Here is a 214,471-nt window from a genome sequence, read left to right as displayed (position 1 = left end):
AGAGCGTAGAGATACACTTTGTTCATGCTGATTGCGTCTGGTAGAACGCGCTGGTGCCATGGGTCTCAGCCAGGACTTGATGTAATGATAGAAGTGGTGGTTGGGGTCAAGGTTTGAGTTTCTGAGGCGGAGTGGCAGGAGGCTACCGGCCGGCGGAGATCAAAATGCACCGGATCCCACCGGTCCAGTCGCATTAAGCGCTTGACTTTATCTTATCTAGTGCGCCTCGGCGTTCAGCCAGGCTGAGCAAGCAACGTTAACAACGTTCTGAACCATTCATGGCACCTCTGGAATACCTTTCTCAGACGCAGATTGACAAGGTTGGTCCTAGTTCGATCCGTGCTCCTCAATATTCTGTCACACCTAACTTCTGATATGATGTCGGTCAGTTCTATAGGGATGGGTAGGTTAGATATCTAGGAAACCCGCTACTCTCGGTGACCGGCGTGCATAGGTATTTGATCGTCCCTGGATTTCTCTCGCACGACCAGACGAGTTCTCTTTTGTTGCGGGCCAAAGAGCTCCTTGATGATTTCACACCAGAGGACCATCCCCTGGTAAGTGCACCATTTAAATCGCAGACATTCAGAATTCTAAACACGTAGCAGACCAAATTCACAACGTCGGATGAGGACCACATCGGTGACAACTACTTTCTGAATTCAGGCGACAAGATTCGCTATTTCCTTGACGAAGATGCTGTCGACAGTAGTGGGAAACTTACCAGGGATAAGTCAAGGGCAGTAAATAAGATCGGTCATGGTTCGTTGCCCATCCACACAAATCTTCACATTTATCTTACTTAAGTTAGCTCTTCATGAACTGGACCCCGTGTTCCGGAACGTTACTCTGGAAAATGATCGACTGAAGGCTCTAGTGCGCGACCTGCGATTCCACCATGATCCAGTTGGTAAAGATCATGTTTAGTAATCACACACATGTTGGAGACTGATATAGACTTCCTAGCATTGCAATCAATGGTTATATTCAAACAGTCACAGACCGGTGGCGCAGGTGAGCAACTGACATCAGGCGGTAATGTCATTTCAAGTAGCTAACACACCAACCTTGGAGTGCCCGAACATAACGACTCGTAAGTGCAAAGTCACCGATGTTGAATCCAAGTCTAAAATTTGACATTTGACAATTCAGCACGTTTCTCGTCAGTGTCAATCTCTCCCCCCGTTTACATCCTATCTTCATACACATCATGTATAGTACACGTCACCCCCAAGTGCTCTTGGGTTTTGGATAGCTCTTGAGAAGTGCACATCCACGAACGGCGCACTATCGTTCTTGCCAGGATCCCATCTAACAACTCCGATAACGAAGAGATTTGTACGTTTACCAGGGGGTGGTACCGGTTTCGAGCAGCTTGTCACCCCTCCGCCTCCTTCGTCCGACATAAACGAGAATCCGAGGGAGAATGCGTCAGAAGGTGTATCAGAAGGGAACTATATGCTGGAAGCTTGCGAGCCAGGTAGATGGTTACGTGTGCGCTAGATGTCCATCACTGAACATCAGATGCTAGGTGATCTCGTCCTCATCCACGGCAGTGTCCTTCACAAGTCGGAGCGTAATACTAGTGCTCACACAAGATTTGCATATACTTTCCACATGATTGACTCGTCCCCTCACACCGAATACGACGAGAAGAACTGGCTTCAGCCTACTGATGCCATGCCCTTCTCCAGAATCTTGGACGTACCAAATGAAATTACTCTTTCCATCCCTGTACATTAGCCAGATCCATTTAGATGATTTTTGTGCATGAGAAATTCAGTCGCTAATATGTTATTCGCACTGCCCAAATATTTATCCACACGCCAAGCTGTAAGAACAAGTTACAATACTTGAACTTTTGCCCTAGACAGCAGAGTTTCGGGCTTCAAATTGTACAACTCATCTATGAGGGCTGGGAGGAATGTTCCAGATCCATGAACGTCGCTTCTTTCTGCTGCGCACTCAGCTGCCACCGTTAGAGCCAAGACACTACCATCATTAGTCAGTCTTTGTTATACGAATTTTTTTGATCGGATTTTGACTTACCCACCAACAGCGCCCATCAGCATGTTTCCCCTGACGAGCTTCGCGAGCTCAGGCCCAGAGCTTGTTCCAGGGGCAGCGGCCAGAAATGAGGCACCAGCACAAAACGTAGCAACGCAGGTGCCAACAAGGCATCCAGATCCTGTAATGTCACCGAGGATTTTGTGGCCGTTTTCCAACTTCACCACAATGGCACCATCAGACACCCAGTCTGTCGGTCCTGTCATGACAGCGACGCAACCTTACGGCGTATGTATTTAAGGCGTATATACTCGCGATGTCCACGGCAAACTTACGTTCTTTCTTGGCTATCTCGCGAATAAAAGATGCCGGATCTGCGAACCCAGGGCCGACACTATCAACCCCTTTAGCCTGCACCTGGAGATAAATAATGTAAATTTGCAAGTTCCACACGGAAGTAGGATGTGTGTCACAGACTTCATTCGAGTTAGCGAGAGAAGCCATCTCGCTAGCGTTTCCTTTTATAACGCTAGCCTGCCATGCATTCAGGAGTTCTGAAGCGGTCGTCTTCCTGAACTGCGTAGCGCCTACTCCAACCGGATCAAAGATTATGGGTTTTTGTGCTTCGTTTGCGTATTGCCCTGCAAGAATCATGCTACCTTTGTCCGTGATGGTGCCAAAGTTTATGAGTAAACCACCCGGAATGCGACTAAGATCATGCATCTCTTCAGGCGCAGTAGCCATAATCGGACTTGCACCTAAGGCCAAGGTAGCATTCGCGGATTGGTTCGTGACCACAACATTTGTGATCTGTGGGACAGTCAGTGGACGGGCAACGGAATCACGCGTGAGAGCATCTACTTGATGAATGAGTGGACTCTTGTCTCGTATCACCTGCATAAGTTCGACAACACCGTTCTTGATGGTCTCCACATCGTACACTTGCAGCACTCGACTCTGCACATCGAAATGGTGGACCCACGCATCGAGGCTATCCCTTAACTTCCGGGAAGCGGAACGGGGTGCTGAGGATGCCACAATGTCCGAGACCACAGCAATACCATCCAATCTGTGTCCAGAGGTTGACACAGATCCATGTAAGGTTCTCAGGACGTTGGTGGAATTTATCCCCCCTGGGGAACAGGTCTTTAGACATTACAAAAGACGTAACGTATGCATTTCTGCATACCAATTGCAACGGCTTTGATGTTTGTGCCATCCAGAGCCTGGAGCAGTGAGCCAACCCCTCTGACGCCAATGACTGGGCTGGTCAGCTCCTTAGTTGTCGTACCCCAGACGGCACCGATGCCAATATAATCAACTTTGTCCTCTATTGCTTTATTCACGTGGTCTGGATCGTTGCAAGAGACACCAATCACAGTACCCACGGGGAGTAAAGTTTTTGCGATATGAACCGGCATGTCTGTTTGTCCCAGATGCACACCGTCGGCTTGGACGGCGAGCGCGATATCAATACGGTCATTGATGATGAGAGGAACCTTGTATTTTGCACAGAGGATCTTCGACTCTCGAGCGATTTCCAAGAACTGGAGCAAAGCATCTGAAAAAGCAATGAAGAAACAAACGACCACTTCTCACTTCTAGTGTGTCAGACTTCTTTTCTCGGATCTGAACAACGGTTACACCGCCTTGCAAGGCCTTGAAAAATTAGCATAAACAGAGGTGCCAATCAGCACATGTCGTTTATGCTCCCGAAGGAGAATGATTCCCAGACCTCTTCTAAGGATTCTAGATATTCCTGAAAATGAGGGAGCGGCTTTAATGATGTTTGAAATCATGGGTATCTCTGACCTTTCCTGGTGGCAGCAGCTCCCGGCCTGTGACCAAGTAAAGTGAAAAGTCAATTGTCATTATTTGACGATGGCGACAGTAGCTTAGAGTCCGAGTGTTTCAACTTGTTACAGAGCTGAGAGGTTAACGAGAGAATGATCTCCCGAGCCACGGCCCACGGCGGCGAACGGTATATATGTTCCTGATAACGGCACTGCCAAGAAAGGAAGGTGTGCTTACGCTCACAGTAATATGATTGTGGAGACTCCGTGAGCCCATACATATACTTTTTAGTATTTTACCTTGACCAGTGCACCACGTCCCGTGGAGACTTCCAAAAAGTACGGATTTGCGCTCGTAATGTACTGTCCCTAAGGTATGTACTTCAATACCTTAAAATAGCAGGCAATAGTCCTTTGCCACCCCACTAGCTGCCCAATATCATGATTTTCTGTCAGAAACCAGTGCTTCAGCTCACTTGGATTCTCCGGATTTTGTTAGCGCATGAAAACATGTGAATTTTCGCTTGCGCAACGTCAATATCAAGACGACATTATACCTATTCCCATCTGCTAGCTCCCCTGAAGTTGTACTTAAAGAGATGGGATGTACATTCGTCCAAGAACCCCTCACATCTCGATTCTACCACCTCGTAATGAATCCTGCTGCACTCTGGTGGACTTTTTCTAGTCTCGCAGTCACACTTGTGATTTTTCAACTGTTCACCGTGCCATCACACTTGCGCCATCTCCCTCGTGTGCCTATTTTCCTTCTTCTCGTTAGTTATTTATCAGGTGAGGTCGAGGATGTGCGCATCAAGCGCCTCGTTCTGCCATACGCAAACGAGAGAGGTGAAGGACTTGTTCTCGTGTGGGCGCTAGGTCGATGGATAGTTCACATTCTTGATCACAAGGTATGCACTTCGTGTTGTCACTAAGCTCTTATTTATTCTCTTCCAGCTTGCGGTTGAAATGTCAGAAAACCTCTTGTTATACCCGAAAGAGTTACCGCCCGATGGTCTCTTGTTATGGCGCTTCATCGGGGGTTCCAACATCCTCATGGCAAATGGTGACCGGTGGAAGAAACATTCTAGGGTCATCCATGATGCGTTCAATCTCTCCATCCCTGTCGACCAGTTCATATACCTATCCAAGAACCTCTTTGATGCCATTAACCCGCCCTCAGAGGAGAATGACACCCATACTGTCGACTTCGCCGAACTCGCGCAGCGTTTTGCCCTCGATGCAGTTGGGTCTTCAGTCCTTGGGCACGACTTTGATGCTATTCGCACCGAGTCCTTATTCGTCAAAGAGTACAATGGCATTATGCAAGATATTGCCAACCCTCTTTATTTGATTATGCCCTTCCTTGAGAAGGTTTTTCCTCGCAAGGAAGTCATCAAGCGCATGGACAACTTGGTCGACAAGTTTAAAATGCTCCTTCAAGCAAAACGCAATGACCCTGGAGATGACATGATGACCTTCATGCTAAAAGACCCTACGATGTCCGAAGAGGAGCTTCGTGATAATATGGTCGTCCTCTTCATAGCTGGCCATGTAAGTCAAACACGCTGCCTTTTGATAGCAGACATTAATTACAGCGCATATTTTAGGATACTTCTGCTGGAAGTCTCTCCACTCTGATTTACTTCCTTGCGATCCATCCAGAAATCCAAGCCGCCGCGCGCGAGGAAACTCTTCGTATCATTGGCCCTACTTCTGACCCCAGTGTCGATACCCTCTCCGCTGCGTCATTACCTTACCTCAACGCTTGCATCCGCGAAGCTCTTCGTATCAACACTCCGATCTCATATATCGTCCCTCGTGTCACTGCGGAAGATGCCACCCTCGGAAAGTACTACATTCCATCTAACATCTCACTTATATACAACATCTACGCCATCCACCACCGCAATGACGTCTGGGGTGACCCCAACACTTTCAGGCCAAACCGCTTCCTCGAGAAGAGCGAGAAGAGCTCGATTCTCAAGGATGCTTGGGTTGCTTTCGCCTCTGGACCTCGGCAGTGCCCTGCTCGTAACTTTGCGCTCTACGAGCAGCGTGCCCTAGCCGTAATGTTGCTGCGGGAGTATGAGTGGACATTACCAGCAGATTCGATTCATCAAGATGGTTTGAAGAACGCCTTCTCCCCTTTTGCTCTAACGCTCCCTCACGACCTTGATATCACTTTCACAAAACGCAAGTAGTAGAGGATGCTCTTCATGATAATCTATGTTATTAGTTGCGCAACATGTTACCCAAGGTATACCTACTTGTTTAAGATTAGGGATGACGTTTGATTATAACGACATAATTCGAATGTGATTTTATCAGTCCTTTAGTTTGTCGCTGTAATACTCTTTTCCGAGCAGCCATTTTGCACATACTAGCTATGCTTAAGGTTCATCGATTCATCAACTGCTAAGTCAACGGTATATACAGAAATAGGAGTTCAATATAAATATCGCCGAGACCCAGTATTCTAGCCGGGAATGATACGGGTGCTCAGGCATGGATAATGAGTGTCATTTAATAAACAGGGTGCTACATCCTTCCGCGTGCAGTCTGCGCATCAAACAATATGCCCACTCCTGCGTGCTTTAGCTTCCTTCCTTTTTCTCGCCCGTTCCTGTTCTTCAGAGAGAGAATCAACAGCTCTCCAGTCCCCCCACATGCCCGTCTTAAAGATGGCTCTGATATTCGGAACGAGCAGCAGAGCGACGGCCAGCCAGTCACTGAGCATATGGAATATATAGAACGTTCCCTTTTCTAAAAAAGTGTTACCCGAGCCCGGTGCTGTTGATGCAAGGGAGGTCGTGCGGTGATACATGAACGACAATCGGAAGATCGCAGAGGATGCCTATGCATTGAGGAAAACGTATTATTATGTAAACGAACAAAACAGAGAACACGGATCCTTACGTTGCAAGCGAGGATGGAAAGAAGTAGCATAACGTGAATCGGCTTCACTTTGGGCAGATGTCTGGCGCGAACGACCAGGGCTGCCACGAAAAGTATGAGGAAGAGAGCAATACCGGAGCTTAGGTATCTGGACAAAGATGTTTATGTAAGAAGGAGCTGTGCGGGTGAAGATCTAATGCACCTCGTGATCATCACCTCGTTGGCTGTGCTTGTACTATCCATTCCACCACGGTAATGCGCGTTACCAATTATGCCCGGGACAATAGCAGCGAGGAAGGCCAGCTTCAGCACATCGGTAAACCAGCGATAGAAAAACCTCTTTTTTGGGTCGTCGTGTATGTCATCCGAAAGACGAAGCGAAGCACTGTGAAATGGGGAAAGAGGATGCATAGAAGACGACATCGAAGGAGCGACAGGAGAATCTTGCGGGTCTGTAAAAGCTGCCGGACCCTTGGTAGAGTTCACATACATACAGCGCAGAAGAGCCACGACATCGATTGCCATGGAAATATATGGCAAAGCAATCGAAACTTGCATGTAAGTCGTCAATGCCAGGGATGTCCTTTCCGCTGGGTCGCGGGATTGCCAGGCTCGTAGGGAGAAGATTATGACTCTAGGGAGGCAACATGAGGCAACATGCGTTAAGACAGGAGGGAGCTGTTTTCACCTTTCTATGGTTGTAATGATTGCGTTGATGCTCACGACGACCCGCGAATGCTTGTTATATAGCCGGGAAACGAAGACGGGTACGAGTGAGAAATATAGTAAGGAGAAAACGATTGATGTCCCAAAGTCAGAAGACATTGGAACACCACCAACTGGCGACGGGAATGGATTGTCGCTTGACATCATCCATTGCAGACTCGGGCGACGGGACGAGCTTTGGAAAAAAGTAGAGGTTACAAACAGCCCGAAAAGAACGACGGCATAAATGACAGCCATTCTGAATCTACGCATTCAAGAGAAAAGGAATCCCATCCAGCTTGGATATACATATTTGAAGCTGCGCGGCATGTGGATGTCGCGAGTCTCAAAGGCCTGCTTCAACGAGGCCATTGAAATGCAGTGAACTAACACACCTGCCAAATTTGGGATGAAGCATCAGAAGGATTGGAAATTACGGCTCTCTCCGGACGGAGTTACACAAGGGTAGCTCGGAAAATCTCAACCACTGCGACGGTCAAAGTTTGGTCAACCGTCAGAGCTTGGTGCAAAAGCACTAGACATGGATGCCGTTGTACCAAATGGTATCGAGAGTAGTTGGGATGAACGATAGACTAGGCAGCGTTAAGTTCTTCTCAGAGTATTCAGCCAAGAATCTGACACTGGTCATCATACCCAGGATGGTGACTCGGACGGGGTACGGATACTGAGGCCTAGGATTCAATATTCAGGAGTCCCGTCTTATTTATACAGTCTTGTCTAATGCCTCTCCGGCCCCCATGCGGGAAGCTCGGATCTTCCCGATACTTCGATACCTCAGGTTAGTGGTTTTGCCTCAATGAGTCAATGTCATAGTACGACTGCCGTTTCTCACCTGATGTGGCACACGAACCCCTAGCTCAGTGGCATTCCCACAGCAATTCAACCCTCAAGGTCCCAAGACCGGCCCTCACGACAATGACATAGCTTGGCTTATTCCCTGCCCGTAACCTCAGCTGCTTGACCAGTAAACAGGTGTCGGGCAACTTTCTTTATGAATGACCGCTTTTACAAAGAATTTCAATGAAATAAAAAAAAAGGGAAGCCAGGCAGGCAAATGGATCCTGTTAGTGATGGTTCATATCCGCGGACATCCGTAAGTTGCGACTTTCATCCGACCTCCTGGTTACAATGAACGCTGAGACATTTCAACTTTGAAAATCATTTTCTTCTACCAGGTGCCACTTGCTTTAACTCCCTCGTCCGGACTTTCCGGCCTCTGAACAAGTGTCTTTGTCATTTTACTGATGCAAAATTTCTGGATTATGTTACTCTCGGCTCCGTGTAGCTATGAAAGGTGATGGTGGATCGCCCACCTATCTCGAGTAGGGAACGCACGGGTAAACACCGCGGTTCATGCTGACGGTTGGAGGGTGGTACGGAGTAGGATAGTCGTGAGCAACGGCATACACCCGGTTGACTGTTGGCATAAAATCCAATCGGAACAGGCGCGCGACAGCCATTAACACGTGTTTGATCCTCTGTTTTCTTCTTGAGAGCTGAGGATCACAGTTGCATATGATTTCTGTCCTTTGTACCCCGTGAAATGATTCCTGAGCATCCGGAGAGAATGGATTGACCGAGACTCGTTCGCGAAGAGTTATGATAAAACGTAGAAATGCGGATTACTGTTGAGCAGCCAGTCGTATGCAACATTATTTGACTGACACTGACACTATAAGCGAGATGGTGGTGACTACTCACTGGTTCCATGTCTTACTCTAGGGGTGGAGAGTTCTTCGATTACACTGAAACAAGGACCCATCGCATGGTGGCAAAAAACTGCCGTGCTTATCCATCAGGCATGACTACTCTTCCCATTCCTTCGATCCTTTCAATCAATCAATACTTATGATCTGCTCCACATCACTGCGGTGACGTGTCTTCTCGCAGGCCGCACCCTTATTTACTCGCAACGACCGCACAATGCGTTCTCTGCCTCGACGTGGGCAGAAGGATCTTCGGTGATGGAGGCTTTAGCGCGTCAGAAAAAAAGCAAATTCGAAGAATTGAAGGAAAGTTACTTTTTTTCAGTTGTTATACATAATTCTTGTATGTACCGCGGTGTCAGAATGTTTCAACCGGAATTGCGGTCGTTTGTTACCGTACCCGGAGGTACGTGTTGCGGGTGCGGGTTGTAACTTTCCACCCCGTGTTACCGTGCGGTACCCTAATCTCGAGGTGACGATGAATGTCTTGGACTGAAAGGCATGACTCAGACGAACCCTCTTCGCGCCTGTAAAATAACGATTCTCTAACTTGTCTGGTCTCGGCGACAGCGCGTGGTTACGTTCCTGGGCAGACGCAATATTGTTCAACTTCTCTTTGATTTTTGTCCACACACATGCAATTTCCTGACTCATGCGAAAAAATGGATTTGATAACTTTATCATCGTTCGAAATCGACTTGTTTTTTTGTTTTGAACTTCACCATCTTGTGATGCACTCTCTCGTACGATCATGACAACCAATCAGCGTATCATTTTCAACGAAATGCCCAATGGCTTGCCAAATCCTAAAACAAGTCTGATCGTCGACAATACACTATCTATTGATCTTGATAATGTACCACTTCAAGGAGGTATCCTCGTCAAGGCACTTGCCTTCAGTCTTGACCCCTATATGCGCAATCGCATGCGACCCGTTGATATTCCAGGAGACATCGATGCATTCCCCCTAGGCGAAACGTAAGCCAACTTAAACATATCAAAATGCAACAGATACTGATGGTTTCACAGAATTACTGGTTTCAGCGTTGGTGTGGTCTTGCGAAGTGAGACGCCCTTGATTCAAGCTGGACAACACGTATATGGATTCATGCGTGCGTGTACTGCTGGTAAGGCTGGCGGTACCTATTATTGATTATATTATTGTAGACTATCAACGCTACAGCGTCATCCCGTCAATAGACGCCAACGCGCTAGGGATGAAGGGCTTGAGCCTAAAAGTCCTTGACAACAAGTACAACCTCCCATGGCGATATTATGTTGGAATCCTTGGAATGAGTGGACAGACAGCATATTATGGACTCAAGGACATTAGCAACCCTAAGCCGGGTGAAACGCTCTACATATCTGCAGCGTGTGGTGCTGTAGGCCAGTATGTGTCATCCTACCCTCCGTTGTTGTTTTGTTTAGACATTTTGTAGTCTCGTGGTTCAGCTTGCCAAGGCCCAAGGGTTGAAAGTCATCGCATCTTGTGGTAGCGACCAGAAGGTCTCATTGGTGAAATCACTCGGGGCAGATCATGTCTTCAACTACAAAACTGCGGATACTGCTGCAGAGCTCAAGGCACATGGCCCGATTGACATTTACTTTGACCTTGTTGGTGGTCCGACCCTCGAAGCTGCCATAAATAATCTAGCCTGCAATGCCAGACTCGTTATCTGTGGGATGATCAGTCAATACAACTCGGCGACGAACGAGGCGTATGGTATTCGAGTGAGCACGTTTCCTCTTGGAGATTTTTAACCCCTAATAGCGAAAATAGAACCTGTGGTTATTGAATAGATACCGAGCGAAGTAAGCTGTTCTGATGAATGCACTCCTTGCCCACGTTTCTCAATTTTCATTCACAACGCAGGATGCAGGGTTTGGTCGTGATTGACTGGGCAGATAAGTATCTGGACGAATTCCACGATACTGTCCCACGGGATTTGGCTGCTGGAAAACTAAAATATCTGGAACATGTGTATCATGGTATGGACAGGGTCGGTGAGGCGCTTGTTGATTTACTGGTTGGAAATAATGTCGGAAAATCTGTGCTGGTTCTCGAAGATGATGCGTAGGAAGACGCTACACATGTGCACTGTAGATACTCTTGTAAGTTGTATACCTCATTGTGTAACAGCTGTATAAAATGATATGTGGAATTCACAAATCCCACACATGATCTATGTAACTTAAGTAGAGGCAACATCTCGATTACATTGACCATCGTTGGAGGGTAAACTACGATTCGGGGTATTATAAGTACACAATGGAATAAACATAACGGGTGAGTACATCCGAATGGTAAGTATCAAGCATGTTCACGTGAAATAAAAGATAACTTCGTCGAGCTTTCATCTCGGTTACTCACCCCCGGGATATTTCTTAGAAAGAATCCACCGCTTGTCAACTATCTCCTCCGAGTCGAGCGCTTGTCACGGTAGTGTCCAAATACTCCACAGGCTGCAGTGCAGGAGCCTATCAACAGCGCAACCAGCGCGCCAAGCGCAAGCCAGTTCGCATTTCCCCAATTCGCGTTGATGCCATTGCTTCTCAGGCGATCTCTGACGACACCGAATAAAGACATGCTAATGATCCATGCAAGCAAAGTGCACAGTGTCGCGAGTCCAGCGAGAAAAACTCATAAAGACGGTGCCCGCACGATGATATCCAGCGCCACACACTCCGAAGAGGAATGCAAGACCGGAAAGACCAGCGGCAATTGGGTAAAGTATGAGAACGGAGGTGAGATTGTGAAGAGTTGTTGTGTTGATGTCTCCGGGGAGGGGGAAGTAGTAACCAACATGAACCTGCGAGCCCGTATAACCGAATACACCAAAGGCATATTGGTTGGCATTAAGAAAGGATATGCTGTTCAACGTTGGTGATGATACAGAAACCTATTGATGATAAACACTATAAAAACGTGGCAACGATGATAAGATCAGACGGAACGTACCAGAATGAGGAGAATCATTGCCGAAAAGCAGAAAAAGAGACCAGGAAGCGCGGCTGATGCTGCCATTTTGATCGTCTAATGGAGGGAGGATGTATAGATATGTGTGAGGGGAAAGCGACCTTTATCTGCTTTCAAGTCCAGCCGCCCGAGGACTTGGCTGCGTACTGCGGGTCACAGGTGCCAAGCTCCGCACCTCTCCGCACATCCATGACGTCCACTATTGGATGATGTCATCCTCCATATCACAAAGCAATGCAACGTGATCAAAATTGCACAGCAATTGGAGGCAAAGCTGAGCTAGACTAGGGTTAGATATAGCGGCCACCAATATTCCTAGAATTCCGATCCCCAGCTCCACCTGACGATCGAATTTGACTTAGCAATTCAAATATTCAGGTGTTCACTATCAGTCACTGCATTGCGCAGCCGGTTCTATGCTTGGCTGTAACTGTTACTTTCCTCCTTTTATCTGTGTTACAGCCCATTTTTCGTTCTGCGTTCAATGCATTGGATGTCGATAACGTAGTGGACAGATTTTGATACTGTTGTTTCTTCGGCCAAGTATAATATACGTGTGCACTCTCCATATACATTGATATGCTTTTTTTTTGCCAGGGTCTAGTCGGTAGTCCTATGCTGTGTAGTCGGTCCTCGATGGACAGAGCCGCAGCCTCGCGCTATAGGGGCGGGTTTTCCCTTGCAGGCTGTGCGCGCAGCTGCAGTTGTGTTGTCAGTCAGGTGTCGTGCTTTTCGTTGCTGCGACGTACCTCGAACAAAATGTGACCAGCTCCCTTTGAACAATGTCCAACGTGAAACAAGAGCTGCCAGTGACATACCAAAGTCTGTAGAGCATTAGCCAGAACAAACACTCGGAAGGCATACAGCCTGGGAAGCAAGTATCAGAAATTGACTGTACACAATTGGTACACAGGGCGAACAGCTCCAACACTGGGTAGGCCTGAACCTTAACAGAAAAAGGAAATCAGTTCACGCGCCACGAAAATACAAGTGCCTGGACTGACAGAACCCTCCCACTTGTCACTTGTGGAGTCCTGCGTACGCCTTAATGTCATTGTCATTCAAGTATATAGCCTCACAGCCCCTCAAGGCCTCAGGCCTCAATCTCAAGCCCTTATTGTGCTTTGCCGCCCGGCGCGTCATAGACTACAAGCAGCAACCTGTAAAGTTTCCGATTTCTTTCATAAAGTCAAAGCCATTGTGATTATGTCTTTCTGTGTTGCCACAGCTCTGGACTGCGACCTGTCAGGGCTATTCGCGCATGATACTGTGAAGGCGTATTACAGTTCATATGCGAATTGCACTGTCAGAGTAAGTCTGAGGCGCAGATTTGACCATGAACAAGTAACAGGAGTAGCGGTCCTCGGCGGCGCCTCCGATTCTTGAAGCGAGCTAGAGTATCTCGACATTTCTAGAGATAAACAATATAGCATCATTCAGGGCTATGATCGACCCCCGAGTCTATCCTCCACACGTATCGGAGGCTAATCGTGTGCGTAATTCCGTTGGAATCAATATTTTCTTGACGATTTACATTACCTTCAGATTGCTTGAGATGCCAGCCCGAATGGACTCCATATATCTTTATCAATGTTGAGCAGCTTGGACTAAACTATAGTCGGTCGGGTGCAGTGCGCTTTAAAGGTACGCTTAAGCGGTCTTGTCAAGTGAGACAATTAAAGGAGGAAGCTAACCGTTCTTTTCAGCGTCTCTACACAAGTCATACCCTATTTCGGCGTCCCATGCATCCGAATCAGCGTGCTGATAGTCATTGCCGGTAATTTCTGAGCACAAGCTATGAGCTCTCGAGAAATAATGAGCAAGACGCGCGATGGATTTATTGGGCTGGTCTGTGGCAACTATGCCCGACAATTAGTCGGCTGTGGCATTTTCTGTCTTTGTGGTACAAATGGGGCGACATCAATGGCATTGATGTGATTCTAGGTGGGTAATCAAAACATTCGCTAGAGCATCCACACTTGTATCGTTTTCGGATGTTGAAGAATTGCTTTGTGGTTGTGGTCGTGGATGATGTGGTGTGTCCACAGTAGCGCAACCTATATATAATGAAATGCAGATTGCCCACTGCTAGACAGACCACTTCATATTCTTTGCAACTTTACATCTCCTTTCCCCCATATCAACCATGAATTCGTTCAAGAAAATCTTCCAAAAGTGAGTCGACCGTTTGCGTGCTCTAGTCATTGTCATTATAGTAATCAATACCCCTCAGATCCAACGATGACCAAACGCCCTCGCTTAAGCACTCTAAGTCAATGCCCTACCTCCTTTCCTCAGAGGGAGGGACGCGCGAGCCTCGTTCTTATTTTCCCAAACCCGTGTACCGTGGCAAGACCCCCCTTCAAAAATCTAACATCGTGTACATCGAGCAAGCTCCAGGGATGCTCGAGATCTATCACGGCAAGCTGTCGCAAAACACCTGTTACCATGGGCCGACTCGCACGACCTTTGACAAGCGCGAGGACTTGTTGGCCAAGTTTCCCCATTCCCCTGAACCAGTTGAGGGGCTCCCTCGCAGCGGTTTCAGAGCGATTTCTTTGAGCTCTCAGAGCACCAGGCCCCAAGTGCCTGTCCATAATTCGAGTACAAGTAGCCAGCAAGCTTACCCCTCCATTCCTCGCAGAAAGCAGAGGCATGAGGCCATCATTGACCAAGCTTCGGCAGATGTACTGCAGATCCCTGATGACCATATTCGCAGTGGCAGACTAGCAGAACGTATTCGCACCAAGTCGAGCACTACTCGCTCGTGCACCCCTGCACCCCCTGTTCCTACCACCCACTCTCCACGTCCAAAACTCTCGCGCTCTGCGCACAGCTCACGCGTAAACATTCATCGCGTTCCATCCCATGTTACCATGCCAGTCCCTGCTGCACCAGACCACGGTCATCCTCCCCGGCCTCACAGGGACTACCGTGAATTTTTGGAAGAGCGCGATCCGAACGTCATCCGTAGAATGATCAATCAATACCCTATAGCGCCTCTTTGCAGCGACCGTACCCCGGAGCACTTGCGCCCGATTCGTTTTGACATGGTCGATCCGCGCTACTTCCGGAAGACATTTAGGGAGTACGTAGAGATGGCTGTTGCTCAAGGTCGTCCCCTCGATGCACGCGTAGGTGGCGCTTACCGCCGCATCATTGACACGGTCGACTTGTTAGGTATCGTTCTGGAGACTGGTAGTGGTCGGTCTCGGCAGGTTGTTCATCGGTGATTTTGTGAAGACGGTGGTAGTTTGTGCAAAGAGTCTTGATACTGTCTTACTCATGTATGTCGTATATGTTCATATGCATATGATTTATGAAATTATATGCTATTTGAGGGAGCTTAACGCACATCAAATTGTGTACGCACTTCCACTCAGGCAGCGGTATTTAAGTGCAGACGATTTTATCACATCCGGCAGAAACCTCAAAGCATTCTTATCATTCACCACTACAAGCTTCTATCACCAGATACGCTTCACCATTGTAAATCGAGTCAACTCTTCAAGGGGTACCCGCTTCTTGTCACCACCACCGCCTTGTCCATTACCGCCACGCATGCGCCCCTCACCCATCTCACCTACTCGTACGGCGTCGTCTCTCCAATCATCCACCATCTTCTTGAGCTGCTTATTGTAATCGCGCTCCTCCTTGCCTTCCCCTATAGGATCTCGCCCAAAGTCGTTGATGGTGTCCGCAGCAGCGCGGGCCTCCATGCCTGCCCGGCGACGCGTCGCATATGAGATAAGATTCACACCGAGAAGAACTTTTAAAGCGAGAAAACTAGACAGAGGAGTAAGCTTTCGCGAAACTATGTCAACAGAAATCCTACCATAACCAAAACGCCACCCCCATCACGGCCCACTTGAGTAGATGTACGACTTCGGCACTCGACATATCCATGAGAGCATCCCAACCCCATTCATCTTCAAAACGAAGAGAAAAGACGAGAGTTAATGACTGAAGGCCGACTAGAATGACGACAACTGCAAGCGGAAGAGAGGCAAAGCCAAGTCGTCGGGCCACCAATGGTGATTGATCGACATAGCTATGCTGCATTCGGTCAATGGATGCAAATACGAGTCAAAGCTAAACGCTAGACCTTTCGAGCACCCAGGCGTCCTATAGCACTCCCACTAGCCAAATCACGACAAAGCACATCTGTGTATCGTTCATATACAGATGGCCGTATGTGATTAAACTTAGAGATGAATGCGTGTTTCAGCCAGTCCACGAGGATCTCAGATGCCATTACTGTCACAACGGGCTGATCGAGTTTCGTAAGCGGGTCTGGACGCGGCATCTCAATAACCTACGTAGGATATTGTCCATAGGACATTGTTGCCTATGAACCAGCCAAAGCTCATCGGAAGGACAAATCCACCCGTGAAATCGAACTCAGATCCACTCAGCTCGATTAAATTGCGGAATGCAACAATGAGGAGCATGAGTGAGAGTGTAAACCGTTCCACGATATCTGCGCATGTGATTTGAAAGAGGTTGTCCTTTTCAAATTTCTTGAAGACACTTCCTTTGATCTCGACGAACTGATTCGAGACGAGAAGAGTCAGGAGTGCGTGGTCATAGGAATTGACAGCCACATTAAGAGATAGAAGCTGGTAAATCATCACTAATGCGTGGCAAACTAAAGCGATGTTAATGACGCGATATAAAGGCCTATTGGCAGAGACCGACCAATGTAGAGAGTAGCTAGCCCGAAAAATACGAATGGACGAAGCGTGTTGGACGTAACCGGCACTCGACGAGAAAGTACCTCGAGTGTCGAGCGGGAAAATAGACAGTCAAGGATATCCTGCCCTATCGATGCGCACAAGCGGTCAGCAATCTGAGACGGAGAAAGTTTAGTTGTGTGGACCGGTTGAATCGATGTATAAACGGACGCACCTCTAATGCGTTGAATATTACGTATAATTTGATAGTGTCTTGTCCACGTATGGAGTGATAGATCTTACTGGCATCCGTGAGCGGGATCAACACCATGATAGAGACCACAAGTAGCATCATTCGAAGGATGTCAGCTTTCTGTGATGGTGGGAGAGGCAATTTGGAGACTTTGAAGAAATTCAGAAAAAATCGGATGATCGCCAGTGCAAACCTGATAGGTAGTATAGTAAAAGTATAGAGGAACGAGTCAAAACAAAGTATGAAGCCAAAGCCAATGATCTACGCCTCATGAGCACCATCATATCATTCACATGAATCTATGCGCACCTTTTCCATTGCCAGAGGAATACTCAGGAAATTGCTCACCCTCTCCCACTTCAACTCCTGGTGCGAGTCAAAGTCAGTCGCAAGGAGCTCTTCCCGTAGGTAGTCCCACAAAGAAAATAAAGGCTGGTCTTGCTGTGGCTCTTGACTCCGGGCTATTGGAGGCGGAGAGGCAGGCGGAGATGGCAGTATAGGAGTTGGAGGAAGTGATGCATATGTCAATGGATGGACTTCGAGTTCGGGTTCAAGCATTCTTTCACATTCAAGGTCGTGGTCACCGAGTGGTGTATGTCTCGTTTTCTCTTCTTTTACGTCTGAACTGCGAATAACATCATCATCAAAGTCGACGGATGAGGACCTTCTGCGGCGACCACGCGAAACTGGTGTGGAAAGTGGTGAAAACTGCGCATTCCATGTCGCACCAATAGATGTGGAAGAGAATCGCCTTCTGGAGCGTCGTGGGGAGGTAGCCATATATATGCAGCAGATGTTATTATAATTGTTTGAATTGGTATGAAGATTACGACCTGAAGTTCATCGTGACACGGTGAGGGTAATAAAGGTTCACAAACTATACATGGACATTATGTCATCGATTGTCACGATGGACTCGACTGTTTGAAATTTCTTGATATCGCACAAGCATGCAATGCACGCCATCTTTCATGCACGATGCTGCGTGCACAGAAGTAGTCTCTTCCATGGAGAGGAAATCTGGCGTGGACCGTCCTGAGACTCACGCCGATCAATCTCAGGATAAACCTGGTGCACACGGCGGTAAGTCTAGCAGATCCAAATCTATTTGACTATTTTCTGACACAGGTATCATAGTCCTTTCTATCCCTTCCGAACTCATACATCACATACTTAAACACCTGGGGAATACAGACCTGGTGAACACGGCAATCGTATGCCCCACTTTCCGGTTCATTTCCCAGCGCGTGATTTACAGGAACGTCCAACCTACCGAAGACATGATTATACCGTGTCTCAGATGTTTTGCATCGTACCCGCACCTTGCTTCTTGTGCTCGTACTCTGATCTTGGCTGATGCTACTCGACATTATGACGTATTCTCCAATTACTTCAACCTACTGCGCAGCGCATTGCTAAACGCGTCTTCGCTTACGGATCTTACAATACTCCTCGATGGCCCCTACGCAAGATATTTGCATGGATGTTCATTTCGACTTCGTTCTCTCACTACAACACTCGATTGGGACAGAGACTTCAGTCAAATTAATTGCAGAGCAGACGGAACTGCGCAATGCCATGTTTGGCGGAAAATTCGTGAATGACGTAGTTCTACCTAAGCGGCACTCTCACAAAGCTTACAAGGGTCTCTGCGTCCCCTTTGGTACTGGCTGCAGTGGTTCCGAATCGAAAAATCAAGGAAGTGGAACTCTGTTTGCTGCAGCACGCGCTTTTCAAAGACGACATCCTCAATACTGCATCGAATATCCTTTCCTATTCTACCGGCCCATTGACCGCACTGCAGGTCATTACCCGTCTAAGCGACACACCGAGTGCACTCGCAGCCTTGAAAGCGATAGCAAGGAATTTGCCCAAACTGAACTCGTTTGCCTTTTACTCAAGTGATGGAATAATCTCGCAGGTGCGCCGTCTTCTACCTACATGCAACATTTACTCAAAAAAACTACAGGAACTTCTCGAGGCCTTTCCCGAATTCCTCTCTTGTTTTGAGTGCCTCAAATCGCTGACACTGATGTCACGAAATAAAGTTGATGCACTCCATGACAAAGCTTTCACGGCTACCCTCGCGTCAAGGTGGCACACATCATGTCCATCTTTGCAAAGCGTCTCACTTGCGGGGTCTATATGGTTGCATAACACTCGGCATGGTTGGGTAACGTTGGCAGATCTTGAGCGTCTCCTGCGAGAACGTCAGGGGCTGCTTCTTTCCCGTCAGAAGCACTGGACAGAGGCGGACCCAAAAACGATTTCGGTGGAAGAGGTGAAGAACAACCTAGAAGAGGACAAGGAAGATGCAGAACAGGGAAACCAGATGGAGCAGCAGATGATCGTGCTTCGTGACAGTCTCCTCCAGTTTGGTGGCCCTTGATAGGCGAGATTTTATATTAGGCTACTTATACATTCTGACGGGGTATACTGTGAATGTAGAATAATATCGAGTTCAAGTGAGGCGCGCCCTTGATTGTGCTAAGTTGGACAATATGTAGTCATCTGCAATGTTGTCTCGTCCTTTTTCTGATCACTTTCGTACAGATCAAAGAGCACACGGGATGCCAACACACTGTGGATGACAAGTTGTGGCCTGTCATGATGCATTAGTTTTTTCATTAGACCATCCTAAACGAATTGCCACGCACACGTCCATCATCTCGTCATACGACACCTTCCCCACATTGATATTAGTAAAATTTGTTAAATGAGCAGATACACCATGCAACCTACCGGCACCACAGCTATAATCAATATATTGGCCACAGAAACAACTGAAAGAAGGGCTTCAGCATGGGGCATGTTAAATTGAACAAAAGGTCACCGCACAAATTATGGCAGTCATATATCGCACTGCGCCCTGGAAGATGGTTCTCACTAAATGACTATTGTGATATCTGTAGTCTTGATATTTCTTGAACACCGTCAAAGACATCAGTACTGTAGATGGGAATGAGGACTCGTGCTAAGGCGGGACGAAAACGAGATATCCTTACACAGTTCATAGGCTACAAGGAAGCCGTATTGAATGGCACTGCTGCGACTCGATTCAAAAGTGCAGTTGCTTGTGGGGGGATCTTAAAAAGCAAAGTTGTCATCTACAACAAAGAAAGAAAAATAAGGGAGACCCACCTGAAGGGTTTGCAGGCGCCGCCAGATCATCAACAACTTGTGTAATACTAACAGCGCATGCTAGGCAAATCTACATTGCAATATTAATAGACGATTAGTCTGAGCATGCAACCAGAAAAACGTACTGCTGCCAGGACCAGTAACACTGCCAAGAGCTTTTTGTTCTGTCTCCAGAACGCATATGTACGAATAATCAAAAGACCTATATAAGAAAATGATAGATTTCAGGCCCACTGGCAGAAGACATCACAGACATGAAGCGAACCTTCAGCAGCTACAATACTGATGATGTGAATTGCTGCAGTAAAAATCAGTGACAAGACGCTGACTGTTCGGAATATCAATCACCATTTGAAGCCTGGCTGAAGTGTAAGCACTGTATTCGATGTTCTCAGTTCATATAACAACCACATAAGCAAAACACACTAACGTTTTCGTTCGCTCGTGTAGCAATGGCACCTAGTCACTCGTTAATGTCACGTACCAGGAGATAGTACAGTAGCTGCTCACCATATGAAGTCATGCCAGCTGCTACAAAGGTCATGTAGCGTGAAATCACGAAAAGAACACGACTGGCATTCCAGCGCCTGTTCCATGTCCATTGAACCTTGCAACATTTGTCAAGAAATGTTCGAACTTTATGAAGAAATGCTCACCTCAGCTCCGAGCGTTAAGAAATAGTCGAAAATCTACGAAACATAAGAGAGGATATTGTCTATGGTTTGTAGACCTACCAAAACTCCTAGACCAGCCACTGCACATGCTCAAGATGAAAATAGTGTAAACCCCTGTATGAAATCCACGTACCATTGCAATACTAGAGTGGTTACAGTCAATAAACCTCATCTGGAAAATATGTTCAGAAATTTCTACCTTTGCTGTCTGAATTCCCGTATTGACTATAGGCGCAACCATTGCACGCTAGATAAGGCTTCTGGGCCAGAGCTCGTTCTTATACTACGCTCACATGATTTGAATTTGAATTCGACACTGTGCAAGATTAAAATAAACTGCACAGGTTGATTCAGTCAAAACCAAATCCCGTTTCGATCATCAGGAAAACCTTCCCATGATATCCGCATCATAAAACGTGTGCTACATTGATGTGAGACCACTAATATTAGATAGCGAGTCCAAGCCTCATCATCTCTGCATGATGCCGGCGGCATCATCATTGTCAACACACAGCAGTTTCGCAAAGTCGAATGCCCTCCCTTCTAGTACTTCTGTCCCGTTCGTATCTCAGTCCAAGGCAAATTCTCCGTACGTCATTCTTTCTCCATTACAAATGTCTTCTAGTCGAGCGAACTCAGCATCGATATTGTCAAGCGAGATAGATTTCTGGACCTTCAAGATCGTAGCTGAGGTCACTGGAGACTGTTGCGACTTGCGAGTGGTGGAACAAATGTGATACGAGTCTCGAGTTGCTTGGCAACTTCAGTATCAATGCCGGAAAGTCGTCAAGTTGGCTTGTTATCAGCGATGTTCCATCATGATCATGATGGCGACAGTAGTTGCGATTCTACAAATAGTATCTGTCGGACTTGGCAGAAGTAAGTAGTAGGATCCCCCTTTATGAACCTACCCCCGACAAGTGAATTAAGAGGACGGTATCCAGACTTAGACATTGTAGAGAGCCTGCAGTACATCTTGAGTTCTGCCACATTCTGCCCAGGAGGTTCTGCCATCTGCCTGGCAGTGCTAATTCCGCCGTGCTACATGGCAGAATAGCAGAGCTCTGCCCATAAGGGTGAATTTGAAATTCAGCATCTAATCACAGAAGAGCACTGGGCAATGTGTGGACAGATGTCGAAATTTCGGATACTATATGCGAGACACCCATATACTATGCAGGACAAGCTGTGAGCTGATTTGGGCATCATCTCGCCACTTTAGTGGCAATCGGGGTCGTGGCACAGCAGAAAACTGGCAGCTCAGTTATGCCACTCACTGCCACCAAATCATATCACATCGGCGTTGGTTTACGATACTTGCAACTCAGCTCGCCTGTGTAACAAAATATGATGAGTATCATCGATGATTCATGTTGTAGGTAGTCATGTGGATGCCCGAAAGCGTACGTGCTGCCATGTGTCCCAATTCAAACACAGTAGACAAATCGCGCAAACAGCGGACGTGGCAGCGGGTGGACGACTTACCCAAAGCAGACAAGACCAATGAACACTCCACTGTGATGGCCTGAGATACACACTCTCAGCGTCTGCAAGCGCGGGGATTAGCCTCCTGCGTGCGATAGACCAGGTCAGATCACAGTTATGGGAGCAAAGATCAAGGGAAGAGATGTACGCATCATAGCGCGACGAGCAGCCAAGTCTCGTGAATCGCTTCGCAGATGTAGTGTCCTTCACGGAAGGTGAACCCGCCACGCACATACAGAATTTTCGTCAGTTCTGCTCATTGGCTTGGACATTTGATCTTGCCACGTCGCCTGTGTTTCATATTCCATCAGACGGGTAGCTGTAGCCAATAACATTATCAGAAGATACAGCATGACAAAAATCGGAATAGTGGGAGTATAACAATATAACTCTGCCTGTCTTCTGTCGTCGAGGTAGTGTACCGTGACATCGCAACATTGAACATCGTGATGTTGCAGCTCATACCTTGATGATATAAGAACACACATGCGACATATGCCGTAACGGAGATTTCACAGTCGAGTTCCTCAGTTGAACGCGTGGACTCGTTCGTGATTGTGATATCATTTCCCTGTGCTAAGGAGTCGACTGATAGAGATATGATGGCTACGGGATTGCACGAGCCGATGAGGGAGGTGCCGAAATCTAGTGGCGCGACGGGCGTCAATGTCCTTTGAGACATGTATGGGTCTGTGGTCCCACCTGTGGTGGGAGCAGGAATAGGGCGACAATTTTGTTGTAACTCGCGGAGCCGAGAAGAGTTCATCGAGAACATTTATTTGAATTTGATGAAGAAGCTATGGAGGTTTGGATATGTTCTCAGTAGCGTGGGCCGAGAGCCCTGCAAAATGTTTAAATGTTTATTCGCATCGTCTGGACGACAGCGTTCAGCGCTAGCTGGCAAGATATATCTTGATGTCTAAGTATAGGCGGGAGAGAGTTGACACCAGGGATCGTCGATCGAACTTGAGTCAAGAACAGCCATTGTTAAGGTGCGTATGACGATTCAATGTTTGGCTTTGTTAGGAATGGAAGGGCGTAAGTAGTACTATGTATGTAGTACAGTACTAGGATCCAGAGTGCTGAAGCTAAAGTGCACTAGTGTTTTGAATTATAATATTGCTGATAAGAATTTGACATAGGAGTTGAGGACGGTAAATTCGAACGCAGGCGAAGCTACTGTAATTTACTTACAAGTTTCTACTTAATGCAAGGAGTTAACTTCACAGTTACTCTAAATTTAGCATGCACAGCAACCTCCTGCAACCGGACGAGCGCTGGGTCCCGGTCAGCACTCGTCCTAGAAGCGAACTGTATCACCCACCATCCAGCAAGCTTTCCATCCCATCTCCATCGCGCTTAGGGATCATTCACATCTTACTTCGACTTCAACAAATCCACACTTTGATTCAAATCTTAGTAGTACGTCGTCCCTCGAGATAAATATCGCCCAGATGAATTCTAATCACACCCAGCTAGTATTTTCAGTTGGCTCATTGCATCTCGCATATCACAACCTTCGTCAATGAGTGACAATCAATGTCAGTACTTCTATCTCTTATCCCTCGCATTCTCTTTCAAACTCTTTAACAGTTCTTGGAGGAGCTTGGAGGAGGCTGTCCGAAGTTGCCGTCAAGGGTGCTCAATATAACTCCATTGAACGTCGGCCCCACCCGAAGTGTTTGGAAGGGACCCGGGTGGATCTCCTCGAATACATCCACGGATGCCTGGACGACCCAGAGGAGAATCAACTCGTTTGGCTGCATGGCACTGCAGGCGTCGGAAAGTCTGCCGTTGCGTTTACAGTTGCTGAAAAAATGAGTGGTCTAAACGTGTTCAAAGAGACAGAATTCGAAAAGCGGCTAGCGGGAACATTCTTTTTCTCGCGCGAGCACACTAAACGCTGCACAGCTGGATATTTCTTTGCGACGCTTGTCTATCAGCTTGCCACCAATTTCCCCAGCATCCGGAATGACGTGAATAGAACTATTCGCGACAATCCCGCTCTACTAGACCCTGGCACGCCTCTCTCCGACCAGATGACGGCTCTCTTTCTCCAACCTCTCCGAAATCTTCAACTCAGATTGCGCGGGTGTCCACCTTTGACGTTTGTTATTGATGCCCTTGATGAATGTACATCCGAACCTGAGCTTACCGATCTCATTCTTTCCCTTGCACGGGCTCTTCGTGAGCCTGATATTCCCGTGACCCACATTCTACTCACAAGTCGCTTGGAAATCGCATATTCCGGAAAGCCTTTCAGAACGAAGAGGTGCGGCCGTTGTTGTGCGAAATACCCGGTGAAAACTTCTGGGAGGGCTGTTAGCTACCATCATCTCGCTCGACGGCGCCGGTGTTGACAATGACATCTATATTTTCTTGCAGCATTCCTTCGCAGAGCTGGCAAAGCGCCATACTGATTCCCCTCAGCCATCGAAGGATGATCTTGCGAAGCTGGCGAGTCGAGCGGGCAGACGTTTCATCGTGGCGTCCACGATGATGAAGTTCATTATCGATGATAAAGACGATAATCCCCGCGACCGGTTACAGCTGATGCTTAAGCTAACGAGCGAGTTGCTACCAGGAACGGAGGTGTATAGGTTTTACGATTGTATCCTCTCCACGTGTGCCGACCCCAAGCTGGCTTACATGCACTTGTCCATGGTCGCCGCCCTCGCAGACCCTCTTCCAATCTTGCAAATCTCGTCACTTCTTGGCCCTGGTTTGGGCAGGGATGTGCAGACAACTCTGATTCAGCTACGGTCTGTCATGGATATCCCTACAGACAGCACTCTCCCCGTGAATATCTATCACTCGTCCATTCGCGACTATGTTTCCGACCCCTCAAACTGCAGCCTCCCTCAAGTACACGAACACGATATGCCATCACCCCATTCCCTACTCGCTGATTCCTCTTTTCGCTTGATGAGGCAAAATATTCCAGAAAGCACGGCTCTCTTGGATGCACTCTCAGAACTGAAGAAGCAAAGCAAAGCTATGCAACCCGAGGACTCCCGTAGATTACAAGACTCATTATCCTTCCTCGTTCGACCACTGGAACCACTGTCAGTTCTCATCTGTATGCTATGGCTTCGGGGAGATCGCACTTCAGGGTTGCAATCCTGGCTAGGGACTCTAGACGGGCGTGCCTGGCTTCAGACTCAAGGAGGGGAAGACTGGCTGCTGCAGACGCAAGAAGGGGAGGACTGGCAGCACACTAAGAGCGGGCAAGATTGGCTGCAGACCCAGGAGCAAGACTGGGTGCAAATCCCGGGACAGCAAGTCTCTGCGCAGACCCGTGGAGAGCGAGCCTGGCTGCGGACCGTGAGTGGGAGGGATTGGTTGCAGACCACGCGCGGGCAAGCCTGGCTGCAGGACACGCGTGGGAAAGACTGGCTCCAGACCCAGGGAGGGCAAGACTGGCTCCAGACCCAGGGATGGCAAACCTGGCTCCAGACCCAGGGAGGGAAAGACTGGCTTCAGACACAGGGAGGGCAAGACTGGCTCCAGACCCCGGGCGTGCAAGACTGGCTCCCGACTCCAGCCGGGCGAGAGTGGCTGCGGGCCGCGTGTGAGAAAGGTTGGCTGCAGACCCAGAGAGGGATGCACTGGCTCCAGACTGAGGGAGGGCAAGACTGGCTCCGGACTGAGGGAGGGCAGGACTGGCTCCAAACTCAGGGAGGGCAAGACTGGCTCCAGATCCCTGGCGTACACGCCTGGTTGCAGATACAGCCTGAGAGTGGGAGACATTGGCTGCAGAGCACGTGCGGGAAAGACTGGCTCCAGACCCAGGGAGGGCGAAACTGGCTCCAGACCCAGGGCGGGCGAGACTGGCTCCAGACCCCGGCCGGGCGAGCCTGGCTCCAGACGCCGCACGGCCAAGCATGGCAGTCCACTCCTGCAGCTTCTTTTTGGGTCACAATGGAAGAATTCTCGATGACGGTGGAAACAATCAGCAACCATACCATTGCACCAGAATTGGCTTCACTGCCAGCCTTCGAAGTTATCCAGCAGCTCCAGAGCTTGCCGGATTTCTTGATGCTTCCGATGTTCCTAGCGTTGAGGCCCCAGTCTCATTCCATTTCTGCATCACCATCACCATCACCAGACGCTCTTTCTCCACCGGATAGGGACGTCGTCCACGCTATGAATGCCCTCGTAAATTTTGCAAACGAAACTCAGGAACGAAGTCGATTAGCTTCAGTCGCTCTCAAGTATGCCTGTCAAAACTGGGTCGTGCATATTTCGCGCGCTCCGAATCCATGGGATGACACGCTCGACCGTCAATTCCACACCTTCTTGAATCGTCACCTCCTTTCCTGGCTCGAAATGCAGTGGTGTCTGAACGGCCTCCGGTCTTGCCTTGCTGTTTATAACCGAAGGGCAGAAATTGCAAAGGTAAGGATTTTATCAATTCACCCAGCCAAAGATCCGAAAGTTGATATGATTGTCAGCTGGTCCCGATTCCCAATACTCGATAAGGAAGCTTCGGCACCCGCGCGCGATGATCTGAAACGTCGACGAAAGGACGGTTAACTCCCGTAAATACTCTTCTTACATACGAGGCCTTGATCCTAATCCTTGCCCATGTATTCTGTCCTCAAGTCACGTGATGAAACAGTGTATGAACGAAGTCTGTCTTACAAGCTCAAGAAAACGACCATGGTGAATGGAAAGTCCAAGGTGGCAGAGGCGGGATGGCGAGCAGGATGGCGGGCGAGGTGCAGCGAGCAGCGATACCTGTAGATAATCTCGTTTGTCTGTATTAGATGTGTTTTGGGATCAAATCGAGTGATAATTCATATGTAATAATGTAAATGTCCTAAATTTGGCTTCAACACGTCGATAATTTTCATAGGCTTAGATATTTCGTTTTGTACATAATTACATTCCGCCACTATCCACGCGTGCACTAGGTTCCAGCAAGTATTCCTCAGCAGAACAGATTAACACATTCGTACACTCATCGTTGCGACTTAAGTCTTGTCACAACTTAAACATAGGCTCCGACAGATCCAAGCTTTGATTCACATTTTCGTACGTCGTCTCTCAAGATAACCATCCCCACTGGATCATTTCTAATTAACGGCACCAGCTAGAACTTTCAGTAGTCCATTCCGAATCACGCATATCTACAATCTTCGTGAATGAGTGGGGGTCAATGTCAGTATATCCATATTTTATCTCTCCCATACTCTCTGACCACCTTGACAGTTGAAGACACTTGGACGAGGCTATCCCAGGTCGTTGTGAAGGATGCTCAATATAACTCCCCTAAACGTCACCCCCACCCGAAATGCTTAGAAGGGACTCGGGTAGATCTCCTCGAATACATCCACGGATTCCTGGAGGACCAAGAGAAGAATCAACTTATCTGGCTGCATGGCACAGCAGGCGTCGGAAAGTCTGCCGTTGCGTTCACTGTAGCTGAGAGGATGGAAAGTCTAAAAGTGACAGAGGAGACATCTGTCGAAAAGCGGCTTGGAGGAACATTCTTTTTCTCGCGCGACAAAACGGAACGTCGTACCACTGGGTATTTTTTTGCGACGCTTGTCTACCAGCTTGCCATCAATTTTCCCAGCATCCAGAATGACGTGAATAGAGCTATTCGCGGCAATCCCGCTCTACTAGACCCTGACACGCCTCTCTGCAAGCAAATGGATGCATTTTTTCTCCAACCTCTCCGGAAACTCCAAGTCAGATTGCGCGGGTGTCCGCCTTTGACATTTGTTATTGATGCCCTTGATGAATGCACGTCCGAACACGAGCTTACCGATCTTATCCTTTCCCTTGCACGGGCTCTTCATGCACCTGGTCTGCCCGTGACCCACATTCTGCTCACGAGTCGCACGGAATTCCACATCTCTCAAGCCTTTCAGAAAAACGAGGTGCACTCGTTGGTCTGCGAGATACCCCTGAAAATTTCTGGGCAGGGTGGCATCATGTTAGATAGTGTTGACAATGACATCTGTACTTTCTTGCGACATTCCTTCGGAGAGCTGAAAAGGCGCTATCCCGATTTCCCTCAGCCATCGAGGGATGACCTTACGAAGCTGGTGACCCGAGCCGGCAGACGTTTCATCGTGGCATCTACAATGATGAAGTTTATTATCGATGGTGGACACAAGGATCCCCACGATCGATTACAGCTGATGCTCGAGCTGAAGAGCGAGCTGCTACCAGGAACGGAGTTGTACGATCTATACGACCGTATCCTCTCCACATGTACCGACCCCGGGCGGGCGTACCTGCACTTGTCCATTGTCGCTGCACTTGCAGACCCTCTGCCGCTGCCACAAGTCTCGAAACTTCTTGGCTCTGGTCAGGGCTGGGATACCGAGACAACACTAGCACAGCTACGATCTGTCATGGACATTCCTACTGACACCAGTCCCATAAAAATACATCATTCGTCCGTTCGTGACTATATCTCCAACCCCTCAAACTGCAGCCTCCTTCAAGTACGCGAACACGATATATCATCACCACATACCCTGCTCGCTAATTCCTCTCTCCGCTTGATAAAAAACGAGATCCCCAGCAAGCACGACCCTCTTAGATGCGCTCTCAGAACTGAAGAAGCAGAGCCAGGCCATGCGACCTGACCACCAGAGTTTAAAAGACTCATTAGCCTTCCTCGTTCGGCCACTGGAGCCACTGTCAGTTCTCATCTGTATGCTATGGCTTCGGGGAGATCGCACTTCAGAGTTGCAATCCTGGCTAGGGACTTTGGACGGGCGTGCCTGGCTTCAGACACAAGGAGGGGAAGCCTGGATCCTGGAGACCCCAGGAGAGGAATGGCTGCAGACCGGTCGTGGGCGAGAGTGGCTGCAGACCCAAGGCGAGCAAGCGTGGGTACAGATCCCAGGCCAGGAAACCTTTGTGCACACCCATAACGCGCGACCCTGGCTGCAGACCGCGCGGGGGCAAGACTGGTTGCAGACCGCGCGGGGGGCGAGTCTGGCTGCAGGACACGTACGGGAAAGACTGGCTCCAGACCCAGGGAGGGCGCAACTGGCTGCAGACCCGGGGAGGACAAGCTTGGCTGCAGACCGAAGGGGGGCAAGACTGGCTTCAGATCCAGGAAGGGCAAGACTGGCTTCAGACCCAGGGAGGGCAAGACTGGCTCCACACCCCGGCTGGGCGAGAGTGGCTGCAGGCCGCGTGTGGGAAAGATTGGGTTCAGACCCAGGGAGGGATACGCTGGCTTCAGACTCAGGGAGGGCAGATCTGGCTCCAGACTCAGGGAGGGCAAGACTGGCTCCAGACCCAGGGAGGGCAAGACTGGCTCCAGATCCCGGGCGTACACGCCTGGTTGCAGACACAAAGAGGGAGACATTGGCTGCAGACCACGTGCGGGAAAGACTGGCTGCAGACTGAGGGAGGGCAAGACTGGCTCCGGACTGAGGGAGTGCAGGACTGGCTCCAAACTCAGGGAGGGCAAGACTGGCTCCAGACTCAGGGCGGGCGAGACTGGCTCCAGACCCCGGTCGGGCGAGCCTGGCTCCAGACGCCGCACGGCCAAGCATGGCAGTCCACTCCTGCAGCTTCTTTTTGGGTCACAATGGAAGAATTCTCGATGACGGTGGGAAACAATCGGCAACCATATCATTGCACCAGAATTGGCTTCACTGCCAGCCTTCAAAGTTATCCAGCAGCTCAAGAGCTTGCCGGATTTCTTGATGCTTCCGATATTCCTAGCGTTGATGCCCCAGTCTCATTACATTTCTACATCACCATCACGAGACGATCTTTCTCCACCGGATAGGGAGGTCGTCCACGCTATGATTGCCTTCATGGATTTTGCAAATGAAGCTCGGGAACGGAGTCGATCAGCTTCAGTCGCGTTGAAGTATGCCTGTCAAAACTGGGCCATGCATATTTCGCGCGCTCCGAATTCATGGGATGACACGTTCGACCGTCAATTCCACACCTTCTTGAATCGTCACCTCCTTTCCTGGCTCGAAATGCAGTGGTGTCTGAACGGCCTGCGGTCTTGCCTTGCAGTTATAACCGAAGGGCAGAAACATCTCAAGGTCGGTACGATTCTCATGTGTAAGCAGCAATAATTGATGTTGCCTTATATTAGAGGGAATCAAACATGTCGATTGTCACACTGATTATGTCGTTGATTCTGTTGTTGATTTTGTTGTCAATTTTTGAATGACAGAATCGGGTGGAATCGAGAGTCGTTGAAGCGGCTCTGGAGCCGCTGACGCCTCGATTCCGATTCCGATTTTCGAGTCTGTTCTTCAACCTGAATCGACCGTGAATCGACCATAAGTCTGAATGTCACATGTTCTCATCACTATTCAACTCGATTCTCGAACGACTCTCACCCATAGCACTTAATAATCGAAGTGTAGTTGAGTTTCGAGTGGCTCGACATCCACGGTGCCAGCATCTTCTCTTGTACTTTTTTCGTGACCCTGGGCCTTCAATTGATCCCCTCTTACTAGTACCAGTTTCGGCGTTCTTCAAGTTTTTCTTGCCTTCCTCGCTAGCGGATCTCGCAGGCGTTTTTCTACTTGCTTCTGCCATGAAAGTTCGGGTAATATCAGTGACAGGAGTTGTCATTTATCGTTCGTCTGTTGTAGTTGTGATTTCCCTACATGCTTTCGATTTAATTTATGGTCCTCAGGACCAAAGATAGACTCGAGGTTTTACTGCTAGCTGTGTGCCGTTGTCAGATCTTGAGCGTCTCCTGCGAGAACGGTTTCCGTCCCGTCAGAAGTACTGGACAGAGGCGGACCCAAAAATGATTTCGCTGGAAGAGGTGAAGAGGAACTTAGAAGAGGATAAAGAAGATGCAGAGCAGGGAAACCAGATGCAGCAGCAGATGATCGTGCTTCATCATGTCATGACAGTCTCCTCTAGTTTGGCGGCCTTTGAAAGGCGAGATTTTTATGCTAGGCTACTTATACATTCTGATGTGGGATATTGTGACTGCAATCAAGTGAGGTATTCCTTTGATTGTTCCATCCTGGACGAAATGCCGACATCTGCAATGTTGTCCCGTCCATTCTCTGGTCACTTTCGCGCAGATTAAAAAGCACACGGGATGCCAACATGCTGTGGAGGACAAGTTGTGGCCTGTCATGATGCATCAGTTATTTCATTAGACCATCCTAAACGAATTGCCACCCACACGTCCATCATTTCGTCGTATGATGCCTTCCCAAAATTAACAAAATTTGTCAAATGAGCAGATACACTATGCAACCTACCGGCACCACAGACATAATCAATATATTGAGCACAGAAACAACTGCAAGAAGGGCTTCAGCGCAGAACATGTTAAATCGAACAAAAGATCACCGCACAAATTATGGCAGTCATATACTTCACTCCGCCCTGGAAAACGACTCTCACTAGACGACTGTTAGAATCTCTGTAGTCTTGGTATCTCTTAAACACCGTTAAAGACATTATCACTGTGGATGGGATTGAAAAATCGTGCCAAGGTGGGATGGAAACGAGATATCCTTACACAGTTCGAAGGCCACGAGAAAGCCGTATTGAATGGCACTGCTGCGACCCGCTTCAAAAGTGCAGTTGCTGGTGGGGGGATCTTGAAAAGTAAAGTTGTCGTCTTCAACAAAGAGTGAGGAATAAGGGAGACCCACCTGAAGGGTTTGCAGGCGCCGCTAGATTATTAACAACTTGTGTAATACTAACACCGCACGCTATGCAAATCTGCATTGCGGTATTAATGGACCATCAGTCCGAGCATGCAACTAGAGAAACGTACTGCTGCCATGACCAGTAACACTGCCAAGAGCTTTTTGCTCTGTTTCCAGAACGCATATGTACGAATAATCAAAAGGCCTATATAAGAAAATGATAGATTTCAAGGCCAGAAGACAATAGAGTCATGGAGCGAACCTTCAGCCGATACAATACTGATGATGTGAATTGCTGCAGTAAAAATCAGTGACAAGACGCTGACTGTTCGGGATATCGATCACCATTTGAAGCCTGGCTGAAGGGCGCGCACTATATTCGATGTCCTTCAGTTCATACAAAAACCACAGTAAGCAAAACACACTAACATTTTCGTTCGCTCGTGTAGCGATGGCAGCTAGTTACTCATCAATGTCACATACCAGGAGATATTACGGGGAGCTGCTCACCATAGGCAGTCATGCCAGCTGCCACAAAGGCCATGTAGCGTGAAATCACAAAAAGAACACGACTAGCGTCCCAGCGCCTGTTCCATGTCCATCGAACCTTGCAACATTTGTCAAGAGATGTTCGAACTTTATGAAGAAATGCTCACCTCAGCTCCGAACGTTAAGAAATAGTCGAAAATCTACGAAGCGTAAGAGGGGATATTGTCCATGGTTAGTAGACCTACGTACCAAAACTCCTAGACCAGCCACTACGCATATTCAAGATGAACATAGTGGAAACCCCTGGATGAGGTTCACGTACCATTGCAATACTAGAGTCGTTGCAATCAATAAACCTCATCTGGAAAATATATTTGGGAACTCTTACCTTTGCCGTCTGAATTCCTGTATTGACTATGGGCGCAACCATTGCGAGATTAGTCTAGATAAGGCTCCAGAACTCGCTCTTATACGCCTAAATTTGAATCCGATGTCCGAGATTAAAATAAACTGCACAGGTGATTCAGTCAAAATCAGGTCCCGTCGATATCCGTATCGTAAAACTGATGGTGGCACTAGATCTCTCCACGCAGGGGAGTACTACAGGCACTGAGCTTGCCCATAAGAGTGAATTTGAAATTCAGCATTTGATCGCAGAAGAGCATTGGGCAATGTGTGCGGGTCGAAATGTTGAAATCTCTCAGCAGTGACAGTATGCTCTACTCTTTGGTAGTTACTACATTCCAGACGCCCATATACTATGCAGAGCAGGCTGTGGGCTGTTAGCAGCTGATCTGGGCATCATGCTCTCGGCGCGTTTCAACTTACATAGCCATCATCATGATCTCACACATTCGGGGTCATGGCACAGCAGAAAACTGGCAGCTCAGTTACTTGTCATATAGTGAGCTTAATTGCTGCAGAGGCCACTATGTTGTTCAACTTCAGCAGAGGGCCGAATGCTATATATCTTCACGTACCAATTAGGAGGGTTGAAAGAGAGCAGTTGGTCATTGTGCGCTTAACAAGCCGATGCCACTCACTACCACCAGATCAGAACATTCATATCACACCGGCATTGGTTTACGACACTTCCAGCTCAGAGAAGGGTCAAGGCTGTGTAACAAACAGATGATGAGCGTCATTGATAGTTCACGTTGTAGGTAGTCCATATGGGTGCCCGAAAGGGCACGTGCTGCCATGTGACCCAATTCAAGAATAGCGAACAAACCGCGCAAACAGGGAATGTCGCAGCGGGTACACGACCTACCCAAAGCAGAGCGACCAATGGGCACCCCGCCGTGATAGTCTGGCATACACTTTCAGCATCTGCAAGCGCAGGATTAAACTCCTGCGTGCGGTACACTGGGTCAGATCACAACAATGAGAGCAAAGATCGAGGTAGGAGACGTACCATCATAGCGCGACGAGCAACCCAGTCTCATGAATCGCTTGTGACCTTCATTGAAGGTGAGCACACCACGCACGTACGTACAGAATTTTCGTTGGTTCTGCTCATTGGCTTGGCATTTAATCTCGCCACGCCACCTGTGTTTCATACCATCAGACGGGCAGCTATAGCCAAGAACATTACCAGAAGACACCGCATGACAAAAATTGGAATAGCAGGAGTATAACATGCCTGCCGTCGAGGTGTATACCGTAATATCGCAACATCCTCAATGATATAAGAACACGCATGCAATCGCATGCCGTAAACGGTGTATTTCAAAGTCGAATTCCTCATCGAACGCGTACTCTCGTTCGTGAGTGCGATAGCATTTCGCCGTGCTAAGGATTGATGCAGATAATATGACTACGGGATCGCGCGAGCCGATGAGGGAGGTGCCAAGATCTAGTGGCGCGACACGCGTTAATGTCCTTTGAGGCACGTATGGATCTGTGGTCCGTGGCACCGCGGGTGAGAGCAGGAATAGGGCGAAGCACGTCGATTTTGTTGTAACTCGCGAGGCCGGGAGGAGTTCATTGAGAACATTTATTTGAGCTTGATAATGAAGCGACGGAGGAGGTTTTGATATGTTGTTGGTACTGTGGGCCGAGAGTACTACTGAATGTTTGAGTGTCTATTCGCATCGTCTGGATGACAGAAATTGAGTGTCTGCGTTCCCTGCGCGAGAGCAGCATAACGACGACGGTGTTCAGCGCTGCTGGTAAAGAAATCTCTTGATGTCGACGTATGGGCAGGAAAGAGTTGACACCAGGGACAAAATCAAGAACAGCCATTGTTAAGGCGCACGTATAGAATTTCGTAGTCTAGATATTACACAGCGTGTGCTTGGGACTGCGATCGTGATCCTGGGATTTTTCAAAGTAGAAACTGCAGGTCGCAGGCTTGGAAGAACACTATGGGATGCGAGTCTGCAAACACTTGGTCAGAAGATCGAGGACGAGTCGACATGCATACACATAAGCTGAGATCGCAATACTTAATGTGATAGTCATACCACACTCGTCGCACTGCGTCTAGCGGTACACGCAGGCGCCTTTGTGCTTGCCACTGTCCTTCTAGAGGATCAGCTCGCCGCATTGCATTTTAGAACAGGATCTCTTCGACTTACTGAGCGACGTTCTTGATGTGAGTTACCTCTGAATGTCTGCGTGCATCCAGTGACTCCGAGTCGGCCATGGCATTCGATAATGAGTTCGTCGATGAGCTGAGACTCTTATGCATGTTAGGATGTCGCGTACATTTGACCTGTCTTATTCGCATCTTCAAGTTTCACGATGGGATTCGCCGGTGACATATCGTCGAGGGAAAGCGAGGAGCCGGCGATGGGGTGGGGAGTGTTGTATATATGGATACAGTTATTATAATAGGATTGAAAAGAATTTATATGCGAAGTACCGAGTCCAGTGGATAGAGCAGATGATCCAGCCGGCGTGAGACACGATGTTTGGCTCTGTTAGGAATAGAAGGGTGTAAACCGTAATTTGAGATATATATAGTACTACTACTGAAGCTGAAATGCAGTGTTTTCGTTTACTGGTAAGAATCTAACGTAGCAGGAGTCGAGATGGAATTCGATCACGGACGTATATGCCTTATACTGCAAAATTTACAGGTTTTTATACATACTACCGTTAGTATTACATCATGCACCTGACCAACCTCGTGGCCTCCTGCAACCGAATAAGCACTGTGACACTCGTCCTTGAACTGTATCCATCCAGAAAGCTTTCCATAGAAACATCCATTTATCCCATCCCATCTCCATCGCGCTTTTTGACCCTAAGTTGACAACTTACTTTGACTCTAAACAGATCCTTCAAACCTTCGTACGTCGTCCCTCGAGATAAGTATCGCCTAGATGATTTCTAACCGCACCCAGCTAGTACTCTCAATTTGTCCGTTTCATCACGCATATCACAACCTTTGCGAATGAGTGAGGAACAATGTCAGTTTTTCTCTCACTCTTGTCCCTCTCGCTGTCTGACCCTTTTGACAGCTCTTGAAGGAACTTGGACGAGGCTGTCCCAAGTTGCTGTCAAGGGTGCTCAATATAACTCCCGTGAACGTCAGCCCCACCCAAAATGTTTAGAAGGGCACCGGGTGGATCTCCTCAAATTCATCCACGGATTCCTGGACGACCCAGAGAAGAATCAACTCGTTTGGCTGCATGGCACTGCAGGCGTCGGAAAGTCTGCCGTCGCGTTCACCGTAGCTGAGAGGATGAAAGGTCTAAAAGTGACAGAGCAGACGAATGTCGAAATGCGGCTAGCGGGAACTTTCTTTTTCTCGCGCAAGCACTCCAAACGTTGCACGGCTGGATATTTCTTTGTGACGCTTGTCTACCAGCTGGCCACCAATTTTCCAAGCATCCGGCAGGATGTGAACAGAGCGATCCGCAACAATCCTGCTCTACTAGACCCAGACGCGCCTCTCTACGATCAGATGGAGGCTCTCTTTCTCCAACCCCTCCGGAAACTTCAACTCAGATTCCGCGGGTGTCAGCCTCTGACATTTGTTGTCGATGCCCTTGATGAATGCACATCCGAACCCGAGCTTACCGACCTCATCCTTTCCCTCGCGCAGGCTCTTCGTGACCCTGATATTCCCGTGACCCACATTCTGCTCACAAGTCGCTTGGAAACCCATATCTCGGAAGCCTTTCAGAACGAAGAGGTGCGCCCGTTGTTGTGCGAAATCCCGGTGAAAACTTCTGGGGAGGGCGTTGCTGCCATCATCTCGCTCGACGGCGCCGATGTCGACACAGATATCTATATTTTCCTGCAGCATTCCTTCGCAAAGCTGGCAAGTCGCCATCCCGATTTCCCTCAGCCAACGAGGGATGAACTCGCGCAGCTGGCGAGCCGAGCGGGCAGACGTTTCATCGTGGCGTCTACAATGATGAAGTTTATTATCGACCATGAAGACGATGATCCCCGCGATCGGTTGCAGCTGATGCTGAAGCTAACGAGCGAGCTGCTACCGGGAACGGAGGTGTATAAGTTATACGATTGTATCCTCTCCACATGTGCTGACCCTAAGCGGGCTTACATGCACTTGTCCATCGTCGCCGCCCTCGCAGACCCTCTTCCCATCTCGCAAATCTCAACACTTCTTGGCCCTGGTCTGGGAAGGGATGTGCAGAAAACCCTAGTGCAGCTACGGTCTGTCATGGATATCCCTACAGACAGCACTCTCCCCATGAATATCTATCACTCGTCCGTTCGCGACTACGTTTCCGACCCCTCAAACTGCGGCCTCCCTCAAGTATGTGATATTGCATCACCCCACTCCCTCCTCGCACATTCGTCTCTCCGCTTGATGACGGAGATTACGGAAAGTACAGCTCTCTTGGATGCGCTCTCAGAACTGAAGAAACAGAGCCAAGCCATGCAACCTGAGGACCCCCATCGATTAAAATTTTCGCTATCCTTCCTTGTTCGGCCACCACAGCCACTTTCAGTTCTCGTTTGTATGCTATGGCTTCGGGGAGATCGTACTGCAGATTTACATTGTTGGTTGGGGACCGTGGACGGGTGTGCCTGGGTGCAGACCACGAATGGGCGAGACTGGCTACAGACCGAGGGAGGACGAGAGTGGCAGCTGCGGACCGAGGGGGGACGAGAGTGGCGGCTGCGGACCGAGGGAGGACTAGAGTGGTTGCAGACTTGGAGAGGACTAGAGTGGCTGCAGACCGAGGGAGGACTAGAGTGGCTGCAGACCGAGGGAGCACGAGACTGGCTGCAGACCCAGGAAGGACGAAACTGGTTGCAGACACAGAGAGGACGAGACTGGCTCCAGACCCAGGGAGGACGAGACTGGCTCCAGATCCAGGGAGGACGAGACTGGCTCCAGACCCAGGGAGGACGAGAGTGGCTGCAGGCCAAGGGAGGACGAGAGTGGCTGCAGGCCAAGGGAGGACGAGAGTGGCTGCAGAGCGATGGAGGACTAGGGTGGTGGTTGGAAACCCAGGGAGGACAAGACTGGCTGCAGACCCAGGGAGGACGAGACTGGCTGCAGACCCGGGGAGGACAAAACTGGCTGCAGACCCGGGGAGGACAAGACTGGCTGTAGACAGAGCGAGGACGAGAGTGGCTGCCAGACGAACGTGGCTGCAGACAGAGCCAGGACGAGAGTGGCTGCAGACAGAGCCAGGACGAGAGTGGCTGCAGACAGAGCCAGGACGAGAGTGGCTGCAGACAGAGCCAGGACGAGAGTGGCTGCAGACCGAGGGAGCACGCGAGTGGCTGCAGACCTGGACAGCACAAGAGTGGCTGCAGGCCGAGGAAGCAGGAGACTGGTTGCAGACCCAGGGAGCACGAGACTGGCTGCAGACCGAGGGAGCGCGAGACTGGCTGCAGACATGGACAGCACAAGAGTGGCTGCAGACTGAGGGAGGACGAGAGTGGCGGCTGCAAACCCAGGGAGGACGAGACTGGTTGCAGACCGATGGTGGACGAGACTGGTTGCAGACCGAGGGTGGACGAGACTGGTTGCAGACTGAGGGAGCACGAGACTGGCTGCAGACCGAGGGAGCACGAGACTGGCTGCAGACCCAGGGACCACGAGACTGGCTACAGACCCAGGGAGGACGAGACTGGCTCCAGACCCAAGGAGGACAAAACTGGCTCCAGACCGAGCGAGGACTAGACTGGTTGCAGACAGATAGAGGACGAGACTGGTTGCGGACACAGAATGGACACGACTGGCTCCAGACCGTGGGGGACGAGACTGGCTCCAGACGCCCCATGGCCAAGCGTGGCAATCCAGTCCTGCGGGCTCCGTGTGGGCGACTATGGAAGAATTCTGGAGCACGTTGGAAGCAATCAGCCACTATGACATTGCCCCAGAATTGGCTTTACTGCCAACCCTCAAAGTAGTCCAGCAACTCAAAAGCTTACCGGATTTTTTGATGTTTTCGATGTTCCTGGCGTTGATACCCCAAGATGATTTCACCTCTGCGTCACCAGAAGTTCCTGACAGAGAGATCATCCGTGCTATGAATCTCTTTATAGCTTTTGCACGCGAGGCACAGGAACGAAGCCAATCATCTTCCGACGCTCTCAAGTATGCATCTCAAAACTGGGTTGTTCACCTGTCGCGTGCTACAAATCCATGGAACAACGTTCTCAACCATATACTCCAGGTTTTCTGGAATCGTCACCTCCTTTCCTGGTTCGAACGGCAGTGGTGTTTGAAAGGACTGCGGTCTTGTCTTGATATCTTATCCGAGGGGCAGCAACTTGCAAAGGTTATTGCTTTGCTTCAGGTTCGACTGTTTTTTTTTTCAATTTGTGAAACCTCTTTTAATTCTCTCTCATCCTCAGTTTGAACCTTCAACGCGCAGCGTGATGAACGGTTGTCGGCCATCGGTCCTAATTCCCGGCACTCAATAAAGGAAGCTTCGGCCACCCTTCCCCTCTCTGAGGCCCAACACCGCTGTACTGCGTGTTGGCACATCCAGAAAGCGAACTTTCTGATCAATAGCAACAGCGCACTCGCCTCTAATAGCCCATCAAAACGTCTGAAATGAATCAAACGGTGTTTGCTACGCAAGACTGGTAGGAGCACTAGTAGGGCGCCGGATAACTTGTTAATATTAAAGATGTTGTCTCTAATCATCTGCCAGCGTCATTATGTACTTAGTTTGTGACTATTTAGTTCAGTATCTTCGCGTTCACTTTTCTGTATCAATCCACAGTACTAGATTTGAGTTTTATACCAGCAGAACAGCCTTTGCACACTTATTGCAAGCTCTCTTTACTAATAAGCATGGTGCTACATCGCCGTTCCAAAGACAATTACTCTTTTGCAGTAGTAGCCCATGATGTGCATGCCAACCATTAATTCTTGAATGGCACGTTGTCCATAGCACCTCACAGCTGGCACATCACTCATTCTCTGTTCCTTCACTTAGTGTACACTCATTTTGGCCTTTTCCTAGCAAACACAGCGGCGTTCGCTCTCAGAGTCTCGATATTTTGAATCACATCTCTATCCTATTGGAAATCGTTACTCCGACCGTCTTACGTCTACCCAACTACCCGACTGTGTTTCGTAGCGCGCAGTCTCATAGTAATATGCAACTACTAATAATTATCTACCTAAATATGGGGGATCATTTGCAAAGGGTTGTTGTTTTGCAAACCTTCGGAGTAGATTGACGATGTTGTCATGAAGTCTACGTCCTAGCATCATGATCCAGCCCGATTCACGTATTAACGTTTTAACCTTGTCCAGACAATTGTGCGCATCTTTCTCAAGTCTAGTTCACCATGCTCTGGCCACTCACTACACGTGGTTCTGCCTGGCTGTGCAGTAGCAGATATGACTGGCTAGTAATGACGTCGGCATGCACATACTATGCCCCTCCTTGCAAAGCGTCTCACTTGCGGAGTCTATATGGTTGCACAGCACCCGGCGCAGTTGGGTGCCGTTGGCTGATCTTGAGCGTCTCCTGCGAGAATGTCAGAGGCTATTTCTGTATCATCGGAAGAATTAGATAGAGCCTGCGGATCCAAGAACGATTTCGCTGAACAGGTGAAGAATAATGTAGGAGAGATACAAAGCAGGGAAATCAGATGGAGCAGTAGATGATCGTGCTTCGTGACAGTACTTATCTTCCTCCTTGATAGGCGAACACTCTTTTTATGTCACATCTGCATTATGATGGGCCATGCCATGATTATAGGATACAATCAATCGAATGAAGTGTATTGGTTGCGCTGAACTGGACGAAATGTCGACAACTGTAACGTCGTTGTCCCCCCATCCGATTCATCCTTGTCACTTTCACGCAGACCAAAGAGCACACGGGTTGCCAACATACTGTGCAGGACAAGTTGTGGCCTGTCATGATGCCATCAGTTTTTTATTACACCATTATAAACGAATTGCTACGCACACGTCCATCAACATGTTATATGATGCCTTCCCAAAATTAGCAAAAATTGACGAACGGATACAACATGCAGCCTACTGGCACCGCAGACATGATCACTATATTGGCCACAGAAACAACTGGAAGGAACGCTTCAATACGGGACATGTTAAATTGAACACAAGACACCGCACAAATTATGGCAGTCATATACCGCACTGCGCCCTGGAAGACGACTCTCACTAGACGACTGTCGGAATCTTTGTAGTCTTGATATCTCTTGAACACCATTAAAGACATCAGCACTGGGTGGATGGCATTGAGAGATCGCGCTAAGATGGGACGGAAACAAGATATCCTTACACAATTCGTAGGCTATGAGAAAGCCGTATTGGACGGCGCTGCTGCGACCTGCTTGAAAAGTGCAGTTGCTTGTAGGAGGAGCTTTAAAACCAAGGTTGTCGTCTACAACAATGAAAAAAGAATAAAGGGGACCCACCTGAAGGGTCCGGGGCAGGCGTCTCTAAGTTACTGACAACATCTGTGATACTGACAGCACACGCAATGGTAATCTACGTTGCGACATCAACAGACGATGAATATGAGCACGCATGACAAGACCAACGTACTGCTGCCAAGACCAGTAACACTGCCAAGACCTTTTTGCTCTGTTTCCAGAATACATATGTACGAATGATCAAAAGACCTTGAAAAATAGAGATAGAATTTCAGGCCTAGAAGACATTATAGACATAGACCGCACCTTCAGCAGCGACGATACTGATAATGTGAATTGCTGCAATGGAATCAGTAAAATGCTGGCTACTCAAGATATTGATCACCATTTGAAGCCCGGCTGAAGTCCGAGCACTATATTCGATGTCCTTCAGTTCATACAACAACCACATAAGCAAAACACACTAACATTCTCGTTCGCTCGTGTAGCAATGGCAGCTAGTCACTCGTCAACGTCACAAACCAGGAGATACGGGTAGCTGTTCACCATATGAAGTCATGCCAGCTGCTGCAAAGGCCATGTAGCGTGAAATTACGAAAAGAACACGAGTGACGTTCCAGCGCCTGTTCCACGTCAATCGAACCTTGCGACATTATCAATAGATGTTCGAACTCGATAAAGAATACTCACCTCAGGTTCGAACGTTAAGAAATAGTCAAAAATCTATGGAGCATAAGAGGGGATATTTTCCATGGCTTGTAGGCCTACCAAAACTCCTAGACCAGCCACTGCACATATTCAAGATGAAAATAGCGAAAACCCCTGGATGCAGTCCACGTACCATTGCAATACTAGAATAGTTGCGGTCAATAAACCTCGTTTGGAAAATATATTCGGGAATTCTTACCTTCGCTGTCTGAATTCCCGTATTGACTATGGGAGCGACCATTGCGGGATCGTAATAGATAAGAGTCCAGAACTGCAGAACTCGCTTTTATACACTTCCATGATCTGAATTTGCCTGATTGTATCCGGTTCGTAACTTTGCATGCGCCGTGTCACCGGCGAGATCAAATTAGATTGCACAGGTGATTCAGTCGAAACCAGTACCACTGCGGTCCTGTCCGTATCGTGAAACTGGAGGCCCAATGTAGCAAACGCGGAGCACCGGCACTACTCCATAAGCAGCTGCTCGCTGGCAAGAGTGAATTTTAAATTCCAAGAGAAGAGAACCATGCTATTCGTGGCGTGCTTCAGCGATTTTTGCTCTACTCCTTGGCGATTACTATTTTGATGCAAATGAAAGAACGCGCCCATATACTAGTATGCGGAACCATTGTGAGCTGATTTGGGCATCGGCGCGTTTCAACTCACATTTTCATCATCTCGTTGTAGGACGCCTCCGGTGATTATCAAGGTCAATGCAGTGATAATCAAAGTTGATGCAGTGATAATCAAGGTTCAAGGTTAATTGAACAGCGGAAAACAGTCCAATTACTTGCCATGAAGGAGATGATAATCTTTTTTATTGCAGAAATACGATGTTGTTCGATCTCAGCAGAGCGGTGATATCGTCACACACATCCCAAGAAGAGCATCCGGATGAACAGGTTTTCGAAGTCCGGTAGTCTCGGTGTTTTAAAAACAGCTAGATAATCAGAAGATTCAGAACGCACTCCGGAATCGCATATATATAATAAGATTGAGAAAACTAAGTCGCAATCCTTTAGTGGACAAAAAATCTCGAATCAGATTAGGAAGCAGGAACACACCTCGGCCGTTTATATATATGACCGGTGGTACAACATATCGCACGTCTAGTGGTCAATGAGCTATAATCCCCTCTGAATGACTTCCTCGGTGCAAACAATGTATGATCCAGATGACAAGGTGTCGGTCAAGTCGAATACTTTCACGATCACCTTACAGTGGGTTCATGGTAGCATGTAGCACAGACTTAGACCGCGAGAGTACCGTACATCAAAGCATGCCACGATCAACACGCTTCTTTGCTCGCATAGCCCATGTGCATTGGTCGGAAGAGATAGAGGTAGTGCTTGTTGAAGGAGATCAATCACTGCGTCATGATGGCGTCTTGGCACAGGTGTTCTCCTGAATAGTGCCACACAGTCCATCACGCACTTGCTCATCATTTGATCGGTGGCACGACGATCTGTGATGACTCGGAGAACTTGAAATTTTTCAAGACCGGTGATTCCGCAGTAGTTACCCTCACAGCGATTCTGTGGGAGGGGCGGGACGAATGATGCACATGGCAGATTGGACAATTATGATGGACGAAGTTATATATACGCGCGTATGATCTACTGAGTAGAAAATAGCAGTTACGTATCACGTCTAACACGTGTTCAAGCTAAGCCAGGGCAGGATGTTCTGTCAGTACTACGACGCGGGCGTAGCTATTTTGATGCGGTCCTGCCGCGCCTGCCGCGGTCGTGACGCGGGTGTGACGCGGCATTCACGCGGCTACTAAATGCGGTACTATTATGGTACGCGCAATCGGCAGCCCCCAGAAGTCGGCACTTTCACAAAACTCGTGTTTCCAGCTACCTAAACACAAAATTATTTACATAGACATCATTCTCTCTCTAACACAACTCAATATGAGGTCAAACGAATACATTTGAAGCAGAATTGAATGAGATAGCTGAAAGTGCCGAAGTCACGCAGAAATGTCACCTGCCGATATATGCCGTGACGGAGTTTCAATACTGCACACACCAGTGCCGACTGGTGCTGTGCTGCTGGTCATGGGGCTAGAGCAGCGTGAAAAGGATAAGGCCGACGCGGAGAAGCAGGCCAAAAAGAAGACAGAAGATGAAGCGCGCCACACTCAGATCGAACGCGATATCGAGTCGAAGACGTTTGATGCACTCTCAACACTCCGGCGCAAGGATGATTTTATCGCACTTGCTGGCGCTCTCAAGATTTCAAGAGACGGAACGGTTGAGGAACTCAGGACTAGACTCAAAGAGTTTCTTGCTGATGCCGCAAATCAGCACTTTGCCGACAATCCACGTTTTGCTGCGCTCTTCCAGACGGGAAAAACGCGTTCGAAGAATAAGAATTTAGCCACTGCGTCATCGACAGGACAGGCTAGTAGTGGCGCCTCGCAAGACAATGACGCTACCTCATCCAACAATTCCGGTACTCATTTTTTCACCCCACCTGCCAGTGCACATTCTTTTAATCCATATTATCCTCCACACTTTACTAACCAGCCATATTTTCATCAATTCTATGCTAATCCAGCTCTCCGCGCACCATCTTACTCTACAACGCAACATAATAATTCATCCGGCGGTCCCATTGCGTCATCATCAAACTTAGACAGACAACCTCAGCATCCTTACAACACACACAGTCTCCCTACACATCCCCCTCAATTATACAACTACGGCACTAATCATGGTCACCCTCGTACTTAGATTCTACTAGTATATACTGTACTTGCTTGCTCACGCCGAATACTAACTCACTTCCTTGCGCTCCTGCTTGACTGCCGAGCTGACTTTGAAACTGGCTCAGTAACATGTCGTGACTTACTGTGACATTTGCGTGACTGCCGACTTTTGGGGGCTGCCGATTGCGCGTACCATAATAGTAGTGTAACTCATTCCTATGTTCTATACTCGACTCTCACATCAAGTTGAATGGGTTCATGATCGTTCCTTCGTTGATTTTATTCACCATAGGCACATACACTACAAGCTAGTCATCAGCTAATGACTATTTTCTTGGCACTGACGAGCCTTGACGCGGGAAAGTTGTCTCAGACGCTTTGGCAGGGTCAATGACTTCACTAATTTTTTTTGACGCGTGTGACCTGAGACCGATAATGCTGTTGATAACCTTTGAGGAGCGCTCTTGCTGCATCTTCGAGTTCGGCTTGAGAACGTGGATCCTCGGAGTCGCAATCGGTCCAGAATGTCATGAATGGTTGAGTAAATCTCACTCATTCAGCCTTGCTTCATGAGTCGATTACATTACCTGTTCTACTTGTCGAATTTGAGTTCGCAAAGAGCATCAGTGAAACGGCGCACCCGAGCGGTCATGGCAGGAAATCAGGTCCCCAACCAGCGGTTGATCTGAACGATTTTGATCCCCTCTCTCACTGGAATAGAAAAAATTGAATACATGTTGGATTAATTCCTAGAGTATGGTGCACCCCGTATCTCAAAGCACTCACAAAAGGCATGGGTATATAGATTTTCAACAGCGCGATACCAGTTCTGCCCTAGGCCATAGGAGTGGAGGCTGGAGTAATGATTTTTTGGAGTGCCCCTGTCCGTAGAATGCTTGTATATCTAACTTACTAAGTGACACTGACAGTTATTAAAATAAGGTTTGACGCGGCATGTATAGGTCTGACGCGGCATGGATGATGTCTGACGCGGCCGTGACGCGGCATTGACGTGGCACAACTTGATTGACGCGCCTGTGACGCGGCACTGACGCGGCATGTGCTATGCTTGACGCGGCATACAAGTGGGCCCTGACGCGGCATAGGAAAGTGTGGAAGTTTACATTAGTACAGAGGCTGCGAATATGTTGGAGAGAACTTGTCGTGGTGTGAGTAGTGCTTGACCCAGCCTGACTGAAGCTTGACATGGCATGGTTGGGGGGGCTTGACGTGGTAGTACAGAGTACAGAGGCTCCCGGACTTGATAAAGTGGGGTCGAGACTTGACACAGTGACACGATATTTCACACTGCTGTCTGAAAACAAACGTTGGATCAATGATTAGATCGATCAGAGACAATACAATACAAACACAAGAGGCACAGAACATTCCCCAAGAAGTACGAACACGGGCCGCCAGGATCAAGCAAATTGGTGAGAGGTGAATGCTGCATTTCAGGGCCTGTACGCAGATGGACACTCATATATTGATCATGAGCGAGGATTCAAAGTGTTTGGAATTCATTTAGAGCGACGTAAGATAGTGTTTGAACATAATCTGTACCCTAGTATTTGTGACGGGGCCACGTCACATAAGACGCGTTACAGGCGCGTCACGACCGCGGCAGGCGCGGCAGGACCGCGTCAATTTCACCTGGCCCCTACGACGCGTTTCGCGTAGCTTAGTCATCATTTAATGTCTTCTCCGTTTTTCCTTCGGAGGCCATTTTCTACAAGCATCAGATGCTCCTACAGGACCAAGAATATTCCTGAGGATATAGTCGCGAAGGCACTCACGAAACAGCCAACAGGACGCGGTCGTTCCAAGGATATCCAAAGCATCGAGGACGTCAAGCCCGAAGCTGAACCCCAAAGTGCCTCGACTTCGAAAGCTGTTCGCAAACCCAAGACACGGAAAGCTAACATACCACTCCCGGTCGACAGATTTGAGCTGCCCCCGCGTTCGAAATGGCGGAACTACTTTCCCACTAGCGGCATGGCATTCAAAAGTCGTATTTCCATCGCTAATCCCGAGACGGCGGCACTAGTTGCAGAGTCATTCGTTCCTAGCGGTTCGAAGGATAAAGTTATTATAGAAGCGTATCCCGGTGAGGGTTCCGATATTTAAACTCCAATGTTTTAGTACTTACAGAGCCCACAAAGGGCCTGGTACGTTGACTCGCGCTTTGATGCAGTTGCCGAAAGAGCGAATCCGAAAAATCATTGTGCTTGAGGACGTAGAACAGTACCTCAACTTTCTGAATGTGCGAAATGAGCTTTATAGAGTTTGATCATGCTGATAGTTTTCGACAGCCGCTGCAGGAAGCGGACCCTAGAGTACAAGTTCTGCCAATGAACGGCTTTTCGTGGGACACGTATCATCAGCTAGACGTCCAAGGCTTCCTGGACGACGTGGAGAATATTCCATGGAATCAATCAAATCCCTATCTACACTTTATCTCGCACCTTCCCATGGATGTTCTGGGCGAGCAGCTCTTAGCACAACTATTACGATGTGCACCAGAACAGTCCTGGCTGTTCAAACACGGCCGCATTCCAATGAGTTATCTAATGCACGACTGGGTATGGGATGTAAGTGGTCTCATTCCACAAACTAGTTATCCCTGTCTGACACAAGCGATAGCGTATCTCTGCGTCTACTGAGGATCCGGCTCGGTGCAAGCTAAGCGTCATCGCACAAGCCGTTTCTGAGTTTAATCACACCATTGACCCACGGCTGCTGGTACCATATAATAATCATTTCTACCCTGATGCTACAAATCCTGCATATTCTTCAAAGACTGAAAACAGGCGCAGAGGTACGCCATTCGTAGCAGGTACATTCAGACCATTGGAGCATCAGGTACTTACCATGTTTCTTGCACATTTAAATCACTGACGTCATGCGCAGATCATTCAGTCAGGCATGCTGGACAAATGGGATTACTGCCTACGGAAACTCTTTGTGCTAAAGTCGACCCCTCTCAAGAACGCCGTTGGGTATGCTCAGAATTCACTTTTAATGGTGAAAAATTTATCGACCTTCCCCTAGTCATCTAGCACCTGGATCAGATGTTTTAAAGTCCTACCTCACGGGCGATGATGTTCCACTCGATCAGAGGACTGACATGAATAAGATCATCAAGAAAATGGGTGTAGAAGACTGGGCTGCTGTCGTCAGCGCCTTCGACCGGTGGCCCTTTGCACCTGAGGTAGATTCCAATAGCTTGACCTTGGCACTGGCTAATACGTACTTTCCCTGCAGGAACTCTTGATCACGGATTCTTTCAGCAGAGACGAACGTATATAACGCTTAGTATGATATTACTCCTCTACTGGATGCATCACTCGACGAGGGGTCATGATGGCGGGACTGTGTATCTTATCCCTAAGAACCCGTCATATGCGCAGATATCCCTGCTCGGATAGCGCGCCCATGTATGCCAAACCCTCTCCTTACTGTGCATGTCACAGAAGGAGCCAATTTGGCAATTCGATGTTTATACCGCTGGTACAATAGCAGTAGAGGTTATCATTAACTGGATGACGAATTCGAGCTAAATATCCAGACTAAAGCCCGGCAATTGATCGATCATCCACATCTCGACAAAAAATCCAACTTTGTAAATCGTGGTGGATGGATGGTTTATTAACCAGAGTGGCTAAACTCGAGTCGAGCACCGATATCGGTTAAGACTTTCAAAGCCGGATTATGGACAATCGAGGCCTGAACCTGACAGCACCATGTACTTACGAACTAATATACATGTCACAAAGCAAGAAGATATAAGCCAAGATTGAAATATTCAGATTAAATATTGAGGTGCGGGTGACAACCTATGATAGTTCTTCTCTGTCAGAGCCCACATATAGTAGCAAACACCTAGACTTCGATATGGCGCCCAAGACGCGGTTAAGTCTTCCGTTTCTTTCGGAGTAAGGAACGCTCCTCTTCGGAAAGCCTTGATGAGAAATAAAATGACAAGAGAAAAATCCAGGTGACATGCTTGATCTTCTTTCTTTCTAGATAGCCTCGATTTCAAATCTGCGGCTCTAACCTTTGGCAAGGGGTTCTGAATTTTCACGGAATACTGCGCGAATACGTAACTCAGTTGACAGTGACGCTGAACGCATCGATGCCGGCACAGCTGTGTCACACCCCGCAGTCTTCCAGTTCCGATAGATTAATTTATCGTAGCTGGCCCTCTCATATCCATACTTAGGAGTGGAGACGGAATTCGAACGCAGACGGGCTCGCTGGCGCTCAGCGGCTACTGCAATTTACAGGTTTTTACTTATTTAATACAAGGAGTTGACTTCACAGCAACCTTGGCCTCCTGCAACTGGACGAGCTCCCAACGCCCAGTACTCGTCCTTAGACTGTGTCACCCACCACCACCCAGCAAGCTTTCCATTCCATCTCCATCGCGCTTCGCGATCGGGAGCCTTGACAACTTACTTCGACTCCAACAAATCCATACTTTGATTCAAATCTTCGTACGTCGTCCCTCGACATAAGTATCGCCCAGATGATTTTTAGTCGCACCCAGCTACTAATATTTTCAGTTAGTTCGTTACATTTCGCATGTCGCAAACTTCGTCAATATGAGTAACAATCAATGTCAGTACTTCCATCTCTTATCTCTCGCGTGCTCTCTAACCTCTTTAACAATTCTTGAAGGAACTTGGGCGACGCTGTTCGAGGTCGCTATCAAGGGTGCCCAATATAACTCCCGTGAGCGTCAGCCCACCACATCTCTCAAGCCTTTCAGAACATGTTGACAACGACATCTATACTTTCTTGCGGCATTCCTTCAAAGAACTGAAAAGTCGGCATCACGATTTGCCTCAGCCATCGATGAATGACCTTGCGAAGCTGGCGAGCTGAGCGGGCAGACGTTTCATCGTGGCGTCTACGATGATGAAGTTCATTATCCACGATGAAGACAATGATCCCTATGATCGGTTACAGCTGATGTTATAGCTCACGAGTGAGCTGCTACCTGAAACGGAGGTGTACAAGTTATACGATTGTATCCTCTCCACGTGTGCCGGGCCCAAGCGGCCATACCTACACTTGTCCATTGTCGCCGCGCTCGCAGACCTTCCCATCTCACAAACCTCAACACTTCTTTGCCATGGTGTAGGAAGGGATGTGCAGACAACGCTAGTGCAGCTACGGTCTGTCATGGATATCCCTACAGACAGCACTCTCCCCGTGAGTATCTATCATCCGTCCATTCGCGACTATGTTTCTGGCCCCTCAAACTGCGGCCTCCCTAAGTACGCGATATCACATCACCTCATTCCCTACTCGTACGTTCGTCCCTCCGCTTGATGAAGGCAGTTCCAGAAAGCATGGCTCTTTTGGATGCACTCTCAAAACTGAAGAAGCAAAGCAAAGCTATGCAACCCGAGGATCCCGTGGATTACAAGACTCCTTGTTCGGCAACTGGAGTAACTGTCAGTTCTCATCTGTATGCTATGGCTTCGGGGAGATCACACTTCAGAGTTGCAATCCTAGCTAGTGACTCTGGATGGGCATGCCTGGCTTCAGACGCAAGGAGGGGAAGACTGGCTGCTACAGACCCATGGAGAGCGAGCCTTTCTATAGACCGCGCGCGGACGAGACTTGTTGCATACCATGCGTGGGCAAGCCTGGCTGCAGGGCACGTGCGGGAAAGACTGGCTTCAGACCCAAAGAGGGCAAGACTGGCTCCAGACCCCGGGCGTGCAAAACTGGGTACAGACCCCGGCAGAGCGAGACTGGCTGCAAGCCACGTGTGGGAAAGATTAGCTGCAGACCCAGTGCGGGAGACGCTGGCTACGGACCACGTCCGGGAAAGACTGGCTGGACACCCCGAGAGGGCGAAACTGGCTCCAGACGTAGAATCGGCGAGAGTGGCCCCAGACCGGGCAAGCCTGGCTCCAGACGCTGCACGGCCAAGCATGGGAGTCCACTCCTGCGGGGTCTGTCTGGGTCACAATGAAAGAATTCTCGAGGACGGTGAAAGCAATCAGCGAGCACATCATTGCACCAGAGCTGCTTTCACTGCCAGCCTTCGAAGTTATCCAGCAGCTCAAGAGCTTGCAGAATTTCTTGGTGTTTCCGATGTTCCTAGCGTTGAGGCCCCAGTCTCATTCCATTTTCTGCGTCACCATCACTAAACGATCTTTCTCCACCGGATAGGGACGTTATCCATGCTATGATGGCCTTCGTGAATTTTGCAAACGAAGCGCGGGATCGGAGTCATTCAGCTTCAGTCGCTCTGAAGTATGCCTGTAAACACTGGACCATGCATATTTCGCGCACTCTGAATATATGGGAGGACAGGCTCAACAATCTATTCCATACTTTCTTGAATCGTCACCTCTTCGCCTGGCTCGAAATGCAGTGGTGTCTGAACAGCTTGCGGTCTTGCCTTACTGTTATAGCCGAAGGGCAGAAACTTATCAAGGTCTGTGCGATTCTCGTGTGTGAAGCAGCAACAATTGATATTGTCCGCAGCAGACCGTCTTCAAGCCATTCGGGAAGGTATGCTAGCCAATGGAAATTACGCGGGGGATGAGCGGCTGCTCAACGTCGAGTGGAGAAGGAGAGAAAATGTAGTGTGTAAGGAGATGCCTCGGGGGCCAGCCGTATTCTGCACGGTCGGTGTCACCTTAGTGCGAAAATACCACCTGACAAGCGACGGAGACAGGCAAGGGCCCACTGCAGCAGTAAAGCATATATACGACGCAAGGCCGTCGTGCATGACACAGTGCCGCGTCACATGGGACAGGCGCGGCAGAACCGCGTCAAAATAGCTACGCCCGGCCGTGTTAGGAATAGAAGGGTAAGTAGTAAGTACCAAGGTACATTGATACTAGGGCTTCGCCGTGCGAACTTACTCCGCAATTTTTTTTTCAAAGGGTATGTTACATGACTTTATGGTACTATACTACTATCCCTTCCACTGCAATCGGCACCCCACAGAAGTCGGCACTTTCACAAAACTCGTATTTCTAGCTACTTCAACACAAAATTCTTAGTATAGATATCATTCTCTCTCTAATGCAACTCGTTGCGAGGTTGAACGACCATGATTGAAGCTTGAAGCAGGATTGAGTGAGATAATTGTAAGTGCCGAAGTCACGCAGAAATGTCACCTGCCGATATGTGCCATGACGGAGTTTCAAACTGCACACCCATTTTGGAAGTGCCGACTCGTGCTGCAGCGCTGCTGGTCATGGGGCCGCATTCGCAAGTCTAGCAGCGAGAGATGGGACGGTCGAGGAACTCAGGGCAAGAATTAAAGAGTTTCTTGCTGACATCGGAAATCAGCACTTTGCTAACAAACAATGTTTTTATGCACTCTTCCAGGCGGGAAAAACACGTTCGAAGAATTCAGCCACTGCGTCATGAGTCAACAGGACCCAAATTTACAACTACAGCACTAATAATGGTCACCCTCGTACTTGGACATATCTACTAACAAATACTGTACTTGCTCGCTCACGCCGAATACTAACTGATCTTCAAGTTGCGCTCTTGCTTGACTGCTGAGCTGACAGCCTATGTGACATGTCGTGACTTGCAGTGACATTTGCGTGACTGCCGACTTCCGTGGGTGCCGATTGCAGTGGAAGGGATAGTAGTGATTCTGTTGACTGGTTGTGCGTGAATACGTTGAAAAACTCTGTATTATTCTGTAGTTGATTGTGGTTGAGTTTATGTCTACGTAGGCAGAATTGTATGCGACTGCTTAAGATCGCGTGACTGCACACAGTGCACAGCATGATGTTCGTGTCACTTGACTCGCATATTATCCACTTCTACTACTACTAAGCTGAAGCTGAAATGCAGTGTTGGTAAGAATCTGACGTAGAATCGAGATGGAATTAGATCACAGACGCTGCAGCGCCTCATACTGCAAAATGTACAGGTTTTTACTTGTACAGGAATATCTTTCCTATGTAGTACTTCATTGAACAGCATCTGACGTCATACTACTAAGTACAGCATGCACAGCAACTTTGTGGCCTTCTGCAGCCGGACAAGCGCCCAGCACTCGTTCTCGAACTGTATCATCCACTACCATCCAGCAAGCTTTCCATAGATTCAAACATCCATTTATCCCATCCCATCTCCATCGCGCTTTTGGACCCTAAGTTGACAACTTACTTTTACTCTAACAGATCCTCCAAACCTTCGTACGTTATCCCTGGAGATAAATATCGCCCAGATGGTTTCTAATCGCACCCAGCTAGTGCTCTCAATTTTTTTTTCATTTCATCACGCATATCACAAACTTCGCGAATGAGTGAGGAACAATGTCAGTTTTTCTTACTCTTGTCTATCTCTCGCTTTCTGACCCTTTTGACAGCTCTTGAAGGAACTTGGACGAGGCTGTCCCAAGTTGCTGTCAAGGGTGCTCAATACAACTCCCCTGAACGTCAGCCCCACCCAAAATGTTTGGAAGGGACCCGGGTGGATCTGCTCAAATTCATCCACGGATTCCTGGACGACCGAAAGAAGAATCAACTTATCTGGCTGCATGGAACTGCAGGCGTCGGAAAGTCTGCTGTCGCGTTCACCGTAGCTGAGAGGATGAAAGGTCTAAAAGTGACAGAGGAGACGAATGTCGAAAAGCGACTAGCGGGGACATTCTTTTTCTCGCGCAAGCACACCAAACGTTGCACGACTGGATATTTCTTTGTGACGCTTGCCTACCAGCTGGCCACCAATTTTCCAAGCATCCGGCAAGATGTGAACAGAGCGATCCGCAACAATCCTGCTCTACTAGACCCAGATGCGCCTCTCTGCGACCAGATGGAGGCTCTCTTTCTCCAACCCCTCCGGAAACTTCAGCTCAGATTGCGCGGATGTCCGCCTTTGTCATTTGTTGTCGACGCCCTTGATGAATGCACATCTGAACCTGAGCTTGCTGATCTCATCCTTTCCCTCGCGCATGCTCTTCGTGACCCTGATATTCCCGCGATCCACATTCTGCTCACAAGTCGCTCGGAAACCCATATCTTTAAAGCCTTTCACAACGAAGAGGTGCGCCCGTTGTTGTGCGAAATACCTGTGAAAACTTCTGGAGAGGGCGTTGCTACCATCATCTCGCTCGACGGCGCCGATGTTGACAAAGACATCTATACTTTCTTGCAGCATTCCTTCGCAGAGCTGGCAAGTCGCCATACTGATTTTCCTCAGCCATCCAAAGACGATCTTGCGAAGCTGGCGAGCCGAGCGGGCAGACGTTTCATCGTGGCGTCTACCATGATGAAATTCATTATCGACGATGAAGACGATGATCCGCGCGATCGGTTGCAGCTGATGCTCAAGCTAACGAGCGAACTGCTACCAGGAACGGAGGTGTATAAGTTATACGATTGTATCCTCTCCACGTGTGCCGACCCCAAGCGGGCTTACATGCACTTGTCCATCGTCGCCGCGCTCGCAGACCCTCTTCCCATCTCGCAGATCTCGTCACTTCTTGGGCCTGGTTTGGGCAGGGATGTGCAGAGAACACTGATACAGCTACGGTCTGTGATGGATATCCCTACAGACAGCACTCTCCCCATGAATATCTATCACTCGTCCGTTCGTGACTACGTTTCCGACCCCTTAAACTGCGGCCTTCCTGAAGTATGTGATATCGTATCACCCCACTCTCTACTAGCTCATTCGTCTCTTCGCTTGATGACGGAGATTACGGAAAGCACGGCTCTCTTGGATGCGCTCTCAGAACTCAAGAAACAGAGCCAAGCTATGCAACGTGAGGACTCCCATCAATTAAAAGTTTCGCTGTCCTTCCTTGTTCAGCCACCAGAGCCACTGTCAGTTCTCATCTGTATGCTATGGCTTCGGGGAGATCGTGCTTTAGAATTACAACATTGGCTGGGGACCGTGGACGGGTGTGCCTGGGTGCAGACCACGAATGGGCGAGACTGGCTGGAGACCGAGGGTGCACGAGATTGGATGCAGACCCAGACAGGACGAGAGTGGCTGCAGACCGAGGGAGCACGAGAGTGGCTGCAGACCGAGGGAGCACGAGAGTGGCTGCAGACCGAGGGAGCACGAGAATGGTTACAGACCGAGGGAGGACGAGACTGGCTGGAGACCGAGGGAGGGGCGAGACTGGCTGGGAGAGCGAGGGAGGACGAGAGCGGCTGGAGACTCAAGAAGGACGAGAGTGGCTCCAGACCGAAGGAGGACGAGAGTGGCTCCAGACCGAGGGAGCAGGAGACTGGCTCCGGACCTGGAGAGGACGAAACTGGCTGCGGACCGAGGGAGGATGGGACTGGCTGAGCGACGAAGGACGAGAGTGGCTGCAGACCGAGGGAGGACACGAGTGGCTGCAGACCGAGAGAGGACGAGACTGGCTGCAGACCCAAGGAGGACGGGAGTGGCTGCAGACCGAGGGAGGACGAGAGTGGCTGCAAACCGAGGGAGGACGAGACTGGCTGCAGACCGAGGGAGGACGAGACTGGCTGCAGACCGAGGGAGGACGAGAGCGGTTGGAGACCGAGGGAGGACGAGAGTGGCTGCAGACGTGGAGAGGACGAAACTGGCTGCAGACCGAGGGAGGACGGATTGGCTGCAGACGTGGAGAGGACGAGACTGGCTTGCAGACCGAGGGAGGACGAGACTGGCTGCAGACCGAGGGAGGACGAGAGCGGTTGGAGACCGAGGGAGGACGAGAGTGGCTGCAGACGTGGAGAGGACGAAACTGGCTGCCAGACCGAGGGAGGACGGGATTGGCTGCAGACGTGGAGAGGACGAAACTGGCTGCAGACCGAGGGAGGACGAGACTGGATGAGAGACCGAAGGAGGACGAGATTGGTTGGAGACCTGGAGAGGACGAGACTGGCTGGAGACCTGGAAGGGACGAAAGTGGCTGAAGACCGAGGGAGGACGAGACTGGCTAGAGACCGAGGGAGGACGAGACTGGCCGGAGACCGAGGGAGGACGAGACTGGTTGCAGACCGATGGAGGACGCGAGTGGCTCCAGACCGAGGGAGGACGAAAGTGGGTGCAGACCGACGATGGACGAGAGTGGACCCAGGGAGGACGAGAGTGGCTTCAGACCGAGGGAGGACGAGAGCGGCTGGAGACTCAAGAAGGACGAGAGTGGCTCCAGACCGAAGGAGGACGAGAGTGGCTCCAGACGAGGGGAGCAGGAGACTGGCTCCGGACCTGGAGAGGACGAAACTGGCTGCGGACCGAGGGAGGATGGGACTGGCTGCAGGCCGAGGGAGGACGAGAGTGCTGCAGACCTCGAGAGGACGAGAGTGGCTGCAGACCTGGAGGGGGACGAGAGTGGTTGCAGACGTCGAGAGGACGAGACTGGCTGGAGACCGAGGGAGGACGGGACTGGCTAGAGACCGAGGGAGGACAAGAGTGGCTGCAGACCGAGGGAGGACGAGACTGGCTGCAGACCTGGAGAGGACGAGACTGGCTGCAGACCGAGGAAGGACGAGACTGGCTGCAGACCTGGAGAGGACGAGACTGGCTGCAGACCGAGGAAGGACGAGACTGGCTGCAGACCGAGGGAGGACGAGACTGGCTGCAGGACCGAGGGAGGACGCGAGTGGGTGCAGACCAGGGAGCACGAAGCTGGCTGCAGACCGAGGGAGGACGAGCCTGGCTTCAGACCCTGAGCGGGCGAAACTGGCTCCAGACGCCCCATGGCCAAGCATGGCAATCCACTCCTGCGGGGGTCTGTATGGCCACTATGGAAAGAATTCTCGAGTACGTTGGAAGCATCAGCAATTTATCATTTCCTCCCAGAATTAGCTTTACTGCCAACCTTCAAAGTAGTCCAGCAGCTCAAAAGCTTACCGGATTTCCTGATATTTCCGATGTTCTTGGCGTTGATACCCCAAGATCATTTCACCTCTGTATCACAGAAGTTCCTGACAGGGAGGTCATCCGTGCTATGAATGTCTTTATTGCTTCTGCGAACGAGGCACAGGAACGAAGTCAATCATCTTCCGACGCTCTCAAGTATGCATCTCAAAACTGGGTTGTGCACCTGTCGCGTGCTCCAAAACCATGGGACGACACTCTCAACCGTATATTCCGGATTTTCTGGAATCGACACCTCCTTTCTTGGCTCGAACGGCAGTGGTGTTTGAAAGGGACTGCGGTCTTGTCTTGATATTTTATCTGAGGGGCAGAAACTTGCAAAGGTTATTGCCTTGCTTCAGGTTTGCATTTTTTTTCATCTTATGAAACCTCTTCTAATTCTCTCTTATCCTCAGTTTGAACCTTCAACGCACAGCCTGATGAACGGTTGTCGGCCATCGGTCCCAATTCCCACTCAACAACGGAAGTTTCGGCCACCCTTCACCTCTCCGAGGCCCGACACCACTGTACAGCGTGTTGGCACATCCAGAAAGCGAACTTTGGATGAGTTTCTGATCAATAGCAACAGTGCACTCGCCTCTAATAGCTCATCAAAACGTCGGAAATGAATCAAACGCTGTTTGCTACGCAAGACTGGTAGGAGCACCGTAGGGCGCCGGATAACTTTTAGTTCACCGCTGTTATTAAAGTTGTTGTCTCTAATCATCTGCCAGCGTCATTATGTACTTAGTTTGTGACTATTTAGTTCAGTACCATTCGCGTTCACTTTTCTGTATCAATCCACAGTAATAGATTTTAGTTTTATACTAGCAGAACAGCCTTTGCACACTTATTGCAAACTCTCTTTACCAATAAGCACCACCACATTGCTGTTCCAAAGACAATTAGTAACTTTTTAAATATGTTGGATGGGACGAATGGTTTATCAACCAGAGTGGCTAAACTCGGGTCAAGCACTGATATCACAAGTTAAAACTTTCAAAGCCGAATTATGGACATTCAAAGCCTGAACCTGACGGCACTGCGTACTTACTTACAAGCTAGTATACATATCACAAAGCAAGAAGATATAAGCCAAGATCGAAATATTCAGATTGAGGTGCGGGCGACAACCTAGTTCTTCTCTGTCAGAGCCCACATATAGTAAACAGCTAGACTTCGATACGGCGCCCAAGACGCGGGTTAAATCTTCCATTTCTTTCGGAGTAAGAAACGCTCCTCTTCAGAGAGCCTTGATGAGAAATTATCCACGAGAGAAAAATTCAGGTGACATACTTGATCTTCTTTCTTTCTAGCCTTGATTTCAAATCTGCGACGCTCAGACCTTCGGGAAGGGGTTCTGTGTTCATCGCGTCTGCGTCGAGAGTCTTGTCAATCGAGGGGGTAAAACGGTTCAGGAAGCGCAGGAATCAAATTAATTGAAGCGGGAGTCTCCGATTGTGATTCAGATAATGTCGGCAATACCTCATTATCCGGTTCTACATCTCCTGTCAGTTGAAAACCAGGGGTCATTTTCGGTGCAGGCGTTGTAGGCGGTGGTCCCATCGCGCCAGTACTTGCCTGTTTTGTTTTATCATCGTTGGATTCGCCGCTCAATGGAAAGTGCGAACGTGTGCTTAGACGAGTGGCGCGAGAGAACCAGCGCAACATTCCTCGCTGGATACCGAGTCACCGACTGGGAGGATGTTTGGACGACGGAGGAGAAGATTGCGAACATGTCAACTGCGCTGGAATTATGAGATATTCTTGGATAAAAAGCAGCATAACACTCACCAGTCCACTTGGTGACAAGAAGCGAGATGTTAATGAAGTACAGATATTATAATTTAAAACGACATACGCGTCCCGATTCCTCGCACTTCTATAAGCATCTCAGCAAGGCTTTTCATCATCTGCAGCAAGTAATTTTCTGTTGAAAGCCTTCTATCTGCAAATCGCGCAGCAAGATCTTTTACTGACAGGAAATAATAGCTTAGACTCGGTTGATGGGAATTCACAGCGAAATTGACAATGACACTCACACATACTCGGCTTTGCGTGTACTGAGACCAGCAGACTTGAGCGTTACGATATCCGTATTGGCAACTTGATAAGGGGTAGGGAAGAAAAATGTTGGAGATTTTGATGCACTTCATAATGAAACCATTAACACCACGCAATGACTGATGCAAGCAGGCGTAACATGCTTTCGGCATATAATTATACTCACGAATAATCTGCTACTTTTTCGGGTAATGAGGGGTCATACAACCGAGTAAACCTATGGATGATCGATCGGGCTGCCAGCCATGAAATTTGTTGAGCGCTGCAAAATGTACACTCAATTTAGTGTCTTCACTTATGCAGGAGATATTTCTTACAGAATTGATTCTACGAGCGCCCTACAGATACATTAGCATTCTATGTCACTCGGTCAAAAATACCACGCTCACCGGAACGGATGGACCTGTTCAAGGAGCTCAAAAGGCTTACATCTAAGCTTTGTGAATATATCCTCAAAGCGGTGGTCAGCGCGGATGAGATGCGCTTTAGCTTCCTCAAACGAGAATGTCAAGGCTGCGGGAACCAAAGGTTTCTCCTCAGACTCGGTCTGCAAGGGAGGCGGTGGAGGCGGTATGAATGCATTCGATGTGGGAGGTGTCTCAGCACTTTCATCGGATGACTTTGTTTTCTTAGCGCGAGGCGTCTTCTTGGCTGCTGGGGTTTCTTCAGCGGCTTTTCGCTTGTTGGACTTGCCCACTGCAGATGGTGAGACTATTGTTGTTGTCTTGTTGCTTCCTCCCGCTGGTGTTGATGCAACTGACCGAGTGGCTGACCGTGTAACAGGCATAATAGATCTAAGTGCAGGAAATCGAAGTCTAGAGAATGCAAATCTCATGCACCAGCAGTGACAATTGCAAGAGCCTGGTTAATAACAAAGTTCAAACCAGTTCCCTAAAACCTTCACGGCATACTAAGCGAATACGTGACTCAGCGACGCGTCGCGTCATGGGCCAGACCTACTTAGTGTTTCCTTTTCAGGCATGGTCAGTGCTTCAGATGCCGGCACAGCTTGCAGGCCCCGCAGTCTTCCAGTTCCGATAGCTTTATCGTAGCTGGCCCTCTCATATCCACACCAACCTCCAAACTATAACTTTTCACTGAACAATGCCGAGTGCGTACACAAATTTCAATAAATGTCCATCCTGATGCTCACATCTATCATCAGAATACATCGTCTCTCTTGAGTCCACCGCAGACTACGAGGCTACCAAGCAAACTATCGTGAAGCAAGGTAGGTTCTCAAGTCATCATACCATCTTTATACCTTTCACAAACCCTCAACAGGTGGAACTATCGTAGATGAATCTGCGCGAATTCTTGGGGTTTGGTTGATCGGGCTCCAAATTTCTCCAGTGGCTGACACATCTCTCGTGTAGATGATCACCGTCCAGATGCCTGACGAAAGCGCCGCTTCGTCACTGAAATCATTCAGTAGCGATATCATCTCAGTCGGTGCGTGCCCTCCGCTTTAATCACAGGACGGGATGGTGCTCACTGTTACTCTGTTTGTCTCAGAACCTGACCAAATAGTCACGACCCAGGCAGCCTAATAGCATTGACATATGCAATATGCTGGGAGATGCACAGTGATGGTTTAATGTAGGATATGAATGAGTGAAGACAGATCTGTACAAGTCATTATTCGAGGATGTGGAACAACTGCTAGAACGATTGCAGCCGTTGTGATCTGATAAGTTTCCCTGAACGATCTAAGCGACTTCCCAAAATCCCAATAATAGCACCCAACCTGAGCTGAGGAATTACTTAATGCATAAATTGCGGGGATGATAAAATAAGTTCTGCCGTGGGGAGCGATGAGAAAACGAATGGTAGAGATGTAGTAGCTAACGAGTGTGTGATGTATGGAAGGGTATAGTAAGTCCAGACGATTATCGGTCGAAAACAGAAAACTAGGCGGAAAGTAAGCATCGAGCAAAAGGACCAACTTCAAAGACGGCAGATTAAGAAAATCGTGACAGGTCATGACGAGAAAGATAGCGAAGATGACTAAAGAGCAATGGAGTCGGCATCCCTGGGGACATCCGCAGAAGGCTTGTGGACTGGGAGGTCGATAGAATTTGTACCTTCGTTCGACGCAGGGGAACTGACTTTGAGCTCTGGGAGAACAGGAGGGTCACTTGATATCCCGTGTCGTGCCCCGTCCTCGCCAGTTTCGCTGGAGTACGTAGACGAGGCGCGCGGTACATCAACGGAAGGCTTAGGTGTAGCAGCAATTGTAGGCCTCGACGCAGTGGGCGCAAGGTTTGCCCCTGGGGCAACTATAATGGTCGCAGGAGGCGGGTCAGGGAAATCCCATGAACGAGGGACCATCGCCGCTGGCATGATCCTGGAATACACAATCAGTAATCAAGTGTGTGCTAGACACGAAAAACTTACCAAGTAGCACAGCAGACAACTCCTTTGCCCTTATCGGCTGCCTTGATCATATGCCACTCGGTTTGCACGAACTGAGAGATGTAGCGAACGAACGGCAATACCTCGCGGACTCCGGGGCTGACGAGCGACAATGCAGTCAGCAAATTGAGCAAGGCAGTACCTGGAGAGGCGACTGCACCGAGGTGCTCGATTGTGGGAGGCGGCATGCAGACTTCAAAACCCCACCAGTCTAACAATAATGGATTAGAACATGAACGATAGCCCATGAAATGAAAACACGCACACGTCAAAACAGAGAGACGATCTGTAGGCACGACAACGCCTTTGTGATCCGGCAAAATTGCCTTGCTTGTTGCAAAACCAAGCGCAAGTAACTGCGGGGTTATTTGCTGGAGGCCATCGATGATAGTTTCTGCGCTGGGAACGGCACCAGCCAGCAATCCCGGCGATGATGCTGGCGCACCGAAACCCATGTCTGGGACAGCGAGAAGGTCGACGAGGTGCAGGTTGACCAACGCATCAGATACTGCAGTCGTTGTTGCAGTAGCAACCGAACCAAACTGTACAAAGTGTTGCTCGTGGACTTCCTTGTCGGTCGCGTCAAGACACACTGCATGGATTGGCCCAGTATTAGCAGATCCCGTATCTGTTGATGACGCAGACATTGTGTGCAGGTGGTCAATAATCTTTTTGGCAGATTTTGGCTCGAGAAGCTGCGCTTTGACACGCGCTAGGTCAGATTTAGAGAGTGGCTTTGACCTCTTTGCTCTGCCATCCACCATTTCATGATCCCCCACGATGACGGAACGAACCATAACTGCGGTGTCCATGGTACGCCTATCAGAGGTCTTGGACTGGAGTGCACGGATCGTGAATGCCTTGGTAGCAAGTGATTTCTTGTCTTTTTCATGCGCCTTGGATAGCACGCGAGGCCGTGTGTGAATAGGTTCGGAGTGCCGGGAATGCTTACGCTCCGGCTGAGTAAGTTTTGACTCGGAGCGCAAGAAGGAAAATGAACGGAATGAGAAACGTTGAGGGTCCTTCCCAGTCTTAGCACTGGGATAAGGATTCACACCCGGCACGCCTGGGGTAGCATTGCCCAAGGATTCAGCAGCGGGACCTCGCCCTGGGCTAGGAGGTACTAAAAGCGACTGCACAGATGACTGTGGCAAGTTCACATGCGTGGGCTGCACAGGCGTGAGCGACCGGCTGGCTACTTGAGGAGTAGCCGGATTCGAGGGTGCTCCATAGGCATCTGTGTGGGAGGATTTCGAAACAGACGAATGCAAGGAAGATGATGAGTTGGCTGATTGAATGGAAGCAATGTCTGCGGCGGGAGATGCGTCTGGCACCGGAGCCGTGGGGTTAACTTCAAGATCCGCCTTCTCGACCTTGACTGGCTCTGCAGCTAGTCGCAACCGAAACACGAACACCAGCGGACTTGAGGAAGGTCAACATCGCAATGAAGTTGCACTGCAAGCGAAGGGTGAAAAAAAACTCAACAGAAAAACTCGAGCTAAGAGTAAGAGTAATGACCCTAGGTCACGTAACTTAAGTAGTTAGACGGAGCATGGCCAAGCTTCTGCGTGAGAATGGGGGGCGAGGCTTGAATTACCTTGCTCGCTCAGAACAGGATTCAATGGATTGCACAGGACGGCACTTGTCAGTGACCGGCCTGCATGTGGCAGAAGACAATGGCCATGACAAGCTTGAGAAGTCTATGCGGGGGAAGTTCTCAGGATGAACGTATTCCCACATCAAGAACACAGGGATCGACAGACGAGTAGCGCGTAAATGGAAACTCGACCTCTCATAGGAGGGTCAACATCCAAAACAGAAAATTTGCATTATATATTGCCTGATCGTAAAGATTTACCTCCGGTGCTGCAAGTATAACTGAACAGCCTTCTGCAGCTGGGTATCTCAACTCCGGTGGCGATTAAGCAAAGATAATACAAAGAGGGCCGACTGGATATTTAAAGAACCTAGAAACAATAACAAGATACCAGTGGGTGTCTTCGACGACCCCCAACAGATCCGAGTCCTTCATGAAGTTTTGAGAACAGTATTTTTAGTTGCCTCCATTCCTTCTACGCCACCACTAGGAATTCGGGAGACCACATTCTATGCTGTAGTTCGTGATGCGTGGCCACCCTTTTGTCGCCTTGACGCGGCGCAAGTAATTTTGAGTCTTGACACCTTGAATCAAACATCCTTCGACGTTTGTTCACGGATGTGCCTCTACATTAGGATTATCCGGTGCCATCTTTGCGTTCATTCTCGTCCGCGAAAGTGCCAGTTGATGTCTCGCTGCAGCCTCATCGATGGACCTTCCTCTGGTCGTTGACTCTTACCAATACGACTTGAAAACTATAAAAAAGGGGAGGGTTACATCATTTTCTCACTGTCAGGACTCACTCTCTGTCCTTAGCTTGCATACCATCATTTTTGTCCGGTCAGGTGATATATTTGTATGTTTCCGAGACAGACTCTCGCGAGGCCATGAAGGTTGAATTTCCTTTCTCATGGGCCAGCCTATCGCATACAAACAAGGAGGTTTCCGCAGCACTGACTAGGCTAGTGAAGTCGATCGACCTCATACACCGCAGTCACCGCCCCAACCATATTGTCGCGGCAGGTTTCGAACCAGCCTCCCAGAGCAACAGATTTTGACTCTGTTGTGGTGACCACTTGGCTAAGACCAGTTACATGAACCTCTGATGAAACCATCCATGAGTGAGTGTCAAGGTGTGTTCTGAGAGAAAAAAAACCTGTCGTCCGGCAAGTTTCAAACCTGCAGTCTGGCGATCCAAGAAACAGAATTTGATTCTGTTGTTGCAACCACTCGGCTAAGACCGGTTAAGATGAACCTCTGAGGAACCTATCAATGAGTGAATGTCAAGATGTGTTCTAATGCAAAAAAAAATCCCCGTCACTATAGGTTTCGAACCATGTTGCAGGGGAAACAGATTTCAATTCTGTTGTGGTAACCACTTTGGCCAGGACAAAGTTGAAACAAATCTCCGAGGAACTGTCCATGAGTGAAGGTCAAGGTGTGTTCCGAGAGAGAGAAAATTGTTGTCAGCAAGTTTCGAGCTTGCACAGTCCAAGAGAAACAGATTTTGATTCTGTTGTAGTAATCACTTTGGTTAGAACGCTTCCCAAGTTGAAACGAAGCTCCGAAGAAGTCAGAACTGTTCATGATGGCCGTAATGTCTTGAAGGTGTGATAAGACATTTGTCGGAAGGTTTCAAATTCTTGCCACCCAAGAGAGCATATTTCTAATCTGTTCGAGTGCCGGTTGGCTATGACTACTTATAAGATAGACCTTGAAGGATCCATCCATCAGTGAATCTTCAACCTGAAGACGTGGTAAAAGGAAAAAGAATGTTGAGCAGGTTTCGAACCTGCAACAGATTTCTATCCAGCGGCGACGTTACCACTTGGCTAAGACTGGTCAATGGATGTTACGAGTCGAAGAACATCATGCATTGACAGTAGAATCACATAGGATTAGCAGTCAGTTGCCGACGCAAAATGACTAGTTTGCGTTTAATTCCATGGGACACAAAACATGCCAGGAATAAGCGAGTCGGGCTGGTGCCGGCGCCGCTACGATTTATGATTGGCAGGTACTTGCTGAAGTAAGCATTCCGACCGTGGGAACAAAATTAACTGTTGTCGCTGTTCGTTCCGCATCGTCGGAGCCAGCATTGAGCTTGACTTTTCTCCTTCGACCGCCATGTCACTCGGCATTTTAAGAGCTCCAGGTGAATACCTGTGTTGTGTCATAAGTCAATGTAATTCATAAGCCTCTCGTGCAGTTACCAGTGCCTATAAGGTAGCAGCACTCAGACCCGCTCTCGGGATTTATGGTATGTTCCATCAATTAATTCCTGGCGAACTCTTTCTAAGTTAGCCTTTTTGATACAGCTGCTCGCTCTGTGCACACGTCGAAGTCTGCGCAAGCCCCCGAAACTATACCCACTCCGGTCCCCTCTGCTTCTGAGCCGATCACCACATTGGCAATGCACGGCTCAAATCAACTTAGCCTTGAGCAGCCCCAAAATAAGGCTGGTGAGTATGCCTCATGCACTTCTCACTGAGTAGGCTTAATTGGATTGTAGAATACGTCCTGTCAACATTAGACAAGGTTGTCAACTGGGCACGCCAGGGTTCGATATGGCCCATGACTTTCGGTCTTGCATGTTGCGCTGTCGAAATGATGCACATGGCTGCTGCTCGCTATGACCAGGATCGTCTCGGTGTCGTTTTCCGTGCCTCTCCACGTCAATCTGACGTTATGATTGTCGCTGGTACCCTCACAAACAAAATGGCCCCTGCTCTCCGTAAAGTCTATGACCAAATGCCCGAGCCAAGATGGGTTGTGTCCATGGGATCTTGTGCAAATGGCGGTGGCTACTACCACTACTCATACGCTGTTGTCCGTGGTTGTGATCGTAAGCATTCTTTCATTCTGGTCCAACAGTGGCCCAGTTAATATTTGTCTGGTAGGGATTGTGCCCGTGGATATCTACGTCCCTGGGTGCCCACCAACTGCTGAAGCGTTGCTTTATGGTATGTTGCAACTTCAGCGCAAAATGAGAAGAAACAGGAAGAGTGTGCTTTGGTGAGTTGTACTCTTATTTGTCATGGATCATGCTAATGGCTGCATTCCAGGTACCGCAAATGAGGCTGGTTTGGCTACGGCGTACATAAACTAGCACTTTCGTTGACATGTTTCGTATATCACTCATGGCTGGCGTGCACCGATTCCGTTCCTTGTCCACAATCTTGTGAAGGAGTAGTATGCAGGTACCATGTTTCACCTTCAGCACAGGCAATGAAGTCAGAGTATCAAGTCGTGATAAACATAAGCCAAAGCACCGTGCTTTGTTTTTCCGATGTACACCTTTCTGGAGCGGTCTCTTTGTCACCCACTTGAGCACGTCCTTCAGCTTATGCAGGTTATATTGATCATACTCTGCAGGGGCGACATCCACCACTGTGATGTTTGGATGGGGTGCACAACTGCGATCAAGTGCGCACCTGTGCACGTGGATGATCTACTCCCACCTCACTTTGATGCACCCTGGTTGGGAGGCGGCGCCACCGCGACGGTGTCATGGCCAACACGAAGTGCACCTTACCCCTTAATGAATGTGAAATGGCCGACTCTTCTCTCGCCTGCATAATTAAAAAAGCGCGCCGCACTATGTCACTAGCAGCATGCTACTCGGATTGCAAATTGTGGGCGTGTTTAAACGTTTACTTATCTCACCCGGCCCGTCAGATAACAGATCTTCCATACCATTATCAAGCGCTCGTCAACAAGTTCTTCCCTATCGACCAATACATTATCGATCAAAATTGTTAGACTCAGATCAGTGAGCTAGTGGTGGAGCGTGAATTATGTGGGTGTATTCTCAAACCGGCTCAAATTTAATGTCAGCTTACCTCCATTACTATCGTCTGCAGCATGCACCTTTTGCACACTACAACCAAGAAGCTAGAGGAATTTGTCAATCCTCCGGAATATGCGATACTATCGCATCGATGGCGCGAGGAAGAAGTCCTGTTTGCAGATATCCATCAGGAACATGCGAAAGGCATGAAAGGCTATGCCAAAATAGAGGGATGCTGTGAACAGGCCCGACGTGATGGGTATCAGTACGTCTGGATTGATACCTGCTGCATCGACAAAAGCAGCAGCGCAGCGCTTGCAGAAGCAATCAACACTATGTTTACGTGGTATGAGGACGCCCAGGTATGCTACGTCTACCTAGATGACGTTGCCGACAACGGAGACCCGGGAATCGAATCCGCGTTTGCCAAAAGCGAATGGTTCACCCGGGGGTGGACTCTACAAGAGCTCATCGCGCCCACGAGCTTATTCTTCTTCGACAGTCGTTGGAGGGAGATTGGGAGCAAGAACAGCTTAGCAGGACTTCTCTCGTCCATTACGAGAGTGCATGCCGACGTATTGACTCGCGTAAATGCCAAGTCAGACAAGTTGATGACCACCAGAGTATCCTTCAGCGTCGCAACCAAAATGTCGTGGGCTGCTGGGAGGAAGACAACCAGACCAGAAGACAGAGCCTACTCCCTCATGGGAATATTCAAGGTCCACATGCCTGTTATCTACGGAGAGGGGGAGAAAAAGGCTTTCTTCAGACTCCAACTGGAGATTATCCGTACTTCGCATGACCAGAGCATTTTTGCATGGAGCAATCCTGTCGCAGGTGGTCACAAAAAAGGGATTTGGCCTTTCGCCCTATACCCTGATTACTTTGCCAAGTCAGGAGATGTTGAAGACGTGCCCTCCGACCAATGGATACGTTACAGTCAAGAATTCATTGGCCCAGATGCCCCCAGGCTTGACTTCGCCGCCACCAACGACGGCTTGGACATAAGTCTTCCCTTACGACCTTTCGCGCATGGATCGGACGAGTTCATCGCTCTCCTGAGCTGTCGACGTCGCGTAAGTGACGGAGAGTACCATATCGTCGGTATTCGTTTACGGCGCTCTGTGGTCAATGCCGAACGTTACGAAAGGATAGATGATCATACCCTCGAGGACATCGTCGACACTCGCGGGGAATTCGAAGTCAAACGAATACACATTTCGTATCCGTTACTATCGGATTCATTCAATGCTTTTTTCTTCAGTACCTCAACGTCGCTCTTCATTCAAAACGTCGGCGTAGAAGAGCACGGCTTCTCCGTGATCAATATGGAGACGGCCCCCTCATGTGGCCTACAAATGCACGATAGTAATTTTGTCCTGCTGATGAGAAGACCATTACCATTACCATCACCAAAACCCCCACAAGATCTCAAAGGTTCACATCATCTACTCCGAACCGTGGATTCCTCGTGGTTAGCATCGTTCACCTACCACAACTCAACGACAAAAGAACAGTTTGTCGTCACTGTAGGGGTATCTTGGGTACAAGATGGGGGCCCGTGGCTCCGAATTACCTCAGAGAAGCCTCCTGCCGATCAACTCAGTCGGCTCAAGATCGACTGGATTTCTTACCTGCTCAAAGCAGGCAAGAAAGTGACAGCGTCCGTGAAGAACGGTGGTCATGCTTCTGCTGGAAAGAAGCGATCGATAATGTTCGACCGGTATTCAGTCAACATCACGGTCTATGGTAACCAATGACTCGACGACTGGGAGGTTTAGGTGGTTAGCAAGGGATGGTTACTCGTGTGAATCTCAGCACTGGTGATGAACGGGTGGTGGGTTGTGAAGCAGTGAATCTAAGATCACCCTTGGGGGTAATTTTTAGTGTGTAGGTCCTTAAACCTCATGTACTCGCATAGAAAACTCCCAAGGGTTCCTACGTACTTATAGCTGGTAGGAACCCAGTAGCTGTATGACATTCGATTAGCCCAAACGTGATAAGCACCACAGTAGCAGTGGTGTTAAGAAACTCGATATCCGGATGAAATTAGCTTCAAATGGAAATTTTGATGTACGACGAAGCTCGCTGCTCGTAAGGCGGAATGGTATAAATCATTGCTTTGATGCGAAATTGCACAATCCGTCGGCCGACATGACTATATCAGTTGATGATCTGGATATTCACCAGTATAAAGTAAAATACTGCGCAAGATTACAGGTTTAGTATGGCGTCCTTCGTACGAGAAAACAGGCTATACAGCGCAAGGGAAATACATTTCTATCGCGCGAAGTGAAATGTGGTAATCGAGAGAATAGTGTTTCAGGAGTTAAACTGTGATGCACACCAGTTAGCTCACGGAGAGGCGCGCAGTAAATAAGACACGCACAGCGGTAAGATACGATTCGGCTACCGTGCGCGCGCGCGCATTCAGGCTGAGTTTCATCTCGCTTATTTCCCTGTCTACTTCCTCCATAAATCTAGTTACCGGGGATGAGAGAACGATGTAGAAGCATTCGGATGCCACGCACTGTATGATGAAATCGACGACCTTGTGTTTTAACATGGTCTCTGAATGGACATTCGTAATAAGGAACGATATGTCGTATCCCTGTGCGAGAATTAGAGCACGATGGCCGCTCATATTCGAGCAGTTCACTCACGAGGACAGGCTTCCTGCGCAGCACAACAAAGCTCTCCGCTCTCTGCATCAAGAAACGCGTGAACTTGTGACATAAGATACGCTCGATTTCATCGGCCTGCTTAATCTTAATACTCATGCGTATCGAGTTCACAGATGGCTCGATCAGGACGCGTTCATTCTCATTGCGTGATATGGTCAGTGGGTTCAGGAGAACCTCCTTGGAGCCCCTGCAACCGATCGCCATGAGTACACGCCATGACGACATGAAACATACGGTTATACCTAACTTCTACTTCTGGCTTGTTGTGTCGTTCAACGACCTAGGCCATTGTGAGCTCGTGAATGTGTCAGATAGCATTTCATCATGATTACTTGTGACGAGAAGTTCTCAAGCGTCAGAGCCGCTGTTAAAGTTGATTTGACAGCTGAGAGATACGGCCTGAGCGTGTTCGACTACGGTCCAAGGGCCTTGTCAGCGGCATTGGCCATATATTCTGATAATCGACCTACCATCGAGTCTTAAAGCTTGAAGCTTGAGAGGGAATCTAGAGACTGCGGAGTCTGAATTAATGTACAAGTACATAATAACCAATTCGGAAAGAGCGCGTCTCTTTCAGGAAACGCGTCCTCGTCAAAAAATTTGAGCTTTGTCTCGTCTTAAGAACGACCAATACCACTAATGACTGCCGTCGCTGTTTGGCAAGTTTGCTTATGCTTTAACCCTTGCTATATCTCACTTTTTGCAGGAGCATTGTGTTGACGCCAGGCCGAAAGGAGACAATCGTCCCTCAGGCAGACCTGCAAATCAAAAACGCCGCTCTCGCAGAAAAATTATCTGATGAGTCTGGCAGAACGACCGTCAAGTTAACTTACATAAATCCTGCAAAAATTGATGACGAAGAGGAGGATCAAGTCGACCAAAAGTCTCTAGAAGATGAGATAACCACTGTTCTCTGTTCGCTAACCGCTGGCAAGGTCAGTGGCACGAGACGTTTTGCTTCATTTTAGTACGCGGTTAACGTGCCATTATTGGATAGATTGAGCAGTCAGCATGCGACCTCATCCTTGAGAGCGATGAGGAGTATACCTTTGAGCTCATCGGAAAAAAGTAAGCAATGTTCAAGCTATTATTAGCCAATATAACTCATGCATGTCCCCCATCCAGCACCGTCTACCTCTATGGAAATTACATTGGTAAGCCTCAAGTTCCCCCGCTCCAATCCAGCTTCAATAATACGTGGTATAGACCAGAATGCCAACCAACCACCTTACGATTCTGACATGGAGTCTGACATGGGTGACGAGGAGGCCTACAACCTGGATGATGTCAGCTCGGACGTCGAGGTGCATCCTGATGAACTTGAAGGTCTCGAGGACGATGTCGAGTGAGTACACCACCGTTAGTTATTCTCCGCCATGTATCTAACCGTGCTAGGCGCTTCGAGGAATTGTCAGACCTTGCTGAGGATGAACCAAAGGCAGAAGAGCACAAGCCATCGAAACGTCCTCATGATGACGCCATGGACACCGACGAGCAACCTGCCGAGAAGGTCTCCAAAAAAAAGAAGGCGAAGAAGCAGAAGGGTGAAGACGGTAAGGCAATCCCTGTTGTCGTTGAGGAAAAGGCAGCCGAGCCCAAGGGCGAGAAGGAAGAAGAGAAGAAAGCCGACAAAAAGGAGAAGAAAAAGCCAAAGACTGCTGAGGGGAAGAAGGGTGGCTCTTACAAAGAGCTCGCTGGTGGGGTCAAGATTCGAGATGTGAAAACTGGTGATGGCAAGACTGCTAAGAATGGCGCCAAGGTTTCCATGCGTTACATCGGAAAATTACAGGATGGCAAGATCTTTGATCAGAATGTCAAGGGCAAACCCGTAAGCAGGCATTAGGCTTCTTGCTTGTCGGGCATGTGTTCACTGTGCTGCAGTTCACTTTCAAACTTGGAGGAGGTGATGTAATCAAAGGTTAGCTGCTTTGGTTCGTGGCCTTGTCTTCATCGTTAATGTCATGTTAGGTTGGGACGTCGGAGTCGCCGGCATGCAAATTGGTGCAGAACGTGAGATTATTGTGCCACCAGCAATGGGGTATGGTGCGCGGAAGATGTCTGATATCCCTGCCAACTCAACTCTGATATTTGGTGAGTGGCTCCTCTGTGCGGTGAAGGTCCGGTGGCTCATTAAAATGTAGAGGTGAAATGTCTGGAGATCAAGTAAGACGGTGTCGTACATTCTAGTATGCGGTAGTATACTTGTGGTTCGTGTGGTATATCTGTCAACCGCGGTCATGACTTGCACTGCTTTGCGATCCGCTGATCCGGACACGAACTCATGATTTTGCAGCACAACGGTGTTTGTCTGCCCAAGACCAACGCCAATTGGGAAAAATGACTTAGAACTCCACCCGCCACCCTAAGCCCATGGTGCCTACAAATGGGTTTGTAGGATGGAGATAAAGAGCGCAAATGTCTATCCGCATTCTTCTACCAGTTTGTTATCCTTCTGGTTCCGTCAGGTTCCGTCCCGCTGTATCGGGCACAACCCAACGAGACCGGGCAATTGGGGCAACCCCGAGTCGTGAGATGCCGGCATGATATAATGATACGAAATGTGTGATGGACATCGCCTACCGAGATGCGCTTGATAATCTCGAAGGTAGCGCAGCTACGTCAATCTGCACAAAAAAAATGTGAACCCCGCAAGATCTGAACTCGCTAGGATGATCTTCAATGCTGCATGGCACACGTCCAAAAACACAGATGGCTTGGACAATTGCCGGATAGGTTGAACCTCAATGCTTATGTTACAACTGACTCAATTTTGAAGCCCGATATGCTTCCTTGCCACCCTGTATGAGAGGACTGGAATGACGATGCCGGCTAGTACGTACACAATTAAGGGTGTTGACGTGATTTGGAACGCTCATTCCGCATGCGGTTAATAGGTTGTGTTGCACAGTGTTGGAAAAAAGGAAGAAATATAAAACTAGCCTGTAGTTAGTGGTATATATGATCCGTGTCGCTACGAGGTGTCGAGTGCGCAGAGATCCGGGACGTAAGCATGTCGATCATGATCCTGTTCCTCGGACTCCTCACAGTACTGTGCATAATTGGTGTACAGCACTGCAAATTTGTGTCTGCTTGGCAGGTGACGGTACCGAACCATGCGGACAGCCTGAGTCTACACGAGCGAAAATTTCTTGAACGATCAAGTTGCATCGACGCAGGCGGCAGGAAGTTTTTCGAATCATATGTGGTGGCAGAATGATAGTTCCAGAGGGTGATATAACGCAGAGACTGTTGTTTATAGAACGGTCTCCGTGAGTTGAAGTTGTATAGAGGGCGTGTGGGTAATTAGACCACTTACCAGAAACCGCTCGTGACGAGTTCTTCAGCGGACGGAAGCCGCGAGGCTTTGGGCGGCGAACTGGAACCTTTTCAAACACAGTATAGAAAAGGGTTGGCGATACCAGTTATTGTCGTCACCGATCAGCGCCCGAATTTTTCTCCTCCATTACCGTCGTCGGGTCATACAATTGGATATAAACTGCGGGTGATCCTGCCGTTCAAGTGGTGATCGCCCAGCTGTGGCAGCGGCAACGAAAGGTAGCAATTACTGTACCGTGACCCTCACAGTGACCATGAGACTCCTGCGCACAACGCCGATATAGTGTTTGAAGAACGCCCGGTGTATTGATTCTTCCGTTGGTTAGACCTCGATCCTGTCTGGGGTTACAACATGAGAGGTAAAATAATATTCTGAGATGAGAAATGGCGTGTTTGTTGTACAAGAATCACCTCTGACAGCGAGTAGCTGATCAGTGTCCGCCAGTAGTACAAGAACTAGTTAGCTCTGAACTCCGGAGCAAACCTTGTAGATCATCGATGGAGCACATGACTGTTGCCGAGATCCCTGGTTCAAAAATGAGGCTTGTTGACTCGATGAGTAGTGGCCAGGGTACGGAGTTCTCGCCACATATCTGGAGATAGATCAGAATGCGATCGGGGTTGATGTGGTATTTGCACAGCGTCAGGATACCGCCGGCAGTAGTTCGAATGTCAGAACCCGAGGATGACCCCAAAACTCATATACACTTCAAGTTGGAAGCCAAGTTATTGGAGTGACACAACCGATGGCGGAAAGGACCTATGGGAAAGATCTCAGATAAGAAAAAAAAAGTTGTCGACTGTCGGACTGGGCCATGTCAATCTCTGTTTTGTTGGCTAAATTCGAAAAAGTCCTTAAACTAGCCCAAAGAAACTCACTCAAATTCACAGAAGGAGAAAGGAGACTGCCTGATCTTGCAACAGCATGTTGGACACGTTCCTATACAGGCTGAGAATTCCGAGAAGATGGTTATCATGGGTGCCAGATGGGCGACCTCGCACATAACTGGGCAACAGTGACGATTCGGGATGATGATCGCGGATAAAGCTATAACTTGATCAAAAATTGTGAGCACTCAAGTCTCAAATGTCACAAGCCTCGAGGTCCTTTTGACTCTCACCGTTTGTGATTTATTTGTTCATTAAATCGATTCATGATAACCTGATGGAATTCACTTCCCCGTGCTTCGACGAGTGAAAATGACACTCCCCTACGGAAGCCAGGCCACAATCCGTGGTCTATAAATTAGCCACAAGTTCGAGACAGAGTGAGCTGTGCCCTCTTGCCCAACCTTACTGTTTCATCTTCCATGTGTCTCTAGCATCCGTCCTTTGGATCCTTTCCTTGTATATCCGAAACGACTCCCTTCTTCACCGTTACGAAGTGGAACGATCAGTGGTACCTCCCTCCCGCTGCATCCGCGCCCTCGACATTGGTCAAGGCTAGAACTCGGGATACCCACCCTGCGTGTATTACTTGCACTTCGTGCGATGTGTATATGTGCTCGTCCATGGTCAGGGGCGCTTCTTTCCCATCTGTACTGCAGGCATATGCCCCGCATACAAAGGATACTGCCTCAGTACATACCATGGGAATGGAAGATGCCCAGGACCATGGTACAGTGGATAGCAGCATCGTCGCGGTGATCGTACCGGCCACGCGAACCATCCTGATGGGCTATGGACGTTCGCAGCACATCGTGGATGTATCAGTGGGGCTCCTCGTTGTGGTGACGACAAGTTTACCTACAACTAGTAAGACGAATTACCGATTAGTGAGCGGAACTTCAGCGTAATTAGAAGGTGCGTAACTCTGAGCATACTTTCGAACGAGCTAATAGCACAGCAGGTTCAAGTTCATCGATTGTTCCGATAGTACGATTGGTGCCAGTTGGTGCCATGGCAGTCAAATGAGGCCATGAAATTAATGACGGACTTGGTTAAGAAAGTTCCCATTTTACTTCAATGTGGCCGCTGCCGTCAGCAGCCGCCGGGAAAACTGATGCATCACAACAGAATAGAGTATTCTGTACACACTACCAGCCCAATATCTTTGTTGTGTCCAAGTCATTCGCGCCTAGAACGTGATCATACCTATCTGAAATCTTGGATAGCGACTCGATGACAGATAAAGGGAAGGAGAGGGCAAGATTGCCTGCGGGAATGACCGGAGCAAAGGTGAGAAGGTTCCGTATACCGGCTCTACTACTACTAGTAGCAGGCATCCTTTAACCTGAAAGACGATCACTCCAGCTTTGACTGACGCCGTTTGTCTACAAGGTGTGCGGACTAAGGGCAGATCCGGTTGGTCTATGTAGTAGTCATTGGGTATAATTCAATGCTTTTAATGTTTTTCCCCCGAAAGTTTACACCAACCATACATTTCATGCGTCGCTCTCCTGGCGTAAATGTTTGGCGGATCTGACTGTCAGGATGGACCAACTTTCATGCACATGGCTTCAAGGTACGCATGCCAAGCGCGCATAACATACTGGGAGGAATTTTTGACATATGGATTTCAATTCATTCAACTAACGTAGTAAAACTCACCCAGATCGGCATCTGTGCAAGGACATGCACTTGCGGCTGAAAAACACTCAGAAGGCCGTTGATGATGCATAATTAGGCACGTCCCCCTGCTATTATATGCATATTGGAGTAAAAGTCCTATGTCTTAAAGGTGTCAGCGGGACGTTGAGCCATCGTTGACATCAATAAGTAATGGATCCCGCCACTGGCACACATCATGGGATGACAGGTTCGACATGGTAGTCACTGATTATGCATGACAAAAGCTCTGGGGGCGATGGTAGTTGCTGACTGACGGTCCCGAAGGCGACCAGATAGCCAGTAACTCTCTGCATAGTGCTAAAATTGCATATTTCTTGCCAAATCATCTGTTCTCCCGCCTCCTGGCGTCACTGATAAGGAAGAATGATCACAGAAACCCAGCAACTCCGCGGCAGAAATCCCGCACGATTAAATAAGTCCGCTGTCGCGGAGACAGTGAGTTCTGACCCCTTCCAAAGCTGCCCCAAGCACCAAACTCAAGTCGGTGATACTCGGACAGGGTTTGATGCCCCCATGTCTACTAGTTCAAGAATAGCTGCTCCGCCTCCTCGTGTATAAGTTATTCCGGAGGATTTCAACCAGAACTAGTAATCGTTGCGACAGAGCTAACTTCATATCCAGATAGGTTGATTTACTACATGCGAAGCTAGGATAGTCCCGGATGGATGCGAATGTGGACGTATAGAACCAAACATAGTTGGGCACCAGAATGTCAGTCCACAAGTGACTCTTCCTCCTTTCGTGCACTCGACCGAGTGCAAGGAAACCGTGAGGCATATATCTCACGATTTCTCCATGCGTATATGCCTCGTACATCGCAACTTGTACCCCGTGCTTGATATCCCGGACGAAAGAACTCGAGAAGGGTCTAAAGAAAGTAAACATGTCACGAATGAGCTTCCAAGTCTCTGAAACAGACAATTCACCCCACCCTGACTACACGGCTCCTCACTAATATCTGCCTGGGCGTAGGGCGACCCTGCAGGGGTAGTGTCAGACACGTAGATTGCTCGAAGGATGCCACTGTTCATCAGTTTGTCTCGCCCGTATATCGGATGTTACTTGTGGTTAGATGGACGTATCAACTTGCAGTGTTCGGAAGCACAAATCGTGGAAGTATCGCGGGCTTCTAAGGTTAGAAGTCCAGGCCATCCACGATCGTATGCTGCAAGCCATCAATTGCGGAAGGGCCCGTACAGAAGCGCACTAATACGCTTTCTTTGGCACGTTCGAGACAGCCAAAAACAAATTAGCGATATGGGGGATAAAAATTAGAGATCGATGGCCTAAAAGACATCGGAGGTCAAGTAAGAGCTTCGGGGTTTCTGAGTAAATGTGATAATACTCCGCGAGCACACAAAAACACAAAACAGAAACAAATACCTTCCAGGTCTCGTTGAATCAAGAATAGATGCTAGACCAGCGAAACTAAACATGGGAGGCGTTTACCACTGGAGCAAAGGCTCCATTTCCGTCGACTTCCAGCCGATCTACAAGGCCTGGTGCAAACCCGTTTGAACTCATGTTACGCAGGGTCAAAGTCCAACACCCCATCACCAAGTGCATGAGACTTCTAGAGGGCACGGAGGAAGGTGACCTTCGGTGATAATCTACGAATGGGTCAATCGCTGCGGAAATGCACACAGATAAGAAGAACGCGATACATTTTTCATGCTGCTTACCCCTACAAGATAAGTGACTCTGCTTTAAATAGTGGCAGTCGAGGCCCAGCATCCCTTCTGATCAACAAGCACGTTCCGCTGGATCGTCGCTTTGTTTAGTGCTGTACACTTTTCTCCAGTGGGAGAGAGAACTCCCCAAAACTAAGGTTGCACGGCATCTTTGGAGTCATTCCATTTGTTGGATGACAGAAGACACGAACATTCCTACCCTCTTTCGTTCGGTATCAGGGAGCAGAGGGATATCTCCGGGTGCACGCACATGGGTATGGCTGTGAGTGACTGGTTTAGACTGGATGGAACTTGCTCCTATAAAAGCAGGACGAGCCCTCCGTGTTCTTGGATATCGCAGCCCACTCTTTGGCAAAGTGATATCCTGTGCTATGGTCAGACTCCCTTCCCTCCCATATGTATTCTTATGCTTAAGCCTCTTTCTTTATGGCTGCAGCGAGCTTTACATACCATGGGAATGGAAGGGGGTTTGGACCAGTGTTTAGGGTATCCACCACTGGCCCCAGTCCTCATATCTTCTACAAAGTCAAGTTACGTTGAAGACACTGATTATGATTACGCACAGCATAAATTATATTCGGGATGGTTATCTGTATGAATCAACCATGCGGCGCGATGGCTGTAATTGATTTGGGGAGCTGCGCTCAGAAAGTTGGGGCAGTAAAGCCTTGACAAACTGCGCGGATAAAGTGGTACGTCTGCGCTACATTGTACCGCTTCGAGTGCGCGGGGTCTTTCGCAGTAAGTTCCCGTTTTTCAATTTCCATCAGCGAGACAGCATCACGTATTGTTTGATTAAAGGCACCATACCCATACCCGGTCTACTGGAGCGCGCCATAGGTTCTCAAGATCGTATTGCTTCTCACCTATGGGGTGCGTATCCTTCCGAGTTTTGCAGAAGTTGTTGTTGGTTGTAGAGTATTGGATTTCTAAATTTACCATGTCTCGCACGCTAGCCTGTCCAATTCATCGATCAGAGTCGTCTTTGTATCTGAATCCTTGAACGCTCGCCTCAGCACTGCTACTCCATCCAGGTTGTCGGTCGACGGGTACCGGATCAAGGTCTGAACCAGATAGTTCTTCTATCAATTAACAAGAAAGTTGAGTCCGACTAGTGAATCAAACGCGCTTGAAGAGCACCGAGCTGCGGTTAATGACAAGAGACGATGGGAAATCATGGTGCTTTGGTTCGTAAAATCAATGATCTATGACATCACGTCACGGATTTTTTTGGACATCCTAAAGTCTTCACAGCCTGAATGGGAAACCTTCTACTCGAACCATCTACTATCCACGCTACATGGGCTAGAATCGGCTTAAAGAGAAGGATATATCGTTCGAAACAGAACAGATCAAAGTCTTGATGCCAGCTGACGGTCAGTCTTGCGAGATATCTGGGCTTTTTAACTGACTGGTCCGTGGCAGGAGCACCAAGGCAGTGTGAGATGCGCGTGCGTGCACGAACATGAGGAAATTGAGCATATCATGATTCACGATCGTCCATCCGCGATAGACTAGACTCGTATCTCCGTGAACGGTCGTATAGGCTATTGAACTGCCTCAAAACTTTGCCATCAAAAGTCATTCAGAAAAATTAACCACGAGGCACGGAACCACAATTCGATCGAGGATCTTGAAAAACCAGATACCCTTGCCCTCGTGATTCCCTTCAAGAAATCATTCAATTCAAATAAAGTCTTGGTTGCAATGAAGATTAACATTTTGGGGTATTAAGACCTCGAGGACATACAACGCGAAGCCTAGATTGGAGACTTCATATGAGGACGGAGTTAAAAAGTACTATCAGACACTGAGCAGCTATGAACTGTCGCTGTTGCATGAGTACGGGCGGCCATACAGGTTTCGAGCGCCCTGTAGGTTTCTGTAACGTTCGAACATTCACGTTGCAGAGTAAGTTGGGTGGACTTTATTAGAGTATACACGGTTGAGGTTGTTGTACCAACGTATTGTGCAAGCACCGACTATCTTGATTCTGCTGTATGCCTCGATCGTCCTACGTTTGGCGCATTCGTGTATCACAAGAAAGAGACTCTAAAACAAGCGGCTGACTATGCCAATGGTTGAGAGCAAACTTGGAGCAAACTCCGCGAGCGCCCTCGCGGAGTCGCCACTCCAAAACGCATCGATAGCCCCAAAACGTCATAAAGCATTTGATTCAAAGGCAACACGGTGTCAAAGATACGGGAGATCCCAAGAAGATACGGTTTGAGATAGTCTGGCAGCCTATCAGGCCCACCGTCCTGGGACTACGGGATGTGATGACGAAAGCCCCCCATCAACTGCCATGTTCTGTCCATTGACATAACTCGATTCATCTTTAGCAGGGTACAGATCAGATCTGGATCGCTTTTCACGGAGGGAGGTGTTCTTACCTGAAGCCAAAAACAAGGCCATGTGAGCAATTTCTGCAAGACGTGATAAACTGAGTACACATAGTCACAGCACGAGGTCCATACCTTGGGGGACGCCGAAGCGGCCCATCGGGTTCAATTGGCCAATCTTGCTCTCCCTGCCTCGCTGACGAGCAAAATCAAACGTGTCCTTGGTCATATTGGTCTCGATCAGGCCCGGGCAGATTGTGTTTACGCGGATGTCAGTCTTCTGAAGTTGATATACACTTGTCTTCGCGATCGAGTTCACACTGTGATCCGAAATGAGTTTCTACGCTGAGAACAATGATCGAAACATTACGCCGCTTTGCTTGCGCTATCTGATCGTAGGCTCAGCTATGGCAGGTCGAGGATAGGGAGGAGCGGGACTCACAGTCTATAGTCCCTGCCCCGGACCGCAGCCCTGCCACTGATGTTTTGTTAGAAACCTATGCAGTAATGGGAAGGAGATGATGAAACGTACCAGATGCAGTCAAAATGATGCTTCCTCCACTGATATCTTTCCCTCTCGACGAATTAGTCTTCATCATTGCGTCGGAACCGTACTTGACGGCAAGGAAGCACCTGTTAACATCGTTTCTAGTCAAACCAAGTATTATGGCAAACGATATGGCATACTGACGATAATGCATTGACTCGCATGCTTTCCATGAAACCTTCTGCGGTCACATCGGGAAGCGCCTTGTCACTTGCGAAACCGGCCTTTTGGGCATGTTTGAGTACAACATGAGGTTTTATCTGTTGTATTTGACACATACATTGGCAAAAAATACATCCAATCGACCTTCATCTTGTAATGCCTGTTCACATACAGCTGCTATGGCAGTCTCATTTGCTGCGTCGGCTTGAATTGTGGTCACCTGTGATATATTTAGTCATTAGACGTATAGGAACATCAGGACCCTACCTTCACGTCTGGATATGAGTTCTCAATCGTAGACTTGAGTTCAGGCAGGTTCTCTGGCGAGAAATCGAGCAAGTATAGATGAGTCGCTCCTGCAAATATCGAAATAGAAATTGTGACGGGCGTTGCTTCCAGAAGGCGATAGTCCACGAACCTTCGTGTGCGAACAAGAACGCAGAAGCACGGCTGGTACAAATCACAGGTCAATTTCATTGAGCGAATCAATGACTGAGCATTCACCCTATACCATGCAATGATCCCACACCGGTAATAACGCAAGTTTTACCTTTGAGTCGCTGCCCGCGCGGAGAGTTCGAGAGGTGTGATTGAATTTGCCCAATGCGGGCAAGAGTGCGCTGATAATGTTCTTCGGCACTGGGCTGCCTCCCTTGAGCAGCGTTCGGATGAGAAGGCATGTCGAGTTGGGTGAGACTTGTTGGAGTTCGCTCTTCATATAATATCGGCGCGCGTTTCACCGAGCTCTTATTAATTGTAACCGAAAACCAGTAATAATATTCATTGGAACTGTAATTAGAAGGCGAAGACAAAATACGCAGAAAATTCGGTATGGACAAATAAATCGGACGCACGACGCCATCTAAGTAAAAGGGTCAAGATATACGGCTCTGCAAAATATCCACCAATACCACTACGCTCGGTCAAACTAGTTTACTCTTGTCCAATGAACATCAACCAGTGATGCAGTCAAGGGAGACTCTTGACAAACAATATCAGTGTCTAAAGCGACTATTCGCGATACACATTATTGGAATAGGGGGGGTAAGGCCAGACACCTTCTTGAGGTGAGGGGTAGGCAGGGTTCCGGTAGACATCTCTACGTGATTGCGCGTAATCTGCGGCATTTTGTCCCGTCATCTCCTGATGAAAAGGCTGATATTCAATCTCTGGTCCATAAGGGTGATGTACTGGAGATGAGCCGAAGGAATTAGTCGGAGAAGAACTTCCTCCAGACAACGGAGAATCTTGATGATCCGCTGTATCCGGAGTCCTGAAGTTGTAGTATGTGGTAGGATAACTAGGGAACTGCGGTGAGTCGTTGCTACCACTCGAGGTGCGAGGGCGTTTGAAGGCGGTGGGGTTAGAATACACGGATGTATCAGGGGGCGGTTGGTCATCGACTTCATCAGACACCCAACCAGGGGGGCATTCGTTGGTAGATGAAATAGGCGTAGTCTGCGACACTGGTGTTTGTGGAGGCTCCTGTCGCCCTGTCGGTATCATTCTCTGAGAAGGATTGAAAGTCAAAGCAGGGGTTTCCGGCACTGCTTGCCTCCTGCGCTTCCGCGGAGGTGGAGAAGGCTTCTTCTGCCGATCTGAAAAAGACAGGGGTTTCTGCGTGAACAACGGTCTTAGCTCCGCCTTCTGATTTTAGACGTTAGCCTTCATCGAAGGAGACGATGTACGTCAATGAGACGTACTGGTTCTGAACGAATCGCGGTCGGCTGAAGAGCATGACTTCCCGGAGGAGTCGGTGAAGGTGATGAGTCCGAAGACGACGAAGCCTTTTGAGTGCGCTGCATGTCCTATCGAATAGAGAAGAGATACTCTGCGAGCAAGAAGCTCAGCTGTAAGACCTGCAGCTGGCTGAAGGTTTTGGTTTTCTGAGAAAAATGCATTTTCAGCTGAGGATATATATCAGTTCGTCTGGTGGAGCATCATGATCAGTATTGAGACTTAGCCACGTTTTACTGATAAAAACGCGACTGCCTTATGCCAGGCCTGCGTAGTGCAAAAACAATGAGCGCAGGCTTGAGTGAAATGAGTTGTGCGGTTCATTGAACGAATTTCAACGCAAAGATAGGTTTGGTACTCCGCCATCCGAGCTCGTTTACCAACTTCCAAATCTGCTCGACTTTACCGGACCCGCGTATTTCCTTTCATTGCTCCTTCTATCATGTCCTCCTCAATAGAATTGATCAATCCAAAGGCAGAGAGCGTCAGACGCGCTGCTGCCTTGCAGGTAAGTCGCATGTCCTGGCTTTTTGCTGTTCCAATTTCGTGCATCACTTTGCTAGGTCAACACCACCGGCGCGATGGGTCTTGCTAACGTAGTGAAGGGTAATCTCGGTAAGCATCAGCATCACTTCTTGAGCGACCGCCTTGTTCCGATCGGACTCCACTTCAGGTCCAAGAGGTACTCTAAAATGCTTGTGGACGGCTCTGGTCAGATCAAAATGACCAAGGATGGTAAAGTGTTACTATCCGAGATGCAAATACAAAACCCGACAGCCGCTATGATCGCTCGAACCGCGGTCGCTCAAGATGATCAAGTTGGTGACGGAACTACTTCGGTAGTTCTACTGGTTGGAGAGTTACTTAAGCAAGCCGATCGTTACATATCTGAAGGCGTACACCCAACCGTCATAGGAGAAGGATTCGATCTCGCGAAGAAAGAGGCTTTAGTGGTTGGTTTCCGCATTTGCATGTATTTACGCTTCTGATGGACGCGCCTAGTTCCTTGACACGTTCAAACTGCCATCCAAATTGGATAGGCCAACTCTGATCAACGTCGCACACACTTCGCTTGCCACTAAGCTGCACGCCTCGTTAGCGAAGCAACTCGCTGCAGATGTGGTAGATGCTGTGCTCACCATCAGGCCACCAGCACCCCCCAAAGGCACGCCTTTCATGTAAACAAAAGGGTCTTCATGCTAAAAGTTCCTACAGAAGCAAAAGATCAGTATCGCGACCCAATAGATCTGCACATGGTAGAAATTATGAAGATGCAACACCGCACAGCGTCAGAAACTCAGCTCGTGCGTGGCCTGGTCATGGATCACGGTGCCAGGCATCCGGACATGCCCAAACGCGTCGAGAATGCATTCATTCTGACGTTGAACGTCAGCTTAGAGTACGAAAAAACGTACGTCCTTCAGCACCGCATTCCCAACTCTAAACTCACAAAAGCTTAGAGAGGTTAATTCTGGCTTCTTCTATTCGTCTGCCGAGCAACGTGAAAAGCTCATCGAATCTGAACGGCGTTTCGTAGACGCCAAAGTGAGGAAGATCGTAGAACTCAAGAATCTCGCATGCGATCAGGCTGTTGGCGGCAGCGAAAAGCCAAAAAACTTTGTCGTTATCAATCAAAAAGGCATTGATCCACTTAGTCTCGATATCCTTGCAAAGAATGGCATTTTCGCTTTACGTCGTGCTAAGCGACGCAATATGGAACGGTAATGTCTTCAGCGCTACGTAAAGATATTACTCTGATTGCGGTCGTATCTTAGCCTGCAGCTCATTTGCGGAGGTGTTGCGCAAAATTCCGTAGACGATCTAACCCCAGATATCCTCGGTTGGGCGGGTCTAGTTTATGAGCACACTCTAGGCGAAGAGAAGTACACCTTCGTGGAAGAGGTTAAGCAACCTAAGAGCGTCACGCTCCTTATCAAGGGTCCAAATGCGCACACGATCCAACAAATCCAGGATGCTTTACGGGACGGTCTTCGCGCCGTCAAAAATGCACTCGAGGACGAGGTTCTCATTCCCGGTGCGGGAGCCTTTGAGGTTGCATGCGCAGGTCATTTGGGTGGTCCTGTAAAGAAAACTGCCAAGGGCCGCGTTAAAATGGGCGTGCAAGCGTATGCAGATGCACTATTGATCATTCCAAAGACTCTTGCACAAAACGGAGGCTTCGACGTCCAGGATGTGGTGGTAGCGCTACAGGTTCGCGATATCATTCCGCTTGTATTTGATTTGCTTACGTTGATCGAAATAGGACGAACAAGCGGAGGGAAACACGGTTGGTATCGATTTGCAATCAGGGGAGCCGTTTGATCCGACTGTGGAAGGCATCTGGGATAACTACAGGGTAAAGAGGCAGATGTTACATTCATGGTAAGTGGATATCCTTTTCCATCAGAAGAATGATTGCTGAGACCCAAATCTTAGTTCTGTGATCGCAGTGAACCTCCTTTCCACAGACGAAATCTTGCGGGCTGGCCGGAGTTCATTGAAGCCAGATGGGCAGTCGTGAAGAGGTGCTATGAATTGTGGGTACAACGTGCCTCACTGTACCGTTAGAATACGCACTCGATACGTGGTGATAAAGAATGTGTATGTATGTGTGGGGCGTATTACAAAAATGCTATCGTAGTTGAAACAAAAGCAACGAGCTAACCGATTTCGAAGGTGGACGGGACCACATAATTTAGTTTAATATTAAGTTTAACCGTGTCCACATAACTCAGACTCCGCCCTGGCAATTAGTGAAGCTGTAGAGTGAGAGCAGTCAGACTCCCAACCTGCATCAATAAAACGAGTGGGAGAGGATGGTTCGTCGTCGGCATGAAATGAAGCGGATTTGCGCAAATAATGAGACATGGGTGTTCCACGAGCGTTCTTCCAGGGTACTGGGGCAGGAAGTTTAGCCGTATATGTGACACGGAGATGAGAGAATTGCTCCTCATTTACAACGCCAGTATGAGCCTCCTTGCTTTCAGAAAGAAGCCCTTCGACAACTCGATCGTCGTCAGAATTGGCCGAGTCAAGTGTACCGTCATCCGGAAAAGAAGTGCGGCGGTGCACATCTGAGATCGGAAACTGCTCGCTCAGCTGTAAATTATTCATGTGCAATTCTAAGTATAAGAAGTAGATGTACGTACGTCGTCAAATGATGATGCATAGGACCCGGCACGAGGAATTGCACCACCTTCTATATACATATTCTCCGACATGGACGAAACGCGAACGCTTGATCGTGAACCAACAGTGGGGGTTGCATGCAGTCCATCTGCGCTAGAAACTTTCGTAGAACCGTCTTCACCACAGAAGGAAGCCTTTGGGTTCAGCCGCTCGCTGCGGCGAGTTCCTGGACCAGAGTCAAGGGGGGATTTGGACATCGAAGACCAACGACGTCTGGCAAAATTGACTGGAGATGGTCGGAAGGTCAGAACGCTATTGTGTACAGGCCCTCGCCAACTAGCTCGCCGGGCCAGTTTTTCCGCGACTGTATGCTCAAGCTGCGACGGACCAGCTATGGGTAATGGCGTCTGATCATCAGGTGTGACGGGACCAATGCTATCACTTTCCAGCGTTGGAAGAGAGGGGCCACTATCTTCTTCATCCTGGGACACATCATCGGGGCACGGTGCCCACTTCCGCCGAGCGTAATTTGTCGGATTGGGATGATACAGAAGACTACTACCCACCCCTTTGAACTTATAAGCCGAGGGCCCGGATGGTACAGAGGGGCAGTATTCTAATGCTTCATCATTTCTTTCGAATGGACTGGGGCAATGTCGGGGCTTCTTCGTTAGCGGTGCTGAGCCTTCAGGTGGGAATGATGCCGCTCGCTTGCCAGTAGGAAGGATCTCTGGATCATTCGCTTGATCCCAGTCCTGTGAGTCTGCTTCTTCGTCGTCCATCTCATCTTCTTCATGCCTGCCAGCGAGCCACTGCGTGACCTTAATATTTCTGCGGAAAAGCCTCTCTGTGCGTGTCAGGTTCTGAAAATGACCAAACTTCTTTCGGACAAATCTTCCGTTCGTCGTGGCTTTCTTGCCAAAACGGCCGTTGGAGTCCCGAGGTTGTGATTGCACCGCCAAAGCCTTTGGCCTGGTGTGACTGCGTGATGAAGAGGGGGAATGATCGCTATTTTTGACGCTTGGGGATGGGGGAGCGGAAAGCTTGATCACAGGTGCAGGCGGAGTCAATGGAGGCTTAGGAGGTGAGGAAGGCTGAGATCGGAGAGGCACCTCAGAAACAGGATATTTACGGGGTCGACCTCTTTTCCGTTTCGGTAGCTCTTCTTCGAGAAGAGGGTACTTGCGTGGTCGTCCCCTTTTTCTCTTCAGTGGCCCGAAAAGCTCCTTCACTTTGGCGGACATCTCTCTGCTGGGTCCATCATTAGCTTTGCGCTTCTTTAGAGGACGCTCATCGACGGGGGGGCACATGCTTGCGTTCCACGGCAGGGGTAGTCTTCTGAGGGGGGCGCCGCGAGGAGCTGGCTTCGACGTCATCGCGAGGTGGAGCAACAATGGCTTGGCTTGGAAGGCGAGCCGGCCATGGCTGACCATATATGGCGACGTGACGCATACATCTGATGAAAAGAAGTCCATCAGCACAAATAAACCATCGGACATCAGCGGGATCACCTTGGACACTCTTGTCTTTGTTTGGACTTCTTGCCTTTCCGCGGGGAGTCTAGATTCAGACCCCACACCACTTTGGAATCCACGGAAATCACAGGCAAGACATTCGAGCACGTCACGCACATCGGCAGCGGACGTCCATCTGAACCACGAGGAATCTCGCGCTTCGGGGGCCCAACTAGATCTGATTTTTCCCCGGCTACGGAAGGGCGCGCTCGGAGAACTCTTGCTTCAGACTCTTCCTTGACTTGAGTCTTGTCCGCCTCCTTTCCTTTGCTCCTACTAGGCGTGACAGACACGCTATCCCGAAGATTTTGACCTCTAAGGCGGGACGAGAGGTTGTGCAAAGTATCATGGGGAGCAGGAGTAGAATGTTTGCTGGACGATTCCTGTGTCTGTCGGCGAGTGAAAATGACGGACTTTGCCTGCGCTTTCCCCTTATTGGAAGACGCTGATCCTTCGGCGCTCAGCGATGTCATACGTGATGGCTGTACGTCCGGATCAGGCGTGGCCACTATCGCATCTATGACCGGAAAATGACGAGAGGACGAGGAAACTGCTACCAAGTGGGAAGCTTCCCCGCCTAACTCCATATCCACTTCATCATCCCCAGAAGCATCAGGAACGTTCGCAAGTGGTTTGTCACCCTCCTTATCTTCGTCATCGCTCTCCTCAGAATCAGAATCTTCCTCCTGAATGATGGCGTAAACACCACGTCGCGTTCTGCGTTCGTTGACATCAGCAACTGTCGCGGCATGCGCCTCAGCATCGTCATCTGACGCTTCGGCATCTTGTTCACCGCCCGAATCCACATCGCCATCAAAATGGTCTGGAGCGTAGCCTCCTCTGCCGTTCTTCTCGCAAGTTTCACAGAGGCAGTGTCGATTCTTGCCTCCGACTGTGGCGTATGTGAGCCATGGAGACAGACCGAATAACGGATACGCACAGTAACCATCGCCGTAATGCGCAGTAATCTCTTCGCCGACAGAAATAGCTCGGAGAGTGCGAAACGTGATGTACTTGCCTTCGCGAAAAAGCTCACAATTGTTGTCGCAATCATGCTACACAAGTCAACGTCAATTTGAATAACCAACGCAAGCAAAAAGGCATAGACCCGTCAGAAACTTACGTTCACAAAACGGGCAGGCCCTAAAAATAGATGGTTCTTCTTCATTTGTCGTGAATGGATAACACTAAAGTCCCTCCTGATGTCGATATTTCTCAGGTCGGTGCGCTTGAGTTCCTTGTCTTCTTCCTTCGAAAGATGTGCCATTGATCCCTTCAGCTCAATGATTACCACACCAGGGGCTAAGGGGCGTGTAGCGAGGATGCATAACTCTGACTTTCCTGTCCTGTGAGAGTATCTAGACGTGTGAGCAATTTCTATGCACCCTGCAGGGTTGTAGAGCTCAAAGTATCGCGAGGCGTGGCTGTGGTAAAATGGAGTTTCAGGAGCAGGACATTGATACGAAACCTGATTGCACACACGTGGCGAAAGCATTAATCTGCTTCTGCGTGTAAGGCTTGAGGTAGTAACGAACAGAAGGCAGACTAAATAATGATCGTCCCTGAATGTCTGGTAAACATATACAATGCAAAGAAATTAGACGAACGCGAGGAGGTCGTCCACGGATTGTCGGACAGCATTCTGAGCACCGAGCTTACTTGCAACCAACTACGACACGATGATATGTGACACCATACGCGCGTCCAGGGAATAATTAGTTGCGTGCAGACGAAGCGAGCTAAGGGTATACTCACGCGTCTAACGATTTGCATGAGATCCTCGGCATTGGTCTTTGGGAGTCTTCGAGATGGATCCATCTTATGAACGAGCAATGGGACTGCGCCTGTTCCAAGCTTCTCGACTAGTAAATGGCTAAGGAAGTCATCATCCTTGGAAAGGTCACCCATGTTCATGATTTTGGTGGGACGCCATATGAGAACTGTCCCTCTGGCTCGTGTGGAAGAGCCATTGACGGTCGCTGTCGCGGACGCTGGCGCCATTGAACGGTAAATTTACGCGTTCGGGACTCGAAAAGAAAAAAAGCACAGACTGGACGAGGACAGCAATGACGCGAACGGAAGGGAAAAGGAACAAGGTGAAAGCACTGTTGCTGGCGCGATGATTACGGCACTAAACTCATTTGATTATGTCAGCTTGAACCCACACTTTGCTCGCGAACAATATGTTTTGGTCAGAACGTGGTTATCTTTCCAGAAGCACATGTATGAAGAAGGCATGGATTGCGATTGGACAGAGCATACGATAGGATGGCATGGTTGTCATACACTATAGCACTAAGGATTTCACATATTTTCGCCATGTCCTCATGATCTTATGTATGCTCAGAGACAAATCAACGGGTAAATCGCTAGGGTCATGAAGAAGATAGTATTTATGCGTTGTGCGCGTGCTTCTGTTTGCCTGACCGGAGCTTCCTGACGTAGAACTATTTGTGAAGGTGAGTAAGCGATACAGAATTATTTCGAGCCGCAAGACAAACCTCCAGCTCCTTGCCCTCCAGAATGTAGCCGTCACTACGACCGGACTGCCCAGGTCTGCTTGAAATGCAAGCATAGAGACGGCCAGCAGCGAACTGAGACTCGAGAAGGGGGTCAATTTTAGCATCTGAGACGGAGAATGAGTTATACAACGCGAAAGACCAGACGGCATTCTTACTCTGCTTCCTCTCGGCGATGATACGTTGAAGATGGTTAGATTTTTTTTCCTCCTCTGCGGTGGCAGCAGTCTTTGCAGTAGCACCCTTCTTACTGATGGGTTGGGCGTACTAATATCACATAATTTAGTAGGGCAAAAAGGATAGACTTCGGGTAGGTACGCACGTGGGACTCATACCACTGCCTGAAAGGGGTAGCGTCGATCTGAATGATAGCGCCCTTCACCAAGGTATTGGTGCGGACGAGCTCGTTGTTTGATGCATTGTAAACCTAAATTAGGTATCAGTCATGCACGTAGTATATTACATTAAACTGCATGCGGTATCAAAGGTACTTACAACACTGATAAGCCTAGTCTTTCTTGTGACATGCTCAGATGCCCATGCGAAGTTACCAGTGTCGAGACGGAGGGCACGGTACTTGGTGTTACCGCCACGGACGCGCACAGTGTGAACACGCTTTGGGCCAAGCTTAGTGCTGGCAGGCTGACGACCGAGCTCAAATTTTCTCTTCTTGCGATAGTAGGCGCGCTGGGCACCAGTTGCCGAACGTTTGTGGCGGGACGAACGAGAAATACCTGCATGAATAGTAATTTGATATCATCAGAATGGAACAAGAACGTTTGTGTGTTAGTATATCGGAAGAGCATCACTGACCCATGTCGGATAGCCTTGAGGATGGGAGTCGTGTAGTCGAGTCGAGGGTTTGATGATAGTACTGAAAATCAAGGTTTGAGTTTTCGTACTCAGATCGGCAAACGCCGAACTTGAATTTGGCTTAGCTTGCACCAAGCTTGAGCTTGCACGCGTTGTACTGCTACCAGCTACCAACTACACCAGTAATGGGCTACTTAGCTAGTCTACCATGCATTTGCGATTATGATTATGCATGTCTGGACACGAGCTTCCCGTGGTGTTGATTCACGCCTCCAGCGCAAACGTGATGTGATCTCTGCCACCTTTTCTGCAGATCTGAATGGTGCTCTATCAAATTGGAGGGCATACTATCAGCGGGCCCGGTTAGCAGCTAGTCGCATAATCAGCTGGGTGCGTGCTGTAACATAGTTGACTGATCCGTACATTCCATACTGTAGGCGTCGCTTATTTCAGTCGGTGGGTGCTACTAGTACTTCTTCCCTCCGCATTCATCTAAATTGTTTGTCATGGAACCAATTTTCTCGTGAAGCGTGAACCAAATTGAGATGCTGGGCGTACGCTGCCCTTGAAGCTTGCTACCAGGCTAACATGCGTCGCTCGCACGCCTCGTGCCCATGTCCAACTCGTTCACAGGGTAAGTATTTTGCGGATCTCCAATATGAAACGTTCATCAACGGGCATGTGCAATGAGCCTCCTTTTTCCCGTCGCCCATTCCGTCATATCTCTGCAAACCAAAGCAATCATAGGCTTGTAGGACGGCTGAATGACGCATGTCGTTATCTCGAGGCCTCATTGACCAGGCGTGTCCATCTTCGCGTGTATATCTATGTGGCTCCTACTCCATGTGTACGGTCCCCGTTTTCCCTCTCGTTGTTCTGTGTCCATTTTTTATATGGCTTTATTTGAGACAGCCAGCTTCCGACGATTTCGTCGCCGCAAGGCTGTTCGACCTAATGAACGATCTGCGTTGGCGAAAAGCACTCAAAGTGACCTTAGCCGACTAGTCCGCACTTCGGATCCTGCAGTCAGGAAGGTGAAACCCCGTTCTACCTCTCTAATCCTCCCTGTATCCCGATGCATGGTCATTTCACTAGGCATTTGATATAGAAATGCAGTCATTCTCCAAGCTGCATGCCCGTTATCTCGCAGAAAAGGAGAACAGAGAGAAACTGTAAGCCCTGCAGCGTTATTTTCCTTGCCCCTTTTAGTGTAATTAATGCAGTGACAATAAGTGACTGGAATCGCATTAAATCGCCCAACGACAAGCAGGTCATTCCTTACAGTCACCTTCCACAGATTACCGGTCCAGAAGCCCTGTCTAAGTTGGCTGTTCTGAAGGTCAATGGGGGTCTCGGGACTTCTATGGGTATGATCCTTTAATCCCCCCAACAGCTATGCTGACGTATTTTTTAAAGGCATCAGTGGTGCGAAAAGTGCCCTCGAGGTCAAGGACGGGATGACTTTCTTGGATCTTATCGTGCAACAGGTCGAGCACTTGAATACAACACACAAGGTCGACGTACCGCTCATTCTTATGACATCCTTCAATACGCATGATGATACATTACGTATCATTAAAAAATACGTGTCCCAACGCATCAGCATAACTACATTCAATCAATCACGGTATCCCAGGATATGGAAGGAAACATTGCAGCCTTGTCCCAAGCACGCATTAGACGACAAGAAACACTGGTATCCTCCAGGTCATGGTGATTTGTACGAGTCATTGGTACATACTGGCGTGCTTGATCGTCTTCTTGCTGAAGGCAAAGAGTATTTGTTTGTCTCGAACTCCGACAATCTTGGGGCTGTGTAAGTCTTTCACATCGATGACGAGTCAAATGAGTAGCTCAACATTTTTTGCAGAGTCGATCAACGTATCCTCCAGCATATGATTGATAGCGATGCCGAATTCTTGATGGAGGTCACTGATAAGACCAGGGCAGACGTTAAGGTTTGGTCGATATCTAAAGCTCCTTGCACCGGTTGTTGATGCTTCATTCACAGGGCGGCACTCTCATCGAGTACGATTCTTCCATGAGACTTCTGGAAATTGCCCAAGTACCTCCAGACCACGTTGACGACTTCAAATCAGGTAGTATACGTCTTCCTTGACTTATCGTCCAGCTAATCATGCGCAAGTCCGCAAGTTCAAGATCTTTAACACGAATAACCTATGGATCAATCTCAAAGGTATTTATTAGGGATCTATTCCCGCAAGTGGAACAAGTGTATTGATGGCCTACTTTCCAGCATTGAAGCGGATCATGAATGGAGGTGGCATGGACCTGGACATCATCGTCAACCCGAAGATGACTGACAACGGTCAAGCAGTGGTCCAGGTTTGTTGTCCGCTTGGAACGCGAAACACATTTTCTGACTGCTAGCAGCTCGAGACCGCCGCAGGCGCAGCTATCAAACACTTCAACAACGCCCATGGCATCAACGTGCCCCGTTCACGCTTCCTGCCCGTGAAATCCTGCTCTGATCTGTTGCTCATCAGGAGCGACATATACTCATTGCAAAATGGCCGCCTGGATATGAGCGAGAGTAGGATGTTCGGCAGCGTCCCGGTCATCAAGCTGGGTGACCACTTTAAGAAGGTTGGAGCATCCTTGGAGCTGGAATCATTGTTTTGCTAATGGGCGCAATGCATGGTCAGATAACCGATTTCCAGCCACGATTTCAAGAAGATCCCTGATATCATCGATTTGGATCATCTTACGGTAACGGGCGACGTTCATTTTGGTCGAGGGGTCACGCTCCGTGGTACTGTGATAGGTAGGCACCCCTATTTTCTCTGCGTTTGTTGAATGTGGCTAAAATTTATGTCATAGTGGTGGCGAACGAAGGTCAGAGGATTGACATTCCAGATGGTTGCGTGCTAGAGAACCGTAAGCGCAGTCAAATTGCTTCGTGATGGTATAGGCTGATGACACTTTGCAGGTTTAGTTTCTGGGAATCTCAATATGACGGTGAGGCCATTCAAGTCTCCGCACTTCAACCTGGCTTACTGATTATTTTTTGTGTAGGAACTTTGATCCATTATTGCACATAAGCTACATTGTACGTTGTAAGGTTGCTCATCATTCATGCATGATTATCAATGCCATTCATAACACATTGGACTTTTGTTGACATCCAATAGTATCAGTACTTCGAGGAAAACACCAGTTAGATTGCTGCAAAATTTCAAGTTGTCGGGGTAAACGCTAATACTATATGGACCCAAAGCCATCGAGAGCTCATTGTCCACAATTGAAAAACTACAAAGACATGATGAACAACAAGATCATGCGAGAGTGAAAAAGAGCAAACAGAAAAACAGTAAGATAAAAAGGAATATGCTATCTATGTATTTGTCCGTGCGTCGTCGTAGGGCTTCTTCTGACTAAATTACAACTCCTGCAAAGTAAAAGAACCATCAGCGGCGACTCAGGAAGTCTAGTGCATCACTTACGATCATGTTCAAGTTTCCAGACAGTAACCCTGCGAGTGAGCGGAGATGTGAGATCAGGAGGTATGAAATGCAGAAAGACATACTGTTCTCAAGAATACAGCCATCAGGGATATCAATGCGCTGACCCTCATTGGCAACGACTGCGAGGTTTTATCAGTGACTCCTATCAGATCAGCCCACATAGACTTACTGATTACAGTACCGCGAAGTGTCACATTTCGACCGAAATTCACATCACCTGTAACAGTCAAGTGATCGAGCTCGATAATCTTGGGAATCTTCTTGAAGCGTTTCTGGAACTGCTGTATCTTCTTGAAGTGGTCACCGAGTTTGATCACAGGCGTGGTCTCGAACATTCGGCTCTCGTTGAGAACAAGCTGTCCGTGTTGCAGCGAATAGATGTCACTCTTGATCAGAAGCAAGTCGGAACATGATTTGACCGGCAAGAAGCGCGATCGTGGGACATTGATACCGTGGCCATTCTTGAAATGCTTAATGGCGGCACCGGCGGCGGTCTCAAGCTGGACGACTGATTGGCCATCTTCGTTCGTCTTCGGATTAATGATAATCTCGAGTTCCATGCCTTCGGTCTCCATGATGCGCTTGAGCGCTGAAAAGGAATTAATAATGTGCGAAGATGAATGACTAAACGCCGGTACCTGGGAGGTTGATCCACAAGTTGTTAGTGTTGAAGATCTTGAACTTGCGCACTAGATATCACGTCAGAAGTGGAAGTACAGGTGCAAGCTCATGAACCAACCAGACTTGAAGTCCTCGACATGCTCTGATGGAACTTGTGCGATCTCAAGAAGGCGCATTGATCCCTCGTAGTCAATGAGAGTACCACCCTGCTGGAGAATGAGAGACCCATAACTGTATTAATCTAGATACGTACCTTGATGTCGGCCTTCGTTTTGTCAGTGACTTCCATCAAGAATTCTGCTTGAGAGTCAATCATGTGTTGAAGGATCTTCTCATCGACACTAGAACCAAGCATCAGTTAAAGACGGCGCAATGCGGACACCTCTTTGGTACTGACACTGCGCCCAAGTTGTCCGAGTTAGATACAAAGAGGTACTCCTTGCCCTCAGCAATCAACTGGTCCATTACACCGGAGTACAGCAACGCATTGTACAAGTCACCATGGCCGGGAGGATACCAATGCGTCTTGTCATCGTCGGCACGCTTTGGGCAGGGAAGTAAGCTCTCTTTGAAGATCCGGGGGTACCGCGACTGGTTGAATGTCGTGATGCGGAGTTGTTGATTTGCGTACTTCTTAATGATACGCAAGGTGTCCTCATGGGTGTTAAAAGAAGTCATGAGGATGAGCGGAACATCGACCCGGTTGCTCGTGTTGAGGTGTTCAATCTGACGCACAGTGAGGTCGAGAAAGGTCATGTCATCCTTGACTTCCAGCGCGCTCTTCGCACCAGTCATGCCTATTGACCATCAAAAGGACGCAGTCGAGCCAACAACGCGGAACATACCCATGGAAGTACCAAGACCGCCATTGACTTTGAGCACGGCAAGTTTGTTAAGGTTATTGTGGTTATGAGGCTGAGATAGACTGTCATAGGCTACAATCTGGTCATCGGCGGGGGACTTGATGCGATCCCAATCGCTGATAAGACGCGATTGTTTGAAAATGATATCCTCAGCAAAAAAAGGAAATCACGCACAGATCCACGCTTTTTGCGCGTTCTGAAAGATAGCGGGTAAAAAGATAGAAGAATGATTGCATTTCGGTGTCAAATGCCTGCTGCCCATCAAACATCACAGACACGTGTAGGGTATGTGGAGCGCACCTTCTTGGCATGTTCATCGCAGGTGCTCACCAAATGGCTGATCTCGTTACGCATTGACTTTGCTGCAACACCGGTGGTGGCTGTTTTGAAGTCGATATGACTGCTGCCTTTAACGCGAGCGTTGAGATTGTCACGGGGAGTCAAAGTTGCCATGGTTCTAGCGAGATGCCATAAGATGTGCATGGGACGCGAAATAGATAAACATACTTTGAACTTGGGATGTGTATTGGCCTGGTGGTGGTTGTAGACAAGTAACAAGGTTCTGTTTGAGAACGTACGAGGGGGCTCCTTGGTCTGTGGTGTCGTTTATAGAGTTCTGAACTGAGATCAAGATTGTGGAGACCGGGCACGGACAAGTCCGATCCGAGAAGGGTTAGTTCTTCTGGTATGAGCTCACACAACGATTTTCTTTGGCTAGTCCGTCGCTCGTTGAACTCCCTAGTAGTGGAATATTTGGCTAACGGCGATGAAGGCGTTGGAGGCGAGGTTGAATGAGGGATAAAAGATCTCGGTTGTAGACCAAGCAATTTCAATGGACGGTAGAGGTCGTTATATGAAGTTGAGGACGAACGTGCTTGCATAAAATCGATAAAGGGACCCCGCTTCTCGCCGCAAAATGGACTCGCCCAAGTTGATGTGTTCGAATGGACAACGTTCGACTCTTTCCTGATCCTGGCTTTTATAACGAATCTAACCAACTTTCCAGATTGTTTTTACATATCGGGGCCAACGGTTATGGCACCTGTCGGATCATCAGATCTCTCCTCTACTTTCTCCGGTGTTTACGCCAGTGGTATGTACGTATGGTGCATGCCTTATCCATCCAGGCAGTGCGCAACACGCATCATATGCCAGCGCTAAACCCGTTCGTTAACACCAACGGGCTTCCAACCCGAGCTAATCCGAACGCTTATCTTCGAACTTTTTTCAGGTCAATACTTCGCCATATTCGTGCGGTTATGTGTCAAGATTCTCTTTGCTAGACAAGTGTATACGACGAACGCTCATCCAACTCGGAAATGATTTCGACGTGCAGCCGAGGCTAAGCGCTATGAGGAAAAGTTTCACCTGTCAAATAAAGTTGTGAAGTCTAGACTAGGTCAGACTTCCTGAGTCCTGACCCCTTTGCAGATCAATTCTCACAACGCCAGGGTATATGCATCATCATCAGTTGAGAGGATCTGGGCTTGCGAAAGCCAACCCGAATCCTGTCGTTCCACTTCGGGCATCTCCACCGCGCCCTCGTCGGATTAAATGTCGCGGGCACACGCTTTTGAACGCGGACCTCAATACCGAGTTCTCAGATCTCAAGCTCAAGCATCGCCCCTTCATTTACAGTGCATATGCCATCTTAATTCTCATCAATGACACGGACCAAACTCGGGGTGCCTTGTCGGGAGCTTGTCTCCTTAGATTTCTCGTGCCGTGACATATCGTCCCTTGTTGTTTCCGTCCCTTATGCAAGCCAAGGCAATCATGGTCCATTTTTAGGTTGACCAGCCTGCCATCGCAGGTCGCCGTTCCTGCGCTAGTTCAGGCATTCACTATGAGTGCCTATATTTTTGGTCGCAGGACTTTGTCAGGTACACGACTATCATCAGGGCGCGCACTGGGGCGCATGTTCTGTCAATCAAAACGGGAAGTCTGGGCTGATTGCCACATCCTGTCCCTTTCATGCATGCTTGTCATTCGTAGGGATGTCCACGATTGTCAGTTCGGAGATTACGGGATCATTTGCATTTTCTAGAATGAAGTTTCAATTGCCTTTGAATATCAGCACTGCGAAATTAGACCGACAGCATAATATGATAGTTAAATTACTTGCTGAAGCTCACACCTAGGTCGTAAACCACGTTTCACGATCCTCTGCCAGGGTATCACCCGGCCACGAGCAACGAGCATCATCCCACCTCAGACGTGTGTCGTACACCATGCCGCAATGCAAAACGCCAGAAGAGGAGGCCACGCCACGTCTACCACATCACTGAAAAAGCCACGAAGGAGCCCCACCTCGTGCACTCCGCGGTTTGTCATTGAACACGGCAGGGACAATAATATGCGTCTTCGCTGCCCTAGAAGATAGAAGGCCCATGAATTGGGAGAAGACGAGGATCTGCCGCGGAGTGAGTGCACCGGCCCTGCAGGTTTAGTCACAGGAAGAGGCAGCATCGGATCCTCGTCGGTATCTTCCGTGTCACTTTGCCCGGCCGAACGTCGATATAACTCATCGTCCTTTGTACGACAGGAGCTGTGGCTGGGCCGAAGAGAAAGCACTGGCTGGCGCTGTGCCCGTTTTTTGTCCCCGGGGAGCGTTCGGTAAATATTAAACGCGAGGAGGCTAAGCACCGAAAGTAAAATGAAAGGGAGGTAGACATTGAGATAGATACCGAGTTGGTCCGGGAGGAAACAAGGTGTATCTAGAAGCGAAGGCGGTGAATTTGGCAATTGGGTCAGGGTTTCAATTGCAGGGACAGTTGAAATCAACGAGAGAAGTTGAAATCCCGGTCGACGTATCCCCATCGCCATTGAAAACGACTTCACTGTAATTTCTCGGGCTGCGGTGGACCCAGAAGCGGATGGAAAGGGCAAGGGGTGTGAATATTCACAGTAGTCGTGATCATCACCACTGAAAATGTAACTATGTTCAGTAATGAGTTTGCGTAAGGAACAGGGGGACAACGAACCTCAATATAAGGGATGGTCCGAGTAAGCGAAGTAGAAATTGCGATGCTTCATTAGAAAGCGTGTTCTGGTACCCAAGGCCATGCCCCTGGCGGATAGTGCCCCGTTCCCGCAGCGGACCGCAGTCTGCATCGAGGGGTCGAGCAAGAGGGATGTGCGTGAAAAGCACAACTGGACTGGCGTGCTCATGCGCAGCAAACCGCTTCACGAAGTCCACGGATCCTCCTGCTACTGCAGGCCAGTTGTCATACGAATATCCTCGGTCTGCGCGGACAACATCTTCTTCGACCAAGGCGACTGCATCAATGAACAGAACAGTATGGTTTCCAATTGTAGTCTTGTGATTCCATGGTCCAAAGTTAGAGGTGTACCTCGTTCTAGCTTCAAGAGAAAAGGAAACCTCTTCCCCGAGTCTGGAGGTCCAAAGATTTACAAGAATGCTCTAAGCATGAAGGATTCATGACGCACCCTAGGTCATGATTCCCAGGAAGAAAAAATGTCGGCATGGACAAATCCCTTAACTTGAAGATGTCGAAGAATCGTGCAGCATATGCATCGTACCTTGTGAGTAAACAAGTAACCTCAGTCGCAAACTAAAGTTCCGCCGCTTGAATGCAGGGTTAGATTATGAAAAACATACTCGCTATTCGACATGGTCGCGCGTCCGTTGTCCATGAGGTCACCCAGGAAAACAACGGCGTGAGGTTGCACTCTATTTATCGTTGAGTGCCAACTCCTCCGGAGGTTGAGATCGATGATGAACTGCCCCAAGGCTTTCATCAGAGAGTTACGCATGGGATACGAGCGGTAGTCAACGATTTGAGGATCTGCTACCACTAATACGCGTGCAATACGCGCGTTGGGTGCGTCGGCCTACAACTTACGCATAAGCATTAACTTGAGACTCATGATATGGCATTACTTCACCTGATAGATATCGGGCCACTGACAATCATGTAAGACATGGTCGAACGTGTAAACCTCATACCAAAGGACGACGATTATCCAGGCTGCCCGAAGGCCATTCACAACCATGACATGTGCTAGCGGCGAGTTATGTAGATAACTTGACATGGCGAGTGATGGATTGAAGCTAGCAGGCAGGCTCGCTGCTCTGACACCAGTGAGAGCAAATAGTTGTTCCCCGACGTTTCTTCCTTATTATATATGGCACCTGGTTACCAGGTGCGTTCACAGACGAGAATTTTGTGAGAAGCTTGAGTAGTACAATCAACTGAAAGTAGAATTTTACGTGGGCCGCAGCAGGCCGCAGTAGGCCGCAGTTACGGTCAGTGCCGAACGATTTATCTGCATAAAGACTAACTTATTTACGTCTAGTGCCAGCGAGTTCGACTACATAGTTACGATAATTGAGCGTGCCGTCATAGACCGTGGGGTGAGTACTATGATCATCATGATATTATTATCTACAGCTCTACGGAGACAGATTTGTAGAACGTTCCCCACATCAATATAGCTTGAGAGGGGCGTGGGCTAGCGATAGTGCTGGAGCTGTGAACTTCAAACTTCTCGTTGGTATTCCCTACCACCAGCTCTATGATCTCCACTTTCGAACCTATCATTGAGAGGAACTGAGTGATGTTTTCATAGGCAATGTGATAGTGTGAGACTCGACTCACCGAATTGTCTAACTTCAGTAATCGATGGTAGGGTACCGGTGTGGGAACAGACAAGTCATAAAATGATACAGTCTGATCTCACAGAATAGCATCGGGTAACTTCTCGTTTCCTCGGAAAATAACATGACCTAGGTCTCGAGCGAAGTGGGGTACCAGACGGGGCGTGCGCGGTCTCTTTTGTCTACACTGTGCTGACCGCGAAGCACTTCCAGTTGCAGCACCGGGAGCTAGTCGGTCCATCGTGGTGGATTTGGATTCAGGTTCATTCGCATCCAGTACTGGAGGCGCGGGTATTCGCCGTGATGTTCTGCAAGAGTTACAAGTATGGATAACAAGGTGCCCGTGCGATTTGGAATCTGGATATCACGGCGAGTTGATGAGCACATACAAAAACGATGTATACTCAATACGCACTCTTCACCCGCACGGTTGAGGAAGTGCCAGGTATTAACACGATACGGCATCCCTTACATATAACGCGTTTGACTGTTGGATCACTGCCTTCTATGAGCTCTACGATGTAAAGTGCGAAATGAAAGTGCTCACATCTTGACATTCGTTTTCTGCCCGACAACTTTCATCGTGTCTATGTAGCTCCTAGACAGATCCGCAGTAGACACAACCCTCTTTTGCCATTTTTTCGGTGGGTCTTGCGTGTCGTTGGTTTCGCAAGTGCTAAACGGAACCTGCGAGGAGGGGTCAGCTGTCATGCCATTGAGGAGAACACTGGCTTGGTAGAGGAAGTTGAGACGTTGGATAATATCACGATTGCCAACCCTGCTTAGGTTTGGGATATCGTCTTTGTTCTGTTTGCCCATCTGACCCTAGTAGTATTGTGCTGGTGGAACCTTGAGCTACATCAACCGGCGGGTGACTTGCCGGGACAAGTGTCTGCTGTCACTTTGGTATAGATGAAATAACGTAAAGGTTATTAACCGACCTTAGCTCAGTTGGAAGAGCGCGAGACTGTAATGGATAAACAATTCATCTTGAGGTCGCCTGTTCGAGCCAGGCAGGTCGGACTATTTCTGTATCGCTCCTTTTGTCGTCGACATCGAAAGTTGGCTGTTATTTTGCCAACCGTACGGGTCCCGAGCAAATCTATGACAATCGATATTTACGGCATCGTGTAGATCGAGGGGACCTTTACATAAATTTTGCGTTTGCATTTGCGTCTGCATCTCCTTCTAACCCTCCGAATTGCAGTGGCATTGTAGTACAACTATCTGGCAATCACTGCGTTGAGCCGTAGGTTACTCGCAAGTTGAATAGGTCACGGTAGAAGCCGTAATTACAACTACAATGACTTAGTCATCGACATCCATTAGGACAGCTGCCTTCATCCTCTACTACGCACTATCAGATCTTCGAACCGTATATACTCAATGCCATCAACTACGCCGTCTCATTCAGATTGTTTGTAAACACTAATAGCTTTTAATAGACGGCCTCGTTCGCTTTCCCATTGGTGCGATACTCGTAAGTTAAAATAAGTCTCATTTAGCTCAGGTATGTATCTAGCGTCTAGACGGTGCATACACGTCGCGACATTTTTTTCATCTAAGTCTTATCGGATCCTCATCTTATCTTCCTACCACCACCATGAACGACGACCAGGTGAGTCCGCTTGTTTCTCGTTCTCATTTACTTTACTAAATGAATATCCTGCTCACAGCAAACTGTTGGCCACACGACGAGGTCGAATCGACGTCTCGTATGGTGCGACTGCGATGTTTGCAAATTCGCAGCTCCCACCAAAGGCGGCCAGAACATCCCCGCATATCAACGTGAAAACCATCGTCGCAATCAAAACCTCAGCTTATCTGCAATAGCGCAACGAGGTCGAGGAGCTTCAAGTTCTTTGCAACGTGACCGTGGAGGCCTCCATGTTCCCTCTCGAGCGCGTGGGTCAGCCCCCCCTCGAGGTGCTCCTCCTCAACCTCGGGGTTCTGCTCCGCGATCTGCAAATTCTGGAGTGTCAGGTTCTCGGTCTTCAGTGCCTAGACTGACCCAGCCAACAATTCCGCATGAGGTTCCTGTTCCGTCTCGACCACCATCCCCATCTCAACCAGAACCCATGGTTCTTTCACGCGCACCATCTCCTTCATATGTTTTTCTTTGTATTTGTGCTTGGCTCACCAATGTTTTCAAGATTTTCGTACATGGATGTGGACAACACTCATCCGGAACCGCAGGAACACGAGCATCCTACTCGTCAACTGATTCACCATCATCTTCAGGTCCAGAGGCCTCGTCTGACATATGATCCGCGTGGATGATGTTGATGGGATCCACGCCATGAAGTTCGAGGTATTTCGGACATGCTGTTGTCAACCGGTCGGCTTTCTTTTTCAAGTCCGTAAGTCTTTTTTTTCTTATTTAAAAGCAGACATTAACGACTAACCTCTTTACGACGCTGACTCCAGCGATTCTTTTGCTGGTTGTTGTTTTTAGCTGCGGCCTTCTCGCGGTCATTCTGCGCTTTCCACTCCTCCTTGAATCCACGGTACGTGTCTTTAGCAAACGTGAACAACGATTGCTTATTCCATTTGACCTTGCGGTTGCTCAGGGAATCGCTAAGGGTTGTACTCTGTTCAAAAGATGAGGGGATTGCGAAGTCGAAAGGCTCACAACTCACTCCAAGTTCCTCCCAGACAAGATGCGCGATCTTTTTGAAGATCACTCGATTATGGTCGTCGTTCACGGTCGCCTCAAAATTTGGTGTCAGGTACACCTCGCCTGTCATGTCATTCTTTCGTTCAACCTCGAGACTTGGCCATTTTTTCCCGTCGGAAACATCACAGACATGGCGGAACTTGGCGGTAACCAAGTGCTATGGTACGTGAATTGATTTGTATTTGAAGAGTGAGAATGTGCTTACCTTTAGGTGCCCTCGTGCTTCCCGGGCAGCGGTAGAGAGGCTACCACGAGCCCCCGTGACGTCTTCCGCATCATGATCGAATTCACCTGCCCGTGATTCCACACCATCAACCTCAGCACCAGCACCTCTTCGCCTGCGCCTCCGAGCAACCAATGATGCCCCCCGACTTTGGACTATGCGGCCACGAGTGGAGGTCTGGTGTGAAGGTACATTCCCTTCAAGCTGTGCAAGTCGTTCATCTGTTTGCTTATAGTGCTCATCCTGATTTTCACGCATCTCACACAGGATGGCAGCAAGATCTTCCATGTTTGCTGGAGTCGAGTGCCTTGTGGCTGGCGACGACGCACGACGAGAGTGACGGTTGTTTCGGGATGATGAACGGCTGGTGGATGGAGATGATGAACTCCTCCGGTGATTATGCACAGGACTTCTTGCCCTATGCCTTCCCTCCCGCTCACGATTGTTGTCACTGGGTGAAGATGAACGCTGATGCCTTCCCCATGATCGTCGAGAGCTGGACACAGCACCTCTCCTGTGTCGACGATGCTCAGGTAGACGTGTATCACTTTCATAGGGAAAAATTGATGAGTTTGACTGCATATATTTGGTGCATATATTCACTCACCTGCTATTTGTAAGCCTTCGTGCACCGTTATTTGCAGCAGATGGGTTCGCAAATAGCATCGGCTCATGTGGACCATCTCTATTTGCATCGCGAGGAGTATGCCTTGGGGCCGAGGAACTGTTCGAGCTACTGAGAAGTGCTGGATCAATATTCGAGTTAGCTGGGGCCATATACACTTCTGGGGTTTCTGCGATCGTTCTCTTCAAGCTGTCTGGCCAGCTATCCCACACTTCAGGTGCTATCGCAGGGGGGCGTCTCAGCATATTTCCGTGATGATAATAGGATGGCAGGGGCAGACGGGGATACGAGTGCACAGGGGGAATTGAAGCGGGACGTGAAGCAGGCACAATAGTATATCGAGCACGTGGTGTATTCATCAGAAAATATTCATTATTTCAGCCCTACATTTGGTGATCTACTCTTATTATATTAGGAAGATATTTGAACGAAGCTGAAGCAATAGGTATATAGTCTAGTGTCATCTAATCGTATCTCGAGTAGACAACATGATATATGCTAATTGTTATTAACATAAGTCGTCAAGCAAGCCCCCAAGTATGTCATGTCCTTACATGTACGCGAGGCTACTTCAACGCTGACTAACAAATCTATTTTCATGTCTAGCTACCTGAGCTTATCTTGCATAAACACACGTACTTCAAGCGCCACTAGCCTGGGTCTTCACGCAGTGAATGAGAAATGCACAACGAGAGTCTCACTATGACCTGATAGACCTCCTACGGGTCGTCATCGTCACGTATCACGTCGGAGATAGGAAATTCGAAAGAGTTTTCAAAGGTACATCCCCAAACCACTTCTGTCACGGTATAGGATCGCGTTCAACTCAATTACTACTTATTTGCAGAAAACTCTCGCGCAGAAAATTATGAACATGTTACGAACAAAACTGCAGCTGCCGTCAAACTCGACGATCACGTTGAAGCAGCGGCGCAGCGGTTATCCCGACACATTCATTGATTTGGATGATGGTAAAATGCATTGTTTCAGAGTACATAAATGACTTCTTATTTGACCGCCGATTCATTCCAGAGGGTGATTTCGATGCATTCAGCGTGCATGCAAGAATCGTGAAGTCGGTTGATGTGAAGGTGTATATCTCACTGAGCGCCGTGGTTTGAATTTAGTTGGCTTGTGTTAACCCGTTCTAGCAACCTCCTGCGACAAATGGAGCCGCGTCTTCCACCCGTGTGGTGGACGCTTTACAAGCTTCAGAGATGAGTGTGACTGGGAATAAACGTAAAGCCACGAACAACCATCCTCTGATAAACGGTAACGAGACTGCGGCACCTGAGCTAACGATTAAGAAACGGAAGACGGATCAACACGCAGCTATAGTTGATGCTCGTAAGCATACGGACATTCTAATGTCGGATGGCCTTTTCTGTTTAGCCCGGCAACATCCTCATCGAAGTCCTCTGCCAAGCGAGAAGTCTCGGTCGCGAAGCTGACTGATGCCGAGCGCGTGAGCGGGGCGGTAGTATTACATGCAATGTTGGCGGAGATGCGGATGGAGAGGGAGAAGAACATGCGGGATTTTTAAGACTGTGGTTAGAGCTATGGTGGAGCTCTGAGATGATGACAAGGGGGGAAGAAGGTTGTTGATGAGCGTGCGGTAACCTTTGTGGCAAAACCAGGCACTCGCGATCGTTCGAGAGAAATTGCCAGCACTAGCACTGGTGCCGTGTAGAAGGGTGGTTTTTGCGTGGATTTCGAGTACCGAAATTTAATTATTTGACTAGATAGTATGCATCAACTTTCGAAGCAATTTGAATGATGATCATCGGCATAGATGTCTCCAGGTACTAAGTAAGCATTGTCAATAAGCAGTTACTGCGCAAAGAACATTTCCGCGTACCTACAACAATCCAAATTAATATTCTGGGTGATACCCGTTTCTGACGACTCGATCGTGAGTAATTCAGCTGCAATCCCACCACAATTGAGACTTCGCCAACGTGGGGCCAATCAGGTCAACGGCTCAGAAATTAGCCTACGTAGAACAGCCGACAGGGGTGTTGGAGGCGTAATGACAAAGAGACCGGCGGATATCTTGGTGATATCTCTGCTGAGATGTAATACGAACGCCGCAACCATAATGAGACGCAATTAGAAAATCGCGAACTGGTCCTTGCACACGAGTCAAGATGCATGTGCAAATTCTTACGCTGTGCACTTGATTGGTTCTGGTAGGGAATTTTGTTAGTACATGTTCTTGCAAGCATGAAGCGTTGACAGCTGCGGATTGTTTTCCTTGCTCATGAACCACGGGGCGAGATGATCGACGAGAGATTGGTTTTAAGATATGAATCTCGGAGTAGAATGATGAATTCGCTTCTAGTAGTCATCAAGTGTTGGCGGCGAAGGATGATGAACAAGTGGGTCCGGTTCAGTCCTATGGTGCACACAAAATGTGGATATATCAGTGAATACCCAAAAGATTACAACATTTCTATCGAGATGGTCAATGATGCTCTGAGTGCTCATCGTGGTGGCCATGACCATGGCCCTCCCATGGATGCCGGAGGCCCTGTAAAACAGTGTATTAGAAACACAGAGTAGTATTCAGAGGAGAAAAAGGATAAATACAAGAAGCTTGGGTCCGTCCTCACTGATAATAAGTCAACATACGGCTGTAGATATAATAGTGTTGGACCTTACCGAGCCCGATATAAAATGAAGAACCACATAGTGGCTCCAAGTGCCTTGGCGAGGAACTGGTATCTGAACCCAGGAAGATGAGGGTTAAAACCTGAAGCTGCAAATACATAGTGAGCGCAGCAATAAGGACGAGCTGAGTGTCACGTACGATGACTTCCACCAGCCATAATGAGTGTTCCGGGTTGAGGGTAATGTTTGTATTTATTTGTGGATTGCTCATCCAGAAAAGCTTGACACCTATCAACGCCCACACCTCCAAGCCACGCACTGTCGCGTCGTTCGTTAGTCCCGTTGCAATGGAAGTGGACAGCGGAAAACGAAAGCGAGAAGAGGATCAGTTACCGAGCATTACTTATCTCGTCGGAGACAGGTCTTTTGATAGACTTTTCAAGGGTACCCCCTCCTTAACTAACTATATCTGGCTTTGTGCTCATCTCAGTATGTACAGAACAATCTCTCGAAGAAATACAGAACGTTGTACGGCGAAAACTGCAGCTACCGTCAAACTCGACGGTCAAGCTAAAGCAGCTGCGTGGCAGCAAGGTTATTGATTTGGATGATGGTAAATGCGCCAGCTCTGTGGTATGGCACCTCTTCTCTAACTCTCGATTTACTCCAGATGATGATTTCGATGCGTTCTCCGCGCGCGCGAGATTAATGAGGTTGGTTGATGTAGCGGTGGAAATCTCAGTAAGCCCAGTGGTTCGCGTGTAGTTGGCTCGTGTTTACCTGTTCCAGCAGACCCCTCCTGCACAGGAGGCCATGTCTTCCGCCAGCACGAGGGAAGCGTCAAAAACTTCCGAGACGGGGGTGGCGAAGAAGAAACGCAAAGTCAATAATGACCGGCCTCCTGAGGATGCCAGTTCGACCGTGACACGCGAACCGAAGTCTAAGAAACAGAAGACAGAGCAGCCTGCAGTGACCAAGCATACGGAGACTGCGTCAGCTTCCAAGCTCGCATCTGAGAACAGTTTTGTTAGAGAATTCATTGAGAGACTTGGGAGAAAGGAGCCCGCCTCAGTCAGTGCTCCAGCAGAATCCTCACTGAAGCCCTCTGCGAAGCCCTCTGTCTTGATCACCACCAAAGCGCCCGTTCCCACTGATGGAGAACCGCCGAAGAAGAAACCAAAAACTGCGAAGGCTGGTGTGGCCAAGGATGCTGCAGAGAAGCCACCAAAGAAGACCAAGAAGGCGAAGGAGACCGAACGGACCAAGGAGACCTCGAGCCTACCAGTATTAGATGACGATGTAGTTCCGGCTCCTTCTGGTCCCTCAGAACCGCCAAAGAAATCATCGGGGACGAAGAAGATTACCACACAATTGTCGGCTCTTCAGTCTGGTAGGTACATGTTTCTTCCCCATACTTTCTGGATGTTGAAGATCGTATCCCAAAGCTGAGGGCGAGAAATCTGCGAACGGTGTAGTTGACGGCGCAGCTGCCTCTAAAAGTACGCATGAGTTGCATATATTGATCAAACATTGATTGACTGTCTTCAGACAAGAAGAAGAGCAAAGTGAAGGGTAAAGAAGTTGAAAGTGAAAGTGAGGCGGCTCCAAGCGAGCCAGCTCCTGAGACATCCGGTTCGTCTTCGAGAGTCATCAGGAGTTCCCTGTCATTAATGATTTTACTGCAGCTTCGACGAGCGGCCGCAAGAAAGTTGCAAACGCGGGAGCTTCAGAAGCTCCAGCCCCGAAAGAAAGTGCGTGGTATCATACACTGATCCCGCGCTTTCTAATGTCCTACAGAGAAGACTAAGCAAAGAAAAACAACGAAAGCCAAAGCTCTTGATGCAGATGGTGCGTGACTCGTTCTGACAGCGGTCACCGTCTGACCAATGCTAGATCAATAGCTGTCCGGCCTGCCAATCCAATAAATATTCAGGACATTGTGAATTCCATAGCACGTGTCTCGATGGAAACGGCTAAACAGAATAATACCAATACTGAGGTGAATTCGGTTAACGCTTCCCAGCCGTCCACTTCACTGGGCCCCTCTGTAATTACGACCACGAAAAGTGGTGTGTCATCTAGTCCGCTTTGTCATGCTTGCTCTGGTTCCTTTCATCCCCTGTATCGGTGCCCAACGGTGTTGGCAGGCCAGGAAGCGATACATAATAGAATTGAGGAATTGAGGATAGTAGGGGCAAAGAAGCATCGACTCACTATCAAGGATTTGGAGTCGCTGTTAAAGTCTCCTAGCGCTGCAGTGCCTTCCGCAAAACGCAATGCAGCAGATACTACGAAGCCATCACGGAAGCCTTCGGAGACTGACGACGAGTCTGAAGGGGAAGCTACGAAAAGCAGATAAGGGGTCTCAACCTTCTTGGACGCCCCTTGTGCCAAGTCACTCGCTACTTTCAGAGGTGACCGTGGAGAGCCGCAACGAAGGAAGCAGTTCGGAGGAAGAAGACGAGATTGCTCAGGAGCCAGAACGAGAGGAGCCAGAACAGAGGAACCAGAACAAGGGAGCATGAACCTGAACCTGGTCAGGCTTCGCTCGAAGACATTGATTTGGACGCCATCATGCGAGGTCCGGGGCCAATCAAAACTTCGCAAATTGATCGATACCTTGGAGACGAAAGAAGAAGAATCAGATACCGAGGACGAAGGCGGTGATATTGGGCCTCTGGAAGTTGAAGACGATGGCGAGAATGAGCGGAAGTACCGTCGATTATCGCAGCGCTGGGTAAATTCATCTGAAGAGGAAGGGGATGAAGACGACGAGAGCGAGCAGCACTCGATGCCCCCGCCCAAACAAAACATTTCCGAGCCGTTGCCTTCGACTGCCGCGCCAAAACCTTCTGTGGGTCCTGATCAGACATCTAACGCCACAGACCCAGCTGGAAGCAAGAAAGACGGTGTGCAAGGAGACGCTTTTGATACGGATGCCACCCGTGTTTCTGTGCCAAAGGCTCAGGATGGCGACAAGGACTTGGCCAAAGATGCTGGCAAAGCACCTGAGGTTGTAGACCTAGACAAAGCATCAGATACATCACCCGCCCGCGGTACTACGCTCTCTCGCAACAAGGCCGACAAGCCCAACACTAACGATGACCCCATTGAACCAGCCGACGATCTGATGGATTTCCAGCAAGTGATAACATCTGATAATGATCCCATCGAAGTTACGACACCAAATCAGAAAACTGCAAAACCACTTTCTCCATTAGCCCACTCGACTCCAAAGTCTGGCTTAGCAAAACGGATGAAGAATCGACACGGGCAACTTCCCAGCCCGTCGCAATTTCCTGTACGTGCTGATGAATCCAAGGTCAATGGATCCCAGAGAGCAGGCGCTGAGGGGAAGAAGAAAAACGCTGCCACTCGGACAGGCAATGACAAACCGTCGATTCGCGGCGGCAAGGGGGCAACACAAGCAGACCTCCTTCGCATCTCTTCGCAACCAGCCAAAAGGAGCACAAACTCGAACGGCCATGGCGCAACACCATCTCATTCGCAACCTTTACCGAAACCTCCAGCTTCTCTTGCTAAATGGTCTGTTCTTCGTGAACCTTCGCCGTCCATGTTGATGGACGAACTTGATAGCTCTCCCATTGGACAGGGTGGCATACTTGGCGAACTTGCTGGCAAAGCATCTGATCAAAACAGCGCGGGAGAACATTCTAATGATGATTCAGCAGGCAAAGCCGACGGGTCACTTTTCACGTTACCGGCGAGCCAAGTACCCTTTCCACATTCGCAGTACAATGCATCAGTGCGGAAACACATGGAAGTAGTTCCGGACTCGGAGTCGGAATCCGAGGCGGAGGCCGGAGGCAAGAAGAAGATGACGACGAATGCTAAAAACGCACAGATCGATACCATACCGCAGACTCACAGATATTGCGAGTCAAGCATCGCTTTTCTCCCAGAGTACTCCGGTCGCACCTCGTCCGAGCACCATGACTAATGGTATGGGAAGGCAGGCGGATGATGACGATGATGACGACGACGACGACGATTCGTCATCCGAATCTGATGACGAGGGCCAGTCACACATCCCTCAAGGGAAAAGGGCAGGGAAGCTACGCTCGAAAAAGACAAAGGGACTTTTGGCGTCTATGGTTTATTGAGTCACAGTCTGATTTACGGCTCAGGCCTGATCGATCCGTTGCATTTGCCTTGCATATCAGTCATCTACATACGTGCGTTGATAGTACCTGCTTCTCTTCTCATCAAGCAAACAAGAATATCGTAGTAATTATACAGACTCGTCATTGCCGGTTCGCTGTCTTGAGTGATGAGCGGTGAGAATATAGAAACACTGATATGCTATCACTCGGTCCACATGGTCGTGTGACCTGATCCATCATCGATGATACTCGGATTTAGGAATGATGTCGATGAGATGGTACGACGGATGCTCGTTGGGTATCCCGAAACACACGGCTAAGGAGCCCTGGCACCTCCAGTGTGTCAGCAAGAAAAATCCTCTCATACATCGATTTTAGACGTGGCTTTGAATACCAGGTCACCGAGTTTACAAACCAGACCCGGGGTCAGCTGCGGGGCATCATGTTGGCGTAGAAAACTTGTCAAACTCTCAGACTTTCAAATATGAATTGGACCTTTAGGGGTATGACCCACAAATTAGGCAAACGATGATCACGCGTTTTGAGGCAAACAATGACAACGATTAGCCAGGTGACTATATAAACACCGTTGTATTTCCGCTATATCGTTTTTTTTTTTCTATAGTTCCCTCTGACAGCCAGCAATCTCCAGCTGCAAATTCTCTTTTTGAGCTTTCAAGCTCGTCTATGATCTTCACACAGAACACACGCGACGAGTAAGTCTATCACTTTTAAGCTCAATCATTGCTGACGATTTCGATCTTTAGCTATCTCGGCGATCTCGTATTCTCCCTCATTGGATTCTGATCAATAAATCATGTTTGCTCGATCCATCATTCGTCTACCAACGATTCTCTCCCGGGGTTTTGCAACACACACAGGCCCCCTCTCAGCGTTGCCAGCAGCCTTACATCTTAAAACAGGCCAGTCCTTCCATGGCCGTTCGTTCGGCTCTCCCAAGAGCGTCTTCGGCGAGACTGTCTTCTCGACGTCTATCACTTCTTGTATGTCGAAATATTAATCATCTATTGCGCAGCCTTCTCATCATCTCATTCTTTAGACACTGAGTCCATGACTGACCCTTCTTACCGTGGTCAGATTCTCGTATTCACCACACCTCTCATTGGCAACTACGGTATTCCATCTAACAACGCACCAATTGATTCCCAGGATGTTGGTGTGGTCCTAGAGTCCCAGGGTATCCAATGCAGCGCTATTGTAGTAGCTGATGTCGCAGAGAAAATTTTCTCATCATTCCGCAGTGGAATCACTGGCATCATGGTGTCGCCGCTCAGACATTCCCGCCATCACGGGCGTAGACACACGTGCAATTACGCGCCTCCTTCGTGACCAAGGAACTACTCTCGGTCGCCTTGCTATTGGTGCTGATGCTTCCGCTCCGGCACCTGCCTCCGAGCAATATTGGGACCCCTCCATTGAGAACCTTGTCGACCAGGTGTCGACAAAGTATCCCTACCAGCTTAACCCTACTGGAGATATCAAGATCGCAGTTCTTGATTTCGGTGCCAAGGCCAATATCCTACGTTCTCTCGTTCGCCGGAACGCTGCAGTTACAGTACTGCCATGGAACTACGATTTTAACTCCATTCGCGACAAGTTTGATGGTCTATTCCTGACCAATGGCCCCGGAAACCCGGGTCAATGTATGGAAGCCGTTTCGATACTTCGCAAGACACTTCAGGAGTGGAACAAGCCAGTGTTTGGAATCTGTATGGGGCATCAGATTATTGGTATGGCTGCCGGCCTTGAGGCATACCGCATGACGTTCGGCAACCGCGGGCACAACCAGCCTGTTCTCGCCCTCGCATCTTCAGGTTCCATCAAAGCTGGAAGGGTTTATGTTACCAGGTTTGCATTCCTCAGTCACTATGAGTCATGGATGATGCTAAATGGCGTCATCAGTCAAAATCATCAATATGCTCTTAAGCTGACCGACCCCTTCCCACAAGGCTGGGAACCATTCTTCATCAACTGTAACGACTCTTCCGTGGAGGGCATCAAGTCCACCCCCGAGTCTGGAAAAAGAGTGTGGGGTGTTCAGTTCCATCCCGAGAGTGCCGGCGGCCCCCTCGACACAATTGAGGTCAGTTATTATTAGTCGCCTAGCTCAGCAGTTGCTAATTTGATCTGCAGATGTTCACCGACTTCCTCGCTGAATGTCGTATTTACAAAGCAGAGAATGTCAAGACGCCTGTGGGTACTACTATCGATCCTGCCAGTTTCATGTTGGAACAGCCTGCCCGTATCCGAGTTACTGCTTGATTGATCACCTTGTTCTACCGTTCTCATTACATACCTGACTATATGTGTACGATTGGTGTACGATACTTGTTTCTTCCGGTGGTTGGCAGTCTTTTTTGTATTTGTCTCCAAAAGCTTTTCCCAGAATCGTTATCGTTACATTTGTAGTTGTGCTTGGAAATTTGCCTAATTGGGTGTTTATGGATCCCGGTGCTTGAAGCTTCTGCCCTACATTGCATGGCAACCTTCCTGGGTAAATCGATAATCATTAATCATCGACCATGAATTTCCTTGACACTTATGGACTGACTGGGATGGGTGCAAACACGCCGCCCGTGAATGCTCAGCCAGAACAGAGCCTCAATGAAGAGGTTTCCTCAGGTCATCGGCCAGCTCGGAAAGTTCTGGGGAGGGTTCAGGAAGCAGGCACGTTCACATACGCTCTATGATTGCGATAATTGAAACTCACGCCAAAGATCTAATAGAGTGAAACTGCGCTCGCGACTGCGCGCAAGGATTTCGGCGAGGTGGTTACACAAGCACAGAAGGAGCTTGGCAAACTCACCTATATCAACTGAAACCCCTACCGATACCCACGTTGACTGAGGCTGAGGCCGAGGACAAGGAAAGCGAGAGCGAGTGTGCTACAGCTCCTGAGACGCCTACCGCAGAATCGCACACGCGAGCAGGGTCACTTTCAACTTCACAATCATTCTTCGCGCGCCTCCAATCTTCGCTTCCGCCCTAATATTGTCTCGACTGTCCAGGCTCAGCTTCCTGAAAGCCTTAAACACCCGCAGAACATCGATCTGTCGCAGCTGCGGACGACGCTAACTACCGAATTTCAGCGCGTCCAGGGGGGTGACGCGTACGCAGGCGGAGGAATATGTCCACAAGAGCGAACATCTGCTGCGGGAAGCTATGAAGGAAGCTAGTGAAGCCCTGCGAGATGCGGTGAAAGTAATTCCACCAGAGGAGAGCGGTGGATATTCAAATCAGGGTTTGTTTTGGGATGGAAGTGACGTATGGATGCTACCGGTGGAAGGAGGGGATGTGAAAGGGAAAGGCAAGGAGACGGATTTGGGCGTTTCGTCAGGGCGGCAGGGCGAAGATGCTCGTCAGGCTGTCGCGACGCGTGCGCAAGTGCTGTTGCAGCAGCTGAAGAGTAATCCCGAGATTATCAAGCTTGATCCTGAGGCTGATGCGGCGAAGGAGACGTTCCATGCTTGGGTGTCTGAGGCGCAGGGCAAGGATGAACACCTTGGTACTAAATTCTGGTCAGAACGCATCGCAAAGACGCTGTCTGATCCAGATGATGGCCAAACGCTGCAGGAGACGTTCGATGCACTAGGTACGTTGACTACTATGATCCTCATTGTCGATGCTTATCACTGCCTCAGTGCCTTCGATTCTTTCTGACGACGAATTCTGGACACGATACTTCTTCCGCGTGTATCAGATCGAACAAGAAGAAATGAGACGCAAGGCTCTTATCCACGGTACATGACTTTTCGTCTTTTACACCGTAGCATTTGTTGATTGATACCTTCACAGGAGCAAACCAGACTGAAGAAGATTTCAGCTGGGAAGATGACGACGAGGAATCCGGGGCCCCTGAATCTAAATCCCTCGGAGCGCTCGAGTCGTCAATGGTATCACAACGTACGCTGGCGCCGAAAGCAGTAGACGCGAGCGACGTCCTATCGCTCCCAAATTCTTCGCAATTCAATACTCCTATGACTATGAGTCCTAGGGACAGCGAGGACAGTTATGATGTTATTTCTGGTAACGTCAGTGCTGCAGGAGATGCACAGGAACATGTACAGAAGAATGAAGAAGAGGAAGAGAGTGATTGGGAGTGAGATGTTTATATTCTTATGTGGTTGTATATAGTTTGGACCAGCCTATAATATTCACCGGTGCACAGCAGATCATGATGTTGAGTGCTATTTACGTCCATCTCAATCAAGCGAACCCTTCTAGTAAAAACGTCTCTCTTTAATCTCTCCCAAAACCAAATCTAGGTTTTGCCCTAACTCCACTTGCTAATTCCTCAGCTGCAAGTGATGCGGAATGAGCTTTATCCATGAAAGGCGCACGAGGAATCCACGTCTTCTTTCGCGAAACACCATTATCAACCTCCTTCGTTTCTTCTGGGTCGTTCTCGTCATTTGGTGCGAATTTGGCGTCTTTTTTTACAGTTTATCAAACTGCAAGTGGCCAGATAGGGAGTTGAAGGAGGTGAGCTCGTCTAACTGAATTGTACTATCCTCGTAATGACATGCCGTCAAGGCTGGATCAACCGAAAAACCAACCCGAGTCCTCTTGATTTCTGACCCCCAACTCCCGAATCCCAGGCGTTTAGGGATTTCGTGGCTCGGCTATGATGCATCCTCTACTAGATACTTACGCAAAGGCTGGAGCGTCGTAACTCGCTTGCATCCTCACGCAGTTGTATGGCTAGGCGACGTGCTTGCCTCTGGACGCTACGTTACGAGTGAAGACGAGTACGTGTCACTATTGCAACCACTTGGTTACGTGCGCTAAACATTCCTGATAGATACGAAAACTACGTAGATGAATTTAAGGGGATGTTCGCCACCGATAAATCCGTGCCGAACTATTTCGTTCCAGGGAATAGAGATGTTGGGTACGTGCTCGACTTTTGATGTGGTCATTGGGAAACTTAGTGGTCCTGCCAGTCTTGGAGAATCTTCTGCTTTCTCAAAGAATGCGCGAAAGTACTTTACCGAGTACTTTGGACCTGTGAATCAGGAAATCGATCTGGCCGGCCATAGGCTGATTTTCATCGACGCCCCTGGATTAGTTGACGAGGATTACCGCCGACATGGGATGGGCAAGCAGTATGAGACTTGGACACCTGCTGTGGGTGGTCCAATCGAGTTCATCGCCTCCGTTACCATCAAGGGTGGGCGCTGTTTTACAATTTCTGGGTGTGTTTTGCTGATGTCGGAATTATTAGCATCATCTAGTCCCATCATCTTGTTCAGCCATATCCCACTGTCCCGACCAGCAAGTACATCATGCGGGCCACTTCGTGAAAAAGGCTCTATACGAGCTAGTGCAGGCTATGGGTATCAAAACATGCTCGGTAAAGAAACCACTAGATTTGTTCTGCATATGCTACGTCCAGCAGCGGTCTTCAGGTACGTGTAATAAAGATACATCAGCCGCCCATTCCCGTGTTTAAATTACACACCCCTACACAGCGGTGATAATCGAGATTACTGCAACATGACCCACCACCTCCCCGCAACAGATGTCAATGTACTAGCAAAGACCTCCGTCCGAGAAGTGACCGTAAAATCATTTTCCCCATCCTAGGCACATCCGACGTCCAGGCTTCCAGCTCCTCTCTCTCATCCCTCCGGACTCTGCTGTATCACCCCATGGCTCTACGTTCGCAGATGCTGCTTGCCTTCTTCCCGATACCTTCCGCATCTTCAATTCAATATACCTCCCCGCTCTCGTACTAACCGCCATCGTGCTCCTATACCTCGATATCTCACCCGACCGACATCGTCGCCGTTTCTCCACTCTCTCACCTATCTCTGCAACCAGGAGCAGACCGAGTTCCCCGCTGTCCGGGCCAGAATCTGCAATCTGGACAAACTGGTCCCCGCGGAGGTCAAGCGGTCCGACAAGTCCGGCAGCGGCACTCCCAGTACGTGTCCCCAGCGGAAAGGAAATTTTCACATTTCGTGCCTTGTCGTCAGCCCCTGGATCACCGCATGACTCTCCGCTCCTGAGTCCTATTCCGCTTTTCCATGCCGGGCACGAGGATGAGATGCATCCCCGCACATTATCCTTCGCAGCATCACAGCGACCATGTCTGGCCTTCAGGAGAGGACGTTCACGAAACACCATCGTTCCTTCCCTCACCGAGCGCACGTCGATCGGAAAGGAAATGGCCGTCATGGAGCTGGAGCTTCGTGTTCGGAGGGAGGCGGCGGCGGATAACGATTACGCTGCCGACATGGGAGGCGATGAAGAAGTTTTGTACATCTGACAACGGCGACAGTATGAGCAGAGGCAAGCGGAGAGGGATGTTGTGGAGGTTGGGGCGTGACAGCGTGAGCGTTGCGCTGCCTTCTGTTGTTACGTGGGTTTTGATTGGCTGGCTGTTCTTTTGAGACGGTGGTGTTTGCGATTGACGTTAGCTGACTATCTACTTACATGGATCTCACACCGTATAATGAATTGTGTAGTGTACGCTGCATCGCAGTACTTGGTGCGCACGCTTTGACATATCACGTCGACATTACACATTACGGTATACTACAATTGAGCGGACTGAGTAGCGATGTCATCCATAGTGCTAATAGCATCCCGCTAGTATACTAATACAACAAAGTCACAATGTAACCTGCGACTCCCAACACTGTAAACGAAGTAAGCCAGCTATCGATCCTAAAACGAACAGGACGTACAATATCCAGTGAACTTTTCAAATGGCGAATGGAAGTACACGCCGGTAGTGAAGATTGCGAACAACCAGATCGCGACGAGTACGATATTGAACGCGACTGCACAAGCATGCGCAAGCGACCATGTCCTGGCGCGCAGAGAGACTCTGATCTGGTCCACCAAGAAGAGAGCGGACATAGTAAGGAGGAAGACGTGGCCCGAAACGTCATGTCCCTTCCTTAGGCGTGGGAGCACCTGCAACCTATCATCCAGCATCCCCAACGACGACTCGGCAAACGATCCAACAAACAAGGACGGATGCGTTTCTCGTGATATGGCCGTCCGCGTGAAACAGTATTCATACGGGACGGTGAACACGGTGCCGGACTGGAGGGTGACCGTGCACTCGCCCCCCGAAGCTGCTGTGAGCCTTTCGAGGAGGGCAGGTCCGAAGAACCAGCCTGTGAACACGAGCCATACGGTTGTTTCTACTCCCCACTTGACTACTCTATGCACTGTCCGCTTGTGCGGTGGGCTGGTGAGCCAGAGGGTGAGGAAGGCGGCAGAAGTCCAGCCCCATGCGCGTTTGATGAAATATAAGTTTAGGAAGTTGGCTTTATTTGCAAAGTAGTGCGTTGCATGTAGATGGTGAGGGAGTTGTGTGAGAACTGGATTGGAGGTGTCCAGATAAGTATCGTATGCGACGGAGTAGAGCGTTCCGAAAAGGAGGATCGCTGTTATTCCTCCGAATGCTAGATAACGCACATCAACTGACATTTCGTGGAATGATACAAAATCTGGCTCTAGCAGGGTGAAGAGGTTTAAAAGATCGTGCACAGTGAACGTGGCATTAACTTATAACTGCAGGTATGCACTGACAGCAGGCACGCGTAAGTACTTCGGCTCAAGGGACCCGAAAGAAAATAATGCACGTGCTCATCATGACGCGCGCAGCAGTCGGACGCGTTTCAGGGGAACACACCAGAACGGAGTAGAACAATTAGTGCTCAGCATTCACGATGACTATCACCGACACACCCAGGCACTAACTTACCCGGGCTCACGTTCCTCCTAGAGCTGACACTCTAGGCAGTCGCACTACACGGAAACCAGAGCACGAGACGAAGCTGGACAATTCGATCATGTAGTCATACTAGTACTAGTTGATTGCTTGGCACCTGTTGAATTTCAGCATACGATATAATACAGTCCAAGCCCATAGGGATAATTGTTTCAATATAAACAAAGAAGAAAAAAATAAAACAGACAAAAAACATACAAATTTAGCATGAATGCAACCCACTCTGCAGAATTCCCCGTTCTTCCACAACAATGTGACTACAATATTTCTAGCATTTTGACGCCCATCACAGCAGTCGTGCTCTTGACCTTTGTGATGATAATGTGATCTGACTCGATTCTGATGTGACCCGAAAATCCTGCGATCGTTCCCTTGCGCTGATACTGTGATCCGATGCGATTCTATTGTACCCCGAACCCTGCGATCGTTCCCTGATACTGTCATCCGATGCGATTCTATTGTACCCGCGAACCCTGCGATCGTTCCCAGATACTGTCATCTGATGCGATTCTCTTGTACTCCGAACCACGCGATCGTTCCCTCGCGTCAGCAGGGCTCCAGTAGGACGCACTCCAGGAGCATGCACGTTTATGTTGTTCATGATTATCTATATGAAGGAAGCTCAACTGGCGTGATAAGTACACACATTGAAGGCAAGAACTCACATTCTGAGTATATGACGGTTGTCCATTAGACCTGGAGCTGAGCCTAAAGTTATTTCTAGAGTCATCGTCACTGCCAAAGTCATCATCGCCGCCAGATTGGTTAACGTACAAGGCTTTATCGACTTCATCGACTTCGTCAGCTTCTTCGTCTTCGACATCGACATCGACATCGTCGTCTTCATCGTCATTGTCTTTATGATCTTCGTCTTCATCGTCTTCGTAATCATAATGATCTTCCTCTCTAGCAGGGTATTTACGCCATGGCGGGTCGTCGCTCTCGTAAGAGTCTTCGTCGCTGGAATATTGTGGCATTGTGGATCTTGTGTGTAGTGAGTAGCGTAGACTTTCTTCTTATATCCCTACTCATGCAGGCGCTTATCCACGGGGCTCCGTAAAACGTACCTTGCTGCTATGGTCCCTTAATCCCATGTCACTTTTTTCATCATCCCCGCCCCCCTCTAAAATTCCTTTTGTTCAGCGTATATTTATCGCGCTTCGCCACGGCATCCCAAGGACCCCAAAACAATCGTCAGGCGTCGTGACGCCACATCATATGTATGCTCTGGAGCATGTTGCTGATTTGCCCCGGGTCGCTTGTCCACATGATAATGAACCGCCGATCTCCTAAACAAATCGTCAAAGACCCAATCAACTGTGCCTGTATATGTAAAGAATTTGCCATCTCTCTTGAATGTCCTGTGCGCTATCAGGTGTACCGATTCATGCCAGCAAACATCTGCTTGGTGAATGAATCAATATGATCAAGCGTCTTTGGTTTGGCATCGAAAAAAATATCAAGGGCAACCTCAGTGCCAAAATATCACGTCACCCAAATAGCTGGGAAAGAGAATTTCATGTGAAATGCAGTGTCGGTAATGTAAGACGATCAGAACGAGAGCAAGTGCGAGTACAATGTTCTCACTTGTGATATATCGAACGCCAAAAAGATCTCATCTACTGCCAGCGGGGCGTCTGTTTGGTATTCTTGCTTGAATTTTTTTAGTCTGCGTCGATACCGATTTTCGCCAGGATCGTGATCATGAGATGGCTCTGGGTGTGATAAAGGGGTTGTGCGCCAGTTACGCAACTGGAATGGGTCCGATCACGCAAAGAGGAGACATATGTCGCATATGCAGGCTGGCACAGCTCGTATTACTCTGAATTGACGGAGAAACATAGCCTGAGCAGCTAGTCTATGCTCAGGGTAGTGGGTTGCCTTGTTGCTTCTTTCTCCTGGGTGAGGGCATGTATACTGGTGAGGGTTGGGTGACCTAACTCGGTAGCATCTGTCACCAGGCTCTCGCCACTGAATTCAGAATCTGCGGCAGCTGTCTGAGAGAGCATGGGATCCATGAAGATAAATGTCATAGTCACGAGGTTGGCATCATATCTCGTGAAAATAGTCATAGCATCCTGGTCGTGACTGGCAGAAATACTAGTAAGGTGCGCACGTCTAAAAACTAGCACGGACGGATTAACTTAGTCAAGCAACGTGTCAAAGCGCACGTATGAATAGATCACAATCTACCTAAGCACAGGCCAACAAGGCAGTGACCCATATGCCGACACTCTGAGATGCTGATGGGCTTCCGAGTCGCACTTGGTGTCTTCCTCTCTTAACACGCTGAACATTTGAGTCAGCACCGAAGGTTCAACCGTAGAGCTCGACCACTTGTACCTCAGATAGCAGATAACATATAAAAATGACCATGGACTCGGATAGAGGATTACGAATGACCCAGATTGACACCACCATGAATACTAGTTGTTCCTGCCGAGGAAGATTTTGGAATAGGACGGCTTATCAAGGATCGAATTGGGAGGAATTGACATGTGAGGTGATTGCGAACACTGGGGGCGAGTTCCAAATCCCACTGGTTGAGGTCAGATCTACTTATGACGCAGCAAGCCGCCGCACGTTGTCGAGTTGGCCGTCTTTGAAGAATACAACCACTCACTCATGATTGAACTCAATATTGTCCTCGAGTCACAGTTTGAATGTACACATTTTTTGCTGCCATCAAACACCACAGTACTAGTGCTGAGATGTGGTCTTGGCAGATATCATGATGATCGTCAGTAGACAGGTAGCGTGGGGAAATTCGTTGACCTTAGTTTAACTCGTGAAATGCCGCCTGCCGTGTCGGCTGAAATTTCGAAACCTTGCTTGTCATATTCATTGTAGCGGCATGACACAATTTATTCACATGACGCCACACTGATATGCCTTTCCCCGCGTATTACTCAAGGTAACCTCTCTCTTACTGCTACCACCATCATCGTCACCATATTATCTTGTCTGCCAGTTTATTCCTTGTCCTGTTCTTTCAATGTTTCCCGCCTCGGCGCGGGTTTCCAGCGACCGCGGGTAGCTCGCCAACTCGTGCTTGAATTATGTTCACACATATTGATAGTATTGTAGGCCTCCTTCCCCATAATTAAGAACCCTCTGTAAGTCTTCAAAAACCTTGTTCAATCTGGCACTGACTCCAAACTGACTCAGGTACATGCAGTGCGAAGCTTGCTGAGCAAAAACGCGAATCCAATGTCCCCAATCCTGTGGTGACTCCGTTCGACGCGCCCGCCCCCACTGCCCGCACCCACGCTGCCACCCAACAATATGCCTGCACCAGCTACTGTGGAGTCGGCAAGCGCTAAAAAATTAAATTTCGACCTGGTACGTCGAAGAATGGAAGGTACATCATGTGTCGATCTAGAACACAGCACCGACCTTTGACCTGGAATCTTGGACTTAGGTCACTCTGCACACGCTGGGGGTGACCGTTGCACTTGCCCCCTGAAGCTGCTGTGAGCCTTTCGAGGAGGGCAGGGCAAAAGAACCACCCTATGAACACGAGCCATACGGTTGTTTCTACTCCCCACTTGACTACTCTACGCACTGTCCGCTTGTGCGGTGGGCTGGTGAGCCAGAGAGTAAGGAAGGCAGCGGAAGTCCAGCCCCATGCGCATTTGATGAAATGTAAGTTTAGGACATTGGCTTTGTTTGTGAAGTAGTGTGTTGCATGTAGATGGTGAGGGAGTTGTGTGAGGACTGGATTGGAGGTGTCCCAGATAAGTATCGTATGCGACGGAGTAGAGCGTTCCGAAAAGGAGGATCGCTGTTATTCCTCCAATGCTAGATAACGCCCATCAACTGACATTTCGTGGAACGATGCAAAATCTGGCTCTAGCAGGGTGAAGAGGTTTAAAAGATCATGCACAGTGAACGTGGCATTGACTTATAATTGCAGGTATGCACTGACAGCAGGCACGCGTAAGTACTTTGGACTTAAGGGACCCAAAAGATGCACGTGCTCATTATGACGCGCGCAGCAGTCGGACGCGTTTCAGGGGAACACACCAGAATGGAGTAGAACAATCAGTGCTCAGCATTCACGATGACTATCACCGACACCCCCAGGCATTAACCCAGGCCCATATTCCACCTAGAGCTGACACTCTAGGTAGTACTAGTCGCACCACACGGAAGCCAAAACACGAGACAAAGCTGGACAATTCGATCATGCAGTCCGTACTAGTACTGGTTGGATGCCAGGCACCTGTTGAATTTCAGCATACGATATAATACAAATGTCCAGGTCCATAGGGGTAATTGTTTCGATATAAAAAAACAGAAATATACAAATTTAGCATGGATGAAACCGATTCAGAGTTCCCCGTTCTTCCACAACTACAATATTTCTAGCATCTTGACAGCCATCATGTCATGAACAGCAGTCGTGCTCTTGACTTTTGCGCTGATACTGTGATCCGACGCGATTCTCTTGTACTCCGAACCACGCTGCTGCGCAAGCAAAAGTGCGTTTGAAAGGCTGTCCAAGGCGAGCAATCAACTTCAAGGCTCGCGAACGGGAGTCCAGATCATCCTGCTCCTGTTCTTTCACGCTCTGCGCACCGTTTGCAAAGTCGGGCAGCCCGAAATCATGACGATTCCACGGACAGACCAGCAAGAATGCCTGCGGAGTGGGCCGTGTGGCCGAGAATTGAACCAGCTTGTCTTCTGTGGTTATCGATAGGTCTTGAAGCCCGTCTGCTTTGACTCTATATATGAATGATGTTCCCGTGGTCCTTCGTCGCGTTTCTGTTTGACTTCTGTGATAGTGAATGTGATGCAAGGCAGATGCAGTCTGGAGTTCGCAAAACGCGGGGGCACTGAGGCTGTCAAGAAGGGTATACAGTTTCAAAGCTGACTCCATAGTCACAGTCTCTTGCAGCTTGGAGACATATTTCTGCATCTCCTTTGCGGATATAGATGGTCGTTTGTGTGGTGGAAGTAGTGTACGAGGTGATTTCAGCTGGGAGACAGCTATTGAACTCGGATGGTTTTCCAACCCAGTCCAGGGCAGTAATGTCGCCCGACCGAGCGACGATTTCCTGCAAGAGCCGACCGATCGCGCTTTGCTTCATCTCGCCATAGAGAACAGGTAGTTGGACGCCGAAAATGCCAAACAACGAGTATGCAATGTCTTCTTGCACCGTGGTGACACGGCGCGACGCCCATTGAAGTCTCTCTCGAGCACCTCTCATCCCGGGCTTGAAGTTGACGAGTGCGCGTGCATTTATGCCTGTTGAACGCTCCAACTCCGTCATGATATAGGGTGACTTCTTGTGGTTGGGAGAAGCGGTCATCGAGATATAAATCCCAATCTTTGTGGTAGAAGAGAATGACGTCAGGAGCTAGGAACTCCTGAACAGTCCATCCTCGTGTGGTCCAAACACTGTTTTCCAGTGCTCCTGACTTCACGGAGGCGAGGCATCCGACAAGTAGACAATTGTAAGAGCTGAGTGGTGATACCAGACGAACATGGAGTTGACTGATCGTTGGACTTCGGCAGTGTTCTTCTGATCGATACAGCACGTATCGCTCCATGCCCAACGATACCCCAGGTCTTGAACCTTTTTGCAGAACATTTGGAGTTTCTCCATGCTAGCAACTCCCTTCAACTCGTACACGACCTTGCCTTGGATGTCGTGCAGTGTCGGCTCCTCTTTATCCCACCTATGTGACAACATAACCCAACTGAAGTACTTCGTGACCGCCTTCTTGATGGGTTTCACTTGGAGAGGCATATGCGTCATCAATGAATACAAAAGCTCGCTGTATTCTTTGCTTCCATGAAGTCATTTCTCTGTGCATCTTGATTGCATAAACGCCCGGTGGACGTGTTGAGTAGACGAAGCGGAGCCTTTTCCAGATGAGCATCAATGGCCCCTTTAATAGTGTGTTCTGCTTCAGTATACTGCTTACGCAGCGCTGGAGAAAGAGTTAGTTGACCGAATGGTGACGCAGGGGTTACTTGCCCTGCAATCTGGGGGTCGGGAGCATCTGTAAGTTTCAACTTGGAGAGCATGCTTTCAAATGTCTTGTTTGCTTTCTTATCCGAGTGTTGCACACCACGGGTTTGCTGCATCCTTCAGTTCGGACCCGCGATGAGAGGAAGGACTGAGTTTGATGACCTGTGTTGGTGTAATTAGCACAAGTAACAGAATACATGATAGATGTCGTCCGCACTGTGTCGGCGTCAGCAAGGGCCTCCGCATAATGTTTTCGTGCCAAATAGGCTGAACTGCGGCGTGTAAAAAAGGAGTCGTGTGAGGAATCCAGCATGATTGCAGCCGAATAAAGTTCAATAGCCATCTCGTAGTTACTCGCGGCAAGGGCCTCATCCCCCTTTGCGACACATCGTGCGGTGCAGTCTTGCTTGAAGGCTTATCGATATTAAAATGAGGTCTTGATGTTCAAGTTGTCCGATATAATAACACACTCACCGGAAGACCATTCGAGGCAGCCGTTCTTCGTATTGTCATCAATCATGCTCATCATATATTGAAAAGATTTGACTGCTTCAGTCACTCTATTGGCACGGAGGAACGCGTCGCATCGTCGTTGATTGACAGTTTGCCATAAAGAGTCAAAGTCCCAGCCAAAGAGCTATTCAGCGCATATCGTCCATAAGTCGAACTGTCCTCGATGGCTTTGTAAGGACATACCAGCGTGAATATCTTCCATTTAGGTTCCAAAAGTGTGGTGGGCGAGAACAAGTCCGTTATAGTGGTAATACTGGCTGTGAGTTCATCAGCGGCTTCGCTGTACAGCCCATTCTGGAAAGTAATCATTGCAAGCTGCACACGTAGATATGCCTGAGGAATATATTTCAGAACAAGAAAATTCATCAGGTCTAACATAAAGCTCACATCGACCATGTTGCACCGAAGTGCATCCGAGTGTTGGTCAGCGATGGCAAGACGTTGAACTCGCCGTAATGCCTCATTATGGCGACCGGCGTTGAAAATTGCAACAGCCTAGACAAAATCACATCGAAGCCTTAGTGCGACAGGCAGACTATGAACACAACAATGAGCGTACCTTGATCAACAGTAAAAGATCGATGGTAACCGGATTACGATCCGAAAATGTGATAGCGAGGTCGAAAGCTTCCATCGCGTCCCAGAGCTGCTCGTTGCCGCAGAGGGCGAGGCCCTTGGAAACATACCCCCATAATGAGGGCTGGATGGCAATTGACTGTGTAACATATCTGTCGTGAACAGACTAGTAACGGTAGGCAGAGGGTCTGACCTTGGCTGCGTCTTGAAGCGCATTGTCCCATTCGAGATTCCGTGCTCTGACCACTGAGCGAATGGCATAGGAATCGTCTTTGTGCCATCTTTGTTGCCATCTTTGTTGCCATCTTGTCGATCTCTTGGGTCAGCAGCTCTTCAGCGGTATGCAGGTCGCCAGCAACGGATGCATTCCAGACGGTCGGGAAGACTTGGATCTGTATCAAGGAAGCTCACGTTGCATGATAAGGAGACACGTTGAAGGCAAAAGCTCACCTTGATGTCATATAACGATTGTCCGTTGACTTTGCTGGCTTTGTCGCGGATGGCCCCATATCTATCATCAGCGCAATCCAATGCTCCATCTTTAGGGTGGTCAGGTTGCCCATCTGGCGATATCACTGTATGTCCTGCAGAGGTAGCAGTGAGGATGTGCTGTCAACTTGTAGCTGAATTCCCTACTTTTCTGTCCGTTCCATGTAGCAGTGATGCCAGAATGAAAACTCATTGGTGTGGGTCTCGATTTTTTTTCCCATGTTCAGAGTTGGGCGGCGGGCGATTCAGTGGTTTAGGCCCGGGACGGAGATCATGGTTGCTACCAACTTTCTTGGGCTGTCGGGGGATTGGCGGTGGGGGCGGATGGGGATTATTATTGTTGCCATCCTTCTTGGGCCGTGGGCGGTTTGGTAGTTGATGTCCGGAAGGAGGATCGTTGGGTCCTAGGCTAGGCCCGGGCCCGGGATGGGGATCATGGTTGTTGCCAACTTTCTGGGGCTGTAGGGGGTTTGGCGGTTGGGGCGGACGGGGATTATTATTATTGACATCTTTCTTGGGCCGCGGGCGGTTTGGTAGTTGATGTCCAGGAGGATTGTTGGGTCCTAGGTGAGTCCCAGGATGGGCATCATGGTTGTTACCACCTTTCTTGGGCTGTGGGGGGTTTGGGGGCAGACGGGGATTATTATCTTTGCCATCTTTCTTGGGCCGTGGGTGGTTCAGTAGTTGATGTCCAGGAGGAGAATCGTCGTGTCCTAGGCGAGGCCCAGGATGGGCATCATGGTTGTTACCACTTTTCTTGGGCTGTGGGGGGTTTTGGGGCAGACGGAGATTATTATCTTTGCCATCTTTCTTGGGCCACGGGCAGTTTGGTAGTTGATGTTCAGGAAGAGGATCGTTGTGCCCTAGGTGAGGCCCAGGATGGGCATCATGGTTGTTACCGACTTTCTTGGGCTGTGGGGGTTTTGATGGCAGACGGGGATTATTATTTTTGCCATCTTTCTTGGGCCGTGGGCGTTTTGGTAGTTGATGTCCAGGAGGAGGATCATTGGGCCCTGGGCGAGGCCCAGCATGGGCATCACGGTTATTGCCAACTTTCTTGGGCTGTGGGGTGTTTGGCGGGTGGCGTGGACGGGGATCAATATTATTGTTGTCATCTTTCTTTGGCCGCGGGCCACTAGGCATTTTACGCCTAGGAGGAGGATCATCGGGTCCTAGGTGAGGCCCAGGATGGGTATCATGGTTATTGCAACTTTCTTGGGCTGTGGGGGGTTTGGCGGTTGGCGTGGATGGGGATCATCATTATTGGCATCTTTCTTCGGCGGCAGGCTGTTTGGTAGTTGACGTTCAAGAGGAAGATCATTGGGTCCTGGGCGGTTCGGTGGTTGGCGTCTGGGGTGTGAATCGTTGTTGTTGACATCTTCGTTGGGCTGTCGGTTTGGTGTTTGGTGTATGTAATAGGGGTCGTCATTATTGCCATCTTCGCGATCGTTCCCTTGCGTCAGCAGGACTTCAGTAGTATGCACTTCGGTATGCACTTCAGTAGTATGCACATTTATGACGTTCGTGAATATCTGTATGAGGGAAGTTCAAGTGGCATGATAAATACACACATTGAAGGCAAGAGCTCACATTATATGATGGTTGTCCGTTAGACCTGGAGCTGAAGCTCAGAGAGTTGTTTCTAGAGTTATCGTCACTGCCAAAGTCACCAGCACCGCCAGAGCCTTCGTTGACGTCCAACTTGAAGGCTTTCATAGGCTTCATAAGATCTGTTGGCTTCTGAGGCTTCATCGACTTCGTCAGCATCTTCATCTTCAACGTCAACGTCAACATCTTCAAGTTCGCCTTTGCCTTCATCTTCATTGTCTTCGTCTTCATCGTCATCGTCAACTTCAACATCTTCGCCTTCGTCTTCATCAACTTCAACTTCATCGACTTCATCTTCATCGTCATCATCAACTTCAATGTCTTCGCCTTCATCTTCGTCGACTTCATCTTCGACTTCATCGACTTCATCTTTGTCGTCTTCATCTTCGTCTTCACCTTCGTTTTCATCTTCATTGTCAACGTCGACATCAATGACTTCGTCTTCGTCAGCATTTTCGGCATCATCTTTATCGTCTTCATCATCATCGTCTTCGTTTTCTTCGTCATTGTCTTCATTGTCCTCGTCTTTATCAGTGTCTGAAACTTCAGGGCCTTCGCCCCCATAAGGGTCTTCACCACTGTAAAGGTCTTCACCCCCGCTGTCAGGGCTTTCGCTCCCGCCGTCAGAGTCTTCACCCCCGCTGTAAAGGTCTTCACCCCCGCTGTCAAGGTTTTCGCCCCCCACTGTCAAGGTCTTCACCCCCACTGTCACGGTTTTCGCTCCTGCTATCAGGGTCTTCATCCCCGCTGTAAAGGCCTTCATCACCGCTGTCAGGGTTTTCGCTTCTGCTGTCAGGGTCTTCACCCCTGCTGTAAAGGCCTTCATCACCGCTGTCAGGGTTTTCGCCCCCGCCATCAGGGTCTTCACCACTGTAAAGGTCCTCACCCCCGCTGTCAAGGTTTTCGCCCCCGCTGTCAGAGTTATCGCTCCTGCTGTCAGGGTCTTCATCCCCGCTGTAAAGGCCTTCATCCCCACTGTCAGGGTTTTCGCCCCCGCTGTCAGGGTCTTCACCCTCGCTGTCAGGGTCTTCACCCCCACCGTAAGTGTCTTCACCTTCGTGAGCAACTTCGCTATCATAGGGATCTTCCCCTCCAGCAGGGTCATCACTCCCATAAGGGCTTTCACCGCCGTAATATTCTTCATCCCCGCTATCAGGGTTATCACCCCCGCCGTAAGGTGTCGTCCCTTGATGAGCGTCTTCGCTATCATAAGGATCTTCCTCTCCAGCAGGGTCTTCACCCCATTGTGGGTTGTCGCTCCTGTAAGGGGTCTTCGTCGTCGGAATATTGTTGCATTGTGGATCTTGTGTGTAGTAAGTAGCGCAGATTTTCGCCCTTATAACCCTATTCATGCAGGCGCTTATCCACGGTTTCTTCTTTAGCTCCGTAAAAACATACCTTGCTGCTATAGCCCCTTGATCCCACGTCACTTTTTTCATCATCCCTGCCCCCCCTCAACTTGATGGTTTCTTGCCTTTACATTCACCACGCTGCCACAGCTTGCATCTCTCATCATTGTCCATCATCGCCGCCTCTCTTCGTAAACGCCTGTCAGATGTCTTTGATTCAATCCCTTCATACTTGTGCACTGCCGACCCGCCTCGGAAGGAATTAGAACATACATCTGGTTACAATTCACGCACCACAGTCAACCGGGTGTCTCTTTTTTTCAGGGTATTCTCATCGCGCTTCGCCTAGGTATCCCAAGGACCCCAATTTCAAAGCAATCGTTAGGCGCCATGACGCCACATAAGATGTATGCTCTGGAGCATGTTGGCGCTTGTCCGCGTGATAACGAACTGTACCTCTTAACAAATCGTCAAAGGCCCAATCAACTGGGCCCGTATATGTAAAAAAAATTACCATCTCTCTTGAAGGTCCTGTGCGCTATCGGGTGTACCGATTCATGCCGGCAACCTTGCCTGATGAATAAATCAATATGATCAAAAGTCTTTGGCTTGGCATCGAAAAAAATATCAAGGGCAACCTCAGTGCCAAATATCACGTTCACCCAAATAGCTGGGAAAGAAAATTCCATGTGAAACGCAGTAGAGTAGTGTCGGTAATGTAAGATGTAGACGGTCAGAACGAGAGCAAGTGCAAGTACAATGTTCTCACTTATGATACATCGAACGCCAGTAAGATCTCATCCAATGCCAGCGAGGCGTCTGTCTGGTATTCTTGCTTGGATCTTTTAGTCCGCGTCGATACCAGGATCATGATCACGAGATGGTTCTGGGTGTGATCAAAGAGTTGTGCACCAGTTACGCAACTGGAATGGGTCCGAACACGCCAAAGAGGAGACAGATATCGCTTATGCAGGCTGGCACAGCACGTATTACTCTGATTTGACAGAGAAACATAGCCTGAGCCTCAGGGCAGTGTGAAGTCGGGCGACACGAAAAGGTTGCCTTGTTGCTTCTTTCTCCCGATAGATATCAAATAGTGACGATAGTATGGGTGAGGGCATGTATACTGATGAGGGTTGGCCTAACTCGGCAGTATCTGTCACCAGGGTCTCGCCACTTGAAATCAGAATCTGCGGCAGCTGTCTGAGAGAGCATGAGATCAATGGAGATCAATGTCATAGTCCCGAGGTCGGCGTCATATCTCGTGAAAAAGTCATAGCATCCGGGTCGTAACTGGTAGAAATACAGCAAGGTGCACACGTCTAAAAACTAGTATAGACAGATTAATTAGTCAATCAGCGTGTCAAAGCGCACGTGTGAATAGACCACAATCCACCTAAGCACAGGCCAACAAGGCGGTAACCCATATGCCGACACTCTGAGATACTGGTGGGCTTCCAAGTCGCACTTGGCGTCTTCCTCTCTTAACACGCTAAACATTTAAATCAGCACCGAAAGTTCAACCGTAGAGCTCGACCACTTATACCTCAGATAGCAGATAACTTTCAGAAACATATAAAAATGACCATGGACTCGGATAGAGGATTACGGATGACCCAGTCAGTATTGACACCAGATGTTCCTGCGAGGAAGATTTTGGCATGGGACGGCTTATCAAGGATCAAATTGGGAGTGAAGTGATTGCGAACACTAGGGGCGAGTTCGACCAAATCCCACTGGTTGAAGTTAGAAATGCTTATGACGCTGCAACGTCGCCGCACGTCGTCGAGTTGGCCGTCTTTGAAGAATACAACCACTTACTCATGATTGCATTCAATGATGATCTTCCGCACTAGGTCCTCGAGTCACGTTTGAAGGTACACATTTTGTTGCTGCATCAAGTACCACAGTACTAGTGCTGAGCGCTGAGATCTGAGATGTGGTCTTGGCAGATATGATGATGATGATTGTCAGTAGTAGGCTGTACTCTGAGGTAGCGTGGGCAAATTCGTTGACCTTAATTTAATTACATCGCTTTCTTGATGGGCACCCCCTGCCAAGCTAGAAGGCGTCTTCAGCGAATCGGATGTCCTTTTTATCACACTACACCGGCTGGTGGGAAGCAAACGGCTGGCATGAAACATGTCGTCTCCACGGTTACTTCCGTCGATGTGCGTGTGCTCTTCAAGTTTCGTGCTATTTTCCCCCTCTCAAAAATCTTCTTCCTCCCTCATTCTGATTATAATGGGTCACTGCCTCAACTTGATATGTCCACTTGTCTATATTTGTAGTAGGAGCTGGATTTCACGAAGAAAACTTGTCGGTGAACACACGGAAACACACATAGAATTGACAGTATACTTCAAGTTGTGCAAAATAATCAGTGTACATGGTATTCACTATGTTAAATAGGGTAGCCTGGTAAAAAACTTGAAGGAACACCCGCTTTACCCCTATAATGGACTCTTGAACGAACGACATACTAGTTATGTTAGCCAAGCAAGATATATCTATGGTACATTGCACAAGTTTCATGACTTGGTATGCTCCACCGGCTCGAAACCTCAATCTCCATTGCACTTACTTCTCCAAATCCTCATCCCCGACGCGTTTGTAATGCGCGCGATCTGCACGTTGCAAAAGGCCTTTGAAACGACGGAGTCCGGCACCACGCCAGACAAACATCCCCACTCCAACTACGACCACCACAAATAAGATGGCTGCATATCTCAGACCCTCCGACGACCCAGAAGCACCCTCCACAACCTCAGGGGTGGCATCCACAACTGAAGAGGGAGCTGACTTCGCAGTGCTCGTCTCCTCGTTAGAGTCGGACAATTCAGCATCGGCTGGCGAAGTTACAGAATTTACGGGTACGGTGGCGATGTCCTGTTGGCAAGCAACAAATATTTTATTCGCATCAAGAGCTCAAGAGACACAGAGGCAGCTGAATCATAGCTCAGCGTGTAGGGGTACCTCTTTTCCTCCCTCATCCACAACCGGCTCAACTGGCAGCTAGAAACGTGGGATGAATACGCCAGACACAGCACAAGTAAATAGAACAACAAACCTCTCCAGAGTCGAAGATGGTGACGTCCTCCAATGGACGATCGTTGCTGCCCTTAGGAACGTCCTCTGAATAGGAGGTAAGAACCTATGGTGATGTAGAGGTAATATAAAGCGAACCGATAGAATATACAATGTCCATTCCTTCCAGGACTTTTCCGAAGACAACCTGGTTTGACAGAGCTCAGATAATGCGGTCGTAAAAGTGACACCGAACTCACGTGTTTACCGTCCAACCAGCTGGTGACAATAGTGCAAATGAACTGGAAAACTACTCATTAAAGCTCATGGAAAGCAACTACAGGCTTACGAATTGAGATCCTAGAGCGCTATGTTAGATGTCATGATCGATGTGAGAAAAACCCGCTTACCGTTGGTGTCCTTGCCTGCATTAGCCATGGAAAGAGTGCCGGGTCCGGTGTGCTTGAGCTTGCTGAAGTAGATGTTAGGGTTGAAGACATGAGCATGATCACGAAACACTTACAAGTTCTCATCCTTGAAGCGGTCGCCGTAAATGGACTGAAAGACATAAGTAACGTTCATGCCAAGACGGGTCCTAAATTACCTTTCCACCGGTGCCATCACCACGAGCTAGTGAAATCATATCGAGTTAGCCTCAGAGCATGCGAGGTAATGATGGTACACATACTGAAGTCACCGCCTTGGATCCTGAGAAAAGAGAACATCAGGCGAATGTCCACAAAACAACGGATAAGTAACTCACATGAAGTTCTTGATAACGCGGTGGAACTTGGAGCCCTTGTATCCGTAGCCAAGCTCATTACCATCCTTGCCGACACCAGTTGCAAGTGCGCGGAAGTTCTCAACTGTCTTGGGAACGGTCTGCGAGGAGTATTAGTCAACTGTATACCTGCCAGAATAAGTAAAGCAACGTACCCCACCATAAAGACCAATGACAACTGTTTAACATCCGAGCCTCGTCAGATGTATGTCACAGGACGGTCTTAACATGACACAAACCTCGGCCTAGGTCCTTGTCGCCATGCCTAATATCGAAGTAGACTTTGTGGGTGATTCTGGGGCCCTTGGCAGCATCCGCAGACTGCGCACAGAAAATTGCAGCTATAGAAATTAAAATGAGCGCAAGAGAAACACGACCGAACATTGTGCAGCAAAGTAGTGAAGGTGCGAACGAAGACGTGTTCAAACCTTTGAGAAAGGTTATCAAATTGTGGGAACTGAAAACGAAACGTGACCTGGAGGAATCGACCAGAAATTCCTTTTTCGGAAAGGAATCCCGCCCTAGACGAAAGGACGAAACCGTGATGTTCGCTTGTCAATAGGCCGACGACCGCAAGCGGTCCCAGGATTGGCGGCACATCCACTTCAGCCATCCGCACGGTGCACCCATAACATACTTGAATTATATTGCATTTATTGATACTTACAAGTCCTGGAGACTGAAATTTACATGACTGACTCATCACTGATCAGCGCCGCAGGGGAAATGAACGATGGATTTGTCCTAAACATTGCAGAGGATGGCATCTGCAGGACCTACAAAGCTCCCATCAAAAAAATTCGGTCGCTGAACGGACAGCTGAGCAGAAGGACGATGTCATGTATGCAGCTAACCGAGTCACTGTCATGGCCTAGGCTGAAGGCTAAACGAGTTCACAAACGAAGCACTTACCATCATCCTGGCGGCGATGATGATGCCCATTCTCGTCCTGCAAAGCGAATGTGACCTGACATACCCTTGTCTGCTACCAAAGTAGCTTCTGCAGCGGACCGTCCGGCACTTCCAGCTAAGCCTCCGACTCAGATAATCTCCTCTCTAGTGTTCCGATTATTGTCTCCACCCCAGGTCGCCTACTAGATCATTTGCAAAACACATCTTCTTTCGACGCTGGAAAATGTAGATGGTTGGTTCTGGATGAGGCGGACCGCTTAATGGAACTCGGATTTGAGGACACTATCAATGGGATTGTGCAAGGTCTGGATGGGAGGAGGAACCTCGCTCCAAGCGGTTCGGGACGGTAAGACCTTCGAGGTCAGGAGTTGGGATTGGGACTGGCAAAGATGGACAATTCTTTGTTCGGCTACTATCCGTGAAGACGTACAGAAACTCGCGGGCACCATGTTAATACAACCGCTAGTAATCAAGGGACTCGACAACGAGAAGGCGGAGGATTCGTCAGCATCAAAACATGGTGACGAGACAGCTACCAGCGGCACCGAGAACTTCACTCCCCCCTCACAACTCTCTCAGAAATATGTTATTGTTCCTCTCAAAATGCGTCCTTGTCCACTTCTTCGCTCATTGCTCGCTCGGACACAAGGACAAAAAGGGTCGAAAGTCATCGTATTCCTTAGTTGTATAGATTCGGTCGATTTTCACTGGCGCCTGCTAGGCGATTCGTCTATGGACGGCGAGAAGACGGAAAGTTCTGGGCCTGGCGAAGACAAGAGCGACGACGAAGATGACAAGGCAGATGAAGATGAAAGTGAAATCGCTGTGCAGTCTTCGCTCCTTCCAGGCGCTTCAATCTTCCGTCTTCACGGCTCCCTTCATATACCAATTCGTCTCGCCTCTCTACGGGGATTCTCCGCCATTCCTTCCTCGAAGTCCAAAACACCTGCTTCTGCGTCCTCTATTCTCCTTTGCACGTCCGTGGCATCCCGAGGTCTCGGCCTACCCCTCGTTCGCGCATTCGCGCAGTCGTACAGCACGACCTGCCCACTGAAGGCGGCGCAACTGAGTACGTGCACAGGGTGGGACGGACAGCACGTGCGGGCAATGGTGGTGAAGCTTGGAGTATGAATGGGTGAGATGGGTGATGAGGGGCGATGCGATGAGAGAAAAGTCCGACGGTGACAAGGTCAACATCACTCTTGAAGGGGAAAGCATCGAGAGTGTGTTAGCGAAGGGTTTAAGTGGAAAAGGCTCAGAGTACGAGGTGCGCGCGACAGAAGTGCAGCTTCCTTTTGAGCGGTGGGTTTTTGTGGCGCAAAGAAGTGAGTTTGATTTGGAAAGGGATTCGAGTGTGTTGACGTCGTCTTTGCAGAACGCTGACTTTGCTCGAGGAGCATATACTTCTTACATGAGGGCATATGCGACCCATCCTTCGAACGAAAAGCATATATTCCATGTTCGGCATCTTCATAATGGACATCTGGCAAAAGCATTCGTGCTGCGCGAGGCGCCAAACACGATTACTGACCGGAAAAAATAAAATCTCCAGCGTATTCAAGGGTCGTGGCTCGCGTCCTGCTAAAACTACAACGCAGCATGATGTCGGTGACGCAGAGCAACGGATGCAAGATATTGTCCGTGCGCAGGGCCGGCTCTCGAAGAAGGATGGCAGGATGATTAGCAGTGGGACCAACGAATTTCAAATCGCATCAGGCGTTACCTTGGATTCACTCGTCCATAGCTATCGGTTGTAGTCGGACAGCATGGTTTCCAGCTTCTCTTCCATAGCATGCACTCGAGACACTGGCAAGATCCTTGTCGGGCCACAAAGATGGGTAAATCACTATCTATTGACGGATGGTACCCCGTAATATCTTCAAGTTTGTGGACGAAGGAAGATAATCGCTTAAGTTCTAATCTAATACCAGAACCGAGCGGTTTAGACAAAACAATCTATTCCCAATGTTCGTATGACAGATACGAACTAAGTTACGAAGTAAGAAAATATTAGACCCGTGCGCGCGGTGTGAACATAATGAAAAGTCCGTATCGTGTGCAGTGTCTGTTTCAGGTCAGAAAGAGAACCAGCGCATAGTAAGCGTCAAGTTAAGAATTAACGATGTCAACCTGATACAGGGCAGTATCAGTTTTTGGACGTCTGGCTAAGGAGAAGACGAGAATAGACACACCTTTGCAAACTTCTGCCCTTGAGACAAAACAACGAGGCAAGACTGCAGACCCTTCAAACACCACTGCCTTTCAAGCCAGGAGAGGAGATAACGGTTCCAGAAAGTCTGGCAATTTATGATGGAGTTTATCATCCCATGGATTCTGAGCTCGCAAGAGATGGTCGGCCCAGTTTTGACAGGCGTACTTGAGAGCATCGGAAGACGATCGACTTTGTTCCCGAGCTTCGTTTGCAAAAGTGGTGAAGTCATTCATAGCATGAATGATATCCCTGCAGTCAGGTGAGAAATTTTCTTCTGGTAATGTAGCGGTGGAATAGTCTTGGTGCGATAATGCCAAGAACATCGGAAACACCAAGAAATCCGGCAAGCCCTTGAACTGCTGGACTACTTTGAAAGCTGGTAGTGACAGCATTTCTGGAACAATGACATACTCGCTCATAGCTTGCAGTGTACTCGAGAATGCTCTCATCTTCACCCAGACAGACGCTGCGGGAGTGGATTGCCATGCTTGTCCATGTAGTGTTTGGAGCCAGTCTCGCCCGCGCGGGGTCTGCAACCAGTCTCGCCCGCGCAGGGTCTGTAACCAGTCCAGCCCTCCCTGGGTCTGCAGCCATGTGCTCATGCTTGGGCTCTGTAGCCAGTCTAACCCTCCATGGGTCTGCAGCCAGTATCGTCCGTGCTGGGTCTGCAGCCAGTCTTCCCCATCCACAGTACACAGCCAGTTTGGTCCATGCTGAGTTTGTAGCCAATATTCCCCTCCTTTGGTATGCAACCAATGTCTCCCTCTCTTTGTATGCAGCCAGTTTCGTCCGTGATGGGTCTGCAGCCAGTCTTCCCCTCCCTTAGTATGCAACCAGGCCTCCCCTCCCTTGGTCTGCAGCCAGCCTTGCCCGTGCTGGGCCTGCAGCCAGTCTTGTCCGCGCTGGATCTGCAGCCAGTCTTGCCCATCCTGGGTCTGCAGCCAGTCTTTCCCGCGCTCGGTCCGCAGCCATTCTGGTCCGTGCCGAGTCTTCAGCCAGTCTCGCTTAGGCTGGGTCTGCAGCCAGTCTTGCCCGGGCTGTGTCCCAAGCCAGTCTTGCCCGTGCTGGGTCTGCAGCCAGTCTCGTCCGCGCTGGGTCTGCAGCCAGTCTCGTCCGCGCTGGGTCTGCAGCCAGTCTTTCCCTCCTTTGGTTTGCAACCACTCTCGTCCAGGTTGGGTCCACAGCCAGTGTTGCCCGTGCGTGGTCTGCAGCCAGTGTTGCCCGCCCGGGGTCTGCAGCCAGTTTTTCCCGCGCCGGGTCTGCAACCAGTCTTTCCCGTGCTGGGTCTGCAACCAGTCCAGTCCTCCCTGGGTCTGCAGCCAGGTGAGCATGCCCGGGTTCAGCAACCAGTCAAACCCTCCCCGGGTCTGCAGCCAAGTACGCATACCAGTGTTCAGCAGCCACTCTTTCCCTCCCTGTGTATGCAGCCAGTCTCGTCCATGCTGGGTCTGCAGGTAATCTTCCTCTCCATTGGTGTGCAGGAAGTCTCGTCTGTGCCACCTGTCTTTCCCGCCCGGGGTCTGCAGCCAGGCTTGCCCAAGCAGGGTCTCTAGCCAGTCTTTCCCTCCCTTTGTATGCAGCCAGTGATTCCCGCACTGGGACTGCAGCCAGGCTCTCCCACCTGGGCTCTGCAGCCAGTCTCGTACAGGTGGGGTTTGCAACCAGGCTCGCCCGCGCGGGGTTTGTAGCCAGGCTCGCCCACGCGGGGTCTGCAGCCAGGCTCGCACGCCTGGAGTCTGCAGCCAGGCTCGCATACCCGGGATCTCCAGCCAGGCTCGTCCGTGCGGAGTCCGCAGCCATTCTCGCCCTCCTTGTGTCCGCAGCCATTCTCGCCCTCCTTGTGTCCGCAGCCAGTCTCGCCCGCTCCTAATCTGTAGCCAGTCTCGCCCTCTTATGGTCTGTAACCACTTTTGCCCTCCCGAGATTTGCAGCCACTCTTGCCCTCGGCGGGCCTGCAACCAGATGCGTCCGTCCAGGGTCTCTAGCCAGTCTTGCCCTTCCTCGGTCTGCAACCAGACACAGCCTTCCAGGGTCTCTAGCTCGTCTTCTCTAATAATCTCGATTGACAGCTGGGAACGCAACGGGACTATCGTATCGATTCGCAGCTGGGAACACAACGGGTCCATCATATTGGATGGCAGCTGGGGACGCAACGGGACCAATGACCACGAAGAATGCAACGCTGAACTTTCATATGGTACGGTCGCATAGCATACGGACCAATATGACCCCTGAATAGATGATACCGAGCCCGAGCACTTGTTTTTTCTTTCCGTGGTCTGCAGCCAGTCTTTTCCTCCTTGTGTCGTCAGCCAGTCTTTTCCTCCTTGCGTCTTCAGCCAGTCTTTTCCTCCTTGCGTCTGCAGCCAGCCTTCACTGCCCTCTTTCTGTAACCAGTCTTTCCCTCCTTGCGTCTGCAGCCAGGCGTGCCCGTCCAGGGTCTCTATCCAGGATAGTAAATCCGATCCGCGATCTCCCCGAAGCCATAGCATGGCGATAAGAACTGACAGTGGCTCCGGTGGCTGAAGAAGGAACGCTAGTGAGTCTTTTAATTTATGGGGGTCCTCAGGTTCCATAGCTTGGCTCTGCTTCTTTAGTTCTGAGAGTGCATCTAAGAGGGCCGTGCTTTCTGGAATCTCTTTCATCATCAAGCGAAGAGCGGAGCCAGCGAGTAGAGAGTGGACTGTGGACATATCGCGTGCATCAGGGAAACTGCAATTTGAGGGGTAGGAAACGTAGTCGCGAACGGATGAGTGATAGATGTTCACGGGGAGACTGGGGTCGATGGGAATATCCAAGACAGATCGTAGCTGCACTAGCGTTGTCTCCACATCCCTACCCAAACCAGGGCCAAGAAGTTTCGAAATTTGTGAAAGTGGCAAAGGGTCTGCGAGGGCGGCGACAATAGACAAGTGCATGTAAGCACGCTTGGGGTTGGCACACGTGGAGAGGATACGGTCGTATAACTTGTACACCTCCGTTCCTGGTAGCAGCTCGCTCGTTAGCTTGAGCATCAGCTGTAACCGATCATAGGGATCACTGTCTTCATCGTCGATAATAAAGTTCATCATCGTAGACGCCACGATGAAACGTCTGCCCGCTCGACTCGCCAGCTTCGCAAGGTCATCCTTTGATGGCTGCGGGAAATCGGGATGGCGACATTCCAGCTCTTTGAAGGAATGCCGCAAGAAAGTACAGATGTCGTTGTCAACGTCTGCGCCGTCTAACGAGATGATGCCACGGGCCTCCCCAGAAGTTCTCACGGGTATCTCGCGCACCAACGGGCGCACCTCGTCGTTCTGAAAGACTTTGCTAATATGCGATTCCGAGCGACTTGTGAGGAGAATGTGGGTCACAGGTAGATCAGGCTCACGAAGAGCCCGTGCAAGGGAAAGGATGAGTTCAGTAAGCTCGGGTTCGGATGTGCATTCATCAAGAGCATCGATGACAAACGACAAAGGCCGACACCCATGCAATCTGGTTTGGAGTTTCCGGAGAGGTCGGAGAAAGAGAGCCTCCATCTGGTCGCAGATAGGTGTATCTGGGTCTAGTAGAGCGGGATTGTCGTGGATAGTTCTGTTCACGTCCTTTCGGATGCTGGGGAAATTGGTGGCAAGCTGATAGACAAGCGTCGCAAAGAAATATCCAGCTGTGCAGCGTTTGGTGTGCTTGCGCGAGAAAAAGAACGTCCCCGCTAGCCGCTTTTCGACGTTCGTCTCTTCTGTCACTTTCAGACCTCTCATCCTCTCGGCTACAGTGAACGCAACAGCAGACTTTCCGACGCCTGCCGTGCCATGTAGCCAAACAAGCTGATTATTCTCTGTGTCGTCCAGGAATTCGTGGATGTATTTGAGGAGATCTACCCTGGTCCCTTGCAGACATTTCGGGTGGGGCAGACGTTCACGGGAGTTATATTGAGCACCCTTGACAGCAACCTCGGACAACTTCGCCCAGGTTCCTTGAAGAACTGCCAAAAAGGTCAGAGAGCATGCGAGAGATAAGAGATGGAAGTACTGACATTGATCGTCACTCATTGACGAAGGTTGTGATATGCGAGATGCAAGAAATCAATTGAAAGTACTAAGTAGTTGGGTCGAGGGTGTGGTTAGAAATAATCTTTGGCGATAGGTATTTGGAGGGACGACATACGACAATTTGAATCAAAGCTTGTAAGTTGTGATTAGGTCGCGGAACGATCCAGCTGTCGCGAAGCTGGGATGGACGGTTGGATGTTTCAATCTATGCTGCTATGGAAAGCTCGATGGATGGTCCCCGACTCCACTTTAGTGGAAGAGGGTTCTGTGGCAAGCAAAAGTTGCCACTCTATTACGTAGCGAGGCACGAGCGGAGGAAATAGAGTTAAGTCTGTGAGCGAACAATAAGCGTGACGTTCGCACCTCTTCTTCTGCTGCTGCGTCGACTATCCTCATCGTGCACTTCGTCGACTTAGCTTTCTTTTCGTTCTTCACTACGTTTTTCATAACTACACTCACTCGAATACCACCTAACGCAAAGAGCCTATTCTCCCACTATCATGGCTGACCCATCCCTCGAAGTTTGCCCCGACTTCGCTGGGGACTTGTACGCCGGAATCCGCGACGACCTGATGGCAGCGACCGGTGCCCAGGCCCAAGAAGTTGTCAACCGGTTGATAGCAACCTGGACAGAAGGCCACAACACCAGAGTCTTAGAGTGGAACCAGAGACGAGAGGAAGAAGCCCAAGAAGAAGCAGAGATAGAGCAAGCCCGCGCAGCGCGGGAGGAAGAAGACCAGCTTGCAAAGGAAGCAGAAACGGAAAGAGAGTGCCTAGAGAGTGAAAAGAAGAAGCTGAAGATGAACAGTTTTAATTCAACGGCCACTGTTGGTGATGCCATTGCCCCCCGCCCTTCCCAATATGCCATCCAGAAACTGAACAATTTTGAATATGTAGAACTGTGGTACTTCTCACCAGACGGCTGCAAAGACGCCTTAAAAACATCACGCTCCATTGCAGAAGACGCATTCAGCTTGGCGAGACTCGACGACCAATTGACCATTCGTCCAGCATCTGCTTTCAAAGCATCCAGAGCGGCTATCCCAGACCATGAACTTCCCTTTTCCTCTTTCCTTTGAGCAAAGAATCTATTCCTCACCCACACTAACACCGCGAAGTGGCCTCAACTACACCTCGATAGCTTGGCCCTATTTTTCTGGCACCTTGAGAACCACCTGATTCGCAACAACAGCGAGTTAGGTGACCTAGTTGTCCTACACTATGCGTCCCGCGTCCAACTAGACTGGCACGATCGCCTCAAACGGGATGAAGCTTTCAATATCGGTATCATTAATGAGACTCTCCTGCGGTCAATCAACGAGGAGTTATGGGACTGAGTCCATTCGAAGACCCTCAGTACGGTATGTCCTTTCCCCATCCATACTATCTACAGTCCCTAACGAAATCGTTCTTTCTTCCCCTTTCCTCTCCCTTTATCTCTCTACCACCTTACGGCCTTTCATTCCCCGCACATCAACGTGCGGATGCCCACATATTACTCATGTGGATGCCCGCAACTTGTTCTCACGCGGATGCCTGCAACTTGTCTCACACGGATGCCTGCAACTTATCTCACGCGGATGCCCACACATTTCTCACGTGGATGCCCGCATTACTACTCATGCGGACGGCTAAACTAACAACTCAAACAGGTGTTTCTAGCAGAACCTTCATCAACCCAGAAACACTATCAAAGATCTAGCTACAGAGACTCATTTGAACCTCGTCACCGAGCCTCCCATTCTCGTTCCCCTGTGCGAGCAGGTAACCCAAGGAGGGCAGACAGATCCCCATCTCCCGACAAGGGCAAGAACCGAGAGCAACGAAACAAGGGTTTTCCCGTGGCGCAGGCTCTCGCGGCTGGTCTGCCTGCGCCATTTGCCTTGGCCGTTTCTCACACGATATCCAGCGCTGTGACTCGCGCAACTTATGGGACAAAACCACCCCAGCCCACGCTCGCAGGTCCCAAGATGGTCGCATCATCAGCACCAACGGCCTTCCCCTCTGCTACAGATGGCAAAGACCTGGGGGCTGCGTGGCGGAGAATCATGACTCAGCCCACGCATGCTCAGGCTGCGGAGACAAAAGCCATGGAGCCCAAGCTTGTCCTCGAGGCGAGAAAGCTTAGGGCTCTCACCCCATACCCTCTGCAAGCGTGGCGCAAGGCACTGGAGGACTTCAACCTTTCCTGTAGATACCCGCATATCCCGGAATGCCTCGAAACCGGTTTTTCCAGGGGCATTCCCGCTATTACCCACATGTACACCCCCCCTAATAATGTGTCTGTCACTGTACATGCCGAAGCTTTCCAGAAAATCATTAATACTGAATTCGTTAAAGGCCGCTTCATCGGTCCGTTCACTGCTGAGGATCTCAAGTCAATTATTGGGCCATTTCAGATAGCCCCTTATTCATAATTCCTAAGCTGGGTAAGCCAGGCAAATTTCGCCTCATTCAGAACCTGTCCTACCCCGTCAACCTGCTTCCCCCAATTAGCTCCATCAATTCGAGAGTTGATTCTGACCTCTTCCCGTGCACATACGGCACCTTTGCTACCATTTGCCGATGCATATGGAGCTTGCCTCCAGGGTCCCAAGCAGCCGTATGTGACATTGCCGAGGCTTACAGGATGATACCATCACACCACTCTCAGTGGCCCGGCTTGGCAATTCGCTTACCAGGCGATGATTCATTCGCAGTTGACACTGCCTTCTGTTTCGGATTCGGACCATCAGCCGGGACTTATGGCAATGTTGCTGATGCAGGTGCAGACATCCTTCGTGCCACGGGACTTGGCCCTCTGTCGAAATGGGTGGATGACCACATATTTTCCATATCTTACGAGAGTTCCTGGAAGAATACAATGCCAGACGTGCGAAATGGGCAGTTAAGATTGCCTCCAATGGAGGAGCCATTATCGAGGGCGGCCAAAAATGGTACAGAGGCGAGACGTTACCTGATGACTCATCGGAAGAATTCGACGAAGACTGCGCCTTCCCAATCAAAGATTTTTCAACCTTATCACCACGTTCAGAAGAAGACGCTCAATTCACGTGTTGCATGGCGGACATCGACCACTTCTCCATCCCCATGGGCATCATATGGGAAATCTCGAAAGACAAACCATTTGGCTCAATTCCCGCATTCACAGGTCTCCTATGGGACATCCCCGACCTATCAATTACCCTGCCCCCAGATAAAATGACCAAATACCTCGCAGCCATCAACACGTGGCAGGCTGAACGAGCGCACACCCTACTCGAAGTCCGTATTCAAGCGTATACACCTTGCCACTGGCCAAGCTGAATGCACAGTCTTCACCAGATATGTCCCCAGTAAGACCAATCCCGCAGACGGCCCCTCCCACGGGATATATCCCCCCACACGCCAGATGCTTCCACCAGTTCCTATCCCTGACGAGCTCCGTCCCTTCATCACAGACATCCACAGTAGTGATGCCAATCCAAGACCACAGTGCCCCAAACCAGCACCTCAACAGATTCACTCAATGGACAAAGAGCACCTCCCAGAAGAGCTCCAACGCCGCGCTTTCCTCAATCGCGAACTCGAGCGCCGTGGAGAAGAACTCTTCGAAGCGTTGAAAGACTATGTATAGCCCCAGCCTAACGCCATTCCCCTCCTCCCTAAGACCCCAGTGCCCTGCCCACGTACGTTCGATATTGCAAATTTGGAGTCATACGATGTCATCCTTGGGATGCCTTTCCTGTATCAGCACCAAGTACTGTTAGGTTTTAATCCGTCAGAGATTAAGATTCAAAGCATCTCACCTTTGCCAATTCGTGGATCTCAGACTCAGGTTCTGGAACTGAAAGGGTCCAGCCCTGCCTGTGATCTGATTGACTCATACCGAAAAGAGCTTACCGAGTATGCCCGTGATATCTGTAAAGAAGCCAATGAAACCCCTTTGCCCCCACTAAGAGCCATAAACCATGTAATACCTTTGATAAACGATGACCAGGTCTATGCATGGCGACAGTCCAAGTGTCCCAATGCAATGCGCCCGCTATGGAGGACGAAACGGGATGACTACATCAGAACTGGTCGGTGGGAGTTTTTCAGCAGGAGTAATGCGGTCCCTATGATTATGATGAAGAAAGTTACTAAGGATGGCTCACTAGGACTACGCACTGTCCTAGACACTAGGCAGAGAAACAAGAACACCCGGAAACTAGCTTCACCTCTCCCAGACATTGACACAATCCTCCAGAATGTCTCCTCCCACCCATACCGATCTTTGCTTGACAGTAAGGATGCCTACGAACAAATTAGGGTGGTCCCTGAAGATGTCTACAAAACACTCTTTGCGACCCCTGATGGTACCATGATCAGTCATGTCATGCAAATAGGGGACTGTAATGCGGGCGCGACGTACCAATCGCTGATGAACCATATCTTTGGTCCGTACATTGGCACCTTCATGGACGTATACCTCGACGATATCGTTATTTACTCGGACAGCGCCGAGGAGCATGTTAAGCATGTTAAAATTGTGATCGACACACTTAGAAAACATCAGTTTTACCTTGGTGTCCACAAGCTCTAGTTCTTTAAGAGCGAACTGTGTATTCTTGGTCACATCATAGATGACAGTGGGATCCGACTGGACCCCCATAAGGTGGACAAGGTGGTAAGCTGGAAGATGCCTACATCCAAAGAGCTGCTCATGCAGTTCATTGGATCAGTGGGGTACCTTGCATCAGGATGTGAGGGCATGCACGTCGACATGCAGCATCTGTCGAAAGTAGCCGCCCAAACTACCAGATGGTCTTGGTCGCCTACTGACCAGCAGGCATTTGACTTAGTGAAGGCCTGTGTTGAGACTCACAGAAACGTTAGTCGAAAGGCTATTGATCTGCCCCTGGCAATCAACGGCACTCACCCAGTGAATCTCACCACCGACGCTTCCCTGACGGGAGCTAGCGGTGTTCTTTCTCAAGGAACCGATCGCCAGTCTGCCGTCGTAATCGCCTTCTGGTCCAGGAAATTCAATTTGGCCCAACAAAACTACCCTGTTCATGAACAGGAGCTATTAGCTATAGTGGAATCTCTGAAGCGATTCAGACACTTACTAATTGGGTTCCGATTCCGCATATTCACCGATCATAAGGGCCTGGAGTGGATCTCCTCCCAGACTAAACTGTCCCCAAGACAAGTAAGATGGCTCGAGGCCCTTAGCGAATTTGATTTTGAAATAGTCTACGTACCTGGAGCGGAAAACACACTCACGGATGTATAGCAATGAGCCTAAGGGAACCGTTAGAGCCACTAGCGAATATGTCAGTGCTGAAGATGACAACTCACCAAACAGCCTCCTGCTTAACTTCGTAACCGCCCCACTGTACACTGGTACTCCGCTGTTCCTGGGCGCCACAGAAGCCCGACGCTCTGCCCGGATTGCGACTTGGCACGTGATTGGCAAAGAACCGTCTGAATCGTCTCCCATACCTGTGGACAAGGCCAAACCCAAAAGACGCAATACCCCTGTGTTGATCCCTGAAGCAGCTCCTGGGGACGCTGGAGTGGACGTACCACCACCCACGTGTGGTCAGTGTGATATGGAAAGAGCACCACTCACCAGAGCAATGCCAGTGACTGCAGGTGCAGAACCACCTGCAGCACTGCCCAAGGTCAAGCGTGTCATCCTGAAATTAGGAAAGCCGTTAGCTTCCCTGGAGGGCAGGAATAGTGAGAAAGCAAAGAACTCACCGAAACCCCCCAACCTAACACCTACTAAACCTGCACCAGACATAGCAGAGAAGAATGATGCGCTGATTGAAGACACAGAATCAGCGCAAAGCCACAGAGCTGAGAAGAGCGATGCACTGATCGAAGGCACGGAATCAATGCAAAGTCTCGCGACAAACACGGACCCACAAAGTCATGTGACGCTAGAAACAAACAACTCCTCATCAAAGACGCAGTCACTACAAGACGAAGTGGCCAATGACTTACTAGAGACACCACCCCACCTTACTGAAATCATCTCACTGGGAGAACCTTCAGTAGACATCCATGAGCGCCTAGTGAACCGGTATAACGAAGATGCCTTCTTCAAAAAGATCCTAGAGAACCCAGGCACCTATAAGAACTTTGAGGTCAGTAATGGGCGCATATACCTTAAAGACTCACACAAGTGAAGTCTATGCATCCCCGACGTTAAGATTGGTGAACGACACGTCCGGGAAATCATGATATCCCACGCCCACTCAATTCTAGCTCACCTAGGACCATCTAAAATGTTACTGTACCTGAGAGAGAATGTATGGTGGAAGTCAATGGCTGCCGACGTACAAGCTTTCTGCAAGTCCTGCCCTACCTGCCAGGTGTCCAAGCCCCCTAACCATCAACCTTATGGCCGGCTTGAAACACTAGACGTCCCCACCAGACCCTGGGAGACGATAGGTATATATTTTGTGGGCCCGCTCTCTGAATCGAAGACCCTCCACGGGGTGTTTGACATGATCCTTGTCGTGATCGACCACCTGACATCCATGGTGCACCTCGTGGCAACCAAACAGACCTACCATGCCAAAGATATTGCTGAGGTCATGTTTAACCTGGTCTACAAACACCACGGTATGCCGTCCAACATAGTTAGCGATTGTGACACCCTGTTCACGAGCATTTTCTGGCAGCACTTTAACAAGCTCACCGGAGTCAAATTACGGATGTCAACATCCTTCCACCCCCAGACTGATGGAGCCACTGAAAGAGCGAATTGAACCCTTACTCAAATGCTCCGCTCCCTAGTCGCCCCATACCAACGGGACTGGGCAATTAAGTTGCCTGTAATCAAATTTGCTATCAACTTAGCATGTTCTAGCTCCACCGGATACTCCCCGTTCCTGCTCAATAATGGACTCCTGCCCCCCCCGCTTATTTGGAACACCAACTCGGAGTATCTTGGGGTAAGAGTGTAGCTACAGTCAATGAAGGACGCTACTATGGCCGCTCATGACGCGATCATCACCGCATGGGTAAAGAGCACCACCCTGGCCAATAGTAAGCGTAAGGAGGCCCCATTTGTTGAAGGCGACCTCACTTACCTTTCCACTGCTAACCTATCCATACCCAAGGGAAGGGCTCATAAGCTGGCTCCCCGATTCATTGGCCCATTCAGAATTCTGAAGGACTACAAGAACAATTCATACCTGCTGGACCTTCCCTCGGAACTTAAGCAGCGTGGTCTGCACCCAGCGTTCCACGCCAGTCTCTTGCACCAGCACGTCCCTAATGATGACAGGCATTTCCCTGGGCGCCAACTGAAGCAGATCTCGGATATTGGTATATCCGAGGACTGGTCAGTCTCCCGCATCTCTGACCATCATGGTCAAGGGACTGACACTCTCTTTAAGGTAGAATATACCACTGGTGACCATGTCTGGCTGCCCTATCATGCCGTCTCTCGCCTTGAGGCAGTCGGGCAGTACCTGGAGTCACTAGGTGTCCCAGGTATCCAACACTTACCTAAGAAGGTCTCCCCGTCGCCCTCCAATATTGTGTTCGCAATGGTTGACACCTTCAGTGAGGCGAGTAATTTAGTAAATTTGGTGGTCAACTCACTGCTCGAAAATTTAGCCGATATCAGCTCTAATCCCGGTGCCCCTTACCTTAAAGACCTTGGAGGACGCTGTGAAAGAGAAATAGTGACTAGGCTGGTTAGAAACTAGCGCTACTTATCCAAATAGGCGCGAGTGTAGTATTCCAAATAGGCGCGAGTGTAGTATCAAATAGGCGCGAGTGTAGTATTCGACCCCAAGAGGACTGCTATTGAAGCAACTCCCTTCAAATATGCAAGGGTAGCGATGATGCGAAGGGCTAATAACCTATAGCGACCTATGACCAAAAACCCAATGAGTAGCGTTGTAGCGATCAGCAACTAGCAACAAGTGAGTTCCGACAGAGAAACGTGCGTATAAGTGAGGAGCACTATGCAAGTTGTCCTATGCGATAGCGCTATGTGACGTCCAACTAGCACCAATGAGAAGAAATCAAAAGAAGGGAAAGCGAGGAATAAGGTATGATAGTGCAAGTGGAATGCCCGATAGCGACTAGATTATAGCTCGACTACCAACAGCGATCCCGACGTTGCGAAAATCAAACTTTATGAGGAAACTTTAGCGACGCGCACTCAAAGCAAGTCAAGCGACACGCAATCAGAGATTTTGGCAAGAGCGGAATCGATTGCACCGAAACTAGGATATAGCGACTAAAGTGACTCTGACACCAGCAAAGGTCCAGGGAAGGGAAGTACTGTACTGTACGCAGGACGGGTCATTTTATCATACTGCATAGGGGTTCGGGATGCGTAGGCGAGTATAGTAGCGACACTGGCGAGGGCATGATGTAGCGACAGGTAATAGAACATGCAGCGCTGCGGAGCATGAGGACACATGTAATAAGACCTGCGACTGATGAGTAGCGACATTTAAGGAAATATAACGCACCAGTGGAGGTAGGTGGACATAGGCAGGACATGGGAGGGCGGAACACCTAGACGTCGGACCGGGTAGCGTGCTATGGGAGAAAAGTGGTTCCAAAGCGGATAGCTTGGGAGCTGAATAGTGCTGGTGACTAGCGTCTTACTCTTTTCTTCTAGGCAAGTCAAAATATGCCTATGACATTCATACGCACCTAGCGCTGGTATGATTGTCACAACGCCCTCCTATAATCCATTCTCTCCCTGAGACCAGCTCCTCCCCATACCCTAGCATGTCATCCTCTCCCTTTGCCTCGCTCACTAACGACATGGTCATTGACACACCTGCCCCTGCCCACAACCTGGGGAACTCCCCATCCCTGTCAGACGTCAGGGATCGTCCTCTTGAGGGCGAAGCAATCGTCGCTGTGGAGGGCATGGAGGCAGAGGACGTCATCCCTCACTGTGCGAGTCTCAAAACTCCGACACTATGAGTGCATTCACCTGGTTCTTCCGTGCTGAGGCCAAAGCTAGTAAGCTGCACCAGACCCTTTCTGAGATCCATCGTTCTAAAACGACGGGACCCCTTTCCTTAGAGGAATTGGCCATCTGAAAGGAGGCCCACGCCTTTGATGAGTTACTATGCACCGAGCGTCGACTCCGGCACTCTCACTCTCATCCCTCGCGCTCCCACCACCTGTCTTTGGACAATCGTGGTCAGCAACGTCCCACAGACGACTCCCGTGGAAGGTACTCCAGGACCCCAGTCTGTGGACCTTCCCGGCCTGCATCTCATGTTGCCAACCATGTCACCCCCATCCCACAACAGCACCGGTGTGCAAACGCACCCTGCACCTCCCCGCACCATGGCTCAGGTCATTTCTGCTGCCTGCACTGACACTGCAGTCAGCACCCCCTTCACCTCTGCTCCTACTTCTCCTGACGCGGCTATTGACCACAGCTCAGATGTCGCCGAGCTGATCGCTGAGGCCAAGCAAATGGACCTCGAAGCTGAAGCTCGGTGTGCTGGGTTCTCGAGCACCGAGGAGATGTTTGGTAGAGTTCTTTTAGCATGCTCACTAATGATGAATGCACTAACCTTACTTGTACTACTAGCCGCCATGAACATCCAAACTGCCCAGGCTGCCCAGCCTTAAGCACCTCATCCACGCTACCAAGAGTTCAGGTCCCCTATCAGCCCATACTGTCATATTGATATATCCAAACTGGCTTATTAGCCAAAAACCCTGATACATCATTCAGTTTAGCTATCCACTGTAACACTATCTAGGTTGTGGTTTAAATACTGTACAGTAAGGAACACTAAAGAATATGAGAGAAGAAAAAAAATGACAAGATACTGTCTTGGTCAGATGACCGTAACGAAGGCTTTTACTAACGCTACATACGCCCTCCAGGTCCACAATAGGGGCACCTGTTAGTGGGGGAAGGATATATCCAAACTGGCTTATTAGCCAAAAACCCTGATACATCATTCAGTTTAGCTATCCACTGTAACACTATCTAGGTTGATGTATCCTTGGGTGGATCCCAGCAGTGGCTTCTGTATACATCATTCCCAGCATATTGTCGCATTTTTGGCCACCTACCCCCCCACAATATTCTCACACTTCATAGCTCCGCATTTTGGGCCACCTACTGTGGGAATTTCCCCACAACACCAAAAACATCGCCCATTTTGGGAATCTCCACAATATCAATTATTCCCACACCCTCCCCACCTTACTGCAGCTTCACCACTACACCACAATAGGTCCCCCCTTGTATCTAAGTAGTAGTTTGGTATATACATGTATAATATACTATAATAGACCGCTTTTTTGTTTATTTGTATGTCTCCTCCTCCTCCAGGGGCCATTTAAAATAGGTTAGGGTATAGAACACTTTCGCACTTTTGCCCCTTTAATAGAGAAGTGTTCTAGGATCCTCAGACCATGTTTAAGAATATATATGAAGAGATTCCAAGCCTTGTTTGACCCCCTGAAGCGCCCTACATCAATAGATATGGCATATATACAGAAAATACAAAATATGTTCTCATGTATTAATTTCTAGGTACAGAGCCTTTGAAACATGATTCCCAGCATCTATCCAACAGTATTAAAAATGTATCAGAAGCTCAGGACCATAGGATAAGACCCTGCTGTGTAGTACATCCCCCCTCTCCTGATGGTTTACCACCTGTTCATGGCAGGGTGATACTTAACCGTGTCTCATTATGCACAATACCTTTTGTAAGTTTGTTTCTGAGCTACAGACGTGAAGGTTCATGATGCTTAATGTCCTCAACAGCACATCCAGGCTAATGATACCAGGCACGATGCATCTGTGTTTCTAAAGATCGGGATCTCTCTTGTGATCTCTCAGAACATTGTAAATAGATCGAACATTGTAAATAGATCGAACATTGTAAATAGATCGAACATTGTAAATAGATCACTGTGTAAATTAAAAAATGCCATTCACGGCACCCCACTTTGAGAGGAATGTATCATGGAGATCCCGCCGCACAGCTGCCTGACGCTTTGCATATCCTCTGATACCTTCAACCTCTGCAAGCGCGAGCCCTGTGCGACGATCTGCTTGCGCATCCCACCATGCAGCATGCCACAAAAGGTATGCCGCGACACGCCTCATCTCCTCTCGAAGAAGTTGCACCTCCTCGACCCAACGCGTAGCTCGTGCACGAGACTTGCACCATTCAATTCTTAATGCTAGTAATAATTAGGTATCAGCAATTGCAAAATAATAAAAGAAAACATAACCTACATTCGTTGAGCACCATCTCCCCTTCAGGAGCATCACTAGCTATGCCGCGTGCCTTCCATATCCAGGACAATGTACGGTTGCCAGACGATTGGCCTGGCTTGCCTTGTGACATCCCACGGATGTCGTCATTCTCCAGTTTCGAGAACTCCTCCTTCCATGTAGTGCGAGACAGAGCAGGGGAGAGATGTTCGAGTGCAGACCATGCTCTGCGATATCTTGCAGCAGCGATGGACACATTTGACTCAACTTTGTCAATGATAGCTGACGCGCGTGTGTTAGCTCGCTGGCCACGAATATGGGCATCTTTAAATTTGTAGAGATGTGCGTGTAGGCACAGGTGACGTCGGAGCTCATCCAGCGCATCATATGCCTGGGCCCTGCGAAGCTCCCACTCATACTGGCACAGCGTGGCATCACATTGATGCACTGGGTCTGTTGCATCTCCGTAGATCTTGGAGGGAAGCCACAGTTCGATCTCGTGGGCCTTCTCTTCAGTGGAATGGGTCCTGCTTGTTGGCATATCCGATGCGCGAAGGCGAGCAACGACCGGCATGTACAAAAGTTAGACCTTGCTCCATTGTTCTATTTTGCGTCGTAAAATGTTGCTCCGTTCTTGAAGCTTCGTGCGCTGTAAGTCAGTTGGGTGCCCTCCCAGAAGCTCAATATCTCTTGCAAGCCGACACCTGCAAAATAGCCTCAGTATATAAACGAAACTTCAACAATTGAAAGACTTACTGCTGATCCTCGATCTCCATTCCAGAGGAGATTAACACGCTGCGCGAGACTTCCTCATGCAGTGAGTCATCCATACCATGCTCGAGGTTGTCAGCTTCTTGCTGAGAGAGACTGAGTCGTACAGCTGCTTGCGTTAGTGCTAGATGATAGTGAGTATTTCACATTCCTCCGACAATCTAGTAATGTACGTTTGCCTGTAAGTGCGAACAGATTCTCTTGCAACGAATCCAATTCCCATCGTTCCACCGCCAGCCTCCATTCCGCCACCTGTTTGGGTCTCTCGTGTTGGAGTGTGTTGTCGAAGTCTTCAAAATCGCGTACATGCTGGTCGCGTTCAGGAACAGCGGCTTTGAGCTTTCGTGATAGACTGACACCTAAATACGAGTCAGATGTAGTTAACAAAGACGTATTGAACGATACTTACCCATATTTGTGACCTTCTTCCAATTAAAATCACCGAAATGGTCGTCCAGAGTATTGCACCGTGATCCTGGACCCATCTCGCGAGTGCTCGTAGCAACTGGATTGATGTTGGCCCATCCACGCTCGGGTGCCTCTCCATCTGTCTGGCCCATGCCTTTGAGGAGGTTGTGAGAGTAAGTAATCTGGCAAATCTTGATGTGCGTAGGAAGATGGAATTTTGGCACAAGAAACGTGATGGTCTTGTTGTCGTGGTGGCGGAGATGGATCGTTGATGGGTATCGATGCATGCGCTGCCACAGATTCGTGCTCCATTGACAAGCGATGTCATAAGATATGTTGAGGACCGCAATATCCCCCGTGTGTTGCATGGTCGAAAAGAAGAGATAATCCATGTTCACGTACCTATAAAAAAGCAAGCATCAGTAACAGAGTTAAAGCAGGCATGTGATCGACTACGTACTTTTCGCCTTTTTGCAAGTCACCGACACCACAGGGCCGTTTGAAATTGTGTCGCGAGCAGTCAACGGTTCCTGCTCCAGTGGCTGCGAGGCCCCGAGAGTTTTTGGTTTCTGCTAAATTGACTGCGTTATGGCTTGCGCATGTGCTTTTCTAAGTTGCTGTCAGACATGATACTCGTTTAAAATTGAATGACCTTACCTCCTGCGGACATCCCCCAACATCAGTAAGAAATGACTTGTACTGTCGTTCCTCCACGAAGTACGCCCAGCCACGGTTGAGCCCAGGGTCCATTTGATCCGAAGAAACATTCTTGCGTGCCAGACGGAAGTTGGCGTCAATCGCGAGAAACAAGGCATATAACCAGCTGGATAGAGTTGATCAGCACAATTCTAATGATACAGGTTGAAGCACATACCGAGTTTCTGACGGGGCACTCTCCCAGTTCTCAGGAAGATTCTTACCAGGCTGAGGACAAGCCGGACACAAAACGGCACATGAACCTTGCTCTGTTGCTCCAGCACCCGCAGGATCGTGTCCCCGTCCAAAGCGTTTGAGTAGAGTGATGTTTCGCCATTCCCGTATCATTCGAAGTAGAGCATCATAACGATCCTATCATTGAGTGTCAGATATTTACTGAAACTGCAAATAAGAGTTAACTTACTTTCACAACGACCACCCCTCTATTGTGAGTAAGACGCGTTAAGGTCTGCCAATATTCGAACAGTTGAGACCTTAGATTCGAACGAGAGAATGTGAAAGTGCCGAAGAAGCTTGAATGTTGCTGCGGTTTTCGGCTCTAGGACTGTTGCAGGGAACCATCGAATGCGAAGCAGCTGGGTGGTGGGACTTTGAGCAGTCTCGCACCCGCAGAAGTCTAAAGCGACTTCATGAACACCATTCACGTGGAGTACAACGAAATCTTGGCAAGCAGCTGGGTTGTAGCAGCGCTCTTGGGTGGGGTGTCCCAGTTGAATTCGCAGTCCGAGAGATTTGAGAGTGACATCGTGAAAAAACGCGTCCTTCCAATGCTAAGAGATGATCAACGATAATTCTTTTTGAAAATGTTCAAGCGACTTACCTTAATCCTGTGCAATGGATGCTCATGGTGCCTCTCCAAGGTGCATGGCTGACAGTATAGCTCGGTGCCAAAACAATCCTCGCAACGAAATTCAGCAGGCAAAGCGCAGCCATAACATCCATGGCAAATGGCTTGAGTCATGAAGTCTCCGCGTCCTTCCAATCTTAACATCTCCAGGATAAATGCGTCTCGTTCTGGAAGCCATGATGCAAGTGGATAATCCTACACAAAATAAATTCAAAAATACAAATATTCAGAGCGCTTGTGCTTACCCCTGCAGTGCGTTTTCGCTTTCTAATACGCTCGATGTTGGTATCTTCTGAGTAGGTGTCATGCGCACCATCCACAATGTTGAAATTGGAGTCATCGAAAGATTGAGGTTCATGATCAGGTAAAACTTGATGTTCCGTGCTTGCGGATGCTGAAGCTTCAAAAAATTCGACTCGTGCAGATAGTCTACTGCCAGTCGTATCCTGGGTCTGAGTGAACGAAGTGTGTTTGTGCCTGTTGGTTGATGTCTGAGATGTCGCGGATGCCGAGGCAAGTCGACGGGCCTCTTCAAGTTCTCGATTGTAAACATAAAATTTCTCCTGCATTTCTTTGTCATATTGTCGTCGACGTCTGCTTGCCATGGTCATTGGAATGTGGTGGGTAGATGTATTGCTGGTAAACACGAGGTAAATGCAAGTCGTACACTAGTACATCCGTGTGAACGTGACTCAAACACGGAGGTTTTTCTGATACATTAACTCCCCTGACGAGTGAGCAATGCTAAGTTCCGAAACTCCCCCCCAGTGAATCAAATAATCAATGTCTTCAAGATATGCAACCGTGGTGCTGAGAAATCGAGACAATGAGTTAGCTGTACGAAACTCGTCCGAGATTGGGCCACAAAAATTCAGGATTTCATCTTGCACACAAATTGAGCGATTTAGAATATCTTGAACCTTGAGCATCGTGTTTGAGATAATGGTGACATCACCATTATCACCACGGTCGTCCGTGTATTTGATGCTTTTGACATAGTGAAGGAAGTTGTCCTCGACAAATTTCTGGGGTTCACGATCATTGGTCAATGACAACATCTCGTCCTTGATGTCTTTGAGAGCAAGGAGGCACCCTGGGAGATCTGATCTGTTGAATGTTAATCTTATGTTCACCATATCAGTTTCTATTTATAAAACATATGGTGTGTCATTCTCATCATCGCTAGATTCATCAGTCTCCAGCTCAGGGTCACTCTCATCTTCATCGTCACGGCTTTTCAAGGCTCTTGCAACTGCCTTCTCAAACAGTCGGGTCTCCCATGTTGGTTTAATTTTTTCAACACGAAGTTCTCGCCGTCTTTTGAGGATACGGTCTCTGTTTCTTCAATTGGTTGCCTAGTCAGGAACATCGCACCACAGACAATTAATTAAAGAAACGTACTTCGCATAGTGGCGCTGGGATTTTTCACGAGCGGCTTGTAGTTTAGCCTCATTTGTTTTATGTATAGGAGGACGTGGCATGGTGTAGTAGTTGGTTGTTGGTTGAAAAGAAGTGCAAAGGTTCTGGTCAGACCATAACTCGATTGAACCAAAGCTAAATCTACTTGCGCAATGGTCAGACCAAAACTACATGTAACTTAATACAATTCTTGCAACACATCTTAGCTTCAATGAGGGTCTTATTCTCTACAAACACTATGAGTATACCCAGTCCAAGCCACCATGCACCTGGATTATTTGTTACTATCATCATTAACATGGTACCGCACCAATGCTTTTGGTCTGACCAAAACCTGTGCTTAATTGACATGGTACTACACCAATGCTTTGTGGTCACACCGAAACCGCGCGCTCAAGATATGATGGGTTTTAATGAATTTATGGTGTCTTTCATTGCTCAAGCGCTCAAGTTCAAGCTTAACACGGTGTACATAACTGAACATGTATGTACGAGATACTCCATTAAACTCTCCCTAAGTGTATTTTCATTGCTGCAATGTTAAAACCTGGTGTGATCAAGATCTCCGTGTTAGTTTCAATTATGTCATACTGAATAAACACGTACAGTGTCCATTTCAATGTTGTCGTTTGCCGTAGCGTTTGTGGCGAGTGACATAGACTCAGTGGAGGATGATGCGTGACATGCTGATATATGTGCACGGCAGACATAACAAGTCTGACGGTGGGTACGGAAGATGCAAGCAGGACAGCCTTGCAAACCAGGTGACGGTAAGGGTGCATCGGCAAGCGAGTAGCCATCATGGACTTTTGTCATTACTTGGTGTCAGCATCAGTCAATACATAATGCAGGTCTACTCGGTAATTACATACCATCTTGGTCGTGAATCAATTGAAGTGCTAATGCAAGCTCGCTCATAGCAAATACTGGCTCATAGTATTCAGTCTCAGATGAGCTGGCAGATTCTTGCACTGTGAATTTCGAACACGTGAGCTGGCAGGTTTCTGTGTGCATAACATACCTTGGTTGCGAATTAACTGTAGTGCTGCAGCGAGCTCGCTCGTGGTAAACACTGGCCCAAAGTATCCATTTTTAGGTACATTGTATGAGTTAGCAGTGTCAGGGTCTGTCATTTGGAGCGAGTGGGAGTGAAAATTTCAACCGAGGACGATTATAGAATGATTATATGAGCCTGATTTTAGCTCCGATGCATTGTGATTGGACAACTGACTGACCTCGTGTGCATTTGAACTTTAATTTCGGGTTGGTGGGCGCAAATGCTCCAACTTGGGACACCCGCGAAGTGACTGTCAAAAGGGCCAAGGTAAGCCATGACATACATTTCATAAATTTAATTAAGATGATACTGATGTGGCGGGGGCAGATGCCACCTGCAGAATGGACAACACCAGACCAGAAAGCTTACCTTGAGTCGAAGTACAATGATTTTTTGAAGGCACAAGCCGGGTCGTCTGTAACACAATTCTGGGGCCCTGTGTTCTCAGAGTGGTTCAGAAGGTTCCCTGAGGAACTTGCAATTTTTGGTGAAGCGCCGGAAGTCTTGTCAGAAGAGCAAAAAGAGGCGAAAGGCACAGCTGTTGATCTCAGGCAAAAGGTGAGTTTATCATTTCATGAGAACCAATTAGACGCGCTTACCATTTCATAAGAAAATCAAGAATTGGTTTAACTACCGTTCTCAGAAAAGCGGCCGCGCTGCTGTAAACGCAATGGGCAAAACAATTCGACAGATGCTCACCAGCAAAGCCAAGGGCACCCGCGTCCACACAGAGGTTGAAATATTCTCAAAGATGAGGTATGCAAATGATGTTCAGCCGCAAATGAAGGAGGGCATCGCTTCAGGCAGCCTTAGTACCAAGAATGAAAAGTTGGGAGCTGTGAGATCGATGACACGCACAGCTTATGAGGATGCGAGTGAGGATTTGAAGGCCTTGTGTAGGGCAAAGGTTCAGGAGGAACGGGATGCCAAGGCATCAGAAGTCCTCAAGAAGACAGATGAGGCCCCTACCAACGCTCAATATGCTATGTATACCATTCTACAACACTCCCGCTTTAACTTGCTCAATGGATGATTTTACAGGGCACTTACTGAGTGTATGGGTCCGATTTCACAATTCATGCAAGTCATCAAAGACATGACGGGTTGGGAATGGAGTCTAATCGGCGCTGGACCAGACCCACGTTTGGACGGAAATATTAATGCCATGAGGTAGATAAGATGTTGTTGTTGATCTGTGAGCGCGGGGAATCTCACAGGCACTGCAGTTACCATTCAGGTGTGAATGCAACTGGCCTCAATTGGAAACAAGCGACACCGCAATTCAACGAGACACACTTGAAGGCGTATGTCGACTTCATTGGCACGATTTTTCAGTAAGTGCCTTCCCATACTACTAGTAAAGACTCAATGTTCAATGTTTGCACCTTCAAACATAGCACCGCACATCAGGAAGACACGTGCAATCGACTATGATGCTTCAGCATCTAGTAGTACGCCATCCACCCCATCCAATTCCCAGTCACTTGATTCCAGCTGCTCTCAGCCAGATGCACTCACCACAACACCTCCGGCTACAACATCTGTTCAATCACCGCCTCTGGTTTTATCTGCACCCCCTGCTTCCACTGAGCTCTACAACCTCCAACATGACCCATCCGTCTCCTTCCCCAGTGTCGGTCAGCAGTCATCCAACGGATACAGCCTCCAAGACGTCTCATTCACAAAAGATTCCACAGAATCATTTGACGCGCCGAATTGGGAAAATCCGCCGCCTCTTCTCCGCCCCTTACTTGACGGATCTCAAAGCATGCCCAATGGGTCTACAAGCACTTCCACCTGGGGGACGCCACCTGCACTGCACTCATTCCTGTCTTCAACAAACTCTTTCCCCCCTGCACTACAGTTGTCCCCAATCACACCACATTTGTTTACCCAATCGGCAGCATCGCACTCGCTACCTTCTTTGCCACCTATAGCAACCCCACAATTCACGTTCCCGTCACTTCCTTCCCCGTCACTCCCTTCCCACTCCCTTCCATGTCACTCCTCAGTTCTCCCTTCACCCATTGTCGCTGCCCCGGTTGTCGCTGCCCCAGTTCTCGCTGCCCCGTCACTCTCTGCCCCGGTTCTCCCTTCCCCGTCACTCCCTGCCCCAGTTCTCCCTTCCATACCTCCTGCGTCTCCTGTGGCGGAGACCCCACAAAATGAAGAAGTGCAACATAGCGCACCAGAGAAAACACTCAAGGCAAAACGAAAGCGCGCATCAAAGGCTGTCGACACGGTCATGGAGGTTATCGAGTCCGCTGATTCGAATACACTGCGAAAGACTGGTCGTATTCGGCAGGAGTCCACCCGTATGGCGCAGGCAACCAAATTGGCCAAATCAACAAGCGAGCGAGAACTCGGAGATAGGACTTTTTTTGAACGTGTGTCTACACTTGCTCAATGCATTGAATCGTTTACTGACACATCTCTCGCATCATTTTCAGTACCTATAATTGTGACTTATTGTGTTCTTGTCCCTCGTTTTTCGTATACATGTCGTCGTATAATAGTGGTAGTACATATATCAAATTTTTCTTGCTCTTGATCATTAATGACATACGAAATTCAACGCTGTACTCACAAATTCCAAACTGACTTAAGAGACATCTTTTTGAGGTTGAGCATTGATCCGGACTTCAATGAATTGTGCAAGTGTACATTCCCTCTTGCTACTACACAAATCAAAGGAGACAACAGGTGCAGGCTGTACTGTTAATATTAAGCATAATACTGTCTAGTGAGAATGGCCGACTCGCAAATGACTTAGTGAAATTTCGACTGCAAGATCCTGACCCGATTTGAGGAACCACCAGAACCACGATCTAGATGTATAGATCTGCTGGCTACAGGAACAAATCAAAGGAACCCCAGGAATTGGTATTTCGTCCTAGATTGGTCAAAAATCGCCAGAATGAGTGTCTGGAGCGTTAAGCATCGTGGGAATGCATTAAGCATCACCATTGGTAGTGAAGCCCTAAGAGACAAACTTACAAAACCATACTGTTTCTCACTAGACAATATTATGCTTAATATTAACAGTATAGCCTGGGTTTACCTCCTGTGAAAATTTTTCCTGTAGGACCGGACCTCAAGTATTGCATGGGGTCAATTCCTATGCATATTTAGAGTATATCTATCACCTAGCTACTCCAGAACATCCACAGGGTCCTTCCACAGGAACATAAATATAATATATCGCAATTTTGACAATTTTGATGTTTTTCATTCCCTTACTCTTGCACAAATAATCCAAGCTGGTCATATATCATCATTGGGGCACATATACATGCTTTGTGTGCCCAGGATCAGCTCATAATAGGCCGGAGATTTCAGATCATGTGTATGCTTACTATTTCTACTGATTAGGGGCCCATACCTTTAAAACATCGGAATTTAATGATCAGACACCTGGAGTGCATGTCATATATATTCAGTATCACAGATCTCAAATTTCAGAAAGATCCATCAAGTATTGAGTGAAATGAATGCAAAAGAACATATGTGTGAAAAGTGACAATTGACACATATCACACAGAATTCACATTTATATATGATATAGGTCAAATATTTCATTAAATTTTGATTAAAAACATGTTAGACTACACAAGGAACCTATACTACACTTTGCCCTGAGAGTGGAAGGGATGTGGAAGGGATGTGGTAGTGAAGTCAGTTGATGCAGCATAAAAGTCCTACAACTTCTTAACTAGTGGGATTCAAAACTGGTCTTGAAACTTCCCTGAAAGCGTTAACAAACATGCAAACTTTTCGGAACCCCGGCAGCAGGCATCGGAGTCTGAAATCAAAACTTCATGCTACACATGAACGATGCCCCAATACGCCCATCTGCTGTAAGACGTTCAGCATGCCTCCAACAGCTTTCTCAAATATCTGCTGGTCTGAATATGAGCCAGTTCCAACCACCACCACAACCACCACAACCACCGCAACCACCGCAACCTTCGCATGGCAGGGCGAGGGCTAGGGCTAGGGCGAGGGCGAGGGGTACCACTATTGTGACTCGTGGGAGGGGAGGAGGAGGAGGAGGAGGAGGAGGAGGAGGAGGAGGAGGAGGTACCGACCATCCAGACCCCCCCCCCCCCCCCCCCCCCCCCCCCCCCCCCCCCCAATATCAACATGCAGCAGATCTGAATGATGGAGATGCCACTCCGACTCCTGGGGATGATACCAACTTTGCCCCTTCCAAGATCAGATGGGAAACTGTCAACCATGATCGCACTACCCCTCTTGTATCCTGGCTTGCTGTACATTCACCCGACTGTCGCATACTCTTCTCCGACAACAAAAAGCAACGCGATATGACGATCAGCACTGATCGTCCTTCTGGCAGGAGTAAAGCCGAAATCCACCTTGTAATCACCAAACATATCTTTGCCAATGACCCGGTATATGGGCCCCAGTATGCTGTAGAAGAGAATAGGCCAAAGTTTGGACAAGCTGTTGCCAATCGCCTCACATAGTATGTACTTTGTTCCCATCTCGTCTGTACATACTAATGACAAAATCTCAGTCTCAGGGGGAAGTATAAGGCTGCAATTGCTCGGTTTGGGATGACTGGCGCTGGCGTAAACCCTCTCGACCCTCAGGCTAAAGTAAATCTGCAAGGTAAGTTTTGTTTTAAATTATTTAAATTATCTTATCAAACTAGAAAAATCACAGTGCAAGTAGCATCTGAATTTCCGTGGTTCGAAGACCTTGATGCGTTGTGGAAGGACAACACTGCCTTTTCTCCAAAGACCTTCTCCTCTGTTCCTGGCAAAGATCGTGCTGGTGGCCTCCACACGCTCACCCAACCTAAAATCAAACTGATTGCCTCTAGCTCTGTGGTACGCTCACAACCAAAGGGGAAAGAGAGGGCTTTAGATTTTGATCCTGATGACATCGTGGATGATGACGCTCCTCGCGCTACCACCTCTAACATACGCAACCCTCCTGCTGACAGCGCCCCACCTGCCACCTTTACTGAGGCCTATGACCCTGCTCATGACGACTATGACCCTACATATAACGTCTACGACCCTGTGCCTGAAGAGTTGGACTACACAATGGGTGAGGGAAATTGGGATGGTGGCGCTGAGGACTTGGAGATGGAGGAAGATAACTATGGGGATCAGAGTGATACTCAGCGGCGTCTAAGCAGCAAATGCCCATACCAAATGTCCCCCTCACCCCCCCCCCTACCTTCAAGCCATTAAATCATGCCTCTGAGTATGATCGCCGTGAAGCGGCTTTCACTGGCAAGTCTCATGTCAGTTGTGCCATGAATTGTGGCCCCCCTCGTGCAAAAAAGCCAGCATCTATGGCATCCTCATCATCCAATACCCCCAGCTCATCTGCACGGACGTTCTCTTCATCGTCCCGTGTAGACTCACAGCCCTCACGCCAACAAACTCAGCACAAGCGCAACCTTTCAGGGTGCGTTCAATCGGGAACGTCAGATATGCTTGACCAGGTGGGGTCTCTCACTGACGATATGAGTTACATCTACTCTGCAAAGGCAGCTTCCTCCAAGTATAAAATCGCCAAAGTCAATGCTCTCCACCAAGAGTGTGAGCTCTAATTCCAACGAGACCAGGGTGCAATAGAGCGTGATGAAGCTGCTTCAGTGCACACGCGGTCACAGGAGGCAAAGGCACTCGAGCTTTGTCTTCTCGAAGCACAGGCCAAAGTTCAGTCTGAGAAGGCGGCTGCCCTTCGCCTTGAAATTGAGTTGATCAACCTGAAAGAAGTGTCTTCATCAAAGGGGGGTTCCTCGTCCACTTAATTCATAATACATTTGTCTTTCATTCGCGTCACGTTGATATGTGCATTCCTAATCTCATTGTTGTATGTCCATGCTTTACATGTTGTATATGTCCCTACTGTTACCTGTTGCACCTTGTCTGCTCCTGCTCTGCCTGCCTCCGCCTCTCAAGTGTGATAAGCAAGTGGTCCATCAACCGACTGCGAGACGCCTGTCCAGGAGTTCCTGCATATGTCATATCGCCAGCTCCGTCCTCGCCAACATCCTCCTCCTCCTGCTCCTCTACAGACCCATCCTGCCTCCTGGCCCAATCTGTAGTGTCGATGCGACGCCGTTCCTCGAACCGGATGACCATATTGTGGAGGATCAAGCAGCACATGATCCAGTACGAAGTGTACTCGAGGTGCTTCTCGGTCTGTATTGGATGTCGAAGCTCACAGAGGGACTGAAAACGGCCTTTGAGTGCCGCAAAGGCATGCTCAATACGAACACAGACCTAAGTCCAAAAATTAGTAAGTACACACAACGAAAAAAAATAATACACATACCGTAGACAGATTAAAGTTGAATTTTTTTTGCTCCCACTTCAGTGCACCATTGCGCGGCTTCTTGAATGGCACGATGCACCAGGTCTCCAAAGGGTAAGCACTATCAGCCCAGATCCAGTGCTCATCTCCAAGGAGCGTCTCATGCTCTTGAAAAATGTGTGTTGAGTGGAAAGCATATGCGTCGTGTGCGCTACCGACGTGGCTGATTGAATAATCCACTATAAGGAGGTTATGAGGCATTACCACTACCTATAAGAGGTCTATCAGTTAAAATTTGAGAAGAAAAACAACATACCTAGCAATTAAGGGAGAAATTGGACTTGCGGTTGTAAAATGTGTCTCCGAAGAGCCCCGGCTTATAGCAGAGGTTAACCATAGAGCCATCCATAGCAAAGATACCATTATGCCATTGTGGGCAGATCTTTGAGACATAGTCTCGGGCACAAGCAGCATCATTCAAAGTGAGACTTGGGAAGAAGATGAATTCGTCATGATGCTCGAGTAGAGCGATCATGACACGATTGGTGCAGTTAGTAACTGATCCGACGCTAACACCCGCCCATTGGCAGACATATTCATTAGCTATCGCATATCCGTAGTGACCTGCATGATTTAGAAATATTGCAAGCTGTAAGGCGATGGGAAGCTGACAGTTGTTCGAGTGGTTTTGGAAAATGGGACTATCACTGATATAGTCGAGGATGTCATCGAAAACGTCAGGGTATACACGCAATTTCTGGTGAAAGAGATCTGGGCGATGGGCAGCAAAATGAGGTAAGAGCTGAATCTGCGGCGCACGCATGGGGGGCTCGTCAGGGCGATGGAGGACCCGTGCTCTCTCTATTTCATCACGAAGCGCTACAATATCTCCCAAAAGGCGCAGAAAGTGTAGATTGATATCGGAGGAGTCGGGTACTTGAGTTAGTTGAACCATCAAACATATCTGATAGAGGAGATATTGGAGATATAATCATAGGACTTAGGATTGAGCTATCAGAGCCGGTTGATTCAGAATCTTCTGTATTACGTCTAGCATGCTCTATACGAGCCAATGCAACTTGCAGCGAAGCAGCATCTAGCTGGTGTAAGAGGTCTTGACGCACGGATGTTCGAGGCATTGCGTCTAACCCTAACCCCTAATCGTTGACTTGTATGTGTGGCTAAGGTAATTGAGTGGAGTTTAAATTCACACTTTGAAAAATTTCGCAATTCTTTCAAACACGTTTCAACGCGCTTTCAGTGTGTTTCTTGAATATTCAAAATTTTACTTTGAATCCCACTACTGACCACTTTCAATGTCTTGAGCATTTGAAGTTTCCCACACTCAATTTCTTATCTATTTACTTCCCCAGTCCTCAATCCTGGGTAGATCTTTCTATAACTTGAGTACTATGATGCTGAATGTATGTGAGATGTACTACAGACGTCTGATCATTAAATTCCGATGTTTTAAAGGTATGGGCCCCTAATCAGTAGAAATAGTAAGCATACACATGATCTGAAATCTCCGGCCTATTATGAGCTGATCCTGGGCACACAAAGCATGTATATGTGCCCCAATGATGATATATGACCAGCTTGGATTATTTGTGCAAGAGTAAGGGAATGAAAAACATCAAAATTGTCAAAATTGCGATATATTATATTTATGTTCCTGTGGAAGGACCCTGTGGATGTTCTGGAGTAGCTAGGTGATAGATATACTCTAAATATGCATAGGAATTGACCCCATGCAATACTTGAGGTCCGGTCCTACAGGAAAATTTTCACAGGAGGTAAACCATCAGGAGAGGGGGGATGTACTACACAGCAGGGTCTTATCCTATGGTCCTGAGCTTCTGATACATTTTTAATACTGTTGGATAGATGCTGGGAATCATGTTTCAAAGGCTCTGTACCTAGAAATTAATACATGAGAACATATTTTGTATTTTCTGTATATATGCCATATCTATTGATGTAGGGCGCTTCAGGGGGTCAAACAAGGCTTGGAATCTCTTCATATATATTCTTAAACATGGTCTGAGGATCCTAGAACACTTCTCTATTAAAGGGGCAAAAGTGCGAAAGTGTTCTATACCCTAACCTATTTTAAATGGCCCCTGGAGGAGGAGGAGACATACAAATAAACAAAAAAGCGGTCTATTATAGTATATTATACATGTATATACCAAACTACTACTTAGATACAAGGGGGGACCTATTGTGGTGTAGTGGTGAAGCTGCAGTAAGGTGGGGAGGGTGTGGGAATAATTGATATTGTGGAGATTCCCAAAATGGGCGATGTTTTTGGTGTTGTGGGGAAATTCCCACAGTAGGTGGCCCAAAATGCGGAGCTATGAAGTGTGAGAATATTGTGGGGGGGTAGGTGGCCAAAAATGCGAAAATATGCTGGGAATGATGTATACAGAAGCCACTGCTGGGATCCACCCAAGGATACATCAACCTAGATAGTGTTACAGTGGATAGCTAAACTGAATGATGTATCAGGGTTTTTGGCTAATAAGCCAGTTTGGATATATCCTTCCCCCACTAACAGGTGCCCCTATTGTGGACCTGGAGGGCGTATGTAGCGTTAGTAAAAGCCTTCGTTACGGTCATCTGACCAAGACAGTATCTTGTCATTTTTTTTCTTCTCTCATATTCTTTAGTGTTCCTTACTGGACAGTATTTAAACCACCATTTATCTACTAGTACAGTAGTTGATCCTTTTCCCCCCCAAAATAAACACTTAGTTCGGCCAGTTTCCCCTGCTCGATTCCTAAGTCAACCAAAAGTCAACTTCCATCTCATGTGAATGTTCCAAGAACGCCACAGTCCGGCACTTCCAGCTAAGCCTCCGACTCAGATAATCTCCTCTCTGTTCTCGTACAACCCTAAAGTCGAAGCTTCTATACCCTCTGTTGTCCAAGAAACACCCTCTAAACCAAGTAACGTGCCATTGACTGCCTCAGCCACATTTGCAGACCTAGGTTTCCACCCTCTCCTCGTCGCTCACCTACAATCCAAGATGAGTATCACTAAGCCAACATCTATTCAATGTACTGCCCTTCTGACAATCACGAATCCCTCTTCTGAGGGCATGAATGCACACAACGTATTTATACAATCGCAAACCGGCTCCGGAAAGACCATGTCGTTCCTCCTACCTATAATCTATGATCTTCTCCCCCTCAGTACACACTCCTGGATCGACCGCTTGATAGGAACGCTCACCATCATTATCGCACCTGCTCGTGAACCAGCAAAACAAATTTCCGATGTTTTAGAAACACTGTTAACACTTAAGCCACGTACTCGATGGTTAGTCTCCGGCTTGCTAAGCAGAGGCGCAACTCGTGCGCACGAGAAGGCGCGTCTACAAAAAGGTGTTCCAATTATTGTCTCCACCCCAGGTTGCCTACTAGATCATTTGCAAAACACATCTTCTTTCGACGCTGGAAAATGTAGATGGTTGGTTCTGGATGAGGCGGACCGCTTAATGGAACTCGGATTTGAGGACACTATCAATGGGATTGTGCAAGGTCTGGATGGGAGGAGGAACCTCGCTCCAAGCGGTTCGGGACGGTAAGACCTTCGAGGTCAGGAGTTGGGATTGGGACTGGCAAAGATGGACAATTCTTTGTTCGGCTACTATCCGTGAAGACGTACAGAAACTCGCGGGCACCATGTTAATACAACCGCTAGTAATCAAGGGACTCGACAACGAGAAGGCGGAGGATTCGTCAGCATCAAAACATGGCAACAAAACAGCTACCACCAGCCCCGAGAACTTCACTCCCCCATCACAAGTCTCCCAGAAATATGTTATTGTTCCTCTCAAAATGTGTCTCGTTGCGCTTGTCGCACTTCTTCGCTCATTGCTTGCTCGGACACAAGGACAAAAAGGGTCGAAAGTCATTGTATTCCTTAGTTGTATAGATTCCGTCGATTTTCACTGGTGTCTGCTAGGCAATTTGTCTATGGACGGCGAGAAGACGGAAAGTTCTGGGCCTGGCGAAGACAAGAGTGATGCCGAAGATAGCGAGGCAGATGAAGAGGAAAGTAAAATCGCTGCGCAGTCTTCGCTCCTTCCAGGCACTTCAATCTTCCGTCTTCACGGCTCCCTTCCTACACCAATTTGTCTCGCCTCTCTACAGGGATTCTCTGCCATTCCTTCCTCAAAATACAAGATACCTGCTCCCGCGTCCTCCATTCTCCATTGCACGTCCGTGGCATCCCGAGGTCTCAACCTACCCCTGGTTCGTGCAGTCGTACAGCACGACCTGCCCACTGAAGGCGGTGCAACTGAGTACGTGCACAGGGTGGGATGGACAGCACGTGCGGGCAATGGTGGTGAAGCTTGGAGTATCGTCACGCCCAACGAATCTGAATGGGTGAGATGGGTGGAGGGGAAGATGAGAGGCGATGTGATGGGAGAAAAGTCCGACGGTGACAAGATCAACATCACTCTTGAAGGGGCAAGCATCGAGAGTGTGTTGGCGAAGGGTTTCGGTGGAAAAGGCTCAGAGTACGAGGCGCACGCGATAGAAGTGCAACTTTCTTTTGAGCGGTGGGTTTTGCGGCGCAAGTCAGTGAGTCTAATTTGGAAAGGGATTCAAGTGTGTTGACATTGTCTTTGCAGAACGCTGACTTTGCTCGAAGAGCATATACTTCTTACATGAGGGCTTATGCGACCCATCCTTCGAACGAAAAGCATATATTCCATGTTCGGCATCTTCATAATGGACATCCGGCAAAGGCATTTGCGCTGCGGGAGGCGCCAAAGATGATTACTGACCACAAGAATAAAATTTCCAGCGTATCTAAAGGCTGTGGTTCGTGTTCTGCTAAATCTACAGCACAGCATGATATTGGCGATGCAGAGCAACGGATGCAAGATGTTGTCCGTGCGCAGGGCCGGCGCTTGAAGAAGGATGGCAGGATGATTAGCAGTGGGACCAACGAGTCTCAAATTGCATCAAGCACCACCTTGGATTCACTCGTCCATAGCTATCGGTTGTAGTCTGACAGCATGGCTTCCAGCTTCTCTTCCATAGCATGCACTAGTGACGTTGTACTAATCATGAAATCCTATTTTGCACCAAGAATGCGGGGATAAACGGCCGGGTCGTCTGATCCTTGTCGAGCCACAAGAGATGGTCCATTGATGGATGGTACTGCGTAAGACCTCCAAGTTCGTGGACAAAGGAAGATAATCTAATCTAATCCCGAAACTGAGCGGGTTTTCACATTTTAGACAAGACAGTCTATTCCGAACGTTTGAATGTCAGATACAACTAAATTATGAAGTATGGAAAGATTAGACCCGTGCGCGCGGTTGAACATCACTAGTAATCAACAAAAGGTCCGTATCGCGTGTAGTGTCCGTTTCAGGTCAGAAAGAAAGAAAGAGAACCAGTGCATACATAGTAAGCGTCGAGCTAAGAATTAACGATATCAACCTGATACAGGGCAGTATCAGTTTTCAGACGTCTGGCGAGGGAATGACGAGAATAGACACACCTTTGCCAGCTTCTGCCCTTGAGATAAAACAATGAGGCAAGACTGCAGGCCCTTCAAACACCACTGCCTTTCAAGCCAGGAGAGGAGATAACAGTTCCAGAAAGTCTGGAATACATGATTGAGCTTGTGATTTGGAGCTTGCAAGAGATGGGTGGCCCAGTTTTGACAGGCGTACTTGAGAGCATCGGAAGCTGATCGACTTTGTTCCCGAGCTTCATTTGCAAAAGGGTAAAGGCATTCATAGCAGGAATGACATCCCCGCAGTCGGATGAAAAAGAACCTTCTGATAATGTAGGGGTGGAATAGTCCTGGTGCGATAATGCAAGGAACATTGGAAACATCAAGAAATCTGGCAAGTCCTTGAACTGCTGGACTACTTGGAAAGCTGGGAGTAACAGTAGTTCTGGAACAATGACATACTCGCTCACAGCTTGCAGTGTGCTCAAGAATTCTCTCATCGTAACCCAGACAGACGCCGCGGGAGTGGACTGCCATACTTGTCCATAGGGTGTTTGCAGCCAGTCTCGCCCGCATGGGGTCTGCAACCAGCCTCGCCCGTGTGGAGTCTGTAACCAGTCCAGCCCTCCCTGGGTGTGCAACCAGGTGTTCATGTCTGGGCTCTGCAGCCAGTCTCGTCCATGCTGGGTCTGCAGCCAATCTTTCCCTCCCTTGGTATGCAGCCAATCTCGTCCGCACTGAGTCCACAGCCAGTCTTGCCCATGCTGGGTCTGCAACCAGTCTCCCCCTCCCTCGGTCTGCAGCCAGTCTCGTCTGTGCTGGGTCTGCAACCAGTCTTCCCCTCCCTTGGCATGCAGCCAGTCTCGTCCATGCTGGGTCTGCGGCCAGACTTCCCCCGACAGTGTCTGCAGCCAGTCTTGTCCACGCTGGGTCTGCAGCCAATCTTTCCCTCCTTTGGTATGCAGCCAGTCTCGTCCGCACTGAGTCCACAGCCAGTCTTGCCCGTGCCAGGTCTGCAGCCAGTCTCCCCCTCCCTCAGTCTGCAGCCAGTCTCGTCCATGCTGAGTCTGCAACCAGTTTTCCCCTCCCTCGGTATGCAGCCACTCTCGTCCACGCTGGGTCTGCAGCCAGACTTGCCCCAGCTGGGTCTGCAGCCAACCTCGTCCACGCTGGGACCGCAGCCAGACTTGCCCCGGCTGAGTCCGCAGCCAGTCTCGTCCACGTTGAGTCTGCAGCCAGACTTGCCCCGGCTGGGTCTGCAGCCAGTCTCGTCCACGCTGGGTCTGTAGCCAATCTTTCCCTCCCTTGGCATGCAGCCAGTCTCGTCCATGTTGGGTCTGCACCCAGTCTTTCCCAGGCTGGGTCTGCAGCCAGTCTTGCCCAGTCCATGTCTGCAGCCAGTCCCGTCTGTGTTGGGTCTGCAGCCAGTCCCGTCCGCGTTGGGTCTGCAGCCAGTCCCGTCCGCGTTGGGTCTGCAGCCAGTCCCGTCCGCATTTGGTCTGTAGCCAGTTTTGCCCACACTGGGTCAGCAGCCAGTTTCGTCCGCGCTGTGTCAGCAGCCAATCATCCCCTCCCTTAGTATGCAGCCAGTCTTCTACTCCTATTGTCTGCAGCCGGTCTTTTCCGTGCTGGGTTTGTAGCCAGTATTTCCCAGGCTGAGCCTGCAGCCAGTCTTGCCTGCGCTGGGTCTGCACCCAGACTTGCCCACGCGAAGTCTGCAGCCAGGCTTGTCCTCGTGGGGTCGACAGCCAGTCTCGCTCGCCCAGGGCCTGCAGCCAGTCTTGCCCGCCTCAGGTCTGTAGCCAGTCTTCCCCGATCCGGGTCAGCAGCCAGATTTGCCTGTGTGGTGTCTGCAGCTGCTCCTCTGTCTGGGTATTCAGCCACGTCTGCCCACGCGGCGTCTTCAGCCAGGCTCGTCCACGCGGTGTCTGCAGCCAATCTTGCCCTCTCAGGATCTGCGGCGAGTCTTGCCTTTTCTTCTTTTTCTCCCTCTTCTTCTTCTTTTTTGAGGCATTGTTTGTTGTCCGGTAGACAGTACATGACAGCTTACCCTGCTGAAGACATGATAACTGGATACCCTGCTGAAGGTATGATAACTGGATATCCAACTTGTAAATGTCGATCACGTTGGAGGCCGGCACGTAAGGTGAAAGGCGTAGTGTCGGAATCATGAACTCGTTGGAGGCCGGCACGTAAGGTGAAAGGTATCGTGTCGGAATCACGACCTCGTTCATCGGATACCAATATGGTTCGACCAACCAGTCTTTCCCTTCTCGAGTCTGCAGCCAGTCTACCCCTTCCTGAGTCTGTAGCCAGTCTCCCCCTCCCTGGGTCCGTAGCCAGCCATTCCCGCTCTCTTTCCGTAACCAGTCTCTCCCTCCTGGGGTCTGCAGCCAGGCGTGCCCATCCAGGCTCTCTATCCAGGATAGTAAATCTGATCCACGATCACCCCGAAGCCATAGTATGCCGATAAGAATTGACAGTGGCTCCGGTGGCTGTATGAGGAAGGATAGCGAGTCTTTTAATTTCTCGGGGTCCTGGGGTTCTATAGCTTGGCTGTGGTTCTTCAATTTTGAGAGCGCATCGAGAAGGGCCGTGCTTTCTTTAATCTCCTTCATCATCAAGCGGAGGGAGGAATTGGCGAGTTGGGAATGAGGTGATGGCATATTGTGTTTGCATACTTGATGGAGGCTGCAGTTTGAGGAGTCGGAGACATAGTCACGAATGGACGAGTGATGGATATTTACAGAGAGACTGGTATCGATAGGAATATCCACAAAAGACCATAGCTGTATCAGTGTTTTCTGCACATCCCTGCCAAGACCAGGGCCAAGGAGTGTTGAGATTTGGGAGATAGGAAGAGGGTGTGCGAGAGCAGCAACAATGGACAAGTGCATGTAAGCACGCTTGGGGTCGGCACACGTGGAGAGGATACAATCGTATAACTTGTACACATCCGTTCCTGGTAACAGCTCGCTCGTGAGCTCGAGCATCAGCTGTAACCGATCATGGGGATCATTGTCTTCATCATCGATAATGAACTTCATCATCATAGACGCCACAATGAAATGTCTCCCCACTCGGCTCGCCAGCTTCGCAAGGTCATCCTTTGATGGCTGCGGGAAAACGGGATGGCGACATTCCAGCTCTCTGAAGGAATGCCACAAGAAAGTACAGATGTCATTGTCAACGTCTGCGCCGTCTAACGAAATGATGCCACCCTCCCCAGAAGTTCTCACGGGTATCTCGTGCACCAATTGGCGCACCTCATCGTTCTGAAAGACTTTGCTAATATGCGATTCCGAGTGACTTGTGAGCAGAATGTGGGTCACGGGTAGATCAGGCTCACGAAGAGCCCGTGCAAGGGAAAGGATGAGTTCGGTAAGCTCAGGTTCGGATGTGCATTCGTCAAGCACATCGATGACAAACGATAAAGGCTGACACCCACGCAATCTGGGTTGGAGTTTCCGGAGAGGTCGGAGAAAGAGAGCCTCCATCTGGTCGCGGATAGATGTGTCTGGATCTAGTAGAGCGGGATTGTCGCAAATAATTTTGCTCACATACTTGTGGATGCTTGGAAAATTGGTGGCAAGCTGGTAGACAAGTGTCGCAAAGAAATATTCAGCTGTGCAACGTTTGGTGTGCTTGCGCGAGAAAAAGAACGTCCCCGCTAGCCGCTTTTCGACATTCATCTCTTCTGTCACTTTCAGACCTCTCATCCTCTCAGCTACCGTGAACGCAACAGCGGACTTTCCGACGCCTGCCGTGCCATGTAGCCAAACAAGCTGATTATCCTCTGTGTCGTCCAGGAATCCGTGGATTTATTTGAGGAGATCTACCCTGGTCCCTTGCAGACATTTCGGGTGGGGCAGACATTCACGGGAGTTATATTGAGCACCCTTGACAGCGACCTCGGACAACTTCGCCCAGGATCCTTGAAGAACTGTCAAAAAGGTCAGAGAGCATGCGAGAGATAAGAGATGGAAGTACTGACATTGATTGTCACTCATTGATGAAGGTTGTGATATGTGAGATGCAAGAAATCAATTGAAAGTACTAAGTAGTTGGGTCGAGGGTGTGGTTAGAAATAATCTTGGCAATAGTTATTTGGAGGGACGACATACGACAATTTGAATCAAAGCTTGTAAGTTGTGATTAGGTCGCAGAACGATCCAGCTGTCGATTGATGGAGAATGCGAAGCTGGGATGGACGGATGGATGTTTCAATCTATGCTGCTATGGAAAGCTCGCTGGATGGTTGTGGAATGCAGTTGAAGAACGAGTAGGCGCTTGCCGTCCAGTGCTTGCAGGAGGACACGAGGCTGCTGTGCAGCCACAGTACTTACTACCAGAACCACGCAGATTACTTAGGCTCTGCGCTACCTGAGTAGGATATATTGCGTCCGTTCTTTGATAGACACCTGATCTCATGGCAAGTTGTGCAATGGGCTTGCTTGTGTCTCTTAGTTGTGTTGCCCAGAAATGAATAAATTGTTGCGCTAGAAACAATATTGTGATTGTTGCAGCAAGCAGCAATGGTGCGCAAAAGGACGGGACCAGCATTAAATGTGAAGGCATTTCGCGGTCAGGTTGGAGTAGTGCCGTGGGCAGAAATATTTCCGGGCGAGTTCTGCCAAACGAACGGCAGAACGGCAATTGGCAGAATGGCAAAATCGGCAGAAATGTTTTGCGTGTTTTTGTGTGTTTCTAGAGTTGTTTAAGATGACGGCAAAAATGATCTAAGCTATTGCATGGATGCTACACCCTCCGACAACAACAGTGTGTCGATGTTCCAGACTGCCTCTGTGCCTTGTGACCCATGGCCAACCACATCAATCTCTTCAATAAATGCCGCAAGTGTGATTCCTTTATTAACCTTCTCCAGCTCGTTCCAATCAATAACACCTTCCTCGAAAATATCTGGGACTTCACAAGTACCTTCAAGCTCTTGCAAGCCACGGCATGAATCCAGCATCTCATTTTCGAACCTGCTGAATTCTTCAAGCAGCTCTTCATCCTTTATCGACTCTGGACCTGCAAGAAATTCATCATCCGAGTTGCAAGAGTCACCAGCGAGTGGAGGCACCCATGCGAAAGACCTTTGAAGTTCGTTCGCTAAGGCTATGTCAAGTCCACGCTCTGGTTGGGTGTGCATATGGGCATGTTTGCGACATGTTGGCTTGCCGGCTTCGTGATCCACCTTGTGCAAGAAATTTGAGTAGCTTGCTCGGAGTTTGCTATGAGACTCGAAAGTCTGAACTGATAGGTTACAGCGCTTCACAGATTGTACCCCACCCAGGCCTGAGAAATAATGCTCGACATCGGCAGCATGAGGTACAATTGAGTGGATTATGATTGCGAATGCCTTCAACGGACAGCGCTCGGCACTGACTGGGAGGGTTTCCCACCAATCAAGTGCATCAGCTTGCCCTCCGGAAAATACTCCAGAGCATTTGTGATACTCTTTCAAGTCAGCGACGAGCATTTTTGCAAGCTGTTCGCTCCATTGCCATTGTTTGGCAATGTCAAGAGCTACCTCCACCATGAACTTGAATGAATGCCCATTTGCTGCTTGTGAAATCATGAGTTTACGGCACACTTGAACTCATCGAAACAATTTGAAATTGGCATGTGTTGCTTGCTCTGGAGTGACTGGAAGATCCACAAACCCAAAGAGGTTCTTCCGTTTCTGTGGGGCTTGAGCTGTGCCTCCTGAAGTTGACGGGGATGAAACAGATTCTGCGTTTGGAATAAGTGGGAGTAGGAGGGCTTGATATCCGTTCTTTGAGGCAAGATAGTTACAGACTTCTGTACGAGCGTGATCTGGGGCTGTAGGGCAAGTATTCCGGTCAAGAACATGTTTGAGGTGTTTGTTGTCACGGCCTTCTATAGATGTTGAACAGTAGTTGCATTTGTAAAAATAACGATGTGGTGTTCAAACTTTCTGTAGCCTTGCAGAGGCACTTTTCACTATGCATCTCTTATTGACACTTTCCTTAGATTAGGTTCGCACTTTTGCTGCTTACATAATCATCTTCCCTTTACCTAGGACTCTACAGTCATTACCTAGTTTTCCCTTGTTTCCAGTTCTTTGGTTGCTCCCCATTCACTTGGGTTATTCAGTAGCATCCCCTAGTTGTAGCTTTCCTAGTTGTAGCTTCTCAGCTCACCAGATAGCTCCTGGAACATAGTTTTCTTACCTTGACTTGGAGTACCTTCTCCACTCTCTTTCTTTGAGCCTGAGCCTAGTCAGAGATAGTCAGAGATCCTTTAGGGTCGAACGTTCTTGCTAGCAAGAGTAGCAGCTAGGAGAGCAGGAGACTCATATATATTGGTTTGGTGCTTTTACCTACAGCCCAGCCATATCTTGTCACCACAATGATTGGATGAATTTGGGACTTTGTGCTGTTGGACAAAGTGGTTGGTGATGATTGTTCGGGTGGGGGCGGCCCTTGGATTTTTTTGACGACATTCTGGTGAGCAGAGAGGCTCAGATACACTTTTTGAACATCAAACATATGCTATTTGCTCGTAGTACAAATAAGATTCACATTGATTTCTGCCGACTTCTGCCAAAGGGCCTCGACCTACTGCCGGCAATTGCCGGTTGCCAATTGCCATTGGCAGAATGGCAGACTTCTGCCCACAACACTAGGTTGGAGCTTCCTTTTTCAGCCGGGCGTCACTGACGGCGTCATCTGTATTTATCGAGTAGCTTGCAGGAGTGACACGGTGTAGAGACTCGTGTTTTCTGCAGGCACATATAGGCACATTTCGCACCTTTTCACAACTCATGACAATTGGCCTTCAATGCACAACTCACACCATCAGCTATATTCGACTTCTATCATGTCCCTAGTCGTTTTACACATAACGCGCAGCTTTCCCGCGAAACGCGCCATAGGCGCAGTACTTTCCCGCACAATGCGCAGCATTCCCACACGCACACCTTGCGCGCTTTCTCGCGCTTAAGCGCCCTGCAAGCGCCCTGCATCGCCTATCATCCAGGAACGTCCCTCTATGTCCACCCACCTCATTGGTACATCATATCCCTTGCCTCGTGGTTTGTAACAAGCATTGCAGTGTTATTACATGTCATTACATATTCATAGCGCTTATTGCTCCTATCCCTTCCGCTTCCGATGTGATTTCCATAGTATAAAGTTGCTGACTTACTACATCATCATTATTACTCCCCTTCGCTGTACTTCCCTCGCTATTGGGTTTTACTTTAAAGTAGTAGTCACCACTTGGGCGCACTTTGTGTTTCCAATGGTTATCGTTATCCGCCTATACTAGACCTTTATCCGCGCTCGTTATAACACTCGCTCTGCATTTGCACTCGCTTTGCACATCCACTTCCTTATTCGTTTCCTTATCCGGTATTTTCCGCACAACGCGCGGCCTTAGCGCTCACGTTCCCACGCTCGCGCTTACCTTAGTGCGCTCTCTCGCGCTTCGCGCTCACTTCGCTTTCTTCTTGCGCTTTCGCGCATCCATCACACTTCAAGGGTCTTTCTTCCATCTGGTTCTGTGTTCAGTAGCAGTCCCCTTTAGGGTCGAACGTTCTTGCATTCTGCGAGTATAGCAGCTAGGCAGAGCCAAGACTCACTTATACTGGTTGAGCATTTTTAGATATTTCATATCAGCCCAGCCAGGTTGAGATTGCCTCAACAGATACTTCAATACTTTTGACATTCACAATCATCAGTAAGGCGCTGCGTGGGAAAGACCATGATCATCCCAGCATTAACAAAATACATCATGCGCTGAAAATTCTACCACATGTTGGGCCTGCTCAAGAGCTCTCTGGGCCGGTCAGAGAGATAAAATGACACTTGAATAGGCAGTGGCCAATGGAAAGTACGTATCTATGTACCCCCCCCCCCCCCCTGCATCAACTGCAAGGGCACAATGCCTACAGAACCAATGCTGCACGCTACATCGAGTTTGCCCCCTGTCGCTACTAGTCGCCCAGTCCAACCTCTGTGATTGGTCCTCCACGGATCAATCACTCGTCAATCGAAGGAGCTTCCTGGCAAAACGGTCTACCCACCACTGTGGCTCCCTGCCTGCGAACTTGGCATAAGGGCTTATGCGACCCATCCTTCGAACGAAAAGCATATATTTATATTCCATATCTGACATCTTCACATTGGTCATCTGGCAAAAGCACTTGTGCTGCGTGAGGCGCCAAACACGATTACTGACTGGAAGAATAAATCTCCAGTGTGTCCAAGGGTCGTGGCTTGCGTCCTGCTAAAACTACAATGCAGCATGATATCGGTGACGCAGAGCAACGGATGCAAGATATTGTCCGTGCGCAGGGCCGGCTGTCGAAGAAGGATGGCAGGATGATTAGCAGTGGGACCAACGAATTTCAAATTGCATCAGGCGCTTCCTTGGTTCACTCGTCCATAGCTATCGGTTGTAGTCAGACAGCATGATTTTCAGCTTCTCTTCCATAGCATACACTCGACACAAGCGACGTTGTACTGATCATGAAATCCTATTTTACACCAAGAATGCAAAGATAAACGGCCGGGTCATCTGATCCTTGTCGGGCCATGAAGATGGGCAAATCACATCTACCGATGGATAGTACCGCATAGAGAGAAGAAATGTGCGACAGCTTTTCAACAAAGATGTAAAGTTCAATATCAAACTTGATAGCGAGAGGTGAACTCCTCCAGTTCTCCTGGAACTAGTCTTTCCTAGGCGGACATTCAAGCTTATAGACTTCCGAAGGAAGGTAGCCGTTCCTTCTAGCCCTGAGTACATTTTAGTAAAACAATTTTAATTCCGAATGTTCGTACACCAAGTGAAGAGAGATCAGACCCATGCAATATCACTAATTATGGATTCATCAATGAAAGGTCTGTATTGTGTCAAGCGTCCGTTTCAGGCAAAAAAGAAAGAAAACCAGAGCATAGTAAGCATCGAGCTAAGAATTGACGATATCAACCTGATACAAGTAATATCAGTTTGGGACGTCTGGCGAGGGAATGACGAGAATAGTGGGAAAATACACACACCTTTGCAAATTTCTGCCCTTGAGATAAAACAACGAGGCAAGACTGCAGACCCTTCAAACACCACTGCCTTTCAAGCCAGGAGAGGAGATAACGATTCCAGAAAGGCTGGAATACATTATTGAGCTTGTGATTCGGAGCCCGCAAGAGATGGACGGCCCAGTTTTGACAGGCATACTTGAGAGCATTGGAAACTGATCGACATTGTTCCCGAGCTTTGTTTGCGAAAGTGATAAAGGCATTCATAACACGAATGATCTCCCTGCCGGATGACAGAAACTCTTCTGGTAATGTAGAGTTGGAATGGTCCTGGTGCATTAATGCCAGGAACGTCGGATACATCAAGAAATCTGGCAAACTCTGGAACTGTTGGACTACTTGGAAAGCTGGCAGTGATAGCAATTCTGGACAAATGGTGTACTCGCTCATAGCTTGCAGCACGCTCGAGAATTCTTCCATGGTCACCCAGACAGACGCTGCAGGAGTGGATTGCCATGTTTGTCCATGGTGTGTTTGCAGCCAGTCTCGCCCACGCAGGGTCTGCAACCACGCTCGCCCGCCCGGGGTCTGCAGCCAGTCTTGCCCGAGCTGGAGATGCAGCCAGTCATGCCCGGGCTGGGTCTGCAGCCAGTCTTGCCCATGTTGGGTCTGCACCCAGTCTTGCCTGGGCTGGGTCTGCAGCCAGTCTTGCCTGCGTTGGGTCTGCACCCAGTCTTTCCCCATGCTGGGGTCTGCAGCCATTGTTGCCTGCGTCGGGTTTGCACCCAGTCTTGCCCGTGTTGTTGTCTGCAGCCAGTGTCGCCCATATTGTGTCTGCACCCAGTTTTGCCTGCGTTCGGTTTGCGGCCAGTGTCGCCCGTGTTGGGCCTGCAACCAGTCTTGCCCGCACTGAGTTTGCACCCACTCTCGCCCGCGCTGGGTCACCAGCCAGTCTTCCCCTCCCTTGGTGTGCAACCAGTCTTCCCCCTCCCTTGGTATGCAGCCAGTCTCGTCCATGCTGACTATGCCAGCCAGCCTCTCATGTGCTTGCTCTGCAGCAAGTTTCGCCCGCGCGGAGTCTGTAGCCAGTCATGCCCACGCTCAGTCTGCAGCCAGTCTTGCCCATGCGGGGTCTGCACCCAATCTGCCCGCACCGCATATCCAGCCAGTCTTCAACTCCCTTGGTATGCAACCAGTCCCTCCCCTCCCGGCCAGCATCGCCCTCCCCGGGTCAGCCAGGTGTTGGCCCTCCCAAGTCTGCAGCCAGTTTTCCTCCCGCGCGTGGTCTGCAGCCAGTCTCTCCCGCGCGTGGTCTGCAGCCAGTCTCTTCCCCGCGCTTGGTCTGCAGCCAGTCCTCGCCCGTGCTGGGTCTGTAACCAGTCTTTCCCGTGTTGGGTCTGCAGCCAGTCTTGCCACCCTGGGTCTGCAGCCAGTCTTGCCCGCGCTGGGTTTGCAGCCAGTCACACAAGTGCGGGGTCTGCAGCCAGTCTCTCGTGTGCGGGGTCTTCAGCCAGTGTTGCCCACACTGGGTCTGCAGCCAGTCTTTGTCTGCACTGTGTCTGCAGCCAGTGTTGCCCGCGCTGGGTCTGCAACCAGTCTCGCCCATGCGGGGTCTGCACCCAGTCGTACTCACGCAGCGTCTGAAAAGACTGGATTCGCAGCCACTCTTGCCAAGGCTGGGTCCGCAGCCACTCTTGCCCGCACTGGGTCCACAGCCATTCTTTCCCAGGCTGGGTCCACAGCCAGAGTCGCCCGTGCCAGGTCCTCAGCCAGTTTTTCCCAGGCTGGATCTGCAGCCATTCTTTCCCGCGCTCAGTCTGCAGCCATTCTTCCCTTCCTTTGGTTTGCAACCACTCTCGTCCAGGTTGGGTCCGCAGCCAGTCTTGCCTGTGCTGTGTCTGCAGCCAATCTTGCCCGTGCTGTGTCTGCAGCCAGTCTCGCCTGCTCAGGGCCTGCAGCCAGTCTCGCCCCCCCCCCCCCCGAGGTCTGCAGCCAGTCTCGTCCACTCTGGGTTGCAAGCCAGGGCTTTCCTGTGTGATGTTTTGCAGCTGCTTTCGCCCTTGCTGGGTCTTCAGCCAGTCTTGCCCAAGCAGTGTCTCCAGCCAGTCCCGCCCACACTGGGTCCCCAGCCAGTCTTGCCCCGCCTGGGGCCTGCAACCAGGCTTTCCCACCTCTGCTCTGCAGCCAGTCTCGTACAGGCGGGGTCTCCAGCCAAGCTCGCCCAGGCAGTGTCTCCAGCCACACTTGCACGGGCAAGGTCTGCAGCCATGCTCGCACACCCGGAATTTGCAGCCAGGCTCGCATGCCCGGGGTCTCCAGCCAGACTCGTCTGCGCGGGGTCCACAGCCATTCTCGCCCACCCTGTGCCCGCAGCCATCCTTGCCCTCCTTCTGTCCGCAGCCAACCTCAACCGCTCCTGCTCTGCAGCCAATCTCGCCCACTCCTGGACTGCAACCACTCTTGTCCTCCAGAGATCTGCAACCACTCTTGCCCTCCTTGCGTCTGCAACCAGATGCGCCCGACCAGGGCCTCTAGCCAGCATTTCCCTTCTTCGGTCTCCAACCAGGTACATCCTTCCAGGGTCTTTAGTTTGTCTTGCCTAGTAATCTCGGTTGGCAGCTGGGCACCCTCAATTGGGGATTCTGGTATGTCTTGCCTGCCCATGGTCGAGTATGTGGGCAGAAATAATTGCAATCTTGTCTTATAGTGTCGCAGCCAGTCTCTCATTTGTCGCCGGAATTTCCATTTCGAAGTCTGCTCCCACTTTTCCCCTTCCCGGGTCTGCAGCCAGTCTTGTCCTCCTTGCGTATCCAGCCACTTTTCTCCTCCTGGGGTGCTCAGCCAGTCATCTCCTCCTTGGGTCTGCAGCCAGCCACGCCCGTCCAGGGTCTCTATCCAGGATAGTAAATCCGATCTGCGATCTCCCCGAAGCCATAGCATGGCCAAAAGAACTGACAGTGGCTCCGGTGGCTGAAGGAGGAACGCTAGTGAGTCTTTTAATTTATGGGGGTCCTCAGGTTTCATAGCTTGGCTCTGCTTCTTCAGTTCTGAGAGTGCATCTAAGAGGGCCGTGCTTTCTGGAATCTCTTTCATCATCAAGCGAAGAGCGGAGCCAGCGAGTAGAGAGTGGACTGTGGACATATCGCGTGCATCAGGGAAACTGCAATTTGAGGGGTAGGAAACGTAGTCGCGAACGGATGAGTGATAGATGTTCACGGGGAGACTGGGGTCGATGGGAATATCCAAGACAGATCGTAGCTGCACTAGCGTTGTCTCCACATCCCTACCCAAACCAGGGCCAAGAAGTTTCGAAATTTGTGAAAGTGGCAAAGGGTCTGCGAGGGCGGCGACAATAGACAAGTGCATGTAAGCACGCTTGGGGTTGGCACACGTGGAGAGGATACGGTCGTATAACTTGTACACCTCCGTTCCTGGTAGCAGCTCGCTCGTTAGCTTGAGCATCAGCTGTAACCGATCATAGGGATCACTGTCTTCATCGTCGATAATAAAGTTCATCATCGTAGACGCCACGATGAAACGTCTGCCCGCTCGACTCGCCAGCTTCGCAAGGTCATCCTTTGATGGCTGCGGGAAATCGGGATGGCGACATTCCAGCTCTTTGAAGGAATGCCGCAAGAAAGTACAGATGTCGTTGTCAACGTCTGCGCCGTCTAACGAGATGATGCCACGGGCCTCCCCAGAAGTTCTCACGGGTATCTCGCGCACCAACGGGCGCACCTCGTCGTTCTGAAAGACTTTGCTAATATGCGATTCCGAGCGACTTGTGAGGAGAATGTGGGTCACAGGTAGATCAGGCTCACGAAGAGCCCGTGCAAGGGAAAGGATGAGTTCAGTAAGCTCGGGTTTGGATGTGCATTCATCAAGAGCATCGATGACAAACGACAAAGGCCAACACCCACGTAATCTGGGTTGGAGTTTACGGAGAGGTCGGAGAAAGAGAGCCTCCATCTGGTCGCAGATAGGTGTATCTGGATCTAGTAGAGCGGGATTGTCGTGAATAATTCTGCTCACATACTTCTGGATGCTTGGAAAATTGGTGGCAAGCTGGTAGACAAGTGTCACAAAGAAATATTCAGCCATTGTGGGTATCACAACCTGGCAGGCACATATAAGAAAAGTGCTCAGCCAGTATAAGTGAGTCTCAGCTCTGCCTAGCTGCTATACTTGCAGAATGCAAGAATGTTCGACCCTAAAGGGGAAGCAAGGAAAGCAAGGATCCACAGAATGATGCTGAACAACCCTGGTGAATGGCAGTGAAAGCGCGAGAAACGTGCTGAAGGCGCGCGCGGGAAAGCGAAGTGCGAAAGTGCGCGAAGTGCGGGAAGGTAGTGCAGGCGGTGCACAAATGTAGAAGACGGATACTGAGACTGATAAGAGGAAAAGTGCGGATCTAGACGGATACTGACAGTGCCACTAGCTATAGACTGATGCTAGGGCCTCAAGACGATGATGGACACATGCATTGCATGGAACTAACTGGTGATAGATACTGAGTGGTAGGAAGATAAGGTGCCAAAAGTTTGGGGTGTAAAACGAACATGGAAGTATGTAAGTTCTACCTAAGCGCTCTCCCAGGGCTCGGAGCCAATTAGGGAGCGCTCTAAGTATGTAAATGAGGTAAAGTGATGTAAAGTAAGGGTCCATGATGAAATAGGAAGTGTAATATGCCAAATATGGTCAGATAATGAAAGGGACATACCGAGGGACTGGTTGGACGATGGATGGATGCTCCTGGATGATGTGCGACGCAGTGCGCTTAAGCACGAGAAAGCGCGCAAGGCACGCACGTGGGAATACTGCGTGTTGTGCGGGAAAGTATCGCACCTATGGCGCGTTTCACAGGAAGTGGTGCACTCCATGGGAAGTCATAGTGGATGATAGTGCGAGTCGTGCCATGAAGGCCAGTTGTCAGAATTCGTAAAATGAGCCCATATGAGCCCACAGAAACGCGAGTCTCTACACCGTGCAATGTTTTGTGTGCTTGCACGAGAAAAAGAACGTCCCCACTAGCCGCTTTTCGACGTTCATCTCTTCTGTCACTTTCAGACCTCTCATCCTCTCAGCTACCGTGAACGCAACAGCAGACTTTCCAACGCCTGCCGTGCCATGTAGCCAAACAAGCTGATTATCCTCTGTGTCGTCCAGGAATCTGTGAATGTATTTGAGGAAATCTACCCAGGTCCCTTGCAGACATTTCGGGTGGGGCAGACGTTCACAGGAGTTATATTGAGCACCCTTGACAGCGACCTCGGACAACTTCGCCCAGGATCCTTGAAGAACTGTCAAAAAGGTCAGAGAGCATGCGAGAGATAAGAGATGGAAGTACTGACATTGATTGTCACTCATTGACGAAGGTTGTGATATGCGAGATGCAAGAAATCAATTGAAAGTACTAAGTAGTTGGGTCGAGGGTGTGGTTAGAAATAATCTTGGCGATAGTTTGGGAGGGATGACATATGACAATTTGAATCAAAGCTTGTAAGTTGTGATTAGGTCGTGGAACGATCCAGCTGTCGATTGATGGAGAATGCGAAGCTGGGATGGACGGATGGATGTTTCAATCTATGCTGCTATGGAAAGCTCGCTGGATGGTTGTGGAATGCAGTTGAAGAACGAGTAGGCGCTTGCCGTCCAGTGCTTGCAGGAGGACACGAGGCTGCTGTGCAGCCACAGTACTTACTACCAGAACCACGCAGATTACTTAGGCTCTGCGCTACCTGAGTAGGATATATTGCGTCCATTCTTTGATAGACACCCGATCTCATCGCAAGTTGTGCAATGGGCTTGCTTGTGTCTCTCAGTTGTGAGAAATGGATAAATCGTTGCGCTAGAAATAATATTGTGATTGCTGCAGCAACTTGAAGCAGCAACGGTGCGCAAAACCAGTACTGTGTACGTGAACGTCGTGAAGGCATTTCGCGGTCAGGTTGGAGCTTCCTTTCTTAGTCAGGCGTCACCGGTTAACTGGCACTGACGGCGTCATCTCCACCCTTGGCAGCACTTTGACGATGTTCCCACAGTATGTAAGACCCTATTTTTATGTTGTAGACAAGTAGTCTGTGAGACCTCATCTCTCACGAGGTCCCTCCCTTAGTTCCAGGTTTTCTTGCGGCTCTCCCTCACGAGCATCGCTACCCGATGTTTGGGGAGGGTGGGTTTGAAGTCTCCTCGATGCTTGCTCTTGAGCCTCTACACAACAACATCTCCGGATGGTATCACTGCCTGATGATGATCATCTCCGTATGTTGCTTGCAATGTCGAACATCGCAAGCAACATACGGAGATGATCAGGCGAGTGTGATGGTGGATGTCTTTGTAATCCTCTAGAGGCATGTTTTGTTCCCATGATACTTCCATCAAATGTTTTTCCATTTTTTTCCTGTTCATCCTCTTGCTTGTTCCGGCATTATTCAGACACACAAGTATGCATTGATCAGTATACAGTAGATACAATGGCACTCATAAAGACATCAACGGGCAGAAAGGTCGGACGCAAGGCCTCGCAGTGTAGTTACATGATGATAGATTACTCAATATATGCATGGGGGAGGGACTCAGTCGATTGCGACTGGGCAGATAATCGCAAATTGAGGTCTGGGAGTCTAAGGAGCTCGTCCTCCATCCTCGAAGTCCTTAGGATACTCATTAGGATACTCACACCCGTATCCGTGCTGATATCTGCCTCCTGTGCCAAAATATGCACCGCTTGGAGGGTGCCAATAGCTCTTGACATAACTGTCATATCCATCTCGAGATTTGTGGTATGGAGCATCATGATACCCACCATTGTGATACTGAGGTTGAGGGCCATGAGAGGGTTGACGAGGCGGTGAAGGATCTTCAACTCAGCTGAGGGTGCAGCTGATATAATTGTTGAAGGGAGGAAAATATGAGTGCGATATGTTCGTCCCTTAGGGGAAGCGGAGAAAGCAAATATCCACTGGTCAACTCTAGGGGGAATGCGCAAAGCGCGTGATAAGGCGAAAGCGCGGGAACAAAGGCGCTATAGGCGCGCGAAGCGCGGGAAAGTCGCGCGTCGAAAAGCGGAACTGGGTGAAAGCGGTATGCGAGCGATAGTGAGATGTTAAGACGTGTACTGAGATGCTGATAAGACAACTGATGCGGATATGGCCACTAGAGCTAACTGCTACTAGGGCTTGCGATGATTTATTCAAAACATAATAAAAACTCGGAGATGGTGACTGTCTATGATGATGGTGGTCCCTGGTAATGTGTGTTGTCTAAAGTAAAAATGTGTAATGAAAAATGTGTACCAAGTGAAAATAAACATGGTACGATGTTGAAATAAATGATAAATGGAGAAATGCATACCTGGGAACTTGGTTGGACATGGGAAAACGCAGTGGGAAGTCAGGTGCCCTATAGCGCTTAGGCGCGGGAAAGTTCACCTAAAGCGCGCGCAAGTCGCGGAAGTGTCGCCTATGTCGCGTGCGTCGCGCGAACATCGCGTTTATTGCGCAAGTGTTGCATTGCATGCATATTACTGTAGACTCGACCTATGTTGCAATATATGCCATTGTGAGGCTACTCAGGATCGAGTCTCTACAGCGGGGCATGAGAGGGCTGATGAGAACGAGGCTGAGGGGCATGAGGGAGCTGTGGAGCATGAGGCATAGTACGAGGATCATGGTAATAGTCGGACTGGGGGTACTGAGTGAAGCCTGGTCCATAGCGCGGCAGTATTGGACCTCTTTGGCATGGGTCATACATTGGTCTGACCTCTGGATCATGCACCCGCATCATGGTATGATTCTCAGCATTGAAATCTCCATCAGTAGACGTGGCTGGCAGCTCAGGCTCAGTACGCCGTTCATGATGTGATCGCGGCACTTCCATTGCAGGTTCACTGCGCCTGTGATGAGCTGCTAAAGTTGGCAGGAGGTCAGGCTGCAGAGATGGAGGACGGTCTGTGCGGATGGGGTCTGCAAGCATGGTGTTGTCCTGGCTTGCTGCACGAGTTGTAGGATCTGCATGGACGGGGTCTGTGCACGAGGTGTTGCTGGCCACATGAGTAGCAGGCTCTATCCGGACAGCGTTGTTGCCTTGCTTCATCGCCAGAGTAGCAGTGTTGGTATGAATAGAATTTTCTGGGAGGGAATGTGCTTGCTGATGATTTTGCGAAGGGGACGAAGGTGGCAATGAGTGCGCAGGCACACTATCGGCATGGCCAGTGTTGCCTGCGGGTGCCTCTCTAGTGACCCTGACAGTGGTGCTTTGACCAGCAGCAGCAGCAGGCTTGGTCCTCACGGGTGCCTCTACAGAGCCTCTGGCAGTGGCATCGGCGTCATTCGGTCCCATGCTGGCCTTTGGGACCTCTAAGATTCACGTTGTCAGTTCACAGGTATGAGCCTGATGAATGCCACACAAAAATTACCTTGAGCTGTGGGGCCATCATGCAAGCGTTTAGCGGTTTGTATTACTGCATGGCATCATGTTAGTACCATTGCAGCATGTTAACAAATACAAAACCTCACCTCGCACAGGCATGTCTGGAGCCTCCTCCTCATCCGAGGACTCGATAGCGAATGGTTGTTTCCTCTTCTCAGCGTGTACCTTGCCTTTCCCCTTCATGCTCTTTGAATGTCCTATCTTTGGCAAAGAGGCTTCGGAAGGTGGAGTCCTCTTCTTCGATGCTCGCGAAGTGACCTCTGACTTCGCCTTTCGCTTCTTAGATGGGGCAGAGTCGTTTTCATAGTCAGAGTCATTCTTGACTCCGTCATCATCATCAGGCTGCTCAGAGTCAGAGCGAGGATTGCTGAGATTGCTGGACATAGGAGATACGACCTCCTTCAAATTTTTCTTGATTATCTTCTTCTCGTCCTTCTTCTGGCTCTTTGGGGGTCTCACTACCTTGAATTCGCGTGAGGGAGGAGGTTTAAGAATGGGGCGGACAGTAGAGGGATTTGTATCTGAATCGTTGTCACCAGAGTCATGATCGTCAGGGAGAGGGGTTGGAGAAGTGTGCGATGCTTCAGAAACTTTCTTGATCCGCATAGTACCTGCCTTCAAGGCCGCAACAAAGATCCTGGTCTCCTTCAGAGTCAAATTAGCTATTCCTTTGTTTGCAGTGGTATGAAATTCGCCGGGGAGCAACACATCCTCTGGATATCCCTTGATGACCATCCCAAGACGAATGAGCTCCGCTGGAAACGTCTTCCATGGAAAGTTCCTCTTGGATGATAGTTGACCTCCCAGGTGCTCTGTCATTTACCGTCAGTGAATGAATGATCGACCAAATGTACTGAGGCAATACCAATTTGTCAAGCTAACTCTTGCTTGATCCACAGGATTCCATTCTTTGAAATATCTAGACACTCTCTGGTTGTCCCTTCGGTTATCGGAGCCTCGGTGTAGAGACTCGATCCTGGGTAGCCTCACAATGGCATATATTGCAACATAGGTCGAGTCTACAGTAATATGCATGCAATGCAACACTTGCGCAATAAACGCGATGTTCGCGCGACGCACGCGACATAGGCGACACTTCCGCGACTTGCGCGCGCTTTAGGTGAACTTTCCCGCGCCTAAGCGCTATAGGGCACCTGACTTCCCACTGCGTTTTCCCATGTCCAACCAAGTTCCCAGGTATGCATTTCTCCATTTATCATTTATTTCAACATCGTACCATGTTTATTTTCACTTGGTACACATTTTTCATTACACATTTTTACTTTAGACAACACACATTACCAGGGACCACCATCATCATAGACAGTCACCATCTCCGAGTTTTTATTATGTTTTGAATAAATCATCGCAAGCCCTAGTAGCAGTTAGCTCTAGTGGCCATATCCGCATCAGTTGTCTTATCAGCATCTCAGTACACGTCTTAACATCTCACTATCGCTCGCATACCGCTTTCACCCAGTTCCGCTTTTCGACGCGCGACTTTCCCGCGCTTCGCGCGCCTATAGCGCCTTTGTTCCCGCGCTTTCGCCTTATCACGCGCTTTGCGCATTCCCCCTAGAGTTGACCAGTGGATATTTGCTTTCTCCGCTTCCCCTAAGGGACGAACATATCGCACTCATATTTTCCTCCCTTCAACAATTATATCAGCTGCACCCTCAGCTGAGTTGAAGATCCTTCATCGGACTGGTTGTGTTGGACAATAATGGCTTCATCCTTGAAGGCTTCTTCAACGACACCCAGAGACGTTAGGTTACTTATATCAATGCTCAGCATGAATTCTCAATGAAATACATCAGTGCTTACTATACTTGGGCTTTGAGATGGCCAATGATGGTATCATCATCAGCTTTACAGCGTGTCAGCCAAAACTACAAGAGGGGGTCGTCAGATCATGCCCTCATAGTGCAAAAACAACCTTACACCTTCAGCTCCAGCCGTTGTATGGGCCATACCCAGAGAACCGTCCTGATTGACGACTTTCCCACATGTTACCAGTGCACCCTCGAACCCGAAACGAGCAGCAGCAATATCCATCTGTGCGATGTCAGAAACACAACATTAAGAAATCAAAGAATTGGACATACCATGGCCGAGACCTTCTTGCCAAACTTATGAAACTCCTGGGCCCGCATGGCAACTGTCTGCGGCGCACCCATGAGCATCGCGGCCTCCTCATGATACTCAAGAATTGTTTGCCAGGAGTCCGGATATTCCTTTTTAAACAGCTCGTAACAATTGCGACGCACAGTCACACCTTAAAATTCACTAAATTAGAAAGACGACATCGAACAAAATCAAGAAATATTCACTTGGCGTGCCAGGACCCTCGGGAGCCATGTTGCCAAGTCTCTTCAGTTCCTGCTGGGGATTTGCCTTGAAGTAGCTGCTGTAAGCATTCCAGTGGTTGACGTTGGTGAAGGAACACCCGTTGCTCTTGTGCCATAAAGCAATGACTTGATGGGTGGGAATGAAGGTGTCGTGGCTCATGTCGCGAATAACAGTTTCGAGCTTCATGAAGCCCTCTTGGAGTAAGGCATTTGCAATGTCTTGCCTTCGACCCTTTACCGCAGGGACAATATGACCTCCATTGTCCATGGCCATGTTGACCACATCATCCTCCCCCATGTTGAACCCATAATCCATAGGAATTGAATCGGGATAAGGCGTATCCCAGTCTCCAACAATGGGGGTTGGAGGGATAATTCGTGTGTGAGGGACTGCAGGAGGGACTACAGGAAGCGTTGTCAATGGTCCAGCTATAGGAACACTATCAACATTGCCATTCAAGCCACTGAAGTCGATACCATGGAAGTCGTACTCCTCTGGCACAAAGGCAGGTGTAGTGAACAAGTTTGGCCGTGGAGGCTCGTGGGAGTGGGAAGGGGAAGGGGTAATCTGAGGAGCTTCATAAAATAGATCTTCGACTGGTTGAACTGGCTGAAACGGCACAGAGGGTTGTTGGGGTGCAGGTTGAACAGGCTGAAGTGGGACAGAAGACTGTCGGGGCGCAAGTTGGCCAGGCTGAAGGGGGACAGAAGGCTGTCGGGATGCACGTTGGCCAGGCTGAAGGGGGACAGAAGGCTGTCGGGGCGCAGCCTGAAGCTGATTCCGAGTGTCGACAAGTGAAAGCTCCAAGTCCTCTGAGGTTGGCTTGACAAGCCTTGCCCGACGCATAGATGCCTCCTTGACCAAGCCTCCATTGCGGTTGGTGGCTTTGATGTGAGTCCGGATTTTTGTTGGAGTTTCGATGACAGGAGTCGGCTGACGCCTTCCCCCCACCGATTTGCTCTTCAAAGAATTCTTCACTGTCAGCCGTGTGTGACGCTCAGCATGCAGGGAGGAGGTGGAGTAGTCAGGAGGCGGAGTTTTCCGCATGTCTATGGATGATTTTTGAGTCATAGCTAGGGGGATAGGTTAACGATAGCTGGTTCTAATTATCAAGACTTTACCTGTCAAGGAGTCACCAAACACAAGATTTTCGCAGTTACAGAGGTCTATTTTCTACAGAGAGGGTTAAACTACAAGGCTAAAGCGCAAGGAGGCATTGAAACTCACAGATGAACGCGTACTGAGACGATTCAAACACAAGATTTGACAAGATATTTGAGGTTCAGCGGTTTGTTTGTCTGGCAGAGGGTTAGGCAGTAAATCTAGAACGTGATGAGAAAAATCACAGATCAACGTACTGAGATGATCTGAACTGTGGTCTGGTTGAAATTTTTGGAGAGCTGTAAGATGCGTAGAGGCAGGAGAGGTCGCATGGACGCCATCTGCCTCAATTTGCATAAGGTTCAATGAAGAGATCCGCTGTTTGAAGACAGAAGTTGACCGAAGTTGGGAACTCCGTGATCGACGAGAAAAACTCACATATGGTATTCCAGAGGCTGGTCGTTAGGCAAGAGCATCGCCAGAGCCTCTCAGGATGTTTGAGCAGGATGTTTGAGATTGAGTTCTGCATGGTTCCAAGTTCGGATTACTAGTTCATCAATGAGATTTGTGTTACTTTGCAGTCTTGTAAGTAGCTAGTGACAAAATTACTTTGCTACATATAAATTCAGCAAGTCTGGCACAATAGGGTACTTGACACAGTGGCCATCATCAGTCCCACAGCAGCCCGAATGACCGTACATCGTACGAGCACGTCTTGGATTCAGCCATGCCCACCACATCCAGCTCACTAGCATCTGAAGATCAATCCACCATCATCAACTTTTCAACTAGATCACAGATATGAGTATAACTTACCTCTTGACATTCTTTTTCTGCTGAAAATATCTCCGTCTTCTGCATTTCAGTCAACTCCAAGTCCGGCTCGAGATCAGGTCATAGCACATCTTTCTCAGGCCATATCTCCAACTATCCTTCCAATAGCTCGGCCTTGAATGCTTCAGGCATTTGGATAGGGAGGAGGCGGAATTTGGTTAAAAGAGGCATTAACCACGCATGCTGGTCGCGTGTTGGCTGCCAATGTTCTGGCATCTGTTAACAATGATATCAAGTCAAGCTCTTGATGAAGTATCAAATGTACCTCTGTTTTTTTGCGTGAGCAAGAGTATGAAGTATGCGCACTTGAGAGAGAGGTCGCATGGATGCGACTGCCTCTACATATGGACCACGCGGAGCTGGAACAGTTGGCTGACAGGATCCGCTGCTTCCTGGAAGGTCGCATGGATGCACCCTGATTCTCTAAAGCTGAAAGGTTTTGAAATGCGATCTGCTGCTTAAACAGAAGTTAGGCACTTGTGGGATCAGCGCTAAAAACACCTGGGATGCGCTCACATATGGCATTTCAAGAAGGCCGCTGGCTAGGCGGGAGCATCATCAGAACATCTCCAGACATTGGAGGCTAAGCTAGTGAGGCTTGTAAGATGTATCGGGGCAGGAAATGAAGGTCGCATGGATGCACCCTGGTTCTCTTGGAGCTGAAAGGTTTTCGGTTTGTGGTGATAGTAGATTTGAACGTCAAAATTGGACGCCTAATAGAAGTTAGGAATTTGTGAGATCAGCACTAAAAACATCTGAGATATGCTCACATATTTCAAGAAGGTCACTGGTTAGGCATGAGCATTGAGTAGCTAGACTACTGCAGAGAGGTCAGTACAGGAGAGGTGCAGGTCTGGCATGAGCATCGACTAGCATGAGTCTGGACTGAGCATGTGATCTGGCAAAAGCCGAAAGCACGAACTTTTGGGAGATTGAGGATCAAGCCTTTGGAGTGTGGTCGGTCTGAAAGGGTCCGAAAGAAACATGAGTCCAGAGGCGCCGATTCTCAGACAAGCACATGTTCTGGAAGATCTTCATATGGTGAGCTTACAAAGGCCTTATTTTACATGTTAAAGGACTCTGAAACAGTCAATGACTCAATTTGATGCATGAGAAATTGAACTTCAACATCAACATTGGCGCCCATGCATGCGTGAGAATTTGTACTCGATGTTAGATTCCAGTTTCACTGTTCCTGTCAGGACATCAATGAGGTGTATGTATGCCGACTCCTGGATCTTTTGAGGGGCGCTTCTACTAATTACAAAGGTGCTTCTCCAAACCCATCGCTATTGATTCGGGACATCAATGAGGCATATGTATGCCGACTTCTGGTTCTTTTGAGGGGTGCTTATACTGCTTCTCCAAACCCATCGCTATTGATCCCACCCTACCCTATCAATTAAATCCTCTGCTATCAATGAGATGCTCGGTTGAACCTTTTTGGCCACCTCTTGCCAACTTGCCACATCAAATTTCTCAATGGATTTCACCAGGTTCAACTACTAACTGGACCGCTCGCATCCAAGCATGGAGTACCCGCCCAGAAAGTCTTAGAGGAGTTCTAGTTCCTGTCGGGACATCAATGAGGCGTATGTATGCAGACTCCTGGTTCTTTTGAGGGGCGCTTCTACTAATTACAAAGGTGCTTCTCCAAACCCATCGCTATTGATTCGGGACATCAATGAGGTGTATGTATGCCGACTTCTGGTTCTTTTGAGGGGCGCTTCTACTGCTTCTCCAAATCCATCACTATTGATCCCACCCACTATCGATTAAATCCTCTGCTATTAATGAGATGCTCAGTTGAACCTCTTTGGCCACCTCTTGCCAACTTGCCACATCAAATTTCTCAATGGATTTAACCAGGCTCAACTACCAACTGGACCGCCTCGCATCCAAGCATGGATTACCCGTCCAGAAAATCTTAGAGGAGTGGCTTGAGACACGCCAAAACATTGATGATGAGGATTGGAGGCAGATGGATGGCATACCATGCATCATGGGCGGGTTGACTGCGCTATGTGGTGAGTTCTACTATTTTTGAGCATACTGTGTGATTGCTAGATATGTTGCAGGCAGACTCGATGAGCGGGGCAGGAACTTTGCTTGGAAGACCCTACCCGCCCTATTAGCGAAACGCAGCTGCGTCATCCACAACTATCCCGAGCACACCCTCATGCCCAGTGAAAAATGCACTGCGCTCACACGAGGCAAGGGTATCCATGATCTATCGCTTCATGAGCGTGAAGTACTTGCAAATGCCCTCAAAGACAACTCACTGACCCTTGAACACATCACCACTGATCATGCGCGCCGAAAACTTCTGGGCTTACGCGAGCCGGTCATCTATGGTGAAGCTCCAGGAGCTGAGTCGCTTTACTCACGTGGACGTCGCCAATTCTGCGATTCTCGCATTGATCGGAAAGGTCTTTCTCATCTCACTTCTCCTGCGCCTTCTCCCACACCTTCTCCCACACCTTCTCCCACACCTTCTCGTCGTCGCTATCACAGACTTCGGAGATGCCAAGTTATATCCCCAACACCTGAACCTTCTCCTGCACCTTCTCCTGCACCTTCTCCTGCACCTTCTCCTGTGCCTGCTCATCGTCAGAGACTTCGGAGATGCCAAGTAGTATCCCCAACACCATCTTCCACTTCTACTCATTGTCCCAAACACCGCATGTTCGTGGAGGTTCTGCTTCCCCCACCCTCCTGGAGGTTGACTGCTACACAGCAACCTCCCCCAATCACTCTACCTGCTGGTCAACGTCATATCAGTGAGCTCATTCCGGAGATAGTCTACCTGACACAGCATTCAACAACGACAAGGACCAGTGTCGACGAGCTTATCGCGTCCCAGGAGAACTAAGTAGCCAAAAGATGTATATCCTGTACTCTACCTTTGTGTGTATGCCCTTCTGGCAAATAAAGTTTGCTTTGAGTTGGAGCTTTTGCATCATCCGCCGAGAATTCAAACAGGGCTATGGACATCGTCTGTGAAAGGGCAAGATCTGATGGTTTTTGTGGTGCCATGGAAGGGTAAGACACAGACATCAACTGATAAGGCAAGATTTGATGTTTTTTGCGGTACTATGGAAGGGTAAGACGTGTACACCGAGTGTGCCTTGTTATGGATCTTCCTGTGAGGATCACTAGAGCACAAAAGGAGACCCTCTGGAGAGGCACCTCAGCCAATCATATCATTTATAAAACTCCTACAAAACATAAAACATGTCTACAGAGGCTTATATGCCGCAATGAATGACCACAAGGAGGTCAGAAAGGGAGCCCTTGTCAATCTGGTTCCAATGATATAGATATGTAGAGGGTTTTATTGTGTACAAGGAGCTCAATGCATGCAACTGTGATATAGTGCTGAGTAGTTCGTTGAGTTGTAAGTGTTCTAACTCGCTCAGATGTAACTTTGACGCAACCTTTCCGCTATTCAAATGGTTATGCACATGTTTCCCCAGCTAAGAGTGAATCAATTGAACATTGTATTGGCCTCCCTACTAGCTAATTCAACCACTGTGATATAGTGCTAAGTAGTTCATTGAGTTGTAAGTGTTCTAACTCGCTCAGATGTAACTTTGACGCAACCTTTCTGCTATTCAAACAGTTATGCACATGTTTCCCCAGCTAAGAGTGAATCAATTGAACATTGTATTGGCCTCCCTACTAGCTAATTCAACCAATACATATCTAGCTAGGTATCCGGTATGGCCTGTCACAAGTTCAAGTGTGTTCTTCTGTTATCCATCGGTTGCAGCTTCAAACAGGTTATCGTACTTATCATATATCTTCCTCGACATTTTTGCTTTGAGAGGATGGTAGACAAGTATGATTCTACAGTGGCTCAAAAAACTGTCCGCATGTTTTGACATTTTTCACTATCTATGATATTGTGTGAGAATGAACAAATTCCTCAAGGACATACTTATACCACATTGTAGTATGGCTTCAGGGCTTTTATTTGAGCCCTACACCGTGGGAATCGGCGGAGATATGGTGGAGATATAAGGCTTATAAAATGATGACTCATGTGGACAGTTTTTTGAGTGTATATTAAAACTATATAAATCATTATTTATGACACCATAAAAATCATGCCACTATTATATAAATTATAAAGTGGTGTCATTATGTTATTTTATGACTATATCTAACTATATAAACCAGAATATCTCATGTATCATAGTCATAATCACCATGAAAGCCATCTCCTCTGCTCAAAGAGATAATATCCTCTCTCTGTCTTATGCTGGCCTCTCTGCTCGCCAAATTTCCTCTAGAACTGGAATATGCAAGTCCACTGTGGCCAAGTTCATCAAAGAAAGCCACCCAGACAAGGAAAACTCTTGTGGAGGACGTCCATCCAAGCTTACCTCTACTGACAAAAGGGCTATTATCCAACATATCACTACAGGAAAGGCTGATAATGCTGTCCAAGCCACCCATTATATCAATTCCACCATCACTACCCCTGTCTCTTCACAAACTGTGAGGAATGTTCTCAAGGCAGCTCATCTCAAGGCAGTAACAAAGAAGAAAAAGCCTCTTCTCTCCATCAAACATAGGCAGAGAAGACTAGCCTTTGCCTTAGCTCATCAACACTGGACTGTAGAGGACTGGAAGCATGTTATATGGTCAGATGAGACCAAAATCAATAGGATTGGGTCAGATGGGAAGGTGTATGTATGGAAAAAGAAGGGAGATGGCCTAACAGACAGAGAGGTTAATGGGACTGTCAAGTTTGGAGGAGGTTCTTTAATGGTATGGGGCTGTATGGGATGGAATGGTGTGGGAATGCTTGCTGAGGTTGAGGGGAAGATGAATGCTGAGCAGTATGTGGACATTTTAAATGACCACTTGCTGCCTAGCTTGGCAGAATCAGGGATTGATGAAGAAGATATCATTTTCCAACAGGATAATGATCCCAAGCACACATCCAGAAGAGCTAGGGAATGGTTTGAAGAACATAACATCAATGTTCTTGACTGGCCAGCACAGTCTCCTGATGTCAATGTCATTGAACATCTCTGGGGAACACTCAAGAAAAAGCTTCAAGCCTATGAAAACCCCCCTAAAGGAGTATGGGAGCTTTGGGAGAGAGTAGCAGTGGAATGGGGGAAGATCACAGCTGAGGATTGCCAGAAATTAATTGAGAGTATGCCTAGAAGGATAGAGGCAGTAATTAAAGCCAAGGGAGGTCATACAAAATACTAGAATACCTGGTTATTACTGTAAAATACTTGAGTCAAAAAACTGTCCGCATGAGTTACTATTTTGTGAGCCTTGTATCTCCACCATATCTCCACCGATTCCCACGGTGTAGGGCTCAAATGAAAGCCCTGAAGCCATACTACAATGTGGTATAAGCATGTTTTTGAGGCATTTGTTTGTTCTCACACAATATTATAGATAGTGAAAAATGCCAAAACATACGGACGGTTTTTTGAGCCACTGTATATCATGAAACTGATATTCTAACTACAAGTGAATGTATATAATGTCTGAAAGCTATCATATCGTCCTCGCGCATGCCTGTACTGTGTGCTCCTCGTAACACTGCTGCAATCGCTGCGAGCACCCACAGCCCACAGTCATAGCCATTTGTCTGTAATGGCTGGACTACTAGCGGGCAAGCTACCCAGCCTTTGATGTCAATAAGATCTGAGCCATGATGATCATGGGCAATAGACGATAATCGGGCGATAAGTTTCATTGTGAAATCGACATAGCGTGATTGAAAGTAATACTGACCTTGACATCATTCTTCCATGGTTGTCTATCTGTGAGACTATCAAAGAGGTGCAGTTCCTTTGTTGATGTGTAGACTGCACAAAACACCCAATGTCCAACAGGAGAGGGCCGATGGATGGGTAGAAGCCACAGATCTTTCTCCCAATATGACATCCATGACATATTCCGCCATAGTATATCATCAGACGTGTTATATTGAATGCGAGGAAGATCGTGTGTCGAGAGAATGGCACAAGGATGGAAATGCGAGAAAGTCAGTATCTCAGAGTAGAGCAGTGCAGCGCCACCATTGACACACATATCATTGAGGCGAGCGGTGGGCTGTGCAAGTATAGACATATCCCTTGACTCAAATACTTGAAGAGGAAAGCCATCTTGTGCTGGTCACACGCGAGTTTGGGGGTTGCCTTTCGTAGGTATGATGGGATTCTCCTCAGGGCGAGGACATTTGAAACTGTCCTTCCGAAGATCCTATAAAATTTAATGAGTATGGCTACCTATGCAAGATATGAGAACTTACCTCTGGGAGCTTCCAGGTAATGACGAATTCAGGTTCTCCTATGGAAGAGGCATCCTCGTCATCGTCGTCGTCATCAATGGCACCATCTTGGAAAAGATCCGAGAGTGCGGCTTGTTCGGGAGCTTCTTCAGATGCATATGGAATGGGTTCTTCACTGGTGTATTCTTCGGGGGTGGGATCGGCAAGCATCAGCGAGGTGGGTATGAGTGAGTAGGCAGCAGCTGTTAATGATCCCTGGCTCCCAGAAAGATCAATGGCGAGTTTGAGTGCTGCACTGCCATTGCTAGTGAAGCGAGTAGAGGACGCTAATGGGGTAACCCATTGAGTCTGTAGCTGAAGGACGTGATCACGACGTTGCTGGATTGTGAACAAGAAGGTTTGGTCTTCTCAAATCAGCACTGATCATTCATGTGTAAGATAACTTACTTGAAGGCGAGCGCAGAGCAAGCTCAAGCGCTGCCAATTCATCTCCAAACCATCGACAGAGATTGTCGGCCTCAAGCCCAAGGCGATGTTGTTCTTCCTGACACTGATCCCATTTCAACATTGCTCGTATCCCATCTCTGACATCCACATCTTCGATCCAACGGGGAACATTACCTACTGATGGGGTAATCCAAACATCTTCCATCAATGTGTGGTCGTTTCGAAGGTCTGCGAGCTTGGTAGGAAGAGGTGGAGGAAGTGGAACACCCCAAGCCAGATCACAGAGGCTCTCCAGATGCTCGCAATATGAGTTGAATTTACGAATCGAGGTCATTAGCGCTGGCTGGCGCTTCACGATGGCTTTACATGTCTGTTGATGGAGTTTTGTACCTTTCAAGAGAGTATTAGTGTCCTGATGGTTCGAGATTGGACTATACACTTTACCAAGGGCCTGATTGGCACCACCAATGGCACGGTCAAGTTTGTCCCACTCGAAAAAGCTCCCTATGGCTCTCTTCCGGATGTTGATTTTGAGGTCATGGGCCATGAGGAGGGTTCGAACGAAATCCAAGTCGACATCTTGAAGTTCTGGAAACCTATCATGTACGTTTAGTGATGAATACAGTACTTCAACCTTATTCATTAAATGTTCATGGCTGCGCTCGAGGCTCGCTACAGCATCTAGAGTCTCTTTGGTGGCCAAACCCTTCTCAACCACCGTACGGGTAGTTTGCAAAGCCCTATCCGAGGCATCTAAATCAGCCTGTAGGGCAAGCACGACATTGAGTTCCTTTTTGAGTCGTGCTGGAGCATCTGTGCTTGATGTAAATTTCATGTCAGAATTGAAGCTCAAACTGATGTACGGGCGCGAATGGAAAGCTGCGACTTCTTTTGATCAGCCCATTGAGTCTGCAGATCCTCGGTGGTGATCCCACAATTTCTTAGGACTTCCTTCGCCGCAGATCCTTGATTGTTGACTCCGCGTTTCAGGCGACGTTTGATCCAGTCACCAAGTTCAACTCGCATCTCCATACCAATGGCTGCTGCTTGCCTGTCTATCAACCAAAGGTGCCTCTGGCGCTGTGTGTATGTGTTATGAGGGATCTCCAGAGGAGAGTGAGTACTTACTGAGGATGATCGTTGAATTCCAATCAATTTGACGAATCTGGACCACAACCTCTCAGTACCCTCGCCATCTGATAGTCCAAGACCGATACACATCCGAGGGTTATACTCGAGTTGACAGGCCCACTCGTGGCCGTATGCATGCATAGCTGTGGTTGTGTGAACCGAAGACGCGATGTCACCGAAGAAGGGAGAATATCATACTTAAGAGTATTAAATGAGTCTGGAGAAGTATTGTATTAAAAAGGCACCTACTTGCGATAGTGAACGTGAGAGGACACAACCGACATCGTAGAGGGTAACAACATTGGCTTCTAGTGGAAGCAAGGAGAATAAATGTTCCAGAAGCGCTACAGAATACTTTTGCTGCTCGCCGGGTGAGTCAATGTTGGCAAAGAACAGCGGAATATCATGTCGGCAGATTAGTGCCATGACTCCTGTATCATCGAAGGAATCCATGGCTGCCTTCTGTTTCTTGCTGTCCACAGCTTCATATGAGTGTTCGCATTGATCTATCGCTTCATCTGGCACTGAAAATGTGTGCTTCTTCGGAGGATGTTTATGGTGTGAGAGTATGCGGCGGCCAACATCATCTACCTGAGTCTTGGGAAGGAAATAGGAAGGATCATAGAAGCGGGGGCAGTCGCCCGCGGATCGGCGATGTCGATGATGAAAGTTGCTGTCCATGGCAACATGTATGTCACCACCTTCATTGAGTGGCCTGCCAAACCGTATGCCTCCGAAACATGCAGGGCAACGTTGTAGGAGAATGGAAGCGCATCTGCCTTGGAGCAGTCTGGTATTGGACAATGAGGGGGTGGATATGCCATGGTCATCTAGAATTTGAGGTCTTCGAGCTTTGTACACTCGTTCTCGAGCTATCTGTATTGCTGCTTCAGTTTGACGGTCGACTTCGACCTGCAATATGTCGAACCATTGGACGGCCTGACCAAGGGCGTGTCGAAATGGTTCTTGGACAACTTGGCCCTATTGTACAATGAGTAACCACCTAAGAGACTAGTAGAATTAACTTACATCCCTATGAGTCATTTGAAAGCCTCTGCAGGAATAATGAGTCTTCAGAGCAGATGCGAGCGCATGGATAGCATCACATGAATGCTCAAACAACGCCCGATAGAATGCAAGTAGGTCGATGGAAATAGCCATGCGTGGTTGAGAAGGTGCAGTGGGAAAAAGGCCATGATGTACGAGGACTTGCGCAAGTGTTGAGCATTTGCAGGTTAACACGTCAACAGCGAGGAAACCTGCAATTATGAGTTAGAGCTGCTGGAACAAATGGATGACTTACGATCAAAAAAGAGGCAAATTATCGAGGACCTTCGCTGTACTACACAACTGCTTCTTGCACAGGCAGATATCACCGCACATAATTCTGGAAGGGGTTGTCCATGTGTTCGTGTGGAGTACTTTAAATGGGCATCCGCCAAGGTAGGTATAAGCACCTTCCAAGCACTATGGAGGTTTTTGGACGCCTTGTTTGTGTCATATACCATATATCCGGTTACAGATCCGATGATCTGGATCTCAGATCCGATCCAGATCCGATAAACATATCCATCGTCCGGTCCACAGATCCGCTTTGATTCTTATTTCATTTCCTGTTCATATAACTCTAACTATTGTTCATCTCCTTTCGGTATTCCTGTACACCGGTATACCGGTTATCCTTTACTTCCGCTTTGCTTACTGATCCGCTATGCTTACTGATCCGCTACACTTACGAATCCGCTTTTACTTGTACTTCATTCCCGGTTCATGATTCGTGATCCATCCAACTTACCAATACGCTCCACTTAGACTTTGCTTATACTTTCGTACATAGCCTCGCACCTTTGCTTATTGATCATTCCGTTAGCTATCCGTAGTATATAAACCTTTGTATATGCGCTGTAGTAGATCAGTTCGAATATCATCTTAGATTGCACTCATTCTGTCTGGACTCTGAGTCCCTCCGTTATCCATCCGGACTTGAGTACGCTACTCTTGTCTACTCCGAGACTTAGGATAGATTCCTATAGTCTACATATCCGCCTCTGTCTTCGGACAGTCCTCACCCGTTAGTTTCTAGTCCGGATCCGATCCGGATTGGCCGTTACTCTATACATGCGATACTTTAGCTCTCTGAAATAAGGGGCAAGACTCGGGAAAGGGGCACAGCGCACAAGCTGAGGCCGAAGCCCTTCGGATCCGATACTACTTGAGTACGGTCTTAACAGTTTGGTAGGAGACGGCGCCCAGAGTCCTCACACACCATGTCTGTAGGGCAAGGTGCTCCTGGGTCAGACTGGTCTACAAATATCACATGGTCGTCCAAGTCAGCGTCATGGACATAATCCGTGGTGTCGTCAATGTAACTAGTGTCGTCAATGTTCATCGGAACTTCGGATTGAGGAGGAGTAGAGCTAGGAATGGGGGTTTCAGTAGCTAGTACTGGCGGACTCATGAGTGCAGTCATTTGATCAAGGAGATGCTTATGCTTGACATCAACACCGGGAATGCAAACAAAAGTCTGAGTTTTCTTAGGGTCTCGAGATTTCTTGGGGCTCATAAATTGGAGACCGAGCCCTGAAGACGTTGGCTGAGCACTACGCGTATTGCGGGCGGGAGGCATGTGGTAGGACTGAGTACTAGGCAGAACTTAAAAAAAACACTTATGTGAACGAAGTACTGCCAGGCACTGAGAGCATCGCCTAGCAGGTGCACCATGGAGGATATTGAGATGCTCAAGGACATATCGATGAGGATTGTGACCATCGTAGAGAATGTAATATGTATCCTGGAAGAGCCGCAATGAATCAGCGAGGGTCCCAGGAGGTGCTGCAGAGGAAGCAAGGTATATTTGGTGGTACTATAAATAGAACATCGCTGAGGCTAGGTCTACAAGATAGGGTTTCATCCAACATAATAATACCGTCTTACTGACCTTTAATACTACCGAGAAGTAATGCCTGAGGTGTGCTCCACGCTACATCGAGTTTGCCCCCTGTCGCTACTAGTCGCCCAGTCCAACCTCTGCGATTGGTCCTCCACGGATCAATCACTCGTCAATCGAAGGAGCTTCCTGGCAAACGGTCTACCCACCACTGCGGCTTCCTGCCCAGGAACTTGGTGAGTCGTCAACCCGCTTCTGAGTGGGGCGCGGACAATAATTGTCAGGTCGGTCGTTGAAGATGTACAACACATTAAAAGATCCTTCGTCCATGAATTCTGTTGGAACTGTCCGCCCGGGAGATAGAATTGCCGAACCCGTACCCATCGAAGAAATTCTGAAGTATCTTATGAAGCTGTATAGAGGGTCTACGTGGTCGTTGCTGCTGGCCTTATGAGCGGGAAGGTCGAGATGTACCTCAGCGAGGAGGGAAAGAGCCGTGTCACAAATGGATACGTAGTAGCCATAGATCTGACGGTTGTGCTTCGGGGGTGGAAGGATCATATTAATACGCTGCTGTTTTGGACCGTTTGGTATGTCCAGAATCGCCCTATCTTTCTCGACTTCACCCAGCTGAGCAAGAGTATTGTAGATAGATGTCAAATAACACTCAGACACACCTGTATGTTACGCACAGCTTCATTGAGGCTTTGAAATTCTTGAGAGCATCTGTTCGACTCCGAGTTTGTTGTTGGTTTGAAAGAGGGCCCAATTGTGATGCGACACCCTATTTTGGAGCTGCATTGGGAAACGGATGTAGGCTCGCGACCAGCCTGGCTTTTTCTCTCATGGACTACATAGAGCAGCTAAATAGCAATCTGGTGCGTCAACATACCTTATATAATTCACTCTAATAATTTCCGTATGAATCCACTGCATCTGCCAGTAAGCTCGCTACTTCTGATTAAGATTCTTGTAACACAGTATCATGAATCAGATTCAGGATGATGTAGTGCCTGTTGTCCGCAGAAATGGCGGATAGTTCCCTGTGTGGGAGTATTGGTTGGATTCTGGAGCGAAATGGTATGCGTTGGACGGGGGACGTCGTGTCTACGGGCATTGGGTATGCGTATGAAGAGTTGTGCTCGATGTCGTTCTGGACATGATTGTGCGGCACTCCTTCTTGGATGGTGGGTATATTGGGCTTGTGTCCTGCTATGACAGGCTCTGTCGGACCTAGATAAGTGTTGGCGCTAGTTTCTGGTGGGGGCTGCGCGGAAACACGTTAGCATCTCGTCAGAAACATTCGAGGTAAAATTATTGATTACAGGATTGTATTCAAACGAAGCCTTGCTCGTTCGCAGACCTGAAGGGCCAAAGTCCTTGCCATATCCAGGATGCGGACTTCCGTTGGGCGAAGAGTACCCTGGTTCCTGTGATAACGAATGTTCCCTGTATTGGTAGGCAAACAAAGGGGCGTCATTGAAGTGAGCCTCGTTGAGCGATCCCTGGCTGGACGACCGGACATGCGCGTCTTGAGGTTGGATTTACTGTAACGTAAAAAAAAATCAAGGAACAAATATATTGATCATAAAGGCGCAGTGTACCAAGAGCGTCTCCTGCCATTCAGATCGAAATGATCGATGCCAACACAGTTGCCGACGTCTGAATAAATCGCGCTGGTCGCGCTGGTATCGTTCCGTGAAATTGAGAAGTGAGGACGCGACGAATTGACCTTAAAAAGGATAGGTGTAGATTGGTTTCATTCAGATTGGGAGTCACTGTACTATCATACCCAAGTTGAGTTTATCTATGACATCCTACAACTTTTAATAACACACATTCGAATTCATACTATGATGTCTTAACCACTTGAGGTCTTAACTGTTGTCCAATGGCGACTTACAGCTAAACGACGTCGCAGAATGCGAGGTATCGAACGAAGACACGATCGAAATGACGGGCCGAGTACGCGCTCAGAATAGCGCAAGACAAGCATGCGAGTGTGAGAAGGAAATTCCACAGGTGGAAGAACGTATTCTTGGTGAAAACTGGTGACAGGGTTGAATTTGGCGTGAGGGAACTCTGAGCAGAAGTTGGTACGTACATGCACGTTTCCAACGCGATAAATCCCTCCATGTATCAACACGGTGGGCGTGGGGGTTGTTGATGTCAAACTCTCCGTCGCCTTTTGTAGCATCCAGTTGCATGCAGTAACCCAAGATCATGAATGGTGGGAAGGTGTATGTAAACTCTGAAAGGAGATTAAGTCGTGAGAATAGCAACTAGAAAGATATGAATACTCACGGAAGATGCAAACGGCAGCAACCAGCGACGAGAGGTCGCTGAATAGCGGGATGGAGGATCCAATAACGAAGGCAATGGACCAATACACTATGACAGAGATGGCGAAGTAGTATTTACCCAAAGTCACAGTCAACTGGGGGAAACCAAACATCTCCACGAAAACGTTGTTGTAGATGACTTTGATACCAATGTTGCCAAGCATTGCAGCAGCAATGATACCAGCGGTCAAAGAAATGGCGTTCGTTGCAGTCTGTAGACCGTAAGCGGAAATTCCCTGGTTGGCCGGCTGCAACAGCATCGTCAATAGGATTCCAAGTCAAGAGAGAATTGACGGACATTGATAACATATTGGCCTTGGTATGTGTAGACGAAGAGGCCAAAGAACATGTATACGATGAAGATAAAGATCTGGGCATACGCCATAGCCTTCCAGAAATCCATTGGGCGCCGCATTTCAGCCATGAACTCGACAAAAATCATGCTAAAATAATTTGTTCATTTGCACATGAATGTCTTTATGAGTTATGATGACTTACGATCCACCGAATGAGAACACAATCTGCATGATACCATCGAGCTGGTCCTGGAAAGGCTGTAGGTTGATTGCCAGAGTCACCACGGGGCCTGTGTCTTGTCCAGACGGTGACGCAGTATAGTTAGGTGGCGAGTTAGCCACAAAGGCCATCGTCATAATCAATACAATGATGTTTAGCCAGATAGAGAGATTGGCGACCTTGCCAAACTTCTGAAGAGTCCGAATTTGACCGAGTACCATTCCAGCCAGGGTCCAGACAACGTTACAACGCTGAAGCATAAGCTATCGAGAGGTAGGTTATATGACAACATACGCCAAATCACGACAAGGGCACCTTGAACTTTGCCATCTGCGAAAGACCTTGGCCATTTTGAAGAATAATGATCGCGACATTGAACACGAGCTGCAAACTTTGCAAGATGTTGCAGACTGTAGATCCACCTGATCAATCGATTCTCTACATTTATGAGTGTGTTTACGTACGATACTTGAACCAACGGCCATAGATGCGTTGTCCTAAGTCTCCGAAAGACCTGACGGGATACCTTTCCGAGTCCAGTTTCAAGAACATCCACCATAGGAGAAAGCCACCGTATGCAGCCAAAATGCCGAAGACGAAGAAACAGGCTACACCAGGACCATATCCAACTTGTTGGAATGCCCACGGGGTAGAGTAAGGACCCAAAATGTCTTGGGAAGGATGTCGTGGAACCCATCAAAACCGTAAAATGTGTCAATCAGCTTACCGGTGGTTATAAGATAGAACATGCTTCCCCACGTGGCCGTCCTAAGAGCCCCAGAAGCTGCACGGTACTCGCCTGCGGTGACTAGAGCGCCGCTCCCCTCCTCTGAGGAATGAGCGACATTCTTCCCATCAGACGCAACAGAACGCCTGTCAGATTCCTGGGAGCGATTGAATATTCTCATCAGGCCACCCGAGCGGCTACCTTCAACATCATTCTTGGCAGAGAGGGCCTCCCTGTCACGTTGAATCTTGGCATAGTGCATGTATGTCTCGAGATTGGGCGTAGTGCCATCAGGAACATACGCATCCTGTTCTTTCTCTGACAGGTAGGCTTGAGGATTCCTGACGGCTGGAGTCATTGTGTGGGAACAAGGAAGAGTGGTTTGATACGGTAGGCTTTATGTAACTGTCTACATATGCTCGATGGTGCCATTGCATAAATCGGGACACGAAGCACAGATATTCTGGATATATGAGTAGCCACATGACAGAGTGGCATGACCAGTTCCTGGGACAGCACCACGAAAGGCATAGCGTGAATGATCTAAACGGCGAGTCAGAACAATCTTTTCACGTTCTGATGATCAATGTGAATTGATTCTGAGAATGGATTGCACATGCGCACAATCTCCAAAGTGGGTATAACGTAACATTTTGGCGCCATATGGTGTGGGCACGCAGATCTGATGGCACAGAAAGATGTAGCGCACCCTTTGGCCATGGTAACGAGCGTGTGTGGCAGGCAGGCAGGTATCACAGGGAGGACGAGAGATATCACAACTGATATGAGGGAAACGAGCGTGTGCGGCAGGCAGGTATCACAGGGAGAATGAGAAATACCACAGGCAACGCACGTCGCATTAACATTGATATCAGGGAAACGAGCGTGTGTATCACAGGGAGGATGAGAGATAACCCAAATGATATCAGATAACCAACAATATTTATATTATTGACATCACATATGCACGTCAGGTAAGTAAGGTAAGAATAGGTCACGCTTGCTTGGAAGAATCTTGCATTGCGGCTAAATCACGTCTCAATTTGGAAGCCTTGCAAGGCACCTTCCGACATATTGATTTGATATCTTACATAACATTGCGGTGAAGAACATTGATGTGTAACTAATTCTAAGTCGAACTAAGGTATACTTACTAGTACTGATCCCTCACTTGTGGCCGTACGACCTAAATTTGTCCTCCCTCTCCGGCTTTGGGCCAGCACCTGGCGGCGGGTGGAGGCGGGATGTGACAGCACTGACAGGCGGGAGAGGCGGGTCAGCCATGCTCTGGGGGCACCGGTGTCCTCACTGGCAAATACCGTCAGAGCTTCGCCACATGTACCGCAAGACCGCAGACCTGAAGTCTCCTCAGACTTGTACCCAGACCGGCCATTTCAAAGACGCCCTCGGGGATGGTAGCTTACTTATTAACCCGCGATTCCTTACCACCCTAATAATCTGTTTCTCATTCACGAATCCACCGCGGCTTCTGCCCCGCCATCGTTACCGGTTAAACAGGCATCACTGCCGTGACTCCGCCGGGTCGATGGTTACATCGAGGGAATGCGATATCGTGTCTTTGATGGTTGAACGCAAGGATATCCATGATCACAAACAACGCTGGCAGGCTCATGGAGATCAGGTTTGATTGGGATTTACTAACAATGTAATGTGATGTGGGATACGATTGGCCTTGAAAGTTCGCCGTTCAACAGAACTGGTAGCAGTTTGGGACGCGGGAAGTACAAGAAGTTTCACGGTAAGTAATGCCGGAACAGTGGTCACGATATATTATGGCCAACAATCTGGACAAATGGTACAAGTGCTGTCAACTTAAATGGATTCCGAATTCTTTCCTAACTATGTGCGCAGGAGAGCCTGATCAGGTTCGTTCGATATCCGGGATGCATTGGCCTTTTCGTGACGTTTCTGAGTCCACGAAAGCACCCTTTTAAACGTTTAAACACGTGTATGTGTTTCACCGTATGTGATTAAACTCATGTAGTCTTCTTCGAGCGTTATCAACCAAGCTTGTAAGGTGGTCCACGCACCGCAGGCTGTTCCACAAAAATTTGAAGCAAAGTTATTGTTCAATTGACCCCACCCCTGAGAACAGTGGTGATATGAAATCCTTGCCACAAGCCGCTTTTATCTTTTGTCAAACGCAAAGGCCACAGTCCACTCGTGACAGACTGGGTTGATATAAAAGCTCAGCATATGGGAGATGCACCATCACACAACGCTCCTCAACAGGCTCGATCCTGTTCATCACATTGCATCGCTCCATCTACATTAGTTATCCGTGACACCATGCCCTCCCTATTGGCTGTTTCCCGTGGGCTCTTACTCCGTACGCTCGTCATGCCATTCTTCTCATACAAGACATTTGCTCACTTGTTTTTAAGTCAGTATTTATATCTGCAACATCGAATCAATTGTGATTTTAAGGCTGGTAATTAATGCGCATACCGTAGGAGGTAAGTGTTTTAAATCTAGCTTTAACCCTCATGCACACCAGTTTACTTCAGCCTTCGTGGTCCTTGCTGCTGTGTCAAGCGTTTTTGCTCTGCTGGTTTTCCCGGTTACGTGAGTTCATCACCGCGCGCTCTAGGTGCGAAAAAAGCTAACGGCTCAATAGCCTCTGTTACAAGAGGCAAGCAGAAGCAGAGGTTAGTAACACTAGATACCTCATTGCCTTTAGCGCTTTGTGCCTTTTAGATCTCCGTACGTCACCTGACTATACTGCTCGTACCTGCTGTTCTGACGTATCATCAGCATCTTGTATCACTCTGCCATTCCGTGCGCATCAGAATAACGCGACAGCCCTTTGTCAAGACTTGTCTCAATCTGGTGGATGCACAGTGGCTAATGTCCTCATCGGTTGCTACTATACGTCCGTTATCCTTGGTATGTTCGGGGAATCATGTTGTTCCACGCCAGTCGCTCACTTTCATTTAGCTATCATTGGTTTCGTAATCACGTACATCGATAGACGCTCTGGTATTCCCAAAGTCTCGCCTCCGTATCCAAACGCCCAAGCGGCAAGTTCACATTTCACCTTCCAATACCCACAAGACGTGGAGTCAAGGAACATGCCCACTGAGCTTCCAACCGGAAAAGCGAAACAGGCGCACGCAGATGAGAGGTGGACTGAGATCCCTCTGTAGACGGGCATGGTTAGTTTTGTAGTTGTCCTGCGACTGATGGGGGCAGCTTTGTTTGATTATGGTGTAACATCACAAATATGTATATGTCGCACTGGCTAATAAAATACAAACATGCGCACAAATGGTCTGTTGTTCCAGATGACATTGGGTATCATGAGGACTGAGTCAGATTCGCTCCTTCCTCAAACATACTCCGGTGACCTGTCAATGTAGCATGTATCCACCCATGCCCGAGATCACGAGCGATTTTGCAGAATGACTGCAACTTCACGATGGTACCAAGTTCATCTAATTCGTACGCGACTGTCCTGGACGTCGTGCAGTCTAGTAGCGCCTCCACATGTGTGATAACAGGACACAGCGCAAATACGTCGCCACCACGTCTTTGGTGCGCTCCATTCCAAGCTGAGTGCGGCGATCCGAATGCTTCGTTGTGAATGAAAGAAAGGAGTCCTTGTACTCTTGGCTCATTTTGACGGTGTATATCTGTGCTGCTCGGTTGTAGAAGAGACCCGTAGAGGTGGGAAGTAGACGAAGCGGGGCGTTTAAATTCGAGTTCAATCCAAACGGATTTTCGAATCATCTGCATCGGATGGCGAGATATACTGCAGACACATGTGCTGCGTTGATCTGCCTTGTGTATCCATAGACGCCCAGGACACGGGGCCGCCTGTCTCCTCCACACCGTCAACGCAAGAATGTCCTTATTATCATACCTGCCTTCCTCAACAATATATCCTCCCAGCGCCTCTGCACTGTGTACATGAGCCCGACTTTTGTCTTCACAGCTTCCGATTTGTATCCACCTGTGATAGGTGGTTGACCGGATGAATATTGGTGTTTCCCGTGTCGAACAGCTACTCCAGTACATCAACATATAATTTGTCCAAAAACCTGCATATAGCTTACTGTAATATCACTACAGACTTCCGAGATCTGCGTGTGCATCAGATGCAACCAAGTGGTTGTACAAGCTCGGAATCTCCTCACCATCGCCACCCGAATCCAAAACCACCAACAACAGCCACATCACCCCAATCCCACAAGCAATGCAAGGTTCACCTTAGCATCCTCCACGCCAACACAACATCTTAGTCACGGAGATCCTGATAGGGCAGACGACTCGTGCATCAAACAATACTTTCAAATATCCTTGTTCTACTCCCCTGCCAAAGCTTACCGCAAAATCAGAAACATAAGAGACACGAATCAAAAGTATCGCACCTGAACGCATGCCAAGGGTGAAACCGCAACAAAGACTCCATCCTTCCTACGCATCAACGCCGCACATATGGAAGCTCGACGAAATATCTTTCACGGATGGGTCTGCACGGCTAAGAATGCACCTATGTGCTTGACGCGTCTGTGGGCTGGTTTCATTCATATTGGGAGTCAGATTAGGATGGCAAGGAATGGGACTACAAAGATGGTGGATAAATCCTCATTAACGAGTCTGGTTCCTCGGGGATAACGAGAGGTAGTGACGGCATAACAGGTGGTGGAGGCGAGAGTAGCAATCGACCCTGCGATTGTACAACTGGGAGTGAGAGGTCTCGAGTTATTGGGATTATTGTGGTCAATGGATGTTTTGAGCGGGATTCAGGAGAGATAAGAAGTGGCTCGTCAGGGGAAGGCGATCAACAACCAGAGGGATGTAAAGTACGGGATGGCGTATCGGAATAAGTCTCTGGGACGACTGCGTCGAGGGCTACGGGGAAGAAGAAAACAACCAACACGAGTCCGCTGGGCGTGACATGGAAAGGGATGGAATCAAAACCAGTAGTCCCTCGTGTTATGTAAGGTAGAGCAAGGGGTGCTGGGCTCTAAAAAATCAAGAGCTTGAGAAAAAAACATCGCAGAGGCAGGCGATGACGGGAAGAGGCCATCATCTACTTGAAGTTAAGAGGAATCAGGAAACGGCAACTGTGCATATTATAGGATGATGGGACAAGTTTCCTGATTCAGTAACCAGTTGGAAACCTACTGAGGTTGTTGATCGTGGATCGAGCAATCAGTACTGCGAGGTGGCCATGGATAGACTTTCCATACGTGCACAAATATTTGCCACGTGTATGGCATATTAAACCTACAAAGCAACACGATGTCGGGGACGCAGAGCAGCGGATGCAAAATATTGACCATGCGCAGGGTCGGCTGTCGAAGAAGGGCGGCAAGATGATAAGCAGTGGGACTGACGAGTTTCAGATTGCATCAGGGGCTGTCTTGGATCATCGATGATCATTCACTTGTCCATGGCTATCGATTGTAGTAGACGCGGAGGCCAGGGCAAAATTTAGTTTCACTGCTTTTATACAGTACAAGTGCTTGCCGCTGCGCGGCTCGTTGGATGGATCTAGTTCAAATCTAATAACAATTCTTTATACACGACGTTGGACGTATTGAAATCGTCATTTGGTTTGTCTTCTGAAAATAGGATGCGTGAATCGTCTCGTTGACGGATCCGTGAAAGGGCTGTGTACAGTTGACCGTGTGCGAAGACTTCGCAGCGAAGGTTGAGAACGGTCTTGTCAAGGGTTAGACCTTGGCAACCATTGAAAGTCGTTGCATATGCAAGACGGAGGGGAAATTGTAGACGATGAACAGTCTAACTTACGCGTGGGGGTGTGAATTCGAAGTAGATGCGGGGGATGTATTGAGTATCTCCAAGTTGACCTGTCCTGTTGTTGATGACTCGAACCTTGACATAACGGCGGTGCAATTGTTGTATGATGAGGCGTGCATTCTTCACCAGTTCCTTCTGAACAGACATATTGCGCCTAAGTGAGCAAATACAGCCCTGCTTGAGATAAAGTTCGTGCTTTGGAATTCCATTTTGTGAGAGAATTGCGAGAAAATCAGGTGTCGCTTCAGGGTGATCTGCTATGAGCTGATCATCTTCTTTTACAGTGTCAGCACTGTAGTATACGACTGTGTGAAATATCATCAAGACGGATTCATGGATGAACCGGGCATAATAGATCAAGTCGTAAAACACAAATGATGCGTGGGCAAACTGATGAAGAACGACTCAGAATTTATATTTTTCGTTGTGCGTAAATGACGTCGACATGTTTTGGAGCTGCGGTGTTCAAACAGCAAGATGACGCAGATGAAAGGGTCAGCTTATAAGGAATTGATGATGTGCTCGCAACCAAATGAAGTAAATTTCGTGAGCACGAGGACTCGGCAATGTTGTAAGTGATGGAGCGAAGCTAATGATGGTAACGTTAGTAAGGTTTCTGAATGGTAGTGGTAGTAGAAATTGGTCAAGTAAGCGCACGTGAGACGCACGCGGGTGGACGCCGCGCTCCAAGTCATCATAAGATTATATATTGTGGATGGACTAGTGACGTAGTGCTTTACTAAGCTACTAAATGAAATACCAAATATTACAAGATGGGCAAGTCGTAAGTCCTGCTGGTACCGGGTGTCGAGAGAACTTGGAATATGCGAAGGTTGTTCTGCTGATATAAAACTGTAAGTGTACTGTGGATTGGTGCAGAACATAACAAAGCAAATACGAAGATACTTCTTTACACAGTTATCAAACCAAGTACAGTCATGCTATCATGAAACAAGTAAACAGGTATTTAGAACGTGTCACGACTCAAAAAGCTGGGGAGCACTCTTGATAGATGGACACGGGTGCCGAAGCTTCCGTTGCCGCCTTTCGGGTTGCACGTTGACGGGTTACAACTGAGGATGAGATAGAATTACAAACGGGTTTCATACAATGGAAAAGAAAAACCGAACCTGGAACAAGGTGATATTAGTTTGTCGGACATTTGGTGAATTGAAAAATATTAGAAAAATGCATACCTTTGCAAGTTTCTGCCCTTCGGACAAAATATCAAGACAAGACCGTAGACCCTTCAAACACCACTGCCATTCGAGCCAGGAAAGGAGGTGACGATTCCAGAAAGCATGGAATTTACGGTTGAGCGTGTCATCCCGTGGATTTGGAGCACGCGAGAGATGGATAGTCCAGTTTCGACAGGCGTACTTGAGAGCGTCGGAAGACAATCGACTTCTTTGCTGCGCTTTGTGTGTGAAAGTCGTGAAGGCGCTCATAGCATAGATGATCTCCCCGTTTGGCGGACGATATGTTGACAATGCAGAGGCGGAATGATGCTGGTGGCTTAACGCCAGGAACGCCGGGAACATTAAGAAATCCGGCAAGGTTTTGAACTGCTGGATAACTTGGAAGGATAGCGGTAAAGGTAATTCTGGAACGATAGTATACCCGTTGATTGCTTCCAGTGCACTCGAGAATTCTTCCATAGTTACCCAGAAAGATGCTGCGGCAGTGGATTGCCACGCTAGGCCGTGAGACGTCTGCGACCAGTCTCGTGCTCCCTGGGTCTGCAGCCAGCTTCGTCCTCCCTTTATCTGCAGCCAGTCTTGTGCTGCCTGGGTCTGTAGCCAGTCTTGTCCTCCCTGGGTCTGCAGCCAGCCAACGCTCCCCATGTCTGCAACCAGGTCTGTCCTCCATGGGTCTGCAGCCAGTCTCGTACTCTCTGGGTCTGGAGCCAATCCCGTCCTCCCCGGGTCTGCAGCCAGTCCTGTCCTCCCCAGGTCTGCAGCCAGTCTTGTCCTCCCCGGGTCCGCAGCCAGCCTTGTCCTTCCCGAGTCTGCAGCCAGTATCGTGGTCGCTGGGTCTGCAGCCAGCCTTGTCCTTGCTCGGTCTGCAGCCAGCTTAGCCCTCCCGGGATCCGCAGCCAGGCTCCCTGGATCAGCAGCCGGCCTTGTCCTGCCTGGGTCTGCAGCCAGCCTCGTCCTCTCTTGGTCTTAAGCCAGCCTAGTCCTCCGTCGGTTTTAAGCCAGCCTCGTCCTCTCTCGGTCTTAAGCCAGCCTAATCCTCCCTCGGTTCTAAGCCAGCCTCGTCCTCCCTGGGTCTGCAGCCAGTCTCGTGCTCCCTGGGTCTGCAGCCAGTCTTGTCCTGCCTTGGTCTGCAGCCAGTCTAGTCCTCCCTGGGTCTGCAGCCAGTATAGTCCCCCCTGGGTCCGCAGCCAGTCTTGTGAATTCATGGCCTGTGCTGTCCGGAACCACCCCCATATGTCAGTGTCCCGGACCGACGCCAGCCCCTCTTGGGTCAGCAGCCACTTTTGCCATGCGTGAGTCCACAGTTCTTCCTGGGTCTGCGGCTGGTCATCTGGCACTTCTTGGGTCTCTGACGAGTATGACGACTCTAAATCGCTTTGCCATTCCAGCCTCAAGCTTTCCTCGAAGTCTAATTCTGCCTCGGTCTCCAGCCAGTCTTGTCCTCCCTGGTTCTCCAGCCACTTTTCTCCTCCCTCGGAGCACAGCCAGTCATCCCCTGCGTATGTCTGCAGCCAGGCACTCCCGTCCTCAGTCCCCAGCCAAATTGTAAATCTGAAGTGCGATCTCCCCGAAGCCATAGTATACTGATAAGGACCGACAATGGCTCCAGTGGCTGAACGAGGAACCTTAATGAATCTTTTAATTTTTTTGGGTCCTCAGGTTGCATGGCTCGGCTCGGCTTTTTCAGTTCTGAGAGCGCATCCAATAGGGCCGTGCTTTCTGGAATCTCTTTCATCATCAAGCGAAAAGAGGAATCAGCAAGGAGGGAGTGGGCTATGGACAGATCGTGTGCGTATGGAAGGCTGCAGTTTTTGAGGGGTCGGAAACGTAGTCACGAACGGATGAGTGAGAGATATTCACGGGGAGACTGGTGTCGGTAGGAATATCCATGACAGACCGTAGCTGTATCAGCGTTGTCTGCACATCCCTTCCCAAACCAGGGCCAAGAAGTGTCGAGATTAACGAGATGGGAAGAGGGTCTGCGAGGGCGGCGACGATGGACAAGTGCAAGTATGCCCGCTTGGGGTCGGCACACGTGGAGAGGATACGATCGTATAACTTGTACACTTCCGTTCCTGGTAGCAGCTCGCTTGTCAGCTCGAGCATCAGCTGTAACCGATCATGGGGATCACTGTCTTCATCGTCGATAATAAATTTCATCATCGTAGACGCCACGATGAAACGTCTGCCAGCTCGGCTTGCCAGCTTCGCAAGGTCAACTTCCGATGGCTGGGGAAAATCGGGATGGCGACTTTCCAGTTCTTTGAAGGAATGCCGTAAGAAAGTGCAGATATCGTTGTCAACGTCTGCGCCGTCCAACGAAATGATACCACCCTCCCCAGAACTTCTCACGGGTATCTCGCGCACCAATGGGCGCACCTCGTCGTTCTGAAAGACTCTGCTAAGATACGTTTCCGAGCGACTTGTGAGAAGAATGTGGGTCACGGGTAAATCAGGCTCACGAAGAGCCCGTGCAAGGAAAAGGATGAGATCTTTAACTTCGGGTTCCGATGTGCATTCATCAAGGGCATCGATGACAAACGACAAGGGTGGACACCCGCACAATCTGGATTGGAGTATCTGGAGAGGTCGAAGAAAGAAAGTCTTCATCTGGTCGCAGAGAGGCGCATCTGGATCTAGTAGAGCGGGATTGTCGTGGATAATTCTGCACGCATCTTTCCGGATGCTTGGAAAATTGGCGACAAGCTGGTAGACAAGCGTCGAAAAGAAATATCCAGCCGTGCAGCGTTTGGTATGCTTGCGCGAGAAAAAGAATGTTCCTGCTAGCCGCATTTCGACTTTCGTGTCTTTGGTCACTTTTAGATCTTTCATCTTGTCAGCTACTGTAAACGCAACGGCAGACTTTCCGACACCAGCCGTGCCATGCAGCCAAATGAGTTGATTCTTCCCTGGGTCATCCAGTATTTCGTGGATATATTTGAGGAGATCAACCCGGGTCCCTTGCAAACATTTCGGGTGGGGCTGACGTTCACGGGAGTTGTGTTGGGCACCCTTGACAGCGACCTCGGACAGCTTCGCCCAAATTCCTTCAAGAACTGTCAAAGAAGTCAGAGAGCTTGCGAGAGATAAGAGATAGAAGCACTGACCTTGATCCATTGACGAAGGTTACAAGATACGAGATGCAATGAACCAACTGAAAGTACCACCTGGGTTCGAGGGTGTGGTTGGAAAAAATCTTGGCGATAGTTATCTGGAGGGATGACGTACGAAGATTTGAGTCAAAGCTTGTAAGTTGTGACAAGACTTGGGTAGCGGAACGATCCAGCTGTCGATTTATGGAGAGTGCGAAGTGTGATGAAGATGAGATGTATGTTTCAATCTATTCTGCTACGCAAAGCTCGCTAGGTTGTTGTGGAGTGCAGTTGAAGGACGAGTAGGCGCTTGCCATCCAGTGCTTACAGGAGCCTGAGGACACGAGGCTGTTCAGGCTGTGCGGCCACAGTACTGCAGCAGACACAATCACTGCTCAGGGGTGAACTAGAAATCGAGAGAGAATGTGCGCTGTTGTATGATCCCCTGGATTTCTGTAGATTATAATTGTGACCGTATTTGGACCGTATTGTGAGACTCTACGCTGCGAAAAGGTGCTAGTGTTGCAAGCATAGAGTGTTGAGTACTGGGTTCACTATCATTAACTTATAGTACTAACAACGATTTTCAGAACTAGTAGCTAGATAACGATAACCATGTGTGTACTTCAATTTCAATAAGTACTGCAGGGTCACCGAAGTATCTATTGAACAAATGGAAGACTGAATTACGTCGGAACCAGGGATGCGCGTCCGCCGCGACTAGGACAAAAGGCACAAAAGGGAGTCGGTAGCCAGCTATTAACGAGCGTGGATCCAAACGAGTACGAGTCTTGCCTCGGGCCAGGCCGCCAGACATAGGTCTTCCGAGTATTCACCAGCCCCCCAGATCTGCAGCGACTCCTGACTCCTACAATTACATTAAGATCATCCAAGACATTACTGGGTCTCACCGGCACCTTCCGGTGCTTTCCGTACGTTGCGGGAACTGTGGACGAGTTGATCTCGGATGACAAAGCCAAACATGTGAGTAGTACGTCTCTCCAGAGTATAACTTGTAGACCTCCGTTCCTGGTAGCAGCTCGTCCAATGATCAGCAAGCTAGCAAATACATATATATCTCAGTCTGGGGTAAGAACCGAGCTGCTCGTATGGAGGGACTCATAACTTTATAGTAGGTTAGCGAACGTGATAAGAACGTTGACGTAGCATACGAAATGACACATTGTTACTGGACGGCGTTAACTCGTATCCTGTGGTTGCGGTCGACCTTATTCCGATGTTCAGGTCGTTCCTGGCAGCAGCTCGCTCGTCAGCTCGAGCATAAACTGCAGCCAATCATGAGGATTATTGCCTCCATCGTCGATAGTAAACTTCATCATCGCAGACGCCCTAATGAAATGTCCGCCCGCGTGACTTGATCCCTCGAAAGTTGTGGGAAATCGGGATGGCAATAAACAGGGTCAGGATGGAAATACTGACAATAACGGCTGTGTAATGGAATGGCACCAAATGCTAGCTGGGATCGAGAGTGCGGTTAGGTATCGTGTGGGCGTGTCTCAAATAAGTTGTGAAAAAGGTCGAGTGACGCGCAAAGTAGGATTGTGAGATAGATATCGGCCTCGGGACTATGAAAAGCTTGCTGGGTGGTGGGGAAATGC

The 214,471-nt window shown here is 48.9% G+C and overlaps 59 protein-coding genes and 1 non-coding gene across 60 annotated transcripts; 27 read left to right on the top strand and 33 right to left on the bottom strand.

The window, feature by feature from the left end:
• Positions 1-225: 225 nt before the first annotated feature.
• On the top strand, positions 226-1,783 carry DFJ58DRAFT_785699 (uncharacterized protein). Its single transcript, XM_041390049.1, has 10 exons — positions 226-320; positions 390-403; positions 455-557; positions 609-762; positions 812-910; positions 967-1,014; positions 1,075-1,093; positions 1,153-1,162; positions 1,219-1,480; positions 1,532-1,783. The coding sequence occupies exons 1-10, from the start codon at positions 279-281 to the stop codon at positions 1,741-1,743; spliced, it is 963 nt and encodes a 320-aa protein (XP_041244451.1). The 5' UTR covers positions 226-278; the 3' UTR covers positions 1,744-1,783.
• On the bottom strand, positions 1,784-3,996 carry DFJ58DRAFT_785689 (Hydroxyethylthiazole kinase family-domain-containing protein). Its single transcript, XM_041390048.1, has 9 exons — positions 3,820-3,996; positions 3,743-3,766; positions 3,607-3,666; positions 3,197-3,554; positions 2,869-3,140; positions 2,485-2,817; positions 2,343-2,424; positions 2,050-2,287; positions 1,784-1,992 (listed from the first exon to the last, which is right to left on the bottom strand). Exons 1-9 carry the CDS (start codon positions 3,877-3,879, stop codon positions 1,845-1,847), a joined length of 1,575 nt encoding a protein of 524 aa, XP_041244450.1. The 5' UTR covers positions 3,880-3,996; the 3' UTR covers positions 1,784-1,844.
• An 88-nt stretch (positions 3,997-4,084) lies between these two features.
• DFJ58DRAFT_702795 (cytochrome P450) lies at positions 4,085-6,004 on the top strand (the record flags this gene model as incomplete). The annotated part of the gene is made up of 4 exons (XM_041383633.1): positions 4,085-4,174; positions 4,300-4,711; positions 4,758-5,354; positions 5,411-6,004. The coding sequence occupies exons 2-4, from the start codon at positions 4,400-4,402 to the stop codon at positions 6,002-6,004; spliced, it is 1,503 nt and encodes a 500-aa protein (XP_041244449.1). The 5' UTR covers positions 4,085-4,174; positions 4,300-4,399.
• Positions 6,005-6,369: 365 nt separating this feature from the next.
• Positions 6,370-7,568, bottom strand: DFJ58DRAFT_659711 (uncharacterized protein; the record flags this gene model as incomplete). The annotated part of the gene is made up of 4 exons (XM_041382104.1): positions 6,370-6,657; positions 6,720-6,846; positions 6,901-7,332; positions 7,387-7,568. The coding sequence occupies 4 exons, from the start codon at positions 7,566-7,568 to the stop codon at positions 6,370-6,372; spliced, it is 1,029 nt and encodes a 342-aa protein (XP_041244448.1).
• A 2,299-nt stretch (positions 7,569-9,867) lies between these two features.
• On the top strand, positions 9,868-11,314 carry DFJ58DRAFT_785686 (uncharacterized protein). Its single transcript, XM_041390047.1, has 6 exons — positions 9,868-10,108; positions 10,160-10,242; positions 10,298-10,520; positions 10,570-10,861; positions 10,911-10,942; positions 11,004-11,314. Exons 1-6 carry the CDS (start codon positions 9,882-9,884, stop codon positions 11,206-11,208), a joined length of 1,062 nt encoding a protein of 353 aa, XP_041244447.1. The 5' UTR covers positions 9,868-9,881; the 3' UTR covers positions 11,209-11,314.
• DFJ58DRAFT_785684 (uncharacterized protein) lies at positions 11,315-12,381 on the bottom strand. The gene is made up of 3 exons (XM_041390046.1): positions 12,090-12,381; positions 11,772-12,030; positions 11,315-11,692 (listed from the first exon to the last, which is right to left on the bottom strand). Exons 1-3 carry the CDS (start codon positions 12,153-12,155, stop codon positions 11,541-11,543), a joined length of 477 nt encoding a protein of 158 aa, XP_041244446.1. The 5' UTR covers positions 12,156-12,381; the 3' UTR covers positions 11,315-11,540.
• Positions 12,382-14,253: 1,872 nt separating this feature from the next.
• Positions 14,254-15,340, top strand: DFJ58DRAFT_841051 (uncharacterized protein; the record flags this gene model as incomplete). Its single annotated transcript, XM_041392664.1, has 2 exons — positions 14,254-14,282; positions 14,341-15,340. 2 exons carry the CDS (start codon positions 14,254-14,256, stop codon positions 15,338-15,340), a joined length of 1,029 nt encoding a protein of 342 aa, XP_041244445.1.
• A 199-nt stretch (positions 15,341-15,539) lies between these two features.
• Positions 15,540-17,889, bottom strand: DFJ58DRAFT_702786 (DUF747-domain-containing protein). Its single transcript, XM_041383632.1, has 7 exons — positions 17,343-17,889; positions 17,016-17,294; positions 16,806-16,956; positions 16,427-16,755; positions 16,213-16,377; positions 15,943-16,163; positions 15,540-15,893 (listed from the first exon to the last, which is right to left on the bottom strand). The coding sequence occupies exons 1-7, from the start codon at positions 17,811-17,813 to the stop codon at positions 15,575-15,577; spliced, it is 1,935 nt and encodes a 644-aa protein (XP_041244444.1). The 5' UTR covers positions 17,814-17,889; the 3' UTR covers positions 15,540-15,574.
• Positions 17,890-17,915: 26 nt separating this feature from the next.
• On the top strand, positions 17,916-19,505 carry DFJ58DRAFT_350363 (uncharacterized protein). Its single transcript, XM_041379988.1, has 4 exons — positions 17,916-18,116; positions 18,171-18,629; positions 18,710-18,954; positions 19,003-19,505. The coding sequence occupies exons 1-4, from the start codon at positions 17,984-17,986 to the stop codon at positions 19,420-19,422; spliced, it is 1,257 nt and encodes a 418-aa protein (XP_041244443.1). The 5' UTR covers positions 17,916-17,983; the 3' UTR covers positions 19,423-19,505.
• Positions 19,506-19,731: 226 nt separating this feature from the next.
• Positions 19,732-21,092, bottom strand: DFJ58DRAFT_785673 (uncharacterized protein; the record flags this gene model as incomplete). Its single annotated transcript, XM_041390045.1, has 12 exons — positions 19,732-19,816; positions 19,872-19,982; positions 20,039-20,119; positions 20,175-20,244; positions 20,300-20,376; positions 20,440-20,472; positions 20,523-20,550; positions 20,605-20,633; positions 20,685-20,781; positions 20,831-20,863; positions 20,909-20,937; positions 21,005-21,092. The coding sequence occupies 12 exons, from the start codon at positions 21,087-21,089 to the stop codon at positions 19,746-19,748; spliced, it is 744 nt and encodes a 247-aa protein (XP_041244442.1). The 3' UTR covers positions 19,732-19,745.
• A 10,124-nt stretch (positions 21,093-31,216) lies between these two features.
• DFJ58DRAFT_785655 (uncharacterized protein) lies at positions 31,217-32,884 on the bottom strand. The gene is made up of 15 exons (XM_041390044.1): positions 32,834-32,884; positions 32,768-32,777; positions 32,695-32,714; positions 32,613-32,645; positions 32,467-32,563; positions 32,386-32,414; positions 32,302-32,329; positions 32,219-32,251; positions 32,085-32,161; positions 31,960-32,029; positions 31,824-31,904; positions 31,657-31,767; positions 31,561-31,601; positions 31,482-31,507; positions 31,217-31,426 (listed from the first exon to the last, which is right to left on the bottom strand). Exons 1-15 carry the CDS (start codon positions 32,873-32,875, stop codon positions 31,252-31,254), a joined length of 873 nt encoding a protein of 290 aa, XP_041244441.1. The 5' UTR covers positions 32,876-32,884; the 3' UTR covers positions 31,217-31,251.
• Positions 32,885-40,284: 7,400 nt separating this feature from the next.
• Positions 40,285-42,658, bottom strand: DFJ58DRAFT_350166 (uncharacterized protein). The gene is made up of 16 exons (XM_041379987.1): positions 42,625-42,658; positions 42,158-42,570; positions 42,092-42,101; positions 42,019-42,038; positions 41,941-41,973; positions 41,797-41,893; positions 41,719-41,747; positions 41,636-41,663; positions 41,557-41,589; positions 41,423-41,499; positions 41,293-41,365; positions 41,157-41,237; positions 40,988-41,098; positions 40,893-40,933; positions 40,818-40,843; positions 40,285-40,762 (listed from the first exon to the last, which is right to left on the bottom strand). The coding sequence occupies exons 2-16, from the start codon at positions 42,197-42,199 to the stop codon at positions 40,612-40,614; spliced, it is 852 nt and encodes a 283-aa protein (XP_041244440.1). The 5' UTR covers positions 42,200-42,570; positions 42,625-42,658; the 3' UTR covers positions 40,285-40,611.
• A 1,092-nt stretch (positions 42,659-43,750) lies between these two features.
• Positions 43,751-44,759, top strand: DFJ58DRAFT_913807 (uncharacterized protein). The gene has a single exon (XM_041395345.1). The coding sequence runs from the start codon at positions 43,944-43,946 to the stop codon at positions 44,697-44,699; it is 756 nt and encodes a 251-aa protein (XP_041244439.1). The 5' UTR covers positions 43,751-43,943; the 3' UTR covers positions 44,700-44,759.
• Positions 44,760-46,347: 1,588 nt separating this feature from the next.
• On the top strand, positions 46,348-48,248 carry DFJ58DRAFT_702785 (S-adenosyl-L-methionine-dependent methyltransferase). The gene is made up of 7 exons (XM_041383631.1): positions 46,348-46,781; positions 46,837-46,937; positions 46,987-47,265; positions 47,318-47,536; positions 47,585-47,673; positions 47,726-47,885; positions 47,939-48,248. The coding sequence occupies exons 1-7, from the start codon at positions 46,370-46,372 to the stop codon at positions 47,981-47,983; spliced, it is 1,305 nt and encodes a 434-aa protein (XP_041244438.1). The 5' UTR covers positions 46,348-46,369; the 3' UTR covers positions 47,984-48,248.
• A 2,634-nt stretch (positions 48,249-50,882) lies between these two features.
• On the top strand, positions 50,883-54,441 carry DFJ58DRAFT_727416 (uncharacterized protein; the record flags this gene model as incomplete). The annotated part of the gene is made up of 6 exons (XM_041385465.1): positions 50,883-51,131; positions 51,182-51,208; positions 52,676-52,866; positions 52,924-52,988; positions 53,040-54,307; positions 54,382-54,441. The coding sequence occupies 6 exons, from the start codon at positions 50,883-50,885 to the stop codon at positions 54,439-54,441; spliced, it is 1,860 nt and encodes a 619-aa protein (XP_041244437.1).
• A 2,543-nt stretch (positions 54,442-56,984) lies between these two features.
• DFJ58DRAFT_716186 (uncharacterized protein) lies at positions 56,985-59,360 on the bottom strand (the record flags this gene model as incomplete). Its single annotated transcript, XM_041384194.1, is given in 10 exon segments — positions 56,985-57,236; positions 57,708-57,750; positions 57,806-57,897; positions 57,995-58,121; positions 58,141-58,252; positions 58,371-58,501; positions 58,552-58,659; positions 58,740-58,835; positions 58,891-58,911; positions 58,963-59,360. The coding sequence occupies 10 exon segments, from the start codon at positions 59,358-59,360 to the stop codon at positions 56,985-56,987; spliced, it is 1,380 nt and encodes a 459-aa protein (XP_041244436.1).
• Positions 59,361-59,677: 317 nt separating this feature from the next.
• DFJ58DRAFT_745426 (uncharacterized protein) lies at positions 59,678-60,205 on the top strand (the record flags this gene model as incomplete). Its single annotated transcript, XM_041387389.1, has 5 exons — positions 59,678-59,684; positions 59,739-59,804; positions 59,858-59,895; positions 59,950-60,025; positions 60,089-60,205. The coding sequence occupies 5 exons, from the start codon at positions 59,678-59,680 to the stop codon at positions 60,121-60,123; spliced, it is 222 nt and encodes a 73-aa protein (XP_041244435.1). The 3' UTR covers positions 60,124-60,205.
• A 61-nt stretch (positions 60,206-60,266) lies between these two features.
• DFJ58DRAFT_785589 (uncharacterized protein) lies at positions 60,267-62,697 on the bottom strand. Its single transcript, XM_041390043.1, is given in 4 exon segments — positions 60,267-60,920; positions 60,971-61,199; positions 61,254-62,378; positions 62,398-62,697. 4 exon segments carry the CDS (start codon positions 62,426-62,428, stop codon positions 60,581-60,583), a joined length of 1,725 nt encoding a protein of 574 aa, XP_041244434.1. The 5' UTR covers positions 62,429-62,697; the 3' UTR covers positions 60,267-60,580.
• A 1,959-nt stretch (positions 62,698-64,656) lies between these two features.
• Positions 64,657-65,887, top strand: DFJ58DRAFT_683526 (ndufs7, NADH:ubiquinone oxidoreductase 20 kd subunit). Its single transcript, XM_041383261.1, has 6 exons — positions 64,657-64,740; positions 64,795-64,845; positions 64,904-65,047; positions 65,098-65,430; positions 65,486-65,600; positions 65,651-65,887. The coding sequence occupies exons 1-6, from the start codon at positions 64,713-64,715 to the stop codon at positions 65,661-65,663; spliced, it is 684 nt and encodes a 227-aa protein (XP_041244433.1). The 5' UTR covers positions 64,657-64,712; the 3' UTR covers positions 65,664-65,887.
• Positions 65,888-66,449: 562 nt separating this feature from the next.
• Positions 66,450-67,196, top strand: DFJ58DRAFT_647701 (heterokaryon incompatibility protein-domain-containing protein; the record flags this gene model as incomplete). The annotated part of the gene is made up of 1 exon (XM_041381453.1): positions 66,450-67,196. A coding segment is annotated over one exon (747 nt), but the record flags the coding sequence as incomplete, so codon positions are not given.
• Positions 67,197-68,470: 1,274 nt separating this feature from the next.
• On the bottom strand, positions 68,471-69,577 carry DFJ58DRAFT_785582 (uncharacterized protein). Its single transcript, XM_041390042.1, has 7 exons — positions 69,530-69,577; positions 69,392-69,472; positions 69,302-69,339; positions 69,039-69,246; positions 68,907-68,986; positions 68,765-68,855; positions 68,471-68,709 (listed from the first exon to the last, which is right to left on the bottom strand). The coding sequence occupies exons 1-7, from the start codon at positions 69,530-69,532 to the stop codon at positions 68,698-68,700; spliced, it is 513 nt and encodes a 170-aa protein (XP_041244431.1). The 5' UTR covers positions 69,533-69,577; the 3' UTR covers positions 68,471-68,697.
• Positions 69,578-69,606: 29 nt separating this feature from the next.
• Positions 69,607-71,469, top strand: DFJ58DRAFT_785579 (uncharacterized protein). Its single transcript, XM_041390041.1, has 9 exons — positions 69,607-69,718; positions 69,766-69,994; positions 70,057-70,127; positions 70,185-70,213; positions 70,266-70,404; positions 70,455-70,887; positions 70,941-70,977; positions 71,028-71,150; positions 71,201-71,469. Exons 1-9 carry the CDS (start codon positions 69,699-69,701, stop codon positions 71,224-71,226), a joined length of 1,107 nt encoding a protein of 368 aa, XP_041244430.1. The 5' UTR covers positions 69,607-69,698; the 3' UTR covers positions 71,227-71,469.
• Positions 71,470-78,564: 7,095 nt separating this feature from the next.
• DFJ58DRAFT_785557 (uncharacterized protein) lies at positions 78,565-80,419 on the bottom strand. The gene is made up of 11 exons (XM_041390040.1): positions 80,213-80,419; positions 80,127-80,158; positions 79,976-80,064; positions 79,827-79,928; positions 79,691-79,770; positions 79,532-79,632; positions 79,442-79,477; positions 79,370-79,388; positions 79,135-79,319; positions 79,051-79,083; positions 78,565-78,993 (listed from the first exon to the last, which is right to left on the bottom strand). Exons 1-11 carry the CDS (start codon positions 80,386-80,388, stop codon positions 78,905-78,907), a joined length of 942 nt encoding a protein of 313 aa, XP_041244429.1. The 5' UTR covers positions 80,389-80,419; the 3' UTR covers positions 78,565-78,904.
• A 49-nt stretch (positions 80,420-80,468) lies between these two features.
• Positions 80,469-81,788, bottom strand: DFJ58DRAFT_349788 (uncharacterized protein). Its single transcript, XM_041379986.1, has 2 exons — positions 81,412-81,788; positions 80,469-81,355 (listed from the first exon to the last, which is right to left on the bottom strand). Exons 1-2 carry the CDS (start codon positions 81,511-81,513, stop codon positions 80,720-80,722), a joined length of 738 nt encoding a protein of 245 aa, XP_041244428.1. The 5' UTR covers positions 81,514-81,788; the 3' UTR covers positions 80,469-80,719.
• Positions 81,789-81,887: 99 nt separating this feature from the next.
• Positions 81,888-84,206, top strand: DFJ58DRAFT_880325 (chaperonin Cpn60/TCP-1 family; the record flags this gene model as incomplete). The annotated part of the gene is made up of 8 exons (XM_041394536.1): positions 81,888-81,953; positions 82,009-82,398; positions 82,448-82,610; positions 82,661-82,856; positions 82,906-83,166; positions 83,221-83,656; positions 83,709-83,827; positions 83,882-84,206. 8 exons carry the CDS (start codon positions 81,888-81,890, stop codon positions 83,964-83,966), a joined length of 1,716 nt encoding a protein of 571 aa, XP_041244427.1. The 3' UTR covers positions 83,967-84,206.
• On the bottom strand, positions 84,158-85,818 carry DFJ58DRAFT_727403 (uncharacterized protein; the record flags this gene model as incomplete). Its single annotated transcript, XM_041385464.1, has 2 exons — positions 84,158-84,544; positions 84,595-85,818. 2 exons carry the CDS (start codon positions 85,816-85,818, stop codon positions 84,158-84,160), a joined length of 1,611 nt encoding a protein of 536 aa, XP_041244426.1.
• A 46-nt stretch (positions 85,819-85,864) lies between these two features.
• Positions 85,865-88,002, bottom strand: DFJ58DRAFT_659747 (uncharacterized protein; the record flags this gene model as incomplete). Its single annotated transcript, XM_041382107.1, has 7 exons — positions 85,865-86,030; positions 86,086-86,980; positions 87,029-87,143; positions 87,212-87,512; positions 87,571-87,633; positions 87,696-87,757; positions 87,844-88,002. The coding sequence occupies 7 exons, from the start codon at positions 88,000-88,002 to the stop codon at positions 85,865-85,867; spliced, it is 1,761 nt and encodes a 586-aa protein (XP_041244425.1).
• A 277-nt stretch (positions 88,003-88,279) lies between these two features.
• On the bottom strand, positions 88,280-89,513 carry DFJ58DRAFT_785546 (ribosomal protein S8e/ribosomal biogenesis NSA2). The gene is made up of 6 exons (XM_041390039.1): positions 89,421-89,513; positions 89,103-89,341; positions 88,930-89,034; positions 88,766-88,874; positions 88,590-88,714; positions 88,280-88,535 (listed from the first exon to the last, which is right to left on the bottom strand). Exons 1-6 carry the CDS (start codon positions 89,422-89,424, stop codon positions 88,482-88,484), a joined length of 636 nt encoding a protein of 211 aa, XP_041244424.1. The 5' UTR covers positions 89,425-89,513; the 3' UTR covers positions 88,280-88,481.
• An 800-nt stretch (positions 89,514-90,313) lies between these two features.
• DFJ58DRAFT_727400 (UTP--glucose-1-phosphate uridylyltransferase family) lies at positions 90,314-92,441 on the top strand (the record flags this gene model as incomplete). The annotated part of the gene is made up of 12 exons (XM_041385463.1): positions 90,314-90,454; positions 90,516-90,592; positions 90,654-90,787; positions 90,837-91,236; positions 91,291-91,378; positions 91,432-91,519; positions 91,567-91,617; positions 91,678-91,766; positions 91,815-92,056; positions 92,102-92,205; positions 92,262-92,318; positions 92,371-92,441. 12 exons carry the CDS (start codon positions 90,314-90,316, stop codon positions 92,439-92,441), a joined length of 1,542 nt encoding a protein of 513 aa, XP_041244423.1.
• A 140-nt stretch (positions 92,442-92,581) lies between these two features.
• Positions 92,582-95,415, bottom strand: DFJ58DRAFT_785534 (UTP-glucose-1-phosphate uridylyltransferase). The gene is made up of 12 exons (XM_041390038.1): positions 94,897-95,415; positions 94,690-94,846; positions 94,564-94,640; positions 94,372-94,505; positions 93,924-94,323; positions 93,780-93,867; positions 93,645-93,732; positions 93,544-93,594; positions 93,075-93,494; positions 92,968-93,024; positions 92,885-92,913; positions 92,582-92,829 (listed from the first exon to the last, which is right to left on the bottom strand). Exons 1-12 carry the CDS (start codon positions 95,268-95,270, stop codon positions 92,821-92,823), a joined length of 1,884 nt encoding a protein of 627 aa, XP_041244422.1. The 5' UTR covers positions 95,271-95,415; the 3' UTR covers positions 92,582-92,820.
• Positions 95,416-96,248: 833 nt separating this feature from the next.
• On the bottom strand, positions 96,249-98,746 carry DFJ58DRAFT_785529 (Metallo-dependent phosphatase-like protein). The gene is made up of 7 exons (XM_041390037.1): positions 98,710-98,746; positions 98,299-98,659; positions 98,012-98,244; positions 97,840-97,932; positions 97,374-97,784; positions 96,487-97,315; positions 96,249-96,432 (listed from the first exon to the last, which is right to left on the bottom strand). The coding sequence occupies exons 2-6, from the start codon at positions 98,443-98,445 to the stop codon at positions 96,601-96,603; spliced, it is 1,599 nt and encodes a 532-aa protein (XP_041244421.1). The 5' UTR covers positions 98,446-98,659; positions 98,710-98,746; the 3' UTR covers positions 96,249-96,432; positions 96,487-96,600.
• Positions 98,657-99,904, bottom strand: DFJ58DRAFT_785526 (Rpr2-domain-containing protein). The gene is made up of 4 exons (XM_041390036.1): positions 99,558-99,904; positions 99,426-99,508; positions 99,012-99,367; positions 98,657-98,963 (listed from the first exon to the last, which is right to left on the bottom strand). Exons 1-3 carry the CDS (start codon positions 99,827-99,829, stop codon positions 99,090-99,092), a joined length of 633 nt encoding a protein of 210 aa, XP_041244420.1. The 5' UTR covers positions 99,830-99,904; the 3' UTR covers positions 98,657-98,963; positions 99,012-99,089.
• A 42-nt stretch (positions 99,905-99,946) lies between these two features.
• Positions 99,947-100,033, top strand: DFJ58DRAFT_t90. Its single transcript has one exon. It is a non-coding gene; the product is annotated as a tRNA-Tyr (tRNA).
• A 1,186-nt stretch (positions 100,034-101,219) lies between these two features.
• Positions 101,220-102,894, bottom strand: DFJ58DRAFT_727397 (uncharacterized protein; the record flags this gene model as incomplete). Its single annotated transcript, XM_041385462.1, has 5 exons — positions 101,220-101,357; positions 101,416-101,601; positions 101,650-101,844; positions 101,893-102,457; positions 102,518-102,894. 5 exons carry the CDS (start codon positions 102,892-102,894, stop codon positions 101,220-101,222), a joined length of 1,461 nt encoding a protein of 486 aa, XP_041244419.1.
• Positions 102,895-103,009: 115 nt separating this feature from the next.
• Positions 103,010-104,225, top strand: DFJ58DRAFT_913792 (uncharacterized protein; the record flags this gene model as incomplete). Its single annotated transcript, XM_041395344.1, is given in 6 exon segments — positions 103,010-103,072; positions 103,142-103,315; positions 103,383-103,506; positions 103,526-103,626; positions 103,687-103,882; positions 104,122-104,225. 4 exon segments carry the CDS (start codon positions 103,404-103,406, stop codon positions 104,223-104,225), a joined length of 504 nt encoding a protein of 167 aa, XP_041244418.1. The 5' UTR covers positions 103,010-103,072; positions 103,142-103,315; positions 103,383-103,403.
• Positions 104,226-104,936: 711 nt separating this feature from the next.
• DFJ58DRAFT_785512 (uncharacterized protein) lies at positions 104,937-105,385 on the bottom strand. Its single transcript, XM_041390035.1, has 4 exons — positions 105,345-105,385; positions 105,197-105,293; positions 105,125-105,146; positions 104,937-105,065 (listed from the first exon to the last, which is right to left on the bottom strand). Exons 1-4 carry the CDS (start codon positions 105,361-105,363, stop codon positions 105,000-105,002), a joined length of 204 nt encoding a protein of 67 aa, XP_041244417.1. The 5' UTR covers positions 105,364-105,385; the 3' UTR covers positions 104,937-104,999.
• A 40-nt stretch (positions 105,386-105,425) lies between these two features.
• Positions 105,426-107,336, top strand: DFJ58DRAFT_349491 (uncharacterized protein). Its single transcript, XM_041379985.1, has 8 exons — positions 105,426-105,589; positions 105,645-105,758; positions 105,816-105,886; positions 105,938-106,535; positions 106,591-106,644; positions 106,694-106,777; positions 106,831-106,993; positions 107,047-107,336. Exons 1-7 carry the CDS (start codon positions 105,493-105,495, stop codon positions 106,950-106,952), a joined length of 1,140 nt encoding a protein of 379 aa, XP_041244416.1. The 5' UTR covers positions 105,426-105,492; the 3' UTR covers positions 106,953-106,993; positions 107,047-107,336.
• On the top strand, positions 106,874-109,446 carry DFJ58DRAFT_785505 (uncharacterized protein). Its single transcript, XM_041390034.1, has 6 exons — positions 106,874-106,993; positions 107,039-107,284; positions 107,315-107,374; positions 107,396-107,473; positions 107,558-108,946; positions 109,011-109,446. The coding sequence occupies exons 2-6, from the start codon at positions 107,109-107,111 to the stop codon at positions 109,267-109,269; spliced, it is 1,962 nt and encodes a 653-aa protein (XP_041244415.1). The 5' UTR covers positions 106,874-106,993; positions 107,039-107,108; the 3' UTR covers positions 109,270-109,446.
• A 640-nt stretch (positions 109,447-110,086) lies between these two features.
• Positions 110,087-111,388, top strand: DFJ58DRAFT_716172 (carbamoyl-phosphate synthase; the record flags this gene model as incomplete). Its single annotated transcript, XM_041384193.1, is given in 4 exon segments — positions 110,087-110,273; positions 110,330-110,487; positions 110,507-111,138; positions 111,193-111,388. The coding sequence occupies 4 exon segments, from the start codon at positions 110,087-110,089 to the stop codon at positions 111,386-111,388; spliced, it is 1,173 nt and encodes a 390-aa protein (XP_041244414.1).
• Positions 111,389-112,452: 1,064 nt separating this feature from the next.
• DFJ58DRAFT_727392 (uncharacterized protein) lies at positions 112,453-113,393 on the top strand (the record flags this gene model as incomplete). Its single annotated transcript, XM_041385461.1, has 3 exons — positions 112,453-112,882; positions 112,932-113,030; positions 113,086-113,393. 3 exons carry the CDS (start codon positions 112,453-112,455, stop codon positions 113,391-113,393), a joined length of 837 nt encoding a protein of 278 aa, XP_041244413.1.
• A 211-nt stretch (positions 113,394-113,604) lies between these two features.
• On the top strand, positions 113,605-115,933 carry DFJ58DRAFT_880291 (uncharacterized protein; the record flags this gene model as incomplete). The annotated part of the gene is made up of 6 exons (XM_041394535.1): positions 113,605-113,772; positions 113,824-114,038; positions 114,092-114,181; positions 114,234-114,460; positions 114,515-114,698; positions 114,877-115,933. The coding sequence occupies 6 exons, from the start codon at positions 113,605-113,607 to the stop codon at positions 115,559-115,561; spliced, it is 1,569 nt and encodes a 522-aa protein (XP_041244412.1). The 3' UTR covers positions 115,562-115,933.
• DFJ58DRAFT_727390 (Fat storage-inducing transmembrane protein) lies at positions 115,893-116,736 on the bottom strand (the record flags this gene model as incomplete). Its single annotated transcript, XM_041385460.1, has 2 exons — positions 115,893-115,933; positions 115,983-116,736. 2 exons carry the CDS (start codon positions 116,734-116,736, stop codon positions 115,893-115,895), a joined length of 795 nt encoding a protein of 264 aa, XP_041244411.1.
• A 415-nt stretch (positions 116,737-117,151) lies between these two features.
• DFJ58DRAFT_785501 (uncharacterized protein) lies at positions 117,152-118,142 on the bottom strand. The gene is made up of 2 exons (XM_041390033.1): positions 117,706-118,142; positions 117,152-117,647 (listed from the first exon to the last, which is right to left on the bottom strand). The coding sequence occupies exons 1-2, from the start codon at positions 118,015-118,017 to the stop codon at positions 117,327-117,329; spliced, it is 633 nt and encodes a 210-aa protein (XP_041244410.1). The 5' UTR covers positions 118,018-118,142; the 3' UTR covers positions 117,152-117,326.
• Positions 118,143-118,679: 537 nt separating this feature from the next.
• On the bottom strand, positions 118,680-119,491 carry DFJ58DRAFT_349393 (uncharacterized protein). The gene is made up of 4 exons (XM_041379984.1): positions 119,384-119,491; positions 119,234-119,329; positions 118,982-119,165; positions 118,680-118,931 (listed from the first exon to the last, which is right to left on the bottom strand). The coding sequence occupies exons 2-4, from the start codon at positions 119,262-119,264 to the stop codon at positions 118,808-118,810; spliced, it is 339 nt and encodes a 112-aa protein (XP_041244409.1). The 5' UTR covers positions 119,265-119,329; positions 119,384-119,491; the 3' UTR covers positions 118,680-118,807.
• Positions 119,492-124,933: 5,442 nt separating this feature from the next.
• DFJ58DRAFT_880286 (uncharacterized protein) lies at positions 124,934-127,649 on the bottom strand (the record flags this gene model as incomplete). Its single annotated transcript, XM_041394534.1, is given in 7 exon segments — positions 124,934-125,008; positions 125,050-125,771; positions 125,903-126,131; positions 126,190-126,318; positions 126,356-126,954; positions 126,974-127,551; positions 127,606-127,649. The coding sequence occupies 7 exon segments, from the start codon at positions 127,647-127,649 to the stop codon at positions 124,934-124,936; spliced, it is 2,376 nt and encodes a 791-aa protein (XP_041244408.1).
• Positions 127,650-129,880: 2,231 nt separating this feature from the next.
• On the bottom strand, positions 129,881-131,792 carry DFJ58DRAFT_785485 (peptidylprolyl isomerase B). The gene is made up of 13 exons (XM_041390032.1): positions 131,604-131,792; positions 131,520-131,542; positions 131,347-131,465; positions 131,272-131,291; positions 131,188-131,213; positions 131,107-131,141; positions 130,994-131,055; positions 130,933-130,943; positions 130,844-130,885; positions 130,743-130,791; positions 130,627-130,691; positions 130,533-130,571; positions 129,881-130,445 (listed from the first exon to the last, which is right to left on the bottom strand). Exons 1-13 carry the CDS (start codon positions 131,746-131,748, stop codon positions 130,137-130,139), a joined length of 945 nt encoding a protein of 314 aa, XP_041244407.1. The 5' UTR covers positions 131,749-131,792; the 3' UTR covers positions 129,881-130,136.
• A 390-nt stretch (positions 131,793-132,182) lies between these two features.
• On the top strand, positions 132,183-134,378 carry DFJ58DRAFT_913785 (uncharacterized protein). The gene is made up of 4 exons (XM_041395343.1): positions 132,183-132,205; positions 132,257-133,345; positions 133,446-133,578; positions 133,829-134,378. The coding sequence occupies exons 2-4, from the start codon at positions 132,565-132,567 to the stop codon at positions 134,031-134,033; spliced, it is 1,119 nt and encodes a 372-aa protein (XP_041244406.1). The 5' UTR covers positions 132,183-132,205; positions 132,257-132,564; the 3' UTR covers positions 134,034-134,378.
• A 12,877-nt stretch (positions 134,379-147,255) lies between these two features.
• DFJ58DRAFT_727380 (uncharacterized protein) lies at positions 147,256-148,119 on the top strand (the record flags this gene model as incomplete). Its single annotated transcript, XM_041385459.1, has 4 exons — positions 147,256-147,427; positions 147,458-147,495; positions 147,559-148,018; positions 148,079-148,119. The coding sequence occupies 4 exons, from the start codon at positions 147,256-147,258 to the stop codon at positions 148,117-148,119; spliced, it is 711 nt and encodes a 236-aa protein (XP_041244405.1).
• A 1,312-nt stretch (positions 148,120-149,431) lies between these two features.
• DFJ58DRAFT_716169 (uncharacterized protein) lies at positions 149,432-153,085 on the bottom strand (the record flags this gene model as incomplete). Its single annotated transcript, XM_041384192.1, has 13 exons — positions 149,432-149,697; positions 149,753-150,236; positions 150,321-150,435; positions 150,488-150,626; positions 150,676-150,861; positions 150,912-151,312; positions 151,371-151,519; positions 151,568-151,733; positions 151,785-151,978; positions 152,031-152,075; positions 152,101-152,397; positions 152,448-152,669; positions 152,720-153,085. The coding sequence occupies 13 exons, from the start codon at positions 153,083-153,085 to the stop codon at positions 149,432-149,434; spliced, it is 3,030 nt and encodes a 1,009-aa protein (XP_041244404.1).
• A 537-nt stretch (positions 153,086-153,622) lies between these two features.
• On the bottom strand, positions 153,623-153,955 carry DFJ58DRAFT_727377 (uncharacterized protein; the record flags this gene model as incomplete). Its single annotated transcript, XM_041385458.1, has 2 exons — positions 153,623-153,809; positions 153,876-153,955. 2 exons carry the CDS (start codon positions 153,953-153,955, stop codon positions 153,623-153,625), a joined length of 267 nt encoding a protein of 88 aa, XP_041244403.1.
• Positions 153,956-154,419: 464 nt separating this feature from the next.
• On the bottom strand, positions 154,420-155,026 carry DFJ58DRAFT_727376 (uncharacterized protein; the record flags this gene model as incomplete). Its single annotated transcript, XM_041385457.1, has 4 exons — positions 154,420-154,440; positions 154,500-154,711; positions 154,766-154,864; positions 154,915-155,026. 4 exons carry the CDS (start codon positions 155,024-155,026, stop codon positions 154,420-154,422), a joined length of 444 nt encoding a protein of 147 aa, XP_041244402.1.
• Positions 155,027-155,277: 251 nt separating this feature from the next.
• On the top strand, positions 155,278-157,409 carry DFJ58DRAFT_880282 (uncharacterized protein; the record flags this gene model as incomplete). The annotated part of the gene is made up of 6 exons (XM_041394533.1): positions 155,278-155,508; positions 155,561-155,937; positions 155,992-156,120; positions 156,177-156,284; positions 156,361-157,339; positions 157,401-157,409. The coding sequence occupies 6 exons, from the start codon at positions 155,278-155,280 to the stop codon at positions 157,407-157,409; spliced, it is 1,833 nt and encodes a 610-aa protein (XP_041244401.1).
• Positions 157,410-164,065: 6,656 nt separating this feature from the next.
• Positions 164,066-166,273, top strand: DFJ58DRAFT_716168 (P-loop containing nucleoside triphosphate hydrolase protein; the record flags this gene model as incomplete). The annotated part of the gene is made up of 4 exons (XM_041384191.1): positions 164,066-164,792; positions 164,824-165,842; positions 165,893-166,085; positions 166,110-166,273. 4 exons carry the CDS (start codon positions 164,066-164,068, stop codon positions 166,271-166,273), a joined length of 2,103 nt encoding a protein of 700 aa, XP_041244400.1.
• A 5,202-nt stretch (positions 166,274-171,475) lies between these two features.
• Positions 171,476-172,276, bottom strand: DFJ58DRAFT_659773 (uncharacterized protein; the record flags this gene model as incomplete). Its single annotated transcript, XM_041382109.1, has 1 exon — positions 171,476-172,276. One exon carries the CDS (start codon positions 172,274-172,276, stop codon positions 171,476-171,478), a length of 801 nt encoding a protein of 266 aa, XP_041244399.1.
• An 8,443-nt stretch (positions 172,277-180,719) lies between these two features.
• Positions 180,720-181,109, bottom strand: DFJ58DRAFT_745399 (uncharacterized protein; the record flags this gene model as incomplete). The annotated part of the gene is made up of 2 exons (XM_041387388.1): positions 180,720-181,042; positions 181,094-181,109. The coding sequence occupies 2 exons, from the start codon at positions 181,107-181,109 to the stop codon at positions 180,720-180,722; spliced, it is 339 nt and encodes a 112-aa protein (XP_041244398.1).
• A 2,217-nt stretch (positions 181,110-183,326) lies between these two features.
• DFJ58DRAFT_841014 (uncharacterized protein) lies at positions 183,327-184,991 on the bottom strand (the record flags this gene model as incomplete). The annotated part of the gene is made up of 3 exons (XM_041392663.1): positions 183,327-184,099; positions 184,159-184,203; positions 184,259-184,991. The coding sequence occupies 3 exons, from the start codon at positions 184,989-184,991 to the stop codon at positions 183,327-183,329; spliced, it is 1,551 nt and encodes a 516-aa protein (XP_041244397.1).
• A 1,310-nt stretch (positions 184,992-186,301) lies between these two features.
• Positions 186,302-186,752, bottom strand: DFJ58DRAFT_646999 (uncharacterized protein; the record flags this gene model as incomplete). The annotated part of the gene is made up of 2 exons (XM_041381442.1): positions 186,302-186,447; positions 186,518-186,752. Coding segments are annotated over 2 exons (381 nt in total), but the record flags the coding sequence as incomplete, so codon positions are not given.
• A 3,835-nt stretch (positions 186,753-190,587) lies between these two features.
• DFJ58DRAFT_623455 (uncharacterized protein) lies at positions 190,588-190,887 on the top strand (the record flags this gene model as incomplete). Its single annotated transcript, XM_041381070.1, has 1 exon — positions 190,588-190,887. A coding segment is annotated over one exon (300 nt), but the record flags the coding sequence as incomplete, so codon positions are not given.
• A 10,098-nt stretch (positions 190,888-200,985) lies between these two features.
• DFJ58DRAFT_745397 (transmembrane amino acid transporter protein-domain-containing protein) lies at positions 200,986-203,129 on the bottom strand (the record flags this gene model as incomplete). Its single annotated transcript, XM_041387387.1, has 8 exons — positions 200,986-201,234; positions 201,291-201,437; positions 201,491-201,776; positions 201,827-201,971; positions 202,027-202,307; positions 202,360-202,454; positions 202,509-202,715; positions 202,772-203,129. 8 exons carry the CDS (start codon positions 203,127-203,129, stop codon positions 201,092-201,094), a joined length of 1,662 nt encoding a protein of 553 aa, XP_041244394.1. The 3' UTR covers positions 200,986-201,091.
• Positions 203,130-204,732: 1,603 nt separating this feature from the next.
• Positions 204,733-206,001, top strand: DFJ58DRAFT_349103 (uncharacterized protein). Its single transcript, XM_041379982.1, has 6 exons — positions 204,733-205,121; positions 205,177-205,248; positions 205,300-205,357; positions 205,410-205,495; positions 205,547-205,678; positions 205,730-206,001. Exons 1-6 carry the CDS (start codon positions 204,989-204,991, stop codon positions 205,936-205,938), a joined length of 690 nt encoding a protein of 229 aa, XP_041244393.1. The 5' UTR covers positions 204,733-204,988; the 3' UTR covers positions 205,939-206,001.
• The last annotated feature ends 8,470 nt before the right edge of the window (positions 206,002-214,471 follow it).

Source organism: Suillus subalutaceus (genome assembly GCF_016647625.1).
Source record: "Suillus subalutaceus strain FC151 chromosome Unknown DFJ58scaffold_46, whole genome shotgun sequence".
Classification (NCBI taxonomy): domain Eukaryota; kingdom Fungi; phylum Basidiomycota; class Agaricomycetes; order Boletales; family Suillaceae; genus Suillus; species Suillus subalutaceus.
This window is presented reverse-complemented; position numbering and strand designations above follow the sequence as displayed.

What these genes read in the sequence shown, in the direction of transcription:
- DFJ58DRAFT_913785 (XM_041395343.1), top strand. Translation starts at nt 132,565, where the DNA reads ATGGGATTGTGCAAGGTCTGGATGGGAGGAGGAACCTCGCTCCAAGCG. An exon ending in ACTGAAGGCGGCGCAACTGA is followed by an intron (nt 133,346 to 133,445) that starts GTACGTGCACAG and finishes ATGCGATGAGAG; the next exon opens with AAAAGTCCGACGGTGACAAG. An exon ending in GTGCAGCTTCCTTTTGAGCG is followed by an intron (nt 133,579 to 133,828) that starts GTGGGTTTTTGT and finishes TAAAATCTCCAG; the next exon opens with CGTATTCAAGGGTCGTGGCT.
- DFJ58DRAFT_785501 (XM_041390033.1), bottom strand. Translation starts at nt 118,017, where the DNA reads ATGCCACAATATTCCAGCGACGAAGACTCTTACGAGAGCGACGACCCG. An exon ending in AACCGTCATATACTCAGAAT is followed by an intron (nt 117,648 to 117,705) that starts GTGAGTTCTTGC and finishes TCCTTCATATAG; the next exon opens with ATAATCATGAACAACATAAA.
- DFJ58DRAFT_785512 (XM_041390035.1), bottom strand. An exon ending in TTCATTTTATATCGGGCTCG is followed by an intron (nt 105,147 to 105,196) that starts GTAAGGTCCAAC and finishes ACTTATTATCAG; the next exon opens with TGAGGACGGACCCAAGCTTC. An exon ending in AGGACGGACCCAAGCTTCTT is followed by an intron (nt 105,066 to 105,124) that starts GTATTTATCCTT and finishes ACTGTTTTACAG; the next exon opens with GGCCTCCGGCATCCATGGGA.
- DFJ58DRAFT_683526 (XM_041383261.1), top strand. Translation starts at nt 64,713, where the DNA reads ATGTCACTCGGCATTTTAAGAGCTCCAG. An exon ending in CGGCATTTTAAGAGCTCCAG is followed by an intron (nt 64,741 to 64,794) that starts GTGAATACCTGT and finishes CCTCTCGTGCAG; the next exon opens with TTACCAGTGCCTATAAGGTA. An exon ending in GCAGCCCCAAAATAAGGCTG is followed by an intron (nt 65,048 to 65,097) that starts GTGAGTATGCCT and finishes ATTGGATTGTAG; the next exon opens with AATACGTCCTGTCAACATTA.
- DFJ58DRAFT_785686 (XM_041390047.1), top strand. Translation starts at nt 9,882, where the DNA reads ATGACAACCAATCAGCGTATCATTTTCAACGAAATGCCCAATGGCTTG. An exon ending in GCATTCCCCCTAGGCGAAAC is followed by an intron (nt 10,109 to 10,159) that starts GTAAGCCAACTT and finishes ATGGTTTCACAG; the next exon opens with AATTACTGGTTTCAGCGTTG. An exon ending in GCGTGTGGTGCTGTAGGCCA is followed by an intron (nt 10,521 to 10,569) that starts GTATGTGTCATC and finishes GACATTTTGTAG; the next exon opens with TCTCGTGGTTCAGCTTGCCA.
- DFJ58DRAFT_913807 (XM_041395345.1), top strand. Translation starts at nt 43,944, where the DNA reads ATGTCACCTGCCGATATATGCCGTGACGGAGTTTCAATACTGCACACA.
- DFJ58DRAFT_785589 (XM_041390043.1), bottom strand. Translation starts at nt 62,428, where the DNA reads ATGTTGACCTTCCTCAAGTCCGCTGGTGTTC. An exon ending in TCGTCTCTCTGTTTTGACGT is followed by an intron (nt 61,200 to 61,253) that starts GTGCGTGTTTTC and finishes CATTATTGTTAG; the next exon opens with ACTGGTGGGGTTTTGAAGTC. An exon ending in GTTGTCTGCTGTGCTACTTG is followed by an intron (nt 60,921 to 60,970) that starts GTAAGTTTTTCG and finishes TGTGTATTCCAG; the next exon opens with GATCATGCCAGCGGCGATGG.
- DFJ58DRAFT_349103 (XM_041379982.1), top strand. Translation starts at nt 204,989, where the DNA reads ATGGGAGATGCACCATCACACAACGCTCCTCAACAGGCTCGATCCTGT. An exon ending in TTCCCGTGGGCTCTTACTCC is followed by an intron (nt 205,122 to 205,176) that starts GTACGCTCGTCA and finishes CTTGTTTTTAAG; the next exon opens with TCAGTATTTATATCTGCAAC. An exon ending in TTTGTGCCTTTTAGATCTCC is followed by an intron (nt 205,496 to 205,546) that starts GTACGTCACCTG and finishes ACGTATCATCAG; the next exon opens with CATCTTGTATCACTCTGCCA.
- DFJ58DRAFT_702785 (XM_041383631.1), top strand. Translation starts at nt 46,370, where the DNA reads ATGTCTTCTCCGTTTTTCCTTCGGAGGCCATTTTCTACAAGCATCAGA. An exon ending in AGTACCTCAACTTTCTGAAT is followed by an intron (nt 46,938 to 46,986) that starts GTGCGAAATGAG and finishes AGTTTTCGACAG; the next exon opens with CCGCTGCAGGAAGCGGACCC. An exon ending in CCTCTCAAGAACGCCGTTGG is followed by an intron (nt 47,674 to 47,725) that starts GTATGCTCAGAA and finishes ACCTTCCCCTAG; the next exon opens with TCATCTAGCACCTGGATCAG.
- DFJ58DRAFT_785684 (XM_041390046.1), bottom strand. Translation starts at nt 12,155, where the DNA reads ATGGCAGCATCAGCCGCGCTTCCTGGTCTCTTTTTCTGCTTTTCGGCA. An exon ending in CAATGATTCTCCTCATTCTG is followed by an intron (nt 12,031 to 12,089) that starts GTACGTTCCGTC and finishes TATCATCAATAG; the next exon opens with GTTTCTGTATCATCACCAAC. An exon ending in TGCGGGCACCGTCTTTATGA is followed by an intron (nt 11,693 to 11,771) that starts GTTTTTCTCGCT and finishes GTGTCGTCAGAG; the next exon opens with ATCGCCTGAGAAGCAATGGC.
- DFJ58DRAFT_350166 (XM_041379987.1), bottom strand. Translation starts at nt 42,199, where the DNA reads ATGGTCGCTCCCATAGTCAATACGGGAATTCAGACAGCGAAG. An exon ending in TGGCTGGTCTAGGAGTTTTG is followed by an intron (nt 41,974 to 42,018) that starts GTAGGCCTACAA and finishes TATGCTCCATAG; the next exon opens with ATTTTTGACTATTTCTTAAC. An exon ending in GTATATGACTGCCATAATTT is followed by an intron (nt 40,934 to 40,987) that starts GTGCGGTGTCTT and finishes CGTTCCTTCCAG; the next exon opens with TTGTTTCTGTGGCCAATATA.
- DFJ58DRAFT_785534 (XM_041390038.1), bottom strand. Translation starts at nt 95,270, where the DNA reads ATGCAAGCACGTTCGTCCTCAACTTCATATAACGACCTCTACCGTCCA. An exon ending in TGTCGAGGACTTCAAGTCTG is followed by an intron (nt 93,595 to 93,644) that starts GTTGGTTCATGA and finishes CGTGATATCTAG; the next exon opens with TGCGCAAGTTCAAGATCTTC. An exon ending in ACTTCGCGGTACTGTAATCA is followed by an intron (nt 93,025 to 93,074) that starts GTAAGTCTATGT and finishes AAAACCTCGCAG; the next exon opens with TCGTTGCCAATGAGGGTCAG.
- DFJ58DRAFT_785655 (XM_041390044.1), bottom strand. Translation starts at nt 32,875, where the DNA reads ATGGTTGCGCCCATAGTCAATACAGGAATTCAGACGGCAAAG. An exon ending in AGCTGGCATGACTGCCTATG is followed by an intron (nt 32,415 to 32,466) that starts GTGAGCAGCTCC and finishes ATGAGTAACTAG; the next exon opens with CTGCCATCGCTACACGAGCG. An exon ending in CAGTATTGTATCGGCTGAAG is followed by an intron (nt 32,162 to 32,218) that starts GTTCGCTCCATG and finishes TTTCTTATATAG; the next exon opens with GCCTTTTGATTATTCGTACA.
- DFJ58DRAFT_785582 (XM_041390042.1), bottom strand. An exon ending in AAGCCAGAAGTAGAAGTTAG is followed by an intron (nt 69,247 to 69,301) that starts GTATAACCGTAT and finishes GATCGGTTGCAG; the next exon opens with GGGCTCCAAGGAGGTTCTCC. An exon ending in GTCGTCGATTTCATCATACA is followed by an intron (nt 68,856 to 68,906) that starts GTGCGTGGCATC and finishes CCCGGTAACTAG; the next exon opens with ATTTATGGAGGAAGTAGACA.
- DFJ58DRAFT_785579 (XM_041390041.1), top strand. Translation starts at nt 69,699, where the DNA reads ATGACTGCCGTCGCTGTTTG. An exon ending in TTTGAGCTCATCGGAAAAAA is followed by an intron (nt 70,128 to 70,184) that starts GTAAGCAATGTT and finishes TCCCCCATCCAG; the next exon opens with CACCGTCTACCTCTATGGAA. An exon ending in CAACTCAACTCTGATATTTG is followed by an intron (nt 71,151 to 71,200) that starts GTGAGTGGCTCC and finishes ATTAAAATGTAG; the next exon opens with AGGTGAAATGTCTGGAGATC.
- DFJ58DRAFT_349788 (XM_041379986.1), bottom strand. Translation starts at nt 81,513, where the DNA reads ATGCAGCGCACTCAAAAGGCTTCGTCGTCTTCGGACTCATCACCTTCA. An exon ending in CCGCGATTCGTTCAGAACCA is followed by an intron (nt 81,356 to 81,411) that starts GTACGTCTCATT and finishes GTCTAAAATCAG; the next exon opens with AAGGCGGAGCTAAGACCGTT.
- DFJ58DRAFT_785526 (XM_041390036.1), bottom strand. Translation starts at nt 99,829, where the DNA reads ATGGGCAAACAGAACAAAGACGATATCCCAAACCTAAGCAGGGTTGGC. An exon ending in CAGAAAACGAATGTCAAGAT is followed by an intron (nt 99,509 to 99,557) that starts GTGAGCACTTTC and finishes CATAGAAGGCAG; the next exon opens with TGATCCAACAGTCAAACGCG. An exon ending in CTCAACCGTGCGGGTGAAGA is followed by an intron (nt 99,368 to 99,425) that starts GTGCGTATTGAG and finishes CGTGATATCCAG; the next exon opens with ATTCCAAATCGCACGGGCAC.
- DFJ58DRAFT_785505 (XM_041390034.1), top strand. Translation starts at nt 107,109, where the DNA reads ATGGAAACGGCTAAACAGAATAATACCAATACTGAGGTGAATTCGGTT. An exon ending in CTGTATCGGTGCCCAACGGT is followed by an intron (nt 107,285 to 107,314) that starts GTTGGCAGGCCA and finishes GATACATAATAG; the next exon opens with AATTGAGGAATTGAGGATAG. An exon ending in CCTTCGGAGACTGACGACGA is followed by an intron (nt 107,474 to 107,557) that starts GTCTGAAGGGGA and finishes CGCTACTTTCAG; the next exon opens with AGGTGACCGTGGAGAGCCGC.
- DFJ58DRAFT_785689 (XM_041390048.1), bottom strand. Translation starts at nt 3,879, where the DNA reads ATGACAATTGACTTTTCACTTTACTTGGTCACAGGCCGGGAGCTGCTG. An exon ending in AGAGTCCACTCATTCATCAA is followed by an intron (nt 2,818 to 2,868) that starts GTAGATGCTCTC and finishes ACTGTCCCACAG; the next exon opens with ATCACAAATGTTGTGGTCAC. An exon ending in CTCTCGCTAACTCGAATGAA is followed by an intron (nt 2,425 to 2,484) that starts GTCTGTGACACA and finishes ATTTATCTCCAG; the next exon opens with GTGCAGGCTAAAGGGGTTGA.
- DFJ58DRAFT_785529 (XM_041390037.1), bottom strand. Translation starts at nt 98,445, where the DNA reads ATGTCAAGTTATCTACATAACTCGCCGCTAGCACATGTCATGGTTGTG. An exon ending in AGTGGCCCGATATCTATCAG is followed by an intron (nt 98,245 to 98,298) that starts GTGAAGTAATGC and finishes CGTAAGTTGTAG; the next exon opens with GCCGACGCACCCAACGCGCG. An exon ending in CCTGGGAATCATGACCTAGG is followed by an intron (nt 97,785 to 97,839) that starts GTGCGTCATGAA and finishes TTGGACCTCCAG; the next exon opens with ACTCGGGGAAGAGGTTTCCT.
- DFJ58DRAFT_785557 (XM_041390040.1), bottom strand. Translation starts at nt 80,388, where the DNA reads ATGCCTTCTCATCCGAACGCTGCTCAAGGGAGGCAGCCCAGTGCCGAA. An exon ending in TGGATGTATTTTTTGCCAAT is followed by an intron (nt 79,771 to 79,826) that starts GTATGTGTCAAA and finishes CATGCCCAAAAG; the next exon opens with GCCGGTTTCGCAAGTGACAA. An exon ending in ATGCGAGTCAATGCATTATC is followed by an intron (nt 79,633 to 79,690) that starts GTCAGTATGCCA and finishes CGATGTTAACAG; the next exon opens with GTGCTTCCTTGCCGTCAAGT.
- DFJ58DRAFT_349393 (XM_041379984.1), bottom strand. Translation starts at nt 119,264, where the DNA reads ATGGGTCACTGCCTTGTTGGCCTGTGCTTAG. An exon ending in CCTTGTTGGCCTGTGCTTAG is followed by an intron (nt 119,166 to 119,233) that starts GTAGATTGTGAT and finishes CGTCCGTGCTAG; the next exon opens with TTTTTAGACGTGCGCACCTT. An exon ending in CTGGTGACAGATGCTACCGA is followed by an intron (nt 118,932 to 118,981) that starts GTTAGGTCACCC and finishes CCCAGGAGAAAG; the next exon opens with AAGCAACAAGGCAACCCACT.
- DFJ58DRAFT_350363 (XM_041379988.1), top strand. Translation starts at nt 17,984, where the DNA reads ATGCAATGCACGCCATCTTTCATGCACGATGCTGCGTGCACAGAAGTA. An exon ending in TAAACCTGGTGCACACGGCG is followed by an intron (nt 18,117 to 18,170) that starts GTAAGTCTAGCA and finishes CAGGTATCATAG; the next exon opens with TCCTTTCTATCCCTTCCGAA. An exon ending in CCATGTTTGGCGGAAAATTC is followed by an intron (nt 18,630 to 18,709) that starts GTGAATGACGTA and finishes TACTGGCTGCAG; the next exon opens with TGGTTCCGAATCGAAAAATC.
- DFJ58DRAFT_785546 (XM_041390039.1), bottom strand. An exon ending in GGCAGTGGTATGAGTCCCAC is followed by an intron (nt 88,875 to 88,929) that starts GTGCGTACCTAC and finishes ATGTGATATTAG; the next exon opens with TACGCCCAACCCATCAGTAA. An exon ending in TGGAGGGCAAGGAGCTGGAG is followed by an intron (nt 88,536 to 88,589) that starts GTTTGTCTTGCG and finishes CTTCACAAATAG; the next exon opens with TTCTACGTCAGGAAGCTCCG.
- DFJ58DRAFT_349491 (XM_041379985.1), top strand. Translation starts at nt 105,493, where the DNA reads ATGGAAGTGGACAGCGGAAAACGAAAGCGAGAAGAGGATCAGTTACCG. An exon ending in TTTTGATAGACTTTTCAAGG is followed by an intron (nt 105,590 to 105,644) that starts GTACCCCCTCCT and finishes CAGTATGTACAG; the next exon opens with AACAATCTCTCGAAGAAATA. An exon ending in GCCAGCTCCTGAGACATCCG is followed by an intron (nt 106,778 to 106,830) that starts GTTCGTCTTCGA and finishes ATTTTACTGCAG; the next exon opens with CTTCGACGAGCGGCCGCAAG.
- DFJ58DRAFT_785699 (XM_041390049.1), top strand. Translation starts at nt 279, where the DNA reads ATGGCACCTCTGGAATACCTTTCTCAGACGCAGATTGACAAG. An exon ending in CACCAGAGGACCATCCCCTG is followed by an intron (nt 558 to 608) that starts GTAAGTGCACCA and finishes AACACGTAGCAG; the next exon opens with ACCAAATTCACAACGTCGGA. An exon ending in AGTAAATAAGATCGGTCATG is followed by an intron (nt 763 to 811) that starts GTTCGTTGCCCA and finishes TACTTAAGTTAG; the next exon opens with CTCTTCATGAACTGGACCCC.
- DFJ58DRAFT_785485 (XM_041390032.1), bottom strand. Translation starts at nt 131,748, where the DNA reads ATGTTCGGTCGTGTTTCTCTTGCGCTCATTTTAATTTCTATAGCTGCA. An exon ending in GTGATGGCACCGGTGGAAAG is followed by an intron (nt 131,142 to 131,187) that starts GTAATTTAGGAC and finishes TATGTCTTTCAG; the next exon opens with TCCATTTACGGCGACCGCTT. An exon ending in GCTGGTTGGACGGTAAACAC is followed by an intron (nt 130,792 to 130,843) that starts GTGAGTTCGGTG and finishes CTGTCAAACCAG; the next exon opens with GTTGTCTTCGGAAAAGTCCT.
- DFJ58DRAFT_702786 (XM_041383632.1), bottom strand. Translation starts at nt 17,813, where the DNA reads ATGGCTACCTCCCCACGACGCTCCAGAAGGCGATTCTCTTCCACATCT. An exon ending in TTCCTCTGGCAATGGAAAAG is followed by an intron (nt 17,295 to 17,342) that starts GTGCGCATAGAT and finishes CATGAGGCGTAG; the next exon opens with ATCATTGGCTTTGGCTTCAT. An exon ending in TAATATTCAACGCATTAGAG is followed by an intron (nt 16,957 to 17,015) that starts GTGCGTCCGTTT and finishes TCTCCGTCTCAG; the next exon opens with ATTGCTGACCGCTTGTGCGC.